At 42.8% G+C, this 285,000-nt stretch overlaps 12 protein-coding genes across 18 annotated transcripts in view; 5 read left to right on the top strand and 7 right to left on the bottom strand.

The window, feature by feature from the left end:
• myo1ea (myosin IEa) overlaps nt 1-9,196 on the top strand; it is a 42,625-nt gene extending 33,429 nt beyond the window's left edge. Inside the window, exons 20-29 of one of the 2 annotated variants that reach the window (XM_079997575.1) lie at nt 672-786; nt 891-1,060; nt 1,168-1,313; nt 3,647-3,793; nt 4,457-4,614; nt 4,789-4,878; nt 5,038-5,254; nt 6,065-6,100; nt 7,031-7,200; nt 7,381-9,196. In XM_079997575.1, coding sequence (XP_079853701.1) covers nt 672-786; nt 891-1,060; nt 1,168-1,313; nt 3,647-3,793; nt 4,457-4,614; nt 4,789-4,878; nt 5,038-5,254; nt 6,065-6,100; nt 7,031-7,200; nt 7,381-7,457 — 1,326 coding nt within the window. In that variant the 3' untranslated portion in view covers nt 7,458-9,196. The remainder of the gene's footprint in view (nt 1-671; nt 787-890; nt 1,061-1,167; nt 1,314-3,646; nt 3,794-4,456; nt 4,615-4,788; nt 4,879-5,037; nt 5,255-6,064; nt 6,101-7,030; nt 7,201-7,380) is intronic. The other variant, XM_079997576.1, reaches the window with a different exon arrangement.
• A 2,712-nt stretch (nt 9,197-11,908) lies between these two features.
• On the bottom strand, nt 11,909-45,370 carry rnf111 (ring finger protein 111). Its single transcript, XM_079997843.1, has 15 exons — nt 45,057-45,370; nt 40,126-41,082; nt 38,110-38,242; nt 26,536-26,690; nt 25,518-25,712; nt 24,488-24,852; nt 19,770-20,022; nt 19,117-19,498; nt 18,902-19,027; nt 18,422-18,539; nt 15,291-15,371; nt 15,050-15,145; nt 14,664-14,750; nt 14,045-14,148; nt 11,909-13,603 (listed from the first exon to the last, which is right to left on the bottom strand). Exons 2-15 carry the CDS (start codon nt 41,003-41,005, stop codon nt 13,486-13,488), a joined length of 3,093 nt encoding a protein of 1,030 aa, XP_079853969.1. The 5' UTR covers nt 41,006-41,082; nt 45,057-45,370; the 3' UTR covers nt 11,909-13,485.
• A 1,325-nt stretch (nt 45,371-46,695) lies between these two features.
• Nucleotides 46,696-66,480, top strand: LOC307228046 (SAFB-like transcription modulator; the record flags this gene model as incomplete). Of its 4 annotated transcripts, XM_079997541.1 has the most annotated exons (21): nt 46,696-46,830; nt 47,304-47,339; nt 49,588-49,672; nt 49,766-49,821; nt 54,453-54,480; nt 55,509-56,082; nt 56,699-56,742; nt 56,831-56,940; nt 57,129-57,278; nt 57,441-57,553; nt 57,648-57,793; nt 57,897-57,997; nt 58,093-58,155; nt 58,245-58,378; nt 58,561-58,729; nt 59,039-59,163; nt 62,145-62,309; nt 62,536-62,850; nt 63,412-63,547; nt 64,252-64,409; nt 65,111-66,480. In XM_079997541.1, 21 exons carry the CDS (start codon nt 46,696-46,698, stop codon nt 65,217-65,219), a joined length of 2,952 nt encoding a protein of 983 aa, XP_079853667.1. In that variant the 3' UTR covers nt 65,220-66,480. The 4 variants fall into 4 exon arrangements, 3 of the variants coding, with proteins under 3 accessions (XP_079853667.1, XP_079853669.1, XP_079853668.1); XR_013844072.1 differs by lacking the exon at nt 63,412-63,547; XM_079997543.1 differs by lacking the exon at nt 47,304-47,339.
• A 2,294-nt stretch (nt 66,481-68,774) lies between these two features.
• Nucleotides 68,775-82,135, top strand: LOC307228048 (SAFB-like transcription modulator). The gene is made up of 19 exons (XM_079997545.1): nt 68,775-69,045; nt 69,716-69,803; nt 69,901-69,956; nt 71,564-71,591; nt 72,542-73,121; nt 73,738-73,781; nt 73,942-74,051; nt 74,189-74,338; nt 74,453-74,553; nt 74,638-74,783; nt 74,922-75,022; nt 75,129-75,265; nt 76,820-76,994; nt 78,098-78,222; nt 78,434-78,598; nt 78,819-79,133; nt 79,812-79,947; nt 80,828-80,985; nt 81,536-82,135. The coding sequence occupies exons 1-19, from the start codon at nt 68,920-68,922 to the stop codon at nt 81,642-81,644; spliced, it is 2,850 nt and encodes a 949-aa protein (XP_079853671.1). The 5' UTR covers nt 68,775-68,919; the 3' UTR covers nt 81,645-82,135.
• Nucleotides 82,136-87,507: 5,372 nt separating this feature from the next.
• mindy2 (MINDY lysine 48 deubiquitinase 2) lies at nt 87,508-101,330 on the bottom strand (the record flags this gene model as incomplete). Its single annotated transcript, XM_079997202.1, has 9 exons — nt 100,411-101,330; nt 99,718-99,775; nt 97,059-97,123; nt 93,826-93,984; nt 93,371-93,473; nt 91,243-91,385; nt 90,315-90,488; nt 88,466-88,639; nt 87,508-87,693 (listed from the first exon to the last, which is right to left on the bottom strand). Exons 1-9 carry the CDS (start codon nt 101,257-101,259, stop codon nt 87,508-87,510), a joined length of 1,911 nt encoding a protein of 636 aa, XP_079853328.1. The 5' UTR covers nt 101,260-101,330.
• Nucleotides 101,331-103,785: 2,455 nt separating this feature from the next.
• Nucleotides 103,786-144,778, top strand: adam10a (ADAM metallopeptidase domain 10a). The gene is made up of 16 exons (XM_079997411.1): nt 103,786-103,896; nt 113,393-113,543; nt 125,275-125,393; nt 127,832-127,990; nt 131,268-131,368; nt 131,740-131,907; nt 132,391-132,483; nt 132,711-132,894; nt 140,401-140,564; nt 140,695-140,878; nt 141,088-141,238; nt 141,495-141,678; nt 141,825-141,936; nt 142,188-142,408; nt 142,498-142,624; nt 144,087-144,778. The coding sequence occupies exons 1-16, from the start codon at nt 103,845-103,847 to the stop codon at nt 144,191-144,193; spliced, it is 2,277 nt and encodes a 758-aa protein (XP_079853537.1). The 5' UTR covers nt 103,786-103,844; the 3' UTR covers nt 144,194-144,778.
• Nucleotides 144,779-147,860: 3,082 nt separating this feature from the next.
• On the bottom strand, nt 147,861-155,898 carry lipca (lipase, hepatic a; the record flags this gene model as incomplete). Its single annotated transcript, XM_079997258.1, has 9 exons — nt 147,861-148,175; nt 150,544-150,759; nt 151,081-151,195; nt 151,723-151,965; nt 153,703-153,936; nt 154,074-154,191; nt 154,343-154,522; nt 154,640-154,815; nt 155,817-155,898. The coding sequence occupies 9 exons, from the start codon at nt 155,896-155,898 to the stop codon at nt 148,079-148,081; spliced, it is 1,461 nt and encodes a 486-aa protein (XP_079853384.1). The 3' UTR covers nt 147,861-148,078.
• A 3,703-nt stretch (nt 155,899-159,601) lies between these two features.
• On the bottom strand, nt 159,602-169,467 carry aqp9b (aquaporin 9b; the record flags this gene model as incomplete). Its single annotated transcript, XM_079997161.1, has 6 exons — nt 159,602-159,773; nt 164,271-164,488; nt 165,299-165,417; nt 165,528-165,665; nt 167,999-168,125; nt 169,366-169,467. 6 exons carry the CDS (start codon nt 169,465-169,467, stop codon nt 159,602-159,604), a joined length of 876 nt encoding a protein of 291 aa, XP_079853287.1.
• Nucleotides 169,468-177,721: 8,254 nt separating this feature from the next.
• On the top strand, nt 177,722-198,199 carry aldh1a2 (aldehyde dehydrogenase 1 family, member A2). Its single transcript, XM_079998092.1, has 13 exons — nt 177,722-177,914; nt 187,056-187,160; nt 187,550-187,690; nt 188,322-188,451; nt 189,886-189,947; nt 190,788-190,916; nt 191,344-191,457; nt 194,868-194,970; nt 195,760-195,944; nt 196,129-196,293; nt 196,405-196,562; nt 196,920-196,994; nt 197,125-198,199. Exons 1-13 carry the CDS (start codon nt 177,798-177,800, stop codon nt 197,195-197,197), a joined length of 1,557 nt encoding a protein of 518 aa, XP_079854218.1. The 5' UTR covers nt 177,722-177,797; the 3' UTR covers nt 197,198-198,199.
• A 30,348-nt stretch (nt 198,200-228,547) lies between these two features.
• Nucleotides 228,548-231,951, bottom strand: polr2m (RNA polymerase II subunit M). The gene is made up of 4 exons (XM_079997099.1): nt 231,663-231,951; nt 230,131-230,640; nt 229,718-229,940; nt 228,548-229,214 (listed from the first exon to the last, which is right to left on the bottom strand). Exons 1-4 carry the CDS (start codon nt 231,737-231,739, stop codon nt 229,068-229,070), a joined length of 957 nt encoding a protein of 318 aa, XP_079853225.1. The 5' UTR covers nt 231,740-231,951; the 3' UTR covers nt 228,548-229,067.
• A 1,187-nt stretch (nt 231,952-233,138) lies between these two features.
• myzap (myocardial zonula adherens protein) lies at nt 233,139-246,242 on the bottom strand (the record flags this gene model as incomplete). 3 transcript variants are annotated; one of them, XM_079997096.1, is made up of 14 exons in its annotated part: nt 233,139-234,283; nt 234,377-234,483; nt 234,714-234,797; nt 235,341-235,446; nt 235,542-235,636; nt 235,735-235,863; nt 236,091-236,216; nt 238,171-238,335; nt 238,423-238,536; nt 238,657-238,749; nt 238,883-239,047; nt 239,914-240,006; nt 245,219-245,293; nt 246,171-246,242. In XM_079997096.1, 14 exons carry the CDS (start codon nt 246,240-246,242, stop codon nt 233,842-233,844), a joined length of 1,866 nt encoding a protein of 621 aa, XP_079853222.1. In that variant the 3' UTR covers nt 233,139-233,841. The 3 variants fall into 3 exon arrangements, with proteins under 3 accessions (XP_079853222.1, XP_079853224.1, XP_079853223.1); XM_079997098.1 differs by having other exon boundaries at nt 234,377-234,438; XM_079997097.1 differs by having other exon boundaries at nt 238,171-238,323.
• Nucleotides 246,243-251,583: 5,341 nt separating this feature from the next.
• On the bottom strand, nt 251,584-283,597 carry cgnl1 (cingulin-like 1). Its single transcript, XM_079998015.1, has 19 exons — nt 283,457-283,597; nt 276,761-278,476; nt 276,516-276,610; nt 274,753-274,858; nt 274,272-274,373; nt 273,774-273,913; nt 272,624-272,762; nt 272,018-272,230; nt 260,954-261,160; nt 259,802-259,906; nt 259,523-259,675; nt 259,245-259,415; nt 256,520-256,681; nt 255,710-255,799; nt 253,403-253,486; nt 253,033-253,157; nt 252,581-252,689; nt 252,284-252,447; nt 251,584-252,163 (listed from the first exon to the last, which is right to left on the bottom strand). The coding sequence occupies exons 2-19, from the start codon at nt 278,423-278,425 to the stop codon at nt 252,013-252,015; spliced, it is 3,981 nt and encodes a 1,326-aa protein (XP_079854141.1). The 5' UTR covers nt 278,426-278,476; nt 283,457-283,597; the 3' UTR covers nt 251,584-252,012.
• Nucleotides 283,598-285,000: the final 1,403 nt, after the last annotated feature.

Genomic DNA, 285,000 nt, shown 5'->3' with positions numbered 1-285,000 from the left:
GTTTGCGCTGTGTTGATGCTACTTTACGACATGTGTTGAATGAGCTGCCATATGTTGCCGCTATGCGTCTGCTCGTCCGCCATCTTGGAGCGGTCAAGATCCGCGAGTAAACAAATACAATGTGTATTGAGGATTGTGGACTTCTCTACAAAATAACTTCCTTAATTCTGAGCTGATTTTCATGACATGTAGGTTGTTAAAAATGTGAGAAATTGAACATGATAGTGGTTTCTTATTGGAATTGAATTCAGTTACTGGGTGTAGATCTAATCACATTTTTACATTTTATTTAAACAATCGACATCTTAAATGTTGTTGTCATTTAAGTGTACGGGCAAAAGTTCCTTACGTTCAGCGTTTTACAGAATAAATGGAAAGCAAAGTTATGTCTCCCTTTTTTATTTATTTTCATTTATATTTTTTTGCTCATCCAAAAAATGATCCGATCCGCGACTCAAAAACGGAACATATCCGTGACTCAAAATACGATCCGAACCAGGACTTTTGTGATCCGTTGCACCACCATCACTTGCACAATAAACAGGGTTCAGATGTGTACATTGTATGTGCAGTCGTCCTTGTTGTTGTTGTCCTCGTTGTTGCACCGGGTGTGTCTCTGTACGGCTGAACACCGAGGTATGCCTGAAATGCTGCGCTGTGCGTCTCCACAGCTCTTTCTATTGGAAGAGACACGGGAACGCAAGTTTGACGGCTACGCCAGGGCGATCCAGAAGGCCTGGAGGAAATATGTGGCCCGCAAGAAGTACGTCCAGATGAGGGAAGAAGGTAAAGTGGATTCGATTTCATAGCTTCTCGCCTCTGGGGCTTTGTTTTACTGTACGTTCCCACGCTGGCTTTGTACGTATAACTGGGTGTACGGGTCTCCCCAGCCTCTGACCTGCTGTTGAACCGGAAGGAGCGACGGAGGCACAGCCTCAACAGGAACTTCGTGGGGGACTATCTGGGCATGGACGACAGGCCAGAGCTCAGACAGTTCCTGGCCAAGAGGGAGAAGATCGACTTCGCCGACAAGGTCACAAAATATGACCGCCGTTTCAAGGTAGGAGGGATTTAGATACCAACCTATTTAGTTCCTAATTTAAAAAATGATTTCATGATTGTTTTGTGTCGAAATGCAAAACTGAAGTGTTTTTCTGCTGCGTCTAGGGTATTAAGAGGGACATGATCCTGACTCCAAAGTGCGTGTACCTGATTGGAAGAGAGAAGGTGAAGCAGGGTCCAGAGAAAGGGCAGGTGACGGAGGTGCTAAAGCGAAGGATCGAGGTGGAGAAGATCCTGGCCGTGTCTCTGAGGTGAGCGCAAACCCTTTCCTCTCAGGGTTTACACGGGGCCTTGCAAATGTGCCTTTAACGGATCCTTTTGAATGAGTGGTAAAACCTGGTTTCGGTTGTGTGAAATGTCAAAAGAACATGTCATCTATAAAGCTGGAGCAGAATAGTGTTGCAGTGTTTATGTCAGAGCAGTTTAAAGTTTAGTTTTATCCTGGAACAGGACGCTGACATACCTCCATACCACTTGGCAACAATGTAAAAGGTTGAAAATGTGATTACGTTAATTATCTCTCCATGGGTGATTTAAAATTGTTTGGTTATATATATAATTTAATATAATATATATAATATATTGGTCAATATAAAATTACATATGAAAGAATGCCAAAGATAGGATTTTATGAAGACGACCGCTTCTAGCACCACCTAGAGGTCGTCTGTTTCACCAAACCTGAAGCCACAATAAGTTCACAATACGGTGGCAAAAGTCTTCCCACTTTGGACGCTCTCGTTGTTTTCACTTGACGTGACCACGTCGACGTGGCGGAAAAACAGCCGCTCAACTTCCGGGCGTGCGGAGGACCATTTTAAATGTGTGCCTTCTCCAATAAAATTCCAGACTTTGACACCGTGGGGTTTTTTTTATCCACATCGGTCAAAATGCTAGAAAAGTTGATTTTGAGTGTGAACCCTGGTGAAAGCTGCACGGCTCCATCGGCCCCAGGTGACGGTTACCGGAAGCGCCCTCCCCTGTCGTTGTCTTGCAACGGCAAGCTGCCGAGCCGTGAACCCCTCGGCTCTGACCTCTGACCCCCACCCCCCCACCGGGTCCTTCTCAACCCCCCTTTTCACCTCACACCCGACCTTGCGAAGCTCCGAAGGCTTTTGCCTCCATCGTGTGAGAGAGGCTGTAGCGCGACGTGGAAGCATCCTTCCTTTCAACTAATTTCCGAGCAACGGCAGTCATCAAAGCAGTTCATCCTGTTCATAACCCCTCCTAATGCTCTTATTATCCAGCCCTCGAGAAAAAAAACAAAACAGTTGCACACTGATGAAACGCTGCGGTTCATAATAACTTTCCCAAATGTTACCATATACTTCAAGGGGATTTATGAACGTCAATGAAACGCAACCCGCTCCTCCCTCGCAGCAGGGAGGCAGAGTCTCCCGGGTTTCAAACCCGTTTCACTTTTCTCGGTTAAATGATCTATTTTTCTCCGGTTTCGAATCTTCCTTTAATTTTACGTCAACGCTCGACTGCATCTAGACATGTACAACACATGTTTGCGCCTTGGCTTTTGAAGCGAGTGTCTGGTTTTGCGGGATTCACTGTAATTGGGATATGTGCTGATACGGAAAAACAATAACCCTCCGCACTCTTTAACACTTCACTCGTTGAGCCGTTCCCGAATACGAAACAAAACAAGATGCCGTACAAGAAGCGTCGCGCACGCTGCAGTCACATCGCTGCGCAGGGGCCCCGCGTGTAAGACTATAGACGAAACGAGAGCTGCTTCAAATCAGCAGTCTGGAGTTTCAATCACACAAATCCCCATGTTCCTCTAAAAGTCACATGAGAGTATTAAAAACATGTGCTACATACCAAGGCCCTTATACCTACATTTATTCCTTTGTAAATTCAGTATTTGTTCTGGATATCCATTGCACAATTGGGTTAAACTCATAGCACAGAGAGGGTCTCAACCATCTCAGTATCAGTGTCCGGTATTTGATTTTACATACGTACGGATGGATGTTTATATTCATTACCTACCCAATAAACATGCCTGAGTTTGCCGGGCTTTTTCGGTTGCACTATAAGGCCCTCTTTTGTAAAGAGGTCCGATTGTGGAACATTTGGTTCGGGTCATGTGGATTTTTAGAGTCAATGAAAGGGTGGGGTGCGGGGTGGGGGGGGGGGGTGGGGGGCGGTAATATGAACCAGGTGGCCCAGAAAGTGAAAGCAGGGGCTGTAAAAAGCTCATCAGAGATCTCCACTTCATCGGGAGGAACAAAGTGTGTGTGTGTGTGTGTGTGTGTGTGTGTGTGTGTGTGTGTGTGTGTGTGTGTGTGTGTGTGTGTGTGTGTGTGTGTGTGTGTGTGTGTGTGTGTGTGTGTGTGTGTGTGTGTGTGTGTTACAAACACTGTCCTCTCATGATAACAGAGCGCTGCATGGCTTGTACCGAAATGTCAAAGCACTTTCAGACGTGCCCTTTGAGTTTTCCAACACACTACAATAAGGAATGTGCCATATCCCCACCCCCCGCGGTTGAGTCTATTCAGTCTGTGAACGTGTACGTCTCCGTGACGAGATTTTTGAGATTGGACGCCGATGGTTTCGTTTCGTCTCTCAGCACGTTGCAGGACGACCTGATGATCCTGCACGAGCAGGAGTACGACAGCCTGCTGGAGTGCATCTTCAAGACGGAGTTCATCAGCCTGCTGGCTCGGAGGTTCGAGGAGAAAACCCAGAGGAAGCTGCCGCTCAAGTTTAGTAATACGTGAGTAATGATGCAGATATATTTACGTACTTCAATTTTTACATTTTACTGTATGTTTTGTCATATTCCTTGTATGTGTAAGATTACTTGGCCAATAAAGCCCAATTCTGATATCAAGCATAAACACATGATATTATGATGTCATGATATATACACATTATGATGTTTTTATCAATAATAAAAAAATAATTAGTTAATTACATAATCAATTACGAAATAGAATTGCTTCAAGCTTTGCAAACTGTTGGTCGATGTCAAATGGTATGTTAAGTGTTCAAGATTCAAGATTCAAGATTTTTATTTGTCACATACATATACATACTTTCATACATATATGCAGTGAAATGTAATATTTGTTATCATTGTGTTGTTTGTGTTGTTATTATTATTATTATTATTATTATTATTTAGCAAATCTATTTGAAATGACAAGGAAGTAGCTCAGCTAACCTCCATACACTGAATGTAATGTAATCATTGGATTAATAAAATTTCTTCAGTTTCTTAAACCAATGAATTTTTTTTCTCAATATATAAATGAGAGACTGAGGTGTAGATTTTGAGTTAACTGGAGGTTTAACAAATGAAAGCAACTTTTTTGAGTGGATCCATGGCCCCGATCCAATGTTTGTTTGTTTTTCTGGTGTCTCTGCCGTGTGTCAGGCTGGAGCTGAAGCTGAAGAAGGAGAACTGGGGCTTCCTGAGCGCCGGCGGATCCCGCCAGGTGATGTTCTCACAGGGCCAGGGTGACGCGGCGCTGCTGAAGCCCTCCAGCAAGACACTGCAGGTCAGCATTGGCCCCGGGCTCCCCAAAAACACCCGTGAGTATCAGGGACCTCCGGAAGCCATGACCATAAAGACACACATGTGATGGCTTTCTGCTTTTATGCATACATTTTTTTTCATGTTTGTTATTTTTATTTTGGTACGTTTTATTTATGAAATGTGTTATTGTGTTATTGTGTATATGCGTTAATACTGTATACCGCTCTCAGGTCCCACCAAGAAGCGCTTCACTCAGAGCCGCTCCAGTGTGTCCAGGACCCACCAGAACATCCCATCACGGGCTGCGCCCGGACCTCCAGGTTCAAATCCAGATTTCACTATTCTCTCATTTACAGGATTTGACAATTTGAATATTTTCGTGACATATTTTTTTCACCAAAACCTTATTTTTCGATCATTGGGACTCCCAATGCGTCGTGGATAAACCTTCAGCTCACGTGAATTCCTTCCTCCCGCAGTCGCTCACCAGAACGGAGGCCTGAAGAACACCAACCACGTCGCCAACCACAGGAACTCGTCGCAGCACTCCAACCACTCCAACCAGCGCGCTCTGTCCTCAGGGAACGGGACGCGGCCCTTCCTGCCCAACAACATGGGCCCGCTGAAGGAGCGCGGAGGCAGCCGGCCGCAGCCCAACCTCGACTGCCTACGGGTCCCGGAGCAGGGGGCCGCAGGGTGAGCAGCACCAGACACACCAGCACCAGGCAGAGGTTTAGTCACTCCAGGGTTATTAATCGGTGTGGGGACGCCATTTTTAAGAGTACATTTGAGGTTTAACTACTCAGGAATTGTGTACTTTTATAATAGCTGTTGTTATATTGAACAGGTGCTGATTTTAGTTGGTGTATCAGGATTGAGCTGGGTCAATGTAAAGTGAATAACATCACTTTTAGTATCTTAGATATTATTCTTTCACCATTAGTGAGTCCAGACACAAAACATAAGGTTGGCACAGTAAGAGTATATTTGTATTTTTTATTGTTTTGTCCAAATAATTTTTTATTCGTTTTTCTTTAAGTTAGGCAGACATTTTTATTATGAAGAAGTATATGACTCCCTATTATCAGTTAAATTAATTGAAAAAAGTGGTGTAATCAGTTTGAAAATATAGTTCTGGTGTCCATTTTTTAACTATATCCAGGCTTAACTTAAGTATTTAAAAGGTGACATTACATACAGCTGTGTAGTTATTAGAGGGCTATTTACATGTGTGCATATGCAAATAGTTTCATATAAACATACTCACAAATAATGTGCTATTCCAAAATAATTCTATTTTGGCAAAAGTGTTTAAACCGTTTGTGTGTGTGTGTGTGTGTGTGTGTGTGTATATAGTATTTCATATAGTTTAGTAAGTGAGGTTCTGTTTGTGATGATGTGGTTTTGCTCCTCACTTTACTTGCACAACAGTATTTACAGGAAGCGCAGACAGCCCGCACATGAAGAGATGCTTTTCTATAATTTGGCTAATTTATTCCTTTGTAGTAATGGAGACAGACGGGCAGCTTCCAATGGAGGAATGTGAGTTTGAGTGTTCTCAGCGTTTGGGGTGGTGGCTCGTTTCTAGTGAAGCTCTCAATGCCGTGACACTGCTGTGGTTTCTCCTCTTGGCTTCTAGTTCTAACAGTTAGAGCTGAAACCACAAGGTCATTGGACTAATTACTTCAGTTACTTTTTTATTGACAAATTACTTTTTTTTTTTTTGACAAGTTACTTTTTTTATTGACAAGTTACTTTTTTATTGACAAGTTACTCTTTTCTTGACAAGTTACTTGGCATTTTCACTTCTGACTCGTGACCCTAATGACTCCATCATTTATACTTTGTTTAACTTTCTGTGTGCTGTATGCTGTACACACACTGTACTCCATTTGTTCTACACTCCTTATTATTCAAAAAATTCACATCCATTTTTTTGTTGTGTTTTGTTTCTGTTTTTTTGGTCGATGATTAAATTGACGAGGAGTTTCGTGACTTGATTGCTTTGCGAATGTCTGACACCGCTGGGATGTAAACGCAGACTTTAATACAAGCACAAGCTCTTTGGATTTGGTTTATCCTCTAATCTGTGTTCGATTTCCTCTATAAGCTCGCTGTGTAAAACTGATGTGATTTTAAAATATTGTAAAAAATGTATAAAAAAAACAAGTTTTGAACACGCTTCATTGGAGCTGCGCGGTGGGATCCGTTGATAGAGTAGAGCACTCACCTTGTAATGGCAACACTAATACTCCTTGGAAGAGAATGAAGGTACATGAGTTTATTCTCTCTGCCGCCATCTGGTGGTCGCTTTTTAAGCCGCCCTCTTCATTTGAAATGGAGCGTCATGTAAACACAGTCTTTCTTAAAGTAAAACGCTATAAACACGCTGCGACCTTTATTGTCAGTCGAGATGTGACTCACCGCTGGTGATAAATGTGACCCTGGCATCCTGTCCTGTGATTCTCTCAGGGCCCACAGACCGTCGGCCAGCCGGCCACCGCCCGGCGGCGGGCGCCCCAAGCCCGCGCCCAAACCCAAACCTCAGGTCCCCCAGTGCAGAGCGCTGTACGCCTACGACGCCCAGGACACGGACGAGCTCAGCTTCAACGCCGACGACGTCATCGAAATTATTAAAGAGGGTGAGAAGCAAGAGTGACGTGAACACCATGAACACCACAGCACCAACACCATCATCCGCCTTGTTGACATTGTATTCACGACGGAGGACATTCTGCCCTACCCCTATTCGTTAAATCCGTCTCATCGTGCAGCGTGACCTCTAATTCCGTCCCTTTTTTTTTTTTTTCCCTTCTGACTAGATGCCTCCGGGTGGTGGACGGGGAGACTTCGGGGAAAGCAGGGTCTGTTCCCCAACAACTACGTCAGCAAGATCTGAGCGCCGCGGGAGGACGACGTGCTTCTCCACCCGGCCCACTCAGAGGGGCGGACGGTCGACCAAAAAGAGAGGGAGAGAGAGAGAGAGATTGAGAGAGAGAGAGAGAGAGAGAGATGGAGAGAACATAGTGAGAGTTCCCATGGGGGGGATCCTCTCGCGACACCCGCTCTCCAGCGCCACCTTGCGGTCGGCGGCGAATGTAACTTTTCCGGGGGGCGGGGGCGGTGCGGGGGTGGCCCCCACTAGAGCAGACTTTGGGGCTTTTGCTTTTTTTTTAAAGGACGAGGAGACTGTTACTACAGGGACCGTGTTGCTCCGGAGTCCCGACGAGAACTGAACAAAACATGAACTATTTATTTGATTTATTTGTATTTATAGCTTTTTACAACCCCCCTCCCCCCTTCCTTCCTCCTCCTCCTCCTCCTCCTCCTCCTCCTCCTCCTCCTCCTCCCCCCCATCCACCTCACTGCCATCTTCACTTCCCTTTGCTGAGGTTTTTGAGCTCAAATGTTTTTTTCTTTTTTTGAGGCGTTGAAATGAAGTATACATAATCTGTGGGACCAGGCTGTGATTTTATAGTTTTTATGTGATTTTTTTTCTTTTTTTTTCTTTTCTTTTCATTTTTTTGCGGAAGCTTCGACGACATCATTCAAAAGCGATGGTCAAGGGTTTAGCAGTCTTGGTGTTTTTAATTCTTCAGTTGCTATATCTATAGACATGGCACAGATGAGGTTTTGACTTTTGAAAACAATAATTACACATTTTATAAACTGAATTGCGAAGAAGTACATAATAAGTGAATGGTTGTGTCTGTTGAACAGATGCAGTTGGACGTGGGAATATTTCTTTTTTTTTCCTTTTTTACCCAAATAATGAATCAGCAGAACGATCCCTTTCATATTTTCCATGTTATATTGTTGTATTGAACACATTCCGTTGTAAACGCCACATATTCTGTATTCTGAGCACCTCGTCTGTGGTTTAATAGCACTTTATTGGGATAGGTACTACCTGCAGACACAAACACTCACATCCGGTAAATCACATTTATGAAGGAGACATTTATGGAAAAAAGATGCCAAAAAAAACAAAACAGCGAGCTTAGTCAATGAAGAGAATCAATTTGTTTACATGAAAAATATTCTACAGGCATTTTAGATCCATGTATGTATATCTGCTGATATGTAGGAATATGTTCATTTTAATTTAATTTTATAGTGTATTTTCACCTTCTGCAGGACTTTTGTGTTGTGTTTTCATTTGACACCTGATGTGGGGGGGAATAGGTAACTTTATCTTTTAGGTGGAGTTACGGATGCACAGCCCGGGGTCGTCACAGACGAGGGTGAACGGATTTTTTCGTTTTGATCAAAGCTCAAATTCATTTCAGGTAAAAAGAAAATGAGGCCTTTGACACTTGTTTTTTTGTTTTCTTGTTATTTCCATGACTAGTGCAGAGAATTTCCTTTTTGCTTTTCGCTTCAGTCTTTGCAGGTCTGTACATCCTTTGCACTGCCTCTGCATTACTTACACATTCCTTTGTCAATCCAAAATTTAAAAAAAGAAAAGAAAAAAAAACAAAAAAAGAAGAGGAAAAACGAATAACCACGTAATGCTTTGGTCATGGAAACTGCAGCGTTATCAACAAGATGGTTTGATCCTGGATGTGTGAACGCATCCTCGTGCAATATGAAAACTACCAGATGATTTAAATAAAGCATGTCATGTTGTGTATTTAACTGATGTGTACGTGTGCCTCTTGTTCATCCTCAAATGTCCCCCCCGCCCCCTCTGCTGGAATTCAAGCTCAATTGGTGGAACAAGTGACCAATCAAAATAAAAGGGCTGTGTTGTATGGAAGTTGAGTGTTACAGGAAGGTTCCTCCATTTCATGATGTTTTATTCAATTTGATGATAACACAGACAGGCTCAAAGGTCAATTCCCAGAGCTCATCTGTCTGGAGCACTTTTTTTTTTTTTTTTTTTTTTTTAACTCTGCCATTTGCCTCGACCTCTTCGGGTTCTGTTTTAAAGGCTTTATTTACTTTATCTTTCTAGGACCATGATCAGCTGTTGGGGAAATGTTTATCAGGCTTTTTTTTGTTTTTCAACAAGAATGTCACTATTAGTGAGTCTACAAACTATAGTAGTAGTGGGTATAGAGGGGACAAATTCTAAGAGTGAAATTTGTAATTTGGGATATTAAAAGGTGAATAATAAGATGGATAAAAATAAGTTCACAGTCCCCAATCTCTCCTCGAGATGCAGCAGATCCTGCAAAGAACAGCAGCCACCATGAGCCCAGGGCACCAAATTAACCAGCCAACCGCGCTGCCACTGTCGTTCAGCCAGGAGACAGGATTGATAAAAAATTGTTTGTTTTCGGGACAAAGGCAAACGCCTCCAGACCAAACCTTACCTCGTAAGTTCTTCCAAAGCCGGTCATTCTAGACGAGATGTACCGAATATGCGGGTAGGTCACTTCAGATATGCCAGTGTGCTACAAGGGACGACAGGTCAACTCAATTACATTACGCCTACAGTGTATCGTGTGTGTGTGCGCCATATATACAGTATATTACAAACCCCAATTCCAATGAAGTTGGGATGTTGCGTACAACGTAAATAAAAACAGAATACATTGACTTGCAAATCCTTTTCAACCTATATTCAATTGAATACACTACAAAGACAAGATATTTAATGTTCAAACTGATCAACTTCAGTTTTTTTTGCAAATATTTGCTAATTTTGAAATTTGATGCCCACAACACGTTTCAAAAAAGCTGGGAAAGTGTTGGAAAGTTGAGGAATGCTCAAAAAACACCTGTTTGGAACGTCCCACAGGTGAACATGTTAATTGGAAACAGGTGAGTGTCATGACTGGGGTATAAAAGGAGCATCCCCCGAAAGGCTCAGTCGTTTCTCAACATACAATTGCAAGAAATTTAGGGATTTCATCATCGAGAGTCCATAATATCATCAAAAGATTCCGAGAATTAGGAGAAATCTCTGCACGTAAGCGGCAAGGCCGAAAGCCAACATTGAATGCCCGTGACCTTCGATCCTTCAGGCGGCACTGCATTAAAATCCGACATCATTCTGTAAAGGATATTACCACGTGGGCTCAGGAACACTTCAGATAACCATTGTCAGTTGACACAGTTCGTCGCTACATCTACAAGTGCAAGTTAAAACTCTACCATGCAAAGCGAGAGCCATCCAGAAACGCCGTCAGCTTCTCTGGGCCCGAGCTCATCTGAGATGGACTGACGCGAAGTGGGAAAAGTGTGCTGTGGTCTGACGAGTCCACATTTCAAATTGTTTTTGGAAATCATGGACGTCGTGTCCTCCGGGCCAAAGAGGAAAAGGACCATCCAGGTTGTTACCAGCGCAAAGTTCAAAAGCCAGCATTTGTGATGGCATGGGTAGCTTGCACATCCGTGAAGGCACCATTAACGCTGAAAGGTACATACAGGTGTTGGAGCAACATATGCTGCCTTCCAAGCGACGTCTTTTTCAGGGACGTCCCTGCTCGTTTCAGCAAGACAACACCAAGCCACATTCTGCATGTGTTACAAGAGCGTGGCTTCGTCGTAAGAGTACGTGTCCTAGACTGGCCTGCCTGCAGCCCAGACCTGTCTCCCGTTGAAAATGTGTGGCGCATTATGAAGCGCAAAATACGACAACGGAGACCCCGGACTGTTGAGCAACTCAAGTCGTACATTACGCAAGAATGGGATAGAACTCCACCTACGAAGCTTCAACAATCGGTGTCCTCAGTTCCCAAACGCTTATTGAGTGCCCGTCCCAGCTTTTTTGGAACGCGTTGCAGGCATCAAATTCTAAATAAGTGAATATTTGCAAAAAAACAAAGTTGATCATTTTGAACATTAAATATCTTGTCTTTGTAGTGTATTCAATTGAATATAGGTTGAAAGGGATTTGCAAATCATTGTATTCAGTTTTTATTTACATTTGACACCGGCCAAACTTCATTGGAATGGGGTTTAATGGGAATTTTATACAGTGGGAACTTTTTCATAACTCAAAAGTCTTTGAGTTTAAGTATTTCATGTAAAAATTCCAAAACCAAAACACATTCAAGTAGACTAGAATGCAGAAAAAAAGAAATGTTGAGAATACCAGGTGAGTACCCAACTTTGGGTCTGAGACTGCACAGCTTCTTGTTGACCGTGCTCTGCAATCCTCAAGATAAATCTTACAAATTCTGGCATGATCATCATTCTGATGGCATGTTCTTACCATTCACTGCACTATGCTTAACTGCATAATTACATTTAATGAGGGCAGAGGTTTTTAAACAGTTAGCGCATATGTTGATAAAATATGGTCATGCATATTAATGCCAACGACAAGAATATTTTATTCAACGCTAGACACCCAAATTGAACTGAAGGCTTTTCAAAAAACCACGCCAAGGACCAGAGTCAAGTTATCCAAGTTTATTAATATTATTTTTTTAAACTAATATAAACCCCACAGAATATGATCCTGGTGCCATTAGGTCATCGAATGCACGAATACCTGCTGCAAAGTACTGCATTCCAACACTCCATTCAAAACGTTAGTTCTCTTTATTAATATTCATCCAGAGTGGAAATACATGGCCTCAGCGCACTGTCATATTCACTTCTGCACTCCTATGTTTTTCTCTCTTGTGCAAGTATATGCAAGTGAGTTAGTCAAGAATTATATTAGTGTTATCTTTTCCCCCCAGCAGCGAAAAACAGAGCGTGCTGCAGAACTACGAACAGAGACAAAAAGAGAGGGCATGGATATAATGCTGATCTGGACTGAAAGGATGAACAGCAAATCATCTGCTATTGTGCTGTGTCCCCCCCCCCCCTAAACAAACAGATAAACAAACAAACAAACAGGAATTGAATTAAAAAGCAAGATTAAAGCCAACGCCACTCTCACTCCCAAAGTGGTAAGGTTATCCCAGGTTCATACTCGGTTAGCAGGGAATCCATCCTCCAAACTCGGACCCCCGGATAAAAAAAAAAACAAAAAAAAAAAACAAAAAAAAAACCCAGAGTCAAATCCACCACATACTTTCACAATCATTCCATTTGAAAAAGAACAGTCAGGAGACGAGGTGTGACATTCATTTTTCTTTTTCTCTAAAATACATTAGATGTCTTAGTTCACGGTGTTTGTCTAAATGGCGGCGGTGCGGGAGGGGCATGTGCATATTCTGAGAGTGAAGTGAACATCTTCTACTGTAAAAATACTGGGTGTGCACTAAAACAGCAGCTGATCTTTTAAACATGATATTTCCCTAATTAGGAATGTTCTTTATTTACTTTATAGAAGGGGGGAAAAGAGGTGGGGGAGGGGGGAAACATACAAAAAAAAAAAAAAAAAAAAAAACATCTTTCACAAACAATCCAACATCTTCTAGAAACAAACGAATCAATACGGTGATTGGTAAAAATGAATCCTGCAACGTTTTAAAACTGGAGGCTGACATTCTATCCCAGTAAAGCAAGGCATTAGGTTGAGAGAAATGCTTCTTTACCAGAGCAGCCATCCTCACCTGCGAGTCGCCGGGCTGCGCCGAGCCCGCGTTATGTGCAAAGAAACGCGTCGCGAGGGGACACGCATGAAACGAAAAAACAAAAACAAAACCATGACACTTGAGGAAACAATCAAAAGCTACATAAAAGCTTTATAAATACAATAAAATCTTTAAATCCTTAATGAAGAATTCTAGCTTTGTAAATATGTGACAGCTGGCACTCTAGGCTCAATGGTTTTTTCCATTTTTTTTTTTTCCTCTTATATTTATTTATTTTTCTGAATCAGATGTTTTTTGTTTTTTTTTTGTTTTCTTTTTTTTTGTTTTCTTCTTGTCAGAGCTGCGCAGGTTTTCATGCCATCTTTGGTTGACTGCAGTATTGAAGAGAAAAGGTCAAAACGAATAACAAAACAAGAAGAAAAGAGAGTTTCAACAAAATGGTTTAAAAAAAAAAAAGAAAAGAAAAAGAAAAGAAAAAGAGCATCAACTCTCGGCAGACAGCTGTGCCTCAATGTCCACTCTGCAGATGGGACACTTCTTATTGGTGAGGAGCCACTGGTCCACACACAGCTGGTGGAAGAGGTGCATGCACGGCAGGCGTCTGGGAGGGAAAACACAGGAAGATACATCAATATATTACTGAGAACCATCCTTTACCGAATGATCTGAAAAGCGCCAATCTTATTAGAAGCAGAAAAATCAACACCCTTCACTCTCAATGAAATTTAAACGTATTTTGTGAGGTTAAATTCCCACATTCCATGACGCCGCTCGTAAATTGTTTGGGGCCAAGCGTGTTCATCTTTAATCCAAAAGTGACAAAATTCAAGATGAAATGTCAGCACAACGCTGCTCCTCCCTTTTGCACCAGCAGGGGGCAGACAGAAACCCAAACGGTCTTTTTTGAGGCACTGGGGCAGGTTCCCCATCGCCCATCCCCTGCACTTTGCTCCAGAGCCGATAAATAATAGATAACAGTAAAGAGCGGAGCGGCTCTGCTCTCGGCCAGCGCGTAACCCGGTGCCGCAGACCCCTCGTCTACCTGACGTCCTCCCCTTCCTCCAGTATGGACAGGCAGATGGTGCATTTCTCCTCCGTGTCTTCATCCGCTCCCTCGTCTTCGTCCTGCTTACCGTGCAGCTTTCTCTGTTTATGAGAAAACGACAACAAAAAAAAAAACAACAACACACTTTAATTTCGGTGAAGATGAATCTGCCTCTGAAGATTAATTATGTGTGTGGCGTGTGTGTGGGTGCGTGCATGTGTGTGTATGGGTGTGTGTGTGTGTGTGTGGGGGGGGGAGGTTAATAATAGCAATTATGATCAAGTGTAAATACTATGAAACGGCTTCTCTACAACAGAGTAGTAACATTTACCGTGTACACAGTGTTGGGATGAAAGTACAGTATGTGTTACAGGAGAACTACTACAAAAAGCTTGTACATTCTATCACAAACAAGCACGTTATTACTCATGTTATGGACGGACAGAATGGCCACCGTGTCCTGGCGACAGAACAACTTTCTAAGCTGTCTGCTCTCCTGGGTAACAGTACATGTTGCTCTAAAGCCGAATTCCCTGGCGCCAAGACTAGCACTAACATCTACTGTACACGTGAGCAGAGACAAGTTTCCAAATTGATTTGTTTACTTATTTCTCACCGATTCTGGGGTTGCGTGCATATTTTTTCCAATAGATGCCCATGCTTCAGGGGTTAACTGTTCGTCAATGTCTTTCTCCAACACCTTCTGTATTGGGCGGCAGGGTGTTAGGTTGCTTACTTGAAAACATCTGGACAGCTCTACGGTACTCGTTCCCTAACAAGGTCTTCAAATCTTAAAACGTTTGATAAAAAAGGACACTTGGCTGTTTGCTAAATACTGGAAGAAACACATCAGGCTCGAGAGGAATCGTAGACTGGCCAAGAATAAATTACAGACATGCATCAAAATCATTTCCCTTCAAAACATCAGGTCATACAGGCTTTCTATTAACTGTTAGCCACACACACGTACACACACACACAAATACACAGATGCTTCCTCACCTTTTTATACTTGTGTGGGTAAGTGCACCTCTCTATGGTTCCCTGAGAGGCCCCTCGGTTCACAGTCCCCAATCTCTCCTCGAGATGCAGCAGATCCTGCAAAGAACAGCAGCCACCATGAGCCCAGGGCACCAAATTAACCAGCCAACCGCGCTGCCACTGTCGTTCAGCCAGGAGACAGGATTGATAAAAAATTGTTGGTTTTCGGGACAAAGGCAAACGCCTCCAGACCAAACCTTACCTCGTAAGTTCTTCCAAAGCCGGTCATTCTAGACGAGATGTACCGAATATGCGGGTAGGTCACTTCAGATATGCCAGTGTGCTACAAGGGACGACAGGTCAACTCAATTACATTATGCCTACAGTCTGTGTGTGTGTGTGTGTGTGTGTGTGTGTGTGTGTGTGTGTGTGTGTGTGTGTGTGTGTGTGTGTGTGTGTGTGTGTGTGTAAAACCCCCACAACATTAAAACCACCTGCCTAATATTGTCTAGGTCCCCCTTGTGTCGCTACAACAGCTCTGACTCTCGAGGCATGGACTTCACGAGACCTCTGAAGGTGTCCTGTGAGACTTAAGCAGCAGATCCAGTCTGGTTGCAAGGTGCAGCCCACATGGATGGGGCTTGTCGTTCCAGCGCATCCCACAGATACTCAGTCGGATTGAGATCTAGGGAATTTGGAGGCCAGGTCAACACCTTGAACTCTTTGTCATGTTCAAACCCTTCCTGAACAAGTTTTGCAGTGTGGCAGGGCACATTATCCGGCTGGAAGAGGCCACTCCCATCAGGGAATAGAGTTGCCATGAAGGGATGTACTTGGTCTGCAACAATGTTGAGGAAGGTGCTATGTATCAAAGTAACACATAAATCACACGGCCTCCGCTGCCTTGCCTTCTTCCCACAGTGCATCCTGGTGCCATCTCTTCCCCAGGTAAACGACGCACATGCACCACGCCATCTTCTTAATGTAGAAGAAAACATGATTCATCAGACCAGGCCACCTTCTTCCATTGCTCCATGGTCCGGTTCTGACGCTCCTGCGCCAATTGTAGGCGCTTTTTGGCGGTGGACTGGGGTCAGCACGGGCACTCTGATCGGTCTTTCTATCATAGCATCATTAACTTTTTCAGCAATTTGTGCTACAGCAGCTCTTCTGTGGGATGGGCCCAGACGGGCTAGACTTCGCTCCCCTTACGCATTAATGCGCCTTGGGCGCCATGGCCCTGTCGCCGGTTCATCGGTTGTCCTTCCTTGGACCACTTTTGATAGGTACGACTGCATACTGGGAACACCCCACAAGACCTGCCGTTTTGGTGATGTTCTGACCCAGTTGTCTAGCTCTCACAATTTAGTCCTTATCAAAGTGGTTCAGATCCTTAGGCTTGTCCATTTTTCCTGCTTACAACACATCAACTTCAAGAAGTAACTGTTCATTTGCTGCCTAATATATCCCACCCCTTGACAGGTGCCATTGGAACGAGATGAGCAATGTTATTCACTTCACCTGTCACTGGTTTTAATGTTGTGGCTGATTATATATATATATATATATATATATATATATATATATATATATATATATATATATATATATATATATATATATATATATATATATATATATATATATATATACACACACATACACACACACACACATATACATACACAAACACATACATAGACACACACTGGCCACACACTTTAATAGGTAGACCTTGCTAGTACCAGGTTGGACCTCCTTTTGCCTTCAGAAGTGCCTTAACTCTTCGTGGCATAAATTCAACAAGATGTTGGAAGCATTCCTCAGGGATTTTGGTCCATATTGACATGATAGCATCACGCAGTTGCTGCAGATTTGTCGGCTGCACATCCATGATGCGAATCTCCCGTTCCACCACATCCCAAAGGTGCTCTTTTGGATTGAGATCTGGTGACTGTGGAGGCCACTGGAGTACAGTGAACCCATTGTCATGTTCAAGAAACCAGTTTGAGATGATTTGAGCTTTGTGACATGGTGCATTATCCTACTGGAAGTAGCCATCAGAAGATGGGTACACTGTGGTCAGCAACAATACTCAGGTATGCTGTGGTGTTTAAACCATGCTCAATTGATACTAAGGGGCCCAAAGTGTGCCAAGAAAATATCCCCCACACCAGTACACCACCACCACCAGCCTGAACCGTTGATACAAGGCTGGATGGATCCATGCTTTCATGTTGTTTATGCCAAATTCCGACCCTACCATCTGAATGTCACAGCTGAAATTGAGACTCATCAGACCAGGCAATGTTTTTCCAATCTTCTATTGTACATTTTTGGTGAGCTTGTGTGAATTGTAGCCTCAGTTTCCTGTTCTTAGCTGACAGGAGTGGCACCGGGTGTGGTCTTCTGCTGCTGTAGCCCATCCGCTTCAAGTTCCACTTGTTGTGCGTTCAGAGATGGTATTCTGCATACCTTGGTTGTAACGAGTGGTTATTTGAGTTACTGTTGCCTTTCTATCGTCTCAAACCAGTCTGCCCATTTTCCTCTGACCTCTGACATCAACAGGCATTTTCGTCCACACAACTGCCGCTCACTGGATATATTCTCTCTTTCGGACCATTCTCTGTAAACCCTAGAGATGGTTGTGCGTGAAAATCCCAGTAGGTCAGCAGTTTCTGAAATACTCAAACACGTTCAAAGTCACTTAAATCCCCTTTCTTCCCCATTCTGATGCTCGGTTTGAACTTCAGCAAGTCATCCTCAACATGTCTACATGCCTAAATGCAATGAGTTGCTGCCATGTGATTGGCTGATTAGCTATTTGTGTTAACAAGCAATTGAACAGGTGTACCTAATAAAGTGGCCAATGAGTGTATATATCTATATATAAGCTTTATCTCATATTTAAAATGTAAAGTGACCAACATAATGAATTGTGTTAATTGCTGCAGAAAGTGATCCTAGTTCTCCATTTCTGTCTACCATTGTACTTTACAACAATAATCAATATTAGAAAAGGTTCAGTGGAATGTACGTTTCAAACGATTCTAATTCGTAAACAAAGAAAAATAAAATGCAAACAGTGACCTGGTTCTCCCCAAAGTGCACCTTACCCCAGGGCAGTTGGATAAAGAACTGAGATGCCACAGATGAAGTTGGCAAACATTAACAACTGTGAAACGCATGCGCATCGTCTGTCTGGCGGCTTCCATAAGCACAGAGTGGGCACTTGATGTGCGTGACGAGCAGCCATTAATTGCAAATGCATTATTCATGAGGCTCGCGAAGCCACACTAGAAATAACTGATGTTAAAAATAAGGGCCAATCATCATTAATCTACTGCAGATCATTTCTCATGTATGCTAATGTATGCTCCGTGTTCCTCTCACCATGAAGGGGATGGGGAAGTGGTGCAGTCTGGGCGGTGGGTGGTAGTGGGGCAGGTGGGGGTGCAGGTGCCCTGAAGCATACGGTGCCACGGTAACGCCAGCCTCGATACCGAGCTCCCTGTGTGTGAAACACAAACACACACAGACACACACACATCAGGAATGGGTGTTCTCCCAGGATCTCACGGTTCGATTTTTTTATTTGTTATTATACTTATTATTATTATTTCATTACTGCTCCCAAATTTTCAGTATCATCTGACATGCATTACAAAAATATTTATTTATTTGACATTTGGTGGCATTTAATTAAAGCAGAGAATGGCTACATCATTTATGAGGTATCAATATTACAATTTTCCAAATCAATTCAGACATTGAAACAATATAATTGAATTGGAACCAAGCCCTGTGAAACATTGTCTAATTTCGGAGTTTGAACAGTGAATCTGAAAACATTTAGATTTTTCCGACACTGACCAGGCGGTCCTCTGCTCGGGCTGGCGGGGATGGGACGACATGGTCTGCGGCACGTGGATGTGGTGTCCGTGGCCGTAGTTGGGGTGCATTCTGTGGGGGTGCGGAGGAGGGCGCTCGTGTGCTCGTCTGTAACAAAGACGGGAGTCGTTAACGTGAGGGACGATGTCTTTGAATCCACAGTGTGTCACAGAAACCTCTGCGCCGTGGGCACTCACGTCGGGTGCTGCATCATCCTGCGCCTCTGGACCTCTATCCTCTGCAGCAGCTCGTGCTGGTGCCGCTGGTGCAGCCGCTGCAATGAGGAGCCCAGCGCAGGCATGTGGTGCGGCAGTGCCTGGTGCTCCGCCGGGAGGTGCTGGGCCAGCGGGGCGCTGGCCCCGGAGAGATGGTGCGGGGGCAGTGGCGGGGGCGGGGTGGGGGGAACGGCGTGGCCTGCAGGGTGGGACGGCAGCGGCGCGTGGAAAGGGTGGACAGGGTGCGGGATGACGTAGTCGCCCTGCGGAGGGGGCTGCGGCGGCGGAGGAGGTGGGGGGTTCCCGTGGGAATGGGGACAGGATGAGGGCGGCTGGTGATGCAGGGAGCGCGCCAAGGAGCCGTCTGTGGTTTGAAAAAATAAATAAAAAATAAAACTTGTTACAAGCTTTCTTTGGTGCATCATCGCGCCAAGCCAGAGCACTACATAAGTTGACTGCATTTATACCGCGCTCTGGGCCGGTCCTCTCCTCAGCCGAGATCCCACAACATCATCCTCTCGTCATCATTCTCAGCAGTGCGTTTCAGGAGTGCAGCTGTCTGCATGATTTTGTGGTTATAACATTGTATAAAAAAAAAGGGAGCGAGTTCCCACAGCTGCTGGAGTCGTACTCACAGGAAGGGTGCATGTAGTGTCTGCAGGAGGACAGCTGGGGCTGCGGTGGGGGCGGAGCCACCATGGAGGAGCTGAACGAGTCCGCCACGCTAGCCTGGCTGGGCACCGGCGTGGCCTGGGAGGCGTAAGCGGCGGGCCGCGAGGTGGAGCCCGGGCAGCATGGGTCAAAGGCCGAGGTGCTGCCATGGAAACCAGCAGCGGTGTTCCCACTGCTCCGCACGCTGCTGCTGCTCAGGTCCACGGGCAGAGTCTGCTGGGGTGGGGGGGCAGATCACCGTTAACAAAGAACATTCTTCCTCTTTCAAGAATGTACAGTTAGAGACCGTTTGAAACTGTCAACCACAAACATAAATCATAATGTGTTAAATTACTTTTTGCCGACATTTTTATAATTAAAGCATGTAAGAAATTAAAGACTTTATTCTTTTGTTTTGGTTGTGTACTATAATACCTCACGGCTCATGCTGTAGAAAGCTGTTTATCTGGTGTTGAACTTTGTGTCGTAATATAAATATACTACATATAGTATCAATAATAGTAATATATAGTTATATAATATAATATATAATATAGTTATATAATATAGTTATATATCCCTCATGATTTAAATGTAGATCCACACACTGTGTACACAACGGTCAAGGTAGATAATAACAATCATTAATTCAAGCAATCATCCATTGCTTGAATTAATGATATCCAATTCAAGAAACATATTTGTCCAGTACCACAAAAAAATAAAATAAGACAATTCTGAACTGAACTGTACATTCATGGCAGGACTAGACACTCAGGACTATCAGACACAGAAATTCAAGTATTTTCAATTATTATCATGAATCATTTTACATTTTTTAGTTCTCGTCTACGCCGATCAGCCACAACATTAAAACCAGTGACAGGTGAAGTGAATAACATTGATCATCTTGTTCCAATGGCACCTGTCAAGGGGTGGGATAGGCAGCAAGTGAACAGTCAGTTCTTGAAGTTGATGTGATGGAAGCGGAAAAAAATTGCAAGCGTAAGGATCTGAGCAACTTGGTCTGCAACAATGTGCCAAATTGTGATGGCTAGACGACTGGTTCAGAGCATCTCCAAAACAGCAGGTCTTGTGGGGTGTTCTCGGTATGCAGTGGTTAGTACCTACCAAAAGTGGTCCAAGGAAGGACAACTGGTGTACCGGCAACAGGGTCATGAGAGCCCAAGGCTCATTGATGCGCGTGGGGAGCCAAGGCTAGCCCGTCTGCTGAAAAAGTTAATGCTGCTATGATAGAAAGGCGTCAGAACACACAGTGCATCACAGCTTGCTGTGTATGGGGCTGGGAAGGCCCAGACCGGTCAGAGTGTCTATGTTGACCCCTGTCCACCGCCGAAAGCGCCTACAATGGGCATGTGAGCATCCGAACTGGGGACCAGGAGCAAAGGAGGACGGTGGCCTGGTCTGATGAATCACATTTTCTTTTACATCATGTGGGTGGCCTGGTGCGTGTGCGGTGTTTCCCTGGGGAAGAGATGGCACCAGGATGCACTATGGGATGGAGTGCTGGCTCCGAACCGGCTGTTGCGTTACGACAGCAAAAGAACCGGATGTGGATCTGGAAAACTGGTTCCAGAGCGGCATCACTTCGCTGCTGGGCTAGAACCAAGAACGGCTTATGTCAAAATAAAAAGGCTGTTGCCCATCCCTCACAGTGTTAAATGCCACTCTTACAAACCAGTAATGTTTGTGCATATTCCTAGGATAAGAAGGATCCTAAACTGTGCGATTTCATTTCATAAATGGATAGTTAATTGGCTGGATTAATTGGGAGAGGGAATTGGTAAGTATTGGTAAGTAAAATTATAATCACATTGGATGATGATGTCACAAGGAGTCAAATTTGTCTTAAGTTTTTGAACATTGGCATGTAGGTGAAGGAGAAAATAATTTAATATTTTTTTCACTAATTTCTGCTCCGTATGTGGATCGATTTGGACGAAATTTGAACCACGACAGTCTGCAATGTCCCGTTTTTTTTTTACGACCCCTCTATCGTGTCCGTACCTTTAGTTTTTGCCTGTTCCGGCCACTTCAAGCCCAAAAATTCAGAGGATAATAAAAATCCCTACGGGTTGGGGCCCTTGTTGTTATACACGGGGTCCATTTTAGTTGTGTTAAGTCTGTCTATCCATCTATCTATCTACCCACTTACCTACCTATCTATCTGTGACAGAAGTTGACGTTTGGTCGCGTGTGGGGCAATGATGACGCTTACCAAGGGGAAGCGAAGTTACGTTATTTTAGTGGTGACGCCTTTCTGTGGTTTGAATTTCCGATGGGTTACGTTTCCATGAAATGGAATGTATGAACTCATCATTCATTCCCACAGTCGGGTGTGCTCGACGTGGTGAGGAGTGTTTTTTTCGCAAATCCGGCAAAGTAAGGAGGACCACAACCCCGCGTCTAACATGGGGTTATATCAGAATACAATGTCTTCATTTACAAAAACACCAAAGAGATAAAATATCAATCGAACAGGTCAGACAATACACAACCACACACATACGCCTAGTTTGTAATCTCCAACCACTACAGAGCGATGGAGTCCACGGCACGCGTAGCGTGAATGGAAATTCAGAACCACAACCTGCACATTTAAACTACGTTGGATGATGATGTCACAAAGTGTCCTTTTCTAAAACTCATCTTGTTCAAGTAGTTTTTGAAAGTTGGCGTGGCGGTGAAGCCCAAACATTCGGCTACTTTGGGTCAACAATTTGAGTGCTTTTTCACTCATTTCTTCGTATGTGGATGGATATGGATGAAAATTGAACCGCTAGGTGTTTGCGACGTCCTGGTTCTAACGACACCTCAACCGTGTCTGTAGCTTCTGCAGTTGTTCTGTTCCAGTTTTAGCCTCAAAAATTCAGAGGAAAATAATAGAAATCAGGTTATAATTGAGGCTGGACCCCTAATAATAAAATGCATATGGTGGATGCATAAGCGCATACATGTGGGCATGCATTAACATGGGTAATGACGTACATGGAGCGACGTAAAGACATCTTGGGCCTGTGTTTTCCTTGGAAAAGCAAACCGGTTTTTAGAAGGTTTGCGAGTTGAAGAAACTGCGAACTGGTGCTAGAACCAGAACTAGGTTTGGGTTGGTGGAAAAGAGGTATGTGGGATGTTCTGGAACAACAACCCTGATCCATGGGGGACCCACCTCACAACTTCCAGGACTTAAAGGATCTGCTGTTAACGTCTTGGTGCCAAATACCACAGGACACCTTCAGAGGTCTTGTGGAGTCCATGCCTCCACGGGTCAGAGCTGTTTTGCTGGACTTCATTCCAAACTACCAGCCAAAACCACCTTTTAACTGGGTTAACATGACCTCTGATCAGACCATTATTAATCAATGATAATTATACTAATGCCCCAAATGTAGCCATAAAGATACCTGCCAAGAACCATGAAAAAAACAAAAAAAACAACAAAAAAAAAACAACAACTGCAGGAACTTTCCAACTATGAAAGAGAAAGGTTAGTAATGTTTCACATTATAAGAATGCTGCTCATTTTTTCATAAAAACCTGACCTCCGCACCTCATTTAGACTGTGTGTCATCAAACAGCCGCTGCTTTCAACGGGCATTTCACCCAGTGACTCGAAAATCTAAACTAATACTTGCTGAACCATTTTGGGATTCTTGCCCCAAGTCCATTTAAATTATTGATGAGCCATTTCACTGAGACAAAGGGGAGCAACCAAGGTTGCCGGGACTTGACCTGGAGACACTGTGCCGCCTCAACCGAACAAACGATTTTAATGCACATCATCTGCCTTATGGACAAGACTTTGATGTAGAGACAAAATCCTCAACTCACAATCAGCGCAGCCTGAATTATTCACTGCCAACGTTTAGTTCGCGGAATCTTACTTAAGAATATTTATTGAGATCTTCAGTTTTCTAGTCCGTCTTTTGATCACCTTGAATACAGAACAGCGTACAGCTAAAACTGCTGCAGGCGCCTTTGTCGCATGACAAAACATTGTAATATAAAACGGTTAACAGCTCTGTTCTTTGTCATGGCCAGATGCAATTGACGCAATTAATCTCTTACCCTTTACAGCTTACAGAGATATTAATATGCTGCTTGCTGGTCTAATTATAAATTTAAAAAATACGTTTAAATAAATCTACTGATTGCCTCTCTAAAGAGGAAATTTGAAAACTGACCTGAAACAAGTGGCAATGAATTATGTAAAAACTCAGCATTTTGTAATAACGTTCCCAAATGTAATACAGTACGCCTTTATTATGTAACACCTACATTTTCTAGTTATTAACCACATTTATGTGGTTATTACATAATGCAGGGGTTACAACGTTTTATGATGAATATGTAATAATTCAACTCATTAAGTAATAACCCACCAAAATATAGTATCATGTGTTCTTGTTTCTAATAACCACCTCATCATGCAATGGGTAATTCTAAAATGCGCCAAAACCATTTACATATTGCATTCAATAAGTTAAAAACAAAATGCAGCAAGTAATAAAGGTGCAATTAATTAAATATTGGTAAGTTATTACAAAATTATGCGTCATTACATAATGTGTTGTAACAAGGCCAAAGTGGAACGACGCAGACATTTCTACATATATTCTCGTAGATTTCTCCATCGACACTATGGAAATAAACCCCAGGGATGCTGAGGAAACTCTGGTACCTGGTCGTGGTAATGGCTCGTAGCGTTACTCGCTCCGCTGCTGACTCCGGCGCACTGTGCAGGCAGCGCCGTGGGGCGCTCCACGGGGCAGCTGGGCTCTGGGAAGGGCAAGGCAGGCGGGGCCTGCGGTGTCGGGTGGTGGAGGTGATGGAGGAAGTGGTGAGCAGTGCCGTGGCCGTGCTGGGAGCTGGCAGGCTGCTGGGAGGACAAGGCCTGCAAGCAGCTGGAGTGGGTGTGGCCGAGGGGCATGTGGCCGGAGGAGGGGCCTCCGCAGGGCGAGTGCTGCTGGCAGCAGGATGGCAGCCTGGGCATCGCCGTGCCGCCACTCTCTCCTGCCCCGCTCGACAAACTCCGCCCGCCATCTTCTGAGGAGAGGCGGAGACAACATTTAACATCTCACGTCAACCAGGATTGGGTATTGGACAGGATATCATGATTAAATTTGATTTTAATACAAAGGGTCACGAAAATACTCAATATGTATTCAATGAGATGTTGATGAGATGGCTCCCGATACGATCAATATATTGACATTAAATACATAATGAGAATTGCTACCAACTTTACAGTATACCACATGCATTACAAAAATATTTAATTGAACATATTCAGTCTAATACAGAAATTAAATATTTAAATTCCTCGTTATGACTTTGCTTTCATGAGATTTCACTGCATATATGTATGGAAGAATGTATATGTATGAGACAAATACATCTCTTAAATCTTTTACCGCTGTGGTTTTAAACCCAAAATGTACCCAAACTTCCAAGACTGGCAGGTGTTGGGCTGTCGCCTGCTCTAGCCATTGTGCTACCTGCTGAAACACTGCCAGAGACCCTCATTCCTATGACCCCTGACTTCATCACATTGCTCATTGGTGTAAATTTGACTCTGGATACACCTAGAGTAGCAGAGTATTTAATTTCAGAGGAGAATGGTTGCATAACTTCCAAACAAATGATCAATATGACACAAGGTGATAAATAGAGATAGTGGCAAAGTGATAAATAAATAAATCTCTTCTTACCTTCTGTGGCTGTGCGGTTCACGCCAATCGTCCCCTGAGCATGCAGACTGTCGTGGGTCGGACCGGGGCAGCTAGTGGAAGGGCCGGGGGCGTCATGAAGCTCTGAGGTAGAGGCATGATGGGAAGATGAGGACGAGGACGACCTGACTGTTTGGGAGAGTATACTGCCAGAGGTGGTTGGCACAACGGAAATATCTGGACAAGAAAAACCATTACAGGAAGAGGGACTGTCAAGAGAGAAGTGTACGTCGTTCCTTCAACAATAATTGAACTTTCCACTCATGGTCATTGGGCTTGGAAGAAAGGCAATTTCAATTGAATAAATGGAACGAGCAGTGTACCCTTTTTGAGCAGTTCAGTATGATGTTCCTGACCTGTCTGTTATTCTTGTTTAAAAAACCTTTTATTGCAGAACTACAGACATCTATTCATTCGACATCAATAAATTAACACATGCAAACCTATCCATTACAGAAATGCGTAATATAGTTTAAGGTTGATAAACTAAGGTAAAATATAATTCAACTTGAATGAGTGTGCTGAGGCGTTCCTGGCAGCAATTTAGCAGCAGGGCGACAGCAAGCCTCATTGGCATTCCACTGTTGTGTTTCACCTGCTTTTCGTATGCACAAGTTAATTTCTCCTTTTCCTCTAAAGAAATGCATAGTCCCAATATCCTACACTGCATTATGTTGCTGCTATAAATCACAAGGATCAGGCAATAGAAGACAAATGCATCCTTTCTTGTCTTTTTTTTTTTTTAATAATATTATTTTTTATTTATAAAGGCTTAGTTGTAACATTAAACTTGATCCTGTTGTAACAATTTCCATTGTAACAACTGGACCTCAATTGCTCAAACTAATTACAGCGAAAGGCAATGTTTTCTTATTATTTAAGATTAATCCAACATCCTTTAGATACAATAACTCTTGAGTTATGAGTTGCTTGTAATGGACAAAAAAAAACAACAAGAAGAACACAAGAGCACAAGAAACACAAGTACATTTAAACTTACCATCTTCATCCACAGTGAGGTCCACAACCTCCCCAGCACTCTGGCGCAAAGGCTGGATGACTGTGGAGAGCCGGTGGCGTCCACGTGGCTCCTGGAGACGGTTCTGAGCACAACTGCTGGCCCAGATCCTGCCAAGTCCCCCCATTGACCGAGACCTGCAAGAGAGACGCACAGCCATAAAGACTTTTATGGAGGGCCGCAGAATAGGTTTCCTTATTCGACCATACAACAGTTGATATATCACAAATAACTTGAGGACAGAATGGGAAATTACAAGAGTGTTGGGTGCATTTTAGAAGTAAGACAAGTCAACGCTGCCTTGGGCACCTGGATCTGGTCTTTTAACTCATAACTATAGTAGAACAGCAGACCAGTCAATTCTAAGATACATTGATAATCCACCATATCATTGTGATAATCAGTCATTGAAATGCTTCTGTGGAAGAAAACTTTTACTTGCAAGGAAATGTGAAAATCTGAAAGCAATAATAACTTTAGGCTCAGCAAGTCACACTGCTGTGACTGGGAGAGAGTGGGCATTCATTACATGATATGCAACGCAGCATGGGTGCAGACACACAGCCGGCCAAAGTGTCATCAAGAAGAACACCAGCTTTAATGTGTTGTGTATTTATTCTAACTCAGTGGGAAATGTTACCCAACTGGGACCAACTTCATCCCCGGTGACAACAAATCAAACAGAAGTTTGTCTGAAACATCATGTCCATTTTCCAAACATGGCTACACAGAGTAAAGTGAAATTCGATTTCAATACCACCCCCCACCAACCCCCAAAAAAATATTGGGAATTATACTGGCATAATGTTATTACCTTTATGAATAAGTAACTTACTGAACCAGCATGCTCTGAGTGGTAGCCAATTTCTAATTCAGGTGATCTAATGAAGCAGTGTTTTTCATTTTTGCAAAATACATAATTAAAATGCAATTGGCAGTTGTCAATAAATTTATTTGTTTCTTCTATTCATAAATGAGAATACAAAAAAACGTTATAATGTTAAGTTGAAGTTGAAACATTTGATATACTACAATTCCAATTATAAAATTGGTCACATCTTGAATTATTCTTGGCACCTTCTAGATACAATTGCAATACCCAAACCCATGACAAACGCAGAATTGACATAGACCATGTGTTCTGAAATAACACTGTTTTATTATTTTTGAATATAAAGTAATAACAATGATTTCCAGGCTATTTATCTGTAGTAAGATGGGAGTTTCCTGCATTTTCAATTAAAGTATTTCAAGTTATCTCGTAGAAAAATGAGAGAGAAGTGCAGTTAGATTGCAAAGGCAGCTGTTTTTAATCCCAGAAGGTTCACATGCGCATTTAGTGACATCTTATAGCCATATTCCAGAACTGTAGTGTAGCGTTATAGATAACACAAAAGGGGAAAATTTATTACAGTCATTATATGCTGACCTCTTCCAAGCTGCTCGTGCAGCAACCAAGGGAGCACATTTTGTCAAAGCTGCACTCATTAAGCCTCAAACACCAGCCCCCTTCTCACCACTATTCCATTCCTGCTTCCTCAGTTCTAACTCACTATTTACTCTCTGCCTATCTTGCCTTTCCTTCTACTTCCCCAACCATTCTTTCAAATGTTCCACTCTCTACAAATGCACCATCACTTCTTCCCCCTCACTGCGTGAAAGAGGAGAGAGCAGGGATTTGCTGTTTTCTCCCATAATGCCGTAAAGCGAGGGGAGCAGCAGGAGGAGGGATGAGCCCAGGGGAGCTGAGGCAGGGGACCGGGAGAGTGCCGTAAAGCAGGGTACCATGGAGCGATGTGGCAGGGGGATTGAACTGTTAGTCTCACAGAGAAAAAAAATGGAAGCGGAATACGTTTGAGCGCCATGCGACATTTACCTTCTAACTACACAATAACAACCTCTAAACCGAAAAGTTCAGAGGCCTCTGGCTCGATGGACGATACATTATTTCATGATATATTATGTAATTTAGCAGAGACTTCTGTAGTACATTTGCCTTAAATAGTCAAATAAACTGAGCATATTTGTCAGCAAAGCCTTCAATAACAACAACAACAGCATTGGTTACGTCAATTAATTTTTGTTTATCTTTTTTTGCAATGTTAAAGATTGAGAGGTGAGGTCAGCACAGGTGGAGTTAGAATAGCAAAGACACATTTGTGTACATACACTTTCATATACACACACTCCCCTGCACATGCAAATGCTCACACACCGAACGTGTGGTGGCGAGGGTGTTGTGCAGAGTGGAAGTACAGTGGGCTTGACTGTTGTTTGGGGTCTAATTGGACGAGGGCTTCACAGCTCTGGGATGAACCTTGGGAGCAGAATATCCCACTGGAGACAAGTCCTAATTAGCCACAAGTAGACTTGGGATTATTTTGTAAATATCTGTTTACCACAATGCCCCACCCCCCTCCTGAGGGGGTTTGACGAGGCGAAAACAGTGCACAGTAAACATGAACACTATGGGAATGGGGGGAAAAGCTGAGGTTCTGCCACCCCCCATTTGATGTGAGCCAAATACCTCAGGGCTCGAGGGAGGGTTGAAGACTGAACACTGGGGCAATGTGGGAGAACCACTGGGACCAGTGTGATAGACTCTGGGACTGAGGGAGCAGGAGAGGAGGAGTCAATGTCACTTGGGGACAAGACTGATTTAAGTGGGAAATCATTTCAGGTCTCTCACCTTTCGCTGAAAGTATGAATTAAAGATACATAGTTTCATTTCTGACATACATTTCAGAAAACACCTTCTATCTTCTTCAGGCTAAAAGTATGTTCCATCTGGTCTAGAAAAATAGATAAGGAAAATTAACACTTTCAATCCTAACAACTCTAAGGCAAGAATTCATTGCTAGAGGTTATTTAGCTAGTAGCTGGCTAAAGCAAGTTCAGTAAGCCCGAAACAATGTGACAGTCTAATCATACGCATCTTCCCTTACTACAAACCTCCCTGTTCCACAACAGCTCGAGTGCTCTTACCCCAACTGCACTACACCAATAACTAGAACCACAGCAAGGGTCCCCACAACAGCAGGAGAGCTACAATCTTATCATGGAGAGTCTAGTGTGTGTACGTTGAGTGTATGAGCCTACCACACGCACACCCTTCTGCTCTGTAAACAAAACCTTCATTGCTCATCTTGCTGACCTTTGACATCCCGACTCCCCATCCAACCCCCCCAGCCCTGCCTGAGAAAAAGGTCCAGCTGTACATTCTCAAGCAAGCCAGGACATCTCTGGCAGTCAGTGAAACGGGGAGATAAAGACCAAGGCGGAATACTCTCTCTCTCTCTCTCTCCCTGGAAGTGTTTTAAATTCAAAGCGGAGGATGGAAAGAGGGGGAGCGAGAGATGTGGGATATACAAACAGGAAGGAGATGTAGGTGAAGTAGAAAACAAGAATAGAGGCCAAGAGTGGCCTGGAGCTCCTGCACTACAGCCTGCATGAGGTAGAGATGAAACAGGAGCTCTCAGAAAGGAAATAAGGACAAAGGAGTCTTCTTCAGAGGGAATGGGGGCAGAAGAAATACATTTTATTTTTCACTTAAAGTCAGGAATGTCGCTGATGTTTTTTTGGTAAATGAAATTGGCCTACGCTTTTGTGAATTCTGAAGATAATGGAAAATAATTCAAAATATCAGACAAATACACAAAACGGGTACCAACATGTGTGGTTGGAAGGTTGTAGGTTGAGAAGTCTCTCCATCACGAGACACCTTTCGTCTTTTATTTCATCTTTTACATAATTTTAACTTTCAATCTTTCAAATGCAATGCAATCCGGAGGGAAAATGAATAATACATTTGAAACATTAGATAAATGGTATTTATATAGCAGTAGCCATAGAGCTAAAGCGGGTTGTCTAGTAATCTGAAGGTTGCTGGTTCGATCCTCGGCTCCTCCTGATAGCATACTGTAGTGTACTTGAGCAAGACACTTACCCTTAATTGGTGGGTAAATGGTGGGTGTATGAATAATTGTAAGACGCTTTGGAGAAAAGCGTCTACTAAATGATGATGTAATGAAGTGTCTTGCTCAAGGACACTTCAACACGCTACCAAGAGGAGCTGGCAATCTTCCAATTAGCGCTCGTTCCCACAGCTAAATGTTTCAGCCACTTTATCAGTGGTCCACTGAAAAACAGCACTGCAACTCTGGATGAATGGATGAGCGCTAGATGAATTTATTATAATACAAAGTGGATCAAAACATAGAAATTACTACATATTATTCTGTTGATTGGCCTGTAATTCGATGCTACCGTAAAATGAACTACTGTTGCACATAAGCTTTCCAATATTTGTTTTCACATTTCACTGTTGAGGGGGGGGCGGGGGTTTAGTGGGCGTAGGCGAGAACACTAAGGCACCCGTAAAATGGGGCTTCCATCACACAGAGCTCTCAGCTGTGAGAGACCAACTCGATTTTAGTAACACAATTTATGCAAATAGTTTTATTTATTTTTTGAGCCTCAAATTCTTCACAACTGACATTCTGGAACATTCCCCCTCAGCCAAGACTGATGAAATGAAAAGATACCAGGAAAGCAAGTGAAACACACCATTTCTGTTCTAGATTAATGAACTGAATAGTTTCAATGCAATCACTTACCCCATATCTGGACTGCTCTACTGTAAACATCCAGAGCACGACAACAAGAGAGAGAGAAAACTAGTGTGCGAGTGTTTAGAGGAGAATACAGTCGCTATGAACACAGAAATATGTAATTTTCTTCTTCCTTTCAGTTAATTGTGTTTTATTGATCATTTTAAGTACTCAAAAGAGCTACAGTCACTCCAATGGCACTCTTTTTACATGAACATGACGATCAACCAACCAGCAATAAGCTGAATATTCACAAAATTGTCTGTCCATGAATATATTCATTAGTAAAGCGACAAGCAGTAGTGTCTATTTCAGTAATTACTTTGCTTATCACACCATGAAATTTGACTGAAGTAGATTTAATAATCAAGCGGAACATGCATAGCATTTACAGAGCAGTGGGGGAAACAAGGCTTTGTGGCTACAAAACACAGAGCAGGCATCTCAATGGCGCCTGCCTTCTCCAGCCAGTGTAAGCAGCATTGTGGGCCCCATGAGCCGAGAAAAGCCGCACTCGTCTTCCATCAATTAGCGACCTGTTCTCACACATTCGATATCCCCTTCAGAGAGGAGTTATAAAAAAATAAAAAATAAATAAAAATGACAGCCGGGTTCCAGCTTATCTTTGTGAGCACGAAAAAATGTCATCCATTTTCTTGAGTTGTGAAACCTAATCTCTATTAAAAGGGGAATGCCACCCATTTATCACGTTGGCTGACATATATGTCATTTTTTGGAGTTCCACCTTCCCAACAGTAAATCCATGAGTTAATGATAGGATGCTTTTATATTTTCGGTTTCTGATACGGCTCATTTGCCTGGACGAGTTCAAACAAGCATACATTCAATCTTCAAGTCATGCTGTTTCCAATGGAATTGAGATGTTCCATTAATATCAATGAGGCTCTCTTAGGGGCCATGGCCAAAGCATACAATCGGTGATCCGTCACACCCCAGACTCTGTATCTGTATATATGGACCACATAATAACTTAAGGGGGATAGTCTTAGTCATTGAATGCTGAAAATGGGTGGCATTCCCCTTTAACTCCCTTTTTACAATCAAGAGAACAAGCACCCACTCATGAACATGCATCTTGCATTCCACAACCCTGGTACAGTACACAAGCCAGTCATGTGCACACACGCACACAGTTTTAGGATGAGTCACATAAACAGAGAGAGAGAAAGTTGGCTTTATTGAGTGAATTAACATAGAGGACCCCACCCTTTGAAAAGCAGCTCACAGAGGTTTAACACTTATGCCTGGAGTTTTTATGAAAGCAAAAGGCTTAATAAATTAATACCCCAACAAAATGTGAACCAAACGTGGCATAATTAAAATGTTTTACTCGTACAAATAGTTATTTTTTATGGTTAAAGATAGGGAAATGATGCCAAGGGCCTGGCCATGTACTGTAGCCGACCACGAGAGGCTACAAGTTCAAGTTCAAGTTCAAGAGATTATTTGTCACATAAGGACCCTCTCCTCAAAATCCGATGCTCCTAGGGACTTGTTTGCGCACTTCAGTGCAACACTTAATAAGGTAACAATGGCTCTATTCAAGCCAGAGTTTCGGAGTGGGTGTCTGGACTTAGGTTTCACAAAGGAGTCCTGACAATCCTGACAATTTCACAGCAGAGTTAAACAAAAAAATAAAAAAAAGTACAGGTCATCCACAGGACAGAGTTATTGCAGCAGCTCTGATGATTAAAGAATGAATAAAGTGTGGCATTGCAGGTTGAGAAGTTGAACTCCACTTGCAGATGAAGTCTGTCCTAGATGCAATGGCATACACATTCGGTGTTGTGTGCCTGAGCATCATGACAGTAACAATAATTACAAAAACTTTTCAAAAAGCACAATTCCAAAGGGGTTGCTTGCTCTTAATGATGGCAAAAGCTATCCGAATGCTGAAGGAGGAAGCACCTCAACTCTAAACTAATTAAAGCTCTGAATTCACCAGCAGGATCATGGTAGTTATAGTGTCATTGTTCCAACAAGTCTCCCCATTAGCAGTTCCAAAGCAGGGATCCTTGATTTATTTTGGCAGAATGTTAGAAATGTGGCAGCAATGGACACTAACAAGATCAAAATGATATACACTACAATCCTATGTTGCCATCTATATTTCAAGGACAATTGAAATCAATGTTGGAACAAATAATGGGGGAATTCTATGTGCTTATCAGTTTGGTTGAGGCAAATCAAATGTCTGCAGAAACACAAGTTGCTTTGTGTGGCAAAAACATTGAAAACAAGAGCTTGTGAGAACATATTTCTTGCTTCACCAGGCAATATGACAGCGATAATATGCCCTTTGCTGTTTAACTTGAGTATGTTTAAACTCAGTTTTGAGTTGTTGTGCAGCTGATCTGTCCAGTAACATTTACTTCATCATTATTTTCGACACATGCCTTTCCATTGCGTATCTGCTGCATAAACTCTTTGTTGACAAACGGAAAACACCACCTCAAGCGAGTGCAAATCCTTTTTCTGAACAATGTCGGGATTCAATGTCGAATCAATACGGAAGGTTAATTGCGAGAACAAAAATGATGCATATTTATAAGAATAACAACACAATGTGTGTCTCTTATAAGGGCCTACACAGCCTTATTTATATCATCTACTAGTGCAGTGCTCACTCACTCAAAACCTGAGCTTCCCAATGCGGACATTTTCTTTTCAACCACAGAAGGCGATGACCCTTTAACAGCCAGAGCAAAGCGGTCTGAAAATTGCCACAAGCATATCCCATCACAACCTGAGAGAAATTAATTTAGGTTGACAAAGTGACTTTGCTAGCAGGAAAAAAAAGAAAAGTCGTAGCCATTGCTATTTTTGGTAGCACAGGGTGGAATAATCAAATCAAGCTGGTGAAAATGACTGCACCGAGCTGCCTCCAATAACAATTGAGTTCGGTAGTGAGAGAAGACACAAGAGTGCAGCAGAGCGGTGGCGGCGCAGTAAAACCAAAATTTAGCTTTAAAGAAACACAACGTGTTTTTTTATATTGATAAGAAACAAAGAACAGTGATTTGAGTCAAATTCTATTATCTCCCTTCCATGTTTATTCCATATGAATTGTTACAAGCATATTCTCCGGTGATGGTTGTTCCTGCGTAATTTTTACTTGATGGCCTTGTATCACATCATTCGACGCATTGCGAATACAATATCTAGCACAATTCTAACAGGCAGCTTCATCGTTAAGCTTAAAGGGGTCCTATTATGCAAAACTGACTTTGACACACAAACTGTGAAATAAAACAACCCAGTCAGCTCTAATTCAGAAGTAGGTCCTGAAATGAGCCGTTGAGCTTTGCTGCCCTGATCAACGTCACCGAGGGTTTCATTTTAATTAGAAGCGCAGAGTAACACAACAAACAAATCTTTTCAAAGAAAGAGGAATTAATACCAGCTGTCCGTGAAGAAACTGCAGACGATGGAAATGTATGTTTCTAAAAAATTATTTGGCTGTGTTTCTTAAAAAAAAAAAAAAAAAAAAAAAAAAAATGTTTAAAGGAAGTAGGCGATACATAGACTGTAGCCCGCAGCGCACGATCCACAGTGCGTTTCTTCAAGCAAAACCAATATAAATAGTGTGTTTTTATTGTATATGTATTTATTTTATTTTCCAAAATTACCATGAAACACAACATTCCCGAGTTAGAGGATCCCGGTGCATGCTGTGTCCGTTTCTCCCACAAGAATGTAGAACAACAACAAAAGTCAGAAAGAACTTTTAAATTAGGCCTTGCAGATATAATATGAGTGAAGATTGAGGAACTGGGTTGCTTAATTCTGGCATCAAATTTTTTCAGAAACAGGTTTTGGTGGACTGATAAGGTGAAATCAGTGAAAGTTAAGGAGTAAATACAACGAAACCTGGAAGCCATGCTTAAATGCTATTGGCTCACAGAACTCGGGGCCTTGGTGCGGTGGCTCCTCCCACAAAGAACAGCTCGTCTTGGAACAGGATGGTATTAAGTAAGGTGTGTTAGAAAGGCTAGTCTAATAACTAGCTAATCTGAGCAGTATTTTCAGCAAAAATGAACAAAACAAAACAGAAAAGCATGTTTTGGGGACCTCAGAGACCTATATCAACTTGTGTAAAAAGGAGCATAACAGGTCACCTTTAAAGGTGAAGAGTAGGCTTGGGCAGAATGACAATTCAATCGGTAATCAACTCCATCCATCGCCCATTGACTTTAAAAAATAAAAATAAAAAATGTATCCGCCAGGAAAAATCCAAGCATTGAAACAGTGTACTGTCTAAGTGCAGTTCATCGTGTTCTGAAACTGATCGTGGGAGCGGAGATCTTCGCTCAGAGCTGTTTTGAGCCCCTTTCATACATAGTTACCGGTAAATTACAGGGATAACCTTTCTGGCACAGCTAGAGAGTTTCACTATTCACACATGCAGCTACATTCCGGAACATTTGCGTCTCGCTCCTTTTCACACATTCACCCGAATAGATGGGGCAAGAGGCAGTCCAGCAGAACTCACCCGGTGCGGCCCTGGTTCACAAGCCCCCCGCGTCGGAGAGCGACAGACGGAGCAGCAGTGCAGGCAGCTCATTCACATGCGTGCAATAGAGGCTGTATGTGGACGTTATACGCAAATAAAAATAAATATGCCTATGAAATAAACCCTGAAATAAATAAACAAGGCAATAAATATATATATAAATATATAAGGGGTGGGGGGGGGGGGGGGGGGGCTTTCATTCCGATTCATGAGACCTTTATCACTTTCATTGGGCTGGGGGCTTTTGTGAAAGAAGTATCAGAGAATAGGGGTGAAGTTTTTGGGGGGTTTTTTCCGCCTCTGGACAGTGGAGCGCACGCCGGTTCCTGACTCCCATGCCGGTTTTTCTGTTTGTATTTTAGATCTATTTATTTTTGTTTGTTTCCCACTTGTATGAAAAAAAACCTAACTGTCCCTGGGCCACATCACGCATGTCTCCCCGTTGCTCTGAAACTTAATTTAATACAAACTAGATGTTTTTGTGTCCATACTTTAGTTGTAAATAACAAATCCCGCACTTCTCTAACAGGGAGATCACATTTGGCCCATTGCATTACGTTCTACTGTATGCTTAATGTAGAATCATAAATCGGCAATTACTGCCCCCATTTTACATGATCGTCCAAGCCTAGTGAAGAGCATTAAGGTCTTGCCAATCAAGGTCTCTCCGATGAGGCTCCATACTCACTGGAAACAAAATTTGAGGGATAAACATAAGAACTGAAATAATTAAATTATGAAATACTGAGTAAGTTGGTGTTCAGAGAGAAACAACCAAAATACATAAGCAAAATAACATTTTGGTTACGTCCAATATTATGTTCAAAGTGGAATTCCATGAAAATGTCTATGTTGGGTGGATTTGACTGCAAGTCCCAGATTCCATTCAAAATGCAAAGGTTTCCCCCCCCCCCCAACATCCAGGTTTACCCTCATCTTCACTCTAAGATGGTAATTTGGAAGTATGTATATGTATGTGACAAATAAACCTCTTGAAATCTTAATAATCTAAATAATCTTTTTTCTTTTGATCAATTGTTTATTTTGTTTTCTTGGTCACTTGAGGTGGTAGGTTTGTTTGGGTGCTGTTGTTTTTTTCTTTTTAATGTTCATCCATGGCACAAGTTAACCAGGGATGTTAAAATGTGTTGACTTATCGACCTACCATTGACGAGACCTCATTGTCGACAGAAAAAAATAAAATCACTTTTTTTTTAAAAATGTTCTAAAAACTTTACTGTTTATAGCCATTCAAAATGTTCAAAATAAAATAAATAGGAGAGGGACCACTTGCACATTGTGGTGTGGGAGAGGGAGGAGAGTGTGCGTTTACACGTGGCAGTGTTCACTACAGGAGTTTCGCTTTCTCAGAATTCTAAGAATTCTGAGGCGGGCCTACAGTAGGATCAATTTTCTCTTTGTGCCCGCCATGTCAACTTGCTTCTATCCTGTCCCAGAAATCTATACACATCACACATATGAGCCGCAAAATGTGGTTTGATTTCAGACACCACTTTGTCATCATCATCATCATCTCTATGTTAGACTGCCGCCATCACGTGTAGGTAAAACCACACAGTTCTCTAGCGTTTTCATAACAATTTATGTAATTTATCCTGATTTATTTATTTGAGCCTACATTCTTAAATGCACACAAAGAAATGCATTGTTGATTCGGCAAAACGGTTTCATTTTCAGACATCGCATTAAAATAATTTATTTAATTATTTCAATAATAACAGGTGATTGCTTTGAATGTTACAAAATTGTTGGAATAAATGTTGGTGGAGGCTATAGGCCTAGCCCAAAAACAGAAAAAAAATTATAAATAAAAGAAAGAACCAGAAAAGAATGAAGAAAGAATTTTGAAACATTCGTCTCCGCTCCACACAATTGTGGTGCGAAGAGGACACAGAGCAGACACGGTGCCGCGGTGATTAAGTGTGGAAAAAGCAAATCCATATCTAATGGGAAAATAAACTTACAGTAAGATAGATTTTGTGGTGAATTAAACCATATAATGTCTATTACAAACCGAGTGTCTTTTTTAAGCCGTAGGTCTACATCAGAATCTTAAAAAAAAACAAAACACACGCACACCAAAAAAACAAAACCTATCGGTAAATGCGTCCAACACATTGACTAACAAAAAACCTGTCATAACATCCCTACAGGTTTTCTAACCACAACTGGCTGCGCTGGTTTATCAAATTCTCTGCGGCTGCCTTTCACTTCATTCGCATGTCAGTGCATTCTTGCTGGGAAAGGCGGATCCGCCACCAACAATGAAAAACAGCATAGAGAGGAACACATGCATACCACAAATAACACAAAACGTCCCTTAATTCTCCAGGTTAGCGAATATTCAAATCTATTCTCTATCCATGCTTCCACATCATCTCTTGTGCCTACCTGAAGCCATCTCCTACAGTGACTATCTCCACCTCACTGTCCGTGGAGGTGACGTTGATCTCCTCACTGGCGGGGATGGGCGGCGCGGGGGCCGGGGTTGCTTCAATTACGACAACATCCTCGTCCAGAGTACCTGGACAGAGAAAAGAGTTTGTGTTTACACCATGCAGCCCAAAAGGTGACCCTAATGTTGCAGGGTAAGTCGAGATGTTAGTCAACGAGTGTTTTCAGCATTAACATGGTTTTGTATTATAACATGGGAGTAAAAACACACTTGTGTAGTGTGAAGCTACACGCTTCCTTTAAAAAAAAAAAAATTTAAAAAATGCACACCATTGTATGCTATTCTTCCTCAAAACACACCTGCCTCCCAACTCAAACCATGCAAGCTGTGGAGAGGCTGAGACTGATGAGGTTTCTCTAATATCCGCATGTAGTTAACAGCCTGAATATGAGGCCGGAGAGAAATGTAGGTCAGCAAATGCTGCCTGTACATTGCTTGCAGTGGGGATGGCTTTTTGCAGAGCAGGCCTCAAATCTGCACTCCAATTGGTCCCCTATGCCCAAACTCTGCAGCCCTGCATGGCTGGGATGTCAGTATAGTGCACTTGTGTGTGTTCAACGGGCTGAAACGTTTTTAAATGTTGCTGAAGTAAAAATATGGTCATTTACTTCAGTAAAAGTCTCCTAATGTTGGATCCAATACCTCCATGTCAGGCTTAGAATTACACCATCTAATGGAGTATTACATGTTGGTGTAAAGGGTCTTTGTGAACTCTAGAATTCCCCAGAGTGATTTCTATTCTCGTAGTCTCCTGGGTGCTGCTGCTGCTTAGCGCCCTCTCCTAGCAGAGCTACCTGGCGCCAGGAATGAGCCTTCTTGCTGCTACACAAACAGACCTTACCATCGAGAAGATGGCAGAAAACAATGCAGAAATAAATAAGGTGAATTGCAGTTATGTAACAAACTTTCCACGTGAATGTGCTTTGATAACAATTAACCGTTGCCTATTTATCATTATCTGCCAATGATGCCAAGGTAATAATGATAATTCTATCTAATTTGAATCTTACACTTACACCTGCAGTACAAAACCACTTTCTAACTTTACTTTGGATCTTCTGTCTCCTGTAACATCTGCAAGCTCCATCGGTTAGATCTTTCCCCTTCTCTGCTGTAAATAAAGGTTTGGTTTCTGATCTGTTGTTTCTATGCAAGACTACCACAGAGAGCTAAGTCACCCGAGTCCCAACAGCTTCCCATGACAGCATACAGTGCTCCAGCGCAGCTTCCCCGCCATCTTTCCTCGGGGCACAGCAGTGAAAACACAGGTTAGTGCTCACCATAAAACCAATACAGGGACAAGGATTATCCAGCAGAGACAATATAAACCTTAGTCCTAGTTCAAATACAGTTTGGTAAATAAGGAGCGTTTCTCGGTTCCATATTGTGCTGTGGCCCACTGCTGCACTGAGGACAGGCAGTTTAGGAACTGAAGACATGTTCTAAACAGAGATACACATAGATGTGATCTGGGTTATAACCTGATTATTGGCCTCTGAATGGCAGGGTGATGAGGGTCAGTTATCTGCTTTTACGCCTACACACATGTAATCTGATCATTGGTGCCACATATATTTAAAATGTAGCATACCTCAAGAAATGCTTTCTTTTAGTAATTTCCTATCAGAAAATGCATTGATACATTTGGTTAAATACCATCCAAAACAACAGCTTGTCATCCACCATGAAAAAAAAATAAAAATAAAAAAAAAAATAAGGTCTGGCGTTATATTATTATTAATTATTATTTCTCAATCAACTATGAAGCAGGTAATGTCATCTAAGCAGCAACTTGTATTCAAATATCACAATAAAAAATCTTAAGTACATGGAAAGAGTTGGATCAGAAAAATAATAAAATACAGCCAACTCAATTGCCGAACTCAGTTGCTCACATGTTTTAACTCACAAATCAACTAAAGACTCAGTAAGAACAAAGCCCTGCTGTTTACCTGTGGCAACAGCAGCGTTGTTCGGTTGGCTGCTGCTGCTGCTGACGTCCACGTACAACTCGTCCTCCACTTCCGTCGAGGAAGGCGATGACGAGTCGCTGCTGAGCTCTTCACTGGAGCTGCTGGTGCTGTGCAGCAGGGCGTATTTCCTACGTGCGATGACTTCACGCTTCTTCCGCTGGAGCAGCAGTCGCTCTTTTTGCTTCTGAGTCCGCTGCGCCCCCCCGGGTGCAGCTTTCACAAAGCGTTTCCTGTGCAGAGGCCGACGGCCACTCATACACTGCCGCTTCAGCAGCACCGGCTCTGCCTCCGACCGCATCCACTTGTGTGAGCGGTTCCCTCGAGTTCGACCGAGGACGGGCCGCAACCCAACGCCGGGCCCGCCTCCTGGAGTCAAGGCAGGACTCTTATGCTTGTCCCCTGCGGCTCCCGCCTCCCCCTCATCCTCCGAACTCAGTGTGTCCGAGTCTCCGAAACTCAGGCCGGAAGACGGGGAGGAAGCGCAATCGCTGAAAGAAGACTCGTGGTTGTGTTCGTCCTCACTGGGCCGCTCCAGCAGCTCGACTCGAGGGCGCTGGGGGGCCAGGGAACTCTCATTGAGGTGGGCCTCTTTCAGGGAGCAGTCTGAAGGCCCAGCTTGTTGGCTCTTACGCTTTTTGCGCCCAGGGAGGCTTCTTTCTGAGTCTCTGCGTGTCCCTGTGTCCCTCAGGGACCGATGCCTTGAGTCGGCACACAGCGTTGCAAATTCGCTGCCCGCCTTGCCGATCACCTCCATGTTGCTGGGAAAGTTCTTTGCTGCTTCGATGGGCTCTGGGTTGACGAGCGGCTCCTTCAGGTGCTCCTGTCTGCCTGCAGCCTCAGATGGTACCTCACTTTTCATGGTGGCAAGTCCTCACAGATGCAGCACCAAGTAATGATGCAGCTTCCTAGGTGTCTGTCAGTGGCATCGCACAAAACCTAAAAGGCAAAACAAAAGAATTATGCACAAGGTCCATAGTCATGTATATAATTTTCATGAAAATAACTGAGATAGTCGTTGGCTTTAACGTGGTTAAATTGGAGTCTTAAAAAATATTTTATGTATGTCACAAAACACAAATCTGACAATTAAACTTTGAGGAATTGTCTAATTACAAAAACATTGTTATGGAGTGATCATCTCTGTCTTTAAGCTGGTAATTCACGAAAAATCATTCCGAGCATGACACTAACAAAAAGACAGTGTTTTGAATTCATATGTGGCGGTGTGTATGCCCCAGAACATCCTATTCACCTGTTGTGGACCTCCCCCTGTCTGCAATTGGTCCAAATATCACATGACTGGCTGCTTCACTATTGATATGCCAGGAGGCACAGATCCTCTATCTAATCCTGTTGAATTCCTCACCGTATCAGGGTAAAAACAGTTCTTATTGCATATACCGACAACTGTGTATAGGGACATGTCTGCACGTGTTATTTTTTTCATGAAGGTCTTAGTTGAGAGCATACTGCCTACTTAAGACATATTGATGGATTATGCTCTTTCATTCTTTTTTTTTTTTTTTTTACATGCCTGCTATTAATTGAGTATCTGACCAGAGTAACAGGAGAGCCCCTCCCATCTCGAGCCTGGTTTTTCAATGAGCAAGGTGACACTAAAACTAGGTTGTGTCTAGAAGCAGGTTTATGCTGATGTTGTCAAGGATGATCTGCTCCAATCCAAGATATACGTGAGACCTGGGACAAATCCTGATTCACTTGTTTTGGGTAGCGATTTTTTTTAACCAGCCTATTAAGACAGATTTGACATTTTCTCTCTTATGGGGGCCCCTCTGATACCACAACTGCCAAAATATTTGAAATACTTTCAATCAAATGACAACATTTTACGAGAGAAAACTCAAAGTTAGATACACATTAGCTACATACTCCAATAATCTAAGAGGAAAACAAGTTCCTTGTTTCTCAATGGTATGTAGTCTTTGATTGACTGATTGGTTGGTTGGTTGGTTGGTTATAGAAAGATGTTAACAGCAGTTTACTTATATGCGTTTAGTAATTGTACTCACAATGGTAGACCCAAATTCATACTGTATAGAAAAGATTTAATAACAACTTGTAACGTCAGAAAAACAGTTTGTAGATGTTTTCAATTAAATTGAGAACCTCTCACTTGACACCAAGTAGGTTCTCAAAGATATCGATAATCTCAAACTAAACAGTAAATAATTATGAACATCAATTGATTGGTTTGGGTGTTATTTTACAGTAGAATTGTATTTTACTGTAAAATACTTACAACTAAAATACTGTGTTGTTTTACATTTTACAGTAAAGTCTCTGAAAATACTTTCAGATACAATACAATTTGGGTTACAATTTCCTTGTTATCTGCCCATTCCATTATGGATAATCTACATTTTTGTTGTCATTGAATGCGGCTACTGTTTCACAAGGGTGTTTGCCACTATGTATGTACAGTATTCCAAATGAAATGATGAATTTAATTAACAGAAACGAGAGGGGGGAATACACCACCAAAGTGGATATGGAATATTCATCAATGCAAACAGCAATGTGTTTCAGTACATTTGTTTAAAAAAAGAGCAGCTTTTACTGACATTCTTGAACAATATAGTGATAAAGGAAGCAACATGGGCAAGAGGTGGTTCCACTATTTGCCCACTATGTGGCATTGGAAATGGAAAATAACCAGTTGGTTACAGCTTAAATGTTTGTGGTGAAGGATGTTTTTTCTGTTGTTTTGGAATATAGGAAATGTGGGAATGTTGAACAGACAAGACTACCAGATAGACAGATAGACAGATAGACAGACAGACAGACAGACAGACAGACAGACAGACAGATAGACAGATAGATAGATAGATAGATAGATAGATAGATAGATAGATAGACTGACAGATAGACAGACAGACAGACAGACAGACAGACAGACAGACAGACAGACAGACAGATAGATAGACAGATAGACAGATAGACAGATAGACAGATAGATAGATGGATAGATGGATAGATGGATAGATAGATAGTGTTAGAAATAATACGGTGCCTCTGGTTGGAAATGTCCTTTTGTGACCAGTCGCGCACATGTTGTTCCTGTACTTTTCCGTTTGCGTAGATGTTGTTCATGTTGGTCACCAAAGAATCAGTTCTTTGTGATCCATATGTCCTTTTGTGACCACTTGCTTAGATAAGACTATATAAGGATCCAGGGAAGAAGGATTGGGGCTTCCAGGGTTTTCCACTTGTTTGGCATAGACTTGGGTGAGCTCGGCTCCTGGAGCCCGGGCTCAGACTTCGTGACCTGAACCTGCTGCACTTTCTGATTCTGCCTGACAATAAATATGACCAACTCTAAATTTGTGTTACGTCTTCTGAATGACGCTCCAACCCATCAACGAGCACGCGGAGAACCTCGAAGGTAATTGTTATACTTGAATTGATCAACAGAAGTTTAGTAATTGATTGAAACAGGTCTTAATAGTTATCATAATTTAATTGACCAACAGAATAGAGTAATTGATTAAAACAGGTTTTAATTGTTAAATCAACAGAATAGAGTAATTGATTGAAACAGGTTTTCTACAACTGAACAACTGGGTGATCCTCGAGGATTATATTCTCCAACAATAGATAGATAGATAAGATCGATAGAGAGATAGATAGATAATCTCAAAGCTGTATATCTGTTAATATGCTATGGATTCATATTAGTGCAAATATACATGTATCTAGACACATCATAGAAAAACCCCATTTAGGAATTGCAGTAAGAATCGGTAGGGATTTGGTAAAATTATAATTATTATATAGAAATCAAACGCATACTGGATCCTTGTGATAAACATGCTATGCACATGGTTACTCTTGTTATTGGTACAGTAGATGTAATTTTTTATGCAAGTTTTCTTTCCAAGCATTAATGCCACCACTTGACTGAAGCCCTAGGAGCAGGCTCTGTGGCATGGATGCAGATTCATTTATATGGCAAAGAGAAAATGATCACAAGACACAGTCTACCATTGCAACTTGAATGTTAACAACAAAAACAACCCAGTCTAAGTCAGTCAGGACTACTGAACAACAGGGCATGACAGGCGTTGACTTGTCTTTCTGTTAGAACATGTACACTGACTGGACAACCGAAAAGACATGCAACAACTGGATGAAACAAACCTTACCACTGATCCACTGTTTAAAAACACCAGGCACAGATTAATAATTCCCAAATGGCTTCCTATTGCCTTTGGCAAGACACTGAGACAACCATTGTGCTCCAATGAGTGCTACAGGAGCTACAATAAAGGCTCTACAACTCCTCTGGCTGGCATGACCTAAGTGACCTGAATCCGACAGTCTTTTGCAAAATGCTATATAAAATTACGTTTATTGCATACTGCCATTTTTTCCATTTTTTATTATTAGTTTTTAGGTTATTGCATGCTTAGAAATTGTTGTTGTTTTCTACTCAATTTTCAGGTTTATTGTATAATTATATTTTGGGTTCAACTTTAGGTTGTTATATATGACATTTTATGTTTATTGTATATTGCCAATCTTCCTATGTTTTTAGTTATTTTATAGGATTCATTGTATAGTACAAATTGGGTTTTTTCTATGTATTTTATTATTATTTTGTTTTGTATAGCCTTTTGTTTTGATGTCTGCTGCTATAACACCGCGAATTTCCTCAGGGGATGAATAAAGTATATATCTATATATATATCTATTGTGGCTCCCCATAAGAAAAACATATAGAGCCACTGAAAAGAGGTCATTAGATAAAATCACATTGTGTCGACACCAAAAATGTTGCTTAAATCAACGTATATTTAAATTGACCACTAAGGCCTAAGGCAACCTGACAGGATGGAGCCAGTAAACTACCAGCACATAATGTTAAAAAAGACAACAAAGACCAAACATACCTGAGCAGAGGCGTTCTTTTAATTCGTCACCGGCCCTTTCGTAACATGTAAGAGAGTAATCCCAGAGGATTGGATCTGTCTAGCTATTATTCGTAGCTATGAACCCAGGCTGGCCGACATACATGTCGAGATCCGGCGATGGTGAAGCTGACACCGGCCAGAGATGAGGAACAGTGCGGAGGGAACGGGCCCTGGACGGCGATGAGCTAAGCTAATCTCAGCGTTAGCCACACTCCACTGGTTAAAGGACCGGATAAGTCGGTTATTTCACAACGTCTCAATCCGGGGTGTGATATTTTTTGACTAGCGAGTACTCCCTGGTATAGCCAAGCCACGGAGAAGGAGAAACGCCTCACTATTTAGCCCTCGACGAAGTTGCCATTCCTGGATATTCGAGGCATCCGCTGTTGTTTATCAAGCGACTCGTCTGTTTGCTGACTGCTGATACGACGCGCGGAGCTCCTCGGGGCCACCAGGGGGCGCCAAACCCCACCGCGACTACTTTACGACACTTTGCGACAGCTCGCTACGGCCTATTAGTTACATATTTCACGCCTCTGGAGTATTGCGCGTCATTCACGGTGACACAGATGTTGGAAATCATGATGTCGACACAGAGCGTATGTCGTATACCCGTTACTGCAAAACGAGTCCCAATAGCACTCATGCAAGCCTGTTATAATTTGGGGGAAAAAAACTCTGAAAGGTTAAAAACAATTGTATAATAACAATAAAAAAATAATAATAATATGAACATTTATACATATAATATAAATTGTGTACATATCATAAAAAATATATGATCATGTATAATAATTCTATATTTCGATTTATTGTGGGTCTAGCTCATCGATGCCTCTATTAGAATCAATTGATTTGTCATATGCAGTTCATTTTCATATACAAGGAGTTTGTCCTGGTGAGGGTTGTACGGACAGACGTGTAGCAGGAAAAAATATATTTTCAGACAAAAATATATCAATAAGTGGATCACATTTTCCACAAAAAAAAATAATATTGAGGTGAGGGATGTGCTTGATATAAATTACGTTTTATCATAATCAGACCAGACCGTTTCTTTCCCAGAACGAACAAGCAATGATCTGCGGTTTTTCTTGCTGCTGTATTTTCTATCAGAGATGCGTAACAAATCAAATTCACAGATTAGGAACTACTATCGTCCCAGGCCTGCATGGCAAAGAGATTTACAATATAATCTAGTTTTATAATATAGTGCACGACAAGACGAATACCTTTATCCACCCTTTATGAATGTTCCTGCTTTTGTGCATGATTTGCACATGGTTCCAAGTCAGACAGATGTGTGTTGAAGAAGTGGGGCTACCTGTAAAGGCAAGCTTGCAAGAATTGGGGGCTTTTCTCATCTTTTATTAAAGCGCTGATTTATTGCATTGTTGCGCTCAATTATTTCTTGTGGAACGGGCGACACCTTTACATATACAAATGTAGAAAAGTTGAGACCCACATTTTTCACGATGGTGGGTATATAAACCTCTTTCACGGTTCCCACGTTGTTTAATTTATCGTCACTGGTTAATAAAGATGAATAAAGTAAGAGGATGGGGTCAAAGGGGGAGGTTGTGCGCATGCGCACGCCTGCAAAACAATTCGAGCTAAAATGGCGTCGGGTGCCATTTCCATTGAGGCAAAGAAAATAGCAGATTTACGAGTAATTGATCTTAAATCGGAGCTCAAACGAAGGGGTTTGGACGCGTCTGGTGTGAAGAGTGTCCTGGTTGCAAGGCTGAAGCAGGTAAATAACAAATCATGCACATCTCAGCCTCTTCTCTGTGCAGGATGGTCAGTGTGATGCGGTCGAACTGTGATGTGTCTCAGGCTAATTCCTACTGTGAGCTCATTTTAAATCGAAAATGTCACAGAAAAGCTGACCGTGCATTTAAAATGGTTTCGTTATTATGGTTGTTTTGTTTACAATTGTTTATAGGCCATAGAACTTAGTTTATAGGCCGCTTGGAAGTTTGTTTTATTTTGGAGGTTGTATTTTTCAGCATGACAACACCATTTCAGCACTAAAATAAATATTCATTAATAAGAGCAATGCCCATTTCATGAAAATTCTGTTTTGCATATGTGCGCAATATATTTGCATTGGTTGGAACTTACGTCAAAGCTTGTGGTGCCACCAACGACCCTTTAATATGTTTGTTTTTGACCCAAGATTTTGTTATGTCTGTTCTTATTGGGTGTTTTCATTCATTTCACTAGCTTCAAAGGGCCCAACCCAAATGTAAACAGCGAAAGGTGTGTCCACACCACTCGGAATGAACTGTGTGTGAACAGCAAATGAAATGTGATGAGTGACCACCCAAACATTTGAAATTGATACTGCTGGGGCATGATTGGTATTGGATGGTATATGAATCGTGTGTGTGTGTGTGTGTGATGCGGTGGTTGTGTTGCCTAAATAGGCTTTCTCCCTTCTCTCTCTCCTTGCTGTCATAACGTACTCATTCTCTTAACTTTTCGCCACTTTTCCTTCCTCTGCCATTGCCAATATAACACATTGTTGAATCTGGCCTTCGCAGTATTTTATTACTTGATGGATTCACACTATTTTTACTTAATGTTTCTAACTGTCTATGAGCGTGTTATTGGGAAATTGACTAATGCGTTTCTGACAACATGCAGCTTATCAGAGATTCTTAAATTGCGAATGAGTGAATGTGTTGTGGTCTTGCAATGGGCCCCTGCCCCGCTGTCCCCCCGCCTTATGCCCACTGTCAGTTGGGGTGGGCTCCAGTTATCCCCCAAGTGACATTATCTTATCGCTTCACACGTTATGTTCAGCACCGACATTTTAATGAACTGTAACATTTAGCTCGACTGCACTCGGAGCTCTTGGTTGTGCTGCAGTGTCAGGTGCTAAAATGCCGCCTGGTTCAAAAGTCTCTGCATTTTGAAGCTGGATATCGAGCCTGCAACATGAAACCGACTGTACTCTGGCGGGGTGGGTCCTGCATTGCGAGTGGTTTCCAAATCCCCGCAGTCGCTTGACGGCGATACTTTGCGATTAAACAAGTTTGCAAAAATTAGATAATTCCACGGTGCGTGCACGACGCACAATTTACTGAGGAATGAAACTTGATAAATTGGGGACGTTGTGGCGGTGGGGGTCAAAAAGCGTCGGCGCATGCGCGCACCAGCAAAACAATTTGAGCTAAAATGGCGTCGGGTGCCATTTCCATTGAGGCAAAGAAAATCGCAGATTTGCGAGTAATTGATCTTAAATCGGAGCTCAAACGGATCAATTTGGACGTATCCGGCGTGAAGAGTATCTTGGCCACGAGGTTGAAGCGGGTAAATCATGTAAATCTCGGTTTGTCATCTGCAGGATGTTGGTCAAGGCGATGCAACGGAACTGACCCAGGCTAATTCGGACTTCAAAGTTAATTTTAAAACCGAAAAGATAAGAGCAGCGTGTTGGCCGTGCATGTTTGTGTTGTCAGCGTGTTGACCGTGCAAGACCGGTGGTGTAAGTGGGCTCTGGGTGTTCTGTAACCCACACATGGAAGGTGCAGCGGCTTATGTCTTGGCTTAAGACCCGTTTCGACCACTTGGAATGTGTTTGCACGATATAAGACTTTATTCATAAATGTCGCTTTCACATCCGTTTGACGCTAATTGGCAATGGCATTTGTTAGAGAAGGAACACTTTCGCTTAACACGCGCAGTTTGAACGATTTTTATTTATTTATATATTTTTTAAATCTAAAATAAGTTGTTACTGCTTTTGTTTGTTTACAACGAAAACCCTGATATAATTGGCGTTTGACCTTTCTAGACCAGTGTTTCCCAACCGTTTTTCAACCACGATACACTTCTCACAATGGAAACGCCACTAACCACTAAAACGTCACAAACATGTAGAACTGTTGTTATCATCACGGCCTATTAATAGTTCCCACTTTCAGTGTGAAACTGGAGCTTGTTCTGATTGAGACAGAGCTGGTTGAATGACGAGCACAGGGCTTGTTATGATGAACAAAGAGCTGGTAAAGTAGGAAGTGATCATTTAGTATAGCCTTGCAATTTTGATATTGTAACACAAGAGATGTTTTCCATTATTTATTTTAAGGAGTGGAATTAAAAAAAAAAAAAAAATCGTGACATCCTGGGGAACTGCGGTTGGAAAAACACTGGTCGAGGACTACAATTAATTTCTCACCTCCATTTGCTCTCAAATGATCCATACTTAATAGCAAATCAATGTAACCAAAAGCTTGGTTATTTAAAAAGAAAAAAATAACTGTAATGTATTGCTTTTTAATCTAACAAAAATGAATGCAATGGATCAAATTAAAAATATGGCATATCAAAGAAAATACAATAAAAATACTTTTTCATCAAAAGTCAATTTATGGCACAGAACAGCTTAAAACTGTTATTTAACCTATTGTATTTTCATATCCAACTTTGTTAACCTTTTTGAATTTTTAAACTTCATTTTCTCAAAATACTTAGTGATCATTTTTTCTTCTGATTTTTTTAGGCTCTGGAGGAGGGAAGTGGTGATCATGATAGTGAAATCCCACTGAATTCAGATGTACTTACAAGGAAAAGTGAAAAGGCTAAAGGTAATGTTTAAACTTTGTTTTGATTGGAAACAAGGAATGTTAACTGAGCTAATGTAAGTTTGACTCTTTGTCTTTTTGTATTTTACTCTTAAGGGAAAAGAATTGATTCAGACACAGAAAACACCGCTGATGAAGACTCCTATGCCAAGGTGAGTGTAGCGTACGTTTGGTAATTTGTATTTGACTCAGTTCTCAAAGCCTCTTCACGTCACATTTAAATATGGGCTCATCCTAATGACCAGTCCAAATGGTGTAAAAATGCCACGACTGTTTTGTCAGAGGTCCATGCGACAAGCAAGAAATTCGTTTGAACCAGTATTTCATTAAAGCAATTTTGCTTTTGATAGTTGTGCACTACCACTAGGGCTAAGATTTTCCTAGTCAGCTGTAAGTAGTCAGTTCAAGCTATTAGTTGACAAATTGTCGCACCTTTATGATATTAATTTTAATTATTCAAATATATTTTTGGGGCATCAGAAAATGGTTTGAGTTCCAGGGCTCAGAAAGAATGTTATAACTAGCATTGTTAACGCTAGGCTACATTACAGATAATTACAAAACCTTATAACCAGCCTTTAAAATATAAATGTAATTTACGAGATCTGCGCGCACGAAGCAAGCCGGCTGTTAATTTCACCGGTTAATCATTAAATCGGTTAAACTTATTTGCCCCTATTATTATTTTATTAATGTACACATTTAAATTACATATTGTCATAATTTGCACGGAAATGTGGCGTACAGAAGATTGTTTTCCCGTTGTCAGCATGCCCTTGTTAGCGACCCAGTCCCTAACGAGGGGATACCCGGGAAGGCCGCAGGCTCTACAGCACCACTCCGCCCGACCTCGGCACTTCCCGGGACCACCCCATCCCCAGCCCCCTGGGGTTGGGGCGCACCACCAGCCCGCCTCCACCCGGTCCGTCGGAGCGTCTAAAATACGATTTGGTTATTGAAGAATTTGATTAACACCTTAAAATGGATCTTATGATATATGCAATATTTTTTCAGACTTTTAGACTAGTCGACGAGTCTTCAGTATAAATTTCCGTTTAAGCGTCGGGGAAATTAGTCCTTAGGAACGTCCCAATTCTGAATGTGTCGGAAAATTCAGCAAGGGGACAGAGAATTTAGTTAATTTATCAACTTTAATTTATAACACCAACACAATAACAAGAATGAACCTTTTCACAAGAAGCGAGCCGCCTGTTAATTACCATCAAATGCTGTAATTATTCTCCTGATTGTGTTGTAACAACCAGCAAGGAGACTGAACATTTATTTTTGTTAGAATTTGTTTTAAATTAAAAGCCCTCTAGCCTTTTAAGGTTTAATTTTGACAAGGCGGAGCTCCCGAATCTCATTTCTTTCATTTTCCCCTGAGACCAACCAACCAATGGAAAAACTTGGTCAAATAAGACTCATCTCGTCAGCTATTTGAGGGCAGCCCTAACCACTGAACAAATCCTACCAGAAAAAATATGCTCATTGTTCATGTTTGTAATCTGCAGTGGAGAGGAAAAATGTTTTGAAAAAGATATCGTAGGTACCAAGGCTCCAGACTAACTTTTTCCCTCACTGTCCCAGAACCGTCCTGTCAAACAATTTTAACAGTTCGGAATTGAATTTAAACGTCCCAAAATCAAAATGTTGTTTCTTAACTTTGTTATTATCCTATATGGTTGTGACATATTGAAACACCATGAAAATGTTGTCAGCACACAAACGTCAGTACAGAACTGGAGTCTCTGACAGAAGTTTGGTAAAATATAACTTATACACTGTAAAGTGTCTTAACTCTGAACTTAAAGTATGTTTACCTGCAAACTCCAAACAGCTGAAGTACTTTAGTACATTTATTTACAGTAAATGTTGTCATGTGAATGTTTATTTTCAATTAGGCAATGTTATTTGTCGTTAGGCAGTCAGATGACCACCATGGGGGTATATGTGGGGTCCCAGAGTCAGGGCAGTCTCTAGAACATAAAAGAGAGTGAGCTGGGACTGCATAGAGAGTTTTGGGTGTTACAGTAAACAAGAAGTCTACTGCTCTTCTGTGGACTCCTATCCAGTCCTCTTGGACTCTGAATCATTTTTTTTGAAACCTTGACATTATAACAGTAAACTTGTTGTGTTGCCACATTAAACTGCAGTTCACAGTCGATTTGGCTTGGGACGATTTACGATTAAGGGTCTCGCTCCCTCTGCCTCTCCCTCCCTGCCGCTCTATATGCAAATGCTGTGATAATAATATAGCAATATATAATATAATCTCATAGAGAGTTTTTAGATGTATTTTATTTCCTTAGTGTCTCACTTGGATGGAAAATTAAAATGTTTGTTTCCTACATGTGTGTAACTCCCCCTGTCGGGACGCACGTCTCCCCATTGCTTTGCTATGAGACTTAATTGAGTAAAAACTGGATGTTTTTGTGTAAATAATAACTCCTGCATTCTGCGATAGGGAGACCGCACTTTCCATGTTACATAACGTTCTATGTGCGTGTGCGAACCCCACCGATCGCTTCCCCCCCCCCCCAGCAATCGCCGATTGGAATCTCGCCCAAGCCCACTGTTTAACACTTCATGTTCCTCTGACAAGGAACTCTGCTCCATTAGCACTGAGCTTTATTACCTCTGTTAGCTACGTTAGCCACACACAGCAGGACTCTGCCATCCACCATATCTATAGTAACAGCATGAGAAGACACGCTCCGATGTAGTCAGTGTTCTGTTCAGTTTATTTTCCAGCGATGGTCATACATAAGCCCCTTTCCCACCTGCACTGAAAGCCGTAAATCTACTGGCAATGTTCCTTATTGGCCCCATGTGGGAAAGGAAGCTGGTGTCGGATGTTGCGTAAATTTCCCCACTCTCGAAGTAGTATAATTTCCGGCAAATTGCCAGAACAGCTGTGAATGGAAGTGTGCGGGAATGGAAGCAGTAACATTTCTGTAAAGAACGGCTGGAGCGGAATCAAAATAAAGCAAAAATAGTGGGTTTTTACCAGTGTATATATAACAAACAAATGTAAAAAATATATATTTGTTTTCGGGAAGAAGAAAAAAAACATTCTTAAAAATGTTTGAGTCCGAGCCGGGACGCTCTGCTGCAAAGACGAGAAACTGAAACATGTGGAGACCTGCGGAGACAGGTCTTTATAGTCTTACATTTTATTATTTTTCTTCTTCAGTATGCCACTCAGACCCTAGACAGGTCTTTTACAGTTAGGGGTGCTGTGCGATCGTGCAGGACATAGGGCACAAGTGCTTCGCTTGCTCTCCGGCTGCACCGCAGTGCGGAGCTGAAAAAAGGTGTGAACGGACAGGGACAGGGAGAATGGGTGGAGAAAGTTCATTTTCCAGAGGCAGAGAGTGTAGGACTGGTTGAAAACAATCAGACTGATTTCATAACTTGGGGTTTAGGATTAATGTGTCCAGGGGGTGGTGGAGACGGGAAGCGAAGCATTGGTTTAAAAACCGATTCTGTTGCCTAGTCTCACATGATATTAGATACCTCTTGGGCAGGAATGACATAATGTATCCATAAACAGTAATTTAGGTGGGAACAGACTCCATACGGAACTTTTCCGTAAAGGCGCCTATGTAAGAATCACTACCTAACGCCTTTTCCAGATATTTATTATCCAGCAATGTTACGGATTCCATGTGGGAAAGGGGCTATATTTACAAAAATCCCTTTCATCCCTGCTTGTCCCAAACACATTTTCTATCTTCGGGACTAGCGACGGGGCGCCGTTACTCTCGAGCCCTGGCAGGGACATAAAATGTTTCCATGCTAAAAGGCATGTGCAGACTTTTTGGGGTTTCTTTATCCTATGATGGGAGGGAGGGGGGTTGATTTGTCCTTCACATGATAGGAGAGATAATCCTCTTGTGATCATTCTGTTAAAAACAAAGTGAATATGTGAAAGCCTAAAGGCAACCTATGGGCAAGGTTACACAATCACGATTCTGGGTTCTATAATTATATAATAGGATTAATTGTCTATTGTAAAACAGCAGTCATGTGTCCATAGAGGTGATCAGATCAGATTTTTACCTTTTTATACAATTTGGCTTTTATTTGCAGGGCAATAGCTGAGATAAAGTAGAAGGGAAAATGGTCTCAATCAAGGTGTGGCACGTCAACAATGCACTTTCAATAAATACGGTCTTGTCCTATGTATATTCCCTTTTGTGCTGGTAAATACGACTGCTGTATGTGCATAACCCTCCTTCCTGATGAAATCGTCACTGGCAATTGCTGCCCCTCAGCGATCGCTGAATGGAATTTTGCACAAGCCTACTTTGAAACGACGCACTGTTCTTAATCCAGCTACCATTCTCCCCACCACTGACGATGGAGATCCACATGACTGCTTGGCAGCTATAGCCGTTATTTCTTCACCTTGCCCAGATCCTGCTACTACCGCTCTTGTAAATTTCAGTATGATATGGAACTCTTTGTGGATTTGTCTGCACAAAGATCACTGGCTGGGGACCGTCCGCTTGTGGCATACTCGGTTGTGACTTTTTGAGACTCCCTGGGCACTTTTCCACCCAGGCCTCTGAGCTTGTGCGTAATCACCGGGTGTCATGACATTTCACTGCATATATGTACAACCGTATGTGTATGTATGTGACAAATAATCTCTTGAACATGTATGAAACAGATTACACAAAATACAGATTACTAATACAAATTGACAAAGAGGGCAAGAAGAAAAAGTGACTTGAGTGGAAGAGCCTGATGATCATTTTTATTCATCTTTTTTCAGGACACAGAGGAGGATGAATCCGAAAAAGGTATGTTTGTGTTCGCCGTGAGGGATATTGCTAATTTCCAATATTTTTTTTCAGGTAGCGCTTTTAGTATGAAGCCATGGAAACTTACTCCATTGTAGGATTCATCTGCTGCGTTGGTCATAAGCTAAGGTTGTACTTTGTAATCCCCGGGGGAGGGATTCGGAAACACCATCGGCGTCATCTCAGCCATGCAACAATAAATGGCACAAAGAACACATTAAGGCCATCAAACACTTCTCTGCTATTTGGAAGACTCATTTTTCACCAGCATACGAATGGAAGCGTCAAGATTTCAGGCCCTGCTCAACACTTTGGAACTGGTTCTAAAGATGTGGTGCAGAGGTTTTAAGTCGGATGGTTGTTACAGGCTCAAGACGCATGCATTGATTGGCTGCTGAAGGAACTAATCAGTGTGCATCCTCTCCTTTGTTACTGCACAAACCACACGGCATGCGTTTCAACAAGAGCACGACCCAGGGACTTGGCCACGGCAGCCATTTAACACCAAAGAAAAGATTATATATTCAACTTGGCAAGACACTGCTAGGTGAATTTGATCCGATTTGTTTTATTTTTTATTCCTTTTACAAACTCTGAAATCTGCTGGTTAAGGCAGACATTGAGGACATCTGTTCATGGCAGTAAAGATGTAGAAGATGTCCATCAGGATGACCTGCCATATTATTAGACTGTCCAGAATTTCTCCTCATGGAAGAACTGGCTGTTGGAGTGATGACGTTTGACCCCACGTACCAAGGTTGTTACTCCCTGAGAATTTCCAGACCTTTTTGAGACGTCATCAGAACTGCAAACTCATCTATAAGGATTTTGACCCAAGTTTGGTCGCAGCAAGAAAGAAGAACAGAGCCCCACTGACAGATGTGTGTTTTGCTTCTCCCTGTGGTGTCTACGCCCTTGATGACCACTAATACTTAATTTTCTTTCTGTTAAACTTTCTAGATCAAGTGACATACGACATATTGTTAAAAGTTGTGTTCTGCCATGTTTATCCTCATTAAATCCCTCAGATGTAACTAGAACAGATGATGGTATTGACGATGATTCAAAGCCTGCAACCTGTGAGGACAGCCTGGCTGTGTCTGAGGCAGAGACCCTGGCTGAGGCTGAACAGGAGTCAGATCCTGTGGTTGAGGCTGATTCAGAGCCCGAGGCCGAGGTGGATGCTGAACCCGAAGCCGATGGGGAGCCCGACGTAGCAGAGATGGATGCTGAAGCCATGGATGCCTCTAAAGACGCTGAGGACGATCACCTATCAGTCTCAATCCCGAATGACGATGCCATCACACTAGATGTCGATGGCGATGATCTCCTGGAAACAGGTAAACATGTGAAACTCCTAGATGCAGACACTGAGAAGGGCTCTGACGACCCAGAGGCCTCTGCTGCAACCGGCACCGATGATGACGAGAAGGTTGAAGAGACAGAGGGCCATAGAGATGGTAAGAAGGACGATGGACCCAAGGTTGAGCCAACGAAGAGGGAGAGCAGAGAGGCCTTGAAGAAAGCCGAAACGGGAGACAAGGAGAAGGATTCTGGGAAGAAAGGCCCCTCCTCTACTGGGGCGTCAGGTCAAGCAAAGAGGTTTGTCTTTATGTCAGTTCTTTGATACTACTACTACCAAGTTCCAGCTCACTAAGAACGCAGCATTGTGGGTAGCCTCAAGATTTTTTTTATTTTGTTTTCATTTTTTTCCGTAAGGGAAACGTTCACTGATGTACCTCATCCTGGCATTTACTACTATAATGTATTCCTTGAAGTTGAGTAGAATGTGGCATTTACCAGGAGAGGAAAAACCCACCTGTTACTTTTCATCTTTCCAGCACTTTTAATGCCTTTTCCAGTTCCTACACAAGGCATTGTAAAAGCGCATTAGTCCCTGTGATGTCAGATTTTTTTTTTCTTTTTTTTTTTCCCGAAACGATTCGCAGTGAAGTTGCTCACACTTCTGAAGATATCATTGGTCGAGGGAATTAATTGGCTGCAGCCCGATCCATCTCACCAGTGGAAAAGCAGTGAAAGAAGCCTTACAGAGATTTGTCCAAAACCACGCCTTGCCTATGGGGATATTTGTTTTTCCTGAAAAATACTTAATGTGATGTTCTATTCCATAAAATGTCTTAACAAAATGGTTTATGGTTATGGTTTTCAATTACTTGTGCTCACGTCTTTCCGCATTGTTGCTAAATTTACTTTGTAGCTCTTCAAGAGATGGAGATGGAAAACCTGCAAAGGATGAAAAAGGTGAAGACCATAATGAGCTAGTTTTAATTAATTGCAATCTAAAGGAAATTCTAAGAATCTAAGGATTTTTTTATATATATATGTTTAGGCGGTACCAGCAGCAGCATCAACAGCTCTTCTCGCAACATATGGGTGAGCGGGCTTTCATCTGACAGCAAAGCAGCTGATCTGAAGAACCTGTTTGGAAGATATGGCAAGGTAGAGCAAGGCTTCTCATTTACCATCCAGTCATTCCATGCCTCACTGCTGTGAAAATGTGACGTGTGGCATCAATTCAGTTCAATTACACATGATGAACCTTAACATTTTGAGGGAAATGTTAGGATTTTCTAAGGTGCATACGATGTTTATTGCATGAAACCTTCATGATGCTTTCTTACAAACAGGTTTTCAGTGCCAAAGTGGTTACAAATGCTCGCAGTCCTGGAGCGAAGTGTTACGGCTTGGTGACAATGTCCTCCAGTGCAGAGGTGGCCCGTTGCATTTCCCTCCTGGATAGGACAGACCTCCACGGACAACAGATATATGTTGAAAAGGTGAGCTGGCAAGCAAAACATTGGAATGGAAGCAGCTTGGTGATAAAAACATTCTCTCATTTGATTGTACAGTATTGTTATCCATATCTGTCTCCAGAGTTAATTATGCTACCTGCATTTCAATTTATTAAAAAATGTGACCGATTCCCGCTGTGTTTTTAGGCAAAAAGTGATCCGTTCAAGAAAGAACCGTCAAAGAAGGAAACAGAGGACAAAACGAGCTCCAGCAAATCAAGTGACAAACGCACCTCCGCAGGAATAAAATCAAATAACAAGTGGGTGACAGGAAAAATTGCAAAAGAAATCCCATTGCTTTCAGTTGAAAAAGAAAAATACCTAAAAGACCTATACTTTTCCTTATTCTAAAAGAACCTCACCTTTATCCAAAAACGATGATAAGAAGTCAGACAAACCTTCAGAAAAAGACAATGATTTGTCTAAAAGTGGAAAGTCGGAGACAGATCCATCCAGCTCAGACCAAGATTTCTCCAAGAAAGATGATAAAAAGCAAACTCGTAAGTTTCATTGTGTTATCAGAAGGTAGAAATGTAAGAACTTTCTCTTCCATGTGTGTGCGCAGGTGGATTGAAAATGTTTTGTTTGTTTACTTTTTTTTAGGAACAAAGAGTCCTGGAACGGTGGTGGTGAATCATCCCAAAGGAGATCCCAACTGCCACAAAATGCGACAACCTTTCAGAAGGGGGAGAAATTTTGAAAAAGTAATTTGTAGCATTATTATTATTTATGTTTTAAAATTGAGTAATAGGATTCACTGACATTAAGGAATGCTAAATATGATTGTGTCCCTTTTCAGCCTGGCTTTCCCAATGTAATGAATAATATTCGGCGACCCAGATGTTTCCTCCCTCCCGAAGAGGTTTTACACTTTTGCAATATTTGGCATGAGACTTATTTGCATTTTTTTGTTGTTGTTGATTTGGCCTTAAATTGCTTGTCATCTTACAGTTACAGATGATAAAAGAAAGACGGCCTTTCCAGAATAAAGACGGCGGCACAGACATTCTTCCCTTTGAGAAGATGAAGGAGCAGAAGATGCGTGAACGAATGGAGCGTATCCGCCGGGCCGTGGAGTTACGCAGGTGGCCTTCTCTTCCAACCCATTATTCCAAATACTCAACTATAGATAGATATCACCCTGACCACTACAATGAGAAGAAATCAAACTCTACCCAGCCTTTGTTTCCCCCGTTTTTTTTCCCCTCAAATAAAAACTACGTCTTTATATATCTGTTTTAGTTTGGCGTTTCCTTTATACTTTTAGGCGGCGTGAGATGGCAGAACGTGAACGACGCATTCATCTGATGCGGGAGCGCGAAGAAAGAGAGAACCTCCTCAGGGAACGCCAACGGCTTGAGATGGAAAGACAAAAACTTGAAAGGGAGCGCTTGGAAAGGGAGAGGCTGGAAAGAGAGAGCCTCCGTATTGTACAGGTACAGTTTACAACGTTCAAGTTACCATGCATTTAAAAAAACAATGATAATTAAATAAGTATCTGCACCAATTTGGTTTGGAGGAAATATAAGTTAATACTGCAGTAATCATTAGTATGTTATTTTATCTTGTGGATCATACAGTGATGTAATTTGTTAATGAATTAACACACTTTTTAATTTATAATTCGTACCCATTTGTATGGTGGTGGCATCCGGAAATGTAAAAAAATTATACTGACTCTTTAATTGCTGGGTTGCATACATAAAACTCATTAGAGCTTTCTTTCTCTGCAAATTTTGATTCAGGAAAGGCGCAAGGAGTCAGAACGACTGGCCCGAGAACGCGAGCAACTGCGAAGGAAACAGGAGCAGCTCCGTTACGAGCAGGAGAAAAGAAACAACCTGAAAAGGGGCCGCGATGTGGAACACAGGTACATGCATACTGGATTTTGGCGTGAAAGCCTCACTTTCTTTGGTGGTCATGGTTTTAGGTTCTTCCATGTTGCCAGGTTCCAAGAGAGTGTGGTAATACAAGTGAAATTACAAATAGTCAGTCAATGTAAAACAATCTTTGGAGAAATACCGAATTTAAAACATAACCGCTGAAGTCTGTGGCCTGCTCATAACATGTTTGTTACTGGCAGTCCGCCACAGTCTGAACAAAATTAGCTGTCAACAGTGCTGCAACACTCCTGGATTGAACCGTTATTATACAAAGTGATAGACAAAATAATAACCAATCAGGGAGCTACATATTATTCTCAAAACCTGCAATTTTATTTTTGTATTTCTTTGCTCAAATGCCTTATGTCATTGTTGATTTTTTCACTTTAATGGCTATGGTAGAAACTCAAAAGAATAATGCAAGAAAAAAATGATCTTCCTTTTAACCAAGGGTTTCTGTAGCCTTCACCAGATGACACCTAAGATAGATATACACCGATCAGCCACAACATTAAAATCACTGACAGGTAATGCCAAGTTCAGAATATGTGATTCTGGTCTGATTTTCCACTCGCCGACAGGTTTTTGGAGAGCTCCGAACAAAGCCCCTGATATCACAGCTATCAAGCGGGTTTAAAATCTGGCCATGTCGGGGTTGACGCAACAAGCTAGAGCCATTGAGAGCAGACACGGAGTGGGGGGAGGGTGAACTCAAGATGGGAAGACGGGCGTGCACTGAGCAGCTGCCAGAAACACACATACCTATTTTACTTCTCTAGGTTTTTAATTGTTAGTTATTTAAACAGTGATCAAGAATCTAATGACAAAAAGTAATCCAGACCAGCGCATGGAATCACGTCATTTCCGGTGTTTTTGTGACAAAACATAATTTGGAGAACTGAGACTGGTCGGGGATTCCTCCTGGTGGAAGATCTTCAGTCATTCAGTCATCTAGTGTGCAAAACACAAGACTGCAAGATTCCCGATCACAAAATAAAGTTGTGTAGTGTGAACAGTACAGCGATCTGATGACTTTGAAAGTCGTGTAGCGTGCCCATGGCATAAACTGAATAAGATTGATCATATTGTTCCAATGGCACCTGTCAAGGGGTAGAATATATTAGGCAGCAGGTGAACTGTCAGTTGTTGATGTGATGGAAGCAGGAAAAATTGACAAGCGTAAGGATGAGTGACTTTGACAAGTTTCAAGTTGTGATGGCTAGACGACTGCGTCAGAACATTTCTAAAATGAAAGGTCTTGTGGGGTGTTCCAGTATGCAGTGGTTAGTAACTACCAAAAGTGGTCCAAGGAAGGAACACCGGTGCACCAGCGACAGGGTCATGGTCTTATTAATGTGCTACTGTAGCACAAATTGCTGAAAAAGTTAATGTTGCTGTGATAGAAAGGTGTCAGAACACACAGTGCATCGCAGCTTGCTGTGTAGCTGCAGACCGGTATACCAAAAGAAGCGGCAACAACGGGCACGTGAGCATCAAAACTGGACCATAGAGCAATCGAAGAAGTTGGCCTGGTCTGATGAATCACGTTTACTTTGACATGTGGATGGCAGGGTTAGAGTCCGATCCGATTGAGCGTCTGGGGGATGTGCTGGAACAATAAGCCTGATCCATGGGGGCCCCACCTCACAACTTTCAGGATTTAAAGGATCTGCTGCTATAGTCTTGGTGCCAGATACCACAGGACACCTTCAGAGGTCTTGTAGAGTCCATGCCTCCACGGGTCAGAGCTGTTTTGGCGGCACGAGAGTGGCAACACAATATTAGTGGTTATTAGTGGTGGTTTTAATGTTGTGGCTGATCTGTGTATATGCACAATACCTTTTTTTAATGAGCGGGAAAATCCCATGATTGAAGGAAGAAGGGGGGGGGGGGAAATCAGTGTCAATATTTGTGTCCATAGTTTTGGACTGCATTAGGCATTTGATGGTCTTTACTTGCCCTTTGGACTCAAGGTGCAGACTACAAAATACAGTGGATGCATTCAATGGCCTACACTTTGTCTTCACTTCAGTTATCCAAAGATTTTAAAAAAGGGCAACTAATATTTTTCCATATACAGTGGTACCTTGATTTACGAGTACACTAACATACGAGTTTTCCGAGTTACAAGCCGTCGTTCTGTTGATTTTTAAAATGATTTTTTTGTATTGATTTGCGAGCAGCAGCCTGCATCTCACTCTTTCACTTCACGTGGTTACCTGACCGTGGAAGCGTCTCTTTTGTGTTTTGTGTTCGTTTTGTGGTTTTTGTGCCGTTATTTTGCCAAATTTATTTTTTATTTTTTCAAACCATGGATCCTAAGAAAGTAAGTCCTAAGAGGAAGCGGATGATGTCTATTGAATTAAAGCATGAAATCATTGAAAAACATGAGCAAGGTGTGCGTGTGATGGATTTGGCAAATTTTTTTAAGTTAAGCGAAAGTGAACTGAAAATAAATAAATTGTAGCAATGAAGTTCAGCAATAAAGTGTCGCAACAAATGAAAGCGACTGAAAAAGCATGAAACAAACTCCTCCAACCTCTTCCGCCTATCTCCTCCACCCCCCACCTCCGCCAGCATCTTCCGTTAGTCCAAGTCGTCTGATCTCCAAGGTAAATACACTGTATAAAACCAGTTTATTTCTTTAAATTCTCTTTTATGCTTTATTATGTTTTAGTATAATATTTGTTATTTATAAAAGCATTTTTCTTATTTAAAAACACGTAACAGAAAAATGTGGTGTTTTTTTGGGGGGCTGGAACGGATTAGTGGCATTTCAATTAATTTCAATGGGGAAATTTGATTTGCTTTACGAGCAGATTGAATTACGAGCATTGTCACGGAACAAATTAAACTCGTAAGTCAAAGTACCACTGTAGTTCCCCTATATAACAAATGCAATTTGTCTGTCCCCTGTGGTATTCATGAGTAAAGTTCTCACACTAATTTCTCAATGTGTCTGCCAAAGAGATGATTCCTACTGGAACAAGAAAGTGTTTTCTGGATCTGAGGCTCGTCTTGGCCAAGGCACTGACTACAACCGCCAGCAGAACAGTTTCTCTAACTTCAACGCCCGAGACAGGGGCGGTCGCTTCCCAGAGGCTGCTGCTGAACAAACAAGCCTCTTTGACAGGTACAAGTATTTACACTGTGAAGTAGGCGGTTGTACGCTGTGATTTTTCTTAAAGCACAATGCTTACATTTTTATATTCCTTCGACAGGAAAGTAAAGTTCAGTTTGTCAATGAGAATGAACCAACGCTGACCTCGTGCTTAATTATTGTTTTCCCAGGATTACAGTGAAAATAGTCAAACTAAAATGACATTTGTCTCTATTATTTTCTCTGTGCCGCGCTCCAGACGCAACCGTTTTGACGGTGAGCCAGAAGCCAAGAAGACTCGCCCTGCTCCGCACAGAGAGGCCTCGGGGTTCGAGCGCTACCCTAAGAACTTTACCACAGTTCGCAGAGCTGAAGCGCCCCCTGCTGCTCGGGCTGACCTCCGCGACACTGACCGCAGGGACAGAGATGAGAGACGCCCCATGCCCATGCCGGAGCGGCCTGACGGAGCCAGGGTGACCGTGCCTGGCATGTCACACAACCGCTCCCTCAGAGAAGGAGGCCACGGAGGATGGAAGAACGACAGCAGCATGGCCACTAGCAAGGCAGACATTCGGTACGATAAGTCTTCAAGTTTGTTTTGATAAAACTACTCGACCGATGGCAAGTATACATCAGACTAATGTACATGTAAAGACATGCATAGCTAAGCCAGTTATAGGTTCATCCGAAATACAGGATTGAACCTGAAAAGGATTGACTTAGCAGCTTCCATGTTTGTCCCGCAGCTTAAAAAAAAAAAAAAAAAACAACATTCCAGAAGAGAGACATTTTCACAAGTCACTCTACTCGGGAACATTCAAAATAACAATAAATGCTTGACTTGTGGAGAGGCACGTTATTGGTCGATAGTTGGATTGTGCCATTGCCCTGTGGTAGTCTCTACTGAATATTATTCAGCTCTTGGTGGGTCTGATCTTGGTAGATATGATTATTTCGCTGCAGCTTGGGTGATACTATGAGTGATTCTGTGTATATCGAGGTCCTTTTTGGCTCATTTTTTTAAATGGGCAATGGGCATAAAATGGGTTGAGCTGCATTCAAATGACCCGGGCAATCGTTGGCCTTTTATCACCTATTTTTTTATTTTTATTTTTTTCCCCCTTACGGCAAACAGTGGAGCCGTGCGTATGCGCCCAGAGCGACCAGGCAGAGCTGGCCCTGGCCCCACACTAAGAGGAGGGAGCTCAGCCAGTCGAGGGAGGAACAATTATAACGAACGAAATGTTGGACGACCTTTGATGGGAGAACAGGTCAGCAAACCTTGTCACATGGCCATTACAGCGGCTCACGGCGGATTTGATCGCTCATGGGTCATCACCTATATATTTTAATGCATAATCATTGAGGACTCACTTGTAACTTCAAATAAATGATGGAAACTAGCTCTTGTGTTTCAAGGTCAGAATTGCGAAGCTGTACTAATTAATCAGTTTCAGCCAGCACGGGTGCTTATTACGGATGGAGGGAGGCAGGTTACGGAGGATCTAAGGTCTCCTCCTTATCTCCTCCCGTGATAAGCAGACACTTTCACTTTTGTAGTGTCCGACTAAGTACTGATAACACGCTTAGTATTTTACTAATTAGAATATTTTTTTTTTTTTGGTGGATGTCGGCGCTGATACGCGTAAATTAACAAAATGTTTTTATTTCGGTTTTATTTCTAACAAAGGGGGGGGGGGCCTCCATTCGCTTGCCCCCAATCGTGCTGGAGTGACTCAATTTAAAGATTTGTTTGTGGGTCACTAACTATTAATAATAATATTAATAAGCACAGTTCTATGTGTTTGAGGTTTCAGGGCATTTTAGTGGTTAACTGGATAGTGGTGTGGTCTGGGAATATTCATTTGTAAAAAGTGCTGTGGCAGAGAAGGCTGGGGAACAAAGTTAAGTAACTTCCTAAATTCCAAAACTCCTCATAGACCCTTAAGTATCTTTCCTTTTTTTTTCCGCGCAGGTGTTTGGCTCTGGCCGCCAGGTGGTTATGGAGCGTCAAAGCAGAGATCAGGGCCTGAGGAAGGACTGGCACGGTGGAGCAGGCTCCCAGCGAGGAGGCTTCTCGGACAGCCGCAGGATGGGAGACAATCGGGGCAGCATGATGTCTCCTCCCTCAAGGTATAGGCACAAGGATGGCCAGAAGTATGGCTTTAAGTAATTTCCCCCTGGGATTATTAAAGTATTTCTGATTCTGATTCTGAACGATCAATGGAATTCAAACAGACAATTTAATAGAACGCAATTTTCAAATTGCAAAGGCTGAGATTCTAACCAATAGGGCTGCCCAGGGCTGCCGGCTTTTCCTTTTGGCGAGATGGATTTTTTTTTTTTAATGAGGATAAAGCTAGGGCAGCTTTATCTTCATTTAATCCATCCTCATGCCTGTCCCCTGCCCATAAAAACAATATATTTATGCTGAAACACTACATTTTTTTTGAATGTTAATTTTCAGTTTGGAACAATCAATCAGTAAAATCAATCGGTCAATGTTCTACTTTGATCAAAAGTTTTTCTTTTAACAATTCAATAGTTGTTATTCATATCAATTCATGCATCATTTCCTTTTGTCATAACACGCAGGCCTGGCCTACAGGAAAGAGCAGTTGGTGTTGACTGTATCCAATTGTTGTGTCGTGCAGGTCATACTATAGAATGATTTATTGCTTGTGTTTAGTGAATAATACAGAAGTTAAAAAGAATTGCATACTCAATCGCAATATTAGTCGTAAAAAAAATACAATTAGATTATTTTCTCAAATCGCTCAGCCCGAGACAGAAGTACGTTTTCTAAGCCTGAACTTTTGTGTTCCTCTCCTCAGCCATTCCTCGTCTGGTATGAACAGAATTGTACAGATCACAAACTCCACTTCCAGCGGAAGCAGCGTTGGAGGATTAAAGTCCTTTAAAGGAGCGCCGCGGCGGTTCTAGCCGCAACTACCCTTCACAACTTTACAAAGATGAAGTCAAAAAGATTTGGGACTTTTTATTTTTGAATATTTACTGTTGTAAGTGGTGAATTTCCAGCCACAAGTTCATACTGTAATTTTTTTTTTTATTATGTAAAGAAATGTTTTTCCCTAGAATGTTTTTTTCAGCCATAGTGGTGCACACCGAAGAACCCCTTCACACCTGCAAGTCAAGAAATTGCTTTGGTCGGATGCTGTAGCAGGCCGTCCCCGTTTTTTATATTTCTGTATAGCTAGTGGTTCTGAGCAATTGGAGTGTTGACTAATGGTAGTTGTTGGACTTACGTTTGATTTGGTTTTGAAACATTTTTAATTTCGTTTTATTTTGAATATAACACTGATTAAAACAGTTGTGAATCCTTTCAATGCCCCTTTAACTGCCATAGCTTGACCCTGCAGAAAAACAATACAACCACTAGTGAAACTCCATGGTGGAACACCTCCTCATTGTCTTATATTTAATAATACGATGACTATTGGTTAAATAAAGGTATTTAAATAGATTTTATCATATTGAATGAGGTTTTAGCCACGCAGCCCTAAAGTAATTGTCTTGGAAGAGGCTTATGCTTTCTCTTTCCTATATTGGAGCACATCCTGTTACTAAAACTAGCAGTTAATTAAATGTTTTTTTCATGAAATATCTTGAGTTTCATTTAATATTATATTTATTTAGAGAACTTGATCAGACAGGCCCTGGTAAAGTTTTACAGAGCAAAGTGTTTACTGACAACATGGCTGGCCTTTAAATGCAATAAAATTATTTCCTTGAGGGACAGTGTGGGGTGGCCTTCAGACAATGTACAGGTAATCAAGGTACTGTAAATATTTACTTTAATTATATTACAATTCAGAGTCGAGTGCAGCACGGTTGCAATAACTTTAAAAAACCGGGTTTGATATGCCCGTCAATTGAGCTTGTCACCTCTTGATGTCCTTTGGTGACTGATAATAAATTAGTGACCAGTTTACGACAACTCAGGATAGACATGGTGAGACCAAAGTAACGTTGGGTTTAACCTCTGGGTAAAGCCAGACCACACTGAGGCAATTGTGACACAGAAAGGCGCCACCACTGCAGGCCTGGGCAGCCTTTGTGTTTACACCCCAGCCCCTAGGGCGGGGCTGGTCAAACTCTGGTTCAAGGGCCAGATAAAGAGTTCTGAAGAACGTGTGAGGGGCCGCATTCCAGGTTTAAAAAATTTTATGTTTCTCCATGCTCAATAAACAACTCCAAAATGAGTATTTCTTATATCATCAATTTGTTTTATCTGATTTGTTTTATCAACAGTGCCATTTCCATAGGGGTTTTTTTTATTCTGGTGGTCTAACATCCTTTTATCAGTGCATGTATTTCTTTTTCGCCAATTGTCAAGTTTCTAAACCTGTACAATTTACCTCCAAACACATGCAGCTACGTGACAGTGCTTTTTCCTCTCCATTAACCTGTGTGACAGTGCATTTAGTTATTGCCATTCCGCATTATATTCACAACTCCTCACCAGCGTGGGAGGAGCAGGGCCGTTCTCCCTGCACTTTTGAGGCAGAAATCCTCAGTATGGCCCGTGTTGGTCCTGCCGCCGGGATCTGTGGACCACCTTGTCTTCGTGACTTGGATTTTGCGCAGTAGCAATAGTCTAACACTCATTGATCTGCCTGAACAATTTAAAAAAAAATAATAATAATAATAAAAAATCCAAACGATCAATGCTCCCAAACCACTCGGAGCATGTGGTCCTACGGCGTGTGCGCTTGACCCCCAGGACCGCTGCCCACCACTCGTTCCGCGAGGCTCCGTCACATTGTCCCAGGGGTTTGTTTAGTCTGTAGTCGATCGTGCTCTCCACCAGATGGCACCTTCCTCCTTAGTTCGCTGTCGAATTGTTTCGGGCGTTCGTCATGTTAACGGACGCTCCGGTTTTCGGGACGAAGATGATGGCGGAACGCAAAGTAAAATCAATTTAAAAAAAATCCAAAAATAGGGGAAGAGCCAGAGTCTGGCGCGTCAAACAGGGACAAAATAATAAGTTCGAACTGGAGGGGAAAAAAAAAAAAAAAGTAAAAAGAGTTGTACGAAATCATTGAAAACGATAGATTAAAAAAAAAGAACCAAATGTAAAAATTGAAATCAGAAAAGAAACGCACAATTTCAACACACGATTTTGATGATTTTTTTTTTTCCTGCGCTGTCAACACCTTTAGATTTACATGTTTGAATCATACATTTGAATCGATCTTATTTGCCCTTTTTGTTCTGTTTTCAAGATTAGTCGTTCAGATTTCCGTTTTAACTTTTACATTTAATCGTTGTTGATGTTGAAAGCCCTATCATCTGCCTGTAGGGTGAACTGTAAAGCGCCTAAAAATGTACAATAGAGTAAGTTCTTCCACTTCTTTCCCTTTTCCTCGTTTTTACTCATATATATATATATAAAAAAATATATATATATAAATAACTTCATTTATACATATAAAGAGAGATTTTATGTACATATAACCTCTCTCTAAAATATATATATATATATATATATATATATATATATATATATATATATATATATATATATAAATAACTTCATTTATACATATAAAGAGAGATTTTATGTACATATAACCTCTCTCTAAAATATATATATATATATATATATATATATATATATATATATATATATATATATATATATATATATATATATATATAACTTTATTTATAACGAGACTTTTAACTTGTAATTTTTTTCTGAATTTTTCATATATAGAGAGAGAGGGGGGTGGTTTATATAATTATTTATGTAACTTTTTATATGTATATCTTTTTTATTAAATAAATAAATATATATTAATAGAGAGAGAGAGATTGTATATACATATCACATTTATATATATTAAAAAATAATAAAAAAATCATGATAAATATATATATAATTCGCAGACCTTGTTTTCTGGGTCTCTGCTCCTCTTTCACCGCCAAACTGAACAGAACCAGAACAGCACTGAAGTGAACTGAGGTGAACAGAACCAGAACTGAACTGAACAGAACCAGAAGTGATGTGAACACAACTAGAACAGAAGTGAACGGAACCAGAACTGAACTGAACAGAACCAGCACTGAAGTGAACACGACTAGAACAGAAGTGAACAGAACCAGAAGTGAAGTGAAGTGAACTGAACCAGGACTGAACAGAACAGAACCAGCACTTAAGTGAACACAACTGGAACAGAACTGAAGAGAACTAGAACTGAAGAGAACCAGAAGTGAACAGAACCAGAAGTGACGTGAACAGAACCAGAAGTGAACAGAACCAGAAGTGAAGTGAACTGAACCAGGACTGAACAGAACAGAACCAGCACTGAAGTGAACACAACTAGAACAGAACTGAAGAGAACCAGAAGTGAAGTGAACAGAAGTGACGTGAACAGAAGCAGAAGTGAACAGAACCAGAAGTGAACTGAAGAGAACCAGAAGTGAAGTGAACAGAACCAGAAGTGAACTGGAGAGAACCAGAAGTGAAGTGAACAGAAGTGACGTGAACAGAACCAGAAGTGAACAGAAGCAGATTGCGTTGGAAAACGAGTCACGTTCAGCACCGGAAGTACGGCGGCGGGAAAGCGGCGCATGCGCCCGTCACGTGCATGTGAAATAAACACTTGCGTGAGCTGAAATGGCGGCGGCTGCGGAGGCAAAGAAAATTACAGATTTACGCGTAATTGACCTCAAGTCTGAGCTCAAAAGAAGGAACATGGACACGTCTGGCGTGAAGAGTGTGTTAATCGCCAGGCTCAAGCAGGTATATCCCAGCTTTACACTTCAGCATGGCGGAACCGAGCCACTCGGAGCTAACGCTAATCGCGTAGCAGCTAGCTAACTGGAAACGGAGCAACCTGGTGCAAAGCGGCGCTTGTGTAACTTGTTGTAGTGAATAGTTTTGGTTCCGCGCTCCTTCAACCCCCTGCTGGTTCTGCTCTTGATTTGCGTGTCGGTAACCGTCTGCTATCCCTGCGTGGTTTAAGGGTAGCGCTTCGCACGGGGATGGAAAGCTCGCCCGTGTCGATGTCGAGGAAAGGGAGGCTCGTTGTCACCATTTTGGCTTTATTTCCAAAAGAGAGAGTCCATCCCCTGGTCAGCTAGAGCCACATGCACATAAATATACAGGTATTTTAGCTGAAATATACGCGATATAACCGAGACTTCCAAGATTTATATTTTTGCCAAATATTTCTTTCCGTCTTATATTTTTACTTTGTATGTATACGCTCTAATTTGGATTAATAGGTTGTTTTTATTTCACGATCTTACGTTTTAAGTGGAATTCGTGAGGTCTCACCGCGGTGTTTGGGAAACGCTGCTTTATGCGTCATTAAGATAACCAATAAGATAACCCTCCCTGTATGACAAGGTCCCTCACGTTGAGTGTCACAAACGAAAGTTTTTTTTTTTTTGTTTGTTTGTTTTTTAAGGTGGTGGAAGAGGAAGGTGGTGACCCAGACCATATTGAAATCCAACTTTCTCCCGATACACCTTCAAGGAAAAACGCTAAAACTAAAGGTGACGTTAAAATTGTGTTTTGATTAGTCATGGTCAAAGTCAAAGGTTGTTCGTTCTTTTCTGTTGTTTGACAGTGGGTTCATGTTTTATTTCAAAGGGAAAAAAATGGACTCAGACACTGATAACACTGTGGAAGAATACTCCTGTGCTAAGGTGAGCGGTCTCGTTCATATCTAAACCAGAGAGCCATGTAATTTCATGTGGTTCCTGTTGATTTCTCGCACTCTGGAGGCTTTATGTCATTACTGATTACACAGCAGTACAGAAATCATGTATCCTATATTTTTGTTTATTATTTAAACTCAAAACTTTCAGTGCTTAAGTTGTGTCGGCACTCAGTTATCAGCAAGTGCCCACGAGTGAGTACTCTGGTATCGCTATATCAGAATCAGAAGTACTTTAATAATCCCAGGGGGAAATTACTTAAATCTATCTAATACTCTCTCTCTTTCTTAACTGCAAACTGAAAGAAATGCAATACAATGCTGGATGTCATATACAAAACCTTTTCCAAAAAAAAACCTGGTGAGATTTAATCTTACTTCGACCAATCGCGATTCCTGACATGAGGTGGCTTGTTGGTCTATTTTTTTTGTTTTGTTTTTAATGACACAGGAATTACTGCAGTACCTGTAAAGTGAAAATAAAATTGTGTTCTTTTGTCACACCACAGAGAAATGTTACGAATCATCCCGCCAAATTTGAATGATTAAAGAAATCACCAAGTATATGAAATTAGGTTTCAAAATTGTGAAAAAGCACAGTCCCTTCTGCTCTGAGACACTGGGGGCATGTCTGCTGAAGACGCTGAAACCACACCCAATCGCGTTAACTGTGTAATAATTTTTTGTTTGCATTGGATTAACTTTCATGTTTAAATGTTCTGCTGAACCCTGTTCTGTGTCTAGTTGCTCGCTTCACAGCGTCGCTGTCTTGCTAAGGGACTCCCCGCTCTCTGGTGCCCCCTGCTGGCTCCCCCGCAGGCCATGGCATGACCATGGCTCCGTGGCCTGCTAGCTAGCATGCAGCTAATTCTTACATAACCAAACGCTGCGCGGTCAAACCAACACGATTCTTAATTGTTCCGGGGGGGCATCGCTGTGCTATATCGCAGGTGTAATGCCGGGGTGGACGGAGGCACCCACGGATTTGGCCAAGACTGGGCATGAGTTCATGGTCTTCCTGAAGACTCCTTTGACTCAGGGTGTTTATTCCCATTAAAGCATTCTATCCCAAACTCCAGGATTTTGGCTTAGCTTATTTCCCCACTGATGCTCCGTTTCCGATGGTCTGACCTGGTGTTTATATAGTGTTAGGGGGAGGGACCATGCTGAGTATGACCGCTCTACGTCATCGAGTCATGATTTAGCCCCGCCCCAAAAAAAATCCAGACCACAAAAATGGTGAGAAATTGTTGAACGGTATAACTCCACAATTCAGTACTACATCATTGAGTCCTTTCACATGTGTTCAGTAATTACATTCTAACAGGTACAATATGTTTAGAAAAAAATCACAGAATTCACTTTACAGCGATATTAAAATCTACTTTCTCCTTGTAGAAAGGTTTATCAAATCCCCTTCATAACGCATAGTTCAACTAGTCTAACATTTATGCTGCCCACCCCTATATTCCTATAGTTTTAGCACAGCATTTAGTAAAATAAAATATTTTTGCCATATGACTTATATCAGTCTGGCAGTCAGACACTAATAAGCTCTTCAGTCAAATCATGTCATCTTAATATTTTCTTTTTCAGGACAAAGAAGATGACGAATCAGAAAAAGGTATGTTCGGGATCACAGCAAGGGATATTGGTTGCAGTTTTCCTTGCAGGTTGCCCTTTAGTATGAAGCCAATTATATTCCCTCTTCTCTGTAGAATGCGTGTTTGCATCTGCTGTCTTTGTCATCTAGGCCACAAAACAAGAAATGTCACAAAGAACACATCGTTTTCACCTGCATGTTCATGGAAACTTTGAATTGTGGGTGTCTGCTCCATTCAGTGTTCCAAAGAACTTTCTGCAAAACTTATGTGGTGAGATTTTGAGGCCGAGGATAATTTGAAGCTCAACAACAGGCACTGGTTGACTGCCGAGGGAACCTGCTATGCTACATCATCATAATGCTCGTTCACTGCATAAACCATGTGACCTGTACGCCATGGAATTCAACAAAAGCACAACTAATGGACTTGGAGAGGACATGCCTTTGACAGATTTATATTTTGATCGGGCAAGACGCTGCTATGTGGATTTGATGATCAGTTTTTGGTTTTTTACTTTTGCGAACTCTGAAATCTGCTGGCTAAGGCAGACATTGGTGATTGTATTACATGAAGACGAGCTGTAGAAGATTTCCAATTTGATGATCTGCAATATCATAAGACTGTCCAGAAGGCGGGGTGTATTTTTCTTTGTGGAAGAACTGGCCGTCGGAGTGATGACATTTGACCCCTCATGCAAAGGTTGTTTCTCCCTGAAGAATTTTCAGACCTTTTTTGAGAAGTCATCAGAACTGCAAACTCATCTATATGCATTTTGACCTAACTCGGGCGGTAGCAAGAAAGAAGAACAGCTGCACTGGCAGATGTGTGTTTTGCTTCTTGTGGTGTCTACACCCTTGATGACCACTAATACTCAATTTTCTTTCTGTTAAACTTTCTAGGTCAAGTTACGTACAACATATCATTGTTAAAAGTTGTGTTTTGCCATGTTTATCCTCATTAAATCCCTCAGATGTAACTAGAACAGATGATGGTATTGACGATGATTCAAAGCCTGCAACCTGTGAGGACAGCCTGGCTGTGTCTGAGGCAGAGACCCTGGCTGAGGCTGAACAGGAGTCAGACCCTGTGATGGTGGTTGAGGTGGATTCAGAGTCCGAGCCCGAGGTGGATGCTGAACCCGAAGCCGATGGGGAGCCCGACGTAGCAGAGATGGATGCTGAAGCCATGGATGCCTCTAAAGACGCTGAGGACGATCACCTATCAGTCTCAATCCCGAATGACGATGCCATCACACTAGATGTCGATGGCGATGATCTCCTGGAAACAGGTAAACATGTGAAACTCCTAGATGCAGACACTGAGAAGGGCTCTGACGACCCAGAGGCCTCTGCTGCAACCGGCACCGATGATGACGAGAAGGTTGAAGAGACAGAGGGCCATAGAGATGGTAAGAAGGACGATGGACCCAAGGTTGAGCCAACGAAGAGGGAGAGCAGAGAGGCCTTGAAGAAAGCCGAAACGGGAGACAAGGAGAAGGATTCTGGGAAGAAAGGCCCCTCCTCTACTGGGGCGTCAGGTCAAGCAAAGAGGTTTGTCTTTATGTCAGTTCTTTGATACTACTACTACCAAGTTCCAGCTCACTAAGAACGCAGCATTGTGGGTAGCCTCAAGATTTTTTTTATTTTGTTTTCATTTTTTTCCGTAAGGGAAACGTTCACTGATGTACCTCATCCTGGCATTTACTACTATAATGTATTCCTTGAAGTTGAGTAGAATGTGGCATTTACCAGGAGAGGAAAAACCCACCTGTTACTTTTCATCTTTCCAGCACTTTTAATGCCTTTTCCAGTTCCTACACAAGGCATTGTAAAAGCGCATTAGTCCCTGTGATGTCAGATTTTTTTTTTCTTTTTTTTTTTCCCGAAACGATTCGCAGTGAAGTTGCTCACACTTCTGAAGATATCATTGGTCGAGGGAATTAATTGGCTGCAGCCCGATCCATCTCACCAGTGGAAAAGCAGTGAAAGAAGCCTTACAGAGATTTGTCCAAAACCACGCCTTGCCTATGGGGGATATTTGTTTTTCCTGAAAAATACTAAATGTGGTGGTCTATTCCATAAAATGTCTTTACAAATAAGTTTACCATGAGGTTTTCAATTACTGGTACTCATTTTTTTTCTCCATTGTTGTAAATTTACTTTATAGCTCTTCAAGAGATGGAGATGGAAAACTTGCAAAGGATGAAAATGGTAAAGAATGTGATAAGATAAAAATGTTTCAACTAATTTAAAAAGAATTCCAAAAATTGTCGGTTCTGAGAATTGGAGGTGTCTTTATATGCATTTTACAAGATGTATATATTGAGAATTGATTGCATAATGTTTAATAAAAAAAAAAAAAAAAAAACAGGCGGTACCGGCAGCACCACCAACGGCTCTTCTCGCAACATATGGGTGAGCGGGCTTTCATCCAACACCAAAGCAGCTGCTCTGAAGAACCTGTTTGGAAAATATGGCAAGGTAGAGCAGAGCTTAGGATTTACCATCCACCTATCGCATGCCTCACTGCTGGCATTCAAGTCTAAAATGAATGGGAATGTTGTGAATTTGTAAGGACCTGGCAAGATTAATTGCATCAACTGCTTTCTTACAAACAGGTTTTCAGTGCCAAAGTGGTTACAAATGCTCGCAGTCCTGGATCGAAGTGTTATGGCTTGGTGACAATGTCCTCCAGTGCAGATGTGGCCCGTTGCATTTCCCACTTGGATAGGACAGACCTCCATGGACAACAGATATATGTTGAAAGGGTACGTATTGTTAGCCATATTTATCTCCAGAGTTCTTGTTTGCTGCCATCTTGCTACCTGAGTTTTATTGGTTTATTTCAAAATTGTGACAGATTCCTGGTGTGTTCCTTTTAGGTCAAAAGTGATCCGTGCAAGAAGGAACCATCGAAGAATGAAACAGAGAACAAATCAAGTTCAAGCAAATGCACCACCACAGGAATAAAAACAAATAACAAGTGGGTTAGAGGAAAAACTGCTAAATTTCCCATTGCTGTCAGTTGAAAAGATAAATGACGTGTACCTGTTTCTTACTCTCGAAGAACCTCGCCTTTTTCCAAAAACAACGATAAGAAGTCAGACAAACCTTCAGAAAAAGACAATGATTTGTCTAAAAGTGGAGTTTCAGAGGCCAGTCCATCCAGCTCAGGCCAAGATTCCACCAAGAAAGATGATAAAAAGCACACTCGTAAGTTTCATTGTTTGTGTCAATGCAGTAAATGTTGACAAAGTTAGCTGAGGATAGAAATGCAAGAACTTTCTCTTCCTGATATGTTTGTATCTCTATATTCATTTTTTTATTTTTATTTTTTTTGTTTGTTTGAAGGAACCAAGAGCCCTGGGTCGATGGTGGCAAACTATCCCAAAGGAGATCCCAACTTCAACAAAAGGCGACCACCTTTCCGAAGGGGAGGATATTTTGACAAAGTAATTTGCATCAGGGCCTCTTATCTATATATTTTTAAAATTGATTATAATTGGGGGTAAAAATAACTTTGACATGGTGGTTGTGAGCATTTCTTCTGTCTTACAGTTTCAGAACAACTTCATGAGAGAAAGACGCCCTTTCCCAAACAACTATAACAAAGAAGGCAACATGGAGATCCTGCCCTTTGAGAAGATGAAGGAGCAGAAGATGCATGAACGGCTTCGAGCCGCAGAGTTACGCAGGTAGCCTGCTCTTCCAACCTACTACTCTAGGCAAAGAGATCAACCTTAACACTACGAGAAAGAATCAAAAAAAAATTGGTGTCTCTTAAAGTTTCTTTTGCATAGGAAAAACATGTGCCAACTGCCAGAGCTGAATAATTGATTAATCATTGGGGATCGTACGCAAGCTGTATAGCTCTCTTCATGGAAGTTCTAATTTTAAGCAAAGTCCAGGTGCTGCCCCTGTCCCTTAATGGTGTAAATGAAGGCTGCGTGATATTGAAAGAAAATATGTGATGTTTGATAAATCCATCCATCCATTCTAATGGTGCTTAACCCAGTCCGGGTCATGGAGACGGCAGGGCGACCCAGACGCCTCTTTTCTCTAGCAGCTTCTTACAGATTTTCCTGGGCGTTCCCATGCCAGCTGAGAGAGAATCCCTCCCAACGGCCCCTGGGTCTGCCCTTATCAGATGTCTGAAACACCTCAGCTGGCTCCTTTCAATGCAAAGGAGCAGTGGTACAACTCTGAAATCCTTCCAGATCACCATGCTGCTCACCCTAAAAGGTTGAGCCCTGCCACTGTGCAGAGGAACCTTATTTGAGCCGACACCTTATTCTTTCAGTCACTATCCAAAGCTCATGACCACAGGTGAGGGTTGGAAAGAAGATTGAGTTGTAAATTTAGAACATTGCTTTCTGACATGGCACTCTCTTGACCACGGCAGTCTGGTACTGTATCTGGAGCCCCATACAACCCCAAAAATTCCTAAACTCCTCCATTTGGGTCAGCAACTCTCTCCCCACCCAGCGGGAACAAGCCACCGGTTTCTGGGAGCGAACCATGGTCTCAGATTTGCAGTTGCCGACTCTCATCCACACCGGGTCACACTCTGTCGCAAACTGCTCAAATGTGTGCTGCAGATTGATGTCTTAAGAAGTGAAGAGTACATCATCATCTGCAAAAAGCAGAGATGCCACCCTGAGACCATTTTGAATACACTCTGGTGCCTTCACCTTGATATCATGTCATCCAAAATACACAAACGGAAAAGAAATCAATGGCTTTTCTTGCTGGAGCCCAACGCCCCCAGTGAACGGACAGAAGATACTCCTCCCATGGCCAGAATGTAATAAATAGACTAAGGGAGAGACCCACACACACAGTTCTTTCTCGGAGATGAGTTGATGGGTCAGGAGGTTTCTGTCAACAGACGTGTCTCAGGAGATGCACACACACTGGTGCGGAGTTGGGTCCTATGTGCAGAGGCAACGAGAACAGTTAAGAGGAGGGCGGTCATGCAATGGTACATGATTGAAGTCGCCATCAAAAGCCAAGAGGAAGGTCCTAGTAAAAGGCACCCTACTCAAGACACTGAAACCCTGTTGGGAAAAGGAAAGAAGACAGTTTGGTAGTTTTCAGCAGCAGAAAGCCAAAGGAATATAGATAATTGGTTGCGGTAATGCACCATGTCATTGTTTGGTAACGACTATAAAAGTCAAGAAGAAAATAAGTGTCAAAACTGTTGCCTTTTAAACTGATATATTTGAGATCGGCATATCCTTTTCTTTTAGACGGCGTGAAATTGCAGAAGGTGAAAGGCAAGAAAACATGCGTCTGATGCAGGAGCGTGAAGAAAGGCAGAACCTGTTCATGGAACGCCAACGGCTCGATATGGAAAGACAAAAACTTGAAAGGGAGCGCTTGCAAAGGGAGAAGCTTGAAAGAGAGAGAATCCGTATTGAACAGGTACAGTTGACAACATTTCAATTACCAGACATCCTCAAATTGCACTCCTGGAATCACATCGCCGAAAGCAGCCCACCTCAGAATGAGTATCTGCACCAGTTAAAATCTTAATCAGGTTTAGGTGTTGAGGAAGAAATAATATTGTGTTAATGCTGTAGTCTAGCGATTTTTTTTTTCTATATATATATATTTTTTAAAGGGGCCTGTTGTGCGACTTGTCTTTGTCAATATAGTCCCAAAAACACGTTTTTTGAAGTTTATTTGCTGAAAATACCACTCAGATTATGCATTCAACCATTGTGACATGCCTCTAAACCCGGACTGTTCCAAAACGGGCTGTTTCAGTGTGTAGCTTTTATTATGAATGAGAAGCCAAGCCCCTAGTTCTGAGCAAATAGGGTTTAAGCACAATTTTTGGGTTCTGTGAGCCAGTGGGTTTGAGCTTTTCTCCAGGCTGTTGTATTTACTCTGTAAACTTTCACAGATTTCAGCTTATCAGTATTCTAAAATCTGTTTCTGAACAAATGTGAAGCGAGAAATAAGCAATCCAGTGTCTGAATCTTATTAGATCTACAAGGCCTCATTTAAAAGTTAGTTCAGACTCTGGGTGCCGTGCTCCAGGCTTGTGGGAGACACGGATGCTGCACCTTGACTCGCACACAGTGATTTTATTTTTTTCGTGTAAACGTCGGAAATAAACAATAAAAACACACTTTTTATCGGTTTTGTATTGAGAAACACATCTGATGGTGCAGATGATGACCATATAAAGAATTCCGGGACAAGCTGACATCAGCCCGTGCAGAGAGTAGGAAAAAACCTTTAAAAAACCGAGCGGTCACAAGCCGGAGCGCGTGGGTGCGTGCAAAAAATTAAGGAAAAAGCATAATAGGTCCCCTTTAAATGGCAAATGGACTGGGTTGATGTGTCCTTTTAATAGCCCCTTAGGCCAACCAGCTCATTGGGGAGCAGTTGGAATAGCTTAGCATGTCTAAATTGTCAGGGTAGTGTAGAGTAGCACTCAGCTTTTGGATGTAAAGTTCTCACTGCGTAATCGTGTGTAACGATTCCAAGGGAATTGACTCTGCAAATTGTAATCTCAGGAAATGCGCAAGGAGGCCGAACTACTCATCAGAGAGCGTGAGCAACTGCGAAGGCAACAAGAGCAGCTCCGTTACGAGCAAGAGAAAAGAAACAACCTGAAAAGAGGCCGTGACGTGGAACACAGGTACATGAACACACCATTCCAAGGGTATCTATACCATCATTCGTTAGTGTTTTACTAATACCAGTGCTATTTTTCATTCACATTTCTTGTCATTTTCTTGAATAAAATTACAAGGGGAATAAGAACAAAAAATATAACCTAATGTCATTTTATGTCAAGTTTTATTCATGAGGAGAATTCTCACATGAATTTCTCAATGTGTCTGCCAAAGAGATGATTCCTACTGGAACAAGAAAGTGTTTTCTGGATCTGAGGCTCGTCTTGGCCAAGGCACTGACTACAACCGCCAGCAGAACAGTTTCTCTAACTTCAACGCCCGAGACAGGGGCGGTCGCTTCCCTGAGGCTGCTGCTGAACAAACAAGCCTCTTTGACAGGTACAAGTATGTGAAGTAGGCGGTTGTACGCTGTGATTTTTCTTCACGCACGATGCTTACATTTTTATATTCCTTCGACAGGAAAGTAAAGTTCAGTTTGTCAATGAGAATGAACCAACGCTGACCTTGTGCTTAATTATTGTTTTCCCAGGATTACAGTGAAAATAGTCAAACTAAAATGACATTTGTCTCTTATTATTTTCTCTGTGCCGCGCTCCAGACGCAACCGTTTTGACGGTGAGCCAGAAGCCAAGAAGACTCGCCCTGCTCCGCACAGAGAGGCCTCGGGGTTCGAGCGCTACCCTAAGAACTTTACCACAGTTCGCAGAGCTGAAGCGCCCCCTGCTGCTCGGGCTGACCTCCGCGACACTGACCGCAGGGACAGAGATGAGAGACGCCCCATGCCCATGCCGGAGCGGCCTGACGGAGCCAGGGCGACCGTGCCTGGCATGTCACACAACCGCTCCCTCAGAGAAGGAGGCCACGGAGGATGGAAGAACGACAGCAGCATGGCCACTAGCAAGGCAGACATTCGGTATGGATATTCCTGAAGTGTTTTAGTGAAAACCAAAGGTCAATTGCTTTTTTTTTTTTTTTTTTTTTTTTTTTTTTTCTCTCCATTATTTTTCAAAGATTGTTTAAAGGATGGGGTTTTTTTTTTTCTTAAACGTCAATGCCTCATTAACGGTACATTGATGGTAGGTAGCACTTCCATGGTTCACCATTAGTAATATATTCAGAAAGGCAAAAATATTGACTTCAAAATCAATAACAAATGTTATGGTTGTAGGAAAGTTGTTGTTTTTTTCTTCTTTGGAGTAGGGTTTGTTCTAAATTAAAAAAAAAAAAAAAAAAACTATATGTAACAGCTTGCTTTGTTGAAAATAAAAAAGGGAGGGGGGCATATTTCAATACTGTGAAAATATCGTGTATGGTTTTATGGAATTGTCAGTATTATCGAATATCGGCCCCAGCCTAACAAGCACGTTCTTCTGTGTGCTATGGTTAAGAGTCCAGGCGGAGTCAAGCGTGTACTACACTCAATCATAAATAGTTTCTCAGAAGCTGACGTCAGAGTCGACAAATGGATTCGTCGATGCTCACGCCCATCCCTCGTTTAAACACAGATTGTATTTAGGACACCAAAGTTTAGAAAACAAAGCCTGTACCAGTAAGAGATAATTTCCTAAATTGTTTTCCTTACGTCAAACAGGGGAGCCATGCGTATGCGCCCAGAGCGGCTAGGCAGAGATGGCCCCGGCCCCGCCCTCAGAGGAGGGAGCTCAGCCAGCCGGGGGAGGAGCAATTACAACGAACGAAATGTTGGACGACCTTTGATGGGAGAACAGGTCAGCAAACCTCGTCACACAAATGGCCGCATGCATGATGTTCACTTTACAGCAGGTCCAAGTCATCGCCCAAGACGCTCTCTCATGAACAATCACTGCAGTGATCACAACTTGAGGTAGTGTTGCTAGTGTCAGACACGCGTCAGATCAACGTCTGTATAAAGAGTCATTACTTTTATTTACTTTCTACCGAGAGTATGCTCCTTGTGAAGCGCGCTTCAGTCCCAAACAACTGTCATTAGTGTTTGGATAAATGAGTTTCCACTGTATAGTGATTCCAAACACTTTTTTTTTTCTCTCTCTCATTTTAAACTGGGTTGAAGTCCCCGCGCTATCTCGGCAGTTAATGAATGGCCAGGATGTCTAAATGCATAGCCAGAGGCACCGTCACACCTCCCTGGAAACCAAATAACTGGCTAAGATAAAGCTTTGACGGACCCTCCGTCACAGATCGTGACACTCTACCTTCAGGTTGAAGAGTTAGTTCTGTGCCTTGTGGAAAGCTCGGTGCCAACATAGCTATGAGCTTAGAAGACGAACTGAATACCACACTTGAAGTTCCTGTATGGGGGGGGGGGGTACAATTATTCTATTCTAAATTACATTACATTGCATTTATCAGACGCTTTTATCCAAAGCGACTTCCAATTATTCAAACACCGACGAACGCAGCCATCAGGAGCAATTAGGGGTTAAGTGTCTTGCTCAAGGACACTACAGCATGCTAGCAGGAGGAGCCTGGGATCGAACCAGCAACCTTTAGATTACTATTAGACTATTATAAATGCACGTGTGAGCAGAGAGCTGCAGCAGTTCCTTAGAATGCAAAAGTTTTTGTATTCACTCCCACTTTCCTGCGTTCTTGTCGATGTCCGTGCAGGTGTTTGGCTCTGGCCGCCAGGTGGTTGTGGAGCGTCAAAGCAGAGATCAGGGCCTGAGGAAGGACTGGCACGGTGGAGCAGGCTCCCAGCGAGGAGGCTTCTCGGACAGCCGCAGGATGGGAGACAATCGGGGCAGCATGATGTCTCCTCCCTCGAGGTATTGGCACAAGGATGTATAGTAAAGGCGGAGGTATACTTAAAGTATCACTTTTATAAAAAAAAATTTAACCAAAAGACGTGTTTAGAACAAGAGAAAAAACAAGCACTATGGGTTATTTTCGGTTTTGTCTTTTTCTCACTCTGAGGGCTCCCTGGCAGGGGACGGACCTCCACCTTCTTTTGCGGGTCCACCTCCTCTCGCTGTCGCATTCCTGTTTCTTTCACCGCTGCCGTCTTGCGGATTTTTATTTTTCTCTTTCCTGCAACTCTCTCTGGAAATAGGTGCCACAGAATCACTCTGTGGCACCTATTAGCATGGAATGACACATAAAGTAAACAGTTCGTTATTGAGTATTCTGACAGCCGGGTTCTGGGACATGTTCGCCGGCGGTTCTTGTGTCGCGTGTTCTTAGATTTTATATATATATATATATATATATATATATATATATATATATATATTTTTTTTTTTTTAAGTATGCCTCCGCCTTAAGAGTTCTTTTATGACAGAAGTACATTTTCTAAGCCTGAACTTTTGTGTTCCTCAGCCATTCCTCGTCTGGTATGAACAGAATTGTACAGATCACAAACTCCATTTCCAGCGGAAGCAGCGTTGGAGGATTCAAGTCCTTTAAAGGAGCGCCGCGGCGGTTCTAGCCGCAGCCGTCCTTCACTTCGCTTTTTAATATTTACTGTTTTAAAGTGGAAAATTTCTTCACCACGAGTTTGATATGTTTCAAATGTTTTATTGTTGTGAGTTCCACGGTGACCCATGCATTTAGGATTGACACAAGTTTAGGAAGCTGCTGCAGCCTTAGTTCCTTGTAAGTTTTTTCTCGTGATGTCAGTTTCCTGATTATTTTAGAGTGTTAAGTTATTTCATTTGATCTTCACAATGTCAACCTCAACTCTGTTTTCTCTGGTCATTTGTTGGTTCTAAATGCTTACGGTATGTTGTACTTGGTATTAAAGAGTACCGAATTATACTTTGTAAATGTGTAGACGGATTCCTCTGGAGGTTGGATTCGAAGCACAAATACTCTGGCATCTCTTCATGGGTGTGGAATTTTGGTCTAGTTCAAAAGTTAAATTCCATATTTAAGCTGACCTGCAGCTCTATTCTATGCAATAAACCTGAGGCCCGTGGCTCAAACTCTGCTTTGCCCTACTGAACTGTGTTTTGAGCTGGTCTATGCCCTCTCCGGCTAGAGTCATGATCCTCGCGTGTCTCGCACACTACATACAAGTGTTGAGTTATGTTACAAACCCGAAATGACCGCTGCCCCCAGGATTTGAGTGGTGTTTACCGCTTCAGGGTATCTACTCTGTACAAATGGTGACATGGTTGCATTTATGAAGAACGAACCGTCTTCCTAAAGTTTAAAGGCTATGACATGCCTGCAATGTCTCACCCGCCACCCACACACAAGCGATTACCATGCAATACTTGAAAATGAAACACGTGGGCAGCCGAGGGCATGGGCAGCGGAGCGTGACAAAAAGCCTCTGGCCCTCGAGCTTGAATATGTTACCCATGTTATATATAAAAAATATGTTTAAAAAAAAAAAAAAAAAAAATTGAAACCTGTGAAGGGTTTAATGCATTCATTGGAACATTTTTGATAAGATAGGCCACAGCACAGTCTGCTATCCAGAAAGACCCTCTCATTCATATTTTAAACTTGACTTTTTTTAATAAAGCAGGAACTACAGTAAATTAACAGCTTCGACACCTCAAACCTGATAGAAAATGCAGTTTCATGGATATGCAAATTCCACGTGTCAACTGTAAGGCAGTGGGTCATCCCTTACAAAGCTTGAACAAGGGACACAACTTCCCCCATACCGCTCTTTTCACTGGCCAAGAGTTAAATTTAGAATTGAATTGTTTTTTAAATTGCTACAGATTTGCACCCCATATTCTTATGGAAACCATATGTCATAGGGTATATTCAAGGTCACTTATTTTTTGGGGGTTTTCTTAATATAAAACTAATCAAAATACAAGAAAGGTTGATGGAAAGGACACACCTAACTCCATTAAGGTTTATTCTGTATTTAATAAAGGTTGTCTTGCATTTTGGGATTAATCTTACCATAAACCATGACAGAGAGTACAGATTTAAGCTTTTATTGTCCTGGAAGTTCTATTCAGGTTGAATGTCCATCGTCTATAAGGCAATTTGTTTATATATATATTATATATATATATGTGTGTACGTATGTGTGTATTTATCCCCATATACATTTTGCAACTGTGCTGTGAAAGGACACATCCAATATTTGGTCATTTATGCAATTAGAACATTGAAACTAAACCCAAAATTCTATCCTTTCACAATCACAACTAAAACACATTTTCCCCCCTTATATTTTTACAAAAATGAAATATAACGGGCAACACAACAAAAATCTTCCTCGGGGCGGCTAATCTGACCTCGGTGCGCCTTCCCGCTCATGCACGCCTCCGGCGTGGCACCGCGGAGCGAGATCAGGAAGTCGATATTGCATTTGTTTTCGCGGCTGACCCACGCGTCGCCAACGGTTATCCGATCGACGTCCGGCTTACGACATTGTCCCCCGTCACAATTTATCCTTTTATAGCATTGACATATTGGATGACCTGTGACTGAGAAAAGCGCTGCATCTTCTAAAGAAAATTAAATTAAAAGGAAAAAAAACTTCTGTAGAAACATCTACTCTGCATTCGTGCAGTCACACCATGTTTTTGCAGAATGAGCAGAATTTCCCGTCGGATTCCTTGATGCAGTCGTGTGTGTGTGTGTTGGTTTGTATTCGGGTTTGTATCGGTGCACCACGCTAAACCCGGATGTATCAAGTCCCAAGTTTTACAGATAAGTTCAGTCGTGTTAGGGTTGAATCCAAAACAGTTTGAGCAGCCCTTTCATACTATTGCAGGCTACGCTTTGATTCTTCTCCCCGCCCCCCGAAAGGACTAACAGCTACCAGGTCGGGAGATTCTTTTGGCCGTTTGTCACTTGTGACAAGGTACCCAAGGAAGATCAGCACTCTTGCACAATTTCTGTTCTATATAAAATGAGGTATGTCTCTGGTTCTCTTTTTAGAAGTGCATATCAATGCAAGTGCAAAACCAATTACAAGGACTACATTTTCAAAAAAACCACCTTGTCAAAATACTAATAATTTACAGCATTTACCCCACAATCACTTTTACAAGGCATACAAGTAATCACTTGAGACACTGAATACACAAAAAAACCCTTATGATCAATTTGTCTTCGGAACATGGGCAGAACATAAAACTCACTACAGCAAAAAACTAGCAAAGTACTGGTCATAAATCTAATGAGCGTGACTAGCGAGCAAATGCACAGTTGAAAGTATGGAAAAAATGTGTGGAATGCATTGCTGTGTTCACCCCCCCCCCCCCCCCCCCCCACCCAAAAAAAAAATCCGTAAGCGACACATTCACACGATTCTTCGGAATGTTTGACCCCCCAGGGTTCACTAATGGGACTATATGAGACATCAGGGCGGGATCGGACATAAACTACCAGTCCATTTGGTGATCTTCATTTTAATTGCCGTTTTAAAAGGGGGGGCGGGGCAGGGGTGGGGTTAAAACATTTTTTTTTTACTGCAGACTGTAATAAATGCATTTGAAATGTATTTTGTCCGACAATGACACGTTTGATTTGTGGTCCTTTTCCTTCTGCCGTCTTCTCCTGTAGTGTGTGATCTCGTAGGTAGTCAGGAGGGAAAAACCAGAGGAACCAAACAATTTTTTACCCCTCTTTGCCGTTAACTGCCGCGGCACGGAGCACGCCACGCGCGGTTCGTGTGATAATTGGCGTAACCGGCGTGGCGTTTTTCTCGACCCCTGTGTTTATCTCGACGTGTCGCGAGGTCGCGACGGGACGAGGGGAGAGCAGCGAAACCCATTGTCATAAAAAGTATAAAAATCCTACAAGAAGGGTGTCGAGTGTTATAGTGTAAAGTGGCTGAACGCGCCCTTTGACCTCCAGAGCGATGCGGATTTCTCACAGACCGGCACGCGCACACACGCACACACGCACACACACACACGCACACACACGCACACACACACACACACACACACACACACACACACACACACACACACACACACACACACACACACACACACACACACACACACACTTTGTGTCCGTGGCTGCTAAAGTGAAAAACAGGCCCCGGTGCCGCGCAGGGTTTGTAAAAGACACTCGCCGTCGGTGTGTCTGGTGTGTGTCTGGTGTGTGTCTGGTGTGTGTCTTCACAGAAAGGCCTGAGGGTAGCTCTGATGCGTACGTACGGGCTGCGTGGATTGTCTCGCACAGGTTATTTTACCCTCCTTTCCCACTTAACATCCCGTTGAGCGTCGAAAGGCGTGATCCAACCCAAGCCGCTCACCCTGCGAGGATAAGGGAAAAAAAAAAAACCTCCGCCCCCTCCGCACCGCGGGGAAAAAAAGACACTCGTCTAGCCGCCGGGCTTATCCTGGAGCGTCGAACGGCAGCCGAAATAACCGGCCCGCTTGGATATATTTTGATCTGACAAACAAGAGAGTCAAGGCATTCAACTGGAATGTGAAGATAGAAAATAACTCCGGAGGCAGTAGAACCACGCCGAGACTACGGCAACAACTACCAGCTTTGACGGTTGTGGCAAACGGAATACGGGTCGAAAAGGGCGGCACCCAAGATTCTCATTTGTGTTTTCCCGAAACCCGAGGACGAGTCCATTCGGGACCAGTCCTGGTTCTCACGATGTAATCATTTGGTGACGACGCACCGGGGATCAATCAATCCCGATCCGGTGAGAACGGACCGGAGGGTGGCGGCCTCGGCGGGTAGAGCGCGCGGTCACCGCCGCTCTAGAAATGAAACGATCGGCGCAATAAGTGTTCGCTGCCGGCCGCCGGAAATCGGGCTCTCACACAAAGATTATATCAGCGAGGTAAGAACTTGAGTAAGCCTCTCTGGCTCCCACTCGCGTACACCATCGTAGCGGTTAGCGTGGCTGAGAAAACGCGAGGCGCGCGGCCAAATTGTGTAACGCGTGCGACCGCATCTGTTCAGAAAACCAAAAAACAAAACAAAAAAAACAAAAAAAAACAAACGCTTCCCATTCCAGAGGCAGAGGCGGCGGCGAGGTCAAACGCTTTGTGGCCCCGTTCGGTGCGATTGTCTCACGGACTGACGTCTGACGAAGGCTGAGAAAATAAACGGACGCTCGTATCCCGAAGGGAACAACGTTTAAAATCGTCCCGCGTGCGTCGCCGTAGAAACTAAAACTAACTTTATTTTTTGGCTTTCGTCCAAATGTTTTATTTATTTATTTTTAAGCGGCATCGGCGACGCTCAGCCGGTGATACATGTGACGCATGCACGGATTGTGACATAAACATGGGAACAGACGGCTGCACATTCAAACAGTGGTAAGGCAAACCGGAAGAGGGGGGAGGGTCGGACACGGCTAGACGGGGACGCCCGGCGTGAAACAGCCCGACAGGAATTCGGGCGCCACGTTATACGGCGTCCCCAAAAATGAAATCCCTTTGAATTCGCTGAAGCGCCCCGCCCTACGGATGCATAAATAAAAACAAAAAGCAGAGGGTTTGTAAAGTTTGTCACACCATGTAGTTGCTACTTCGGTTTGAAAAAGGAAAAAAAAGAATAATAATAAACAAGTATGGCCAAAGTGTTTTGGTTTTTTTTTTTTTTTTTTTTTTGAAACATCGGACGATTCCACAGCCAATTTGACAGAGTGACAGCCAAAAAAAAAAAAAAGAGCGATTTCAGAAATTTCAGGTGACTTCTACATCGCTGAAATACCCGAAAGAAAAAAAAAATGAAGAAAAATAAAAAAAGAGAAAGAAAATCAGGTATATTTGTATACGCTGTGTAAATATCAATACAAAAATTAGCTTATAAACTGCAATAATGAAAAAAAGTGAATGACAGGATTTTTTTTTTCTCTTGGCAAAAACGCAGTGGGGGGGGGGGGGGGGGGGGGGGGCGACGATTTGCTTCCGCAGGAGTCTTTTTGCTATAAAATACACCACCCTACATGTTAGCTCCACCGCCGCGTCACACACGTGGCGTACGGCGGGACGCCCTTAGAGCAACGTTTGGCCGGCGTTATATGAAAGGTTAAGTGGTAGTTATCAAAGTGTCCCCTCCTCTGGTCTCCAGGGTCCACTGAGGGTGGAGGACAGCAGGCACCAGTGGTTTGGAAACGTCGGATCCTCCGTTAGTGTCGTCGCTCTCTCCGTCCCACACTCCGCCCCCTCCCCCAACCTCCCCCATCCGCCCGCGTCCCCGCGTGAGGGCTGCGTGTTGTGTGTCAGTTCTGTGCAGAAACAAATGCTGTCCCCTTTCTCACAGCTAAGCAAATACACACACACACACACACACACACACACACACACACACACACACACACACACACACACACACACACACACACACACACACACACACACACACACACACACACACACACACACAAAGTGTTACAAAATTACACATTTGTCTTTATCTTTCGCTTCTTTCTTGGGTTTGCGCTCTCCAGAAGACGACTGTTTCCCTGGGCTGGACACGGACCCAGCTGCCGCCTCCGCTCCGGTCCCGGGTCCTGGCCCGGCAGCTCCACCGGGCCCCCGGTCCGCCTCGGCCCCCCCGGCGGGCTCCAGCTGACCCTGCTGGGCCAACGCATAAGCGCGCACAGGCATAAGCACGCACACGCACACACACACATCCTGTCGGTTTACACAGTTTACAAACATTCATCCGAGACATTCATTGGCATTTTCCGGTGTGGACATCTAGTGTGGGATCTCCTAAAGTCCGAAGCGCGCAATGTGATTTCAAAATTGACGTATAATAATATACAATTGAAGTGTAGTGGAAACGTCGGTCACTTGCGCTCCTCGCACACTGGTTGGAATCAGACACAGTGTTAAATCCTTCATCTGACTTTGTAGTATCGGGTAAAAGACACTGACGGCTAATTTGACATTGGACAAGCGTGTTGTCATTTCCCTCCTTTGTGGAGCACTTCTTCTTGGATTGTACGACTCCCTCAAATGTTGCATTTATTTCTTTGGCACCATGTTCGTGTTCATGTTCATGTTGACCATGGCATTGAAATAGTGACAAGAATTGGTGCATTTGTCAAAATTTACCACATTTGTTTTGTTAGTCCTGCTCTACACCTCCTCCTCTGAAATCCCTGTAACAAAGTATCCCGAGACTTTGTGACGGATAAATATCAGATCAATATTAATTCAATAATTAAACAGTATATTGATATTTAATTTAAGGTCGATGAATGTAATTGAATTTTTTTTTTATCGAGTCAGTCCACTAAGTTATTCTTTTAGTTACAGATCTACTGAACCGCGGCACCGGCATCGTGATACGCATCGTATCCTCCCAAAAATCCCCCTCCCCACCAGGACCTACTCCCACCTGTGCAGCAGCTTGCTCCTGCTCCTGCTCCTGGTAGTACTGGGAGGCGCGGCGGTCCTCCTCCTCCTGGAGCTTCTTGGCCAGCTCCAGGTCGCTGATTCCCTCTGGAAGCTGCTCCCACTGGAGGTCCTGACTCTGCTGCTCCTGCTGCAGCGACAACGCCATCAGATAGTCCTGATAAGGCACGCGCACGCACACATACACACACACGTACACACGCACGCACGCACACAGGAAGATTGTCACATTTTGTGCTTGACTGCAATGTTGGGGAAAGCTCTCCCATTAGCTTCATCAGCTTCACCATATTCTCCTTTAACTGTCCTGTAGATAACAATTACCCAGTTCCCCGCCCTCCAAAAAAAACCCATCATTTTAGGTCATAGTAAGATTTTCCATTCTTGCCGAAATCCTGACGACTGTCGAACATGTCTTTGCTTTCCGTTTTCTTTTGTTTCCAAAACAAGATCGCAGGGCAGATTGCCTTTTTTGAACACCAGCCACCTCCTCCAGCGGAGCGCGCTCGGATCTCCTCCTCACAATACCCTTCCCCAGGCAAACTGCCGTGTTTTTGTTTTTTTTTGCGGTCGGAAGCGGTGAAGATCATGCAAATAACAACCTTTAAAGTTCAGTCTTAGAATCTGAAGTTGAGTTGATGTGGGGGATCTGGTCTCAAAATGGTGTCTTTGAAAGGGTTAGGGTATTGGTAGGTGTGACATGTTGGATTGCATGTAAATATAATAATGGAGAACTAATTGATGTGGGGGTTTTTTTTGTGTGTTTTTTTTAGTTTTTTTTTAGTAGGTGTGCACGTTGTAGGCAGGAAAAATAACAACGCCATGTCGGCCCGGCGCTGCACTCGGTCCAAACGGTCCAGCCGTGAGCGGACAGCTGTGAAACTACGATAATGCCTCAGAGAGTGAAACACAATGCATTATTGAAGAGGCCCGTTGAAAAGAGGCAGCTGTGCAGCGAACAGCACGGAGGAGGCAAAACGTTCCTAGTGATGTTCTCATCAGGACTTTACACATGTACACAGGGATGGGCAGCAGCTTGTGCGCGCGCGTGTGTGCGTGTGTGCGTGTGTGCGTGTGTGTGTGTGTGTGTGTGTGTGTGTGTGTGTGTGTGTGTGTGTGTGTGTGTGTGTGTGTGTGATGCCGGAAAAGGGGGGCGTCTCCAACACATATATTATTTAGGGTCTGTCCTCAACAATTTTGTCGTCCCAAATGGCTTTTCCATTCGGATGAGGGGAGCTCTGGAAACCGCTCTTTACTAATGATTTTCGTGGAACCCTCTTGGTTTTTGTTGGGTTCTGGTCAGGGACAGCTTTGAAGCGTTTTAAATTTTTTTTTTTTTTATAAGTGGGGCACGTGTTGAAACAGCTTGTGTGCACTTACAAAATGGTCAATTCGGAAAGTTAGGTGGCTTTAATTCCCCGCTTCCACTTCTGTTGTCTAAAATAAACAAGTATGTACAGTACATTTTGATAATCACTCGTATTGCCGGACACAATTTTTTGTATTAAACTATTGTTTATTTGATGTGTATTTTGCCGTGCTAAAATAAGGGTAATGCTAAGGAGCAAGACACAAAGCTTGTAAGCAGTTATTAATCACAAAAAAAGCCATAGTATATACATTCCCAGTTTTTAAATAGGGGATTCTAGGTCAAATACTCTACGGCAATAACAGTCGAAGATTAAGTGCAAGATGGAGAATCCACTTCAATGGCTCGCTGTATAAGTCATGTAACGGTACAAAAGCCACCACATTTAAACAGTATGTGCCTCTAGAGGCGACCATTCAGGATCCCCGATGTGAAGGCTACAAACCCACTGCACTGTTCTCACTTGGTCGATCTGGTCCTGCTGCCCGCGGTATACCGTCTCTGGATCGGACGGAGGTCGCAATCGGAACTCCGAGTCGCAGAAGTTTCCGTCCCCGTCAACGTTGTGGAGGCTCTCCCACACGACCTTCTCCTCCGTCAGGAAACCCTGGTCCGTCACCAGAAGGTACAGCTGGCCCTGGGGCACGCACACACAGACACACAAACTTTAAAATCGGCGACATATTTATTTGCTTGTCCATACTTGAGTGTTTCGAGTGTGTGTGTGTGTGTGTGTGTGTGTGTGTGTGTCCAGTAAAGACTTGTTTGATTGTCTAAATGTGTGTTCGTAAGTTAAGGGCTGCCAATTCAACCGGCTCCATGATAACTTCAGGCTTTAGGTTGGCAAGCGTACTCTATTATTCAAAATACACCGCTTCCTGTTCTCCAGATAACAGGAAAGGTTACAGCGATAACAGCACGAAACCCGTAGAGACCCCCAGAGAGTCTGCGAACAAAAAACACCTTCAAAGATTCACCAATCCGCTCGGATCTATTCCTCTTCAAAGCGGCAAATTGTTTTAGTCCTCGAATCATTAAAAAGGTCCAGAATCTCTGTTCGCAGCAGAGGTGCTGCTCTTATGACCCCACTCCCAGACCCGCCCGTGGTAATACAGAGAGCAGATGGAGCTCGACAGCGCTTTGTGAAAAAAACCCATCATATTATGAGTATTTTCATTAAATTAAGACACTGGAGTGAATCCTCCTTGTAAAGTTCAAGAATTTGTAAGGGAAAGCTTATTTCCTGTCGAAGTCTGTGAAACATCTACTCGCGCGATGTATTTGAGATGGCAAACCCAGTGTCGCAGCAAGCCGAGAACCCGATTTTGCCACACGGGGAGGGGGGAGGGGGGCGGGGTTCATTTGGCGTGGCGGCTACATTCGGCGTTCACCTTGTATTTGATCATGGTGCTGAAGTGGTTGTTCCTGAAGAAGACGCAGAGCTCCCCCTCCTGCACGGTGGACGTGAGCTCGCACAGGCCATGGTACGTCAGCTGCGTGGCGGTGCTGTTCAGAAACTGCTCTGCCACGATGCCTGGGGGGGGGGACAGGACCGCGCCCAAGACAGGGAGAGAACGAGAGGTGAGCGCGGCGCGTCAAAGAGTCACATGGAGAACGGAAAACAATGAACGGGTGGTGTTGTCGTCAACAACCCAACGCGGCTCGCACGAGCTGCAAAGACGCGGTTGCGGCAAATTGGAACGCAATGTTTTTACTGAACAGCACAAAACAGAGCAGCTTATCTTGGTCCACCACGTTAAATGGAAATGAGAGTTTTAAGCAGCTCTGAGCTCGACCTCAAAGCTCTGAACAAGGGTGGCGTAAAGTTTGAAAGCAAAAGGAAGGTTGATCTACTCTACAAATGAATAGTCAAATTATGACAATAATGTTTTCAAAAACAAAAGGTCAATCGGATAAGGAAACACAAATACAAAGTATGCTAGATCTTATCGTGGACATCATCAGCTTTGAAAGGCTCCCGGTTAAGAAAAGTTCACTGCTAGTGAGTCTGGTGGAAGCAGCTTCTGTTTAATAGCAATGTATAACCTTTAGATGTAGGCTGGATGAACGTCATGCAATAGATCAATAATAATGCATGTGCTTTACTATAACATCTTGATACAGCATATACACAGATCAGCCACAAAATTAAAACCACCACCAATAACCACTAATATTGTGTAGCTCTCCTGGCACCTGGTATCTGGCACCAAGACGTGAGCAGCAGATCCTTTAAGTCCTGGGAGTTGTGAGGTGGGGCCCCCATGGATCAGGCTTGTTGTTCCAGAACATCCCACAGATGCTTTATGGAATCGGACCCGAACCCTGGCCGTCCACGTGATGTAGAAGAAAACGCGATTCATCAGACCAGACCACCTTCTTCCATTGCTCCATGGTCCAGTTCTGACGCTCACATGCCCACTGTAGGCGCTTTTGGTGGTGGACAGGGGTCAGCATGGACACTCCGGTCTGCAGCTACGCAGCTCCATACACCGCAAACTGTGATGCACTGTGTGTTCTGACACCTTTCTATCATAGCAGCATTTACTTTCAGAGCAATTTGTGCTACAGTAGCTCTTCTGTGGAATCAGACCAGATGGGCTTGACTTCACACCCCACACGTATCAATGAGCACATGGGTGCCCATGACCCTGTTGCCGGTTCACCTTTTGTCCTATCTTGGACCACTTTTTGTAGGTACTAACCACTGCATACCAAGAACACCCCACAAGACCTGCCATTTTGGAGATGCTCTGACCAAGTCATCTAGCCATCACAATTTGACGCTTGTCTAAGTCGCTCATATCCTTAAGTCCATTTTTCCTGCTTCCAACACATCAACTTCAAGAACTGACTGTTCACTTGCTGCCTAATATATCCCATCCCTTGACAGGTGCCATTGGAACTAGATGAGCAATATTATTCACTTCACCTGTCACTGGTTTTAATGTTGTGGCTGATTGGTGTATATCATATACAGTACAGCTGCCTCACAAAAAAAGCAGGAACAAACGGATATAAAAATTAAAGGAGCGATCAGTAAAATGCAGCCCTAAAGGAAGCTGGAGGAACTACAACCACATTGTAAACACGGCCCCTCCTCTTTCTTGACCCCAAACTGACCCCAGGGCTCCCTCACCCCTCCCACCCGTGGGAGGGGTGAGGGGAGGGGGGAACAAAGTTTGTAAATAATATAACACTTTGAAAGATGTTTAGAAAAAAGAAATAATAATTATATATATATATATATATATATATATATATATATATATATATATATATATATATATATATATATATATAAATAATTTTTTTATTTTTTTTTTTTTTTTAAATCTATTTATTTATTTATTTGCATTTGTACTCTGATATACAATATTTTGAGTTTCCAGGCTTGTTTTTTTTTTTTCATATTTAGATCCATACGACAGCCAGGCAGAGCTAACAGCACCCCGAGTGCAAAGTAATACAAAAGTCAAAGTCAAACAGAGTAAGTGCAGAGAAAACAGCAGCTCTCACCTTCTCCTGCCAGCTCGCTGCTCTCAGACTGTTTACAGGAGATGATCTTCTCCACCAGTTGGTTGTAGCTGCAGTTACCTACGGCCTTCACAATGTCCTGCATCTGAAAACACACCGAGTAGAAAATAAGTCATATATTCTTGGTTCTCAGACATCTTTTAAGATCTTTAAATCTTTAAATGTACAGAATAAATGAGCTACAATGTATTCTCTGTAGGGAAAAAAGAAAAGAAATAAAGCCAGTTAGAGGACACAATTCCACTTCTTTTCAATCAATTATTCAAGAAATGTCGCGAAACTAAGTCTCAGAATGTATGAGAAGCACGACGCTGAGGTTAATTCGACGAGAATGGGAAGTGAAGGGAGGTAAAAACGCACCGGCGCAGAATCCAAGGGCAGTGACTAATGAGCAGAGCGCCCCGGGGGGCGTGGGGGGTGAGAGGGGTCCGTCTCACCTGGGGGTCCACCAGCCAGCCGTGGTACAGGGGGATGTCCAGCAGGTCGAAGACGATGCACTCCGGGGTGTACTCAAAGACCCTGACGCCCGTGAACTTCACGTTCACATCCAGTCCTGTCTGCAGCTTGTGCAGCACGGCCATGGCGTCGCTCATGTTCTGGGAAACAAAACAAAAAATAAATAAATAAAAAACACATTCCACTCAATGGAGAAATAACACTTAATAATAACACTTAATGTCATGTTTGTCTTTTTTTTTGTTAAAAAGCTTTGACAAACTGAAACATTGGTTTAGCAATGTGCGGAAAAGCTAATGAAAATAAAATGGAAAATTTAAATCGAAATAGGCTTGTGGCACCATGAAGTGCACCGTATCTTCTGTTAAATATCTTGCGCATCTCGGTGAGATTTCATACTAAATGGACTATTTCACCAGTGTGTTATGAGACTGCCTTGGATTCTCTGTATCGCCTGACATGTCGTTGGAAGCGCGATTTTAACTACCTTGAGGCAATCAGAACAACGTTTATCTGCATCGAGGCAATTATCTGCATCAACTCCACTTTGAGACAAAGCACCGCAGGCGTGACAAGCTAAAGTCCTGGAGATGGAGCCACTTGGATAGAAGCTTATACTTTTTACAAATAACCTCAATCAATAAACATTGAAAGTTTAGGAGTACACATCACAGCCAAAAAGCCAAAATACTAGAAGAGAATAATGTCTCTGTGTAACATGTCGGTATGCATTTGTTTACATAATGTGCACATACATGCTTATGTACAGAGACAGAGAGAGAGAGAGAGAGAGAGAGACACACACACACACAAACACACACACACACACACACACACACACACACACACACACACCCCCCCCCCCCCCCACCCCCAGCTGGTCAGGTGTGTGCTCTAAGAGCACACAGTCTTACAGCTGAGGCCGATCGCTTGAACTGTCGGCGTCACTAAAAATATTTTCCCTTGATAAGCTTTTATGCGTCCATGTTGAAAGGCGTTTTTTTTATTTTTTTTTATTACGCTGCAATAAAATATTTATCTCGAGCTGTGCGACTCGTGTGGTACGAGAATGGAAGGCGGGACTGTAAAAAAACATTTCAAAAGCCGCGTTCTGTACGGATCGGAGGACGAACAAAGCTGGTGCTATGAAGCAGAGCTCTTTACTTGTGGGGGCAGGAGAAGGTTGGAGTCATACTGAAGCAGATGTGCTGCTGTACACTTACTGTACTGATTAGCATCACATCCCTGTTTTGTTCCATTCTATTCCATATTTAGTCAGTACATGGCAGCAAAGGGGCTTCCGTAGCATTTTTCTACATTTACACGCCCTTGTGTGAACATGCACATGGCCCAATTTGTATTTAAACGGAACCCTCGTACATACTTTGTACATACATACTTTGTTCACAGATTACAGGAAATAAAATCTTCATCTGAGACCTGCGACAGGTGGACAGAGGCTTTTTCTCTTTTCATCATAAATAGTGCAAGTTCCCACATCACACAGGAGAGTTCAGGTTTTAGATGAAGGTTATTTTCCTGTGATATGGGAGCAAAGTATGTAAATGAGTCAACCTGTAAACCTGCACATGCCATTGTAGTAGTACACCTGGACAAACACAGAACCAGTTGAACTTTTGTGTGTGTGTGTGTGTGTGTATGTGTGTATATATATATATATATATATATATATATATATATATATATATATATATATATATATGTTTGTGAACTCGTCTGATACAGGGTGAAAATATCACCTGCTTCATTCCAGCCAATCAGAATGAGTCAACAACAAAACATGGATCTCATCTTGCACATGACGAACCATTTATTTGAACAATTAAACCCCGTGACGGTGGACGAACGAGCCCGTACAGCTCGAGACGACTTTTCCCCCAAATTGTATATCCGTCGAGAGAAAAGCAGAAAAACAGCCACACCACATTTACAGCTCCTCTGAGTCAATATTTAACAACAACCAGAGAACATGTACAGTACTCGGTCGCTATTTTAATCCTCATGTTTTCTTGTGACGGATGATGTTTTGAAGATAAATGTATTAATAGAACTAGGCCTCTCTATTATGGATTTTGCACAGCTCTCGTCAAAATCTGGCCAGCACGGGTTAAGAATTGGTCCCAGACCCCCCACCCCCCAAAAAAGACAAAAGGATTGGAAAGAAGCACCTTGGATCAGATTACTTTTGTTGACAAGACACACACATTACCATAGAGGAGTCTCTGTTCTACCTGAACTCCCAACTCACATCTCAAGGCCATGTACACCACTACCAAAGGCGCACGCGTGTGCGCACACACACGCACGCACACACACGCACGCACACACACGCACGCCAAAGAGCTCTGTGCGCACGGCTACTGTCCGGGATCACGCCGCCATAATTGCTATGCAACCTGAACGTTAACCACTCCCTCACTAAGAGAAACCAGAGTATTTCAGCTCCAACTTAAATTTAGCCAAACGAGCGCTCTAAGAAGAGACCGCTCATTATCTCTCCCCTCTCTAAATGAGCGTACGTTGAAATCCTTCACAGATGTGCGGCGCTCCCTGCCAAGGTGGGAGTGTGGTGGGGTGGAAGTGGCCCCGGCTACGGGACGCGGGCCCGGACACACCGGGGAGGAGCGGAAAGCCCTCGTGCCATGTGAGTAACACATCCAGCCCAAGTGCTCGCCCGGAGCTGGAGGCGACCATGCATCCCTGAGCATCCATAGCCATGCGAAACAACATGATCTGACACCCCCTGACCCTTGTTGTTCTCTGGGCCTCTTATGTAACCTCTACATAAGAGTGAGAGAACTACGAGCTGCGGCTTCACGTGAAGTTTAATACAGGGACAGTTAAGCCGACGCTCGTTTCTGTATTGTATAACACGCTCTGAGCCTCTCTGCAATCTCAATGTAAATGTTGTGTGAACCCACTGGCACGGGTTTTTTGTGCAAATGCAGTGTTGTGTGTGTGTGTGTGGAACGCCAGTATCTGGTTTCCTCACATCACAAAATATTTGTGGTAATAACAGCCGAAACTAGATGGCAAGCTGAGGTACGAGGCGTGGTGAATTATTTATTTATTTATTTATTTATTTTACTTCCACATTTCTCACGAGGCTTCAGTAGTTTACCAATACGGTATCAAATATATAATGTTCCAGTTTGGTAATCTTCCACCATAATCACCACACGGCTTTCCTTACCTGCTCGTAGTTTAGCCGCTGTGCCTCAGAGATCTCTTTAGGTTTGGTGTCGAGGATGTAGTCTCCTGCAGAGGGGAAGAATGACAAGAGTTTGTGAGAAGGAGGGAAGTAGCTAAAGAAACACAAGACACAAGGTAGATATGTGGATCGACGGGTTCGATAAAATAGTCACAATCCTCTCATTTGAATAATCCCAAGATTATAAAAAAAGCCTGTCAAATTGAGCATATGTACGGAAAATGATAACACCGATGGCAGATGTTTTGAGATGTTTTTAATCCCCGGTGAATGTGGCTCAGTGGCGATTTAAAAGGCCAGCCAGCTGTTTCCCTAGAAAGGACGACCCCGAACATTTGGGGTCGGCCTGGGTCTTTGACGGAAGGATTGGGCCTTAACACTCTGTCAACCCGGCAAAGACAAAAGGCCCGCAGGATCACTGTAGTGGCGGAGACCATTAGTTTGTGCCTTTCAATTAGTTCGGGTCTCCCGCGAAATGAAAAATATAGTATTGTAAAGAATTTGCAATATGGATATTAACACTAATAAATACACTTCAAAACAAATATAGGTGGCGTGACATAACAACATGTACTTGATGTACCTCTCTCGCAATGTGAGCGGGAAACATCAGCACCAATAAAAGGTCAAGCATCATATTGCCCGTCCCAGTAGGCACTTCTTATTTTCCACCATCGCCACCGTGTTCCCCTGCTAAACCATTGGGCTGAACCTTATAAGATCTGGTAATTCAATATTATTTATTAAAAATTCTACATTTTTATTGGAAACAGAGTTCTTCGTGCTTTACACACATAACTACAAAAAGCATGAAGAAAAATATATAACAATACTCTAATAAGTTTGAATATTATGATAACGAGAAAAAAAAGAACTTGTAAACCTTTAAATTGTGACCAACTAAATTCTGATTGAATGATTTTTTTGGGGACAGAGGCAAGTGATATTTGGTAGATTATATGGGATGGATACAGAAGATAAAAATATATAGATTACAGTGTAGTCTATATTACATAGTAAGTCTGAAGAAAATGTTTGTTTAATAAATTGAATGAAGAGCAGACATGCAGAACGAAGCCTTCCGGCCGACTTAACGACACTAAGTTAATTTTGAGTATCTTGCCATGAAAAACAAGTTCCCAGTCGTGGGCCGGCATTGTGTTGTGTAAACAAAATCGACTGTTCATATGAAGTAATAAACTAAAATCCACGCGTTTGTGTAGAAAGCAGCCAGCAAAGGGCCGGACAGTTCCACTGGACTTCTACACACGGATCAGGAGAAAGAAACCTCTTCCCGAATTCACAGCTGTCTCACTAATCTCTGGTTTTCCCGGTTGGGTCTTTGGTTTTTTGGTTTCATGATATGTCACCACTGTACAACACTGACCAGCAGGTCTTCATTTTACATCACATTTATCAGTCTTTGTTGGAACAGTATATGAGGCACGACCGGCATCGGACACAACTCAAACAATGCAAACCTTCTTTGAATGTGGTTTTGGGGCTTGGCCGCATCAATGAATAGTCAATGTATTCTCAGTTTGTGGGAATGAACTGTATGAAAATTATTTATATGACATGGATCCAAATAGGAGGAGCAAGAAAAAAAAAGTCTTAGTCTGCATAGAGTGTTAAATTCAAATTTTGCAAACATTAATTTTCAGATAAAACACAATTCTACATTTTGATATATACTGTCTCTACAGGTAGACAATGAGTATCACAACATAGCCCTGTGTACAAAATAAATTGTCACTCACGCCTAACTTTTCCATTAAAAATTGCAGTTCCAGAACATTGCGCTCAGCAGGTGTGACTTTGGGTTTACCTTTAGGCACTTTAGGAAACGGTAGACGTGGGGGTTGTGGGTGGCGAAGCAACTGACATAGACTCAGTAATTTAACTCTGATCAATCTCACTCAGAAATAAACACAAAAGCAACAGTGTACTCTGTTTTAGTTTTTTTTTTTTTCGTATGACGTGAGTGTGCTCTCTGAGCCTAGATTGTCAACGTTCCTAAATTAACCAGTAAAACCGAAGGGAAATCTCATCTTGAAGGGAAATCTACTTTTAAAGACGCCATGCTCTCCTGTGATGGCACAATCCACTCGTGCTTCAGAATGTTGAAGTACAGTATGTAATACTTAAGTCAAGGAAATCCAGCTGAGCTGAGAACCACTTTGGTAATCAGAAACTCCTCTTTGACATTGAATAAACATTCCAGTTACACAACGAGGTAGGAGGCATAGTACGCTACACAAGGAGATGGCTCCTATTTCCCTGGGAGAAGCATGGATTGTGTCCCCTGTTGACTTCAGACTATACTATCAAGACTAGGGCACGTAGCTCCGCCTTACCCCTCAAAGAGCGTTCCAGCCAAGTAACATTTTCTCGTGAGAATGCATGGCGTGACAAAGCTTTGGCTCTAATCTAACACCTAAATGAAGTAAACACATGTTAAAAAAAAAAAAAAAAGGCATACAATAACCATGAGAGAGTGGAAGGGACGACACTTTGTTGGTCGTAAAGAATCATTGAGAAAAGCACAAGAGCCAAAGCCAAGCAGGGATGGGTGAGATCCAGCGCTGTATCGTTTGGACGCGTGATAAGCGACGCAAGCTTTGAGCACGAAAATACCTACCAAGATACTCCATTAGTTGCTCAGCAGTTATAATTTCCATCATCGGAGGCATCTTAACCTGCAGGACACGAACAAATGTTTTTATTCTTCAAAGAAATCAATGTAGGGAAGGGTGAACGAAGGAATGACAGTGTACCAGGAATCTGTCCGTGCTGTTCATGGGTCAATCTTAGTGCTTACTAAGCATTCGCAAACCATTAGCAATTGAAATATAACTGCTCACGCGTGCTTATAATTGAATGCATATCCTTATAAATATATAAATTGATCGTTCACTCATTGTCAAAGTGAGTTGGTCAGCAAAGCAGGGGCACTTTACGCAGCTCCTTTTATAACAACCACTCCCGAATGATTTATTATAGATATGCAATATACAGTACTTAAAAATCAACAAGATATTTTGACAAATTTTGACAACACACAATAAACCTAAAATGAACTAAAGAATATATAAAACAGCAATATACAATGAAGCTAAAAAATAACAATAAGACCCTGTAGCAATGTATAATATTTGTATTAATATTATGATTATAGAGCTGATACGTGTGACAGGGAGACAAGTAGGGAGTTGTGAAATACTTCACTATTATTTGGCAGCAAAGATGTTTATCGAGTATAGATTGAGGTGTAATTCTGGGATTTTAGCAGAAATCAGATGAACACCAATATTCACTTCCAGTGAGACTGTACCTTCCACGCCAGCAGGAGCACGTTCATAATGGCCAGTAACGGGCAGGGGCCGTTCTCGTTCTGGGTGATGATGGGTGTGTTCTCCTCCTTCCACTTGATCCACTTGATGTGGTAGATGGACTGGCCTGCGCCCCGGTCCTTGGCGTAGGACGAGACCTTGGTCTCATCGGCACCGTACTCGCCGCCCCGCAGAGCCGAGGCCAGCCCCCGGTCCTCCTCCAGCGCCTCGCTGTTCGGGTCCGAGCTGGGGCAGGAGTTGATGTTGGAGAAGGACCCCAGGGAGTCTCCCCCGGGGTCGCTCCCGCTCGGGGGTCCCTCGGAGGTGGTGGGGTCGTCGCGGGAGAGCGCCGACGTGTCCCCGCCTCTGGCCGGGCACAGCTCCGTGGGCTTGACGGGCTTGGTCTGCGCTTCTTTGACTCGGGAACAACCGGGAGCGTCGGCCGCCGCGCGCGCGTTCCCCGCAGCCGGGTCGTGCGTGGGAGGCGAGGCCGGACCCCCCTGGTCGTGGTGGACTAACTTTGAGGAGCCTCCTTCCTCCTCCTCCGTGGCTCCCGGACCCAGTACCGAGTCCGGTCCCATCCCGTTGCTGACCCGCTCTTTCGCCTCCGGGCACGGTCCACCCGCCTCGGGCTCCTCCGTGTCCGTTGCTTGTGTTTTCCCCGCCCTGGGAGTGACATTTACGGTGCCATTATTGCAACTAACGCTCCCCAAAGTACCGAGCGGAGGCTCACTCTTCTTGCATCTGTCGTTCGGTCCCCCGACAGCCGGAGCCTCGCCCGGCTCCGCTCCGATCGTAGCGCACAAAGAACTCATTTCAGCCGCTCGATGCACGTTTGCATTTTCCCCCATTTCGTTTGACAAACTGTCGACGGATTTTCTAGCTAAATCGCAGCTCTAGCTTCAGTCCTAAAGACGCCATGATGATGACAACTCTGCGAGTGACGTCATAGCGACGGACGCGTTCCCCGGGCGGAGTGATGGGGGCGCTGGAGAGCCGCGGTGTTTGTTATTGTAATGGCGCGTTCCACGGACCACGGGGGGGACGTCGCCGCCGTTATTGATCTGCTGCGAGCTCGTCGTCCCCGAACGGAAACTCAAATGTGCAGAACCGCTCTCCCTCGCGCCATGTTATTGCAACCCTCACCCCTCGAACCCTGTTAATAAACGAGAAAAGCCGTTGATTAAAAAAAACAACAATAATAATACTATAAATCCACCTCGAAAAGCCTTTCTTGTTTATAACCCCGTGTATTTGTTTCACATTTGTATTATTTTACGTCTGGCTCAGTTGCTAATGGTAACGCCGAGTACTTTTCATGAGCTTATGTTTCCATTCGCCCCCGACACGGTACAACGCTGACGCCGGCCGGCGGCGTGGCTCTTCTTCGTGTGCTTTTTAATGTCGGCTCACACGCCGTCGTCATGTCGCAACGGCCGCCCTCTTGTCACTGGACGCTCCACCCTGCGCGGGTCAACGGGGGTACGGTCAGCGGAGGAGCTGCGCCCGAACGCGCACCGAGCCGCTCCTCCCCGTCGCGCCCCCCTGTGCTTCTGAGGCGCGCGGCTCCCACGCGGCGCGTTGGCGCAGGCGTCGAACCGCGAGTACCACGTGACCGTGACGCGGGCGTCGCCGGCCCACGTGACCGGAAGTGATTTGACAGGGGACGAAAGTTTCAGCTTTTTTTTTTTTTTAAATTTTATTTCACTTATATTATGATTTCATTTATTTATTTATGTTCCACCGTTGCTGTCAGTGTATTTCTCTTATGTAACGTGGCTGGTACGTGGAGAGAACTTTATCGTCGCCGCCTTTTGTGTTTGGAAATGAATCAACGTTTCATTTGAGATATCGTCTGTCCCACCTTGAAACCCAACCACCCCATGTCAACACTGACACTCGGGTTTAAGTTATTGGTGGCAGAATATGGAGACGTAGGCAGGAAAGTAGAGCTATTAGCAGGAGAGAGAGGGGGGGGGGGTCCCAGAAACATATGTGTGCAGGCCTCGTATTCAATTGCACAAACTAGACGAGTGGAAAGAGGATCCAAACGTGCGTGGCACGCCCATGCGCGCTGCCTTGGAGCAAAATAATATTGTAATAGCTTTACTCGGCCACTGGGTGGCAGGGAGGCCCAATTAAGGAAAGAAACACCAACTACAGACCCCCCCCCCCCTCCCTCCCTCCCTCAACGACTGAAACGTCTTTCCCCGGGCGACAGCAACAAATAGCCGCCAATCCAACCACTGTCCCACTGACGGTCGGGCGTCAAAGACAGTGATTTAGCGTGAATTACGGACTTATGGATCTGCAAATGTGGGTCACCCGACGAACTGGCTCAATGTGCTGAGAGAAACCTCGTCACCACAATAACACCTGGAAATTGAGAGTTTTCTGCGAAGCAAATGATACCACGTGTGTACGGAGAATGTGTGCATCGCTCGATTTCCTTTCCTCCCTAACATACACTTAGATTTAAATTATTATTCTTCAATTCCCTTTTATATTGTTTATGTCGATTAAACATGTTACGTACTTTATACTGGAGCTTACTTTTGACATACACATACAGAATCACACTGACGCTTGTCCAGAGAGGGATCCTCCCTCGTCTTTTGTTTCCGGAGGAGGCAAACTCGGAAGTTATGGATTTACCGAAAGTTCACCGTTGCGTACGCCGAACCCATCGCGATTTGCGGTGGCGAACAAATGGCAGAGTGGCAGTGTTGCGGAGCGGACCACCGTGTGACCCGCTGCATTTTCGGGTCCGTGTAGTTGGCGCAAACACGGGAGAGTCGGGCGTGCCCTGAATTTTCAATAAGGCTGCATCCCGGTGGAACTCGGAAATTGGTCACTTCAAATCGGTGTTGCTTCAAATCGAGCTCAATGTGTTCTGGAAAACATAGATACCAGAGGCGCACGTGTCTGTGTGTGCGTGTGTGTGTGTGCGTGCGTGTGTGTGCGCCACGCGTGTTTGGAAAGCTCGTGAACTCGACAAGATAAACCTATGTTAACATAAAAAGGAGTAGTTTACAAACCGAAGTTAGACGTGTTTTTCCAAATGAAACCCAATCAAAGGGAAACGTCACCCTCAACCGCGTGACGCCATGTCACTGTGATGACAAGTCTGTCATCTTGGCAAACGACCTCGAATTTACGACATCGAATCCCGACTTTTTGAATGGTCGTCCATTTGCAACCTTTCCAAGCTGTAGGAGGCGTGATTTTTCCGAGGCTCGCCCATGCTGGAACGCGGCGCAATATTACCCGTCAGAACCCGGAAGGGAGGAGAGCCTCTATCTGTGACGTCATACATCTGAAGCCATAACAGTGTTGTGATGGCGCTTGGTGGCTCAGAGCGGCTCTAACCTCCGAGGGAAATAATCTGCTCTATCGAGTCGTCGTTCTAATAGCTCGTTTAGCGTATTTTATCGATATGAAATTTGTAAATCTAATGTTCATGTTTTGCTGCCTGCGACGCATTGAAGGTAAGTCGGGTTCACTCAGTGAAAAACGAAAGTGTTGAGTTGATCGCTAACGCAGCTAATCGGATCGGAGGGGAGATCCAGAGCTGGTTTACTCTCTGGATGCGTCTGATTTGGAAGTTTTGGGGGAAGAGGGGGGGGGTTCTGGAAATGGTGAAATGCCGCGTAGATCCAACGGGTTGTTCTGCTGCTGTGCCTGACAGCTGTCAACCCCACAGCAGTGAAACATGCTCTGTTCTTTCCTGGCTAACGTGTAATAGCCGAATAGTTCGAAAGGCTAGGGGCGTTGTTCAAATGGCAAAAGGACAACTGACAACACACAGAAGAAATTGTATTGAAGTGAATTTGAAATGAAAGGAACAGTACATCGCAGCCAATCAGAATCAGTATATATAGATATATAGATATATATATCTATATATCCAATGTCGTATGTGCATGTTCATATACAAGCAATTTGCCTTAGTTATAGTTGGTGAAATGTAGTGCAGACAAGTAGCAATAAAACAACACAAAATACAGTTTATACAGACTATACAGTGTATCCAAAATGTTCTCTATGCACCAGGAAAAAAAAAGGGATTATGTATAGATAGGGATCCAAGTTAGTCACAGTAAATCCACAAATGGCAACCAACTCAAAGACAAAATTAGAATCTAGGGAATGATTTCTATTGCACATAAAGCAGTGTACAAGTCATGGCCAAATGGCAAAAAAGATGAAACTATAGCGTCCCCTAATGGACGATTCCTCCCACATTAGAAGTGGGAGGACTTATTTCGACAAGCGTAATTGTAGGTACGTTTGACCATCAAATTTAATGCAGATCAGCCATTTCTAACTGTGTAATTGATGCTGCAATTTGATTGGCTGATGACGGCCATTTTGTTCATTTGGACCAAATGTGTAGGAGGCGCTACAAAAAAACATTTTGGACTAAACTCAAAATGGTGGAAATATGACACAAATATGCGCCAAATGAGATATCGCCATTGAAAGTTATGCGATTGCCATTGCGCCGCCTATTGACCAAAGTACATGAGATTTTTTGCAGAGCCTCAGTTGTATCCTGCACATATCTACCAAATTGAATGATGATATCACAATGCGTTGATGATTTATGGCAGATTATCTAAAATATGCCCAATCCAGACATGTTGTGGACCCATTTTAGTGAACATTGGACCAAATTAAACTTTCAAAATAGCTGCCATTGAAAGGTATACAATTGCTGTAGCGCCACCTATGACAAAACGACACCACAGTGCCTCTCAGTCGTACATCTATCTATAATTCTAGGAATCTCTGTGTGTCCTTTGATTACCTCGACAGCTGTTCATCCGATCTACTTCACACTTGGTGGGTGTATTGCTGGCGATCCATGCAGTGTCGAATTCGGTGCAATTTAGACACGTGACACGTGTTATATTAATACACTTTGGATCTCACAACCGAACAGAGAGCTGCTCTGTGCAGCTGGGGCGCTTTGTGACATCATCCAGTTCCACTCACCGGGGCGATTTGTGACATCAGCCAATGTGTGAAGCACGAAATGCATGCCTGGCAAGCAATGCTACGCGCATTGCTAACGTGAGGGCAGAGGAACCGCTGGAGATGCGAGCCGAGCGCCAGGCGCATGACCTTCAACCTCCCGGATCATATTATTTTCGAGGGCTTTATTGCAACATCGGAATAAATCGGGCTATTTTTAATATTTTTTTATTTCGATCAAAGATTAGCTTACATTTAAATCAGAGCTATTTTAAAACCGGGGCTATTCATCAAACATCCTGCACATGATCTTTGATTCAGAGTGTGCATGGAGAGGCTGACGGGTCCGTTGTCAAGGAGGGGCTGAGTCAATCAATGCGCTGCGTGCAGCTCCACAATGAAAAAGGATTTTATCCATTTTAGATAGTAAAAAAAAAATTATAATAGAGAATCAATATTTGGCAGTCATATTGGGGAGGACCGCTACAAATAAATCAATGTATGGGAAACACTGAGTCCCACGTCTTTCAGAATATTGAGTACAAATATTTTACATGTTAATAAGTATATTAGGGTCTGAGAAAGTATTGCCTGGCCAAGTCAGAGTTCACCCATTAGGTCTCCATCACAAGTTTTATAACCGGTTAACATTATTTTATAATGTTCCTCACTATGAATGGCAAAACACACATCTTAAGACAGAACAGTGTGGTACCAGATGAATTCCTTGTTTATTTATTGAATTATGTCTAACAGCCGAACATGTGGGTGGATACTATAAGTTGAACGATGCAGCGTGTTGCCACACAGTGTATGTGGGCAGTCAGTAAGATGGTTTGATTCTGGGGCGTCACATCTGATTGTTTTCCCAGTGAATAAAGATAACGCAGGTTGTGTAATTGGACGGATGCCGATACCGATTATCAGGTGTCGGGGTCCGATGCTGTGCTCATGCAGTCGTACTTATAAAATCTCAAGTATCTGATTATAAAACCATCATTCATCAGGTAGTTGTATATATTATTTAATTTTTGTCATCGTGTGACTTTTTCATGTTGAATTTGACCCTTTTTTCAAATCTCTAATTGTGCATCCTTTGTGTAAGCGCATCCCTAGTCGTAGCTTATGAGTAGTTCATCGGCAATATTCTCCACAATTACGCTTTTGGTCAGATCCCAAATTGTTCTGTAGCAAAAGTGGAGACAGACCTTTTGTATTGTTGCCACAGGTGCTGGGCCAGGGAGCCTTCAGCCAGGGAAGAAAAGCAAGGGGATTAAATCAATGTCCCCATTTGTGCTGACGTAAATTGCTATTGTCGTGTCGGTGAACGCTATCAGAGCCGTGGGTCTTAACCGAAGATCCCTAATTGACTTGGATTCATTTTATCCTCCCGACGGGACTCTTCTAATCTGTGGATGACTTTTAGAATGATCTCTTTACACTCACAAATTCCCCGTGACGGTTGGGCCTGATTTAAATGTATTGATAATTGCATAATGGAAGCTGGGGCCCGTTGCACGGCAGAGATCATGGTTTTTAATTTTGTTGGCTTCTTTTAATGACCGTCACCGGTGATATCATCTTTAGTCATAGCGGGTGGTTAATCTCTCGGTTGGACAAATTATTACCCTGTTTGATTTCATTATGGACTGTTCTGCTCTGTCTGATCGGTTATGCCTTTAACATGCTTCACAACAAGGATCAATGAACGTCTGTGAAAAGCACAGTGTTGAGCCAGGCGGTGTGCTGTGGTTACAGTGAGAAGAACCTGATATTCTCTATTAACGTAACGGTTTTCTTTTTCCTCTCCCTTGGGCGACGGCGGCGAAACAACAATATGTTGCTGCCGTCCACACTGATAATCACATTGTTTTGCATTGTATGGTTAAGCCCATATTTATGCCGCTACAGCATAACTTGAAATACCAGCTGAAGTGGCCTTGTGTCCACAAGAAATGAGACATAACACTGTGAAACCTGGTGGGAGGCTAAGTATAATCGGTGTGTCTAAAATGCACTTCAAAACCTTGCCTGTGCTTTGTCCACCGGTGTAAACACTGTTCGCTCAGCAAAGCAGAGTTTGTAGCGTCAGCTCACTGCGAGGAGGAAACACACCCGAGTGTAAAAGCTCAGAAATTTGTCAGGTCACGATCCTGCTTCCGCTCATGCCCGCGCGACCCTTAAGTCCTATGGCGCTCCTATGATTCCACGTGCAGGAAAGACGGTCATCGTTTTTGAGCTATTTGATTTCCGCTACGTACGCCGCATCACCGGTATTAACATGCATGCTGATGTGAGGGTGGAATGAGTCATGGTCGATTATGTTTTGTTGGGGGAACATTTTGTACACGGCGCGATTAAACAAAGCTCAGGCCCGTGCAGAGATGTTCAGAGGGGGGAAGCGTTCCCCGTGACGTAGTGTGTATGGCGTGTTCCATAAGGAAACGGAGCGGCACGGGGGCGCACCGTGCGCACGTGGCGGGGGGGGCGCGCCGAGGACACGTTCCTCATGAATATGCTTATCGTGCCCAGACAGTCCACTGCCTCGATGCCTGTTCACGCTTAAAATGATTTTCTTTAAAAATCCCGGATAAGAAGGGCACCATGGGGCCCATGGGGCATCAAGGGGCAAAGGGGCAGGTGCTTGGGCACTCTCCGCCTGCCTCCTCTGCACGTGCCTGGTAGGCCTGTTGCCTCGCAGCACCAGGGACCGGCGTTTAAATCTCGGCTCAGATCGGCCCGGCTGTTTTACATGTTCTTCCCCTGTTGTCGTTGGTTATGCGGAACACTCTTAAAAATAAGTGTGACTTTACCCAAGACCATTTCACCGACGATATCTCACATTTGTCGATTTCCTCTTCCCCCTTTTTAAAAAAAGAAAGTCTCAACCATATGAGCAGGAACCTACCGTATGTATATTTCACCATAATAAAACTTTGGTGATGCATTAAATATGTAAATAAACTGACCTTCACAACTTTATGACTTATCACACAGCACCGCCGCCTGAAAACGACTTATTCGCTTCACATGGCAGTTGAGGTGGAACCAATTAAGTCTCCTGGAGTGGAAAACCGAGTGGTAAACAAACTTGTGGTATAAAGGACTTATGTGGTGTCTGAAAACAGAAGGTAAAATACTGTTCTTGGACTGCGCACCTCTTACAAAATGCAATCACAAAGGGGATTTTGAAACTGATGGGAATTGCAGCACCTGCTAGCTTCTCACTTTGTCACGATGTTACTTCTTAATGTAGAAAAAAGAAAGATTAAAAAAATTGTGTAAAATTCCAACAATTTGACAAACTCGTTTTGCAGCTAGAAGTTAATTTGGCCATGTGCGACCAATGGTCGGTTGTTATCGGATGACTGAATCACTGTGCATCTTTCACTGCAAAGACCAAAGAAAAAAAAAAACACAATAACTTTTGACTCTTCCAAAATCACTTACTTAATTGCATACATGGATTTTATTTTTTATTTTTTAACTTAAACTAAAGGTAAAATATGTAATCTCTGCCGCTAGGGGTCTCTCAATTAAAACAATAACAAAAGGCGACCTTTGACGACCTCGTAAAGTAGCCTGGGATCACACGGTCTTGTCTTCATTGCACCACTGCCAATGAAAGTCGATCTGACGTGTCTCACTCTGTGTCAGAACGTGCGGCAAACGGCAATAAATAATCGTGCTCCATCAAGCGATTGGTAGTAGAGCAACACAAACAATAGTACAATAGAGTGGCTAGCTCACATTAGCTGCTTCACGGCGTCCTCTGTCTTATCACCCGGTGTTCCATGTGTCGCACAGGAACTTATAGCAAGTAGAGGGGGTAAACTGGATATGGGGGGAAAAAAAACACCAGTATAACAGGTCTAGTCCTTTTTTAGAAACTTTAATGTGGAAAAAAGTTACATATTGTACCCTTTTTAAACAGTTTTTTTGCTGTCCCGTTTCCGTCGGCTTTGCTGACGAAGACTGTGATTGTACAGTCAAGTACGAGCCTAGCGACAAGCATCCGTCTCCCCTCTCCCCTCCATCTCGACTCGAGGGTTTCACTCCTCAAAGACGGCCGCCGTCGAGTGCGTATGTGTGTCAGAACCGACCGAAGATCTGCAATCACCGTATAAATAATGTCATTCAAATTGGTGCACTCTCCCACCGTTTCCGAGCCGCATGCGGGGTAAACAAAAATGCAGGATAGCGCTCGTAATCACGTCTTCTCTCTTGCAGAGTGCAGGATAATATAAAAGATATCAAATGCGAGGAAGCTGACAAAAGACAGAACAAAATGTTTTTCTTCAGCGGTCGTGAATATCTAGACCATATTGTTCCTATGTGCGATTGTTTTTTTTTTTTGCTTTAATGGCTGTTGACTTGCGAGATACGTGTTCTCGGGGTTTCTCAGAAGTCCCCGACCATGATGCTCAGTAATTATGCAACTGGCCTTCTGGAAAGCGAGCCGCCAGCATCCTTTTAATGCCACGCAGTTGTTGACACGTCCTCTTGCGGGGGTTAATCAGGGGAGCGGCAGTGTTTGGTTCCATACATGAATACTGCATTCCTTATTTAATTAAAGTCTTCATCCACTCCGGAGCCTTACCCCCGCTGCTTTTATCACAATAATTAGAATATTTTCCTCCCTGACTCGCTCAACGCCGTGTTACTGCAACACGTTGCTGCTGGCCCAGGCGTCTCTCGACAACTCGCCGACGCGTCTTTTTACCTGTGGTTTTGTGCGACGTTTTCTTAGAAGGTGGGCGTGGCTGCGTAGAAAACAGTTCCTTTGGAGGGGGGGGGAAAGGTATTCAGCAGTAACAACCTGGGATTTTGAACCAATTTCAATCACACACTTTTCACCGTGGGGCCCAAGAAAAGAAAGAAACAATAGAAACAATAAAAAAACATTTAAAAACTGAAATGTCAACAGTTCATAAGTATCGGACTCCCCTTGTTCAGTATTTGGTTGAACCACATCTCACAGCTATTAGAGCCAGTAGCCCATTTGGATAAGTCTATTCATGTTTAAACATTGCACAAAATTGGCCCATTCATACTTTTAGAATGGTAAGTTGGGGAGCGGCAGTCGACAGCAAGTTTTGAGTTCCTGCCACAGATGTTATATGGAGTTAAGACTCCTGACCGGGACATCAATTTTCTTCATTTTAAGCCCCTCCAGTGTTGCTCTGACAGTGTGCTTTGGTCTTGTCCTGCTGGAAAGACAAACTTCACCCCATTTAGGATTCCTGGCACAGTCAAGCAGGTCTTACCCAGGACTTTCCATTTATTTTTATTTATTTTTATTTTTTGGTAATTTTTTTTGTACTTGTTGAAATGCTTTGTACTTATTTTAGGCAATGGTTTGCAGAGCAGCTAGAAAATGACTACAATAGGCTTTTTTTTTTTTTTTTTTTTTCTTTGGAATGTTTTTTCATATCATAATAAAGCTTGTATCCTAATGCGTTTGACAGAGATGCTATTGCCTTTGTATAGTTGGTTAAAAATGTTCTACCGCCCATTCCTTTTAAAATAGACATTTGGTTCCTGTTCCTGGTTTGTTTTTACCGAGCTTAAATTTGGTACTTTTTGACATTTTTCTGACTGATTTAGTTTGACTGATTCCAACAAGTTAATCCCACATTGTACATTTGTTTCCATATTTTGCAGTCCTAGCTGTTGAGTGTCAAAGGGAGTGACAGCTTTTACTATAGCCGCTTGCAGTTGTTTGAGGTTTATCCCGGCTGCTCCCTGCTTCCTCATTCTGCCTCTGCGACTAGAGGGTGTGTGCACACAGGCTGCCAAAGCAGAGTGGAGCGTGGCATGCTGTTTTGCATCTTAAAAGTTGCCTCTGTCACTGTCACGCCGCTTTTAAGGAAACCCAGTATCTCTGTCTGTCTTCAAAAAAAGTGGGACTCCCTCATCCCAGGATCAAAACCTGCACCAACATTCGTTACACTGATAAAAATGTCTTCATGAGGCCTCACAGAGATGCGAGTGGCCAAGGAAATCTGCTTGTTGCAACTTGAAAGTCCCTAAAATATTTTATTTACCTGTCTGCTAAAAATGTGCTTACAAAGCGGAATCCAATTTACTATTGAAATTATTTTTGACACCCCTGAGTCTGCCGTTCTTTTTATACTAAGATATGTGTTTCCCCTGCAAGAGTTGATATTCAAACAGAGAAGAGACTCCCGCACACTGTCTCAACTTGCAATTAATATTCATCCGGCAATTATTTGGGATATTTGCCTGATTATAGCCCTTTGACCGAAATGTCCCTTTATTTAAGTTTATTTTAGAACTTCCTACACACCATACCTCTACATAGGCATGCTAAGATTTTTGTTTTCCCTGTTTCAGTTACAGATATAGCCAGAAAACATATCAATAATAGCCTCCTTCCCACATGGAATCCTCAACGTTGCTGGGTAACAATATCCGGCAAAGGCAGGATGTAGCAGAGTTTCCATTAGAAAAAATTGGCGCCGGTCAACGTTGCCTGGAAGATTTTAATTTCCCGGACAAATGGGAGGGATTCCGGTCAAATATTATCTGTGTTTGTTGAGCTTAAAAACAATTGATAAGGAGTCTATATACAGAATGATATCATCAAGGCATGTAGTTGTATAATATTTTTATTCAATATTCAAAAATAGAATAAGCGCTGTCAGTTAAGACATTTTTAATATGAATAAATACAATTTACGAAGATTAGTGTGTGTGTGTGTGTGTGTGTGTGTGTGTGTGTGTGTGTGTGTGTGTGTGTGTGTGTGTGTGTGTGTGTGTGTGTGTGTGTGTGTGTGTGTGTGTGTGTGTGTGTGTGTGTGTGTGTGTGTCCTCTGCTAGACTAAGGGGAGACAACCCCCGTCCCCGCATGCATTAACCCTCAGTGTGATCATTTTCAACATGTCCTACACCCTCTGCCTCTGGAGAAGGAACTTTCTCCACCTGTTCTACCTCTCCCTGTCCGCTCGCTCCCTCCGCACCGTGCTGCGGTGCAGGCGGCGAGCCAAGCAAAGCGCTTGGTCGTGATGTCTGTGCGCCACACCCTAACTCTAAAAGGCGTCTAGGGTCTGGGTGGAATTTTTAAGAAGGAAAAAATACAAAAATGTAAGAATAGAAAGACCTGTCCCTGTCAAGACTGGACGTGTTTTAGTTTTTCGTCTTTGCAGCCGAGTGCCACGGTTCGGATAGGACAAACTTTTTTCCCGAATGTTGTTTTTTTTTTTGTTTTTTTTTTTTTTTTTTAGTGGATTTGTTCTCCCTGTAAACAAATCATTTTTTTAAATATTTGTCCTAAATAAATAGACGAAAAATCCACTATTTTTGCTTTATTTGGATTCACTCCACGTCTACCTTATGGTAAGGTTACTGCTTCCATTCCCCCACCCTCTTATTCACAGCAGTACCGGAAACTGCCGGAAATTATACTACTTTGAGGTTGGGGAAATTTACGATACCACTCTTATAGATCATCGAGGCCACCTCCCTTTCCCACATGACGCCAATACGGAACTTTGCCAGTAGATTTATGGCTTTCAGTGCTAGTTGGAAAGGGGTTAATGATGCAGCAGCACTGCTCTGGGCTTGTCTGCCCCTTCTGTTTTGCCAAACGTTTCTCTTGTACGAAGTGTGAGAAGACCGCCCAGCTCCCCCGCTTACTGAGAGTGATGAGTTTCAGCTCTCAACCCTGCTGTGCGGTTCAGAGTTGTTAGATATACTTTTTTGAAGCAGTACTGTGGGACTTGCAGCGTCTGTGTAGCTGTGAAACTGCGTCGTTGAGTCTCCCTGTTAACAAGCAGAGATGCTTCAGATTCCCTCTCTACCCTGAATATGGAAATATGTTATAGTTTTATTGCAGTCATGTAGTGAAACCAGCTGCTCCATCTCCCTTTGTTGATCAAATTCTATCCAATACAGCTGAACTCTTAATTATACCGGATTTTGTCACCTGTTTTTATTTTTTAATTTTTGTTTGTTTTTTTGATGAAATGTTGAATTCTGTTTCAGGGCAGTTTGGGAATCCTCTCAATAAATACATTCGTCACTATGAGGGCTTGTCGTACGACACAGCAGCCCTGCACAACAACCACCAGAGAGCCAAAAGAGCAGTCTTTCATCAGGACAAGATCCTTCAGCTGGACTTCCACTCGCATGGACGGTCAGTGGACACACACACACACACACACACACACACACACACACACACACACACACACACACACACACACACACACACACACACACACACACAACTCTGCATCCACTCCCTTATTCAGATGACATCTTGCTGTGGTTAAATGTTCTAACTGCAACTTTCATTCTTTCAAATAGGGATTGTGCACTATTAAAATAGTGATCAATTAGATACAGGATTAAGGGCTAACAAATGCTGCCCCCCGCAATTTTATGGTGATGAAACATGTTTCACCGGAGTTGCACTTGTTTGTGTAATGCCGGTAGAGCAGGGAGGGAGCGCACACTCTTGTTGGGATAAGGTAACGCTTCCCCAGCTGCATGTGCTGTTTCCTGTCTATCAGGAAGTCTGTAATCTCCCACAGATGGGGTCAGGTTCCCCCCGGCCCAGTGTGGCTGGGATGATTGTGGTGTTATTGTGGAGCTGATGTCCACAATAAGGTTGAATGAGTAATCTATTTCGTATTGGGGTGCAGTGCAATTTCCAAAACATGGTGTTGAATTTGTCATTCTATTCTAGTTAGGTGTAGTTAGATTTGTTATCAACCCACATTTGAAGCCAAAACATCAACTTTTTGGCAACGCTGAAATATCGTCAAAATATCGTCTTTGTCAAAGTGCAATTATTATTCTTATTTTTTATTTTTTTTCACCTTTTAGTGCTACATTCCGTAAATTGTTTTGCTTGAAATCAAATAATTTCCGTTCGTGAACAACAAGTAACAAGTGCAGTCGCTTTAATTAACATTTCACTAAAATAACGTTTTTATCAAATCAAAAACAAAACAAATGTGACAACTAGGTCTAAATAAATAATAAACGTTGTGGTGTTGTCGGGACTTTGTGTTTCTCCCCAGAGTTCTAGACGCTCTGTGTGTGTGTGTGTGTGTGTGTGTGTGTGTGTGTGTGTGTGTGTGTGTGTGTGTGTGTGTGTGTGTGTGTGTGTGTGTGTGTGTGTGTGTGTGTGTGTGTGTGTGTGTGTGTGTGTGTGTGTGTGTGTGTGTGTAAGCACAACCTGTTCATGAGGGAGGGGGTGGGGCTTAGTTCTATATCGACAAACATTCAGTGCTGCCGGTGGGTGTTTACGAAGTCTGTGCATTGCTTAGCAACAGTCACCTGTATGTTGCAATGGTAAGCGTTACACTCTCTGTCATTTGTCCTAATGTTGATTGAAGAAGAATGCTTGCAAAACCACTGCAACCACTTGACAGTGGTTACAAAAATCAATCTACCAAGTGCCGTGAGACGCAAAACATTATGTAGATAAAAAGTGTTTCAAAAACCTGGTCACTCAGTCGCTGAGATTGTGACTGAGATGTTAGCGTGAAAGCCCCGTTCATTTCCCCCCGTAAATAAATGCCTTTGGAACGGGAGTCTATATTCGAGAAATAATTACATCTAATTGACGAGGTCCATATGTGTCAAATAACTGGATATTTTATGTAAACATCAATGCACTGTTGAAAATGCACATGTCTTTGCACGGGACTATACAATGTTTGAACAAAAAAAACAACTGGTACCAGGAGATGTTCGGGGAACAATACTGACCTTGGAGAATGGCTTTACGAGCAGCGAGGGCTCTTCTATCACATGGTGTAACAAACGCTGTTCCCTCAGGCGCAGATTCCTCTGGTAACAGCAAGAAGTGGATATCTAACGCTCGAGTAAAACCAGACCGACGACCACATTGCAGGCTTCGACAAAAAAACATCGCCTTTTGAGTTTGATCTCTTTTCATTTCTGATGATTTGGAGACTGTTCTTCTCTTCCGTCTGGTTGCATTTATACTGTGAATTATTTTAAGATTAACCCTTGTCACATGGATACATTTTGGAATACAGTCTTTTGTATCACATTACCCGACCCAGAATACTTTGTTTTTTGGTCTTGGGTTCTCTGTATGCTTTAATTTTCAAGAGGAAAAATTGAATTCAATCATACAAATGTGGATTTTGTGGCAAATTGTACCTCTGTAATTTGAGGTGGTGTGGGGGTGAAACAACAAAATAAAACAAGGAAAGGTATTAAAACACATTTTTATCAACTGAATATTTTTCATGTAGGAACCAAATTGTTTAAAGTTTTAATTGCAAGCCCAGCCATTTTTCAAATGGATCCCTTTATGCTAAATCTGTTTTAGTCAAGCTGAGTTCTTGCTGATTTTTATGCCAGATGGGCATGGTGCCCTTTATGTAAATCGGCACAGGAGCCTACCGGCTATTTCTGTAGTTAAGTGCTCATATTACAGTACCTAAGAATATGGCATAGACTTAGGCATAGACATAAACTTTTCGGAAGTGCGCATGATCTACCAACAATACCAGCGTACACTTTTATTTTTTTGCCTAATGACGGTATTTGAAATAGAAAAACACTCAAATGGAATCACATTTTTTTTTTTTTCTTCTCTCAAAATAATCTCTTACCATTCTGTTTTCAGCTTGTAGTACTACAGCAGCATACTGTTGTGCGGTGCCGTACTACCACAATGTATTTGAGGGGGGGGAAAAAAAAAGCTAAATCAATGATAGAGAGAGAGAGAGAGAGAGAGAGAGATTCTGGCTGCAGTGTTCTGTACCAACTGGAGGCTTTTATTACTAAATATTAACACCAGTAGTAGTCATAAAGGAAGTACGAAACCACACATTTTCTTCAAAGAATTTTATACCTGGATTATTACACAGCAATTACCAGGGAATGGCCAGAAGGTATTGTGGAGGACTCAAATGGCAAGTTGCTTTTAATTGCTTGTGGTGGGAATGTTACATAAGACACCCTCTTATCATGGAGACTGATGGTTATCAAATGATAACTATCTAGAGCTTTATTTTACACCTCGGATCCTCTCGGGAGTTCAGTGGGATTGCTTGTGGTCATCCTTTTGTTTTTATCTCGCTTAATATTTAATTCCTCGGAAATAAGTTTATTGTTATGATTAAAAGAAGAAAAAAAAAAAAAAAAAGATTACCGACCACCACCTGACCGTGCACAAAGCTCATCCATGAAGTGCAAGGCCTGCACTGTGGAGTACGTTGGAGACCTGTTGTAACAAGAGCTTTCTTGTGATGTGCCCACTCAATGAGTGGTTGTAGCAGGATCAGGTGACGGCTTGCGGTTCTCTGCATGGAGGGTTGTTTTTTGTTTTTTTGGGGGTTTTTTCCACAGAGCGGAGAAAATAACGCATAGTTTAACACAATGGTGGTGCTAAGTGCCACAATGAAAGTCAATTTGAAGTGCACAGCGCTGCACTAACTGGATACATATGCTGTACATAGTTGTCCCCTTTGTTACAGATCAGATCATACAGAAGTTTATTTTAACCTTGCGTGGCGACTGGATAAATAACATGGTGTGAGATGTGAGGGGGATAATGCTCAGGAAAAATCAGTGTTTTTAGCTCGTGCTTAGCAGCTGCGGCAGGAACCCCCCCCGCCCCCCCACCCCACCCCACCCCGGAGTCAATGTCACAGTATTATCGTGTGTGTGTGTGTGTGTGTGTGTGTGTGTGTGGTAATTGTCCTGCTCATCTATCCCAGACCAGGATTAACGGGCTAATCCTAAGTGATGCGGCATGCCAGAGGTCAACCAGCGTGGTCACATGTTCGACTGTTGTGGGGCTAAACAACAAACGCAACAGAGAGAGAGGAGAGAGAGAAAAAAAAAAAGCCAACTGTAGTAGAGTGCTTTTCAGAACCGTTTCCAAAGGGAAAGGCTTCTATTGGAACAGCCATGTGTAAAATGCCTCTTAAATGATTTTACTTCAACAGACGTGCTTTAGCCTGAGAGCCAGACGGATCTGCAAGCTCATGTTTCATTTGCTCCGCAGAATACGCCACCCTCCCATTCACACAGATTTCCACCCGACCTTGCCGGGATCGGGCCAATCTCAACCGTTTATCGCATATGGAGCTGGTTTGGTGACAATGCAGAGGAGAGCGGTTGATGCACCTTACCAAGACGGCCGACGTGGAGCGGTCGGCTGAATCCGCTATCGCAACAGTTCTGTGTCAAATGGACGGTATATTTCCTCTAAAAAGCTTTTGTTGATAAGAAAGATGTGTTTTCCGTACTTCTGACAGGATTTGGTAAAGGGTGAATTCACCAACTCTCGTTTCGTTGCTCTGAATGGTTGCAGGTCTAACCAGCTGCATCCAGAGACAGTTTTGTCAGCGCCGCTGATAACGCCCCAGAATCTAAAATGAACGGAGAGATTCCAGACTAATACGCACTTGCGAATTGGTCTGGCGATGCCAGGCTAGACTTGGTTCCTTTTTTTTTCCCCAATTCCAAACATTACTTTGACTTTTGGGTTTGACATTTTGCAATTCACCTTAGGTGGATTGTCCCCACCCCGCCTGCTTACGAGGCCAGCCGTATGACTGTCAGATGCTTAAGTCAGTTTGTGGTGTGCAACATTAGGGGTAGTGTTGAATCTTTTATTAGTCAGTGGAGAAACAACGTCTCACCTCCCTCTCTCTGGCTGTGTGATTGATAGAGAAGATACGATTGTCAAATGTTCAGTTCTCACTTTAGCTCTGTCATCATTGTGTTCGTTATTAGGCGTCTGTGTTGTCTGACTCACTAGACAGTCATTTGTTTCATAGATATTTAATTCCCGGCACAACTTTTAACCATCACATTTCTGCGGAATTTTGGTGATCTACATCTTATCTCTGCCCTGCAGGGAAGCGGGGGCCGTGTTTTGAAATTGTGAAAGGGAGGTCAGGCCTCGTTGGCCGGTTTTTAAATGGAATGCCCGGGGAGACAACATATTCAATGCACTCGCTAAAGCTTTTCCCAAACATTATTAAACTGGTGATGTATAAGTTGGCCTCGAGATTAAAATCTATTCATTTTCATCTTGTTGAAAATAGCCATTGCTGAAGAATCAGTCTGGCTCAGAGCGCTAGCCTGTTTTTAAATGTATTATTAATATTATTAGTTATTTATTTTGTTTGTTTGTTTGTTTGTTTGTTTATTTTAAATTATTGTTATTATTATTATTATTATTATTATTATTATTATTATTATTAATATATATTTTTTTTAATAAATATATAAAATAAAAAAATTATCAATAACTGTTGAATATGTTACCGCCATGAAGAGGTATATCAGTGTGCTTATCATGTTTAGATACCCTTTTGCATTCAAACAAGCCCAAGGTGTGTCGCGTAAACACACACCGGCAGCTGAACCATTTATTAAGGTACCACTGGCATTGTAATTGCCATTCCATTTTAATGGATTGAATACAATGTAAAGACAATGTGGCTCTCTGACCATAAAGGCAAAGGAAACGTACAGAAAATGAGTGGAATTGAAGTTGTGCATAAATCATTCAGGCGAGGAATATCGTGCTCACATCAAGCGTTGATTGGCAAGGCAGCACGGGCGTGACTTGATTCCAGTAGAGTTTCATTCATTGTTCTTTATATAAATAGATCTATACATTTAACATATAGAGTAGATTCACTTTGAGTAATTATTCCTTTTTTTCATCCATGCAATTTTTTACTTATGTATATCTGCTCCTTGTGCGTATGTGTACACATTGACTGTTTGTTTATCAGACCTCCCCTGCTCCAAAACCCATGGAGGGGATTTTCTCTGCTCTTGGATCAATATTTAATGGAGCAGCTTCTGAACACAGCATGCAAACCAAGATTGTTTTACAGTTGCTACACCCAGTGTTGCTGAAATAGAAGTAATATCGAGAGCCCACCCGTTTTTTTTTTTTTTTTTTGTTTGTTTTTTAATTATTTTGAAAATGTACCTACTTTCAAGGGTTTAAAATTCATATAATTTGTATATACTGTATTGTAAGTATCTGCTTCTTTGCCAGTATTGCATGATATACCTTCCAGGTTTACCATTTATTAACTGGCTCAAATTAATTCAACTACATGCACACGCATAGACTTTCTTTAGAAATTATTTGTCCTTGCTCTTCTCCCATAAGTATTTGGTAAAAATATTAAAACAGGTCTACAAAACAACTACGCATGAAGATATCTGTCGCGTTTTCTAACTAAACAGCCTGCTTGTGGATGACACACACTGTGGTTATGGCCAGGATGGACATAACATCAAGTTGTGAGCTGGGCACAAGATATTGTTTGTAGGCGTCTCTAATTTTGACATCAGCAAGTATTCTGTCGTTATCTGAAAAATCAATAGTCCATTGTGTAGTGGAGAAGCTTGTGATTTACATCCCTACGACACACTTGATTAACATTCCTAAAGTTTTCATTTATTTTCCTGCTAACATTTCTTTCTCCTGGTCTAATTTGCATTAATTCTCCCTCCTCTTTGCTGGTATTGTGCTGCAGCCTTCACACTCCCCTCACATCCATCACTCCCACTCCTCCTCTCTCACTTACAGTATATACGCATCCACTCGTGCTCAGTGTTAAGGGCTGAAGCAGATATTAATAGTGTGCTGAGTCCCTGAGTAGCTCAGAAAGTATTACCCCCTTCCATCCTGGCTTTTCTCTGCATTTCACATGCACCGCTCTGATAAACTGCCTCGTTGACTTGCCTCACAGTCAGTGTACCCAAGTCCCAAAAATCAGTCCATATATCTTATAGCATGTGTGACTCCAGACACTCAAAGGAAAGCTAAGAAAGGAGTGAGGTCTGATAGTTGTTTTTTTTGTTTGTTTGTTTTTTTTTACAGCCAAGGCTATTGCAATGTGTGGCATTGGGAAATTATTTTAGACATATCTCCTCAAATATTTTGCTCAGTGGGATCATGGGTAACAGTACAACATTACAGCCTGGGCAAGAGGGGCTGTTAATCCATCGTACGATCAATAAATGCATCATTATGCGTGAGTTACGGAATCCCGAACCTCATGTGATTCATATTGGTAGCAGGTCCCCCCCCACTTGATATTGAACAGGGAGGTCACTCTTGAGATGCCTTTTTGAAGGAGCTCACCACACAACTACACAACTCATTCCCTCGGTTTTTGGGGGAAAAGCCTAGATCATATGCAGCTCATGTGACGACCCTTTTTTTTGCCTTTCCGGCTGTGCTCGAGGTACCAAAAGGATTATGCAGTACAGCACGGGGCCACACAATTTCATGTGCTTTTCCCCTCATGAGATCATTCCTCAAATTCTTCGAAAGGAAGTCATACATTGTTAAAGTCTGCTCCTTAAGGTGCATTAGTTACTGGGGTATTCTAAGAGTTCATCCAGTAGATTTCACAGACATTTTTGGGGAACAATAACTTTCCAGCAATTCGAAATAACACCTTTTGCACTGACAATTTCAGTTTTTCTATCATTGATGCAAAATAAGTTAACAGCAGTTCATGGCTTTTTACCCCTGAATCGAATTTATTGAAAAAATAGATGTTATATTAATGTTTTCAGTCTGGCTGGAGGTTGTCAGATAATTGTCACCTTTCATACATCTGATGCAAAGTATATGTGGTGCAATGGATATTTACCAGGGCTCACTTTTTAAAAGTGGTTGCCAGGTTGGCAACTAGGCACCGGCTTTTGATACTATCCAGTTATACGTCATCTTAATAATAAAAATGTGACACAAGAGAATGTTTAAAAGCTTTATTGCGGTACCGAAACAACATTTCTTTGTAGTTAATGTTTTATCTGATACAGAATTTGAATCTTCCGAAGTGAAGTAACATAAGACTAAGAGCTGTAATAACACTAACTTGGCCCGATCACACTTAGCCTGTGTCTGTATATCTCTTTTACCCACATGTACAGTATATGCTCACCAAACAGAAGATAAGAATCTCAACAATCCTGTTTGTCCCCTCATTGATAACAATGGTAAATTCAAATTAGCATTTTTCCATTTAAAAGCAGCTGTCCACCAGATGAGGTCTGAGCCATGCTCATTATCAATGCCGTCTGTCTTCAAAGATAAGAACTGGTTATTGTATTGCAATGGCTATATGTTGACGCATTTGACCAAGTTGACTAGAAAAAAAGACAAAAACGAAATACATTTCCTCCATATGTTTTATTTTAGTTTGTTTTGTAAGTACATGTCATCGTTTCAGTTAGTTTTCTTTTTTTCTGTTTAGTTTGAACTAAAATGTTTTTTTCTCACACCTAGTTTCGCTTTGTAGTTTAGTTTAAGGTAACGGTGCAGGGATGCAAACAAATGGTGATAAAAGGTGTGAAATATACTTGTGGTGGTAGCCGACAGTTTTCCGGCTTCAAATGAACACGTCACTTCCGACACGGATTCCAGTTTTCCGAGCCCCTGAATGCAGCACAGTTTCCTGCTCTTGGAGAGAGCTTTAACCATAGACTAGAGCCGTGTCCAGCTCAGTTCTGACAAGTTAATCGATCGCGGGTGGATTGTAACTACCGGGCCTGGCTCGTCAGCTGGTGCTGCAAAGTACAACACGACCAAACCCACCTTCTCATCAGGATTTGTGAAATAGGGCAATGTAATTGGGGGGGGGGGGGAAGGACATGCCCCACTGCAGATGTACTGTAAGTGACTCAGTCACGTAGGCAGTGCATGCCTGTTCAAGATAATCAACAGACAAACAGACAGATTCCTCCCTTTTTTGAGTGCTGACTTAAGTTACTCAATCACAGAGCACCGAAGCCCCACCCCACTGCTGCAATGAGCTTGCTTTATGACCTCAAGTCGCAGAGCCCCTAAGCCCCGCCCCACTGCTGCGCCGAGCTGAGTGGCTCGCTGTCTGCTTGTTGTTTATTAATATTACGCATGTCGCATGTCCAAATTTCACCAAATTCTACACTGCACCTCCTTGGGTGCTGGGTGAGTGTGAAGTAGATCGGATGAAGGGTTGTCGAGATAATCAAAGGCCATACATACATACATACATACATACATACATACATACATACATACATACATACATACATACATACATACATATGGACTGAGATTCCTGCCTTTATAGTTAGATAATAATAATAATCATGTCTCTGCTGTCGTGCTGCCATCTGGTTTTACGGTTTTAGAAACGCCATTATGTGATGCTGCTGCCTGATATGCTACCACAAAAGGAGCACTGAGGCTGTTTTACCTTTTTTTTTTTTTTTTTTTTGTTTGGAGGTGTTATCTACCTTGCTTTTTGAAAGAGCTGCGTTTGTATTGCGCTGCAGCTGTACAGTTTTTGTTTGCTCAAGTTATCTGGAAAGTCCTTAGTATAGGCCCAGAGTGTAGTCTGTGGAATAACATTACTCATTATTCACAACAAACACAGCCAGTGAAACACTTACAACTTAAGTATCTTTATCTTATTAGATATTCGTTTTGGCTCAAGAAAAGGCTGCAGTTGCATGTTTTTTGTCAGTGTTTTCCTAATTGCATTTATTTTTAATAAGAACTATATAAATCATGAATTATCATTATTCATTATCATTGTCAATATTTAGGAGTTATTTAGTTATTTAGTTATCTAACTAATTAGAAATTGCTTGGTGCTACAAATGTTTATGCGTCACATTGGCAGGAATTTGACTTGCCATCTTAAGTGTGTATAGGATTTGTGTGTATTGGATTTCTCGACCCAATCCATTTTTAGATTTGAAAACATAGCTGAGCTTTGTCATGACCCATACCTGAAGTAGCATTTTGGGCTGGAACAGCATTTCACCAGAATGGCAGGAACGGTGTAGGTTTGATTTATGTTTATTAACAAGATTGTGGCGTACCGCCCCCTGTACAGTGTTATTACAAAACTGCAAAGAAATCCGGTCAAGATTTAATGTTGTAATTATGCAAGTGCCTCTGTATTCCCCTGGACATACAGTATCAGGCATGTGTGGGGGGCGGCGGCGGCGGCAGCTACAGAGGGTGCCCGATCACCTGGCCCTTTGCCCCATGGTGCCCTTTTTATCAGGCGCATTTTTATCATTTTAAAGCGTGAATGGGCATCAAGGTTGTCTGCAGATTGTCTGGGCAAGCTATGCATATTCACGAGGGGCGCGTCCTCTGCACGCCCGCGGCGTGTGCAGGTCACGGGCACCCTGATGGACTCCGTCACGGGCGCCCGTGATCTGCTCCCCGCTGTGCCGCCCTTAAACCTCTCTGCACGGGCCTGCATAGTATGCATGTGACCATTATTTTGATCTTGATTGAATTGGTGAGATAAAAAAAAAAAAAGTAACAGTTAATTAACAGACAGTTAATTTGGAGTGTTTTTATCATTGGACAAGGGTGGTAAAGCTCAAGCCTCCGGAAGATCACGGTTCTGAAATGCTACAGCGTTGTTGACCCTCCTGGCAACGGTGGATCCAAATAGGTGTTTGCTCCCGTAGACCGTGGGGAAGATACCGTGTCGGTCATACTTTGAGGTCAGAAGTTGGTGGAATAATAAGACATGAGGTAAAGGATATTGCATGTTGCAGAGTGGGGCATGTGCAAATTCATTGACCATGACTAACTGTTCCTGTTGCATGGAAACCACTATCTCTCTTTCCTTCTGTCGCTCACTGGAGTCTCACTCTTCCTCCTCGTTATTACAGAGGGAAACTGAAGTCACAATTCTGTACGGATGAAAACAAATACACGAGAGACATACCTCCCCTGTTCTTCTTTTCCTCTCTCTCTCTCTCTCTCTCTGTCTCTCTCTCTCTCTCTCTCTCTCTCTCTCTCTGTCACACACACTGTCTTAGCTAGTAAAGCTTAATTAAGCTCTTAGCTAATAAAATTTGTTTTGTATTTTCTATAACACAAAGTGTTGCTATTCTACAGTAGAAACATGCAATAATAATAACTACTAATTCTCTACTAATCCATTTTCTGTTCCCCATTTTCTGTTCCCCATTCTAAATATGAAATATTCTGTTGGTTAATTAAATTCTTAGCCATTCAGTAGTACTGTATATTCATTTACATTTAATTTATGAGAGACATTATCAGAGACATTTGAGGTTGTGACTCTGACTTGAAATATGATTATCAAGGTAAAAAATGATTATTAAGTTAAAGATTAATCTCTCAGATCAAATCACAAATAATATTAATTTGTTTGTCAAAAGTATTTGAAATAAGATATGATGACACTTTAAGCCACTAGGATATGAAACGCCTACACATCTGAAAAGTCTGATATGGGCTTAGAGGTTACAGTCGCCCCGCCCCAATCAAAACCACCCATGTTGCATGTAAGTGCCACACGACATTCACTTGAGAAGAAGAATCACATCTTAGAACCCTAGAATTTGTTCACAAATATTTGAGAGTGTTAATAAATCCTGACAGATATTAAATGAGAAGTTCAAGTTCAAGAGATTATTTGTCACATACATACACATATGGTCGTACATATATGCAGTGAAATGTCATGACACCCGGTGATCACGCACAAGCTCTATAAGCTCGAAAAATACTCAAATGTGCGTAATCGACACACGGATATGTGTCCATATAAAAATAACTCAAGTGCTGTTGGATGAATTGGTGCATTATTTTGTTAAAACATAACAAATGTAATGCTTGGCTTTAATCTTAAGGTGGATTTTCACAATATACACGTAATGTACAGGTGCTCTTGACACACGCAGGTGTCAGTGTCATTCCCCATATATATATATATATTTTTTCCTTTTATCTGCTATGTTGTTATGTTCCAGTCCCCATTTCCGAGTGTTTTTTTTTTTTTTATGATATTGGACATATATTTTTATTAACAACTCTCTTTGTCACCCTCCTTTTTGTTTAGGCAATTCAACTTGCGGATGAGAAGGGACACCTCCCTGTTTTCCCCCGACCTCGTCATAGAGGTTTCAGGAGAGAAGGAGCCGGTGGACACCTCCCACATATACACAGGGGAAATCTTTGGTAAGTTGAGTAAATATTTCCAAAACTTGCCTTGGGAGAGGTGCCGTTGTCATTGCTGCTGGAGAAACCTCTTTTGCTTTATTTAATCTATTTTTAGCTTTTGGCACCCCGGTAATCCAGTTTAAAGGCTGTCACCCACCAGCATACTAATACATCAGTAGGTGTTCTGTATGTGGGCCATACGGACTAAAAGGAGCGTTTCATAACACACTCTGTAATGTGGCTTTGCTTCCACGCTCTCGCTGGGTTTCTCCCTCGCACCTTGTGACGACGATCTATTTTAGTAGTTTCGTACATTTACGACGATAGAAAATGCATTTATTTCACAAAATACAGACATACAGAAACTGGTCTATTTGGTACCAGATGAAAAAGGCTGCAAAGATATAGACACATAGGAACACTTAAAGCCTTTGATTCAGGATATCTATGCTGTAGGTGCTTTCTCGGCTTGTGTGAAAGCCTCTCTTGGGGTCCATATTTTATTTTTATTTATTTGTGTGATTAAGGAACTCATAACTTTTTATTCATAATATTTATTTATAATTAAGTGGCATTTCCGCCACATGTTATCTTTAGTTTATATTTGGACTTTTGTGAGTGCCTCCCCCTCCGTTTCCAACTGGACGTCTTCTATTGTCTTCTGGTTCGTCGTTCATGTTGATTTACAAACTTGTGACTTTTTTTTTTTCCAATTTATGTGAACATCAGTTTTTTGTGAGCGGCAACAAATAATCTCCTGCTAAGTTTGGCAATTATATATGTTAAAACAGATTTAAACATGTTTGTTTAAAGGGAGTTTTTGTTGGAGGGTGTGCTATTGTACATTTTAAAACTAGAAAACCTATTGCAAATAATCTAGGCCTGAAATATGACAAATATAGTCTCCTTGATGACTAATATTCTGTATGTATATCATTGACTGTAAAATATTCAATTTTTGTACGTTTTTATTTTGTAACTTCCTTTTTCACATCGGGGCCCTTCAACTTCACCTGCCATCTATTTCATCTCTCATTTCTTTGTACTTCTATTTCCTGTCTTTCTTCAGCCTTCCTGTTTCTAGCGAAGCTCAAGTAAACCGGAGATAAACCCGGGCCAAGTTTTTTCCTCTTTTGTCATTTTTATGTGAGCGTGCGTCTGAGCACAGCTTGGATTCAGACTCTGAAGGATCGCTCCTCTTCCTCATTAAGAGGCGCGTGGCCAGCTCAGTTTAAAATTCACTTTCTACATCTGATGTGTTATTTATAACGTCTGTCCACGGCATGTGGACCCAAATTTGTATCGACTGGAGGGCACGGATAGCAGTAGTCCTTTATTACTGCTCCTTGAAGTTGAGCTTTTATTTGTTATTGCAGCATCAACAAATTATTTAAACACTCATATATATTTTTTTTAATACTACGGGTACACACTTTTTGTCAGGTATGATCTCAAGCTGTGAACCTGCTGTTCCAACATATTACTTGGACCCTTTCCTACTGAATACAAAGGACGTAGCTGAAGTGTTGTCGCCTTTGGGTCCCTGGTTCCATTTTATCTTAATGATCCTGCCGCCGTCTCTGTTGGAAAGGTGGGGGAAAAAAATCAACTTTATGTTGGTGGTAATGGAAACCCAGTTAACTCTTTAGCGGCCAAGCAAATGACAAATTAAAATTTCTTATTTGTAGAGGAATCTGGCTGATTACGGCATATTGGTGAAAGTGTAGTAGGTTTGAGAAGCACCCACCTTCTGTTAAGTGCTAAGACACTATTACAAAAGGCTGAAGTGAAGCCTGCACACTAAAGGTGCTCCACATGCACCTTTTTATAAAATACACAACATTTCCATCCACACAGGGGTCTTCATCAGGCTAAGGCAGATCTGTTGAATCACATAAATAGGCATAAAGCACTAGTGGCAGTATGTTTCCAGGTTTCCTCCTTACTTCATTAAGGGAAGAATGAGAATGCATGCTGGTATTGCCATACCTACTGTGGCATACAAAATAAAGGAAACACTGGCAATATAAATATCAAGCACCTAATAAGGAGTAGGGCTGTCATTTGCCTTTACAACAGCTGTAAACCTTCCTGGGAAGCTGTGCGGGTATCCATATAAGTCCATTGCACCTTGTAATATGTATTAATCTATCCGTATCTGTAAGTGTAAACGGCCCAGGTTTTGTTTTAGGAGGTAATTTGATCAGCCAAACTACCCAAGGAGGAGGCCACTACTTGTCTGATTCGACACATAAATCATACAGTGCAGGACAAATGGGATCTAGCTAAAATACAGACACATACATACGATAATACAGACTAATCAATGTAAAAGGCATGAATTAATTAATTGCCTGTTATGAGAATAGAACATCCAGGTACAGATCGCGTTTAAATACCTGGTGTAAATGAGCCCATTGCAGTAAATATTCAAACCCCTTGTTCTCTGTTCTCAGGTGAAAAAGGCACCCTGACCCACGGCTCTGTGGTGGATGGGCGCTTCGAGGGCTTCATACAAACCCACCAAGGAGCTTACTATGTGGAACCTTCTGAGCGGTACCTCAAGGACAACAACCTGCCCTTCCACTCGGTCATTTATCATGAAGATGATATCAGTAAGTCTCTGCCTTAATACTTAATTTACATCACCCAGTTAGGCGCATATATGGGAAACCGTATCGATTTATGTTGATCGCAAGAGAAAAATCCATATATATATATATATATATATATATATATATATATATATATAATGTGTGTGTGTGTGGTTTCAGCAAATATCTTTTTTTTTTTTTTTTTTTTTTTTTTTTTTTTTTTTGGTAGAAAAGGCTATAATTGTTTCTTTTATTTTCTCAAAATATTTACTCGCCAGCGATTTTTATTGTAACTGCGCGTACTTCAAACCCCCCCCACATGTACTACAGCTAATACATGTGGCTTTAACAAAAAGGGCATTGATGCCATTTTCTCGATCTCATTTGCATTTGCCTACTTTTCTTCCGCTTGGCTCCTGGTTCGCTACTCCCCCGTGTACCTGTTTTCTTTCCTTTTTTTTCTTTTTTTTTTTTCTTTTTAAGTCACACAATTTTATGCGACGTAGAAAGGTAGCGCCGTGTGATTAGTCCAAGCCTTCAGCACAGTGCAGCACCGCACAGTGCCACGGTAATCTCCACCCACTTTTATTAACCGGATACGAGGTTGTTTTTTTTCTTGAGAGAAACCCGACACGAACCATCTGATGTTTTCTTGAATATTTGCCAAATAAAGGAATGGTACAATCCTCCGCGGCTATATTTAATCAAATTGCTACCTACCTCGGAAGTATCAGGCCCATTGTGTTTCTCTAGTTCATATTCTCTCCTGAAACACACACACACACACACACACACACACACACACACACACACACACACACACACACACACACACACACACACACAATGATCCCTATTATGCACGCTTTAATGCATGCTTTAAGCTTCCCTGACACAGGGATGTGATGCTGAAGTTACGGCGCATATGAGGTGACTCAAGGGCAGCGTGTTGAGCAGAATGACAGATGGGTGTATGCGAAGATTGGTAAACACAAGGATTAGTGAAGGTCGTGATAAGATGGATAAATGGCATCTGCCGTGAATAAAGGAATAGTAGGTGGCCAATTGTTATTGGGTGGCTGGATGGAAAGCTTGTCAAGATAAAGATAAGGAGGGGACGACCGAGGGCCAGGCTTCTCCCTCTGAATCCTCTCAAAAAGCGATTGCGTTGAGCGTTGTAGGAAACTGATGTGCATCTGAGAGAAAAGAAGAAACTTTTTAAACAACGTTGTTGACTTCATATCGATGTAGTCCATAGGGTCCAACTGCATTTGCACAACACGGAATCGGCAGTAAAATAATTGGGATGCACCAGGAACCACTAAATAGTGTCAAACAACAAACGGATGAGGAAGAGGGGGATAAAAATAGCCACCGACAACACACACACACACACACACACACACACACACACACACACACACACACACACACACACACACACACACACGCGCAAGCTTGCATTAAGCAAACCTGACCATAAAGGGCTCTACATTACAGGCCGATATAGGCCATAGATGTTTTTAGACATTGTCAGATCTGTATTTTTATTTAACAACAACGTTCCTCAGGGAAGCATAAACCTTAACTTAAAATGGAAAAGGAATTGGATTGATTCAGCTGGTTTTAGGCAGAAAGGCCCGAAAGCAGCCCCACCCTTCCTGTTTTGTTTCTGCTTTTCACGGCCATGTGTCTCTCCTGCTGGTGACAGCACCGCAAATACACCCAAACGCTGAGAAAAGAGGATATACGTAATTCTTATCTTTTACTTCTTTCCCTCCTCCCCTAAAGTCATTTTCTCATCCTTTTTATTAATAGATACACATTTACATTTCTCCTTCATCCTGAATGCCTTAGCTGTATATGAATAAAGGATCCATATTTCCTAAACCTTATATTCAGCATTTCTATCTCACTGTTTTTCGTGTGAAATGAGTTTGGCATAAAATGTTCTTCCTTTCCGTATCAGCCATTAGTTCTTGTTTTGTTGTTCAGTAACGTGTTCGGGGGATGGAGGTTTCTCTTTATGCCTTCCATATCTTTATGCCACTTATATTTCATGAAAACAACATTTCGATCTTAAGTGTTGGTGAGAAGACGATACGAAACGCTGAAAAAAGCCCCCGTCTCATTATGTAACTGTATTTTTTTTGTTGTTTTTTTTCTTCTGCCGTTTTCAAAAGCCTTTTTGCTTTGCTTTTGAATGAGAGCGTATTCACCGCAAGGACAATGAGGGCCTTGCCGTCCAAATTGAAAATGCATTGTCAGGAGGCAGGAGGACATTGTTTTGGTCCGTGTCCACTCAGTCCAGTGACCAGCACGAGACTTGTCTTTGCCAACTGGCTGTGGAAGACGTGACTCATTGGCGTTTAAATCCTACCGGGGCCAGAACCTCTCAAATACCCATGTGTGTACCCATAAATTAGTAGTTATGAATGCATGTATGAGTTGGTTGGATGCTGACCCGCTAAGGCAGCTGTTTCCGTGAGGAAGCACTGGACCAGAACATCCATCGCCTTGACTTTGACCAAAAAAAAGAAAGTCTATAAATAGAATAAACCGCTAGATTAACTGCTCCCCTGGCACCTCTCCACTGTCCAAACGTGTAACAAAGTAAGAATAATCTGCATCTTTCTCATTGCGTTGCTTCAGCCTGTCAATCAGATGGAATTTTGTTTTTGCCTTTTTCTTTTGTCGTCAGTGAAGGATGACCGGGTTTTGAGAGATGGGTGTTGATGATAATGTTTCTGCTGTGCAACACTGTCTCCCTGTCACGCTGTAGGTGTATTTGCATAAAAATGTACCATTCAGGACAGGTTTCTGCCAGATAAAACTTTGAACGGATTAAATTGCAAATGTTCTTTTAAAGATGCCGACTCAAGTGCAGATACTTACTGAAAGTCTTGAAAGTTCAGCCTCCTTTCCAGTCCAATGTCAAGCGGTATTCCAAAGACCAATATTGAAATAAATTAAAAAAATATATATCCAACCGGCTTCCTTTGAACTGCTGAGAAACAAATGCATATAGTGCAGAAAACCAGTCAAGAAATGCCTTTTTTTTTTTTTTTTTTTTTTTTTTTATAATTATTTGTTTATTTTATTTATATATATATATATATATATATATATATATAATTATTTTTTTTGTACTAATTCATGGCTTGTTTTTTGCTTTTTATTTATTTTTTATTAATTTTTTAAAGTTTCAGCATCTTTCTCCCTTTCATGGAGTCAACCACCCTCAGAACCCTTAGCCCTGCCTAATCATTTGATTTTCCTTCCTCTACCCCACCGTCAGCTTATCCTCATAAGTATGGCTCAGAGGGCGGCTGTGCTGACCATTCAGTGTTTGAGAGGATGTTGAAATACCAAGCATCAGCGGTGGAGGAGCCGGGCGAGGTGAGGTCCTGCATCCCACCCGCGCTTCACAAAAGAACATGATGTTTCAAAGCCTCAAACATAAGCTTTTCTACAGCAAATGTCCTTCTGCAATAAATATGATTCAATTTCCTTTTACTATATGTATTTTCATGTCTGCTCAGGGTTATAATTCTGTAATGACATCTGTATGCCGCCAAGCCGGTCGCTGCCAGGAACAGGGATGTTATTTAATCTCCTGTTTTTATGAGGAACTTTTCTGAGTCGGGAATCTGGAGTAATTCTCTAAAAGGTTGTGGAAGACAGCGGCATCCTAAGTACTTTGACCTTCTCCCCGTCTTTCGCGGCCAACTCTCTACATATTTTAACCTTTTGATTTTTGACGTCATTAGTCGGCGAAGGAAGCGAAGCGTGCGCCGGAGGAGGACGCGTCCTACGGCCCGGTCGTCCTGAGGCAGAAGAGGGCAGCGGGAGTAGAAAAGAACACCTGTCAGCTCTTCATCCAGACGGACCACCTCTTCTTCAAATACTACGGCACCAGGGAAGCCGTCATCGCTCAGGTGGATGCTGTTTTAGATACTGTTTGGAAACGGTGACTTTGAATTGCAATTCGAGTATTGCTACACAATGACTCTGATATGAAAAATTCAAGTTCAACAGATTATTTGTCACATACATATACATACGGTCAAACATACAGTATATACAGTGAAATGTCATGACGGCCGGTGATTACGCACTATAAGCTCTAAAAAATTCTAAAAATACTAAAATGTGCGTAATCGATCTGGGTTCTATACTTATATAATATAATTAATTGTCTGTTGTATTAAATCTACATTTAAATCCTCCTAAATGAAACTTACCTTAACTTAACTCCAGCACTTACCTCACAGAGTAGAAGTCCTGGCTATCAAAATATCAACAGCAAAGACACGTAGATCTGTATATTCCAAATTTAATTGACAAGATTTATCAGATGTTGTTTTTTTTGTTTGTTTTGTTTTTTTTAACCCAACCACAATTTCTTCTTCTTCTTTTAGATTTCCAGCCACGTCAAGGCGATTGACTCCATATACCAGACCACCGACTTCCTTGGCATCCGAAACATCAGCTTCATGGTGAAAAGAATAAGGGTAAGTGGAAGCTCGGATTAGTAAGAAGGCGCAGCAATATATACTCTATATGGTCTTTTTTTTTGGGGTCTTCAAAAAAATTAACTGGCTCTCTTAACTCAGCAAAGCTTTCCACTGTGGGAACAGAGACGGCTTAAAAGTTTTTCCAAATGCTCCTCTCTGCTGTGCATTGCATGCATCCGCACTTTTATATTTGTTACTGTTAATATTTCCTCTTTCCGTTTAAGATTAATACGACCAGTGACGACAGGGACAAGAGCAATCCATTCCGCTTTTCCAATATTGGGGTGGAGAAGTTTTTGGAGCTCAACTCGGAACAGAACCACGACGACTATTGCTTGGCCTACGTCTTCACGGACCGGGACTTTGACGACGGGGTGCTTGGCTTGGCTTGGGTCGGGGCTCCCTCAGGTGGGTGCACGGCATGCAAAAAAAACCAAGGATGTGAGGATGTCAAAAACATAAAACAAAAAGATTAGTGACGGAATAATCTTTCTAAATTAGTTCTGGATTCATTGTCTAAAGGAACCCTCTGCTTGACGGCGCTGGGACTTGAGCTCGGGCTGGTTGTTTTCAGGACAGTCTCCTTTTGCACTATATGAGTGATTCAAGATTCAAAGTTCAAGATGTTTATTCGTCACGTACATATAAATACGTTTATACATTATGCAGTGACATGTCTTTGCAACGCACCCGGAGATTATGCACAATAGTTACTCAACCGAACATAATAGCTAATCTAATTCCTGCCTAGCTAACTAACTGAAACTGATTCCTTCAACGTAATGCAGTTAGTGAATGAAATAATATAAATAAAATAAAATAAAATTAAAATAAAATAAGAATCAAAAAGATAATACAAAGTGGGGGTACAAAATAGAAGGGAATAGAGTAATGTATATGAGATAGGGTATTTGTATATCCAGATATGTGCATTTGAATAAAGTGAATAGTATTTGTTTTCAAACTAAGGGTTGTGTTCTTCTTATAGGTCGGACGGTAGTGCCCGGTGGGTCGACGCGTCCGCATTAATGCATGTGTTTCATAAATATAGCAAATAAAAATATGCAATTTGAAATGTGTCGGGTGCATAGGACAACATCACTTACACCAGGCCTACAAAAGTACTGATAGAACAGTAGAATATAATGCATGAAAGAGAGTGAAATGCATGACAGATTCTGGAATGACCTTTTACCTGTTCATTTTTGAATCAAATAAATCTTGCGGGTCTCGCTTTGAAAATGCAACTAAACATATCGTCCAGGCGCTCTGCCATCCTGCTGTCTGATCGACTGTAGCAGACATTTTTATTGTTGTCATCATTATTGTTCTATTATTTTCAAATGACATGGATTTCTCTACCTCTACCAACGACTTCTTCCGTTCATTAGAGATCTGTTTACTCCAGACTCGCTCGATCTTTCATCAGTAAGATAATTGCTTTTGTAAGAAACAGAATTGGAGACGGCTCTGCGGTTGTCGCTGCTCGGCCCGACTGTGTCTGGATGCTGATGTTCATAATGAGCAGAACTTGGTAAAGCCTCCATGTCGGCATTAACCCGAGCGCACGCATGCGTTGAGCGCACGCATCTCTCTCTCTCTCTCTCCGCTCCCGCTCCATCCCTTTCTATAGACGTGTGCTGTGAAATATCTTTTCCAAGAGCTGGATAGTGAATTCATTTTTCAACTTAAGGTTTCTTGATCTGTCAGCACTTTTCTTTTTTTTTTTTTTTTTTTTTTTTTTTTTTTTTTTCTTTTGCTCCATTTGCGTGAGCGTCAGAGCTGCAGCGCTCTCTTGCTCCGTCACACAAGGGTGGAGAGGATGAAGAACTGAAAATCATTTGGGAAAAGCCTCAAATCAGTCCAGGTTCACGGGGGTTGCTTTCATGCAGAAACCTGCGTGTTATCTTGGTTTTGCAGCGATTGTGCTGTATTAAAGGTTTGAACTAAAATCTCATCATGAGGTATGAGTCGACATCTCAACTTTTCAGTTTTCACATGGTTCTTTATGGGAACGGCATTATGTAATTTCCCATTATTTACCGGTGCACCTGGATGAAGGCATGCAGACAAATTAACACACAGATTGTATCTTAGAGCACTCAGCCAGAGAGAGATTGGACACTTTCTTTCTCTGTTTCTGCAGCGCTGTCACTCTAAAGGTGGAGATTAAACTTAACACTTAAAACACGTCCCGGAACACCGTCAGCAGAATACTCAATAAGAACTCAATAAGACCTCTGCAGTGAAAGAAGCACGGGTGCGACATGCGAGAGGAACTGGGAGTGGTTTTGCATTACATAAAAATGGAAAAAGAAAGAAAATAAAAGATAGTGAAGTCAAACTCAATGTCATCTATTGGCAGTACCCGTATTTCCTCAAATCGTGCCCGGGGCTTTTATGATTATTATTATTTTTTTTTTTTTACGACTATTTTTTTGTTCAGAGACACAGGCACGGCCGCGACGCACAGTGGACCAGAGATCACTCTCTGTCCATTACGCAGTCCACTGTCCTGAGCCAAGACAGAACATCCCTTTTTGTTTAAAATGTTTGTATCATACAAGTGGAAACGAACCAAATCAATTGATCTAAGACTAAAAACACAGTAACACCAGCACAGGAACCACACGGGATGCACGGTGCCGGCACAGCAGGGACACACACACACACACACACACACACACACACACTCACAAACACACAAACACACGCACAGACTCAGATTCAGCCGTGTTTACCCTTTTAAGTTGAGTACCGTTATATATTTTAGGAGTTGCTTTAAATATAAAACATGCTTCAAAGGTTGCAGCTCCGGGGGGCAAACAAGCTTGTTGACCCGGAAAGGGAGGTTCAAGTCCGTCCCCTGCCATGACAGCATTTGGACCGATCACGACAAGGGGAGCTCTCCGGGCGAGAGAAAGACGAAAGACAAAGTTGGCCACTGGGGCCTTGCGCAGAGAGCACGGCGAGAACCAAGATCACCGCGTCCGTTTATTCGGATCATGTTCCGAACACGTCTTTTTGTTTGAAAACCTCTACTTTTGAAGTGTACCTCCACCCTAATCGAATTTAGTTTCTCCTCTGTAGTGACAGTCTTTTTGATTACTTGTCGGCCCTGATCTTTGGAGAACAAAGGGAATCGATGCCACAACGCCGAGACAAACAGACAGTTATGACCCTTTCACTTACTCAGTATTTATATTGACTATTCTGCTTTGAGTTACATTCAGCTCTTTAATGTTCATTATACAGATTTGATTTTTCTTCATTAGTCTTATTACTTTTTGTACCTTGTATGTTGGTGGGTTGGACTATATACTGTATATATATTTTTTTTTTACCCCCCACTGGGATGAATCAAGTGAAATCTATTTGAATCACACTTAAAACATATAATATATGTTTTAAGTGTGATTCGAAAAGATTTCACTTATACAGTATGTATATTATGGTTACATGGTTACATTACATGGTTACATTACATTTAGCAGACGCTTTTATCCAAAGCGACTTACAGTTATTCAAACACCGACGGACGCAGCCATCAGGAGCAATTAGGGGTTAAGTGTCTTGCTCAAGGACACTACAGCATGCTAGCAGGAGGAGCCTGGGATCCAACCAGCAACCTTTAGATCACTAGACCACCAGCTCTACCTCCTGAGCTACCATCCCCAAAATGGAGTGCACTTAGACACTGCTAGTTGCATCTTTGAAATGAATTTGTCGAAACTTGGATAGATATAAACTAACTATATAACTTAGAAATAACGGAAAAACAACACAAATAAGAGATAAAAATGAGACCTAAAAGGTGGGTGTGTGGGTGGGGGGGTGGTTGTGGGTGTGGGTGTGTGGTCCTATTAGAATACTTTAATAAGTTTAAGTTCAAGAGATTATTTGTCCCATACATATACAGTACATACGGTCATACATAGTGAAATGTCATGACACCCGTTGATCTTCGCACTATAAGCTATAAAAAATTCATAAACAGTGAAGAATATAAATGTTGATAAACCTGTCTGGTAATGTCCTGTCTGGCCGATAATCGCTGCCTGGTCCAGTTGGGACCATCCCGTTTGTTTCAGAATTTTGGACTTGGCCTCTTTCTCAGGCCGTACTACACGTTCAGAATTGGTGTTTAAAGCCAAATTTCACCCCCGATGCTGTACTTTCTTTGTAATAGTGTGAGTTGCAGGATGAAATGTATTCATAGAATGTGTTCATCTAATGCGTTAATTATGTGGTAATGTAATTTTTTTTTTTACCAGTCTCCATTTCTCCACCTGCATGAGTGACGCTCCCTCATGATGTGTGTACCTTGTGGCTAATATTTGCTCTGTAGTGAAGAGCTTACACGCACGCACGCACACACACACACGGTGCTTGTTACATTTTCTTTCAGTTATCTTTTTCGCCATCGGCTTTGAAGTTCAGAAGCCGCACTCCCAACATTCTGTCGCGTTGCAGCACAGAACAACAAACCGATCAATACAAGCAAATGAGCCGCTCTGAGGTGAATTAATTGATCCAGGAGACGAGTTGCAAAGTTGAACGGCTCGGATTGAGCTGTGGCCTGAATGTAACGCTAACATCTGTCACAGAGGCAGGTCGAACTCAACTAATGGCCTTTTTTTTTTTAAATATTTTTTATTGCATTTAAACAAACTAGTACATGCCCAGTAAAGGAAAAAAACAAAGTAAGACTTTCTAAGACATTTGAATGGCACAGTTTAACAAAATGTCAGTGATTCAGCCCTGTGTTCCACAATGGAAGACTAAACCGCCGGTTTGAGTCATACACCAGGGAAAGACAGTCTCTGTGACTCAGTTGCAGAGCCCTGCCCCGCTGGCTCGCTGTTCGCTGTTTATTGAAAGATTATTAATATTACGCGTGTCACGTGTCCAAATTGCACCAAATTCGACACTGCACATCCTCGTGTCCCCAGCGACGCACGCGCCGAGTGTGAAGTAGATCCGATGAGCCGTCGTCGAGATAGTCGAAGGCCATACAGGCAGACACACACATATGCCTCCCTTTATAGTTAGATTATAGTGAGAAGATTGGATAGTCAGATGCCTTTTAGACTAACCCTAAACGGTTCAGACAGCCAAGCCACACACACGCACACACACCATGGTTGTCTGCACAGAAACCTGAAGCCAGAGCACTTCAGACAGTGTGAAGCAGTCTCCCTAATCCCTGGACTCCGGCGTTATGGGAAATGGAAGCGTGTTGTCTCTTCCCTGCATCCCCGCTCCGGGGCACGGCCTCTTCCAGGCAAGGCGAGATTTACTGCAACTCACTGCAATGCTTGTCACCGTCCGCTTCTGGAAGACACATTTATATACAGCACACACTTTCTCACAATGCTGAGCACTCACAATGAGAGCAGACACACACACACACACCCACACACACACACACACACACACACACAAACACACAGGCGCTCTGATTGGAAAAGTCAAGCTTCATCATGTTTTTTGTTCCACAATGTGCAAAATGTGTCTGAGTTTTCATTTTGTCTACCTTGTTTCTGTGACTTCTTTGAGCTGTTGGTACTGCGGCCACAGTTTTCTGAGCAATTCTCTCCATAACGCGTACTGAATTATTTTTGTTTTTTTTGGTTTTGTTTTTTTTCTTTGGCCCCTGGTAACATTGGCTTATCAGCGAGGATGTTGTGTTGTGCCTGGTTCCCGTGCACTTTGTTGCTCATTACTCTGGTACAAATTGAACGGACAAGAAAAAGTAAATAGTTCTCACATCTTCTTGCTCTGCAGCAATTAATCTAATTGCTTTTTTTTTTTTCAATCTGTTCGTAACAGATGATCAGAAGTATCTTTTTTGGCTCACTATATCAATATCGAGCATGATTGTTTTTTATTTTATTCAATTGCTTGCTTGGGTTTAACTAATGAAAGCACTGAGACAGTTTCTGAAGCTGTCTTTTAACTGCATTCAGAACAAGAGAAATATCCGTTTGCCGCTCATATATATATATATTATTATTTTTTAATTAATTTGTTTGTTTTGTCCAGAATATTTGGTAGATTACATTGTTTAATCTACTTCCCTTATTTTGATTACGTTAAGTGGTGGCCTGTATAATGACTTATTGCAGTGTAAAACAGCAATTGCAGGTCATAAAGATGCATTGTGATTGCATTGTCATAAAGATTATTGTTATCATGGTTCCACAGTGTACAGGACCCCACAGGGACCCATCTTATACATATGTGTACTTACAAAACAATTGGTCTGTTACAACATTTCATGGTTTAGTAAATCCCTTTGAATGCCGCGTGTGAATGCTCTGTCTGACCTCTAAAGCTCTCTGCTGCGGCAACCAAACTGTAGTTATTCTGATGTGGTAGTTAGGGCACTGTGTACTTCACACTGTGTAAAACCTGTAAGGGCCAATTTCCACTGCATGTTTACCACCAGCACACATTGAGCACTGAGGTTTCTGTGGAGGCGGGTGGGTTGGTGTTGGGTTGGTGTTGGGGTGTGGTTGGTTTAGGGGGCGACCAGGTGGGCCCCCTGCTGGCTGGGTTTGAGTCCTGGCAGCTTTGGTGCCGGGTGCCGGGTGGTTTCTGGCCTGCTGCGACCCGGCCGGGCTGAGGTGAGTGCCACCAGGTGCTTTCCAGGGCCCCTTGGGGGCTGCTCGCTGTCTTGGGTTTGGGTTGCATTGGCAGTGTGGGAGGCGGGTGGGGCATCTGGCCGGTCGCGGTATTGCGGGCTTCACCTTTGGACGGGTCGTTGGCGGGCACAGGGACTTGCCTGTGGGGCCGCCAGTTCTGGCGGGGTGTCAGCATGGGACCTGGCCCCGGGTCTGTGGTCCGTGCCTGGTGCCCGCGGCCCGAGGCCAGAGGGGTGGGTTGTATGTGTGCGCTTCAGGGATGCAGGGTCTCTTGCTCTCTGGGACTGGTTTATGCTACTCAGGCTCCAGGATTCTCTGGGGGCTTGGGTGTTTTCTGTGGCTGCAGGGCATGGTGCTCAGGGCTTTCCTGCGGTCGTTGAGTGCATGCACAGGCGCGGGACTCGGGTGTTTCCGGGGCATTTCCACTGCTTGGTGGTGCTATGATATACTTCTGACCTTATACACCAGAACTAATTGGGACAAATCCTGTGCACTCACCGGCGGACACACACACACACACACACACACACACACACACACACACACACAGACACACACACACACACACACACACGGACACACACACACACACACCACCAGCACCTGTTTCGAACACACACCCTGTTGTCGTCTAATGTTTATTTTTTCAGGTACATATTGTTTGTTTTTATGTTTATTCATCTCACCCATGGTGATTCTCCCCCTCTTGGAGTAGTGATTAGTTGTTTATAGACCAAAACATAGTAAGATCATTCTCCCAAGGAGAAGGATTGGTGGCGGTCTTGTGTAACAAAAAAGCTGTGCACTTGTCATCCTACAGGTCATCCACATGACAGAGTTATTGCAGCAGTTCTTGATGATTTAAGAATTAATAAAGAGTTGCATTGCAGTTTGAGAACTTGAACTCCACTTGCAGACTTACTCTGTCCTAGATGCAATGGCATACAAATACTCTGTTGTATGCCAAGCATGCTGACAGCACATAAATAGTAATAATAACAACAATAAATTTGAATTCATTAATAAAAATGGAAAAAAAACCTGTAAATGCAGCTGGCATTGAGGTTGAAATCTCACTCCATTTTCATACTCCCTGTGTATTTAATGATTCTGTATATATGTAATTATATTATTATATAGAAAGATACCTATCTATCTCTGGATGACAAATATATTGAAAGTCTATGTATACATTTATCTATTGTATCCGCTGCTAGTGGTGTATTTATTTATTTACTCTCATGTATTTTTCATTCAATATTGCTAGCAAGCTCCGGGGGCATCTGTGAGAAGAGTAAGCTGTACTCTGATGGGAAGAGGAAATCTCTCAACACCGGCATCATCACTGTGCAAAACTACGCTTCCCACGTTCCGCCCAAGGTCTCGCACATCACCTTTGCCCATGAGGTCGGACACAACTTCGGCTCTCCTGTAAGTGCCGCGGTCTGAACCCGCAGGCCACGGCCGCCTCATATAAAAATTATGTTTTATCAGACCGTGCAGCGCACAGCTGTCTTCCATTTTTACCTCCGCTTACTCACCTCCTTAATCCTTTCTTCAGCACGACTCCGGGATAGAGTGCACCCCAGGAGAGTCTAAGATGCAGGACAAAAAGGAGCTGGGAAATTACATTATGTACGCCAGGGCCACATCAGGAGACAAGCGCAACAATAACAAGTTCTCCACCTGCAGCATCCGCAATATCAGCCATGTGCTGGAAAGGAAGAGGGGAAACTGCTTTGTCGGTAAATGCTCTATAATCGATTGTGTGTGTGTGTGTGTGTGTGTGTGTGTGTGTGTGTGTGTGTGTGTGTGTGTGTGTGTGTGTGTGTGTGTGTGTGTGTGTGTGTGTGTGTGTGTGTGTGTGTGTGTGTGTGTGTGTGTGTGTGTGTGCGCGCGCGTGTGTGGCAGATAATGTGTGTCTGATCACTGTATTGTGTGTGTGCCTGTGCAGAGTCTGGCCAGCCCATCTGCGGTAATGGCCTGGTGGAGACAGGGGAGGAGTGTGACTGTGGCTACAGCGACCAGTGTAAAGACCCATGCTGCTTCAACGCCAACGAGGTCGAGGGGAAGAGGTGCAAACTGCAGCCCGGCAGCATCTGCAGGTGAGTAGCCGCCAGAAAACACTTCATATTTGAGGGTTTATTTGCATAGCATCTTAAAATAAATCTCTGGTATTTTTTCATCCAATCCTTGTTCTTCGATCACTGTGTTGATTCCCAATGGTCAAAAACGAAGGCTTTGGTTGAAGAATACTTGAGTTTTCCTTGAACAACAAGTTATTGGACGTTAAACTAAATTGGGTTTGAAATGACAAAATTTGGCTGACTTTCGTTTATGTCACTGGGACTTCCCCCGCAGTCCCAGCCAGGGCCCGTGCTGCACGGCAGAGTGCTCCTACAAGGGCAACAACGAAATGTGCAGAATCGATTCGGAGTGCGCTCACGAGGGCATGTGCAATGGAGCGACTGCCCTGTGTCCCGCCTCCGAACCCAAGGCCAACTTCACTGCCTGTCACAAAGACACACAAGTCTGCCTCAACGGGGTATGTATGGAGTTGGGGAAGGGTGTTTGCCGTTTTTTCATCACTCGCGCGCGCGTGTACGTGTCGAATGATCAGCTTTTTGGAGAGCTGTCAAGGACTCGGAACATAAATCCTCTACTTCCTCCCGCACCCCGTGGCTCTGACAGGGTTGCTCCGGTTCCATCTGTGAGAAATACGGCCTGGAAGTCTGCACCTGTGCCAGCAAAGACGGGCAGGACGAGGCCGGCGAGCTGTGCCACGTCTGCTGCATGGATAAGAGTGAGTGGCACGTGAAGCCACAGCATCGCTTAGTAGTGAACAATAGATTTCAGAATCTGAATTTGTTTGAATAAGTACATTTTCATATACAAGGACCTGTCATGGAAAGGGCGACTTTGTTGTACAGACAGACAAGTAGCATTAAAAAAAAAAAAAAAAAAAAAAAAGGTTGATTTTGGGGGGTCTCTGAGGGACTGTATTCTAGTCCGCATTAAATATCAAGAGGCCACTCTCGCGCCGTGTTCCCACAGCGAAACCCAACACCTGCAGCAGCACGGGCTCTGAAATGTGGGCCCGTTTCTTCAACAAGAAGATCACCACCCTGCAGCCGGGCTCGCCCTGCAACGACTTCAAGGGCTACTGCGACGTGTTCATGAAGTGCCGCCTGGTGGACGCCGACGGGCCCCTCGCCCGGCTAAAGAAGGCCATATTCAACGCCGAGCTCTACGAGAACATCGCAGAGTGGATAGTGGTGAGTGTCCCGGACGTTGGCACGTCATACGCTGGCGGCCGTCGGGAATGGTCGCGGGGGCCGTCTGACCCAGGTGGTTGTGTTTGCAGGCTCATTGGTGGGCGGTGCTGTTGATGGGCGTCGCTCTCATCATGCTGATGGCTGGCTTCATCAAGATCTGCAGCGTCCACACCCCCAGCAGCAACCCCAAGCTGCCCCCACCCAAGCCCCTGCCAGGTAACACACACACACACACACACACACACACACACACACACACACACACACACACACACACACACACACACACTCTTTACTTTTTCGCTAATACTGAATGTGTTTAGCAAGGAAAGGCCTATAATCCCTTTGATTACCCTCAAGCCTGACTGAGCCACACTTTGATTGAGGGGTTAAAATAGATTGCCAAGCTTGATCTCAGCACATCCATGGTGTTTTGCGTCAGTTTTTGTTCGCAAAAACACCGTCGACCCTCCTGAGTGGTTTGAGACAAGACAGACAATTTTCCTGGACAGAATCTATAGAGTCCTCTTCAGCCTAAGCGGGGTGGAGGGCATTGCCTATGCACTGGAAGTATCTAGGGGTGTTTGTGCTTATTCGGGCGTCATTATTTGCATCTGGAAAAATCTTTTATTCAAAAAATTTTAATGAACTGCAAGCTCTTGTTCAACCCATGGTGCCATGCCTCGACTATTACTGTTTTTACACCAAAATTAGCGGGTTTACCTGGGCTTTTTAAACCTGCTCTTTTTAGGCGATTGACACCTTTCCCATTGCCAGGAGAAATGCATTTTTTTTCTGGTGTGCTTGTGACGGTTCGACAAAAAGGGCGTGTCATGGTTCCAGTGTGTTTGGGAACAAAACAATATAGAGACAGCAACTCAAATAAACAACGACATAAAACTGTAAAACTTGGAAAAATACATATATTTTGAGCCGCTCAAAAGAATCTGATCGTTCATGAACAGCACTACGGTAGAGCAGCGTGGAGTAGCCACGCACCAGCCGGTCCGCGCACTGGTCCTTCAGCGGCCGCTCTCCGCAGCGGAGACGCTACTCCGGTTCAGAGACCAGCTTGGGGGGGTGCTGGAGTGGCCCAGAGCCCGGCAGGGAGCGTGGGAGTTTTCCTCTGTGCTCCCCACGGAGCGGTCCCCACACTTAAAGCATTTCATGGTCCCCCATGTGGGGGAAAAAGTAAATAACTTCTGATTTTGAGTTTGGATTCTAATTGGGATATGAAGTGATTGAATGGTACATGGATATTCCTGTCTCTTCATATGCCAGCATCCTGAACTTCAACGCGCGTTGCATCGTGCCAATAAAGGGGCCAAAATTAGCAGGTTGACCCGGGTGTCCTGGTCACATCAGAGCTGATCGGAGGTGGAGATTAAAACCTGTTTCTATTGCCGAGTCATTTGACCCGGAACTGAGACCCGGGTTTTTCATTTCCCACTGATGACAAATGCCGGATGTTAGCGGATGTTACCGGGTTTCTGGTGCAGTGGGAAAAGGGTATAAGAGCATTACATGTCTGAAATGGCAAGCCCATTGTTGACCATTACAAACAAGGACAGTAATGACTGCTAACCACTGCTATTAAGTAGTTGTGTGTGTGTGTGTGTGCGCATGCGCGTGCCCCCTTGATGTTCTCCACATCACTGACTCAGGTATTTCCTTGTAGGAACGTTGAAGAGGAGGAGGCAGCAGCATGCAAACCAACAGGCCCAAGCCCAGCGCCACCACCGCCAGCCCAGAGAGGACTACCAGATGGGGCAGCTGAGACGCTGAGGCCTTCGGATCCGTGTAGCATTCCTTCATTTCATATTCACATACAAAGCAAAAAAAAAAAAAGTTGTATTTAAGATTCTATGCTCAAGTTCAAAACATGAATTGGGGTCAATTTATCTTACATTACATACATTTCCATATTGAAAATCTTGTCTTTTATATCCACGGGATATGAAAAGAGGAAATGTCAAGCTGGAAATCGGACCGATTTTTCTAATATTTAATTCTGATATCCAAGTCTATGTCTGGGAGTGAAACGCATTTCCTATTTTGAACTTGAGCAAAAAAAAAAAAAAAATCGACAACAAAGAAACACCTCGTTTTTCTGCACCCGCAGCTCAATATGAAATGAACGATCCAAATGATGCGCGGATTCCGTGGCTCCTCTCCTTGCCTTGGTTCTTCCTAGTGCCTATAACGGGAGGACTTCACTCCAAAGAGTTACCTTTACCACAAACCCACTGACAAACTCCGAGAGCTGGCGACAAGAAGCTCAAACCTGGACCCAAGTTTCCGGGGGCGTGAACGGGACTCGCCCGGCGGCCTGCTCTGAGCTAGTCCAGCAGAGGGGGTCACGCAGCTTTTTACAGGAAATCATTACAATAACAATATTTCACGGTGGGGTGGGAGGGCGGGGGGGGGGTTACTGTATTGGGTAATCAGCTTCATCATTTCAAAGCTTTTTTTTTTTTTTTTTGCTGCAGCGGTGCAGAATCCAGGAGAAGAGGACACCCACCCTCCTCTTCTCCTCTATTTACTCTTTGTTTTTGTTTTGTTTTTAGTTTTTTTTAATTCCCCTCCCTCAAGTGCTGCCACATCAGCATGATAACAAAGACTGCAAGATTCACGAGTTTTTGCTGCCAATCGAAACCAGCAAAGAAGACGTTATATTGCAAGAAAACTATTTTGCCAATGTTATTCAACTGTTTGACGCCACAAGAGGAACGTTTTAATCCTTTTCCGTTTTAAAGCGTGTATGTTCTTTATTTGTGCAATTGTACAGATATTGCGGTAGCTTTCCTTTCCCGTTCCGTATGGAATTGATTTTTCTGCTGTCTGATGAAGATTATTTACTGTTTTTATTCACTTTCTCAGGATTAATAAAGCGAAACAGTAAACATGTGTACAGAGTTGAGGCTGAGACGGCGGCTGCATGTGTGAGGATCCAGTCAAGCCTTCTACCATTCTGCTATTAAATATCAGTGCTGGTGTTGTATGGCTGCCGTGGGATGTAACGGGCTGTAGTGCTAGCTTTGTAGCAGCAGTGGAATATTATGGGGTTGTTTGAAAAAAAATGTCTTGAGAATTCTAGAACGGTTGGACGGATTATCCGAAAACCTGTACGTCGTGGTGTGGCTTTGCTGAGGACACAAAGGCCGGAGCTTGGATCAGCATTAAGGGAATTTTGCTCTTTTTTTCAGCTTGATTGTAATACCACTTCACCGCGTCGTGGCCGTTTTCCCGGACTCGTTTAAAAAAAGAGGAGAAAAACAAAAAAAAAAGACAACCACTTTATACCATGGGTGCGCTGAGTCCGTTCATTCCGAGCAGAAGGTGGACTCTAAAGGGCGGCTTAAGGAGATAAGAATCTTAAAAAAAAACAAAAAACATTGTCACCTCAGTTTGGTTTAAGACTTCATGGCTTTATACCCTTCGGGGGTTTAGAGGACCAGCCCGGAGTTTTTTTTTTTAGTTTTTTTTTTTCCTGTTTTTGTTTTTTTGAGCATTTCTGAAATGCATCGCAGTCTTATTGTCCCACGGCCGTATTCTCCTCCGCTCACCTTGTGTCCGCTCGGCTCGATTCTTCAAAAACATTAAAGCTTTGTTACAGACCACTCCCGGCGACATAGTTGGATCTTCTATGCTTTGGCCTTGCGTTTACAAATGCAATGATCAATTGTTTGCCAGATGAAGAACCTGGCTGGCTTTAATGTGATTGTGGCTTTCACTGATTTTCTTCTATTTTTTTTTTTTTTTTTTTTTTTCTTTGCAGGTGTATTTTGTTTTAATTGTATTTCTATTATGTGGAGCAACTGTGCTGAATGTTAACTAGACATTTTACCGCCCTGGCTTCGTTGTTGTGAATATTAAGAGGAGTGGAGCTGGCGTTAACTGAAATGGTAATAGGGCAAACGATCCGCTCCCGCCAAGTGTCGGTCATCCACCCCCGGCCCCGCCCTCCCTTTCCCTGATCCCGAGCCCCGCTGTGCGGAGGGTTTCCTCTCCCCCAGCCCCGGGCCTCTGCCCCGCCCCGTGGTTTGTGTCATGACATTAGAAATGTGCCTACATGAAACACAGCGTGGCGGAAGTGGTCGCCGATCCGTTTCTCCAAAAACTCCTTTCGCTGTGGCCTGCTGATATTTATTGAGGTTTTAGGGGGGAAAAAACCGCATTTGAAACAGTCAATCGGAGGAACGTCATTTCTTAGAAACCTCCCTCGAGGGACAACTGGTCGATCCACTAGACAGACGTTGGCTTTTTAGTTGTGCTGTTTCTTCTTATTGATTTGTTCAATTTCTTAAAAAAATGGATCGGGGGAAACGTTGCGAAACCCAGCCAGAATGAAAAAGGAACATTTTTTTGATTCTGCTGTGTGGCTGCTGTTAGATGTAAGGCGTGAGGACGAAGCGTCCTCATCCAGTGAGATTCTATGCAGCACATCAGAACGGAGGAGAATTACGCCTCATCACAGAGAAATGCCTTCATTGTTTCCTCCAAACGGGCACTAAGAGTTTGTTTTAGTGAGGGGAGAAAAATACTTCTCCATGTACAACAACAACAACAACAACGACAACAACAAAGCTTCTACGACCAGAAAATCTTTTGGCTCTTTTGTGTTCGTCCTTGTTCTGTCTCCGGTGCTAGTAGCGACACTTTTTCCCGTCGGCGTTCTTCGGAAAACTGCCCGGCTGATTCATTTTCTCACCCCTTTTTTATTTTTTTATTTTTATTTTATTTTTTTTTTAGTTTTTTTCCCTTTGTACAATAAGAGTGTGGACGGGCGTGTTTGGGTTTTCTTTTTTTTCTTTTATTGTTTTTTTGGGGAGTTGAATTTCTTTCGTTTCACATTTCCTGCTCTGAGTTGTTAGAAAGTGTGCACTGAAGTATCAGAGATGTAAACGGAGAGCGTTCCTGATGTGATCGATTCTATGCTACTGTCTGATTTTAATGTCTGCTGTGTTTTATACAGTTTCTTCAATAGGTCCTTGTTTTTATTTACTCTGTCCTGTTGGGTCTATTTCCCCCGGTATGCTCACTTAGAAAAACTTTTACTAAAACTTGCAAGTGCAAAGAGGTCATTTCTTTTAAAGTACTTGAAATGCATTAATAAAAATATACTTGATCAATCTACCCATTTGCATTGTACGAGACATTTTAAAGGATATATTTATGGTTTGCTGGCTTCACTGCTGTGCCACAAAGAGGTGTTGGGGAAAAAAACGTCATTAATAAACATGATGGAGAAGCCCGGAGGTACGGCGCGGACACCACCACTTGGATAGTCGACAATAATTATTTAGGAAAATAGCAGCTATTCATTTGCCTTTTGCCCAATTTCTAAGCAGACTTATTGCTCTTTGGTTATTAATCTTATTCCAGAAGCATTCCATGCCATTATATTCCATAGCTTTGGAAATTCATGTAGAGCAAAAAGGCTTAACAGACATCATCATCATCATCATTCCTGACAATTTGGTGTGCAATGCAAAAACCAGTATTGTAAGTCTTGTGGAATTTCTGTCAGACAGTTTGTGTTTTTAATGACTCTGCCGCCGTTGAAATTTTCCGCTCTTGTTAAGGCCAGTGTGGTTCAAAAAAAAAAACAAAAAACAAAAAAAAACCGAATGTTCTTGTGACCTTTGACCCCCATCCAGTGCACAAGGCCTAGTGCCCTCTTCGAGGCTTCTGCTTGCAGCGCACAAACACTTTGTCCTGCGACACTTGAACGCGTGGTCCATTGGTCATGGCGCAAAAGGTTGTCCTGTAAACAACCAGAAAACAGGACAGAAACAGCCATGTTAGGATACTGTTGCAGTTCATTTTACTTAACAAAAAGCAAGTTAGGCCGAGGAGATCCGCCAACAGCCATTCTGCGCAGCTGCGTGGAGAATCCACTAGGGGGCGGCAAAGGCCCAGTAAGGCCACTTACTAGTGGAAGTGGAAACCAGTGGCTTTGTTTTTGTTTTTTGTTTTGTTTTGTTTGCTGCATTCATTAATTTGGATATTGGTCATTTCAAGTTTGTAGTTCCCACTTCCTGTACGTATACATTGCCTCTGTTCGGGAAAACATTGAGGCCCTCAATGAGTTTGTTTTGCACGCTTGTAAATTCTACAAGCTAAAGGCACGTTGACAGGACTTCTCTTTTGAACTACAGAGTGGGTTAAAATTGAAGTTGGAGGTGTTTTGCTTTAATATAATCTATGCAAAAGCGGTCTTTGTTTGCCATTAATTGTGTGTGCAGCCATGTTGCTGTGATGTCAGGTCTGTTATCTTGGTAAACTCGGGCCAGAGCGAACTGCCCCGGTTTCCCAAATGTTCCTTTACACTTTTCCAAGTAAGGGGTTGAATTTTTCCGAGGTCCCACGTCAATGGCATGCAGCATTTGACCCTCCTATTGTGTGCTGGTCAAATTTGACCCATTTTGAAGTTCAGATGTGTGAAGCATACCTTAAACTGATCGAAACAAGGCTTCATTACATCCTCAACAATGGCCTACTGAATACAAAAAAAAGCACATTTGGATAATTTTTCTTTTTTAAATGCCAATTTAAAAATAAAAAGTTCTCTGTGGTGTTGTGAATTAGGCCCGGTCGTAATTACGAGTTGTTTATGCAGAGAAATACATAGTAAATGTTGCCAAACCATAATGAATAACACATTATAATCAAACAAAAACAATTGTAATAAAATCCTAGCATAATAGCATAATAATATTGTGTAATAACATTAAAATGATGTTTCATGCCAAGTAAGCGTATTGACTCAAATTCAATTGTAGAGTGGCACGCAGCAAATATCCCACACACGCTCACTCACAGACAGACAGACAAACAGACACGCATGCACGCACGCACGCACAGACAGACAGACAGGGAGACGGAGAGACAGACACACACACACACACACACACACACACACACACACACACACATAAAGGGACAGACACACACACACACACACAAATAGACACAGACAGACAGACACACAGGAGATGACACTTGTTCATAAGTCTTGTTGTGTGATTGACCAAAATAGAGGGTTGTTTTTGGAAATTAAATGGACTTTTCTCCTTTTTTCATCGGAAAGTATATGCAGTCAATTTTGAGCCATAACACAACAGATGTAACAATTATTGCTCTTTAAATGTTTAATAAAATACAAGTTATTTTGGGAATTGTTCTGTTTATCATCAGGCTCTCATGGTCTTATAATATATTTGCCTTTTCTGTTCATCATAAGCAATAAAAAAGATAAATTGTGCCTATTTTAAACTAAAAACTATTTCTACATTGTTAGATGTGGTCTAAGGTACATAAAATATCACAGTAAGTGTATATACAGTATATTATGGTTATGGGCGAATAACAAGTTACTTAGCAGATTAAACATTTTACTGGGTGATAATTTGTGATTTCAGTGCTTGTTAATAAATTCACACATGGCTCAAATTTGACTCGGGAACACTACGGGTGTGAACACATCAAAGATATATATGTGTGTGTGTGTGTGTGTGTGTGTGTGTGTGTGTGTGTATATATATATATATATATGTATATATATATATATATATATATATATATATATATATATATATATATATATATATATATATATATATATATATATATAATTTATTTTTTTTTATTTTTTTTTACATTCCTTAATCATGAAAACATCTATGCCAAATTTAAAAACCTAATAATAAAACTTCCGGTCGCTAGGAAACAAGAAGTAGAGGGCCACATTATTCTTTAAATGGAAACAAAAATTGAGTGCCAGAGGCAAAAAATGCCTCTAATAAAATTAAAAATTAAAACTCACAAACTGCTCATCATTAAAGTAAAATTAAAGCAATTTGAATCTAAATGTGACCATAAATATTTCAATGAACACAACTGCTGCACTTTTAGCAAATTGGCTGAGTTACATTTTTTTTAAGGGGAGACCGTTTAGATGTTATTAATTAATTTTAATTTTATTTTTATTTTGTGTGCGTGGTGGTGGGGTCTTCAACCACAATATAGTCTGGAAAGGAGGCCTTTCCCCCAAGAAAGAGTTTGGGTCCCCCTGCTCTTACTGCTTTGATGTCCACACATGACACGCCCATTTCGGCGGGGAGGTCACTGACCTCTGCTGTGTTTCTCCTGCTTTCACGGTGATCTTGCCCACTGTGAGCTGGGGCTTGCTCGTCAAGAAGCCCCACGGCATGATGTCCTGCACCCGGTCCCACATATTCCACAGAGCCGAGCCATCCCAGCGCAGTCTGAGCATCATCAGCTCCCCGATGTCTCTGTCCAGCGTGGTCAGGAACGAGTAGGTCTTGTTCCCCGAAATATTTTCAGTGCTGCGGAAAGGGAGGCTTGTTGAAATGACAGGAAGCAGCCTGGTTTTGCCCTGTGAACAACATCTAAGATTTGGGCGCACTACAACCATGTGGTCTGTTGAATCCATCAGAGAAATGAAATTATTTAGTGAATGGGGGAGGAACCCATAGCGCAGGGAAGATATTCTCCATCATGGGGTGCACGAAAATGAATCATTCATTCGTCTCCATCTATAGTTATTTTATGGCGAGGCTCTGTTGCCACGTGTGTCAGCCGCTGTTATGGACTTGCTCTCTTTTATTAAAGAGCTCGGCACCTGGTTCACGTGCTGAGAGACTTACAAGATGATGGGGAAGTCGCAGCTCTCTTCCTTGGTTCCGGTAAGAGATACGGTGAGCGTCGGCTTAATGCCCTTGATCTGGTCGACAAACTGTATCCTGAACTGGTAGTGGAACACTGTCGAGAAGGAAGCAAGAAGTCCAGGGATAATTTTTAAGCAATGCCCTACGAGCGGCAGTGTTCGAACCTGAAAATGTAGAGAAGCTGTAAAGTTGCTTATGGCGGCTGTTTTCCGCAGCGAACAGATAATCTGCTAAAATAATGTCACCGTCTCGATTTTTTTAAAGGGACTTCCAGGCACAGAAGAATGAAGCACAAGGAAGAGAGTCCTTTTATCCACTTTATCTTTACAAACAAACTTTCAATGATACTTTCTGGAAAAATGCCAAAAATCAGGCATGTTTTTAACATTTTAACTTGCAGTACACTTTAATTTACAGTATATTAATCAATTCTATCGCATCACTAAGCCAATCATCTTATACTAAATTTATTCGGTCATTTTAAAGCTGTGATGTTGATTTATTTCTTTTATTTTATTTTATTTTATTTTATTTAAGGGTGGTATTGGAATTGGTTGTCATGGAATTTGCATGGCTTTTTTGTGTGCCACACTCAGGGGCACAAGCAGGGTCAAACGGTACCTTTGTAAGGCGTGCGAGGGCGGGTCCTGAGGAACAGCTTCCTGCCGGAGCCGGGCCGGGCCAGCGCGGCGCCGTAGCCCATCGTGCTGCAGCGGTTCCTGCGACAGTCCAGGCACCGGCCGCTGTCGAAGGCGCCCTGGTCGCCGCACACGTACGCCACGCTCGGCTTGTCCCTGTTCACCACAGAGTCGATGAAGAGGTGGACCGAGCGCTCGTGGGCGCATTTCACGGTTTGTTGGAAACCTGAGAACGGGGAAAGAGAGAGACGTCGGTTCTGATGCGGCCGGTTATCTGGAACACGTCCTGCGAGGGTTTCGACTGATCTCTGAGACTCGCCCCCCGAGGCGTTTGTTCTGATGATTCATGGGCACGGAATAACATCCTGTTCTTTGTCAGGCTCTTATTTGTGGATGGACTTAATGTCCTCCAAAGCAGTCCCTCTGTGAGGATGCACCCCCTCCATATATTCCGAAAGCATCTTATTATGTCAGAAACCAGACTGATGTGAAGAGCGTTTCCTCGAGGCCCAGAGGCAAAGCTCTGATGGATGGACAGAGCAAAAGGAGGCATGGGAAACTAATTACCGCGTGAGGATGACGGATGCTTTAATGTGTTTTTCGATTCTCTTTTCTTTTTTCGTCATACTACGCTGACACGATTTTTAAATTGAGATGCACCTTCGAGGCCCGATGCCGCATGCATCAAGATCAGATGCGGATCTCTAAACGCAGTAATGAAGAGAGGATAGGAGTCGTTGTTTATCAAGTCAAATCAGATGTGAATGATATAAGACTCTGACTAAGACTTAGCAGAAATCCTATATTTGAGATGCCTCTTTGTCCTTTAGGATACAGTCTTTGTTTATTTACATTTAGGCTACATTTACATTAATTAGTAGTATTGTGGCACGGTGGCGCAGTGCATTGCACTGCTGCCTCACAGCAAGAAGGTCCTGGGTTCGATTCCCGCCTGGGGCGCTGTTGGCACCGTGCTCCGGCGGGTTATCTTCCAAAACAGGAGCCTTTCTGTGTGGAGTTTGCATGTTCTCCCCGTGCTCACATGGGGTTTCCTCCACCTCACGTCAGTAAGGACCCCCACCAAAAAACATGCACCCATCATCGTCTGACCAGCGATGGACACTTATCACCTGGTCCCCGGGCGCGTCCACGTATGCTGCCCACTGCTCCTGGCTGTGCCCCCGGAGGAAGGACAAGCCAGGATGGGTCAAAAGCAGAGGAGCCATTTCACCGGCCACCATCAAGCATGTGCATGTGTGTGTGTGTGTGTGTGTGCAAGCATGTGTTGTGGAGTGTCGTGTGACAAATAAAGACTGTTTCTTCTTTATTCTAGTTTGAGACACTTTTGCCCAAATCAATTTACATGAGAGGGTAGAAACAATCGAAGGATACACCGACTATTGGAGCAGCCTCGAATTTAAGTGAAAATTCAACCAGATACAATATCTGGAAGGAATCACCAAGTATTTCTCTGTCTTTCTCCTTCCTATCCTTTCTGTTTCTCTGTCTCTGTCTGAATGAGTGACTGTCCTGATACTGGATTCATCGTTCTTAAGTTGTTATTGGAAACCATGGTTTAAAAACAACAACAACAAAAAAACAAAAAAAACACTTTAATCCCAAATTGTCCTATCAGGCCTTCACATCGCAGTATTGTCTCCACCCACTTTCCACCAATGCCGTTGTCTAAAGGGAAATGCACCAATTCAAATGCAATGGATAGATTTGTGGAACCGATAGTACGATGCCAAAGTCTTCACTGATCCAATCATCCTGAGCCCAAAATAATATGTAATATTCTAAAGAGCATGTTCAATCGACATGATATTGTCAATCCACCATTTCACTAATCAACCAAACAGACAAAGTAAGTAAAGTAAAAAAAAAAAAATGTTTTTTACTTTGGGTGCACCAGACCGCTCTCCCCCAAGCTTTTTGACCACTACGTCCGAGCGGGACCTACCCGTGAGCCCGTACTCCGTCATGTGCTCCAGCACGTTCTGCAGGTCACATCCTGGTTGTAAGGACCCCCCGTTGGGGTAGAAGTCCAGGTGTCCCACCGGCTGCTTGATGCCTACACTGACGCCCAGACATTCATGGGTGAAGGTGTGAATCGCGTCCACAAAGTGGGCGTCGTCGGGAGAGAGTCTATCGGTGGGAGACATGCCTTCAAACAGGGGCCCAGCCGGATCCAGCCCTGCGTGCAGAAAACAGGCAGGGTTGAAATATAATTACTATATCCTGTAATGCCATTCGGAATTAATCTTTTGAGTTTGGCCAATGGACCTTCAACGGATTGTATTTCAGCATTTAAATACTCCACACGTCCCCTACCAGTTATTCTTCCAATTTTCTCAGAACCGCCCAGATAGCTTCCCGCAAACCCTGATATGTGAGCTCCAAGGCTGTAGCCGATCAAATGAACCATTTTGGGGGGGAAGTTGTGTTGTTCCTGTTGAGGAACGGTGAGAAAATCACTTTTGTCATTCGATCTGCTCCACGCACTCCTTCCCGAGCACAAACGCGGGTCATTCCCGTGACACAACTCGGAACATGTATTTCTAATGCATTTTCAGTTCCGCAGAGCGTCCGCCCCCCTTGACCTGCAGCGCCTGCAGGAAGCGGGCGATGTCCCATCCGACCAGCCGCGTGTTCTGGACCGCCGTGGGGTAGTTCTGCTCGGCGAGGGAGAGCCAATCGGTGATCACGACGTTGACGTCGCTGAGGCTCGTCTTGAGGGCGGAGGCCAGCCGGAACACCCAGTTCTCCATCACACCAGTGAGCTGAGGATGCCATCGCAAAATGATTGTTACTTGAATTACAAAGGTAGGGCCCCCCCCTTTTCCGGGATGGCCAGGCTGCAATGGGTGTTAAGTGGAGGTTGGGGGGGGGGTCCTTACCGACCATCCGTGAGTGATGATGATGAGGGGGTGACTGCTGTTGAAGCCGCAAGAGGCCAGGGTGTGCGGTCTCAAAGCGTCCAGCGTGCACGCGTCCCCCTCTGAATACAGTCCGAACGCTGACTTTCCACCTTGGAGTTCCGTGAGTCTGAGAAGACCCACGCGGTGTGCGCCGGCTGGAGGCGGAAGTACACACGGCACATTTACATTTAGTTGTTCACGCGTCACCCGTGGGCCGCACCGTGTATGCAAACTGGATATTTCAAGAAACATCACTGACAAGAACACATCGGTGCACGTGTCCTTCTACGAAAAGCAGTATTTTTGAAGCCACCACCCTGAATGTTTGCTTTAGTCGGTACGTCACAAGCCAAACACAGATTTATTTCCTACAGTAGTATTCATACAGTAATCGACTGTAATTGCGTGCGGTTAGTTTTAAAGAGGGAATCAGTAAGATTATTTTCTTCAAAACCCTCTCTCAAAAAATACTTTATTTAGCTGGCACTTTATAGGAAATAACCGTTCTTTGTGCATTATGCATGTGCCCCTCTATTTGCTCTCGCCATTGTCGGTGGCAGGGTCCGCCGTGTGGAAGTCAGCACTTAAAAGATGGCGGCCGCAGCCGCGATGGATTTAATACATAGCTAGTTGTGGCCGGTGAACTGTCGATATGGATGAACATTCACAAAAATAACACAGATGAAAAATACCCCCACCGCCTCAAGTGACCAAGAAAAAAAACCAACAAAGAAATCAATCCAAAGAACGCGAACTTCCGTCGAACCGTCGAAGAGAGAAGATGAGTGTAAACCTGAATGGTGGAGTGGAAAAAAAAAGTGCAGTTTCAAATGAAATTTTGGGACATGTGGTGTAATCCACCCAACCCAGACAAATCTCATGGGTTTAACTAATATAAATGCAAATGGGGTTTAAAAATGCTGAATGAGTTTGGACCAAAGGGCTCATTTGTAGCTTGCTGAAGTCACACTCCCTCCAGGAACACGGCATTAGTATTTAAACCCAGTGTTTAGAGGTGTAGCTTGCTTTATTGAGATTTAAATGTCTTTTTTTTTTTTTTTTTTTTTTTTTGTACTAAAAAGGCCAACACACTTGACTTAAAACACTCTTGCACTTGCATTTGACTCCCTCTGAGATCACTTTCAACGCCACTTACCTGTTTTGTTTTCCTTGATTCTCTTCCCCTCACTCAGGTGATAAGTGAGCAGCAGCCAACACAGGATTTTCACCACGGCCATGGTGTCACTTCCAACGCAAGTATTGAGGTAATCCCCCCTCCGGTCAACACCTCTCCCCGCGTAGAGGAGAGCAATCAACTTCTGCGTCTGGAGGTGAGACACTGCCCCCTCTGAGCGCCGGGAAGGAGCCGAGCTTCACGGTAAAGTCAGATGGAGGACGGTACGGTGCCGGCGCTGACGGGGGCAGATTGACCGTTATGGTGTGTTTTATAAGGTGGGGTTTCCTCTGGTCCTGATTGGCTGCGGGGCTATAGTTGCACTGTTTCAACAGATTGTGAAAGGGCAGAGGTGGCTGTGCGGAGTGAACCTGAGAAAAATGTACAGATGAACTGACTGATCCCCGTTGCCGGAGGATCGGCCAATAAATCAGATCGAGTCTTATTTTTGATATTTTTGCTCAAAGACGGGAACAGTGATCTGGGATTTCTCAACCTCAATTCCCGTTTTGTGATGTTTACCAAAGAGTGCTGCAATAATCAAACTTTGCACGAGAGCTGCAAGAGTTCACACCGCCTTGCGCGTGACATGTGTGAGGGTTTAGGTCAAAAAAGACGCATGCATAACACCAATACAGCCGCGTGGTAAGATGCCTGATACCATTAATCTACTGATGAAGGCTACGGATCAAGGTAAAACGTATTTTTTTTTTTTTTTTAAGAAGTACTCTTGTTCTCGTAAGTACTAGTATTTCCTGGCTCTCAATCAGTAATTTATAAGCTATATTTTGTGCTCATTAAACCTCTGATCCATTGAGTCGTGGTCTTAAAATTCAGTATATATAAGTGTTTAATGCCTTCTGGAAGAATCTCTGAAGTATAAAAAAATCAGGCACTATTAAGACTGCAATGAAAATATGTATGGCTTCCTGTTTTTCTTGGCCAGTTCATTTTTTAACACTGTAATGCATTTAAGACAGAAATACAAATGTAGATGTTTGCTAAATGTATTATTATTATTTACCCTTATACAACGTATATGTGTAATAAATACATTTTCACCAATTATAAGTTGGTAGTACTAGTCATCTGTGTGTTTTAATGTACATATGGGAGTGAGAATTATGTGAATATTCTGCCATAAACTGAAGACTTGGCCACATAGGTACAGCATGCCCCCCCCCCCCAACTTTTAGTTATAATTTCTCCCTGGCATGGAGAGGGTTAATCTTGGGTTGTTTAATTTGTGATGTCAACTCTGCAGATGAACATTTCGGAAGAGCAAACAGGACGAACCTTTGCCTTTTTCAAACACTGTGTGTTGTTGACCGTGCGCGCGGGAGACTCGTTGCGCTCGACCACACAAAATGACACGGCCGTGGTGTTCCCGCGGTCCACGCGCATTCAAATGAAACGTTTCACTGATTGCAGCTGAGGTCGGCACACCCGACTCTGTCCCATTTGTTCCATTGCATTCCATCGCCGCCAAACCTAATAGGATGGATTTCCTACGCGTAGCCTATTGAAAACATTTATGATACATAAAGACATCAGATAAACATTTTTTTTTTTTTTTAATTTCTGGAAAGATCTACATCATGTGGACATAAAAATGATTGTTACAAACTTTTTTTTTTCTTTATTCCATAGAAATATAGGGTGCAGGAGCAGCAGCTTAAAAAGACAAGCGTTTGAGAAAAATAGTGCTGTAAAACTACATTATAAAACGCAACAATAAACATGCAAGAAAATAATTGAGAGAAAAACGATCCCAGTTAAACGACAACATCACTTCATAGCACAGAAACCGGGAACACGCTCTGGGTAGAAAGAAAAAAAAAAAAACAGAAGGATTTGGGAAAAGATCGGGAACCAAGAACACTGACCGTCTTTTTTAGCGCGCTCATTAGTTCTGGTTCAAAGGTAAGTCACAATCGGGGTTTTGGAATGCTGCTCTGGGGCCGGGGAATGGAGCTGACTGATAACGTCGTCGCGGTGTCGTCACTTGGGCCCTCAAAATAGCTTTGCACGGAACTCCGTCGGTTTGTGCTTTTTTCGTTTCTCTCTTTGGGGGCGAGGGAAGGGTGTGACTTTCACATTTAAACAGGGACGTCATTCGAGAGGACAATGAAGTCTGGGACCCATCAACACAACTACGGTGTACTACGGAATTAACTCACTTTTTTTTTTTTTGCATTCAAAAGTGCAGCATGTTACAAACAAACAAACCATGAGACGGTCGACAATTAGGTTAAATACTTGATCTTCACCATTTCACCAGTTCCTGCATGTTCCTGAGTTCAACGTTACGTGTGTGTGTGTGTGTGGGGGGGGAGGTTTGTGTGTGTGTGTTCGAGCATCACGACTACATGCGCGTGTGTGTGTGTGTGTGTGTGTGTGTGTTTGTTAAGTGCATTGCACCTGTGAGATCAGTAAATCACGATTCTTCTTGATCTGATGGTGGACGACTGAAACGGCACAATACGGTGTACGTTACTCCATGCCTTGTAGTTACAGTTACTTTTATTTTATTAAGTTCATTTTTAAGGTTTATATTTCCTAAAATTGTCCAATATTCAGGTCTATTTTCCGCTATCATGCCATATTTTAGTGTGTACAGTTAACTGAGGTGTATTGTATATTTCACTTTTTCCCCAGATATTGAAACTTTTATATTTTTTTATTTTCATTCTATTGTTTGTTATTATTGACAATTTTTTTAAATATCTATCTATCTATAGCTGCATTTTGTGGTGATGACAACAGATACTGATTTGTACAATATCTCGGCAATTTAGGGTTTTAGCTAAAAGTCAGTAAAATCTGAAACATTGTGCTTTTTCATCTCAAGACTCATTATTTGTCACACTATCATTCTCAATTATGATACACTTCTTTGACAGTGTGTTAATTTCTCTTACAAACAGATTAAATTATATGAAGCATGGGCCTAACACAGTGAGGAGAACACCAGTTCTCTCACCGAATAAACCTCACTTTAACCAACAAATGGACAGTTTGCACGGCCGCATCGTGAGAACTAGTGCCCAGAGATGTGGACTTCAGGGCAGCAGTTCACAGCCCTGTTTCCTCTCATGCAGGGATTAGGATTAAACACTGCACGGGGGAGCAAGTCACACAACTGTGAAAAATACAATTTGATGCGGTCAAACTGAACCAAACCAGTCGGGTAAACCAACAAAACCAGCACACCCGACTCCGAACGCCACTGATTGTTCGGCAAGGTATTTCGTCACTATCTCAGAATATTATATTTGACACCCACGTGTGATAATGTCACTATTGTCGTGTCGCAAGTTGGCAAATGTGTCTGAAAGAAAAAGGAAATAAGATGCTGGGGAGAGTTCTGCTTATAAGACGCTCTGTAGGCAGTTATATGATGAGAAGGAAAAGTCTGAGGGTAAAGATGCCTTGTACTCGGCATGGTAAATATTTTCATATTCGAAAAGAGTAAAAAAGATGAAGATGATTTTTTTTTTTTTTAGCGACAGACAAAATAAAATTAAAAAAATCTTTAAAATGCCCTCTTGCTGAAAAATATATGTAGATCATATCTTCTATTAACCCTTCATCACATGTAAGTTCTCAAAGAATTAACAGGAAATTGAGATGTAATGACAATTTGCTTTTGTGCCCTTTTTTTTGCCAATGCGGGTATTTGTTTTCAACAGTGGGAAGGGGAGAAAGCTGCCGTTTCCTTCCCTTGTTTGTTCTCCCCTCCCCCACTCGCTCCCCCTCGCTTCTTCTTAACTCATGGTGATAATTTCATATTTGTCCTTAACGTCCTCTTGTTTTTCGGGCTCGGCGTGTTGCACCTCGGCGTGGTGCAACTCAATGAAGAAGAGGTATATGGCGGCGCCCACCACGCCACCCACCATGGGACCTGCCACCGGGATCCACCACCAGCAGCCTCCAGACCTGACCACACAAATACAAATACAATTTCATTAAATAGAAGTACAAATATAAATAGAAGTGAATAGGGAGTAGCACTGAGCATTTTAGATGGGAACGTACTCATACATTTATTGTAATACTATGCAATGATACAGTATTAGTACGAGTGCAGACACACAATTCAATTCATCTCAAACTCCGTTGCTTTAGCCTCCATCCTAATTCCCCGTTATAAACGTATATTTTTTTGACACACGTGCCCAACCTGTGACTACCTGTTTATTTGTGCGTCAAATATGTCACTGACAAAAACCAAAAAGGCCACCAACGCTGTTTGGACGGTCCGGGTTGTTAACGCCCAACATGGCGTTAACAACCGACCGCAGACTTGAGCCTGATCTGCTTGACCCGAAGAGGATTCCTCCCCCAGTCGTCAGAGGGGGATTAGGGCGCGGCTGGACAACGTGGGCGTTTTGATCTTTTTTCTTTCCCCCGTGGGTGAAAGATCCCGACGCGGCGGCGGCGGTGCAGGTAGTGGCGTACGCAGCCCTGTCTGAGCTGTTTTTATCTCCAGTCAACATTCAGGTGGCTGGAGACTACAGGAGGGAGGCCGCTGGATTAGAGGCTTTAATCTATGGCCGTAGCCAAGATTATCTGGCCAGAAGATACTGCTGAGCCTCGATAGGTCACATTGATGCTGTGTGGACACGGCCGGAGCCAAGAGCACGCATCCCCGCTCGCTGTTTATAAATGTGCTTCATATTAAATTCAAAATCACTCATTTTCTGAGGCTTTTTTGAGGCACATCAACCTCGCACCGCGCATGTCAAACAACTTAATTTGTCCGTAAAGAAACTGCCAGTTCCCTCTATCGCCATATAATGCGCCTGAAAAGCTTGTATTATGTCAGTATTGATATATATATGGTTATGTAAACTGTAAAGGCCAAAGGATTAAACATGGATTAGATTGAATTTATCTTGAATGTTGATGTTTGTTATCTCATATGGGACATCTGGGCATGAAGATGGAACGGGAAGCTGCTTGCTGATCTTTCTGTCAAAACCATAAATTATTTAACCTTTTTTTTTTTTTTTTTTTTTTTGCTAAACCTTTCCACCTTTTGACATGCAGTTAAAATAATATGCTTCAATATGATTAAAAGTGTTTGCATCGACATATTACGATAAGATAACAAAGTTATTTATCCCCCCCGGGAGGAAATTCAGGATATATCATGCTCTCTTGAATCATTTCCAGCGTTTCGCTTCATTAATTTGTAATGTTTGTATTTATTTATTTTTTCCAAGTCACGATTACATAAATACTCATTTCAGATTCTGTCTCAATGCTCCCCCGCCGCCCCATCCAGAGAACAGCCTCCACCCATGCCCCTGCCACACAACAAACAAGCTCATTCCAGATGAATGGCGGGCAGAGGCCCTAGATAAAGTCAACGCCACGTCTTTATGCGCTCGCCCAAAATCGGATTCATTTCAAAACCCTCCACAGGGTTCATTTTCACCGAGGCGCGGCTCAGTAGACTGTTCCCAGGTGCAGGTGACACCTGTGACAGATGCAGCTTGTTCCCTGCTATTCGCACTCATATGTTTTAATTCCGCCCTAAATGAGCCGACTTTTGGTCACGTTTTCTTTTCATGTGCGTGGCGTGCGAGCTTTACTCTCACGATAACACTAGAGCCACGCCTCTTAATAGCGATCGAGCAGGAGTTCCCCTGATACCAGCCAGTCTCCCAAGAAAAGCAAAATTCTGATGTTGTTGCCTTTGCCTCACTCTTACAAAAAAGCCCTGACCTACCTTTTTGGCTGACTGATTTGATGTCTTTTCTCTCTTTGGAAAATATGAATTCTTTATTCTTTCGATCACTCATTTTTACGAAAGATGGCAGCCCATAATTTCTTATGTTGCCACTCTTACCTCTCTGGACCCCTAAATCTTAACGCGCCTTATGTATAAAGTAAGCACCTTAAGGGTCTTTTATAATGTGGCATCCTCCCTATTTTTTTTTTTATTTGATAATGTATTATTTAAATTGATTAACTTGTTGTTTTTTTAATTTCTTCTATTTGTGTTGTATTTTTTTTTTAATTCTTTCTAATATTTTAATTTGTTATTTTCCAGTATAGGGCTGGTGGGAGGGGGTTACAGCCTTTGTTTTCTTTGCTGCTTCTTTGTTTAGGGGGGGGGGAATTCACATTTTTTCTGTTGTATCTGCTGAGTTTTGAGTTTGTGATCGCTTCCAAAAAATAAAAAGTAAAAGCAGAAAAAAACAAACAAGCTCATTGGCTCACAATATATATATTATGTAACAAGTTATGCTTTGTTTAGTTTTTCCAATCAAAGTGCTTATTGGGACATTTTTTATCACCAGGTCAACATGGCACATGCACTCTACCCCTGATACATAGCTGCTTTTAAATGGAATCATTAGAAATAACAATAACGTTGCACATAATTCAGTTATATCAAGTATGTTACAGGGAATTGTAGCTATAGCGCGACTTAGATCACTTCACGCCCACTGGAGATGTAGTGCAAACATCTCAGGTTTGAACGTATCTCCATGGAGACATGCTATTACATGAGCGGATAACTAGAATCTGTAGATCACAATAAATAAATAACTTGTGTGGGCGTGGGAGCATCCATCACAGTGTGTGTGTGTATGCATATATATATATATATATATATATATATATATATATATATATATATACACAGTATGTATGTATATGTATATGCATACACACACACACACACACACACATACACACTTTATTAGGAACACCTGTACACCTACTTATTCATGCAATTATTGAATCAGCCAATCGTGTTGCAGCTGGGCAATGCATAAAATCATGCGGGTCAGCAGCTTTAGTTCATGTTCACATCAACCATCAAAATGGGGGAAAATGTGATCTCAGTGTTTTCGACCGTGGCAAGATTGTTGGTGGTTTGAGTATTTCTGTAACTGTTGATCTCCTGGGATTTTCATGCACAACAGTCTCTAGAGTTTACAGAAAACATCGAGTGAGCGGCAGTTCTGCGCACAGGAACGCCTCTTTGATGAGAGAGGTCAACGGAGAATGGCCAGACTGGTTCGAGCTGACAGACCGTAACCCAGATAACCACTCTGCACCATTGTGGCGGGCAGAAAAGCATCTCAGAATGCACAACACGTCAGACCACGTCGGAGTTCCACTTCTGTCAGCCAAGAACAGAAAGATGAGGCTGCAGTGGGCACAGGCTCACCAAAACTGAACAGTTGGAGGACTGGAAAAAATTTGCCCGGTCTGATGAATCTGGATTTCTGCTGAGGCACACAGATGGAAGGGTCAGAATTTGGCACCAACCGCATGAATCCATGGACCAAACCTGCCTTGTGTTAGGTCCAGGCTGGTGGTGGTGTAATGGAGTGGGGAATTTTTTCGTGGCACACTTTGGGCCTGTTAATACGAATCAATCTTGGCTTGAATGCCACAGCCTATTTGAGTATTGTTGTTTGCCATGTGCATCCCTTCATGGCCAGAATCTACCCGTCTTTTAACGGCTACTTCCAGCATGATAATGCACCGTGTCGCAAAGAAAAAGTCGTCTCAAACTGGTTTCATGAACATGACAATGAGTTCAATGCTCTTCAGTGGCCTTCCCAGTCACCGGATCTGAATCCAATAGAACACCTTTGGGATGTGATAGAACGGGAAATTCACAGCTTGAACGTGCAGCTGAAAAATCTGCGTGATGCAATGATGCAAATTATATTAAGATAGTGATGTCAACATGGACCGGAATGGCAAGGAATGTCTCCAACATCTTGAGGAATGCCGAAAAGAATTGAGGCTGTTTTGAGAGCAGAGGGCCAAATAGTGTTTCTATTAAAGTTCTGAGTGTATATATACTGTATATACTGGGTGAAGAAGTTTATTTATTAGGGTTGTGAAAAGCTCTGATAATATTTTATTTTTGTTATGAGCAGAGGAGGAGAGGAAGGAGGAATAGAGGAGTAGCAGAGAAGTGAGAAAAAAAAGTAAATGCCTCTGGCAGTGGAATACTCTGTTGTCCCATTTTGGATTGTGAAACACTGAATATTTCATATCAATGTACAGAGAATCGTACTCTGTTCACCCACATCCCCTCGCCTTTTCCAAAATGCACGAGATTTACGTGTAGACGTTGAAATATTGATACTGATTGTCAAGAGAGGGAAGACGGAGCTCGTAGGAGGCCAGCAACTCTGCGGGCTCATTCCGCAACGTGGTTTCCCTGCCGCACTTTGAGGCACTCAAGCACACAGAAGGAAACCACTCTATCGCCCAGTTTCTCAGAGACCGTTTCCTGAACGTTTGCGATAATGTTATATAATATAATAGTATTACTGATCACGGACGTCGTGCAAACAGTGATAACGAACGACCAGGAGGAGCTCGCCCCGCTGAGCCGCCGCGTATTGACATCTCTGAACTTCTCGTCTCCTCCCAATGCTGTCTGATAATCACCTGAACACGTCCATGCCCCAGCCGGCGACGGCGGTGAAGAACCTGGGCGCCAGGTCTCGTGCAGGGTTGATGGGGTAGCCGCAGTTCAGGCCCATCGACACGCCGATGGCCAGGATGATCAGGCCCACGGCGAGAGGCTCCATCCCCTTCGGCGCGCCGATGTTTTTACGGTCGGTGATGGCCAGGATACAAAGGATGAGCGCGGCGGTTGCAATCACCTTTGTAAAAAAATAAATGAAATGAGAATGTAGTCAAATGCTGAATGAGAAGTGTCGACACCAATGCATGGTCATTCGTGGGCTGCTAAAAAAAAGGAGTCCAAAGCAGCGGGTTACAACAATTACATTTGTGTATTAGTTGTTGTTGTTGTTGTTGTTGTTGTTGTTGTTGTTGTTGTTTTGAGTGACTGCTCTTGCCTTCACGAATATGTTGTAGTGACCCCCTGCCTTCTTTGTTCTTTGCTTAAGCTTATTATGGGGCTTCCCCTTTCCTCTGGATGAAAGTCTTGCAGGACAGCTTGAAGACACACCCTCCTCACCAATCCATCCTTGCTCAAAATCACTGTTCGTCTTTTACTAGGATTACATATAGACAAATAAATATGGGATTTTTTTTTTCTCATTTGGTGAATAATTATGATTATAGCATCCATTTTTCTCCCCGACACAAAATAAACACACACAAACACAGGCATGAAAACACGTGAGTTCCCTGTGCTGTTGTGCTCGGCGCAGATGGCATCAGAGCCGTCTTTTTCATACTTCAACACACAGCCGACATGTTTTTTTATGCATAATTTTATGCACATGAGCAAGTATGCTCTTCATATTAACTTCATTATTTTACACTTAGATAAAACACTTACTATATGAAAAAAAAAATCACATTTTCATATTTTATCACATACACATATTTTTCTAATTCAATCAAGAATCTAGTTTTGTGTTTGAAGTCTATATAGACTAATATTGAGGGGTTTTTTTTGCGATGCAGAGTAAGACATAACATTTGGCAAATTCCTACTGTACCTGGTCTAGAAATCCATTTAGAGGTGAAAGATGTTTGGAAGGATAGGACGCAAATATATTGGCCGTGGCGTTCACACCGGTGACAGCCAGTTCTCCATTGGTGTAGTCCATCAAAGCATCTGGAAAATACATGCATACATCACTACAACATTGAGATACTATTGAGAGTGTGATAGAGAGATAAGGTTTGGCCATGAAGATGGAACAATGAAATATACACTGGAATTACCATAATACAAGCAATAAACAACACAGGATCCGGCGAAGGCTCCCAGGAACTGAGCGAGCACGTACACGGGTAACTTCTTGAGAGGTAACTTTCCCAAAATCACCATGGCCAACGAGACCGCGGGATTCACGTGACCTCCTGGATGAAGACACAAAGCAAAGCATGAAGGTATGTCAGTATCGGTGTTCTGTATGTTATGTATTCCAATTTTCCAATAATCAAAATTTTCACATTCATTTTGCAATGGCATTTTTTTTTATAGTTTATAGTTGATCCATTGATATGCATATGCATACTGTACAACCATAAGTCATTACTATAATAGCTATCAACACTGGCCCATCAGAAATGCATATTATTGTTATTTTCTTAATATAATTATTTTAATTATGAATAAAATCACAAAAATACTGTTATGTATTTAGAAATTGCTTGTGTTGTACTGTATTCAAAGAATTAATGTAATAAAAAAATAATGTCAAAAGTAGGCAATAGAATGATGGTAAAATGTGTTTCTTTAGCCGTTCGTGTAAACGTCCGTCAAGCGTGAAAATCCTTCGCTGTTCACTGATTGTGTCAGTTTTCATTACTTGTTTTTACAGCGGGCGGGGTGTGATTGCGTTTAAGCAGGCAGCAACGCTATATTTTAACCCATTCCAGCCAAATTTTACTCCACTATGCTGGCAGTTAAAGGGTCATTTATTTAACACTCCAGCTCCCGGGTTTGACCTCACCAAAGTAACACCACCAGGAGTATCAGCCATGCACCCATGGCTAATCCTCCCATCCTGTTCACAAACACTGGCTACGACAACCGTCTGAAACTGCTGGTCCGAATTGCATCTGACATAATCCACCTGAATCTGCTTAAGGCACGCGTAGACTGCGGGTCATTAGAGTGACCATGATGTGTCACACTTATAGTGGGCTGTCAATTAAAATCCGAGACAACAGAATAAAAACAACAGTTTTTTCTTCTTATTCGGCTCCTGCCTACCAGGGAGGCCTTTAAAGCGGGGGCCTCTAACACCTACCCCACCCCGCTCTCTGGAGACCCATGCCCCAGTAAAGCTCATTAGTCCAATACCTACGATCATCATCAGAGATGTCACTGAACAGTAGAGAAGCTTCCCGCTGCTCCATGGACCCCAGGGTTGAATGGCCCAGTCATGCAGCAAAGCCACTCTAGTTTATATATTAACCTCACTCTTCTCCTCACGTTTCCCCATAACCGCTCTGACGCTTTGGCCGGTCCCCTTCACTGCACATAGGAGCTGATCTAAAAACGTTACATGACTATGCTGCACCGTGCGATGGAGAGGCAAACAGAGGTAGCGCCTGTCTCTATCAAGCGGGGGAAATCACGCGATAGATGTTTTCAAGTCTTTGCATATGTCAACGTCCATTACGTCGAGCTATTTCCGACTCTCCGAAAGCATTCTCACATGGTCATTGAAAATGGCATGTCACCATCCCCTCTTATAAAAAGACGGTGAGGTAAAATTGCTGGCAAAATGATCGGCGATAAACAGCTGCTCCCCTCGTGGTTCAAATAGCCGATGGTCGGCGCTGTGCCATTTAAAAGTGATTCCCCCTGTCTGTTTATTGCTGGCATGGCGGCACAGAACAGACACCAAAGAGTTTGGGACGACATGTCTCCCACACCAATATTATTCACACTCAAACTCTTCACTTGTGTAAACGGAATAGTGACGCACCCACTTCTCCAAAGCATGATTTTAGAATGTGTTCTGAAAGATCATCATGATCATCAGAATAATTTACCGAAATTGTCAGGATAGGATGCGAAACCTTCATTCAGGTTAAAGATGAAAATGTGGGGATATAGTCGGCATGGGGAGTTTACACAAGCAAACTAATGTAGAATATACTGACCAAACCAGTGTAATGCATACACATTCAACTTTTTGAAAAATATAAATTGAATGTGTGCCCTAAAATAACTTTGGAACCCTACAGGAGTGACCTACATTTGCCTGCAAGAATCACTGTCTTTAAATCGTCTTCTTGTAAAGCCTGGACAGTGAAGTATTGTAAAGCATGGTACTAACTTCACACAGTGCTGGGATTGGTCCAAGATGAACCCAGCTTGGTTTTGTCTTGTTTTCCCAAATACTCACCTTCTCCAGATCCAGAAAATACTTAAATCTGGACACAGAATGGAGTGGGATGCAAGCTGCTTGGCGGTGGTGAGTGTGCCAAGAGCAAAAAAAAACAGAACCCAGATGACATTCATGGTCAAGGGTCAAAATAAGGTAAAATAAACACATCACCCCAGTACAAACAACAACAGATGACCTTTGTTTCGTGTTTTGAAGTCTTCTTCCTTTGAGTTGGCAGGACATGTTGTTGATTTAAACGACGGGTTTCTCTTGCTGATTTCTCTTTAATACAAATCTCTTTTGACAACCAGGGCCGTTCTGTTTGCGCGTGTGCCCGTGTCGTCCTACCTGACACCCCACCCGCCACGTACACAGCCATCATGACGCCCAGGGTGAAGCCAATGTGGATGGTCAGCGGCTCCCCCAGGGCTCCCTTGCTGAGCACCGCCTGGGCCACGGACCCGCATCCAAAAAGCTGCGACACGGAGAAAAAAAAAAAAAAAAAGGCATCGAGACGAAATGTTACACTGAGTTAGAGAGACGTTATTGTTTTCAACGTTCTTAATTATAACCGCCATTTAAAAAAAAAAAAGGAAAAAAGAATAGCCCCCTTGTTGTTTGTTCACTGCCGGGGCCCTCAAATGCCAAAGACAAATTGCTCTATTTGAAACTCCAAAATTAATTGCTCTCCAATTTATTTGCCGATTATATGAAGTAACTTAAAAGGGTTTGGGAGAAGGGCAGTCGTCCAAATATAACCTTGGTCTGTGTTGGACGGGCTTTAATCACTGTTTAGGTGGCATCACTGAGACCAGCCCCATTAAGCCCTGCTGAGACAAAGCTCCAAGTGACTGTTTATCTGGACGGAGAAGAGAGCGGCTCAGGAGAGGTGGAGGGGGGCAAGGTGGAGGAAACATGAATACATTTTAAAAAAAAGCAGAGAATTTACCTAATACAAAGAGGGGGAAACGTGATAAGAACAACAAGGAAAATAAAAGGTTGTTTTAGGTGTGACATTTTGTGATAAATTTAACATTTAACTGGCGAGGATTCATTATTTAACTAATTGATATTTTGATTGATTACTTTATCCGGAATTATTTTTACTTAAATGACAAATAAGTTATGCCACGTGTTCTGAAACATCATCATCAGAAAAATTGAACTAAAGTGTGGGAATAGGCTATTAAGATTAAGAAGTGCATATAGGCATAACATTTAGTGATTATTTTAACATTCAGTAGCTAGATGTCAGATAGATAGATAGATACTTATTACTACTATACTACTATATTAATTGTGGTGTTACAGCAGCTCACATTGAAAAAAACATGTGCATTAATAATAATTAGTTGCAGCAGAAGAAAAATGAAGAAAGTAATAATACAAATGGAAAAAAATGGCAATATACAATAATCCTAAAGATGAACATAAAATATGTCCGTAATTGATATGTCAACAACTTATGTATGTCAAAGAAACTGTCAAAAATGGGAATTTGTGCAAGTTTTCATCAACATACAGTCAGTGTATATAAAACACAGTGTGTACATATACTGTTTGTACCAGTCGGGTGATCTGATGAGCGGATCGATGGAGAGAAAGAAAAAAAAAAAAAAAAATGCAAATCATTGTCAGCAACACGTTATTTATCCAAAGTGAGCCCCACGCAGAGTGGAGGCGCGCGGCAGGTGCAAGAAGCGCGTCGCACTCACAATTAGGAGGAAAATCCCCAGGAATTCCGCCAGGAACTCTTTGATGATGCCCTGCCTCAGGGCACAGCGCTCCCTGAATCTCCTCATCCTGTCGTGCTCCATGACGCCTCAGATCCCCGGACGGTCCCCTCCGCTGCGGACGCCGTGGATCCCGCTGATTGTCTGGCCCGGGCTTCGCGCGGCGGACGATATCGCCTCCCACTCGCTCCGACTCCGCTCCCACGCAGCCTCCTCCGCCTCGGCTCCTAATCCCCGGCCGACAAACCTCTGCCTCGCCTCACTTCAGGAGACGGCGTTGTTGTCTTCTGCGGGGGAGATGGGGAGGGGAGGCACTTCACACAGGTAATTATACGCACCGTCAGCGGCCGCTCCATTGTACGTGACGTCACGGAAATGTCTATGACATGGTATTACACAAAAGGTAAAAAAAGATAATAATAAATCGATCTCCGAAATAATGGCGGCAGTAACAACTGGCTTGTGATTAGCTTTTAATAGTAAGATAAAAACACAATTTAATTATTAACAATATATATTATATATTTTTACTATTATAATTAATATTATAATCAAGTATTCACAAAATAAGTGTTTTAATGAAAGGAAACTCTCTTTGTTAAATGGCAAACTTGCCAAATGGCGCCATCCATAATAAACTATGGATGATGGTCTGTAATTGCCATGAAAGCCGAATAAATGCAACGGGCTTCCACTTCATGAGGTCTCTTGTGAAGATCTTCCACGCAGTGAGTGGAGGTGGAGGGCAGGTCATTTCTCAGACTGGGTTTTGTGCAAAAATAATACAGCGTCCGGCGCTGTGCACCTGCATGTGGTTTGCAATCCTCCACGAAACCCAGAAGAAGAAATAGAAGGCAACTCGCAATGCATAGTGGGTAAAATGTGAATCTGAAGTGACCATCGGAGGGACGCTTTAGATGTGTTCCCTTTGCAGTGCACATCGTCGCCCCCTGCGGTTTGGAATCTCACCGCGACATCCCCGGTTAAGTGCCCTTCACAATAGTGCGTTATCGTCTTCCTCGTGCCCACTTTTCTATCGTTTTAAAAGATAGTTTGGGAGCGCAAGCCAAGTTTTTTCGTCAACACAATCAGGATTTGTGAATTTTACAAAACAAGTGTAAGCAGTATTTGCACTAAATTTGCTTCATAGACTCCTCCTGTAAACATATTCACAAAAGCGGTCTTTCCATGCGTCGTAGGTTGGCAATTGCATGGAGCCTCGTGCTTTAAGGGGCCTTGTGAATTTGCCTGGATTTATTTTTTTTATACAAACTTTGTCTTCCTTTGTTACTCCAGTGATCGGCCTTGTCCATCACTCACATCCAGCTCAACGTGGGCCAGTACTCACCAGTATATGCAGTACCAGCACATTTACGTTTAACTCTTTGGCTACTCTGACTTTTTCTTGCCCAATATCACTTCTCACAAGCTGCCGGTACTCTGTTCTCCCCTCTCAAGAGGCCAAATCAAGTGGACATATTGTAAAATATATCATATTTATTGAGTCGAAGCACACTTTTTCTTCTAATTATTTCAACTCACAAGCTGCGAGCTCTGGCCCGGGGTTGCCATCTTGCCGTGACGTCAGGTCTGTTATCTTGGTAAACTCGGGCGTGAGCGATAACATCCGACTTAAATGGTAACTTGAATAGTCCCCTCCGCCAACATGTTACTAAGGGGGAGCACCAGCACATGTATTTTTGTTTTCACTTCAAGCACTGTTCACATCCCATAAGTATTCAAACAATTAGAATTTAAAAAAAAAAAGGCCCCTAGAGAACGTAGAGAGTGGTGGTCGGAGGAGACGAGACGCGCACTTGCAGAATGAGGACTTAATGATGAAAAGTTCAGCTCTTTTTAGAGAATCGGCTCTTTACGGGAATGGAATTCTCACAGTCTACAGGGCTTGCTTATCTTATCTTATCTTATCTTATCTTATCTTATCTTATCTTATTATCTTATCATAGCTTATCTTATCTTATAATTTCTGATCTGATCTTATCTTATCTTATCTTATCTTATTATCTTATCATAGCTTATCTTATCTTATAATTTCTGATCTGATCTTATCTTATCTTATCTTATCTTATCTTATCTTATCTTATCTTATTATCTTATTATCTTATCATAGCTTATCTTATCTTATAATTTCTGATCTGATCTTATCTTATCTTATCTTATCTTATCTTATCTTATCTTATCTTATTATCTTATTATCTTATCATAGCTTATCTTATCTCATCTCATCTTATCTTATCTTATCTTATCTTATCTTATTATCTTATCTTATCTGATCATAACTTATTATCTTATCTTATCATCTTATCATATCTTATCTTATCATCTTATTTTATCATATTTTATCATATCTTATCATATTTTATCTTAGCTTATCTTATTGCAACTTTTTTTTTATTTTAGTCCATTTCCGACAACTCAACAGACCAAATGAATTATTTACATGAGATGAATCAACCAGATGAATAAGAAAAAGTAACAATAAACACAGTACTACAAGTACAGTACAAAATCTAGTCAGATAAATTACATTATTATACCCTTAAATATGTATTTTTTTGTCAGACATTAGGAGATATTGTAAGCGATTTTGTATAAAATTACCTATAATTGCTGTGATAAAATATATTCCTTTGCATCTAGGCCTAAAACAGACATATTGAACGCAATACCCAAAATGGGTTTTGGACAAGACAGCAGTGGTGGAAAGTGACCACCGTGAGGGCGTGTTTACAAGCGCCCAGAGACCAAGCCAAATGGTGGCGTGGTGGTTCAGACGTCTAGTGCTGCAGGTTCAAGTTTGTGCAAAGAGATACGCTGCTGTCAGAGGACTTCAATGTTCAATGCAGAGTATGCATTTGGATTGGTTGTCACGATCCAGCTGAGAGGGAATCAAACCAGCCACCCACCCACGGATGTTTTCTGAGTCCACGATTAACACCATCATTCCACCGGGTCGCCGTCACGCTGGCCCATGGTCTTTGGGCGCTTTTAAACGTGCGATCGGGGTGCTGGCTTTCAAAAGCCAACTCACTGAAATCTCAAGTCCTCGACTGCGACCAATCTCGTCGTGCCCCTGAGACTTCAGGAGCTTGGTCGGTCCCCTCTAATTATTTGGACGCCTGGATGGAAATGTCTGTACTTGAACCTGCAAAGGCAGAACTGGAAAGCAGTCTCCCAACTGCTGTGTCACCAGGTCTGATTTCAGGCAAGTTAAATCAGGCCTGGTGAAATCAGGCCAAGCGAAATCTCAAGTCCTTGACAGCGGCCTGTGAAATCAGGCCAAGTGAAATCTCCAGTCCTTGACACCGGCTTGTTATGGAAAAAAGTTGAAGCCGAGATGATGAAACTTTAAAACCGCTGGAACAATTACAACTGCCTTTGTGACCTATGTATATAACTACAGATCCATGTGACCGAGCCGCCTGGAACGAGTTGATGCTCTTTACTTTTCTGTGTAACTTGCTTCCCGCTGATTGATCTTCTATGCAATAAACTTAGATGAAGTGATAGTTGTTGTATTCTCTGTTCAACCTGAACTATCTCACCCCATGCAATTGTCTGAGTGGCTAGAACTTCCAACCACAGGCTTACTGCTTTGAGCCACGGAGTCCTACCGAGTGATGTTGTCTCCTCCAGTCAACTGATTTACAGAACTATGGCAGTGACTTGGAAGGCACAATCTGGACTTTAGACCTGTGCCAACAATTTCATAATTGATGAGGAATTTATGACTAAACGGTAATTAGTGCAGGGTAATTATCCGCAGGCATCTTAAAGGGGACTTATTATGAAAAACACCCTTTTTCAGTGCTTGTGCACATACATATGTGTCTCTAAAGGGACTATTAACACACAAACTGCGAAATAACACAACCCACTTTTTTTGTGGGCAGCCTATTTCGGAAAACACGCGATCCAACGAGTCCGTCCAGATTTGCCTCCCCCTTCTACGTCAAGTGGGCTCTCATTAGAATGAGACCGCCACCCCCCATCCGAGCATCTTCACCCACGGCTTGAGGACTGCCTTTTTTACAAAGGTGGGCCAGTTTTTTCTCGCAGGTGCCGGACCCGCCTGCTAGCGCCATGTCGAAGCTGCGAGCCGAGCATGGGAAGTGCTCTGTTGTCGGCTGCACGGACCAGCACACGTCGCTACGTCGGCCCCCAGCCTCAAAACAAACAGTTCGGGAGCGGGGGGCGTGGGGAGCAGCGGCTCATTTGCATTTAAAGATGAAGACGCAGAAACAGCTCGTCGAGTACAGGAGGGTTTTTTTGAGGCATGCTGGAATGGCTAGAATGCATAACCATGATCCAGTTGAAAAGGAGTATAAAGTGAGACATTTCAAATCTTATGAGGTATTTCAATTCAAATGACCATAGGTCTAATCTTAAAAATTAACAAGACCTAGGTTACATTTTATTCATGTATTTTGTTTATTATAGCTTTCGTTCACTGAGATGGGGCAACTGCGATATGTCGGAAGTTGGCTGATGTATGAAAATGTTCAAAGCACTTTAAATGTTTAAATGCTCAAAGCCTGTCTTCAAAGTTAATTAAAAAAAACCCTGTTGAGCACTGGACAAAGCGACGTGGCTTAATACTTATATTTACCGATCTTTCATTTAATTACATTTTTATCTATGTTTTTTTTTTGACTTGTACTGTTCTGTGAAGAAAGACGTAGGAGAAACCGGAGATGGTGGAAAGATTTTTATCATTTGAATTTTATCTTATCTTATCTTCTCTTGTCTTATCTTACCTTACCTTACCTTACCTTACCTTACCTTACCTTATCTTATCTTACCTTATCTTATCTTATCTTACCTTATCTTATCTTATCTTATCTTAACTTAACTTATGTAATGTTATCTTATCATAACTTATGTTATCTTAGCTGATCATATGTTATGTTATGTTATGTTGTGTTGTGTTGTGTTGTGTTGTGTTGTGTTATGTTGTGTTATGTTATGTTGTGCTATCTTATCTTATCATATCTTATGTTATCTTATCTTATCTTATCGTAACATAACATTTATTAAGATAAGATATGTTATGTTATCATATTTATGTTATGTTATGTTATATTATCTTATGTTGTGAAGTGTTGTGTTATGTTATATTATGTTATCCTATCTTTTCTTATCTTCTTATCTTATCTTATCTTATCTTATGGTATGTTATCATATGTTATGGTATGTTATCATATGTTATGGTATGTTATCATATGTTACGTTATATTATGTTATCTTATCTTATCTTATATAATGTTATCTTATCTTATCATATCTTATGTTATCTTATCTGATCATATGTTATGTTATGTTATGTTATCTTCAAGATTCAAGAGGTTTATTCGTCACATACATATACATATTTGTCACATACATATACATACTTTCATACATATATGCAGTGAAATGTAATGTATGTAATGTATCTTATCTTATGTAATGTTATCTTATCTTATCATATCTTATGTTATCTTATCTGATCATATGTTATGTTATGTTATGTTATGTTATGTTATCTTATCTTATCTTATGTTGTGTTATGTTATGTTATATTATCTTATCTTATCTTATGTTGTGTTATGTTGTGTTATATTATCTTATCTTATGTGGTGTTATGTTGTGTTACGTTGTGTTATGTTGTGTTACGTTGTGTTATGTTGTGTTATGTTATGCTATCTTATCTTATCATATATTATCTTATCATATGTTATCTTTTCTTATCTTATCTTATCATATATTATCTTATCATATGTTATCTTATCTTATCTTATCTTGTGTTGTGTTGTGCTGTGTTGTGTTATTTTATGTTATCTTATGTTATGTTATCTTATCTTATCTTATCTTGTGTTGTGTTGTGTTGTGTTGTGTTATTTTATGTTATCTTATCTTATCTTATCTCAATACATACAATATCATTGTGCTTCTCTTGAGATTTAAAATGTTTATTCTCAAGACAACCTACTCTAATATCCTCGACTCCCTCATCATTTTTCTCTCTCACCACAGGCCTTCTGTTGAAATGTGTTAGTGGGAAGAGACGTCTCCTTTCATATGTAGATTCCGCTCCCCTTTCATAGGCCTACCCACTGGAGAGGCAGTCTCCAGCACCGGTGGAACCTATTGCTCTTTATTCCACCCATTTAACAGCTTGTTCTGAAGCTTTTTACAGCACCTATATCTGGAAAGATCACGTTATTAAAATAAAGAGATAATTTATTACTTCTGGTTATATAATCACATATATTAATAGTACTACCATTAAATGGCATTACTGTTGTTATTATGACCATCGGTACTATTATCCTTGTTATAATTGTTATTATTAGTATTGCTGCTAGTATTATTATAATGCCATGGTAACCACAATTTTCACTACTATACTCCTATCTGACCAGACTATGAAGAGGCATATTTCACAATATGTTTATGCATGTATTTACTGTAATTTACGAAATTTACCAGCATAGTTGTTAGTTAAATCATTGCATATTGTTGCTACACACACACACACACACACACACACACACACACACACACACACACACACACACACACACACACACACACACACACACACACACACACACACACCCCGTTGTAATACTATATGCTATATAATATTTGCACTTTGTTACGCTCACAAGGTAACGTAGTCACTCCCTTTTAACTGCTGTTTACATATTTACATCTATTTTATTTCACTTTCTTTCTTTTTTTCTCGTCTGAATTCCGATCGAGGGAATTACCATCAACAAAATGTGACGTCATGTTATTTTTTTCTTATATTATAACCATGTTTGATGACATCTTATTTGCATGTAAAGAACTGCACTTGGTTACACGATAAAAGTAAAGATCTGCCAGCGGTGGTCCTGTCCCTCCGACAGAGGGAGCTCCGTGGATACATTTCAACTCAGCCGTGATGAGTGTGGGGAGTGTGTGTGTGTGTGTGTGTGTGTGTGTGTGTGTGTGTGTGTGTGTGTGTGTGTGTGTGTGTGCGTGTGTGTGTGTGCGTGCGTGTGTGTGCGTGCGTGCGTGCGTGCGTGTGTCTGTCCCTTATTATCTCCCCTTTGTGAAGAGCCGAAGCGACGAGCGGAGGACGGGCTGTTTTGAAGACATTAATCACTGTCACTTCTGCAGCCATGTCTGCTTTGATGTGAAACAGACACATCCAGGGTGTGAAGGGAGGCTGATGTGCTGATGGAGGAAAAACATCCTCCGGGGACTTGCAAATTATGGCCACAGATCGCTCCTGCTGCACTCCTTTGTCCTGTCAAACCACCAGAGCCACCCCAAAAAAACATTATTCTGCATGTCTAGTTCAATTACCGCAAATGTTATTACTTATTGCATGGTGCAGCTTGTTAATGTGAATGCATGGTGCACAGCCTCTGCTGGCTCATGACAAGTGTGAAAGTTGGAAGTTTGAAGACTTAATAAAAGTTGGTGCTGCAAACATTCTTGGAAAATGTGGGAAAACAAAGGGTTAAAAACACCTTTGATGCAAAAATATATATAAAGAAAAACAGCTATAAATACTACTTGGTGTCTGGATACCAGAGCAGATATGGATGCCTGCCTGCCTTCCAGGCCAGCCTCCCTCCTCCACCTAATTGGTGAATGTTTATTGCAAACTTTAAAGGGCGCGGAGAGGAATTATCACCTGCGGGAGATGCAAGCATCTAGGAAATGGAAGCAACTGTGAGTCATAACACCTTAAACCCTGCGGACGCTGTAGCGTGCTTGACAAGTGTGACGATACAAAAAAAAAAAAAGAAAAGTAAAGAGAAAAAACTTCACATCGCGTGTTCGTGGGGTGCAGCACGTTTTCAGATAAAAGTAAATATGAATTTACTAAAACTTTTCCCCCATAAGTGCCATAATTCTCCTTTGCGCCAAAACTTTTCAAAACTAATTTCAACCATGACTACAATACAATAACAATAACTTAAAGTGATCGTAACTGGGTTTTTTTTTGATTATTTAATTGTAATATTTTTTTAACTAATTAAATTCAACGTACACAAAATGAAATAAAACTTTTTTTTAACTGTATTGTATATTTTGCGATGCATATATTGTATGTTTTAAAGCATACCAAATCCATTTTACACACTCGACAACCGTATTTGTGGTTGTAGTGGAAAATAACTTTAAAATGATATCTCCAAAGCCAAGTGGGTGGGGTGGCTGTGGAGTTTCTTTTTTTTTTTTTTTATGTAAATGCTGGGATGTATTTTCCCTAAAGGACAGCCCTCTTCTCTGCCCCAATGAGAATGGACTGACACCTGGCTATAAACCCAGAAGGGACTCCAAAGTCCTCCTAACTTACAGTTATCTGGTGTTGAAAAAAAAAAAGCCAAGGCGCACAGACATCACACACCATGACCTCCAGTGAGATCGAGCTGCCCGGAGAGGTGAAGGCGGACCCCGCCGCGCTCATGGCATCTCTCCAGCTGGTGCCCAGCCCCGTGCCCGACGCGCAGATCCAGCACACCAAGGTCTGTCCGCAATTTTATTTTTAATACAAAATGAAGTGATACCGTGCGTTCGCGTGGGAAAAAAAAGGTTGTTTAGAATAAAAACGTCGCATTAAGTAACTTCGGCGTCGGAGTCAAACTGCGGCTCTTACGCAACAACTTTACGCACAGGTGATAATAAACTTTTCTTGTCTTTACGCGAAGCTGTTACCACAACTTGCAGATGTAATACTTTGGTAAAAGTATCAGTTAAAATGCGCCTTCGGTTATTTTCGTGTCCTCGGAGGGCTTTTCATTTTATTTGGTTCTTAGTATTATCGAATCCACTCGTTGTATATTTGGGTGTTGGGTCCTCCTTGTTCTGCTGTTTATTTATTTATTTTCAGCTGCAAAACAAATCGGCCAATAAAGTTTTGTAGTCAAATCTTACAGAAAATAAATAAATAAATAAAAAAGGATGTACTTGTGAAAATCATTTTTTATTCAAGTTCTCTCATATTTGCCTTTTGGAAGATGAATCCCTGGATAATATTTTATATATAGATATAAATCTATCTATCTATCTATCTATCTATCTATCTATCTATCTATCTATCTATCTATCTATCTATCTATCTATCTATCTATCTATCTATCTATCTATCTATCTATCTATCTATCTATCTATCTATTTATCTATCTATCTATCTATCTATCTATCTATCTATTTATCTATCTATATATATAGAGAGAGAGGGGGGGGTTCGGGGGAGAGAGGGAAAGAGAGAGAGATATATACAAATTAGTTCAGTTATGTGTATTCATTGTATTTTTCGGCATTAAATCCTATTTCTGTAGCAACCTGCAACACGTCATCATCGCGACGTGGTGGTAAGGTGATGTTACGTAAGCTGTTATCATTTCGTATCGAAGTGACTCCGTCCACTAATAACCGTTCTGTAGGATGCGTCGGATGTCTGGGGTCGTACTGTGCAAACTCGGGTTTATTTAAGGCGCGATATTTACCTTTACTCTGTTGGGTGGCGAGGTGTGCGTGGAGGTTTTCCTTCTTCTAAAGTTTAATAATGCTATTCATACATATAAGATTTTAAGAACATTTTACTGGACCCCACGGGATTTACACAAGAAGTAGGCTATTACAGATATTATAACAAACTATTTAACAGGGTTGGGAATCGTAACAAGGTGTCCTACCATACGCTGTATGTTATCTTTCCTTGAAGTGGTATTTTATAACGATGTTTTTTGGGGGGTGGTATTCAAATCGTTTGTCTGTGTATTTAACAAAAAAAAAATCACAGTATTTCTGATTGTGGAAATTATTATTGTTAATAAATAATATAAGTAATATATATATTTATATATATATATATATATATATATATATATATATTAATTCATATTGATGATTGCCAACAGTGTCTTATCCAGTTGTTGCATTGTCTTCTATAAACCATGTCAAAAAATGCCAAACCTGCATTTTATAGATCTGCATTTCTGATATATCCTGTGTTTATTTATAATTTCACATCATGGCACAATTATCAGAAATGCTCACCATTAATTGATACGTGTTTACTTTATTCATTTAAAGGTGAGTAAGAAGTTTTGATTCAATGAAACCCCTAAATGCAGAATTATAATTTGCATCCTTTCTTTTTTTCTGGTAAAAGTAGCATTTCAGTCTACGTATTATATTATGGAACATTAGTATGCGTGTCTGTGTTGCAATGATGATGCTACAGAATGGGCCTTGGCTGGCAGAACTTTTTATGAGCCCTTTATTATTTTTACTTTACCTTTACTTTGATAATTGCGAGATTAAAGGGCATATTTCACAAGAGAGATTAATGGCACTGTAAGTTCATTCACTGCTTTTCACATAAACTCCAGTGTTGTAAGAGCGAAGGGCACATCGCTTGGCACTTGCAAAGTGTGCAACAGCAGTGTTTGGTTTGAGAACGTCTTGCTTCTGGTGCCATGGTATTGTTGAATATATTTACCCTTTCTTACCAAATCCAAGTGTTGCATAAGGAACGAGAGATAAAGGTGTGCAGGAGAAAATTTAGGGAGCAACTTGGTGAATTAATCCCCAGGAATTTGGATCATCCAGTCCCTGAAGGTTCGGTGGACATAGGGGGCAGAAGGGCCCTGATTTATGGGCACCCCTGGAGTAGACTCAGCTCACACCATGTTCCTGTTCTCCACCCCACAAGCCAGGGGGAAGCAGGAGTGCATTCTCACTGGGGCTTACCGGAGACTCGGGGCTCCGGGAATGGGCTTACGAACCAGACCTGCCCCAGATAAACGTTTTAGGTAACAGCAAAACCTTTACTACAAAGATTAGACCCTAAATGACCCTGAAGCGAAGATATGGTTGAGATTGTTACCTAACAGGTTTGCTTCAATCCCAAAAGAGTCGAAGATAAAAAACAGAAGAAAAAAAAAAAAAGAAAAAAAAGTGAACTGCAGTCAAGGTTTGCCCCTTGTCCCTTTCACCGAGTCGTGAACTACTCACCGTCGAAGACTTGGTTTTATTGTGACAGTAAAGCTATACATTGTGCATTCATATACAGTTGTGTGGATGGGGGGTGGGAGGGGAAGTTCTTTGAATGGTGTAGTCATATCTCCAAGAGCTTTGTTTTTATCAGAAGTGCCACACTTTTCAATCTCACCGCCATTCTCTTTGAGTTAAACCCGCAAGGGCGAGAGGTTTCATCCTTGTTCTCCCAACCACTGCCACGGCCGCGTTTGCCGCACACCAACACACCGCACCAGCTCCGCAAAAACGTGTTTCAAGCGATGAGCAGACCCGGATGGTCGAGGAGACATATTTGGGTGAGGTACAGTTCATTGGCTCGGTTGTACCGAGAGCTGGAAATTAGTCCAAACCTTGTGTCTATTTGTTGACGTTTCTCATGTGAAAGCGGAGATAAAGTGCTGTGTACGGCGGGTGTAAACAAAGGCGGCTTTCTCTCCCGTCCGGTAATTGCGCTCGCCTTGGTGCTTTTTTCACACTGCTCGACGGCGGTGAGTTGGTAAATCAGACACCTACGGGGGTAAATCCCCTAGGACTGAGTGAAAGCCCACCCTCACTTCGTTAACTTCCATTTTGACAACAGGCACGCACGCACGCACGCACGCACACACGCACGCACGCAAACACACAGGCACACAGGCACGCACACACACACAAACACACACACACACACACACACACACACACACACACACACACACACTTTTGCGTGCAAAAGATAAATAGTTCATATTAAGATGGAATAACCATATCGTGGTTTAGGATTACTTCACTGATAAGCGTGTGTGTGTGTGTGTGTGTGTGTCGAAATAATCTAGTTTGTAATTCAGATTTAGTTTAACGTACAAATATGTTATACGGGGAAACCTTAAATGTTTAAACTGGTTTTAAAAGATAGGCAGTTTGCCTAAAGTCTATCAACTTGTTTAGAAGACACACAGTTCTCAGTTTAGTGGAAAAACCCATTCGTTGATCGACTCGGTCGCCAGTTCGTTCGTCTAATCAACAGCTGTCATTTTCTCCGCCGCGTCCTCCTTTTTCGCCGACGAGTCCCTTCTCGTTCGAGCGAAGGGACTCGTCGGCGAAAAAACCTGTCTTTTTAAAACAAGGTTGTTTTTTTTTGGTTTTTTTTTGTAAAGTAATCTATGCAGCGGAGCCCGCTCGGTTGGGATGAATAAAAGGCTCCATCAATCTGTCACTGATGAGATAATACAGATGGAGGCTCGGGGCTCCCCGATGCTCGCCGCTGTCCACCGCGGCGTAAATTATGGCTCCATCTCGCTGTGTGGGTCAGTGGCCCTGCCTTGCCAGAGCCTGACCTGCAGTTCTGGTGTTTTTCACTTCAAAACTACCATCTTACTGTGATCAAGATCAAACAGAGCCAAAGTCGGGAGGGGGGAGGGGGGGATACTGTGCAACCAAATGATTTACCACAACACGCACAGCGAGAACTTTCCATCTCTCTCGTTCCCCCTCTCCGTCCCATTTTTTAATGTCTTTTGACTTTGCTTACTCAATCTTCTTGCACAAGCAAGCGATGGCGCGGCTACTTTTTTTTTTTTTCTTCTTTTTTTTTTTTTGGAAAAGGGGAAAAAAGACAAAAAAAAACAAAACACAGAAAACGTAGGTTGTGACAGGGTAAGTGTGCGCCGCCATGAATATGTCCATTTGTGTGAAACGCCTGTTTGTGCAGGCGAGTGTAAATTATCATCCGAGCAGACGTGTCAACTTCATGTCCCCTGTCTCTTAATCACCGCCGGAGGAAGACCGGTGACAGGAAGGTTATCCTGTTAACTTCCCAAACCTTCACTCTTCAATCCACTTGACAAGCAACGTGTAAATCCTGACGGTGTCATTATGAGAAACACTTGGCTCCATAAATCCATTTGAAAAGGCACCCCCCCCCCCAGAGGTCTGGAGACGCAGCAGACTCAGAAGCACTTTGCAAGTATTCACGAGTCAAGTCTGTCATGTTTGTGTTCACAGTTTGGTTTTTTTGGGGGGTTTTTTAACTGTTGTTTTTGCCCACCGGTTAGTAGTAAATACCGCCGCACGCAGTAAAGCTAGCGCTGTAGTGTTTAATTAAGTATTGAATGGGCGGGGGGAAAAAACGAAAAGGAAAGCATTACACTCGATTGGATGAATAAAAAACAAAATTGACATCAGTGGCAATTTAACCTCGTTATTGTATTCACCGCTAAACCTGTTGAGTTAAGAATCTGGAAAATAATTTCGACAACACCGTTTATGAATCTCTTCCAAGTGCGGTTCATTAAAGCCTTGATACTACCACTGTTTCGGAATGAATCACTTATTTATTCCTCGACTGTCCACCAATGCGCAGCCACTAGTCACGACCATGTGCAAACAAACCCAATCATAAATATTCTTGGAGTATTATGCATTCTAAGCATGTGTCAGGGTTGTTGTCATAGTCCAAAAATGACCAATGAATAGTCCTCTACAGTAAATATTCATATATATGTGTCGCATAACATAAACATAACATAAATATACTTATTATAGGTCACTTTGTACAAAAGCCTCAGCTAAATTACATAATATAATGTAATGTAATATAATGTAATGTATTGTAATAAAGTTAAAGTGCAACCTTCAAATACGTCACACTTATTTCAATCCTCGCCAAATCCAATTTTTACACAGTTTTATTGTTATTGTAGCTTATTATATTACTCCAAAATACAAAATTCCTTACTTAAGAGCAGCTGATAGTTGTAGTTTGTGCTAAATATGTGTACATCCCTGAATTTCCCCCCACCGAGGATGAATTATTATATTATCGTAAATGAAAAGGCTTTATAGCGTATATTCCTGGTGCATCATACATCGTACAACTCCACACTAGTATTCTACATGAGATTTAAAATAAATGTGTTGATAATCGATCTGCATTTGGGCCACATACGACAGTGTTGAACACTTGACGGGCAGTAGCGCGTGCAGATTTCAACAAAATGGCTTAGCAGCCTACAGGCCTGACCGATTGTTTTGAAATGCACCCGCTGCAACTTCGCCGGCACGTCAACAACGTTCACCGCCTTCCGGGAAATAAATAACAAGAAGAAAGAGTTATTTGCATTCCCAGTCTTTCATATATGTGTCGTCCCCCCCGCCCCCCCTCGCATAACCTCAGAGCGGGGCTCATGCGACTCCATCAGCGCTTGCCCACACACAGATGAAACAAAGATGTTTGCCAATCAATGACAGCGAGGTTGCCCTTGCCAAATTCAGGCGTGTAGGGCGGCATTGTCTGCGCCCGTGTGAATGAGAAACTTGAAGGCTTCACGGTGTCCAACATGTACAGGGAAGAAGGGGGAAAACAGCCAGCCGGCCTCCACTTTCACATGCTCTCTGCTCACTTGTAACAGTAGTAATTATAAATGTTTTGAAAGCCGTCCAGAAAACGGAGAGGAAAGCCGCGGTCCCTACGATAGCAGAGGATATGAAACTTCCTGCATAGACGCGCGTTGGTGCCTCACTGTGGAATCTAGAGTTTGCCCGGCTGTGGAATCCACACCTATTGTTTATAGCGCACGCTCGCACGCACCCACGCACGCACGCACGCACACACTCGCGCTTTCAAAAAGAAAAACATATGAAGCGAGTGGCATTGCATGCTCCTTTGGCATGAAGCATCGTAGCTGTGTGAAAGAGAAGCCAAGTAGCCTATATGCATGTCTCGGTGGCTGCAGCGAGTGTTCCGGTGTGCCGTGTGTTCTCAATTAAAAAGAAAAAAAAAAAAAAGTTTCGATTAATTGGGTTGAGTTTTGAACACAAGACAGGAAGCTTGGTTGAGTCGTAAAGTAAACCATTAAGTAAATCTTCATGATTAATGACTCGGTTCGACGGTTCGTTTTGCCGTTGAATCGATTACACTGATTCTTCATGCAGGACACACTTATCATTATATCATCATCTCTCCGCACATATAATCTAAAGCTTCGACCACAAAAAAAAAAAAGGTATTTGAGTTGCTGGGATGTTTGCAGCCGTTTGTTTTGGACTGCACCACGCTTGGTTCTCGTGGAGTCCAGGTCTTTGTGTCTGGGATCGCGTTTCGATCTTTCTCTGTTCCTTGCGCATTTTATTTATTACTTCTGCCGTTGCAAGCAAGTCTGGTGTCGTGAGCCGGCTCCTTCGAGTCAAGTTTTTAGTACTAACATTTCTTTTTATTTTTATTTTTCGTGACAAAGGGTGTTTTCTCAAATCTTGATCGTGGACCAGGACGTTCTTTGTTGTCAAATAATGATATCAGGCTCTGGGATTGTTTCACCGAATCGGGATGAAATGGCGCTGTGATGTGACACTAATGGCTCTCCGGGGAATGGGGAAGAAAACATGACACATCATTTGAAAATGTTCACTCCTGCACTTTTTTCTTTTTTTTTTTTTTTCATCTTTGTTTCCCTTTACCAAATGAACCTAAAAGCAATTTTCAGAAACCTTGAGAGTTGATTCATGGCTCGGCGCTGTCATCTTAATCAAGTCCCTCAATGGAAGGAGACAAAAGTCTTAACAGCGGTTCGAACCCAGGGAGCGCCGAGCCAAACGCCGGCCGACGCTTGTCCTTTTCTGGCCATGATTTAGGTGGCGGCCCGGTCCACGGCTGCTCGTGCTTCATCCCGTCTCCTTTAACGGTGCCTTGTGAGAGGGGTTACGCCGCGCATTAAGCTACCCACGGCCCGCATTCTTGCACAGACTGTGGAGGCTGCCAGGGGCTCCTCTGATTTAGGGTGCCCCGCTACAGTGGCCCCAATAAATTTTAAAACTAATTCTGTGCTCTACAGGGCTTTCTGTTTTTGTAGTGGACCCTCTGCTCCTTATCGTAGCTGACAATTTTATGAAGTGCCCTTAATGAGAGGCAGATTAAAGGTGGCCCCCGACGGAAGGCGCCTGAGAAAACTGAGCCGGTGGAGAGAGAACTTGTGTCTATCTATTGTCCATCTGGGTGGGGTTGGGGTGGAGGGGTGGGGGAGGGGAGGGGGGGTTTGGGCAGATAAATAAATAGCGGAGGAATGGGTCTGTAAAGTACGTTCCTGTGGAGTGGTACACACAGTTACCAAAGCCTTTAAATGTCTCTCCATATACAGCGTTCCAAGGAGAGAGTTGTGTGTGTGTGTGTGTGTGTGTGTGTGTGTGTGTGTGTGTGTGTGTGTGTGTGTGTGTGTGTGTGTGTGTGTGTGTGTGTGTGTGTGTGTGTGTGTGTGTGTGTGTGCCTGTGTGTGCCTGTGTGCGTGTGCGTGTGCGTGCATCGGATCTTGAAATGCTTTCAAACTCCCCGGCCTTTTATACCTGCTGTCAAGTAAACACCCCTACCAGTTTACAGCCAATTAAATAGTACTTAAAGCCCTAAGTTTATGTAGGTAAACATGTAGAACAGTTATGGAGGCCTGGACCAGTGGGACACTTGAACCCTGCTCTCAGGTTTGCCCTCAATGAATCCGTGCTCCTCTCAAGTGAGCGGACGGTACGAACACGTGTATACACAGGGAGATTTGCACCAGCAGACGTTCTCCGTACACTCCATCCATCAGACGGAGTGACAGTCATTAAAAACAGTGTCTGAGTAGCCCGCCGCATAGATCCAAACATGCCTTCTTTCTTTCTTTCTTTCTTTCTTTTTTTTTTTTTTTCCATGTCGTCCTCGCAAATTTCAAGTCACACCTCACTCCTCACCTTTGGTCGGCTTGTCAACTTGCGAGTGGCCTCATGTTCTTTCTTTTTTTTATGTTTTTTTTTCTTTTTTTCCCCCAAACCAAAACAACTTCTTTAATACGTGACGGTATTTCTTAAACATTGATTTTTTTTTTTTTCTTTTTGAACTTTATGGATCTTGGACGTGTCCCGTTTGAAGTCCCAGGCGGTTGTTTAACGGAAGGCTTGCTTTAACGCATCGCAGAGACCCGGTGCAGCACGTGTTTTATGGTCTCGTAAACGAGCAGCGATGTTGTGAAACGTGTGTCTGTGCTGGAGGGAGGGAGGTGGTGGTGGTGGTGGTGGTGGTGGTGGTGTGTGGGGGGAAGGGGGGTGTCTGGTGTCTGATAGGGATTTATTTGCCCCCCCAACCCCCCACCCCCCCTTTGTCTGGATGGCGGAGCACTCCCAAGAGAGCAATGCTGGACGAGCAAGAATCTCTGTCCAGATTTCCAGAGATTCACCCATATCCCTTACACCAGACCTCGGTGCCGGCAGGAAGGAGACGGACCGAGGCCCGTTAGTCTTTCACCGTGTCTGTGCACGACCACCTTCCCTCCACCGAGGCGGTGCCCCTGACAGAAAAAAAAAAGTAGAAGAAAACTATTTAAAAAAACAAGAAAAAACAAAACACCATTCTGTCATCCTCGTAAAAGTTTGTATTTTGCTGGAATGTTTCGAATTCCTGCTCTGCAGTTGCTCATATCGGTTTTCTTGTTACATTTTTATTCAACTGTATCTCGTTGCACTCATCCCTCTCGCGGTCCTTGTGCTCATTTTCCCAATTTTATTAGATTGGATGCATCGCCCTATCGTCTTTTACTCGTGGGAGATCTGGAAATCTGTTTTCTATCGTATCTTTCGATCAAAAGGTGATTTTTTTCTTTCTTTTGCTCTCCCCGCAGATTTTCATCAACAATGAGTGGCAGGATTCCGTCAGTGGGAAGGTCTTCCCAGTTTACAACCCGGCCTCTGGAGAGCAGATCTGTGAGGTCCAGGAAGCAGACAAGGTACTACACTGGAAAACTGAAAATTATGTTATATTGCCCTGTTTATTTTGACAATGTAAACTTGGAATACAATTCTATATTGTGAGAATGTTTCACCCGTAGCCTTGGCCTCCTCCTCTGGATTCACTTTTGTATGTGTGAACTGTTGTGTGGTCAAAAAAAAAATAATCATAAACATACAACAATTACCTCTATTATGGTTTTTGGTGGTCTGGCATCCGCTCTGGCGCTGCAGTCGGCGCAACTGGGTTAGAACAAACAAAACGGAGAGCCACGCCAAGCATGATGCTGGTGATGTTGCAGAGACGTTCATTGCCTCTGAACGGTTGTAGAATGCGCGTTTAGTCAACAAGGATATTTGACTCGAAACGTTCCCTCTCACTTCACAGGCCGATGTGGACAAGGCCGTGCAGGCGGCTCGCCGGGCCTTTGCCCTGGGCTCGGTTTGGCGGACGATGGACGCGTCCGAAAGGGGTCGACTTTTGGCCAAACTTGCCGACCTAGTGGAGCGAGACAGCGCCTATCTAGCGGTAAGTGGACGGGCACGTTGTTTCACATTACTCTCAGGGTATTTCCAAACTCGCAGTCTGTTTGCTTTGGTTTTAATGCGAGAAACAAAAAAATATATTGCTTGGCCCGCTGTCCGGTTACGTTTTGCGTGGCGAGAAGTCAAGCGGACCCTCATTCATAAACAAAAGCGACATGGGAGATGGCCTTAATTGTGGTGTTTTGGCGATCACAATTACTATCATTCTTTGGTCCATACGTCAATCAGGAACATGTGAGTGCACTTCCAAAATTGAATATGTTTCAACTCATGTTTCGACTGAACTCCCCGAAAGGTTTTTTATCATGCTCCAAACATGATTAGGCGTGAGAACCAACGTCTGTTGCTTTGGCTCTCTGAGAACAGCATTACTACTTGTGTTTTGAATGAGGAAGGTTAAACGCCCTTCCTAGTGGTTGATAGCGGTGATTTTTCAATAAAACACTTTTTTTTTTTTTTTACTGATGCTGTAACATAACACTGCAACGCCGAGGCCCTGTTTGTGGTTCGGTATTTTCTTAGCATCGCATTTCACCCTTGAGATGATATAAAGACTGGGGTGGGGGGGGAATACAAGTGCTTAGAGATCTATTACATTTCCCGTCTCATTTCAGACTATTGAGTCTTTGGACTGCGGCAAGCCTTTCCTGCCCACTCTGTTTGTGGACCTCCGAGGAACCATAAAGACGCTGAGATACTTTGCTGGATATGCAGACAAGCTTCACGGCACTTCCATTCCTATGGGTGAGATTTGCTTATTTGTTTCCCCCCAACGTCCCTTTGAGTGCACGCGGCAAAGTTGTTCCGCATCCCCATTGATGTGGGAATCGAGGCAAAGTATCAAAGGTGTTTAGGGGTGGGAGGTTGGAATAGGAAGGAGCAGTGGAGCGACGGTAGGTGAAGATAAGGAGGGAAGCTCGCCTTTCCCCAAGGGACGTTTCGGGAGATGAACACAGAGGAGGTCAAAGAGGCGTCCTGAAGGTAAACAGACGCCCTCCCGGGTCGGTTATAAATCTGAACGCTAATGCTCGCCATCCTGGGAAGACAGCCATCAGCACGGCTCCCCGGCGAGCTGGGAGAATCACGCTAAGGTAATGGCTGACGGGGAGGGGGGGAGGACGACGCTGACTCGCTGCTACGCTCAATTTAGCCGTTAAAATAAATGCGACAGGAAGCAGAGCGGCTTTATTGGACGAGACAGTTTTTCGAGCTTTGGCGCGACCGGGAAATACTAGAACTGGGAGGGGCGTGGTCGTCAATTAGTCCTCTGTTGTAGGGCCGGGCACAGCGAGGGAATTACAGGATTCAAAGGATCTGTTTCGTAAAATGAAAAGAAATAAACAGTGCAGTACATAATGAACCATGAGATAACGCAAACCATCATCACAGAATACTATTTTGTCTCAGTCAAAGTCCTTCTTATATTTTATAGTCTGTATATTGACTGGGTTTCAGACTAAGATAAGATAATACAGTGCTATATTAATCCCCAGTCGGGAGTTTGGTTGTTACAGCATAGGAAAAAAGATCATATTATGTGTATATATAAGTTTGCAAATGACAGTACCAAGTTGATTAATAACGTTACACAGGCTGTAAAAACAAACTGTATTGTACACTCTAGACACTTAACTAAACCAGACTTAAATTATATTGACTGGAAATAGATATCTGCTTTATGACTTGTTTACTATTAACTATTAATCTTGCCCTTCATTTGAAATACACACACTCATCTTGTCATTTTTTCTGGTGCGGAGAACAAACCCTTCACTCCTCCACTTGGGTTAATGCAAGAGGAATGTCGGAGCCCTTCCAGTTTAACACCCTTTGGGTCCCTCTGACCCTAAACTGTCACAAAGCATCCTTTAGACGCAATCTGTCTTCAGCACAACACAAAGTGTGTGTAACTTACGAGTTGAAAATTTGACATAAATATTGGGGATATTGTGAAAGTTTTTGGTGCCTTCATATTGATATCTTTGTGTCTCTCTCTGTGTTGGTGTGCGTCTTTGTTCGAGTCTGTTTATGTGTGTGTGTGTGTGTGTGTGTGTGTGTGTGTGTGTGTGTGTGTGTGTGTGTGTGCGTGTGTGCGTGTGTGCGTGTGTGTGTGTGTGTGTGTGTGTGTGTGTGTGTGTGTGTGTGCGCGTGCTGTTCTCATATGTTGTTCCAAAACAGATGGAGAGTTTCTAACATTTACCAGACACGAGCCAATTGGAGTTTGTGGACAAATTATCCCTGTGAGTACAAGCAACACAATAGATAAGAAGAAACACGCAGGAACAACACAATACTGCAGATCGGTTTGAAGTGATGGATAATGGGGGCACATTTATTGGTAGATAACTGGCGTTTTAAAGGTAGGGGATCGAAAGCAGCCTTTTGTCGAAACACAATCTGCAGTTTCCTGGAATTTTCTGACGTACTTTTCCGTCTGTGTATATTTGCGTAAATCCATTGGCAAGCCCACAGAGTAGTCATGCCAGTAAGATTGAGTGATAGAGAAGGAGAGAGGGAGAACGAGAGAGACTGTGAGAGAAAAGGACGAGAGGGAGTTGGAGGAAAAAAAAAGTGAGGGGGAGAACAAGAAGGACGGAGGAGGAATAGACACTTAAGATCAGCGTGGGTTGTGTAAGAGGTGAGAAAGCAGGGTGGTTCTGCCTGGAGCCCCATGGGTTCCTGTGTAAAGTAGAAATAACACAGGCCTGTGTTCTGTACAGTGATACGGCTATAAGCATTGCACGTGTGTCGCAACTTCCCCGCATTCTGAGAATGCTGTGGGAAGGGAAAACTGTAGTGCCGAGAATATTTTCTCACTTGACTTTGTTTAGACAGCAAAAAAAGGAGAGTAAGTGACTAATAGCGATGAGTTATTGACTTTGACTCCTGACCACACAATGTCTTCACTCATGTCATGTGTGATGTCCTCTTCCTGTGTGTGTATGTGTGTGTGTGTGTGTGTGTGTGTGTGTGTGTGTGTGTGTGTGTGTGTGTGTGTGTGTGTGTGTGCGCCTGTGGGTGTGCGTGTGCGTGTGCGTGTGTGTGTGTGTGTGTGTGTGTGTGTGATTGCTCTACCACAGTGGAACTTCCCTCTGATGATGACAGCGTGGAAGCTCGGCCCGGCGCTGGCCTGTGGGAACACTGTCGTCCTGAAGCCGGCGGAGCAGACTCCGCTCACCTGCCTCTACATGGGAGCTCTGGTCAAAGAGGTAAATGTTGTAGATAGATAGACAGACAGACAGACAGACAGACAGACAGACAGACAGACAGACAGATACATACATACATACATACATACATACATACATACATACATACATACATACATACATACATAGGTACATACGTACATACATACATAAATCCTGTGTGCCATACCAACCCGCTCGCAGTGCTATAAAGTCCCGTACACAAGAGACATCCAATCACCTCTTCCCCTTCTCCCCGGCGTCTTCTCTCCGTTTGGGAGACCATGTGTCCCGTGCAACTTTTTCCTTTTGAAGTTCTATCCGTTGTACGGGGTCCGCTGGTCGGGAGGTTGGGCTGGGCGCGGATTCCCCCTGCACTGCCTGCGGTTTTGCTTGGCTCTGTTGTCATCTCCTCTGAAGCTTGTTTCCTCTCATTCTGTTTTGACAGGCCGGGTTTCCACCGGGAGTCATCAATATTTTGCCAGGATTTGGGCCAACAGCAGGAGCTGCAATTGCTTCGCACATGGGCATTGACAAAGTTGCTTTCACAGGATCAACTGAGGTAATTTTTACCAATTGCAAGGGCTGCAAAACAACTCGCTACTATTTGTTTTTGTTTGCTGCTCGTGACACAGTGAGCAACACGTGCAGAGGGTTGGATGGGGCTGTCTTAATTAAGTGTCACTGCGCAAATCCATTGAAGTCCAAATGACAAACAAATGGGGTCTCACAGACGGTTGCCCTGTCATTACCCCTCTTAACAAGGGGCGCTGAGTTTCTCTTTAAGTATGTGTTCAAGCATCCAGCGACGCCGCTCTGACTTATCACACTGAGCCGAGCCAAACTCCACCTCTCAGCTGCACAACGTCCGCGTTCCCCAGTGCTTCATCTGCTGAGCTTCATCACAACACACACACAGACACATGAAAACAGCCAAACATACCTGGAAAGACGTTAATGGAATGCTAAATCATCAAGTGTATAACCATGTTAGGCTAGGCTGAGGTGGTCATAACGCATCCCTCAGGCCAGTGGGAACGGCCAGCAGCAAATTCCTTAACTGCAGATCATTTCATAAACATCTGTTCCGCCTAACGCAATGAAAAAAATAAATAAAATACATGCAAAGCAATCTTTGGTGTTTTGAAGTAGCCATCCTATATTTTACGTCTACCTCTGGAAAATGAGCCAGGATTATGTCATGTTTGGAGTAGACCTGTGGTTTATAGTATCTCTGTTTTGACTCAGACGATGTATCTAGAGAGAGGCAAAATGCTAAGTGTGCAGATGTGTGTCGTTACTAGTGCTGGAAAACACAAGCAGGCACGCACGCACGCACACACACACACACACACACACACACACACACACACACACACACAGACACACACGCACACACACAAAAAAACACACACACAAAGGAAAACAAACACAGTATCCAAAGCAAAAGAATATTGAAACATGATGAATAATATTTCTCTCTAATTTGTGATATTGAGTACAGATGGAGGGATAGGTTTGTTTACAACAGTTTCTCCTCTACAGTACTTGAAATATCTGTCTTTCTATCTGTCTATCTATCTATCTATCTATCTATCTATCTATCTGTCTATCTGTCTGTCTGTCTGTCTGTCTGTCTGTCTGTCTGTCTGTCTGTCTGTCTGTCTGTCTGTCTGTCTGTCTGACTGACTGTCTGTCTGTCTGTCTGACTGTCTGTCTGTCTGACTGTTGGTTTGACTGTCCGTCTATGGCAAAGACACAGACCATCATGCCAGTACACACGCACCTCTTAAAACAAACATCTTTCATATTTGTAATCTGTGGTGAGTAAACATTTCCTTTGTGAGTGGCCTCGTTCTCCTCGTTTTCTTAAACTGTTTTTTTTGGGGGTTTTTTTGCTGTTATTTCCTGTGATCTGGAGTCAATTAGGGAGTGAACGAGCTTGTGCCGTAAGAGAAGGTCGATGCTCAGACAGTGAGTCACTTTAGCAGCAGCCCCGTTGGTGAGACAGAGAGAGCGAGAGAGAGAGAGAGGGGGGGGGGGGGAGAGAGAGAGAGAGAGAGAGAGAGAGAGAGAGGGAGAGAGATGGAGAGGGAGAGAAAGAGGGAGGGGGAAAACATCTCCACCCACCGTGCAGGGCGGTGGTGTGGCTGTGGTTGAGTTACAGGTGGATTTCTGGACCACGGCTCATCCTCGTACACTCACACAGCGCTCGGCGGTGACTCTTAAAAAAAAAGGAGGACAATCAACCCAGCGTGTGTCACATACTCCAGAATGCAAACGCACGCTAACCTCAGTAAGGGCCACTGATCAAAAACAGGAACATCGACCCCACCCACCCACCCGCCCACCCACCCGCCCTCTCCCCTCTCCCTGTTTTTGAAAACCCAGCACTGTGTCACTTTTGCTGCAGCTATGGCCATCAACCTGAGTGTCGCGGTGAGAAGCGTCGATATTTTTCGAACAACCGTGAGAGGAGATGAGTGGTTTCCATGTTAGACTGGCGGGAGGAGGGTGTCTGGGTGGAAATATATGGAAATCATGCTTTCCCCCCTCCTCCTCTCTATCTCCTCGGAAAGCAAAACAATCGGCACGAGTAACAGGAAGATCAGCGTTCGCTGGGGTTGCGGCTGCGAGGGCCGCTCATTGGATTTCGGCGGCTGTTGTTTTAAATTCAAAGCGCAGGGTATATCAGGATGTCGAGACGTTACGGCCACGTGACCGCGTGTTCCATCTCACAGCGGGGGTCAGTAAAATATATCGGCGGTTTAAAAAACAAGCGACACATGTTCTTAAGAACCCTCGTCCCGTAGTGCTCCCCTCTCGGAGAGACAGGAGTTTAGGGGAGGCATAAAACACGACTGGAGCTCAGCAGTTTGTTTTTTTTTTAGTTTTTTTTTGTTCAGTTGAGCTTTCTTGATGAAAAAGGAGATTTGGAAATTATTCGCGCCGGATCTTTTACTCACCCGCCACATCGTTTCATACCGTACCAGTTTTTGCAATTTCATACCAGTTACACAGCATTCGCCTCAATTTGAGGCGGTTGCAAACCCAACCCCCTTTTTTTTAAAAACATTGGAAAAAAAATCATCCCCTTGGTGAAAGTTCCACTCACTTCCATCACATTTGGATTAATGATGCTGGATGAAGATTTTCTAGCATCTGTGTTTAATTGTGATTTTCTGTGATACATTTTCAATTGGTTAATCGATAGCTTTATGAAGAAGAAATGATGGGTGTAACAACCTAAGACGATGTTCCACTGAACGAAAAAGAGAAGTGTAATTCAATTTAAAGGAGATCAAAAGTCACAGTGCATAAGACTTGATTTACTGATGCTGGTTGTGAGGTCACATTTACAGATGTCAGCTACAGTGAAGAACGTAGTGTTTCTGCAATTTTCCGCTTTCAACCGCAATAACCGATTAATCGCACGGCATTTGTGCAATATCAGCTAATCTGGTCCATTCCGTCAAAATGCTGTTCAGAATAAGCGGCCAAATGTCAATGCAAATCTCCCAAATGAATGACGAAATGAAGTAGTCAAGCAAGCCAAACTCAGTTCTCGGTCCGATCCAATAAGTCCCAGACAGCTCTCCAACAGACCCCACCGTCTCGCTTGTACATATTTTACAAATTGACCAAATCCTCCCTCCTAGTGCGCTCACTCCTCTGAAGCTGCCACCCACAACTACCTGTGGTTTGTTCTTCCTGGCCTTCATTAGACGTGGGACGCCGTTCCCTGCTGAAATATCGCTTTATTTCCTGCCACCGCCTCGCAAAAAAAAAAAACCTGTTACAGATATTCACTCTGTGTCTGTGGGACTCGTGTTTCAGCGGCTCCACTGGTGCATCCCCTGTTTGGAGTTAACCATCCTGCTAAGTTATTTAATGGCTGTATCCATCTGATTTACTGATCTGGCCACAGGCCCGCGTTTCTGTGAGTAAACCCCAGATCTGTTTCCTTCCTAGGTTGGCAAGCTGATCCAGGAAGCAGCTGGGAAGAGTAATCTGAAGAGGGTAACATTGGAACTGGGAGGAAAAAACCCCAACATCATATTTGCAGATGCCGATCGTAAGTTTTCAGACACTGTTTTACTCATTGTTCCATATGGTTGTCACCCTTAATAGGTGGTCCAAACCAGATGGAAACAGGTGTTCCCAAGCAGTGCGTGTTCCCCCTTGCAGCTTTCTTGGCTTTATCTAGCCGGGACATCAAGACCAAACCCTTCTCTCTGTGAGAGATCTTGTTTGTTTTTCTATACGGGGTCCCGCTCTCGTGAGCATAAATCTGTGATAGAGAGTCTTAGCACTTTGAGGGGCTCTGTCTTGCACTGAAAACCAATGAGTGGCTGGTTTTTCACGTATACTCCTAAGTGGCTTACCAAACTAGGGGTGCCATGGCTTTCAAATGCTTTCAGCAGCCGTGAGGGGGGCTCCCCGAGGCCTGTAAATCAGGAGAATGGAACCTGCCCCAGTTGGCCGCTTCAGCCGAGACCCATAAATCACCGGGCTCCGCTCACCCCTCGCGCACAACAGCGGGTTCCTGTCTCTCAGGTGTCAGATATCAGATTTGCACCGTGGACCTCATAACTGCAGGAGGAAATCTTACTTCACTTCTAGGGTACAAGTTACATTTTTTTTGCCCTTTCATACATGTGATTATGGAAACTTTCCCAAGCATTGAATTTTAACTACATCTCACCTCTTATAGCCCAGATGAAGCATGCGGTTTTGTCAATGGCGGTATTAAAGAACTTTCCCATTAAAGTGTTACTTTTTTCATTTGAAAAGCCTTTTGTTTCGATTTGATACACGAAACCGAATAAAGTGAGATCTAAATTTTCCGTTGTTTTCCCCGCAGTGGACCTGGCAGTGGAGCAGGCTCACCAGGGCGTGTTCTTCAATGCAGGCCAGTGCTGCACCGCGGGCTCTCGCATCTTTGTGGAGGAAACCATCTACGACGAGTTTGTTCGCAGGAGCGTAGAGAGAGCCAAGAGGAGGACAGTGGGCAGCCCCTTCGACCCCACCACCGAGCAAGGCCCGCAGGTAAGAACAACGACAGAAAAACGTTTTATTATTATTATTATTTTTTAAATCCCAATTTAACGGCTCCTTCTCCTCCTCGACTTTCTCGGAGGAGGTGGCAATCTCTCGTTCCTCAACCTTTTCGTTTTTTTTTTTTCTCTGCCTCTGCTTGCACCCTGCCTTTCGTCCCCCCGCCCCCCCACAGATCAGCCGGGAGCAGCAAGCCCGGGTGTTGGAGTTCATTCAGAGTGGCATCAGCGAAGGAGCCAAGCTTGAATGCGGGGGCAAAGCCCTGGGCCTGAAAGGGTTTTTCATTGAGCCAACTGTGTTCTCCAACGTGAGGGACGACATGCGCATCGCAAGAGAGGAGGTACGAGGAAGTAAACAATGATTTCAATGGCCGCACATGGACTGAGTTAGTTTCTGTGACACGAGATGATTCCGTTCCACCGGCAACACTTCAGTGTCTGTCTGTTTGCAGATCTTCGGACCAGTTCAGCAAATTATGAAGTTTAAGACGATTGAAGAGGTGATTGAGAGAGCCAATAACACAGATTATGGTTTGGTCGCTGCGGTTTTCACCAGTGACATCAACAAAGCTTTGACCGTATCCACAGCCATGCAGGCTGGCACTGTGTGGTGAGTGTAATACATTTAAAATCCCATATTGTTGCTCACCTAATGATAATAAGCTGAAAATGTTTTTTTTGTGCTCAGTCCAAGCGATCAATTCTCCATGTTCCAAACCCCTTTACTTGGCTCTTTACCATAATTGCGAATACTGTTTACAAATCAGGGTTTATTGGTTGATCTTGTTTTGGTTCTTCTCTGGACCTCGGTTTAAAATATCAATTACATTTTCCATTGAAGCCATGCTGGATGCAGATTTGACACTACCTTTCACAACAAAAATCATTGTTGCAATACAATACAATACAATAGAATGACCCAAGCAAGCACATGACTCAAATGATTTATGTGTTGTATATTTCCCAGGATAAACTGCTTCAATGCACTGAGCACACAATGTCCATTTGGGGGATATAAAATGTCCGGTAATGGACGTGAATTGTAAGTATATTCCTTGATCATCAGCCCGCTCACAATTACGCGACGAGCCAATCTATTCCACTTGAGCTGTCTAGATTCCACTATGTCTAGTTTTACCTGCGTTTCCATTCATTTTATTGTCATTTTTTAGGGGAGAGTGTGGCCTGAAGGAATACTCAGAGGTGAAGACCATCACTGTGAAGATGACGGCCAAGAACTCTTAAGGGAGTGGCGGTCAGTGGTCGGAGGAGGTAGCGATCTCCTCTCCTCCCTCTGAGCCTCGGCTTTGCCCCTCCACAGCGGCAAAACCAGCTGATAACCAACCCCAAATATTCATTGGTATGGATTAGCTACAGGTTGTGACCCCACACGCACCGCCCTCAGACCCTCCAGAACAACACCCAGCTTTGCTATGGACAGTCCGTTTACCCCTTCGCAGCCGCCTCCGCCTGCCTCCAGTTCTCAGGCAGTGTTTTGGACTAATCGACACCAACAACCACTGAACCGCCCCAAATATCCCCGCTCCACTAACTACACGAAAGCACTCGAACAGACAACAGTTGAACAACGTAACGCCTACGACCTCACCAGTGATCCCCACCACTACGTCCCATCCCATCCCACCCCACCCCGCCCCACTTCCACCCCGCCCCGGTCCAACCCGCCGGATGCTGGACGCTCAGAGACTAAATCGCTGCACTTCCATGTATCCTCATGTTGGCAACTTATCCCGTCTTTGGAGGCAGTATGGTTTTGTTGTACTGTACGGTATCATTTCCAAAACCTCATACTGAACTGTGTGTATTATGTATGTATCGTTGTGTCGTTTCACCGGGAAGACTTGATGCAAACATATCAGCTCATTCAACACCACTGAAGTTGTCAACCTCAGATATGAATGGATGAGTCCGGCTAAAGATGTTAATTCTGAATTTTGATTGATGACTTATAATTGTCTGTTTATATTTTAACTTTTACAACTAAACACTGTATGTCAACCTTTGACTGACGTAAACAGGAAAGCAAGACTTTAACCTCTAAGTAGCATCTTACTCTTACCTGCTAAACGAGGAGTAAATGTATTTGAAACACCATGTAATGACTTTTCATTGATGTCCATGTATGTTCATGTTTGTATAATCATATAATATGAAAAATATAAGATGCTTCAAATTGACCATAGTTTTTTTTTTTTTCAGTAAACAATTGTTTTTTCCTTTATAACATTTCTGTTTTTGGTGTGTTCATTCTATTGTGAAACGGAAAAACACGCGTGACAAACAACTTGCAGGTCACATACTGTACAGGCATTTGTCAACAGGCCAGCCTATTTTTACATTTTTTTTTTTATGAAATATTTGTAGCTAAAGGATACGTTGTTCTTAATTCTTTAGATGAGTTGTACCCTCGTCGGGTTAAATTTATTTACCCAGCCACTTTTCACAATTATAGTCTATGCAGTCCAGCATTTACAGGATGAATAACAGGATAATTTGACGGCCGCTTCCTCCAGCTGCAGGCCGTCAGACAGGCAGGAAAAAAAAAACGCCTGAAAAGCGTACACTGAAAAAAACCAAAAAAAAAAACCTTGGGAGCAGTTTTGAAAGAGAAACTCAGCTCAGCTCAGCATACAAAAGCAAACATTTGCCGAAAATGACCAAATAAACAGTCGGTACACGATGACGAAGATGGTGTCGTTTGTATTGGTGGAAAGGTAAATCCAGTATCAAACTACAAAAGGCAGAATGAAAAAGGTAGTTCAGGCATCTGTCTTTAAACTTTACTATTTATCATCTCAAGTAGCCAGGCAGCTCTACCTTTTTACATTCTTTAAAGCTCTACATTTTTTAAAATTGTATTCACTCCTTTTGAAATACTTACTCACCTCGGTAATTACTCAAGAATGTAGATGTTTCCGTCAAAAGCACTAACTGTGTTGGCTCCACCTACTGGGCAGGTATAGTCACTATATTAGCTCATGAAAACAATACAAAAAACCCTGATGTGGATTGTCATATGTTTTTATTATACACGGGTTAAACTTTGAAAATATAAAATCCAAAATCACATGTAGACGTGAATATATAAATATATATATATATATATATATATATATATATATATATATATATATATATATATATATATATATATATATATACACACAAATATGAAGGAGGGTGGCACTTGACAGCAAACCTTCGGGTTCAATGGAACGACTACATTCAAGTCCGTCCATATACGTCCATATATATACATGCAGTTTTTTCGAGGCTTCATCACAGAGGTTTCCCCTGTGCTATTATATCACCCTCCACTCTTCTGAGATGGATTTCCACTTGGTGTTGGAACGCTGCTGCAGGGATTTGCTTCCATTCTGCCACAAGAGCATTAGTGAAGTCGGGCAGTGATGTTGGGTGATTAGGCCTTGAGCGATCAGTGATCTCATTCATCCAAAGTGTTCAGTGGGGTTGAGGTCAGGGCGTTGTGTAGGCCAGTGCAGTACGCACCCATCTTGACAAAACATGCCTGAGTGGACCTTCCGTTGTGCATGTGATTTTATTCACAGGTCTGTCACCAATACGCAGATCTCTGAAGCAGTCGAATCCACCATTTTGGATAGGTGCCCACAAAGTTTTAGCCCTGCACTTAATCTCAAACTTCAGAAAGGGGAAAAAAGCTATTCCTCTTCTCGCAACATAGTTCAGCTGTTCTCAGAAAACTAAGGTGCGGAGACAAAAAAAGATTTATGATCATTTCCAGCATGTATATCAAGCTGAAATCAAAATAAGCGATCCATCACAGTATCCCTCCCCCCTTATTTGGAATGAAAGTGACGCTAAAAAAACACTAACAATATGTTAAAATATCTCTCACTGGTTATATGAATAGCACAGAGTGTGTTGAGATTAAATATTTTATATACTAATGACAAAAACCCATTATAAAGAGAAAAAAAAATCAAGATTGGCTTCCAAAGAGAAGGACAGAAGATATCCTTCAGAGTTGTGCAAAGTCTTATTGGCGGAGAGAGAGGAGCGGTGCAGATACCAGCACCCTGTGCTAGAGCTGTCCCTCAGCAATTGTCTTTTGAATTATCAGTGTAAATTTTCCCACAATTCCCCTCCCAGTTGGTATCTGCACTCTCTCCAAGAGGAAGATGAAAAAGTGATCTCCTTATTGCAGCACTCTATTAACACAACAGGGAATGTCGGCCAAACCACAGACACTCGGCGGTTAGAAACTGCGACTTAGAACCTTTATGTCGGAATACCCATGGGAGTATATGACAGAAACCTTCCTTAAGATATAATACACTATGTGCTGTTTTATAAAGAGTGTTAATGCTAAGAAGAAAGCAGGGAACTATAAAACAAAATTCAGACACATCTTGACCTTAAACACAATGCTAGATGACTCTTGCACACAAGCCTACATAACTTATTTCATATTATTTATGACAATAACAATAATAATAATAATAATAATAATAATAATAATAACAATAATAATAATAATAATAATAATAATAATAATAATAATAATAATAATAATAATAATAATAATAATAATAATAATAATAAATAAACACACAAACAAACAAACAAATAAATAAATAAAATGTGTTATTATTATTATTACTATAATTATTAATAATAATGATAACAATAATAATAATAATAATAATAGCTGCAGGCAGCAATACACAGGGTCCAATTTATTGTTTTCTGCGAAATACATCACAAGTTACAAAGGTAAACATCGTGGACACACGTCTGGAGCAATCAACCTGGCCTTACGTCTTCATGTTTCTTTTCTGGTGCTGAGTTTAAATATTTCTGAAGAACAGTGTTTTAAGAATTATGATCAGCACATATTGGAAAACATTTTTTTTTCTGTGAGTTTGTACCATATCACGGCTTCTATTTTTCAGACACCTTGCTGGATCTTGAACGCATCATCTCGCAAATCTCATCTTGTTCATTTTGCTTAAAAACAGTGGCATGTCAGCCAAGCAGTGCCAGCTGAATACTTGGGGTCAAATTTGTTGGTTATTCACTAGTTTGTGTTCTGTATGTGGATGTATTTGGTTGAAACTTAAACCACAAAATGTTTGTGACATACTGGTTCAAACGAGATGTGAAACGTGTTCGTAGCTTGTGCCGTTCTTCTGTTTCAAATGGTTTTAGATTAAAAAATTCAGAGTATTTTTCCGGAACAATAACAATTGCCCTGCGGGCTGGACCCCTAAATATAGCTGCAGGCAGCAATGCACGGAATCCAGGTTAGTTGCGTTTGTCAAAAATTACAGTTTTCTGAGTTCCCAAGGAACGCAGCATCAGTTCAAACAGATTTTCCACAGTTCCCATGGAACACAGCATTACTTCCTACCAACACGAGTTACAATTTTTAGAGTTCCCATGGAACACAGCATCGGCTCCCTCTCGTCTTGACCCGGCGCAGATCCTGCCCCAAGCAACCAATACACACCAATGTTGTCTACCTCATGCGAAGCCCCCCCAGAGCCACAACCTGCACATATGTAACAAATTGGATGATGATTTCACAATTCGTCCGCTTCCACCACCACAGCCCGCCCCGCTCCGCCAACGTTCGGCTATTTCCGGTAGACTGACAACAGTTCTTCACTAATTCCTGCTCCAAATAGATCAATGTGGCTCATACTTGGACCACAAAATGTCAGAACCACCACGAATATAACAACACTTAATTCATGTCTGTGGGTTCGGGGGTTTCTGTGCATCAGATACTTTCATCTGGAATAATGCCAAGGAGAAAACTTAAAAAAATAAGAAGAAAAACAAACAAAAGGGGAAGGAACAAAAACAATTAATATAGCTGCAGGCAGCAATACACCACCCCTAGGTGCCGGGGGTGGTGTATTGCTTGTGGTGGTCCTGCGCCAAGCACACTCGGCTACGTGGGTGGGCGCTTGGGGCTTGTGGCCACGTGGGGCATCTAGCCGGTTGCGGTATGGTGGGCCTGGGCTTTGTGTGGGGCGTTGGTGGGCATGGGGGCCCCGCCGGCCCGGGCGGTTCTGGCAGGGTGTGTCTTCACGGGCTCCCAGCTTCTCTGGAGTCTGGGGGGGCCTCCTGTGGGCATGGTGCGGTCGTAGAGTGTCTATACACCTGCAGGTATCAGGGGTGGCTGTCTTTTCCTCTGCTTGGAGGCGCGACAATATAATTCCGACCTCATACCAGAACTTATCGGGCCAAGTCGTGTGCACTCGTCGGTGAACACACACACACACGCACACAAACGCACACACGCACACGCGCACATACGCAGCAAAGCACACACGCACACACGCACACACACACACACACACACACACACACACACACACACACACACACACACACACACACACACACACACATAGAAGTGGGCTCATCACAGGCACATATACACCACCAGCACCTGCTGTGAACACACCCCCGAAAACCCTCCTGATTACTTCCCTCTCCTTTTCTTCCTCATTTACTTCCATAGCTATCGGCCACGTGCCAAATTGCTGTTCCATTTTTCCTGGACTTGATCCATTCTGTTTTGTCGATACATGTTGTTCTCTGATGTTTCTATGTTTTTGTTTTTCTGTGAACATAAGACCGTTCTACAAAGAGGGGGATTGGTGGCAATTTTGTGTAACAAAAAAGCTGTGCTCTTGTCTTCCCACAGGTCGTTCCCAGGACAGAGTTACTGAACCATTTTTGGATGATTAAAGAATGAATAAAGAGTTGTATTGCAGGTTGAGAAGTTGAACTCCACTTGCAGACTAACTCAGTCCTAGATGCAATGGCATACAAATATTCTGTGTTGTATGACAAAAATGCTGATAGAACATTTTTTTTTTTTATAAATAAATAACTCAACAAAAACATCTCTTGAAATAAAAAGTAATAAATATTACATTACATTACATTTAGCAGACGCTAAATATATACATAAATAAATAAATATCTGGGGGAAAACAACACAAATTAGAGTTATCAGAGTTTCATTGAATACAACATTAATTCCAAGTTTTCCCGAGTTCCGTGAACGCAGCATCACTTTCCTGTTTTTGGAACCCTTTCAGCTGGAGAGCCGTGTGTCAGCACAGGGTCGAGGTTGGTCGTGTTAGTTACGAGTTTTCAGAGTTCCTGTGAAACGCAGCATCACTTCCTACCGATACCAATTACAACTTTACAAATACACAGCATCACTTCGTCCTGTCGCTTGTCTTTACCCGGTCCTGTGCCGGGTAAAGACAAGCACACCAATGGAGTGCAGAGCGTAGCTCACTGGCTGATGTGCCCCATGCAAAAGCCCCTGGCCCAGAGCAACAATCTGCCCATATATAACAATTTAGATGATGATGTCAGCGTCCTGTTCCGCCACCCCAGTCCCCTCGCCGCTCCGCCAATTCAGTCCATTCACTCAGCTACTTCCGTTATGTTGGCTTTGCGTCCTAGAGAAAAACGTTTTTTAAATAGGTCCTGCTCAAAATATAGATCGTTGTGAATATTTTGACTAGAATATATTAAGATTAATGTTATAACTAACTACAATCAAGATGACGTATACTATGTTATAAGGAAAAAAAATATGTCTTTTACTGTGAAATATAACATTTATTCTAGACCATTACTTAGACATTTATTTATGTACTATGGAAGGACTAATATGTAACTGCCTTCACAGATGTGTGTTTTTCAACCTTATTCTCTACCCTGTCGCCACTCTTAAATGCCTCCTCCTTTTTCAAATGAAGCCGTCTGCGTTTGGCTGTAAACCAGGGCTTGTCATTGTTATAACTCACCGTGGTGTGTGTTGGAATAGAGCTGTGCTCTCAGGGGCTGATATATGACGTCTCAGCGTCGGTGACCCAGACGGTGATTCGAGTTGTGGACGGTGGTGAAGCGGTGATCTATGTTCTCCTCTCTGCTTGGACAGTTAATAAACTGCTTATATTTTGGGAGTTTGTGTCTTATATCCCCTTGTGTGCTGTGTCGTGCAATAATGATGCAGTGACGGAGTGATGACTATTGTCTATGGCCAGTTGGTACTCTATTACAGTTCCCATGGCGGTTTGGTGCCGTGTCGGGCAATGAATATGCAGTGATGAAATGACGCGGTGATGACTCTCCGTGACCAATTAAAGTTTTCCGAGTTCTTGTGAAACACAGCATTACTTTCTACCTACGGTAGCCCTGAGTGCTCGACGCACTGCAACTTAAGAAAACACATGCAAATAGACAAAACACAAGCAAAACATTTGAATCGTTCGCGAACATCACCACACTACCACGGACCCGGTAGAAGCTGTTTTCTCTGGAACATCGCACTTAAATGGCTTGAATATAAACTGTGGAATGTTGTGAAAGTTGGTTTTTTTTCTATTTATTAATTGCATGGCGGAAGCAGATGGAGGATTTGGACGGGGTGGTCTCACGTGGCATGATTGGTGGTTGCAGCAACAGGTTGTGACTTGTTTAAATTCTTATACATAATTACAGACACAAAATTATTTATTTTAGTATATTTTATTGCAGAAAAATTAGTGCATACGGTGTGGCTCACCTCTGTAATGTGGTTTTACCTTTGTGTTTTCTGTTAATGCTTTTGTGTTTCATGTTAATGCGTTTGTGTTTTTTGCTTGTCTTTTGTCTGTTTGCATGTGTTTCTTAAGTTGCAGTGCATTGAGCTCTTAGGGCCACCGTACCTACCAACACGAGTTACAATTTTCAGAGTTCTCATGGAACACAGCATTAGCTCCTGCTGTCTGTTGTCTTGACCCGGTGCAGATCCTGCATGAAGCAACCAATACACACCAATGGGGTCTAAACCGCGCCCAATGCAAAAGCCCCCCCAGAGCCACACCCTGCACATATATAACAAATTGGATAATGATGTCACAAAGCGCCCTGCTCCACCACCCCAGCCCGCTCCACCACCACAGCCCGCCCTGCTCTTCCAACGTTCAGCTACTTATTACTCGGCTACTTAATGCTACGTATTTCGACTACGGTTTTTCACTAATTCCTGCTCCAAACATAGATCTAATATGTGGATCAAACTTGGACCACAGAATGTCTGGAATGCCCCAAATCCAACAACACTTCATTCATGCCTGTGGATTCTGTGGTTGCTGTGCGTCAGACATGTTAAGCCAGAAAAATGCCTAGGAGGAAAATAATAATAAAAATCTTCAACAAAAACAATAGGGTTCCAGCCCTGTGGGCTGGACCCCTAAAAATCTGAACAAAAACAATATGGTTTTCGCCCTTCGGGCTGGACGCCTAATAATAATAAAAATCGGAACGAAAACAACATCATTAGGGTTCCCGCCCCAATGATGTCACAAGGCGGTCCGCTTCACCACACCTGGTACCTTTGCTTGTCTAGTTCCGGTACGTCAGCTCTGGTAAAACGTTTTTTCATGGGTAAATGCAATGTGGATCAAACTTGGCCCACAGAATGTGTAGACAGCCCCGAATGCAAACCTATTCATTTGTGTCCCTAGGTTCAACGGTTTCTGAGCATCAGCCAGTATCACATTACAGTGACATGTGATTGTGTCCAGAAGAATAAGAATAAGAAAAACAACAGGGTGCCAGCACTTCAGGCTGGACCCCCAAAAATAATAATAATAATAATATTAATGATAATAATAATAATAATAATAATAACATTTTGTTTATTTTAAAATGGAAAAGGGGGCTTTTGAATCTTCTAATTCTCATTCTGGGTTCTCATGTAAAAAATGTTCTCCAGACAACACAAAATGTTTCGTACCTCCTCCCTGAGAACCCTTTTTGGAAGCCCTTTTTTTTCTGAGCGTGCACAAGCATAACCCCGCCGTTAAGGACATCAGCTTGGAAACAGACCACACACTGACAGGGACATTCACCCTTTCTCCAGATGGACCCTTATCCTGCAAAAGCCTTGTTTATACAGGCTTTACTTAATATTCCACTAAGATGGTTCTTTTTTTTTTTGTTATCTGTTCTTCCACAATATTTTCTCACATAAGTTAGCCGACCCAAAAGCAACGTCTTCTAATGTCTGCTGACCATTATCATTGTGTTCTTGGCCTTCATCTTTTCTGACTTGGCCGCTTCTTCTGAACTTGGATGTTATGTTACACCAAGTTTAAGTGTGATGCATTTCTTATGTGTGTACGTGTGTGTGTGTGTGTGTGTGTGTGTGTGTGTGTGTGTGTGTGTGTGTGTGTGTGTGTGTGTGTGTGTGTGTCGGGGGGGGGGCAGTGTTCCTTCCCACGAAGATGTTCCCTGTACATACCTCTCATTCCAAGGAACAGTGAGTCAACGCTCATCGCGCACATATAGACTTCTCCGCCAAATGATTTTCATGGATTTGCAGCAGTGGGACGGAAATTATTTTCAACCCCTGAGTGAAGACATCATCATAGATTAAGGTTAAAAAAAACTACACTTTTTTTTCAGAGTCTAGGATATGTCATCGCTTTGCTCTTTTATTTGTCCCGAGCGACAAGAATCATCTAATGTTGCAACATTTTTGAACATCTTTCAAAAAACACTTCCAAACCAATTGAGAGTGGATTTCTTTTACGGATTGAGAGTTGTGTTTGTGTGATTGGGTGAATGTAGAGAATTTGGAGAAATTATAAAATGTACTTATTCATTAACTTTTACTTATTATTATACAACTTATTTATTAACTATTAAATTATTAAATGAACGATTTGTTTTTACGTCAATAAAACGATTAGAAACATAGATTCCACATATTTCAAATCAAAAAAAAATTGACCTCTTATAAAAAGGATCAAATGAAAATGACAAAAGACAATGCTCACATGGGTAATTTGATTCATTTTAAGATGCCATCCTCATAACAGATGGATGCAGTTTACTATGGTGATCATTGTAAAGTAAAACGTTATAATATACCCAAAACAGCTTTGTTTCAGATGTTGCTGCTACGTGATCAATAAAAGCTAAGAACACAAACTTAAGGTTGTACTGAGGTGAAGACAAAAAATGTACCATGGAACAATAAAAGGACGTACCATTCAACATAAAAGGATGTACCATTCAACATAAAAGGATGTACCATTCAACAATAAAAGGATGTACCATTCAACATAAAAGGATGTACCATTCAACAGAAAGGATGTACCATTAAACAACAAAAGGATGTACCATTCAACATAAAAGGATGTACCATTCAACAATAAAAGGATGTACCATTCAACATAAAAGTATGTACCATTCAACAATAAAAGGATGTACCATTCAACATAAAGAATGTACCATTCAACAATAAAAGGATGTACCATTCAACAATAATAGGATGTACCATTCAACAATAAAAGGATGTACCATTCAACAATAAAAGGATGTACCATTCAACAATAATAGGATGTACCATTCAACAATAAAAGGATGTACCATTCAACAGAAAGGATGTACCATTCAAGTTAAAAAGATGAACCATTCAACATGAAAAGATCTACCATTCAACATGAAAAGACGTACCATTCAACATAAAAAGATTTACCATTCAACATAAAAAGACGTACCATTCAACATAAAAACACGTACCATTCAGCATAAAAAGATCTACCATTCAACATAAAAAGATCTACCATTCAACATAAAGGATGTACCATTCAAGTTAATCAATAGAAATGTAACCAGAAAAGCACCGACCACACCAAACAGCATTGGCCCACACCCGATACATACTTTCTTTTTATTTTGTTTCTCTTATCTTGGTCCTATTCTGTGAGTAGGTGCAGGTTCAACTAGGGAGGCTCGACAGAGTGCCGGAGTTGGCCCCCACCCCAGAAAGAACAAAAAAGCAGCGATGCATTTGGCTCTCTCCAGCGGTCTCTATTCCTTTGTGTGGTGTAACACACGGAACAGAAGTTTCCCGGTAATGAGATCACCGCTGCACCTTCAAGGCAACAGTGAACACGGGCTCCGGGAAAAAAGAGAGAGAAGGACACTGATCCCGAGTCGTGAGCGGATCCCTGATTAATAGCTTGCCGACGCCTCGGGTTTAATCTGCAACATAAAACACGGTTTGCATTAATAAAGTGATATCCTTAAAGACTGGTCAAGCCTTTATGGGACAAATAATGTATGAGTTGATCTAAGCGGTGTCTTGGAATTACTCCAAGGTTAAGTGGTAATCCCATATCCATCAACACTTGAATTCCAATAGAAATGTCTTGCCACTATGCGTTTATTGGAAGGAGCACTTATAGAGTCTGATAACTATCATTCACTAACCATTACCTTACGCTCAGAAAAATGATCCGTGAGACCATCTACATATTTATCTCTCCGTCTACTCGATACTCGCGCGGGGGGGTTCATTATCAATATTGCGGCGCAATTTTGCGAAAATCCGACGGATGAGACATAAGCGCCCGAGATTCATTGGTTTTACATGGTGTGCCAAATACACTCTAGGACTAATGAAAGGAGTCGTCCGCACCGCGAGCACCCCAAATGAGGCGGTGACATTGCGGCTGTTAAATGTCGCCATAAACTTCGGACGCTTGACAAGTCTATTGCCGAGCTTAAAACAGAAACCATGGAAACCGGTGCGTCCCAGATGACAACCACCGGTTTGATCCGTGGGGGGGTTGCTTCCCCCCTTTTCAGTGGAGGACACACACGTCCCCCCCTGGTCGGCGTGGCTTCAAACCCCCCCAAGCGCCGTTTCCGCTCCAGGACGCGGAACCCAGCCCGGCCCTCTGGGGGATGAGAAGCACGCGCGACGCAGCGTAACCCGTATTTCCGTTTCGCAATCTGGTGTTTTGCAACCCGGTGACCTCAGGGAGATGGAGGTGCGCAAGTCATGTCCCCAAATGTAGGCGGTGTCGGGGGGGGAAAAAAAAAACAGGGCGCCGCTAAAAATAACCACGCCTCAAATAACCTTTGCGGATGCCGAAAATGTCGAGCAGTGGTGAAATAGTTTCTGTCGGGCGTTCGTGATTGTAGAGGCATGTGACGAGCGCGACGTTGCTCAATGTGCTGAATCTCGCCCTTTTTGGCCGTTCCGCCCTCATCGACGAGCACGCGTCGCCGTCTGTCTCAACGGTTGACGGCTTTGAGTGCGCTTTCCTTCATTACAGTATGAAAAAAAAATATTCTAAACGCCACAAAAAACACTGTCCACGTCACGATCAAACTGTTGATGAAAAGGGACACTTTGGTTCGATGAGACTGGAATGGCCTCTGGCGCTGCTTCCACTATTTGTCTTTACCAGACATAACGAAGAAGTCTGACGATTAACGAAACCAAACGGGTTAAAGGTCATCGGGTGTATCTACATTGCCGGCCAGCTGGAGGCCGAGTAAAAACCTGAAAACAATGTCACAGCCCGACAAAAATAAGTCCTTGTGAGGCCCAATGCACCACTGAGTCCCGTGCTCGGAAATCACAACCGTGGGATAGCCAGGGCCGTGATTCCCAACCTGAGGTGCTAGACCCCCACAGGGGGTCGCCAAAGATCACCGGGGGGGGGGGGGGGGGGGGGGGGTGAGGCCTTGGGCGATTTCAGGCGTTTCCTAATTGTTAAATATTGGCTAAAAAAAAAGATCTGCGTGAGTGTAAGTACAATATAACATAAAATTTCTGACAAAATCCACGACTCTATGTTATAATGTTTGGTAAGACCTAAAAAAGGTTGTAAATAATAATAATAAAAAAAAAACTAATGAATGCATGGGGGCAACTCGTCATTAAAACAGAGAGGTCTCAGATTGAATCAGCTTTGATTTAGGGGGTCTCTGGGGGGGAAAAAAAAGGTTGGGAACCCCTGACCCAGGGGGGCCACATTTGGTACGGACCCCCCCCCCCCCCCCACCCCCAATAGGTGATAAAATCTGAGCGAACTTGCTGCGACATTGCGGTGGTATGAAACTCATTTGAACATGAAAGGCGAGCTGTCACCGTGGACGGGAAGCGCTGAGTCACAGCTGCTCCGCTGCCAGAACAGGTAGCAAAGCAATTGTAAATCACGACGGTGCTAAACGGAACAAGCAGCCATGTTTGATGCCTTCTGTTTGACTTTCTCTCCCCGTCGAGGAATCAAAGTAAAATGTGGCAGGGACACGGTGACCCGGCTCCGGGGCTTTGAGAGATAAGTTACCTGCCTTGAGTTACCTTTTTGGGGGGCTGGAGAAAAAAGAGAATGTGGGGTCATTCTGTTGTGGCGCTGGGAGAGCAGACGTTTCTCTTTCAATTACGGACTGAGCTTAGTATTTACCCACACACACGCACGCACGCGCGCACACACACACACACACACACACACACACACGCTCACGCACACCCACACACACACACACACACACACACACACACACACATTCCCTCTCTCTCTCTCTCTCTCTCACACACACACACACACACTCTTGCGATATTGAACCTAATGTCTTGGAGACGCTACAACTTTTCTCTCGCTCCTGATGAATTGGCCGGTGTTGATTTTTCATTACTGATGATGAAAGGCTCACACTAATGCAGGGAATGAATTAGTTTGTCCATCCATCCATTTTTCTTAATTTCATCCATTTACCGCGCATTCCATCAACGAGGAGCCATCTCGCAAAGGATGTTCCATTTGAAAAAGCCGTTATCTCCGACCCCAAAATGACAACTATTACTCCATTATAATAAATTACCGCTCATAATCAGATATGCCAGGGGAAGCAGCATCCTGTCCACGCAAACCGATCTGGAGGGAGTGACTATGCTTTTAGTGAAAGCAAAAGAGGGAGAGAATAAGAAAGTCTTTAAGCCCGTCTGGGCCCCTGCCAACTTGTCTAACCTTTGCTCTCTTGGTTTGGGAGTTAGCGAGTTTCCTTTTTCCTCTGACATCACTCTCCGGGATCCACACAATGATAATATGGCCCCAATTGCATGACATTACTTCTTTCTTCAATGCACATGGGAGAACTGTGTTAAAAATCCCTCACGACCACGGTCTGACTGCAGTTTCCAGCGAGCACCAGCTGCACAGCTGGTGTCAATGGGAGAGTCAGAACGGATACACAAATTCCAGACGGTTATGAAGCAGCGAAAACATTTCCTTAGGCAGGACTCCTTTCACGGCACTAGTAGCCTACGGCGGGCTGCCTTGCTATGGGGCAAAGCGTGTCCAATTAACCCCGTAACTCTTAATTAGTAAATTATACTATTATACAGTGTCACATGCATGAGTGCTCCTGTGTTTTCTGATACCTCATGTACGATTATTAAGGACCATAAATGTGCTCAATTTATTTTTGGAGTGGAGCGCGCAACTTTGCGTAGGTAGATATCAATTTCAAGTCAGGACAGGAAAGTACTCCATGTGTTGTTAATGTAACACACTTACCTCACTTATGTAGAGATATTGGCAATGCTGTATATAATATTGTTCTACTACTAGGTTAGATGGAACCTTTTACATGTAAAATGGATTTTTACTACACCCCTAATTGGAGACATTTTTTGCCAGCTTGAGGGCATTGAACCCCGTGTTATCTCAGTATCCTCCGGTATGCCGCCAGTATCCGTCAAATTCATTGTAATCACCCTCAGCCTGCTCTTAAACTCCCATGTCTACTATATACAGACCCCTGGGAGTCTGGTTGTGAAATTTAAAAGCAAATTGCTGTTAGAAATATGTGTTTTCTCTCCGCGTATCAAATGTTAATTTTTTGTTGTAGCCTGTTGTAGAAATATGAGCCAAATGCGAAAGTAAAGCGCACACAAAGAGGGCAGAAAATATGCACCTTGTGTGATTTTTTTAATGCAACCCAGATGTGAGCGGAGACCATGGAAACAGGTGATGATAGCATTACGCCAGGATTGCAAACAGATGGAGAAGGGCTTGAACCTATTCTTGTGTCACTCTTGGGGTCATAAATAAAGATTTTTTTTTGTTCTCTGATGAGATGATTTTTGTGCGAATAATGCTCAACGTACTCTGACTTTTATTTGAGGAAGATCCATAGGGCCTCCTCCAGGGATCAATGCTTTTTTCAAGGGAAAATAAATCTTTCTTCACTAAAAACACATTTTATTGATAACAAAGTGTCCATTGTATACATGTGTCCATTTAAAGCTCAAACCAGCCAGCAACTCAAAATCCTAGTGACACGGTTATGGATAAGCTTAACTAATGCACACTGTGGATTCAGTATATCCATCTACATAGTCAGTACTTGGACAAAAGTGCTGAAGTTGGTGTCTTCAACCAGTTCCCATTCTGCTGGGGGATCCAGTCCCAGACCCAGTCCCTGTCCCCGTCCCCGTCCTCAGTCCCCCGTCCTCAGTCCCCATCCCCGTCCCCAGTCCCAGTCCCCAGTCCCCGTCAGCAGTTCCCACTCCCAGTCCCCGTCCCCGTCCCTAGTCCCAGTCACAGTCCCCAGTTCCCAGTCCCTGTCCCCAGTTCCCAGTCCTCGTTCCCGTCCCCAGTCCCCGTCCCCGTCGGCCTCTCCTCGTTCCCAGTTGCACAGCTTCGGTTTCAGTACGAGGGAGTTTCTCCTGGTCCTTCCGCATGCGTGTCTGCTTCGCATCAGGTGAAGCTATCGGCATGGATGGAATGCCTCCAGCAATCAGCCTTGATGCAGCGGCTGGCGGAGCCGCCCTGGGAGACGGAGGAGCGCCACTGTACGTGTCGGAGCGGACGCAGCGCGCCGCAGGACACTGTGCAGACGCTGCTGGCGTGGCAGGCTGGCCACCCCCGAGACACGGCTATTTAGCCAGCAATTACACCTCGCAGGACTGAGAGAAGCAATGACCACCCTGCAACCCGCCCCCGCCCCCCTACATCCCCGACCCCAAAGGAAGAAAAAAAAACAAAAAAAAAAAATACAAGGAATATCCATCTTGTAACCTCATCTCCCAAAATCAAAGTTTTGAGTCGAAGTTTGAGCATTGACGAACATCTGCAGGAAAGGAACTGTGGCTAAATCGGGCGTTTCACTCAGGAACGTTAAGTATGAGTTTCGGAACTTGTAAAACATTTTTTTCATATTAGTCCAGAGAATTGTGAGCAGATTTAGGTGGGGGGCTGAGTGCGTTGACAGTGAAGGAGTTGCGCCGGCGACACATCTCAGGCCTTCCCTCGCGGTGCCGGAACACAGCTGGCCGGCCGTCCCGCTCAACCGGGCCCGCGCTGCGTGAAAAGCGGGTGTAAAAAGTCTTGCCTGGAAGCACAGAATCAAGCACCTTCGCATTTTTAAATTCTGCCACCCTGGGAGGAGCTGCCCATCCAGCCATTTGGGAAAGCGGGAGAGCGAAAGAGAGAGAGGTCTTTCACGGTAACGGAAACATAAGAAAGCAACACCTTGGCCCAGCGTGGTGCCACTCCACCACGCAAGTGACAAAAAAAAAAAAAAAAGAAGGCCGTAGAATCATTAAACGTCGGTGTGAAATGATTTATTTAGGCCCCCGAGAGCTGACAACATCACCCCGGGAGCATTAAAGATGCTCTCTGTTTTTCCGATTTCACACATTCTGTAACATGTTTATGCAGCTGGATTGTTTTATTGGGGCAATTGAATTAAGTTTCTGATACTGTAAGCGAGTTGAAGTACCAGGCTCTGGGGTACACTACAAGTGCCACACCTGTCAGCACTCTGCGCTCGGCTGGATTTGGCCAAAGTGAAGTGTTTTTGTTTTCTTTATAAACTACGTTCAACTGCAGCAGGAGAATTTACAGTTTGATGAACTCACCGGGAGTTTGTGTGTGTGCGTGTGTGTGTGTGTGTGTGCGCGCGCGCGCACATGTGTGTGTGTGCGTGTGTGCGTGAGTGCATGTGCGTGCGTGCCGTCAAAGCAAACTGCATCTTAATTTGATACCTTGCCCGGCTCTCCCTGGATCTTAACAGCCCTTGCAAGTAATTATATTTTGTTCCCAAGCTTTTTTTTTTTTTTTTTTTTGCGTCTCCCGAAACTGTGGATTAAGAGCTACTACTGTTCTTAAAGGCAGGGCTTAGTTGCGGTCTGCTCGGGAGGATCAACTCATTTCCTTTTGCTTCACAAGGAAGTGCGGAGAGTTGTCTTGGAAGATCAATGTCTCCTCCTTTGTCCCATCAGCCGTGCAGCCTCTGTCCCACGATGGCAGCGGGGAGGTTGTTGGGGTTGTGCGACGCTTGACTGGAGAGCGCCGAGGACCATCTGACCTTCCCCTGGAGCCCCAAACCAAACCCCCGATGGGGTGCTCTATAGGTCGTGGCCACAGCTGATTCATTTGAACGTCCTGTGTATCAGCACGTCCCCCTCCTCCAGATTTACTTAATAGGCTTTATTCTGCTGTGACACTCTGTAAAAAACCTATTATACCTTCTATCTATCAATCTATCTATCTATCTATCTATCTATCTATCTATCTATCTATCGATCTATCTATCTATCTATCTATCTATCTATCTATCTATCTATCTATCTATCTATCTATCTATCTATCTATCTATCTATCTATCGATCTATCGATCTATCTATCTACCTTTCTGTCTATCTATATGTCTGTCTGTCTGTCTGTCTATCTACCTGTTTGTCTGTCTGTCTGTCTGTCTGTCTGTCTATCTATCTATCTATCTATCTATCTATCTATCTATCTATCTATCTATCTATCTATCTATCCATCTATCTGTCTGTCTGTCTGTCTGTCTGTCTATCTATCTATCTATCTATCTATCTATCTATCTATCTATCTATCTATCTATCTTTGTTGAGCTATACTAATCTCCACAATGATTGGCTTACATTGCATTCAACAACATTTAAATGATTGTTAACTGTTTTGGGGAGAAGACTGCGAAACAAAGAAAACATCTTTCATTGACATCCTTTTCATAGAAATGCGTCTGTAAAGAAACAAAAACAGAACAAATGGATTTCATTATGTTGATTCTGCATCACACACACACACACACACACACAACTTGAAAGCGGCATTGCATCTGATTTCCGATCTCTCGCAGCAGAACAGAGGGCCGGGGAAACCAGATCTCGGCGTGGAACAGCAGACCCTCATTTGGAAAGGTTGCCAAGACAAGATAGGGAAACAAAATAAACAAGGGCTCACTGCACCATCCTTCACCGAGCGCAAGAATGTTTAGGCTCACCAGCCACGCCAATGCCGTGATGACACTTCTGATCTATACTTTCTGCAGCCCTTCACCTTTGATGAAACCCAGCAACGGCGGACATCACACACACACACACACACACACGCACAAACACACACACGCACGTGCACACACACACATGCGCAAACACACACACATGCGCACACACACACACACACACACACACACACACACACACACACACACACACACACTCACAGGACCATTTGTTTTGTTAAGTATGTGCTAAACGCTACAAGGTGATTATCAGTGGTTTAGTGTGCCACTTGGCACCATTTTTTTTTGTCGGAACCCAAAAGCTTTATTAAAACGAGTGGAAACAGCAGCTCTCACGGCCTCCTTGAACTTCACAGCGGTGCCTCCCTGTCCCTGAGCCCCACCGCCGACTGACAGGATTCATAACCTAGATAACAGGCAAAAGGCAAACCAAACATTTAGGATTAAAAAAAAAAAAGGAAAAAATAAAAGCACGAGTCAGTGTCGTGGTTCTGACTAAAAGTGCTTCTTTGTAAAAAAAAAAAGCCGCCTTCACCTTTGTCGATGAACCCGAAACCTATTTGAAAACGATTCATTATAACGGCTCCTAATAAGATGAGGGTCTTCTGTGGGTGATTCTTTACAAAACGGGACGGTTTTGCAGACCAGGCCTCTCTCCAAAAAAACTGTGAGACAAAGCACAAAAACTGGAGAATCAACTCGATAAAGTTCATTTTCCCATAGGACTTGACAGGCGATTAACAAACTGGTACACATTCCCAACTTCTATCTCACAGCTTGTGTCTAGGTTTGTCATTTGGTTACCTGATGAATCTCTGAAAGAATTCTTTACAATCGGCGGGATTAGGTGCTTTGCCTGGTTCTCCCCCACCCCCCTCCGCCCTAATGAGTGTGAAGGCATTAGAGAGCCCACAGCATGGGAGCCTGCGGGTTTGGGCTCCGGCTCGCAAAAAGAGGTGCTCAAGAGAGGTTGTTATTATTTTAAAGCATTTATTCAGAATTGCACAGCGTTGCTTTTGCTACAGGTCCCCAAAAGGCTGGTTTTACACTGTCTACACGCATTACCGCCGCGGCCCGTTGAGGACTGATCCTGTCAGCCACATCTTTCCTGCAGCCGGGGCCACCCAGCCTGGATGTGCCTCCAACATGTCATCCCTCTGTGTGGTCCCCGACAAAGGAGAGGCAGAGGGACAGGGGAAAGCACCGCAGTGCCAACGCGGAGAAAGAGAACGAGAGAGATGTTTCTAAATATGACAGTGTCGTCAATGGGAAGAGAGCGCGGGGGAAGGAGAGGGGAGGAGAGAAAGGGAAGAAAAGAAATCTGTCCAACAAAAAAAAAGTGAATAAACATAATAAAAGTTATGCGGTGGTGCTAAAATACGGTGCATTGCTGACTTATTTATTTTTCCCCTTATAATTAAACTACCGACCACTAAGGGGAAACTCCATTAGACATTTCAGAAGATTTGCATAGATGCCAACCCCATTTGTAGAAAGATAGTTTTGATTGTTTGTGTATGGATGACACATAAAAGTCAGGTCCAACAACAGCATCAAAAGACAGATCATTTATTAGTGCAGCTCAGAAGAGAACCTTAAATGGCTTCGGAGAAGACCTCAAACAAACATATAAAACACAAAATTAATATTTTTTTAAATCGGTTATTTACAATGTGATAATGACGCACAATAAACAATGGAACACTGGTTCGGCTCCAGGCCACATTTTCCCTTTCATCTCGAACCTATAATAACTTTGAGTATCGTAACATCATCATCTAATCGTCTCGCTGCTTATCGGTTTTACGAGTCTGTTTTATTTAAAGGGAATAGTCACAGTTTGAACTAAAAAGATATTTGGTTTCGTCTTTGAGGATCTGCATTCAGAATCGATTTTGCATCTGGATTTCAAAAACGATTAAACTGATAAATTGCCGTTTTTCTTACATTAAGGGCTCATGTATCATGGTTTTGGCCCTTTAAAATAACTCTACCAAGCCATTGAATGGCTAAAAAAAAACCATGGTACTTATACCTTCTGTTCATATTGCATCTTAATCTGGTACAGCAGCAAAAGCACTGAATCCTTTCACAAACACATTGTAGACCAAACAATTAGTGACAAACACTAACATGCAGCAAAGATATGGTTTTTACAAAGTTTAATATTTGTAGATTTATGGCCAGCCTAATTCTTTGTATTCTAAATATTAGCTTTCCATCTGAAATCAATCATACGCATTTGATTCAAAGTGTATACAATAGAGCCTCTGAAATGACCAGGCTTGCCTAATGGAAAAACAAAGGGTGCATGCGTTAACTGGGAAACAGATGGAAATGATTTGTTTGTTGATATCCAAACTGATATGTAAGAAGGAATGCTGTGGTCGTCGAAATGAGGAAAGGGTGAAAATGGCACTGTCTGGCAAATAGGGGAGGAAGACGCTATTAGTTTAGGGCCTTTTTGGCAAGGTTTGTCTTTCTCCGGGGAAGAGGGAGCTTTCTGTGGCCACAGATGAAAGACAACATGTTGAACAGGATTTTCGGAGCATGGAGCACATTACATGCTGGCTCTGCACCTGTAACTCAGGGGTCAGAAGAGGAAGTGGAGCAAGGAGAGATTGTTTCTTGTTACGTCTTAAAGAAAACATATTACAGTACGAAGGAATTAAGGAGCATTATTTATACTTTCTGAAAAGAAACAAGAAGGATTTTCATCCATAATTTATCTGCGTACACTTTTACTCTTGTGCCTAAGGTCCCGACAACTCCCATGCCCTGATACCCCCCCCCCCCCCCCCACACCCCCAACAGAAATGAAGTCAAATTCTCTAAAATCATTAAATCTAGCCATATCTTCTTTTTTCTTTAGTTGTGATTTTGTTGAGGTTAGGGGATTTATATGACTGTTTATATTACTCGCCTACAGGGGACGTTACATGGAACCGACGCTCTGTATCACCGACCGCCGGTCAGATTCCAAACTCTGACGCGTTCGCTCAGACGCTCCACCTCTGCTGGTCGTCCAGCAACGCCATCGCTACTTGGTCTCCAAAGTCACTCGTCCCAGTGATGACTCGACGGAACGGCCCTCCGCCCCGTGGCAGAACGGCTGAATCACTCTTTGTTTTACGGCGCAAATGAAAGACCGCTTCCTTTCAGATAACACCCAGACAGACCTCTTTACCCTTATTAATACTGTGGGAAAAAAACGGATCCGGCTTTATTTGTTTATATTGTTTATATTCAAGGCTTGGGAAGACTGTGATGCTCAGTTGGTTCCCAAAAAAATCGCACGGACACATTTCGGCGAAAAAGAAGTACCAACGCACCATCACTGAACGATGTCGTTACGGCTGCGCTAAACTTCCTCGCAATTCATGCAATTGGACTCGGAATCCTTCCTCCGCGTTGTTCACTCGTGACGCACTTGACATAAAATGTCCGTAATCCCGGAGAAGGGATATGGCAGGATACGTATTCCTAGTCAGACTTGGAGGAGTCAATTTAACGGTTTGGGATCGCGATTTAACGGCGCCCTGCTCTTGAGCCCCTACATCCCACCTCCCGGAGAGAGAAAGGTGGGAAGCCGGGTTCTCTGCGGGTTTTTCGCTCGCCTCCCATCCCCGCCACGTTTCTCGAAACAATTATTGGCGATCCGCGATCTGGAGAGAGTGAGTAATTATGTTTGCAAAGACGCAAAATCCGTCAAACAATCCATGTCTTTATGCGCAGAATTACGAGAGCTCCCGCGGGAGCACAGGGATAATCAGTGATTTTAACTAACGACGGGCAAACGTTCCAACATCATTCATAAAGAGCGAGGGGGAACGGGCGAGGAAATAATGTCTGTTTTGCATCTTCTGAACATTTTTGTGCATTTATGTGAAAGGTGGAGAGAAAGACTCGAGACTCTCTTTGTTTGTCTTTATTTCCAATGCACAATACATGCATGTGGAGACCCTCACTAATCCAACACGAGGCAGACTCACGCACAGAACAAGCAAGCGACGACACAAGGATCCAACGCATGTAAATGTGAAATAAGAGCGACTTGCACACACACACACACACACACACACACACACACACACACACACACACACACACACACACAAACACACACACACAGCTTGTGTGTGTGTGTGTATGTGTGTATGTTGTTTTAGCCACTAAATACTGCTGCTCCCCGGCTACGATCCGACTAATGATCATCCATGTGAACTCCATTTCCTGTCCCCAGTCCCAGGACCATTTGTCTTTCTTTCTTTCTTTCTTTCTTTCTTTCTTCCCTTGCCTTCTTACTCACTCTGTCTTGCATCCACCCCACACATCCACCTTCCACCCCCCCCCCTTCTCTCTCTCTTCTATCCAGCTGAGTGGCGCAGACGGACAAACTCCTCAAAAATGGCTCGAAAGGCACCAATGCGCTTGTGTTCCATTTCCCCAGAAAAGTTTTCAAAAAGACAAAAATCAAGTAAGCAATATTCAATATGGCAACAAGCTCCAAATAAGCACAGTGAGTTCCCTCTCATTTGCTGTGAAAACAGTTTGTCTCACCGCCCTGCAGCTCGGGGCCTGCATTCTCCCAACTGTAAATCCTGATTAAATGGCTTGCAGGTGTCAGTATTGAAAAATCACAAAGGACCTTGGGCCACAGAGGCAGTCGCAGCTGCTTCTCTCTTTTTGCCAGATCCTTCATCGCTTTTTTTTTTGTTATGTTTTAAGGCGGTGTTGTGTTATGCTGCTCAAGCCCCCATCACTGGCGCGGAGCGAAAAAAAGGCGCTCCGTAACGTAGGGACGTACGCGGAGCTCCCCACTGACTTATCCGGGTGCGGCGTGTGTTTCTCCCGCCGTCCCGGGGCAGTTCCTCGCGTACCTGGTCGGGCGGCGCAACTTCCCGTCGTCTCCGCCCGAACGGGCCCTCGCTGGCCCTATGCCACGCACTCTGGAATCAATGAATAACCGTCGGTTCCCAGCGGAGAGGAGCGCATGCAAATAGAGCATTTAGAAAAAGAGTTTGTGTTCCTGGGATACGGTGCACGCTCTGTAGACCGAGAGCATATTTGAGGTTAAACCGCCAATACATTGCACATTGATGCGTCGCATCGCCCGGCGTCAGCGTGCAGAGGTGTAGCGTTCGGGCGGAGCACGTTTCCCTGCACAATTAATGGGACACAGATGAACGTAAGACAATTTCGCTACCTGTTATTAATCATGTTTTGTTTCGCTAGGCTGTTCCCGAATGCGCTGCAGTTTGTACAGAAATTGCTTTGGTCGATTAACATTAACATTATATTTTAAGATGTGAGAGATAAACTGGGTAAATAATATGGTGCAGAACACCCTCTCCATGCAGAGTACACAGACTCTGCAGCTTGTATTGGAAATGATAAAAGGTTGGTCAGTGAGTTACTGAGCAATAATTCCATGTTCAGTTTCGGCCACTCCTGCTCTAAATCAATAATATTTATTACTATAATCCTGAGGACTTCACTGCCATTCACCTGCCAAAAAATAGGAGGAACCTGTATTGCAGTGGGTAATGTAAAAGGAATATCTGTCCAAACACAGTAAAAACATAATTTCATAAAAGCTTGTCCATATTTCAATATGTGTGCGTGCGTGCGTGTGTGTGTGTGTGTGTGTGTATGTGTGTGTGTGTGTCAGGATGCATGCAAACAAGTCCTCCATTTCCCAGTCCACGCTACTCAGCCAAAAGCCCTTGGAAGTAAAATTTCTGAAGTACAAAAATAAGTATAAGTACGTAAGTATAACTACCTCCAGTACTTTTACTTTTGGTGTGAAAAGACACCCCATCCGTGATGCAGTAACCTGGTGGAGATAAAAGTGCTGATGCTACTGTTTCCTCTTAAAGGAAAAATCAACTGTTTATTAAAAGTAAAGATTACTTGCCCGTGTGATTAAGTTACAGTGAAGTAAAAATTTTGTTTATTTGGGGGTTTTTTTTCGTCTTGGAAATGCAGTCGGGAAAAAGCATAAAGTCCTTAAGTCCTAAATAAGTCCGTTACATCAGTACTACCCAACTAAAATAAAAAAAACATATCGCTTGAGGAAAAGTGCCCCCCCCCCCACACACACACACACACCACCACCACCACCACCACCACCCTCACCTCCGATTGTAAAACTCACACCTTCAGTCCAGAGCAATAAAGATTAGATGGTGTTCTGCTGCTGCTCTGCCGGCGTGGACCGGGCGGGAGGGAGTCGCTCCTCAGGTCACAGAGAGCAGAGTCCGGAGTTTTCATTCAGGAGATTTGTATTATCAGCCCTTCGCTTGAGCCTCTCCCCAGTAGAAATATTACTACACAGGGGATTCCAGATTGCACCGTGTGATAAAGACATTTCAATAAACCACTTGTTATTATATATCGTGCAGATAGGAAGGGGGAGGGAGGGAGGGGGGGGGGGGGGTGGCTGAGGTTGAAGTTTGTATTTACTCTCCCCTTGAGGTCCCACGGCACGGCTCGGCCACGTGACTCCCGTCGGGGGAAAAACGTGACGCCCTCACGGTCGTGCATCGGCCACGCGGACGGAGGCTAAAAAGGGCGAAGGAGAATGAAAGCCCCGGCCTCGGCGTTGGGTGACACCACCTGTCCGAAGGGCGAGGTGAGCGTCGTTCCGTCCTCAAGTGTCTGCCCGTCCCTCCGCCCGGCTCCACCGCCCCTCTGCTTTTTATTACCCGGCGTCCCTGGCACCTGCAGGGACGTAAACACGAGGCGATCAGGAACATCTGCGCCCGTGAGCGTCCGCCAGGGTGTAATAGGTTCTCCATTGGTCATGGCCCTGGCTCCCATGTTGTTTTGTTTCGTGGCGACGGAGAAGAAAGAGGAAGAGGGAGACAAACACCCCTCCGCGAATTGGGTTTAAGTGACCGCGTGGACGACACTCTACCCGCCGTAGAACCAAATCCCCCCCCCCCCCCCCCCTGCGCCGCCCGTCCCCACCCGGTTGTTATGAGGATTATGTCAAAAAGGATCACAAGGTTTCGCATGTTTTGAAAACCGCTACGGACATATCTGATCCAAACACTCAAACTCAAAGTATTGCAAATTAGCGCGCGGAAACACGAGAGCCTCCCAGGGCCCCGATATTATTCAAAGGTTTTTCATTGTAGGTCATGCCAAAACGTGGCAAATATTTCACGATAAGTTCATTATTTATAATGGTTGTATGGGGTTTCTCTGGCGAGGAAATGTCATTCTCCATTTGCGATTTGATCCGTTTAAATGTCCCCGCGGATTCTCCGCGCACTTCTAAAGATCATTTCAAATAACAAGCACGGCAAGCGATGCTTTTTTCCATTCATTTACCTCAACTATATTAGACGTGAACCTCCACCTCAGGAGGAGCAGATCCAATACAAGCAGATGTAGGAAACACACATTTTCCATGCTTTGGATTGGACTATGACATCAAGGTAGAGTAACCGGCCAGTTTGGATATGAGTTTATCTTAAGTAAAGGCTGATAAATAAATTAATATATATTAAAAATTTTAATGTAAAATGAGACATTTATTCCAGGTAAACTTTGCTTTTAGGCAACAATAAAAAAATTATTTTATTCAACAATGGTCATCCAGAAATGATTGACACGTATACGCACAGATTGTTTTCATGACAAGGTAGAAACTGATAAAACTGACTGTTCCATGGCTGTACATTTGGAGCCCAACATGGTAACGATATATGAAAATAAGGTATTTGTTTTCATCGCTCAACCTCCCTCGAGCCATTTTATTTTAGGATTTGTGAGACTATTGTTTGGATGTGGGGCCGGGCGGGAAACCTTCCATCCCTACTACTATTCAGCTGTAGATCACAGATGTTCCATGTAGGACGCTACAGTGCTCACAATGATAGAATGTGAATATATAATAAATAGAATCTCTTTATTAAGAAGGCGTCATTGACTAAATGTCAGGGATGTACTGCATGATGTTGTTTTAATGTCGTAATAGGATCACAAAGACAAAATTATTTCCACACAATTTTTAATCAATCTCTTAAATTATATGAAAAAAATAAAATTATTTCAACCTCTACTTCCCATGGGCGAACAAAGTGAGAACACAGATAAATCATCAAGGTGATTGTTATATAACAAACATTTTAAAAAATAATAATAAAGTAAATCTGTTGAGTACTGAAAAATAAATCCTATGTCTTGGCCAACAGTTTGATTCTCGCTAGTTAACAGTCAAATATTTCTACTTCAACTTTTATAAGTTTTAGGGATATAAAGTTTTGCCACTGGATTTTATAGACTTCCATTCAATTTACTACTAACAAATATTCCTGTGAATAAATGTCCATTAAAAATTCAATATGTGCTTGAAAAAAGTACAGTGATAAAAATGAACACTAGCAACATTGATATTTTACTATAAAGTTTAGTGCACCGTTGTGGCCTACGGACTCCAAATGTGCCTTTACAGGTTATCTCAGTGTAAACAATAAATTGAAAGGAAAAAAAAAAAAAAAAAAAAAAAAAAAAAATCCAAACAGCCTTGGCTTCTTGCTTCATCCAGTCTGCTGGTGTATCCACTCGTTTCCATCCGTCCTGTGGAGCAGAGTGGAGCTGCTGACTCTGCTGCAACTCGCTGCTCTGCAATAGAAACCACCTGGCCCCGGGGCCTGCACTCAGCTTGGCATGAACACAACATTACAGCATATAAACAAGCCAGCAATTCCATATAGAGGCCCCATAATTGTTGGACTGAGGACGATTGCCTCATTTTTTTTTTTTTCTTTCACTTGCATGGTTTTACAACTGTTGTATGACAATGCAGCCCAGGGCAGGGCTTTATTATCTGATACAGACTTCATAAACACAATCTCACTTACAAATTGCAATTACACAAAATCCAACTTCCCTCACTCACTCATCAGTATAATGGAAGAAAGAAAGACACATCATGTGGGACCTGAAAAGGACTTGGTCCATCGGAGTCGACGGATATGTACCACTACAGACACGCACGCACAGGCGCGCGCGCGCGCACACACACACACACACACACACACACACACACACACCTCAGTGCCAACCATGTGATATAAAATGTAATGTTGGCAATAACATTCTTAATTGCTTTGGATTTGTAAAAATCTGGCAGGATTCTCCGACTGCTAATAACTATAATAAACTTGCTGGTGAGTGGTTATGGTGGTTATTCATTTTCGTTTTTTTCCTATGACTGTAATTATCATTGAAAGAAAAATAATAATAGACACACAAATAAATAAATAAATGAATAACTTTCGTGAGGACGTCATCATGGAGCAAAATGATTGCGTGAAGTTTGGCGGTTGCTGTGGGTTGCTATGGAATCCGGTCCCCATTTGTGGAGGATCCCTTCCATTCAACTGCATGGAGAAATAGCTAAAATATACAAAATGTTCAAAAATGGAGAAGGGAAGGGATGAAAAGAAGGGTCAAAGTTTCACAAGAGATGGTTACAAGATTTTCTGCGGCAGTTTTGCACCCAGCGAGACTTCCAGGCCGTCTTTTAACTCAAAGATGGCGACCGACGTTCACAGTCAGTGGGAGTGATCCTCCCCGAATACGACGTCTCGCTCCAGCAACGTGACGTCGGCCTCACATTCCCTACGTGAACAGGTGGAATGCTGAGGAGCGTCATGTTTCAACATATATGCAAAAAAAAACAAAAAAAAACAAACAAAAAACCTTTGATTCCTTAATTCAAGTGTTTGAAAAGCTTTAAAAAAAAAACACGCCAATCGGGCTTATTCACGATTTGAAAAAAAAACCCCAAAAAACGTATAAAGAAAAAAAAAAAAAATGCCAAAGATCAAGAAAAAAGAGAAGTTGGACAAAAGTGCATTGTTGTCGTAACATTAATCTGGATGCAAGAATGGGAATTTTCCTGCTCATTATGACCGAGCTGCTGGGCAAGAGTCTGTGGTTCCCCCCCCCCCCCCCCCCCCCCCCCACGGGGCCCTGGCACCCCCGCAGCCCCCCAGCGAGCAGGCTTCCTCCCGGTGATGAGCCCCTGACAGCCCCTGAAGCGGCCTGCCCAGCGCTGTGCCAGCCCAGACATGGGGGGAGGCTGGGATGCTGGCAGCTTCTTGGCCCCAATACACTCTACCCCTCCTTCTCTCTCTCTCTCTCTCTCTCTCTCTCTCTCTCTCTCTCTCTCTCTCTCCCTTTCCTCCTCTCTCTCTTCTTTTTTTTTTTTTTTTTTTTTGCGGTTTCAGGATTGTTATGCAAAGGCTTTCCAGGCAGATATTGTGGGAGTTCTCTGTTATCGAGATGGTATTTATACCTCGTGGTGTATTTTAAAGATGGGGGGAGAGATGGGCGCCATCGGAGTCATTGGATCAACTTAAAAGGAGGGATCCTTTAATGTCTTAAAGCTGTATCTTTTCGGGTTTCTCAACTTACACCTTTAGTTCCACGCATACAAAATGTGGATTTCACTTTTTTCTTTTTACTTTTTACCTTTTAAGTTGATCCAATGACTGGAAGTACACCAGCGCAGAGGCCACACCCTCATCATCTCCCATAATCTCCAAAATCATATCTCTAATAAGAGCATCACTATCCATCTCGAGGCCTGCATCAATGAAAACGTATTAATCCAGGTTACTTAGAAATGACCGCTCCGGCTTCCCTTACAATAATAACAATACACATTTGGTTGTATTGTAACAGTCGTCACAGTTGCCCTGTGAGGTCGCACTACTAAAACGGCACAGAGAGGTTTGGGAATCCAGCCAAAAGTGCCAAAGATGTTTGGATCACATCTTGCTATGAGGTTATGTTCAGTAAAAGATGGTTTTCTGAGAACATGACTGGAACTTCCTGTGTATAAAGTGTCATACGGCAGAGAATCAAGATGCACTACTGCCATCCACTGTCAGACTGTTTTTATTACAAACCGGGCAGTGGAGGCCCGTGGCATGGATTGGGATAACCCCTAGACATAATATTATTATCAATACATTTTTACCACTTGTTGCCAGCTTTTTCAGCTTCTAAAAATTAACCTTTTCAAGGAAAAATTAAAAGGTTGTTTATGTGGGGCCCATCCAAAACGGAAGCAGTTCACTTGAGGTACACAGTCTTTGTATTTGTAGAATGAAGAAAAATAATTAAATTATATATAAATATATATATATATATATATATCCTGCTTTTTTTCTATGAGATAGACAAATTTCATAATAGGTGTTAATTATAAGGTCAGGGAATAGGAGCAAATCAAAGCGCCCTTCAACTATGCGGCTCCAGGTGGCTCAAAGTTTGAAGGCGGCCACATCTGCCGGGTTTAGGTTTAACTTCCCATGAGTGTGAGTTCCCAATTAACACACAAACCCCAATGATCACAGTCCACAGCAAGTTAATGCTCAAAACCAGCTCGGCAATTAAAAAGGAGTTAAACCGATGAGCCGTGACTAATAGGTAACGAAGGTGACAAGGAAAATCCATCACAAGCAGGTCGGCCACATTCAGCAAAGTGGGACAAAGTCACCGACACGTGACCCGGAGGGGGGGGATTGTGTAGTTTGAGCCTGGCCCCGGTAAGATGGGCGCCGGTTCTAATTGGGATGGGAAGATAAAGCGTAACTTTATCTGCGCGGAGCAGCGTTATTTCATCTCCGTTGCGCGCCTTCAAAAAAAAAAAGAAGAAGAAAAAAAAATAAAAAAAGAACACAAAACACGGTATGGGGAGAGGATGGAAAAAAGCATGAGCTCAGACCTTGTAACACGGCGAGCTTAATGCAATCATTCTGTTGAGAATTTAAATTGTGCCTAATGCCAGTCTATACATCATATATTTAAGGTAAGACGGAGCTGACGTGTCTTTGAAGAGCTAGTTATGAAATCACAAACCATTTTTTCTCTCCAAAGACCAAACTGTTTCCACTCCCCCGAGACGTGTGATTTTCGGACTCGAGAGTCGGAGCAAATCACTTGCAGACTACTTTATGAGAAAGGTATTAATCTGGGACCAGGGGGCGCGGGATCCAACAACTTGGCGCATAAACAACCTCCCTGACCAACAGGATTTTTTTCGGAGAAAGTCTACCGGGGCTGTAAAAAGTGTGGCGGCGTAATTTGGAGCGGTGATGGCGCGGGTCAAATACCGCGTAGTAAAGCTACGGCAAAAATGTGCCCCGTAATTGGCAACAGTCTCCATAATTACGTGAGCAAGTTAGGCTCTAATTATTACCAGCGCAAGGAAGATCCCTCTGTGGAGCTCGCTCATGCATTTATTATTGAACGCCGGAGCGGGGACTTTCTGGACTCCATCAGGCATAATGTCTAAACACACAATGCCACAGCGACGATTACCAAAGGTTATCAAGGAGCATCTACCACCGGGCTGAGAACCACATGCAATCACCCTCATTTACCCCTAACCTTCCCCTCGGTCCCTTCTTTCTTTCCCACTAAAAGTTCCCCCCAAAATCTGGCCTTTCGAGCAGACGTGTTCTGCAGCGATTACAGGAACGTGGGGAGGTGATGGGGAAAGAGGCTCAGAGTAGCTGGCGCTCCTTATCTCGTGTACGTCTGCTAACTCGAGGAACTTGAGGTATTTTCCGAGTCGCATCAGTCTGCTGCCATCCCATCATAGTCTTGCCATTCCCAGCAACAACACGGGCTAAATGCGATCCAGATGTTCAGGCCTCAATATTTCACTAGCTCCTATATTAATCTTATCAAGTGTGTCACAGATCCCTCCTTCGATAACATCAAGAAGGAATTCAGACCATCTGAGTCACCGGCCCAAGTTAACCATGGCGTGGTTAAACAAATATTCTGGACAATGCACAAGCACTGGTTGATACTAAACAATATTTTTTATTATTACGTATAATTTTTTACGTTTTGAGAAACACTTTCTACACATTTCAAACTGAATTAAAACTTGAGAGATATTTTCTTAGACGTGCAAAAAACATCCCGCATATTTTTATATAGTTTGTACACCACTGTTGGACGCCATAATAAGCCATTGACAGACTTGTAACCGGCTAAAAAGCCAAATAAGTGCCAATTAGCCTCAATGAAAGAGGAAAAGGAACAACCTATTCCTAATTTTCCCTGCTCTCTCCCATTCTCCCTTGTGAAGAAAATCCTGAAAGGTTAGTATCTTAAGGTTCAAGGTTTTGATATTTTTGGCAAGGACCCCTCCTCACATTACAGGTAGAGCTACTAGTGCCGGCTCCAGTGGCACATTTAAGTGCCTTTTATTTGCCCTTTGAAATGGATTCGGTCAGTTTGAGAAGTGGCATTTGAGAGCATTAAAACTAGTCCTCGCACACTCTAAGTGCAGAGCACATTGGATCAGACTTGGTAGAACGGAAAAAGAATGGATCACACAGAAAGTCAGTAAATGTAAGAAATTTGATTTATTCATTTAGTGCTGCAATACATGGTGACATCGGCATTCTTAGCAAAGATCATCACCTGCTGTTCCAAAACTGTCCACTGTACCTGCTGAAACACAGGTATGCATGTATATATATGTATGTGTGTATATATATGATCCTGCTATTAATTATCATACTTGCCAATAATGAAATGCAAGATTAAAAACCTTAAAGTTTGTGCCATATTCAAACAAGGGCGGGACAGCATTGTTGGTTTTCTGGCATTGGGCCTTTGTCCCAATCATGGTCTGAACACCCAAATGCACACGCATTGTTAATCATATTTTTCCTTTTACTCATTGAATTTATTGGCATAATACTGATAGAACACCAAATAACATGACCCACACCCTGAGACACACCCTCTGAGATTTGTAATTATTCTTTCGCGTTTTAACACATCCGTCACTTCTTCAGGAAATAAATACTGCTGAGGAGCCCTTATGTTGTGGCGCGGAGGCTGTTGAAACGGGTAGGGAGGTCTCGCTGCGCTTCCAGCTACAGCTCCTGAAGGACTAGTCGTCCTCTCCCGAGGAGGTCTGCGCTTCATCATCCTGGACCTCTCTGTAGTCCGCCGCGGGGTCGCCCTCAGAGGAGAAGCTCCCCATGGACACCGCCAGGCCTTCAGAAAGCTTCTGGGCTGCAAGTTTGGCCTGCAGCTCCTGAAAAGAGCATCACACACCAAGACAGCTGACAGGCCTGTAAACATAGACATGTTGTGTACCATAATGCTATACAGTGATTTGAAATAGCAATTTAGGCCAACGGTGAGCTTCATAATTATTAGGACAGATGATTTGTGAGGGGTTTGCCTGCATTAAAAACTTGGTAAAGCACGCAAGTCCTATAAAAATTCAACGTCACGGTTTTAGCCCATTTTTTCATCATTTGAGCGATAGGCTGAGAAACCCACCTATAAATGATCTCCTGCTCGACAACGATCCCACACGTTTGCAAAAGTTACTCGACTGTGCCATAATTTGCCTCGTCACCCATGCTATCACGATGAAAATGGTCATCGGTAAAATATGCGCGCTGGCTAGTAAATGGGCGAAAACCTGATTCGATTTGAGGTCATTCGAGGGGCAGCCTGTCATCAAAGCCAAGATATTATATTCGAGGGCGGGTTGACGGTGTAGTCATTTCACACGGGGGCCTCACTGACCTGGTGTTTCTTTGTTTGCTGGCTGAGGAGGGCGGCAGACTCCTCCAGAGTCAGGAGCTGGGCGGGCTTGTGGTGGAGGGGAGGGAGCCTAGCCGCGGTGATGTCATCCAGGTGCTTCCTCTCCCGTTCCCTCCTGGCTTGTGCCGAGACAGGGGAGGAACGTCCAGGAGAACGTTCCGGCGGCAGAGATCCCGACGGGGAGCCGTCCGCTCTGGGGACCAGCCTAGAAAACAACCGGTAGACGGGAAACGATCAAATCCTTTTCAAGTGAATGATCAACAATGTCATGTAGATCATGCTGTGTATGTTCTGTTCTCAGGCCTCTTGTAGACGTGACTTTACTCTCAATGAGACCTGATTAAATAAAGGTTTCGATCAATGAAAACTCAAAAAAATAATAATTAAAAACTCACTGATTCAGTCTGAATTGTTGTTTCCTGGTGGCTGGAAATTTCTCAGATTTTTCTAGGACCTCTAAAGAATGCAGCTTTGTAGGCGGCTGCCTCCCAGGCCAGAGATGTTCGGTCACGGCGCCGTTCGGAGCGTGTTGGGACTCCGGCGCTGAACCAGCGCTGGATGCATTGGACAGATGTATTCTTCCCAAGGCCTCAACAAGGTCACGCTCCTTTGCCTGGTCAGAGTCCAGAGAAGTCTCCATTTGGTTTCCCGGCGCGTCGGAAGAACCAGGTGAGGCGTCCGACTCCGGGTCCGACCCGGGCGGGTGCGAGCCTCCCGGTTGGGCGTGGCCTCCATGTTGCTGCGCGCAGAAAGCTCGCTGGTACTTGGACTGCAGCTCCGCCCGGGACGAAAGCAGCAGAGCTTGTTTTCGCTCCTCTTCCTCGCGGTAAACAATGGCGAGGCGCACTTTCTCCGCAAACTCTGATATCCGCTTCCCTTTGTCTGGAAGACTCTGTAGAAACCTCCTGCAACATTTTAGTATTGCGTCGTTTCGCATTATTATTACATCATTTTTGAAAAAGCAACAACATGGATATAGAACTCTCATCATCAACAGAGATTCAGGATCTTTAACGTTAAGTATCGTCTAACACGGAGTATCGGACCGATTCACTGCTTTTAAGCAAAAGTAACTAAACTAAGAGTAACTAGGTTAGCTTGGGATTATTTCTACATATAAAATTACATGAAATCGCAAACCATAGGTGGAAAAACGACAACGAAAACCAAGTCAAGTCGTTTTAATATCCGATAGATATGGCATGGCTGACTTGTTTGATATGACACACATCGCTGAGGTTTGACTGAGTGAGATTATGGTGATAATAAATTCACCCACATTTTAATTGTCACCCTTGTTATAAGCCTGATATTATAATAAATTCAATGTATTATAGTTTGGAGAATAATTTCGAGACACTCCATACACAGGCCCGCCTTCACGTCAATTCAACAGCGGTGGAGGGAGTTCTCAGACCTTATTTAAGTGAAAGTATAAATAATGTAAATATATACACCAAATGTCGACTATTGGAAGGGAAGCACCACATTGATTGTTCTTCTTTGGTAAAAGGTATAAAGGGTACTCGTGAGCAGCGCTTCTTGAATTAAAGACGACATGAATGACGCCACCTTGAGCCCACATTGTTTACAGACTGGTTTGTTTATGCTATGAGGGGGGATCTGTCTCCCCCCGGTGGCCGAGTGGAGCTGGCGCGTCAGGCGTTTCCTTTCTCACGTCAGGCAGGAAAATCGAAATAAGAGCGTTAATGATAATAATGTTTAATAATCAGAAGAGTTGTGCATCTACAGCACGCTGCTTGCGACATTGACACGCGTTGTCTAAATATTGCGTGTGGCATGGAAACGCCTTGTTTCCACGGCGTGGACAGGGAATAGCCTTTCTAGCCTCACAAAACACCCCTGTGTGTGTGTGTGTGTGTGTGTGTGTGTGTGTGTGTGTGTGTGTGTGTGTGTGTGAACTCACCCTTTGAACAGTATCTTCTCCTGCCGCACGAGTATTTCATGGAGCTCCTCTTTACTTTTATGCCTCAGATCCGCCATGGTGGACGCATGGCTATTCGCTAACAGCTAACCACAGCTAAACAACACCCAAACACCCTCGGATGCGCCCGTCGGCACCTGACACCGCCCGCTGTCATCGCTGGCGTAACATGGCCCAGTGCTTATTTACGGATACGGATACAACACTCTGTTTGTTTTAGTCTTTATTAAAACATAGCAACGCAGTACTTGGCGTAACTGCGCTTCAATAGTTCTACTGATCCTTTTAACGGATGGCGAACAACCAGCGGTTGGGTGCATTACCACCATCTACTGGGTTGGAGTGTGCAGTGTGTTTGGCGGTAAAAAAATAAATAAATGCATAAACGTAATAATAATAATAATATTATAAATATATTGTAACAAATATTCACATATATAAATATATATTTTTTCATTCATACACGTATTTTTTTGCTCATATATATATATATATATATATATATGATCCTGCTATCAATTATCAATGTGTGTGTGTGTGTGTGTGTGTGTGTGTGTGTGTGTGTGTGTGTGTGTGTGTGTGTGTGTTTTCAAGTTCATTGAAGTTCAAGTGATTTATTGTCACATACATACACGTGCAGTCGTACATATATGCAGGGAAATGTCATGACACCCGGTGATCACGCACAAGCTCTATACACTCGAAAAATACTCAGATGTGCGTAATCGACACGCGGTGCGTGTGTGTGTGTGTGTGTGTGTGTGTGCGTGCGCGTATAAAAATATATATAATTGTTTTGTTTTCTTCACATTGCACCGTATTTGCATGATTGCATGTGACGAGTAAATAACATTGAACTATATATAACAATTCATTTAGCATAATATAAATATTATATATATATATATATATATATATATATATCAGTTGTTTAGCCGCCTTATAGAACAGTTATACCGCCCCCTAGTGTGGAGAAACGGAGTTACCCCCTTTTGTTCTCCAGCCTTTCCATTGGAGGAACCTTTAGGAACCTCACTGTTTCCTCGCATGTTAAGCATGTTACAGTTCACCATCGTTTCATCCTCAAACTTAACATGATGAGCATTTCCCTCTGTCACTTAAGTCCTCCCACATTGTTGTATATAAATATTGAAATCATGTTACAGCAATTCCTAAGCTATTTCAGTCCATATCTACTCAGGGGTTTTTCTTTACCCGTTTGCCTTTATAATCTCAATTTCAGAATGTCATGTTCATTGTCCGTAATATGCCCCCAAATCATATAAAATCAGTCAAATGTAACTTAAAGGAAGCCAAAGAGGGCAATACTCTTCTATATTGTTTATTATTATTATTATTTTGATTGGTGCATCTAGTGGTATCATTTAGTAAACAAATATTTACTGCAAGGGAGTTCTAGGTTCCAGGGTATATTCCACAAACAAATCATCAAGATGATCAGGGGGATTTCATCTTTATTTTCCAAATGTAGACTGGCTTCATGCAGTTTGATATGCATTTTTCAGGAGAAGGCACATACAAGGCTGCATCTATAAAAAAATAACAGCTGACCTATACTTAAATATGCCACTGGCTCAGGAATGGCAGCCACTTCTGTGTCGCTATGTTATCTAAAAAATATAAAGCTTTTTAATATTTGCATTAACCTTGTAACATACCCAGCTACTGTTCCAAGGAAATAACGGATACCTTCCCACTACCTATGATGGATATCAGAGGTTAGCTTGTTCACAAAGGCACAATGCATAATAATAAATATTTTGTACACAATGTGACAAATAACAAAAATATTTCACTTCATTTACACAGAGAAAATACAAAATTACAATAAGCCTAACATAAACGTTATCAAACATCTAGACCGTGGGTCATCTGATACTTTCATGAGTCGTACAAGTTACATCAACTGTAAACAAAACAAGCCTTCAGTTTTTTTTTACAACCAGTGATTTACAGTGCATCCAACTATTTACATCCTATAATATTCAACATTGTATTGCCAATAACACACACAGTACCAAACAAGATCAAATTCAATACATCTATCTATATCAATATCATTATCTATATATCACATTTCATGTTACTTTTATTCCACTTTGGCAATGTATATTAAACATTATTCAGACAAGATGTATAATTACTCTATGTTGATATTGGCTGTGATCTCCATGAGCTTCATAAATGGTGTGTAGATTTTGGAAGGGCCCGATCTTGTTCGGGAGTAGGACAGTGCGGGAGCAGCTGCCACCACGGCGTCACTGGAGGCCGCGTCACCGGGGCGTGCTGCTGCGGCGGGAGGGCCGGGGCCGGGCTGCGGCGCGCTCTCAGAGTCACACCCTGGCGCGTCAGTGGCGTCGTTGTCGTAGGACTTTGAGAGGCTGCTCTGCAGGAAGCGGCTGTACTCAACAGGAGTGTACCTCAGTAAACTAGACTCCAGTCTGCTCGGTGGCACGGAGGACGTTTTCAATGTCCGCGTTTGGGTGGAGGTTTTCATAAAGATGGGCGGACTTAGCGTGGGCGGGAAGTGAGTCGGCTCTGGCTGCGAGGGGGCCTCTGCAACCGTCTCTAGACATTCCTTCCTGCGAATGTAGAACGGCCTAAAATCATGAGGACCCAACTCGCACACGGCTTAAAGTCATCGACACAGTTTTCGGCGTCCGATGGTATCTTACCGAGAGGGCAGACCACAACCCACTTCTATCTCCCTGGTTTGCAAAACCTCCCTTGGCTTATTCTGTACAGACATAAAATACTTCAGCTTGTCTTCTAATTCATTATTCTAGGAAAAGGAAAAGAGGAAAGAACAGCATCAGGTCAGGTTCATGCAAAAAGGAAGCGAGGCAGTGTCACTTCCGCTTGTGAAAGAGAATCGATAGGCAGAGTAAAACGACCCCCGAGAAGCATCCAAGACACGTGGTCCAAAATATCAGAGTTACACATCAGGCCAGTGCATAAGCGTGAAGTACCACCCCACACCAGCGTGTCGGCCACAACTCCTCCTCCCCGTACCTCACACTCCACGATGGCGATTCTGTCCAGGAGCTCCGCGATGAACATGTCCTTCTGTGCGACCTGTGCTCGTAGCGACTGGACCTTTCAGGTGCAAAAGTAGAAAATGTTGCGGTTAACAACCATTGAACCTTTCAATTTGAGCTTCTTAGCATTTTTTTTATTTTTATTTTTTAAGGTGAGAGGAATATTTCTATGTATACAGTATTATTTGAACAAAAAGCCGAACAGGAGAGCGCCTTGGAAAATAAATGACCACTACATTGCCATTTTGTCCGATTTTTTAGAACGGCTCTAATACGCAGCGTTAACGCACCTACTTTATCATTTTCCACTGCGTTATTATAGCTGCTTGTAATACAACCGCATTAGCTCATAAAATGTACAGTGCTAGTGTATACAAAAGGAGGAATAATGAGCTTTCAGACTTTCTGTTTCGCCAAACTCAATGTTTACAAGAGGATTTGGACATTGAAGGACGGATCCCTCCACATGTCAACGGTTGTTTATCAGCCCAGGAATTAACCGAGTTGTTTTACTTTGCACAGCTCTTTAATCAGACGGGGGGAGAGGCGGCGGTATTCCGGCCCCCGGTAAATGCAAACTTAAATAACATTTTTTCCCCACCTCCTCGATCATTCCCTTGACCTTCCTCTGCTGGCAGAACACCATGTCGTTCAGGTGTTTAATTCGGTCCCTCAGATCCGATGCTTCCTCTTCCAACTTTTGAGAGCTGAGGAAAAAAAAATCCCGTCCCTTCAGCACGCCTCCACACATCTTACCGCAGTGTGTACCAAATACAATTTGAAAAAAATAAACCTCTCATACCTCTTGGCGACCGTCGAGTCGGTTGTGTCCGTCAGTTCCAACAAGGAGAGGCGTTGTTCACACTCCTGTAGCTTTAATTGGAGGTGACCTTTTTCCTGTGGAAGAAAAACAAAACAAACCCAAGACAAACAGCCTTAATTTGTTAATTTAATTTAAGTAAATGAAGAGTAAATTCAACGTGTCCCTTCCCTACCTGACCCATGCAGTCCAGGAGGCGTTCCACCTCCAGGATCCTCTGGTCCCTTTCGGCAATCTTGGCCTCTGCGATCTTTGCTTTCCGCTCGGCCTCCTCCAGGCGGCATATGTACTCATCTATCTGGGCCTGCGCCAAAACGGGAGGGTTTGCATGTTGGATCGCTTCGAACAATGATTGCAAAAAGTGTGGCACCCGGCCTCCGCTCCGACAGAGAGAGAGAGAGATCGAAGTTATAATCATGTGTCTGTTATGCTTCTTAACGCTCGTCAGTCTCAATTTCCTCCGGAGCCAGGGCGCTTCAAAGTGAGTAATGCGCTGAACATGCAGCAGGCGAAGAAGGATGGAATGCAGACCTGCAGGTTTTCAATCTCCTGTCTGTGTTTCTGCTGTTCTTCCAAAAGCCTTTCTTCGTACTCCCCCTGGAGGCGCGCCGTCACCTCCGTCACCACCAGGCTGCTGGCCTCTCGCGACGACTCCACCTGGGGAATACAGAGCGTCTCGTTGATTGATCAGCTCCATGGACGTTTTTGGCAAATATCGACGATATATTCTGTTTCATTGTAATAGCACCACGTGTCTTTAATAAGCAGCAGTGAAAATACTGACTGTCTGATTTATTGGTGAACATTAAACTTTTTGCAGGTGTCTTCACTAACTGCATAGGAACAGGTATTACTTGAATCTAAATAATAATAAATAATTCCCCCCCCCCCCCCCCACATTATTTTGTTTTTTTTCAAATGATCCATGGGTTCAGCTGATAATCTTCAACTGTCATACAGAGCAGGTATCCTTCACACAAACAGTATCTCAGCGGTAACTGGCCGGGGAATCCTAAATGTCCGCATGAGGTTCAAACAGTGCTGTAAATTACAACAGAATTCTTTGACAGGCTCGTCTGTTACAGTTGTGAAATGTATTCCTCGTTAAAATGAAATACTATTCTATGATTTTTGTAAATGAATGCACGTTTCTTTTAATGCCGGCTTGTCTGTCGTAAATTTATTAAACCTGATAAATTCAATCCAGTTCCCTACACAAAGTTACAAGAAATGTGTGTGAATATTAGTTCTCAATTAGGTGCGCACAAATTCTATGGGTTGGACATCCCATTATCCCTTCAGGGTCATAGACCTTAAATAATAATAATAATAATAATAATAATAATAAGTGATAGAATAGTCTGTGATAGTCTCTTTAGAGTCGAGACTCTAATTATTATTATTATTTTTTTATCTTCTTGACTTTTTTCAGGCTGAAAGTATCTGGAAGTCCCAGTACGCACAGACATGGTGGAGGTCTCGTTAGAACCGGGACATTTCAAGACGTCTTGTCTTTCGAGTTTTGTCAATGTTGATGTCATTCGGAGCAAAAATTAGGGAAAAGTTTTAAAGTCCTAATTTTACAGGAAGAAGAAGAACGTAGAGGCGATTTGATTAGTTTCAGGAGCAGGCCACTCTGTGACATCATCATTCGAAGTCATACAAGTCCAAGCTTCGTCTCTCTGAACTCATTTGCATCCAGCCACTTGAGAAAACTTGAGCCGATGCTGCGTAAAAGGAAACTGGTGGAAAGCGGCGCTCCGCAAAATCACTCATAGGATGGATTATTACAACATATGGCTGTCTGCTACCGTGCAGCGGCAACATAAGGTGAGAGGAATTAAAGATAACCCTTCACGGGGTAAAGACGCCTGTTTGTCGTTCCCGACGATCATATTCCGCCCCGACCTAGACAATGTCGGGCACGACAAAATCGGCCTTAATTTGTGTAGTCTGATCCCAGCATTAGTAAAAGTCTGAAAATTGTAATACGTACCTAAAACAACTAAACTGGACCCTGGGTATTCCTGCCGAAACATATACAAAAGCTATTTATACAATAATAATATAATGCATATTTATACTGCACATATCTGTATATACAAATAGCCTATCTCATATACATAACTATATTCCCTTCTATTTTGTACCCCCACTTTGTATTATCTTTGAGTCTAATTTTATTTTTATTTTCTTTTATTTATATTGTTCTATTCACTAACTGCATTATGTTTTAGGAATCAGTTTTGTTTCAGTTAGTTAGCTAGGCAGGAATTCGATTAGCTATTATGTTCGGTTAAGTTACTATTGTGCATAATCTCCAGGTGCGTTGCAAAGACATTTCACTGCATAATGTATGAACGCATGTATATGTATGTGACAAATAAACATCTTGAATTTATTATTATTACTATTATTATCCAACCTAAGGCTGCTTTAGCACTTACTCGCCACCCGACTGCTCTTTCTTTCTGAAGGGACAGCTTGTACTTTGCACCTAATTATCATGAACTGTAAGGCTGTGGGTTGTGTGTGTTGAGGCGTGCACACGTCTGCGTGTGTTTTTGTTTGCACATGCACCCTTCCAAGCGCTGTTTGTACGCAGAAGTACCTGCAGTTTCAGACTGTCGTTCTCAGCCTGCGCGGACGCCAGCTGCAGCTCCTTCTCTTTGAGCTTCTCCTCCGTTTTCATGCAGGTGTTCCGCAATCTCTTCACCTCCTCCCGCATGTCCACCCGATTCTGACAGTTCTGCAGAAGGGATTTCTGCAAAGGAAACTTTTATTCCCCAAACCACCCTGAAGGAAATGCCACGCAACTGTCATGAAGTAGGCCAGCGGAAACTTGGCAGCGTCGGTTTGGTACCTGCAGGTCGATGTTGGCAGATATGAGGGAGCTGTTCATCTGATCAAAGCTCTCCATGGCTGACGTCCGAATCCGCACCTCCGCCTCCAGACTGCGCCGCTGGGAGTTGGCAGCCTGCGGGAACACACGTTACTTTACATTTTTATCTATTCCCCGGGTTAGAATTCAGAAATTGCAGCCGGGCGAAGAAGCTTTAGGGAGATGTGACGTCTAATCACGTACGGGCTTTCTCACCTTGATTTCTTGTGACAGCTTCTGCATTGACTGTTGCATCCCTCCAAACTGTCCGTACATCCGTTCTCTGACTTTCTCCAGAGAGTCTCTCACCTTTGCAGCGCAGAGGGGATAGAGAAATGTCAGCGAAAAATCCATACTGGTGTGCCCTGTGGGAAGGGGCTGCAGAATAGAAGGCCCTGGCGCTTCGGCACGATTCGCTTCAACTTGGTTGGTCTCCACTCACCTCCCTGATGTACCGCATCTCGTCCTGGAGGTGATTTACGGGCCACTCGCGCGCCATCACTTGCTGCCGGCTGTCCGAGCCCGTCCTCTGCACCACGCCGTACACCCTGGGCCCGTTGTGCTGTGCGGGCGCTTCTTGCACCCCATTGGTTATGGCTCTGAGGTGCTGAGGGAGACGGGATAGCACGCTCAGGTTTCTGTTGCCACACTCCACCAGCGCCGCCCGGGTCTGACATTGTTCTCATGCGTTTCTGTTTCCGTCTGTGTTCGTGTGCGTGGGAAATGTTATAGTATATGCATATCTGTGTGTTACTGTGTGCCCCCGTAGATACGGCTGTGTATCCACACCGACCCAGGTACTCTCAGCGTGGCTGCCAAGCGCATGAAAGCGGGAGACCTGGAGGTAGCAACCGAAATAAAAGGGTCCAGCGAGGTGCAGGGTGCAGTGAGGGTGTCATGTTTCTGCAGGCCAGTAATGGAGCTCCTGCCGTATTCAGCTGTTTGCGGTGGCCCAAACACTGAACACGGATGCACACCGGCCGAGCAGTAACAATGTTTTGAAGTACACATTGTGGTTGCGGCTTACGCTATCAATACATACATTGATTTTAAAATTCGAAAGTAATAAATTATCATCCTGGAAAGTAGAAACAAAGAAGATGTTCCAGATATTGACGGTCACTTGGCCTACACCGGCTTATATCCGTATACAGCATCGGCAGACAATGCAGAGGAAGGAGAAGCAATTTCCTGACCTCTTTGTTATTTCAAGAGAACTGAAGAGGAATCTGTGTCATTGTCTTGTTTTACCAGTAGAGAGAAAATGCTGAATTAAAACTGTTGGGGTAAAACTACTTGGAAAGTAGTAGAAAGACATTAATCAAAAAGGTTGTGTGTTGGCTGGCGGTTGGCATGCTTGAACACAGATTTCAAACGGACGTCAGGAGATAATGGTGCTGTGACGGCTGCTGAAGCTTTGCCGACATGTTTCCAAACCGATCCGGTCATCACGGCGATGAGGGATGTGTCTACCTGCTCAGAAGACTCCCTGCCAGCAGGCCTTCCCCTTTGGACCAGGCCGTTCCTCTTCCTCCGGTCCCCACTGACGACCGTCTGTTTCTCGTCCTGTAAAATAAGAGAACAAAGGTGTGTTTTTATGGAGGTGTTTGCCTCATTTCAGGTATCGGGACGGTTTTAGTCTTTTTTTTGTTTATGCAAATATTACGTCACACTGAAACTATATAAACAGTGTTTACATGAAAGCAGGCCTGACAACCTGCTTCACCTCATAGTGGCGGAAGCTTGCTCAACATTTTCCCATTTTCACAACATTTCTTTGTAAAATGTACGCAAAACACTTGTGGAGTGTGAGTTTGAAGGTTTGAGCAAAACCTTTACTTAAAAGATGTTTCTTTGTGAATTTATTTAGCTCGAAAATTTAATCTAGAGCTTAAACCCTTCATCAGTTTATTATAATTTACCTGAAGCTTAAATGTTAGTTGAAATTCCGTAATTTGATTTAAAAGTCTCTTTTCTTGTGTAAAGTTACAAAACTTGATGCAACCATGACTCAAGCTGTAAAGTTATGTTTACCTATTATATATACAGTAGTTTAAGGGGATAAATACAACTATGTAGAATTAAAACAAACTGTTTGCAAGGAAAACAGTTACATCCAAAGGTCTAAGACGTTTGCGCACATTGAGATGTCTTCCCAAAATGTTCCGCCGTAAATAAATCTACTTTGAATTAAATAGAAAAACTTCGATCTGAATGTAATGCATATATTCATATTATCAGAAAAATAATATAAGACAACAGGCAACTGGAACTGTCAATCACAATTGCACTTGTACCAAAGTTTGGCGTGGTGAACATCAGCCAAGGCCTCCGACGAGAGATAAGAGGAAGACGCAACGGGAACAATGACGGTAGTGTCTTCTCATGGACAGAGCGGAGCTTCACATTTCTCCCCCACATTATCTAAGAGGACGTGATGTGGAGAGACACTGATAGGGTGACTGAGAGACGGATGGGATGGGAATTCCAACAGATGGCAACGAAAAAGGCCGCCATTATATTGTCCACCTTGTAAAAATGTTGCACTGTACGTTCAATATCATAGTACTTATTTATCTTATATAATAAATAGATACAGATAGAGACAGACAGACAGACAGACAGACAGACAGACGGACACGTGTATTGTCAAAAACTGTGACCTACCAGTGTAGTCAGGCTCAAATCTAAACCATTTGAGTTTTAATGCCTAATGACAGAGCTGTGTGTTAAGTGACAAAGCGATGCCGCCGCCAATGCAGCTCATTCGACGGAAGACTTCTGATCCGTCACTGAGGCAATGAAATTCTACCCCGCTGGCACGCAAACCTCCATGACAACCCTTGATCTACGTTCCCCATGTTTCTCATGATGCATCTTATCCAGGCCATAGTCCCCGACCGGATTGGGTTGCAAGGCATACCTTGCTTTAGCTTATGGTGGTTCACTGGAACATACTGTGAATTAGTTGAGGGATGTTGTGATTATTTCCTCCGCCTCTCATTAGTAACCTTGCTTTATTTTTTTTTCTTGTTCTTGTTTTTTGCATCACAAAAAACATCCAAATGGGGCTGAGTATGTGTGTGTTGTCAGGGAGTGGCCTATATTTTCCCTTCCACTAGAGGTTGCATGAGGGTGGAAGATGGGCAAAGGGTGTTTTTTCTTGAGGAAGGGCTCAAATGGGTTTTGGCCTCCAGTTTGACCATGCTGGTCTGACATCATTCATGGAGGCAGCTGCAATAGCACTTTGCTTTTTGATCTCATAAAAATATTGTTTATATAAGCATCCTTTTATGTTATCTGGACTGTATGCATGATGGTATGATGTTATAGCCTCTCGCCACTCCATGTGTTGTCATAATGTTGCTTTTGTATCCAGGGATCTATTCCCTAAAGGTTGCTAGGATAAGGCGCCGATAACCCAGGATAGCGTCGCTTACGTAAGCGGTAATTGGCAGTCTGAGCTCAGCGTGTTCTCTGAATGCCGCTTGGAGCTAAACTGGCCTGGCTCAGTGGAGTCTGGATAAGATGGAGATGTGTACAAGTAGGTGCGCGCTCTCCATATTTAAACGATCAATCAGTGGAACGCAGTTCCATACAGGATCAATACAGAATGCAACGTTTCCTTCACATACAGTATATTTACAATATTATTGTATTATTATTGTTATAAAAATATTTAAACATTTAAACACATGATAACTAAAAAGGGCGATGCTGAAGATATTAATAAAGACAGAAAAGAATCCTGGAAATCAATTACCAAACGCATAAACAATATTTATAATGTTACTTCAATTGATCTCAAGTAAATGATCTGCACGTTCCATTTATACTTAATTGCGTTCACTTAAAATACATTGTTTGAAAAATAAAAATAAAAAAATAAAAAAATAATAATAATAATTGATACGACACCTACATCAACTTGTAATTTCAAAATTCAGTTTTTTTAACCATGTTCTTTTTAAAGAAAAGGATAAATGCAATAATATATATATTTCTTGTAAATATAATAAATTATCTATATAAATATAATAAAACATCTATATATATATATATATATATATATATATAGATAGATATATAGATAGATATGTGTATGAATATATGTATGTATGTATATATATATATATATATATATACATATATAATATATATAATATATATGTATCCACTTCATGCGCTCATTACTTTTTTTTTTTCTTCATTACTTTTGCTTTTAATTACGCGTACGTACTTGACTGGGAAAACAGGCATGTTGGCAATTTCAATGAGGAAGATAACAATTATCAAATCAAATCATATTCAGACAAGGTAATTAAAATACATACATTTTATATGTATTTTCTTCACTTTCACGATATAATTACAATGCAGAACATATCATGTAAAATTAAAGTAAAGCATCAGTTTTGTGTCGGACTGCTGAACAGTGACACTCTGAGCCACAGTCCCCAAACTAGCCTGAAGCGAGTCAGGCTAGCGGAATTTAGCCTAGCTTACACCGTAAGCAATCTTTTGGGAATACCCGCTTAGGTCACTCTTGGCTAGTCAGCAATTTCACAACCTCCACTTATCTGGCTGGATAAGGATGTTAGTGACACTAACCTTTAAAGCAGCACTATGTAATTTTGGTATTTGGGATTCGGCACACCTACAGTGTCTGAGTCCAATACACTTTTACACCACTGTTGTAAAACTCGGTCCGGTGTCCAAAAGAAATTTATGTCACAGGCAAAATTTGAACCTTATCCGTCACGTTTCGATAACAGTGTATGTTACAAACACAAATATAATGTACACCTAGGTTAAAGCCCTGCTTGCACAGACCTCGCAGCTGCAGCGATCACTCAACACACGGCTCCGGGGGAGCCGCGGGGAGGGACGCCGCAGGGAGGGACGGTGGGGGGAGGGACGCACCGCCCCCGCTGCTACCGGTTGGTGCAGGTACCAGATGTGCTCGGCCTGGCAGATTGGCTCGCACATGCGAGTCAGAGGGTGAAACAAACCCTGTGGCACAATGAAAGTGAGGGCCGGCGCGGGCCGGCTGAGGTGCGGGTGCCGGGCGCGCCACTGGCCCTTCTCCGTCAGGAAGGTGGAGCGGCTACGTTTTGTATGAGAGTTATTAGCTGACACTTTGCCTGGCAAGTTTATAATTTATCGGGTTTTTTATTTTATTTTACCAGGCAAAAAAACGGAGCCTGAGCCAAACATCAAGGAAATGACGTAGTGCCGTAAAGCATAACACACTTTTTCCGCGGTTTCGTACCTGAACACAGAGGTTACACATGGGGGTGGGTGGAATGAAGGAGGTGCCATTGTCCATATTACAAGTCAGTTTACCATCAAAATGATTTTGAAGCTGTTATTTTAAGGTAAGAGATACTTTGTGTTGTTTTAAAATATAAAATAGATAAAATGACCCAGTTAATCCGATTTCATGGCATAGTGTGTTCCACATCGATCGAGCATTTAACACCAAACATCACAACAACAGACAAATTTGTGAATTGCAGCAGCAGACCGCCATGCTCTCAGAATCAGAGACAACAATATAATGATCATTTTTAACCTATACCTTCTCTATAAGTGATATCACCCATGGCAGCTTTTATCACAGCACGCTGGCTTTTCGGTCAAGACAATGAGCTGTAATTAAGAGTCATATGGCCATATGTCCACCTGTCTCAGCCTGTGTCCGGCAGTGCTGCATCTAATCAATGACGTTTTGTCATGAAGGCATCCGGCAGACTTTTAGCCGCGCAAAGAGGTGAGGTGACGAGAAACTGTTTTCATGAACGAATGAAAACGAAAACCAAACCCAGGTCTTTGTTGCGGTCCTCAAGCAGACTTTGACCACTTCTAGTAGCATTGGCCAACGTCTCTCAAACAGAGACTCATTATCGGCCGCCCCGTGATTTTTTTCCAACGGTGGCGTCAACTGTGATGAGCGCTGTACACAATCCAGGCCAAAGTACACACAGCATACATCACAATGCCAATGTCAACTTCTAATCCCTCAGTGGGGGAGGCCGTCCAAAGCCTCCTCGGTCACAAACGGGCCTTATCACAACAGCTCTCGCACATTGTCAAACAGGTAAAACTCCCAGAAGGCCAGAGATGGCGAACACAAACACGGTTGGAGGCAAAACCACCCATAGCAAACATCGAACGTGGCCCAAAGCATAGACTCAAAATGAAGGTTGATCACAAGGTGCTAGAGAAGCTGCTGCATACGTATGTGCACGCTAGTTGGAAAGGAGTATCCAGTGGTTCGCTGAGCTGTGTTGATAGATTGTGTTTTTGTTTTTTGTTTTTTTCAGGACTTGTGGATACCAATATTTGCGTTATGTTGTTTCAAATATCATACAGCAATGGTCTCGCACATATCTCAACAGTACGACTAGAGTTGGAAGGGAGCATCGGAGGGAAATCAGAAACAGCTGCTTAGATATTGTACACACCCTTTCTGAAGATTGTGTAACCGCTCCAGGAAACACAGGAGCAAGGAGCTACAGTACCTCCGCCATCTCCCTGTTTCTATACAGTACGTGGACGTAAAGAAGCATCTATTAATGCTGGCTCGTATGCACGCAAGGTCATTGCATCGCACCATAACAAAGACTCAATACGCATTTCCCGGATGCCAAGCACAAGACACAAGACTTGACTGAAACTCTCAAAGTGAGTGAGGTTCAGTGGTGCAGTTCATACAGTCATAAGTCACAAGGCTTTCTTTTAGGAAATAATCACAAATTCAAATCAAGAGACTTACAGAGGCCGTCGTTTTCGGGTCTTTTTTCCCATTTTCTCCAGCGTGCAGAGTGAGCCGGAGTCGTCTGACGCCCCTCTGAAGAAAACGACAAGGGACACAAAAATGTTTCACATTTTGGACTTTTGACAAAATAGTGACAACTGCATTATCATCAAGAGATTAAATAATTGACATTGACATTATTGACGTATTGAAATGTGTTTGTCATCCAAACGTACAGACCTCAACACTCCACTATCTTTCCTACACTTTTACACAACAACAAATTCCTTTGTTGTGTAAAAACTGATATCAACAATAAATGATGAACAAAAAAAACCCCCATAAAAAGAAAACAGGGCATACATGGCACCTTATTCACTACCTGAAACTAAGTTCCACCAGTGTAAGTGTATTTAGCTTGTCTTTAACCAGTGTAGGTAATAGTTTATGATATCAAAAGTTATACAAGCACATTCGGTGAACTCTGTGTCAAAACAAGATTGTGAGAAAAACTGCGTACGTCAGCTGATTTAAAGAGAGTGGTTCCTCATCATGGGCTGTTCAAGTAAACACGACCGCCCCGATGTCCCTTTATATGCTCCTCTGTGTGAACACATCACACTGCGAAACACGGAATTCCAGCAGATCAGCAAAGGGAGAACGACTAACTTGAATTGGAATGGGGGTTATACATCGATATGTTGTGTGTGTGTGTGTGTGTGTGTGTGTGTGCGCCTGTGTGGACAAGACACAATGGAGTTCCAAGGGAGTTCACAGTGACAGGAAAACACCAAAAAAAGATTTGATTGTTTGGGAAAATAAAACAATACTATGCTATAAAAATGCAACATACAAAAGTAGAAAGGAAGGAGGTAGGTGTGTGTGTGTGTGTGTGTGTGTGTGTGTGTGTGTGTGTGTGTGTGTGTGTGTGAGTGTTCATGACACACTATCCCGCGGCCCCCCGTCTTACCTCCCCGGACGCCTCTGGAGCGTCCTCTGTAGTGGTGGCGGTGACTGTTCCCCCCGAACCGTAGCGAAGCATGTCTCTCCTGGTGTCCACTCCTCTGTTTCCCTCTGTCCTCTCTCTCGCTCTCTCTCGCCGTCCCTCCCTCCCTCCCACCCACCCACCCACCGTTCCCCTCTGTCCCCCCTTTTCCTGAGTTGCGCTCAAACTCACAGAACGGCCATCTGCGCCCCCCGCTCCAGCCTGGGAAAAGAAGGGAAATTCCACTATGTCAGTGTGGTCGCTGGTCTAATATCCGTCCTGTGCGGCGTGAAGGTGAAGGGGGCGAGTTCACAGTGCACTTCCACACGGCGCGCGGCGATAACACACTCCCAGCGGTGTCATTGTCGAGCTCCCGGTTGGACCGCTTCTTCCCTTTTTCACCTGGAGAACAGGGCCCGTCAGTCTGTCACACGGCAGTCAAGCTGCCTCCTGTCTGTCTCTCTCTCTCTCTCTCTCGCTCGCTCGCCCGCTCTCTCTGTCTGTCTGTCTCTAGCTCTCTCTCTGTTTTACCACAGCCTGACCTCCCACCAGACCTGTTGGGCCACATTTCACCTGCTCCATGCCTCCCGTTTCCACTCAGGGCGTAGCCTGCGGGGTGGGTCCCGCACTGTAACTCTGGCTGGGAGGGTAGAATTGCACTGCCTGTGTGTAGAAAGCGGACGACAGCAAGAGCAACCAGTTACAAACCCATTACGCGCTTAATCCGTTCACCATGTTGGTCTTTAGCGCTTTATTGATCCCCTCTGAAGAAATTTTAAGAATGCCTGGCCGCCGCATAATTTTCTGGGTGGAAACAATGGGCTCATTTTACCTTTGTTTCGAAAGCATACGAGGTGAAAGAAGCCGTGAAAAGTTATTAAATATATTTTAAGTTACATTAACCCATGGGCACGTACACTAATTAATAATAGGAATAAAAACTCGCAATCTGGACTTTAAGGTGAGTCAAGGTCCCAAATGAGGTTTCATGTAGTTCTTGACTGGGAGGGTGCTCAGAGCTGCTGTACTGTAAATGGAGGCGCAGCACCTGTTTGCTCAGTGGCTGATGAATAATTCAAAGCGGCGACAGCGTGAGACAATGGAGAAGAAGGCGACAAGGCAAACCATTGTTTCTTGAGGCTTGTTCCACATGGAGTCGCAAGTGTGGTTCCCTGCGCCAGCTTGGCTTTTCGATGATTAAAAAAAAAAACGAAAGAATGATAATAATTATAATGATTTGGAGTCAAACTGGCTGCCGTCAACATGAAACCCTCTGTCAAAAAGCTGTTCATTGTGATCATTTCAGACAGGTCCAGATCACATTCCAGGCACAGACGCTGTTCTGTCCATTCAAATAGGAACTGGAAGTAGAGAGAGGAGGGGGAGACTCCACTTCCCCAACAATACAGCACTATTCTTCAGATCTGCCTGTCTCTCTCTCTGCCCCCCGTCTGTCTGTCTGTCTCCCTCTCTCTCTCTCCCATAAAATAAATAAATAAATAAACAACCTCCCAACAGGTATGGGATGTTAATCTGTAACCACTCATTAAACAAATGCTCATATTTACTCATGCAATCAGCGAGTCAGTGCTGTTTGACTTTTGTCCGAATACGACATTTTGTATTAAAATACAAATTTGTACATTTGGCCTTTAACAAATAAATAAATGCCCTTTATTATTGGTTCAGGAGAGTATCATGTTAACGTGGCGGTTAGTGGATTACTTCATTTTATCTAAATAGTGATGACAAAGCTGGTCTGACAGGAATAACCACATCGCTGGAGCACGTTCAAGAACATTCAAGTCTTTGAATGTTTCCATCACGGCCTCCAATCCTGACTAATCCAAACCGTGTGTGCTATTATACTGTATTAGCCTTGACATATTCATATTGACATTAGGGGGTTTTTTTTATGGATAACGAGCAGCAGTAACTGTGTAAAAAATGGACTTGGAGTCACCCATTAGCTTGGGGAAGAGTCGATTTGGAGTCTCGAGGTGGGCTTTGCACCCGCCGCCATCTTGGCAGGATGGAGCCAGAAGACGCAGATGGGAGGGAGAGAACACCGACCCGTCACTCAAGGTGCCACGCCCAAGCCCCAACATCTCCATGACCTAAGTCACAAGCTTGGATCTTGAGGCCACACCGTCTTGTGGGGAGAATAGTAATGTTTTGACTCTGTCATTCTGGAGAGAGGGTTTTCTTCTTTCCCCGCGGACTTTCGTTTTTCTGCAGCCACCATCTGGCGGCCATTGGCTGAACTGCAGGTCACAGCTCTTCCGCGTTGTAAACCAGTCGCACAGTCGTTCACAGAAAGAATTCAAAACATAAAGAATGCCATTCAAAACATGGAATAAACATTTTATGTGAATGTTAATGTTATTAGTTCCCTCCCTCCAAAAGAAATGTCCTAATTTGCAAAATAAAAATGAGAATGTGTATTTTTTTTTTAAACTAATATTACAATACTTTCAATCGTATCAATGCCTATGAATAGTAAATTGTTTTTGTCAGTACACGGTACGGTAATGGAGCAGCATATTTCCTGCTGGACATCCATGGGGAACAGATGTTAGGTTGATAACAGTGTGTCGCTGTTGTTGCCAATAACAATGTTGTTTATCCAGCATCACTACACAATGTGGTTTGACTCGACGAGCCGCCGTGGCTTCACAATGCAACACTACGGTATATTCTCAGGATTCTCTCTGGCATTGAGAAAAGCACAGGACGATGGTGGTTTATTATTGGTAATCTGCTTTTGTGAATGGGATATTATTATTATTATTATTATTATTATTATTATTATTATTATTATTATTATTACTACCATTATTACTAATATTATTATTATTATTATTACTACTACTATAATTATTATTACAACTATTATTATTATTATTATTATTATTATTATTATTATTACTACCATTATTACTAATATTATTATTATTATTATTACTACTACTATAATTATTATTACAACTATTATTATTACTATTTTTTAATCATTATTACTACTCCTACAACTATTATTATTATTATTATTATTACTACCATTATTACTAATATTATTATTATTATTATTACTACTACTATAATTATTATTACAACTATTATTATTACTATTTTTTAATCATTATTACTACTCCTACAACTATTATTATTATTATTATTATTATTATTATTATTATTATTATTATTATTATCTTTATTATTATTATTATTATTATTATTATTACTACCATTATTACTAATATTATTATTATTATTATTATTACTAATACTATTATTATTATTACAACTATTATTATTACTGTTTTTTAATCATTATTACTACTCCTACAACTATTATTATTATTATTATTATTATTATTATTATTATTACTACCATTATTACTAATATTATTATTATTATTATTATTACTAATACTATTATTATTATTACAACTATTATTATTACTGTTTTTTAATCATTATTACTACTCCTACAACTATTATTATTATTATTATTATTATTATCATTATTATTATCTTTATTTTTGTTGCACCATTCATACACAACACTGAGTTGCATACACGTGCAACTCAAAGTAATAGCAAAAATACACATTTATTTTAAGGAATTATTACACCATTCTACAAAATAACTTTCATCCAACCAACCAGCTTTTTTATTCCTCTCCTTTTTTTATTTGGGGAACTTTAAAAATGGGCGTGGCCTGAAAAGGGGTTGCAGGTCGAGTGGAGTGGATCTGCCACCAGGGGGCAGAACAGCACCGTTGGGTCCCTTGGCAGAGTTGCTGGGGTGCAGTTCTCCCACTCTTCCTCTGGGATTCACACCCTCATCCAGGCCCCCGGACCCAGCCAAGCACACAGAGGAATCCCAGGAATGATCACCTTGTTAAGGCTCCCGGAGCTTTCATGACTTCACTGCTCTGCTCCGACGAGGAGAATCTGCAGATAACATCTTTGCATTTTAAAAGGCTTGATTTGTTTGTTCTGGACAGAATGGGACCAAACGCAGGTCACGCCCCGAGAATAAAACCCCCGGCAGCTGAATGAGGAGGATAAGAGCGCGGCCTCTCCTCTTCTGCCACCTTTTCAGTCAGCTGTAAAGACCCCTGTAAAGAATGTCTTCATTGAACCCATTCCTGGGGCAACCCCCACCCCGACACAAATCACCGCCAATTACTGTTTCTCCAATCCCATCATCACAGATTAGGTCCCTTTAGGAATAACAGTGCCCAAAGCCCAAAGTCTAGCACAGGCGCCATAAACGGAACATTCTCCGGAAGAAAACAAAATAAAGAGTATTTACTGTTGTAATTGGCTAAACAAACAAGGATTTATTGGGGAAGAGAAAAGTTGCCAAAGTGAAATTAGTTTGTGGTATTAAAAGTGCTCAGACGCTACAGAGGTCGACCATCTCACCATCACAACTTTCAACTTAACGTCAAATTCCCAAATTGCACAGAAAATACGGTGGATGGAGAATTGAACCTTGCTCGAGGAGACGGCATTTAGAAAAAAGAAAATTAAAACACGACATCCACAAACAGTAACTTTGCTTTTGTTGGCGGATTTCTCCCAAGTTGCAGAAATGTGTAGATGGAGAGGGGGACTTGTCATTATTCGCCATTATTATCCGCCAGTTCATCACATCTGTAAACCTTCCCTCCTTTCCGAAAACCTGCATGGCAACAAAACGAGAGTCTGCAGAGGACGACCGAAAAAAGGGGCGCAGAGGCACAACGACACAGGCCTCCACTGCTGCTGTGTACGACGTGCACAGGATGAGTCAAATACACTCGTGAGCGGCACAGAAAAAAAGCGCGTGTTCGGTATTAACTGTCTGCTTCATGAAAAGTATACCAGGGATTTAATTAGCTTTCACAAAATGTAACATTCTTTCTGTTATTTTGTACAATGATAATTGCTAAACGTTTGCGACACATAAACAGAACGGCATCAATGAACACAGAAAAGGCTAGACGGCGATGTGAGGAAAAAACACCGAATTTTACAGTGTGACGTGTTTTCCATTATTTAAATCAATATGTAAATATCACACACACATGTCATACTGTTGATAAGTAACAAGCCTGGCCAAGATAAAATATATTTAACTGATAATGTTTTTTTTGTCAACTCATGGACAAGTCGACAAGGCATACAAAATAATATGAAAATGGACGTATACAAAATCCCTTATACAAAGTTCCCTAAAAACCAAACCAAAACAGCCTTCTTTTTATATCTTCAAACCTAAATAAATAGCATCTTGGCTGGATCTGGAAAAAGGTCCTTGCACTGTACTTCATATCATAACATATCATGTACTTCATATCATCGGAATTGGTCTTCATTGATTGATTACAAACGTAACTATTGGTTTATTTGAACGCATTACAAAAATAACATAAAAATTCCAACGATAGTTTCTATAAAGATGTGATATTGTACGCAATCTAATCAATGAGCATAAAACACGGGATAGGTACTTCATTCATTTACAACGCATTTCGATTGTGCTTTTATGTGTTCTAATAGGAGACATCATTGAACAAACATGGAAATCATCAAAGGGAATCACCATCATTTTCTTTCTACCATCGCAGACCGTCCGGTGGGAACTCGGGTCATGAATTTCCAGATCCAGTAAACCGGCATCACGGGTATTCACAAAACCTGTTACTGTACAATATGCACATTATATGCAAAGAGCGCAGCGGCCAATTTCCGGAGGGTTTTTTTCCCCCCCGCGTGTTCGGTCCTACAGCCCCGAGTGCGCGGTGGCTCGATTGGCGGCGCGGCGCCGAGTTCACAGAGTGAAAGTGGAGATGAGGTTGTCCTGACTGGAGGAGCGCTTGTATCCCGAGGACGAGCTGAAGTACGTCTCCCCGTCCGTGCTGACGTCGTCGTCGTCGTCGTCGTCCATGTTGTTGAGAAGAGGGGCGGAGCTGCTCTTGCGCCTGGAGAGGGAGCGAGAGGGAGCGAGAGAGAGCGAGCGACGCGTGGTTAAGGGGATAACGAGCCGGCTCTCGCGAAAATGACTCATTCCGGCGTTATTGTCGCGGCGTTTAAAAATATACCTCATCTCGTTGCGCAGAGCCTGCAGCTGGCTCTGGAGCTGCTCGTTGGCTTCCTGCTGCTCGTCCAGGTCCCTCTGCAGCTTCTTCTTGCTGTGCTCCAGTCGATCGATCTCCTCCTCGGCCTCGTCCATCTGCCTCTTCAAGGCCTTGAGTCGCAGGTTCAGCTGTGGCGGGGAAGGAACGGATTGAGAAACACGTCGACCGCGCGGTTCCGTTACGGACGCCCCCACGGGCCGGCCCTCGTCGGCATGCCGACGACGGCCGGTGCGTTTTGTACGAATGTTTCCTGCTGCTCACCTGGTCCTTTTGGTCCATCATGGAGTGGTGCTCCTCATCCACCTGCATCATCATCTCTTTCACCTTTCTCTCCAGCCGGCGGTTCACCAGCTGTAGGTTGGCACGTTCCCTAAAACAGGCGCGCACAGCATAACGGATCAGCGAGCGGAAGGGAAGAACTTTATTTGGCACCATGAGAAGCGTGCACATCAGAACATGCTGCCTTGCAGAACTAGAGTCTATATATAGAGGCTATGCGCTTTCAAAACCTGATTAACCAGAAAGGATGAGGACATGTTTGGTAAATAAATCTGGAGGATGCGAGAGTCTAGTGTACAAACAAACAGGATGTCATCGACTCTATCTGTAATCGCTTTACAGTTGCGACGCGTTCAAGTTAACCGAGCCTCATCCCGCTCGTTCCCTTCTCTGCCCCCCGCCCTGGCAACTCCGAACCTTGACTGTAGGCTCACCTCTCCTCCCCCTCCAGCCTCTCCTCCAGCTCCTGCACGCGGCCCTCCAGCTGACACACCAGGCCTTCTTTGCTGGACTTGTTGGATCCCTCCAGATGGGCCACTCTGCCCTTCAGATCTTTATTCTGGAGAAGACGCAAGAGCGCGCGCACGCGCGGGGTCAAGATGCGCTCGACTGGAAGCGCACGTTCACGGTCTCCGTGTTGGGCGCTCATTAGGGAGGAAAACAGGAAAATGACGCGAGGACGGAGAAACAGCGGCGTGCAGAAGGGAGGAAGACAGGGGGAATGGAATGAGTCGGCGGGAGTCGACCTAAGTGCGGCGAGCGCGCTCTGCGGAGCTCCTCCGGAAAAGGAGGGTGTCTGTCTACCTGTCTCTCCAGAGCCATCTTGTCGCACTCCAGGTCCTGTCTGCTAGCCCTCTCCTGCAGGAGTTCATTCCTCATCTGCTCCACCTGTCAAGCAGATCCCAGACACTTGTCATCGCCCCGGTCTCGCACATCGTCTGAGGACAATTATTATCGGGCGCTGCCAGAGCCTCGCGCAGAATGGAAGCCATTGTAGCGTGCAGTGAGTCACAAAACTCGGCAACAGGGGCATCAGTCAAGGCCGGGAAAGGACCCAGCTAACTGATGTTCTGGACATTCTGGTTTTAGTGGCTTTGGCGTCTGTCTTCCAGCTCCTCAGAAGGTTGTGAACGATATTGCGACTAAACCTGTGACATATAACTTTATATGCGTTACTTTTAATTTATATTAGTAAGTAATGTATTTTTAGGATGTTTAGTCATTACTCTTTTATAAGATAAAGCTTGGACTTCAAGATCAAACTGTTATAAACCGTTCAATTCAAAGGCCGCTTCAAATCAGTCATCCCCGGCCCTTATTCTTGACGTTTGTTTCGGAAGTTGCGGAACTTCAAAATAAAATGTTTATCTCAAAGAATACAGTATATATCTAATCGCCGAAAAACTCAACTTGTTTTGCCAAAACTCGCCGCCCCGAACGTCATTGTTCCGTGACACCCGTGGCCTAGTTCAACGCGCGAGAGAGAAATGAGAGCGGGGGGAAAACTAATCGATATGGCGGTGATGGTTTTCTTTGTGAGGGGGGAGCTCGGAATTGGTGATATTTTATGCCAATTAGTGGCTGACAGTGGGTTGCTCTGATGAACGATGGCTCCGGGAAGCGGTGCAGCCAGCGCAGTGCTTGAGGGAGCTGAATCAGCAGACTGGAACATACAGCGAAACTAATCTGCTTTGTGAGAGACGGCAGGAGACTGGAGGGGAGATTACTCTCATTTAGACAGGAGAGGAGCACCTGGTGCCAGGAGAGACGCAGGTGTTCCTCCACCCCCCTCCAACCCCATTGCCATGCAGCCCCCTCACCTCCCCACAGACTGCACAACACCCGCACACATACACACACGCGCGCGCGCACACACACACACACACACACACACACACACACACACACACACACACACACACACACACACACACACACACACACACACACACACACACACACACACACACACACACACACACACACACACACACACACACACACACCACTTTGACTGCACAAAGCTTGAGTGTTGCCTTGACAACTGACCTCGGCCTGATGCTGAACCAGTGCCACTCTGTCACAATGCCACTTTTATCTCTCTGCCAGGAATTTCTTTTTAGAGGGAAAACCTTTAAGTAGATTTAAACAACAGCTCTGTTCAGGCCCTCTCGATTATCACTCTTTTTGGTTATCTTAAGTTTTGGCTGATTTTGCTGGAATTTGTCAGCGTTATCGTACAGTAGCTTCATCTCTGTCCACGCTTTATTCCCTAATGCAGGTTGCCGAGCTGCCGTTGTTAAAACTGGACCGTCTGGAAGCATCTATTATCCACACCAACTAAAAAGCTTTTGGACATGAAGAGTCCCAAACAATGCAGGTCTTTTCTGAAAATGAAAATAAACATTTTACTCCAATGTGTGATTCGTTTCATACCAACGTCCTATAGGAATGCGCAGTTCTTCCGAACCTCAGCTCCTAAATCCCCCATCACAAGCGTTATCAGATATGTGGGAGAGCCGGACTCACAAAAGAACGGAATTCATTGTGAAGATACTGCCTCAGCAAATAACTTCCACGTGAACTCAATAACCTGACAACTGGAGACGTTTAGCAGCTTCCATATTTTGGCTGACGCATTAAGAGGGGTGTTCTATGTCTTGATGGATGGAGGTCGCAGGGAGCCTGCTACACCTCGCTGGCTGAGTGATTATGCCATATCGTCTTACGGAGCAATAACGCCTGCGCCCTCTCTGGACCCGAAATTAACCGGGATTCGAAAAACCTGCAGACCTGTAAAAAGTTGCGGCAAAAAGACGCCCGGCAACATGAATAAACGCACACAGAGCGCTTACTACACGATGTCAAACCGCGTGTAACTCCAATCCAGGGGACATGACGCAGACTCCAAAAGTCATTGTTAGATCAGAGATGAGTGATGCGAGTTGACGATGGTGGAGGCGACGGGTGAAGTAAGAGGAGAGTGAGGCTCGAGTCGGCTGCGGTTTAAATGGACGTGGAGGGGGTGGGGAGGGGGCCGCGTGAGCGAACCACAGTGTTAAAACAGGCGAGCGTCGAAAATGAGGAGGTTGTTGAGGCTGCGTTTGGGACCTGCTCTCGCCCTCGGTCGATCCGGTCCATCAGCTGATCGCCGCTCTGACGTTCCTCGTCCAGGTCCAGCTCCAGCTGGGAAATCCTCTCCTGTGGAGAGAAATGACATAGTTAGCAATGAGGTGGTTAGATAAAACATTATTCCAGGTGGCCTAAGAAATTGGGGAAATTGCCATCTTGCAACCATAACGGGTTGTGGTCATGTTGTTAGCTTTGGTTTGAACCACAAAATAATATAACAGAGAGCTTGGCTTACTATGCTGATTATGCACATTTTTGTATTTTTTGAGCTTATTGTGCATAATCTCCGGGTGCCATGAAATTTCACTGCATATATGTATGATCGTATGTATATTCATGTGACAAATTAACCTCTGGAATCTTCAATCTTGAATCTATTAGAGTTATTTGAGTTATTCAGCCAGGGACGTTGTCATACACAAAGAATTTGTCCTGCTTAACAGCCTGAAAAGATTGTCAAATAAAAAAAAAAATTTAATAGCCAAATATACAAAAATATACAGAATATAATGTTTTTTTTATTCTTTGCACAAGAAACATTAAGAGGCAGTAGCTGGGGCTGAGTTGCTAGTTTGGATTTGGGTATAAAATATGAATATATCATATAAATATATAGATGGTTATACTGTACTTCCAACCAAACTCAAGCCCACATTTATATTTTCATATACCTTCTCATCCAACAAATACTTTGCCTGTGGTCAGTGTAAATTGAGGCCGGCGGTTAACAGTAGGATGATGATCCTCGGAAAACATTTGTTCGTGGCGTGACGTGGCATTTAATCGTACCTCTGCGAATTTGAGGTGTCTGGATTTGTCCTCCTTGCAGTGGGTGTTGGCCTCGGCCTCCACCTCCAGATCATAAAGCTGCTGCTGCAGGCTCTTCTCTTTGAGCTCGGCATCGCCTCGCTCCCGCTGACACTGCCGCAGGTCTTCCTCTCTGTGCGACAGCTTCGGGTGGGGGGAGACAAGCGGAGCCATTACAATAAGACCGGCGACCATTCTCTTCATCTTCTCGAGTTATTGACTTTTTAAACTTTAGCTCCTCGTCCCCCGGCGGAGAAATTCCAGCGAATGCCCTCGGGGACAGAAGAGAAAAATGGAACGCCATTAACATTTACACGGCGCGGCGACAACAAGGCAAGAGCAATGATATCATGGGGAACAATAAGCTGTTATAATTAAAGAAAGGAAACAAAAACATTAATCACGGATGCGGTGGAGGTTCAAGTCACGGAGCATATGTTCCGCGTGACGAGATGGTTTGTGCTGACCCTCCGTGTTGAAGGAGCGCCATAATGGCCGCTGTTGCTCTTCTTCTCCGCAAAGTATTAAATATTACGGCTGTATCAATTAATATGTCTCGGGTCACCTCTTGTAGAAATCACCAAATAGTTTTTTCGTACAGTGACTAATGTGGCCGCCGCTGCAACCGGCATTTCCCCTGTAGTTACTTCGCAGTTATGCCCCCCACAGCTGGAGAACTGCCCCCGCAGCTTAATGTGGAGGAGATGAAAATGAATCACCCGGGGCTATTTCTCAACAAGAACAAATCTGTGGCTATTACAAAAGAGTCCCACCATACATCATGGGACGGTAAATACTTCTATATTAATTTTTTTTAAACTAGCACAGGTAATTGTAATAATGCTCTAAATAGGTCTGAAAGTAATTTTATTCGGACAAAAAAAAAAAAAAAGAAAAAAAGAAAGTAAACGCCCCCTGATCGTTCACCGGTTATTTCAAAGGCAGCCGAAAGGACCCGGATTTATCTTTTAAACCTCTTTGCACCCGCGCTTATTATTCCACGGGCCTTATAAATAACACATATTCGAGCGCATAAACTAAGTGAGAGTTAGGTGTCGCATTCTCTTTTCAGCAAGTTTGAAGCCAGAGCTTTTGTGAGTTTGTGGAGTGTCTGCCAAGTCCAGAAAAGGGGGCGGAGGCTTCCAGCGGATTAGAGAACAACTGGAACGCCGACCCGAGCGGACCCACGCACGGAGCACTGGGATCACTGGGATCACCAAAAGTTCTCAGGATAAGAACGGAGGAGGATATGCTAGCGGCCGACATGGCTCTCACAACAATGACATCACAAAAAAATACCCCCCCCCACTTGGCTCCCCCGCTTCCTCCTCACCAGGTGGTCAGAGACACATCTGCACGGACCAAAATCTTTTATTTTTACTGGAATAACATTGAGCTTTGCCTAGAATAAATACCACATGAAACTGGTTCCCATGATTCCAAACACATCGAGAACTCGTTGAAGCAGACATTTTAGAGGAGTGCGTGACGACAGAAATCGAATGTTTCTTTTATTTTATTTTATTTTTTTTCCCCCGATCAAGCGAGGTCTCCAAGCCAAAAGACCTCAATCACGTGGGGGTATCTGTTTCTTCCTTTGAAACCTCCCTATATACTTTTGATTTGATTACGTTTCGTATTCCCGTTCTTTAAGTCTTTCCGCGCTCTAACGTCGGCCGCATTATTCTATGCACCAACACTTTTGTATTAGGAGCCAAAAATACAATGAAGAGCATTCATTCGCTCCTTTCCCCCCCTTTGTCCTCAAGAGAGAGTACAGTGGAGCTGCCCTGTGCTCATTTTAGCTCGAAAAAGTCCACAAAGACAACAGCTCTATCAGACACAACTCATATCTATAGTGTCTATGCATCCCATAATATCCTGTTAACCTTTTAAATATCACCAGCATATTCGTATGCTTTAGTTTACGCTTGTTTTTGTGCACGGTTTTCAGGTATTACTGATGGCCTCCATTTATTTAATAGTTCAGTTCACAGTATTTCATGAGGTGTTTGCCCCTCTCTAAACGCATTTGCTAACTTCTTAGGCGGCATGGTAAATGCTCGGAGATGCCCTACTTTTAAAGCTAGATAAACACATTCAATCAGATTACAGGTCAAAATAACCCTTTCACCCCGCCGTCTAAACTTAAAATTATTCACATGGCCTATTTCCATGTTGAACAAAACATTCTTGGCATTCCAAAGAGCAGACAAGGTTAAACCACTCAATTGAAAGCAGAGAAGGGGGCCGGGGGGGCTGTGGCAGTTATACTTCAGATTATTTTTTTAGTAAATAATATTAGAGTCTTAGTTAACCAGGGGATTATATCCCCTTTAAGAATTCACATTTTTTATCCTAATGTCTAGTTTTAAAACTGATTATTATAAGATTTCATCGGAAAAACCAGAATATGAGCGTTGCATATTCTCAGTATACCGTCAAGCATACGATGAACTGCACATATTTTAATGACTCCACCAAACTCTATTGATGCCGCTGGTCCAGTTTGGGTCTGGACAGGTGAGCAAAGTGCAAAGATTCCTAAGCCATGACATCACTCTCGTAGAAAAGGGTGATGGGGGGCAGGAGGTGCCAAACCACATTCAAAGCTGGAACGCCGGCTGTTTTCGGAGAGTTTGCTTTGAAACTCCTTTTTTTCACGTGAACATCCACCGCGTTACCCGTCTCAACCGCTGCAGCTCACCTCCTGCTGCAGGTTCTTGGCGGCCAGGCGAGACTTCTCCATCTCCAGCTCTCGCTCCTTCAGCTGCCTCTGCAGCTCCGCCAGCTCCTGCCGGTTCTTCTCCTTGTAGATATCGATCTGCTCCTGCAGTTCCTGGGTGGAGGACTGCGACGCCTCCACAATTTCGTTCATCTGCAGGAAGACAAGATTTAACTTGGGATGGGTGGAAGGAACGATTTTCGGGGCATTTTTGCCGGGGGGGGGGGGGGGGGGGATTGAACCGTCTCCCCCGTGCTCACCTCCCGCTGTAGTTTGTCCACCGTGCGGTCCAGCAACCTCCTCTCGTCCTCAATCTCGTTTTTGGTGTTCTTGAACTGCTCCTTCTGAAGCCTCTCCTCCTTCAGCCGCTCCTCCAGGTCCCGGTGTTCAACGCTCAGTATCGTCAAGTTTCTCTGTGGAAGGTCGCAGAAAGCCAGTCAGGTCCACGGGCACAACGTTCACTGAGCTAATTGTTGTTGTTTTTTTGTAGAATGTGCCCTTCCGAGTTTCTCCACATAATGCCCATCAACTGTGGTCACCTGTACGTCCTCCAAGCGGGTGGTCAAGGCGCGGTTGGCGCGGGACATCTCCTCCTCCTGCTCTTTGATTTCAGCCAGAGACTCCTCCAGTTGCTTCTTGTCTCTCTGTGGTCAATCATCAAATTGAGTCAAATAGTTTGCTATAATTGGTACAATATAAGCAGAGTTTCCCTTATCCGGCAATGTCTGGTTTTTGACGAGGAAAATGTGTTGGTCCGACATATTTAAATCTCTCCGGTCATAATGTCCGGCGAAAATAATTCCCTCTAAGCACAATTTGAATTAGTGCCGGGCGATGAAACGACAACGATTATTATCAACATATTGTTTTCCTCGATGCCGAAATAAAATCTCAATCATTTAAAAAATAATAATAATCTGCAGATCTGTTTATTTACGCATTTGGCAAGTCTCATGGGAAACCCAATCAGTTTGGACCATCTAAAGCGGACCTTTCACTTCTGACCAATCACGTTTGTCGATATAGAAATAAGCCCCGCCCCCCTTCCTCATGGACACGTTGCGCTTGTAAACACAGCACACACAAAGCCAGCGTCCAGGACTCTGAGGAGAAGCGGGAAGACGACATAATGTGACAACAGGGACACATACATCCATAGTTCGACAAAAATATTGGCTTAATATTCATTGTGTAAAATATGTCGCCAGGACATCCCGATGAAGATGCACAACACCACAAACTTTTATTATTTATTTAGACCTACTTGCCATATTTATTTTGTTTTTGATTTGATCAAAATTGTATTGAAGTGAAATGTTAATTAAAGTGGCTGTACTTGTTACTTATTGTTCATGAACGGAAATTATTATTATTTATATATATATATAATTTCAAGTTTCAAATATTCGTAATATAATCATTTTTATTTATTAATTTTTACTGACGGGACTTAATTTATTTTGAATATTCAATAAAAAATAATACACATCTACTTGCCTTCATGATTTCAATCTTTATATAGCCTGTCTATCAATTGTTTTTAAGCTCAATAAACACAGATAATGTTTGACCGTAATTTCTCCCAGTTGTCCGGGAAATTGAAATCTCGCAGGACACGTGGACCAGCACCAATTTTTTATAATGGAAACTCTGCGTATAAGGCATCACCGTATGTAATCTGGACCCGTCACCTCTAGTCTGCCCACTCGGTCTCCCAGCCGGCTCTCGTGCAGCTTGGCCTCGTCAATGATGCGGTTGAGTTTGGCCACTTCATTCTCCAGCTCGTGTGTGCGCTTGCGGAGTCGCTCGGCGTCCTGGCCCAGGCGTCCTGCTTGGCCCTCCGCTGCGCCCTTGGCCGCCTCCACTTCGGCTTTCTCACGGATCACCGCTGCGCTGCTCTGGGCACCAGAAAAGGGGACACAAGGTCTCAATAGAAAAACAAGCCGCTGACACCATGGAAAGAGGAACAATGCCGGAGAAAGGGACATTTAAGAGACATTTTCATGCCTGCTTAAACAAGATGGCAAGCCTGTTCATCTTCTTATCCGGCTTTTGTGCTGCATGGGTCTGGCATAATATTTCACACCTTTCACAAGTTATGGCAAATTCTAGCCACGCCTATGACAGTAAATGTTGATGTGCCGTAAAATAGCTTGTGTTTCATTTTAGTATTTTAAGAGCTTATAGAGCTTATTGTGCGTAATCACTGGGTGTCATGACATTTCAAGATTAAAGATTCAAGATTCAAGAGGTTATTTGTCACATACATATAGAGCATATATGTATGACCGTATGTATATGTATGTGACAAATAACCTCTTGAATCTTGAATCACAAAAGAGGACTGATTCACTTGCGACAGTGCAGAGTGCTCACTATTTTAGACTCGCTAAATGAGCCTTAATTACAGCTACATCAAATATATTTCGGCAGCTGTCAAATGATAATTTAAATCCGTGACCACCGCCTGACCCCCAGTCTGATTAATGGCCCACTGTTGGCGGTGGCCTCATTTTGTCTGTACTTGAGTGCGGTGACAGTAGCAGCAGAGGCCCGACGCGTTCCCTTGCCCAGATTCATGAATGAGTGTTTACCCCGGCCACAAAAAATGAGAGAGAGGGAGAAAGAGACGGAGGCGAAACAAATAATAAAATATCCTGTTGCCCAATCAATGCGACAAACCATAGGTTTCGATGAGAACGCCCATCCAGAGAATGACGGCTACAAGTGACAGCAGATTGTCACATGTTTGTTCAGAAACCAGAATAACTGGATTGAGGTGGTATGCCGGACGGCAGGTTTGGCGGTTTCCTACATTTGTGACAGCAATAAGGGATTCTGGTGTCTTTACACCAATGGACATGACATAACATAAGTCCTACACCTCCTGTGGTGGAACCTTCCATTTTATTTACTAATGGAACTTCAGGATGTCAATAAAGCGCAGGATCTGCTCCCATGGGGATCACATGAAAACACAGGGCTGACGGGTGGAAAAAAAAAAAACCAAAGAATAAAAAAACTAGAGGAAAAACAAGTTTTTCTGTTGCGTTGACACGTCGCGTGTCAAGAAAAATGGGTCATCATCGAAAAACACCATTGCTCAAGAGACGCTAAAGATCTCATGCTTTCACACAGGAAGCAAAACCCTTTTCTAGAGTACTCATTTATCATGTTCACATAAGATCCAAACTAGGGTGAAAAAGGAATGAAAAAGAATTAGAAATAACAAATAGTTGATTAGCAAAAAAAAAATAAAAATAAAAATAAAAATACAGCAGTGACAAGGGACTATGTTTTTCCATGAATTTGTTCACTTTCAGTGTTGGCAAAACATTTCCAAACATAGTGACTTATTGGCAAACATCAAAGTTGAGCCGCTGCTAAAGCCCAAAGTCCATTCGCCGTCGCAGACTAACACAAGCCTCTGATCTGCGGCCGAGGGGGAATGCGAGCGCCGGGGCAGCACGTTTGTGTTTGAGAATTAAGGTGTGAAGTGTTTTAAAGTAAAGAAAGGCGCCGGGTGCCTCCCTGCCCAGGACTGAAGGGTCCAGTTAGACAAGATTGCCACCCTTTGCCGTGCCGTCACGAAACGTGTTCCCATTTTTAAGTGGAAGTGGAAATGAATGTGGTGAAGCGCGAGATCCTGATAAGATCTAAGGAACGTCAACCGTCCAACGTTATTTCCTTAGTAATCTGAAATATGAGTACGGGTTGATTGGCTTTTACTCTCCCCACTTCCAACACTGGTTCATTTCCATTTAAAACTTCAAACCTGTTGTCTGTGTAGGTAAAGAAAGGGGAGACAGATAACATGCGTTAGAAATAGTAATAATGATTGATTATACAAAAAGTGTATATTATACAAAAAGTGACTTTTGTATAATATAATAAAAAAGCCAGAAGCCAAAACTGAAGTTTAGTGTGATATTTATCTATTTTTATTACATGCATTTTGCTTGTTTGCATTTTTTATTGTAACTATTTGATTTCCTTCTCTGAATGTAAAGCACTTTGAGTTCCATGTTTATGATGCAAATTCTATTTCTCATTTGATGCTGGGACAGCCAAGAGAAAAAAAAAGACAACCTTTTCTTTACATTTAAGATAGCACTTCTGGGAGCAAGCAAAGTTTTTTTTTTCCAGCCTTGAAGACGGATTATTTTATTTTTATTTTTGCAAGTCACTTGCATTCCTTCATGGCTTATAAAAACGACTCGTGTCTAAGACTCGAGCGAAAAAATAGAATTAGGATTAAAATGTGTTGTAAATGCTTCAAGTTGTTACTAAAGATTAAGTGGAGTCATGGGTCAAAAGTCTTTCTTAGACCCTTTAAAACACAGTTGTCAGGCTAAAATAAAGTTTGATTTAGCTTCACCAGTTGCCAGTTACAGGGCATCTAGATAGGTGTTCAAATATTTGAATCAACCATTGCTGAGCAAGCATTAAATGTTTGTTATTCACAGGTTGTGGTATAGAATCACCATCAAATAAAGGAAATCAAACAGAAAACAAAGGAGACAGATAAAAGAAGTCGGTCCCATTGAAACTGACACAATAACCACTGGACCAGGAATCCTATTTAATCCTAACTCATTGATCTATTTTCTTGACCCCGACTGAGGCTTTGACTCGGCCATTTTTTATACTCTCAAAGTGTTTGCGTTGAGTTAGACATTAACTGACATTGAGTTTCCTTTATAGAGCTACGGCGAAAATAAATAAATAAAAAATTCCACGTCCCAGGCTGCGTCGTCTGCGGACAAAATCTCCGCTCTGTTCGCGCTCCTTCTTTCTGGCCGCAGGAACTTCAGGGCTTTGATTCTCAAGCCTTCAACAATAGAGTTTGCTGTTGATCGCAGGGCAAATCTGGCCCCGATAAATCTGCAGAGCGGTAATCTAAAACCCAGCACAGTATCAGTCGCTTTAGTGTACTTGCTCACTCATAGCCAAATTATATCCTCTTCTAATGTCAGTGCACTTAATCCAAATGAAAACCTGTCAAGTTGAATTCTAAACCAGTCGAAATGCCCCAGGACATGAACCCGGCCAAGAGAACCTTTGAGCCAGAAAAATAAGCAGGTCTAAACTTTTTTTTTTTTTTTTTAATTGATTGTTTCTAATTTTATCAGAGCTCTTTATTTCATTAATACTGGCAAAAGCTATAACCTGTAAAACGCTCATTGCACTTAAAACCAATACACAGATTAGTGCAAGACTTAAGTGTGTTAAATCGTGCACTAATCCGTGTCCTGGTAAATAAATGTAACCTGTAATCTAATACAATAACAAAATTATTTTTTGTTATGAAATGGAAAGGAAATTCTCACTGAGCTGAGGATGATAATTATTTTTGTCATTTTTTAATGGTAACCTTTTACCATGAATATGCAGAACACTGTCTTATAATGCCCCCAAAAATATGTTTATTACAATCACATTGTTCTATCTGCACTCCATGACACAACGGCCTTGGTGCAGTGCACGCTGCCTCGCCAGGACGCACAGAAAGGCCGGATGTCCGCCACGCAGCAGCTGGAATAACACTCTTACTGCACTCGCACACACTGGCCAGCGGAAAGATTGACCCATGTAGCTACTAATGGAAGAAAAGAGAATAATGTGTTTGTGACGCCCAACAAAATACATAATATATACATCATGTAAATATACTGAAATGGTTTAGCGTGGCATTCTCAGCCTGCTGGTGTAACTCCATCTGGAAATGGGCCCATGCAAGAGTAGGAGTTAGATGCTTAGTGAGACAATGAGATACTTAGTGTGCCTTTATGGCTACTTCAAAAATAAAATAAAGCAACAAATGCTGTGTTTTCCTGGCAAATGGCGTACAACAAAAAAAGAAAAAAAGAAACAGCTTTCCGAAGGTGATAACAATTGCAAGTGAAGGGAGCAAGGTCATTCAGAGTACAGATTGTTTCCTGTGCAGTATCAGATTATCTATCAGCACTCAACACGTACAGTATATCCAGAAAATAAATGCCACAACAGTCCAATGGCTGCCGGGGTAATAAGAAGCCTTGAGTTGCTAGGATAAAGTTATGCAACAGCAGCCCCATGATTAAAAGAAAAAGCCAGCAGATCAAGGTTAACTGGAACAGAAGTGCCTACTGAGGATGAATGACTTTAGATGAGGCTTTGCAGTTGAAAGTAAAACATGATACCTGAGTGTGTGTGTGTGTGTGTGTGTGTGTGTGTATGTGTGTGTGTGTGTGTGTGTGTGTGTGACCCGCAATAAATTAAATATTTTCCCTGGAGAAATTAAAAAAAAACAAGAAACTTTCTCTATGCCAAGTCAAACGTAAAGGTCTACAGGGATGCTTTCATAGAGAAGTCATTAGTGTTATTTTGCACGTTCTCTCGAGGGACGCTGGTCTTTAGGCGTAACGTAATTAATCCAGAGGCATTAAATAAATACCCTTTTAGCCTGAAACTAATATAGATGTGTGAATAAATCTAAAAATAAATAAGAATACTGGTAAAAAAAAACCAAAAAAAAATATTAACTACGGCAGCAGATATATTAATAAATAATAGTAATTTAGAAGACGGTTCTGTATATACAGTATGTATATTATGAATGAGTGATATTATATGACGCACTTTGGTTCTGATTGTATGTAGATACATTTCCCTTGGCTCACTTTATATAAAAATAATTATCAACGCTGTTATCTATGTTCAGTTCAGTATCTCGACTTGCGGACATGTAAGCGGTTCTAGAAGACAGGGTTCCCACGCCATCACTGAAGCGAGGAAACAGTAAACATTGAAAAACAAGCCACAGCCTGGTTTCACAGAGACATGACCCTCATACGGGAGGGTGGAAACATTGCCTCCACAACGCAAAATAATACGCAATTCCGCATTCATCGTCTCACTACGCGACTTCACTGAGCTGGCGGCCTAGAGTGACAACGTGCTGACCGCTAGACCGCTCACAACTAATACACAATTGCTTGTAATAATGGCCGCAATTTATCTCTGCTGTACGCGATAATTTTGTGAAAAATCATTATATTCCGCAATTGTGGTTCCTTCCAAATTTGAGGGGAAATTGAAAACAATGTTAGAAATGCTGCAAAAAAATAAAACGTGAAGTACATTCATTCATGTTATGAAGCATTTTCACAATTGTGTGGAGGAAAATGAACTAAATAACATATATATATTTTTTTTACTAAATTAATTGGATTTTTATGTTTAATGTTCAATGCAAATTAATGTCTCTTCTTAATAGGATGGATGTGCATCATTACACTATTTTTAGCCTTATACTATGACATAAAATGAACAAAAATAAGGCAGTAAATTGTTAATTGAAAATTATTTATATCATTGTTAACCACCAACAAAAAAAATAAAAAATCAAATTTCATGATTGTTTCATTAATAAAACACATTTTCAGCTAACTTGCAATTTAAAATAAGGTACTGTGTGACAAAACTTTGGACTCAGGCTCAAGATGTTTCCAACAGTAACTACATCTAACCCAACCTGAAGCCTTGATACCGAGCCTTGGCCCTCGCAATCTCTCTACAGAGGAAGACAAACTCTCTTCATCATTTCCCTTCTCCCTCACTTCCTGTGTCCCCGCTCTTCCTTCCTCCTCTTTCCAGACAGCCGCTATATCAGCAACTTGGGGGCTGTGGCGGGAATGCGGCGCTATCATCAAACGCGCAGACCCCTGTGGGAGTCTGGAGGCTCAAAACAAGCCTGGGGGGGAGGGAAGCGCGCTCTAAGCAACGCGGCCGCTCCAGGTTTTGATGATCACATCTCGGGACTTCATCTCGCAGGGAAAAAATAAATTGGTCGAAATGATTTAAGCGACGAGTCGGGGCGCCGCTGAGAAAGGGACACAGGTGAGTGGGAGACGATGACGGAACCGCTGTCGGGGATGGAGTTCATATATGATAACAACGTGACAGTATGGAACCCGGGCTATGAATTAACGGATGATGAAGAGGAGGCTTCTGGGTCTCGGGATTGGTGTTAAAAAAAAACAAAAAAAGAAAACAACAACAACAACAACAAAAAAAAAAAAAACGCTTTGACCGAGTCCCAGAAAAGCAAATAGCATTGAGAATCAGGAATGCCAGCGAGATGGAGATGAAACAGCCTCTCCCCCTTGAAGAAGCATGAAAGGACAGATCCCCCCCTCCTCCCAGGTCAGAGCGGGTGCACTGTAACACCATCTCCTTCGGAGGACGCGATCCGCTCGGCGCACATTCTCCAAACTAACCCCGACATTCCTGAAAACAAACTCCCCTCTCCGCCTCACCGCATTGGGCTCGACGGAGGAGAGTTTGCCTTTGCAGATTTTTCGCATTCCCCCCTCACCAAACTGGGGCCGGGCGATCAATTTGAGCGACCGCACGTCGACTACTAATTATTTACATAGAACGTATTAATTTGAGTGTGCACCACGGGGCCCGCATTGTCCGTCCGAGACACTCCGAAGGGCTTACCAACCTTCGGAAAATTCCACCAATTTCAACATTTTATAAATGCAACAATGAGCCCTTCAATTTAAGACACGACCCCCCCTCACCCATTGGAGGGGACGGCCACGCATTCCCTTTCAGCAGCACACTGACCCACTTACTCAGGGTGTCCCCACCCCCGCCTCCCCTATCGTGTGAAACAAACTCATCATTCATTATCCAACAAGCTCCGCAATCACCCTCAGCTCTCTTTTGGAGCGCTTAGCAGATAGGGGTGGGGTGGGGCGGGGTTGGGGGGCCCAGGAATGACTTCTCATTATATTAGGGACGGCTCGCTCCTGCAATTAAGTCTCACACAGAGAGCAATTTAGTCCGTGCTCCAGTTTCCTGCGTTCTCTGTTCGGGGGCTCACGTCCGGGGCGAGGAGACGGAAAGGCAGCGCAGATTCGTTCAACAATACATCGGGTTTGGGTTAAGTCTCTGAGCCCCCTTTGGTTTAATAAAGTGTTATCTTATCTTATGTAGATTAGCCTATCTGAGCCTCTCTCTCTCTCTCTCTCTCTCTCTCTCTCTCATTTACTCTGGCAGCGCAAAGACATCGTTTATCACAAAATGACAGACTTATTGATATGCTCCCAATATCGGTATTTGATGATTCATCATTTCCCTTCAAACCCCCACCCTCCTCTGCACTCAACTCAAGCAGCTACAACCTATCTTAAAACTTTCTGAAGATAACTTTCCCAGTTACCTGGAATTTCCAAAGCCGATTTTATGATCGGGTTGAAATGGTCCAACTCACATTTGTATTTATTAGGGCAGCTCATCGTTCAGGAAAAAAAACAAAACAGTAAACAAACATAGGGGGATGGTAGCTCAGGAGGTAGAGCTGGTGGTCTAGTGATCCAAAGGTTGCTGGTTGGATCCCAGGCTCCTCCTGCTAGCATGCTGTAGTGTCCTTAAGCAAGACACTTAACCCCTAATTGCTCCTGATGGCTGCGTCCGTCGGTGTTTGATCAATTGTAAGTCGCTTTGGATAAAAGCGTCTGCTAAATGACTAAATGTAAATGTAAATGTAAACAAACTTATCTAGTCAGGATTGAGAACAAAGGATAATAACACCACCCGAGTTTAGTCTCTTGTGTAATAAAGAGGAAAAGTCTTTGGAGCGATGCTTCATATTAAGAAAGTAATTTGTCGCTGATTTTCCAAGGTTGTTTTCATATTCAAAACCCTTCTTCTTCTTTTTTTTTTTTTTAACAGCTATTTTGAGCTGCAGCAACTGTAAGAAACAGACAACCGCAGGGTGAGCCGGGGTGAACATTAACTACGGCCTGTAACAGAAGCCCTAGAATAGGGAGAGCTTCATTTTTTTTTCGTCCAAACAATGAGGTCGTCCTGTTTACAGAGCACCAGAGGTAAACCCCCGCGCGGTGCGCTCCACTGGAGGTCCAGCTCCTCTGTTCTGCTGAGGAAATGATCTCACTGGACTCCGTGCGCGGCGCGGCCCCGTCCCGCAACCCCCGCCATCCCAGTAGGAAGTGGAGGAGAACGGAGGCTTCCAGTCGTCAAGACAATGGGAAGCAAGTGAGCCACACAAATCAACCTATTCAACACAACGTCCCTCCGGTCATTCTAGTCCGAGAGCACATTTATCCTCATTCCTCACAGTGGCCTTCTCCCTTTAGGGGTTTTAAGTGAATTTACCGTATTTTCGCGACTATAAGGCGCATATAAACGTCTTTTTTTTTCCTCAAAATGTGCGGCGCGCCCTATAGTGCGGTGCGCCCTATGTGTGTTGTTACTGCGGACGTTGTTGAGACCACCATGAGAACGTTAAAGGGGGAAGTGTGGGCGTGGATTGTGTATAAAAGAACAGGTATGTGCTTTATGCAGAACATTGTTGTCTTAACAACCCTTAAGATGGCAAAGAGACACGCCTATGAAGCACAGTTTAAACTGAAGGCTATCAGCTACGCAGAGGAACATGGAAATCGAGCAGCCGCGAGAGAATTCAAGATTAATGAATCGATGGTTCGCAAGTGGAGGAAGATGGAAAACGAACTCCGACAGGTGAAGAAGACGCAGCTGAGTTTCCGCGGACATAAGGCGAGGTGGCCCGAGTTGGAGGAAAGACTCGAGCGGTGGATCATCGAGCAAAGAACGAGTGGGGCGAGCGTTTCGACGGTCACTGTTCGACTAAAAGCAGTAACGCTAGCGGAAGAAATGAAAATTGAACATTTTCAAGGAGGTCCGTCGTGGTGCTTTCGTTTTATGAAACGGTGCCATTTTTCCATCCGGACCAGGACTACAGTAGCGCAGCAACGTCCGGCGGATTATAATGAAAAGCTGGCGAGCTTCCACTCCTACTGCAGCAAACACATCGCCGACAAACGCATCCAGCCAAGCCACATCACCAACATGGACGAGGTGCCGCTCACTTTCGACATCCCGGTGAATCACACGGTGGAGAAGAAGGGGACCAGCACGGTAGCGATACGCACAACGGGGTATGAAAAGGCGTCGTTTACTGTTGTGCTTGGCTGCCAAGCAAATGGACAGAAACTGCCGCCTATGGTGATTTTTAAGAGAAAGACTTTGCCTAAAGAGACTTTTCCAGCTGGAGTCGTTATTAAGGCAAATGAAAAGGGCTGGATGGATGAGGAGATGATGAAAGAGTGGCTGAGGGAGGTGTATGTAAGGAGACCAGGTGGTTTTTTCCACGCATCACCATCGCTGTTAATCTGTGACTCCATGCGTGCCCATCTCACAGCCGATGTGAAAAACAAGGTGAAACAAATGAACGCTGTGCTTGCTGTTATTCCGGGAGGTCTGACAAAGGAACTACAACCGCTCGACATCGGTGTGAACCGGCCGTTCAAAGTAAGGCTGCGAGCGGCGTGGGAGCGATGGATGACCGACGGAGACCACAGTTTCACGAAAAGTGGAAGGCAGCGCCGGGCAAGTTACGCCACAGTTTGCGGATGGATTGTAGATGCTTGGGCTAACGTGTCTGCTGGCACTGTTGTTCGAGCTTTCGCAAAAGCCGGCATCATTTCCGAGGAGCCGCACGGCACGGAAAGTGACTCTGACAGCGAAGAAGGGGAAACTGGCATGTCTGATTTAGCGCAGCTGTTTAATTCAGAAACAGAGGATGATGACTTCGATGGGTTTGATTAATACTTTGTAATAAATACATGAATAAAGCACAAACATACTCAGTTTTGCTCCCGCTCTATTTTTAAATACGCAGTAGAGGTATTTAAACGTAGTCGAGGATATGTACCGGTATATAAAACCCGCGCCCTATAATCCGGTGCGCCTTATGTGTGTGTTAAATACAGTAATGGCACACATAACTGAGACCGCGCCTTTTAGTACGGTGCGCCTTATGGTCGTGAAAATACGGTAGACTAAATGCAGAAAATATAAGCTACTTATCTTGAAACAATAAACATTAGAAAAAAAAATGTAAAAAGTAATTAACCTAAAAAAAAAACGTAATTATTACACAAAATGAACATTTTAAGAGTTATTTTAGGTTTTACAGATATATTTAGAATTTTTATGAGTAAGTCCTTGAGGGCAAGCAGTATTTGTCATTGTGCAGGTTAAACGGTTGCCTCCAAACCTCCAAGTTGCCGACGACTTCAGAGATCTTTAAAACCTGTGGTCTTACTTTCACGCAGGATTTCTTTTAAAAATGTTCTGTTAAAGTAATAAAATAACTTAACTTAATAAATATGGTCTTGTGCCAATCCTATGAAGTAGTACAAACATGGTGCAAACCTGGAAACCTGGAAAACATAACTAATGTCCAATGTTTTTATTTTATAATTTTTTTTTTTTTACTTTATTATTGGTGACATTTATCTCCTCTTTCCCTGTGCACTCAATCCTCTCCTCAATAGTGACTATGAACACAAGGCAGCTGAACCTCCTTTCCCCAGAAAAGCAGGCCTATAACAGAAAATAACAGCACGGCTTCCATTAAAAAGCCACAACACTGGTGCCGTAGTCAGATGATCTTTTGTTTTCTTTCGATCCATTCCTCCAGCTCAGTTCAAAGCGTGACTTGACTTGACCTTGACTGAGCATATGGCAGAACCTCCTCCAGAGCAAAAACAAACACCTGCCCGGCGACAGCTCCCCTGATGCAAGTATTATCTCTCCCCGGCTTCTCTTTCAGGGCGTGATGCGGCGACGGGGAAGAGGGGGAAGGAAACGAGGGAGGGAAAGCTGAGGAGTGCTTAACCGGGGGAGGGTGCGATGCAAAAGAGGAGGCTTATTACCTGCTTGGCCTCCTCCAGACACGTTTGTATTCTGCTGATCTCCTTCTCGTACTGCTCCCGCAGCTTGTCCACCTCCTGGTCGTGGGTGGCCACCTCCTCCTTCAGGGCTCCTTTGAGCGCGGTCAGCTCCCTCTCTCGCCTCCTCAGCATCTCCTCCAGCTCTTCCCGGGCCAGGAGAACCTCCTGCAGCTCGGCCTTGAGCTGCATCAGATCCTGGCAAAAGATCAGAGTTCCGAGCATTATAGTCGCAAACGTTCGAGCTTGGATCTGTCGCCACATTGAATTCATCCCAAAACATGATTGTAAATAATAGATTTTGTATGTAAAGTAGCTGAGTTAAAACTATTGGCGAAACCGTTCAAAAAAAACACACCAGCTGGAATGTGTAAGAGTGGATCCGCGTACACCTCGCTAAACTGGAAAACTGAAATGTGGGTTAGATCCGTTTCAGGGAAGCAGACTGGATCATACAGTTTAAACAGCATTTGGGGTAGTGTCGTTTCAGTGAGCAGATTGCGAGATGCATGATCAAGACTGGGAGCGAGGGCGCTTCAAGCTTCCAAGTTCCCTTCTTCCACCTTGAAACGAGTGCATGTGGTGATGTACCGTCAGGAGGGAGTCTCTCTCCCCGTCCACAGCCGACTTCTTGGCGGCGTCCAACTCATCGTGCATCTCTGACAGCTGGTCCTGCAGATCGCGGATCTCTGTCTGGTACTGCTCCCTCTCCATCTTCACCTGGAACAGCCTGGCAGAATGCACACAAACACAGTGTCACACATTAGTATTCTTCCTGCTTGTCTCTACTATCTGTAACTATTAGTGTCTGTAGTTCCCCCTTATGGATGAATAAATTATACACCATTAAACTGTTTGAGACAAAGCCGGTATATACATCTTTGCATATTTTTCTCAGACACGCAGTTTGAAGTGAACACTGCCAAGTAACCGGTTCTTTCTCATCTACATGTACATGCAGATCTTTCTATATCTCAAGTAACACGTACATCACCAGATTTTACGAGCGGTAAAACATCCAAACCGCACGCTCAAACCATGAAAAAGACCACCAAAAATAAGAATAGTAGATAGAACAAATAGAACAAAAGAAAAAGGCTTAAAGAGCAGCATTCATCCGCTGATAAACTATTGCAGTGTTAAAACCTCAAACACTGGCTTTGGGAACAACCGAAGGAAACAGAAAAGCGCAAATAGTAAATCGGTAGTTAAGAACAGGGTCAACGTGGAACCTGTAATGTGTGAAAGAAAAACTCAACCATCAGGAGAGGGAGCGTCAAAGCACAGACGAAGACGGTGTGGAAGGAACCAGCTGGAGTAACTAAAACAGTACAGTAGAAAGAGGAGGCAAACCCCACGGGAAAGTATGCTTTCTTCTGAGCCTTTTTTTTTTGGTCACTTGTGGCAGTGGGGATATTTTTCATCCAAGGATGCCGTTCTTTTTTACAAATGTTCATCCATATTGACAACATACGGACCACATAACTAGGGTTAAAAAAAAAAAAAAAGCTACCAGTAAAAAAAAACTAAAAACTATGCGATATGTGATCAATAAAATAATTATTAATAAATAGATAAACAAACAAAAAATCAAACAAACAAATAATCTTACAGATTACTACTTTAAAAGCACAGTACTTACAAAATTCCTTTACTTAGGGGACATTGCTTTTTTTTTTTGCACTACCAGGGGCCTCTTTAAACCACTCCAGTGTAGTCACCCTCCAATCTGTGCACTCACTCTTCCAGCGTGCTCTGCAGATCGGCCTCTGCTTTGGCCAGTTTGTCCTTCAGACGAGCGCACTCCTCCGTACTCCGCTGCAGATCCTGCTGCAGGTCCTTCAAACCTGTCGCCGTCTTCTCTGACTCCAAACGACTCCTCTGATCATAGGAACACAGATTTTACATTTAATTTTAGTTAAACAGTAAAAAAGTCTGCGCTCAAAATTGATTTCCCGGTATCCTCACACATGTGCTCAACCAAACCAATATAATTATCTCTCTGAAATGTTTCAAATTAATTTGCTGAATCCATTGCATTTTATCGGAGGACAATTTTTGTACTTTCAGAATATTTTCTCTCTCCTGCCCTCAGAATTATTTCTGTTCGAGTGGGAATACCAATACCAATGTGGCCAGCAGTAATACAACTGGAAAAACTCAGACACACGCACACTTAAGTCGACCGCTTCAGCAGGGCAGCTATTGATTAATTGTCTCGTGGCCATCACAGTATTACCAGGGATTGATCTTCAAGTTGTTTCTTCATGTCAAATACTTCTTTCTCCAGCTTATCTTTCTTCTCCTGCAGAGACTTGGTATGAGCTGCCAGGTCGACAGACTGCCGGAAGAGTAGATGCAGGGTTCTTATTTTGTTTGCATTCTGGATTAGACTCGATAAATACGACTCAAAAATAATATTTACCTTGCGCTTAAAATGACAATAACTTGTCAACACAAATAATATCAAAATAATGATTCTCTTCAACACTAAATTTCAATTAAAGAAAATGTTACACAGAACACAAGTATTAGAGCATTTGTTTTCTTGCGTTGATATTGATTCGCTCCCTCTGGTTCAAGCAGTAAACTTTGCCAGCGTGGGTTTGAGACTCACAAATCTACAAACTCTGATCCCGAAATAATATTCTGACAGATTTCACTGTGGAGAAAACTGTCAAAAATGGCAACTGTGACACAATGCCAAGAGAACGTCTCACTTTGCTATCCGTTTGGACCGTCCCTGTGGCCCGCGACTTCAACGTCTGGATCTTCTCAAACACGAGGTTCACCTTCCTCTTGGTGGTGTCATCGTTATCGGTGCTTCTGCATGCACGGACAGCCACACAGAGACACACACACAGAAAGGTATGTTAACACATTCCGCTAATGAGCCCTCAAATCAACTATAAAGCCAATCAGGAACTCTATTATTGACGGCTCTGAGAACAGGACAACCCGTTTGCCGGCTTTGGGAGTGCCTGGGCGGATAACGCTGCTTTGAAGTGTCACCTCGAAACCCTTACGGCCTCATTACACGCATCCATTAACTATGAGGCGCATGAAGGGGAAGCGGGAACAGTCTGGGTTATGATTCAGCTCATGATCTGTGTGGGACGTGGAATGAATGAAGCCCCCGCAAGCCCAATACTATTACACTGGCTGGCAGACTGGAAAGAGAAAACAAACAAAGCCTAAAATAAATGATATAGATAAAAAAAATTATACAAATATTGATAACACGTTTTACAATGCAGAGCAGGGGTCAAACGTACAAAAATAGCCCAAGCTTTTGAAAATAAACCAATGCTAATGTCTACAATGAACTCACTGTCTGATAGGTTAGATCAAGGGCAGACATACTGGCTGTTCTTTAGGACAAAATTAAAAATAAAAAGTGCAATTAATAAATCAACCAGTGACAGTGATTGGGTTTTCTATTTTTTTCCCCCCAATTAATTGCAATGTTTTTTTGAGCAAACCAAACCCTCCTCTCCCTTTCACTTCTTCCAGATGACTTTCATTAAACCCTTATAACCTTGGTTGGCGATTGTTTGTCTTTTCGGCCGAGGGAATGTAGCTCAGTTTCAGCCCAGCACTTCCATCTGTGTTTCCTTTCCTTTGTCCTGTGACTCCTGACCTGTGGCCCAACACACCCAGAGCGGTATCCTGTTGTGGTTTCACACTGACTAAGCAAGGCGCACATGCGAATTGGTTATCTGGAAACTGGTGTTCTTGAATCGGTGGCACTCAATACCCCCATAGGAAAATCTATAAGGAACGAAGTAGGAGTTTGCGAAAGTTGGATTTTTACAATTAACAACGAACCACTTGAACCCATTGCCTCGTCAGCTCACTGCAAAGACACCAAGTTAAAACATTTCACATTTCAGGTTACTTCAACCACACACCCCCACTTGTCAGCGCAGAAGAGAAGGTAACAGGTTAAGATTAGAGATTAGGGAGGGAAAGGCTGAGAGATTCGGCCAGGAAACGAACTCCAGACAGCTGCATTATTCACAGCCAGTATGGGAGGGAAGGGAGAGCACATTCCTTCACTTTTATCACAACCAGTCAGGCGATGATACGAACCGTTTAAGCGTTCCAACAGCGGTTTTCATTTTTAAACGAGGCATAACACAGAACACAATGTGATTCTTTCTATTTACTGGAACTCCTTTTTTTGTTTTTACAATTTTCTTCAGCTTTCAGACTGCCTGAAACATGGATTATCACTGAACATGTTTAGCCTTAACTAGCTGGTGTTTTAAGACTTAATGTTTTTGAACAGTAATCATCATAATGCTGCTTTTATTCATGTTCTTGTGATCAAATAGTTATAGCTATAACTTATGTATAGAGGGCTCGTAAATCCTTGTTATCATTATTATTATTCACATATCTGAAACCTAAAAATAAACTAGATCTATGGCACGACATCTATGCCATGAATGCCAAAAGAAGAAGTGCGATAACAACTTACCCATCTTTAAGATAATTAAACAAAATCTGTTTTGCCGTCTCCTCATGTGTTTGTTGTGAAAGCTCCTGCTGACCTTTAAGAAGATCGGGTGTCACCTGGCGAACAGAAAGTTGACAAAGTGAGAGATCTTGTAATGCTCAAAGTGATGGGTGGAGACACAAAAAGAGATAAACGCCAAAATCAAACCGACTTAAAAAGTGAAGGTCTCAAATAACCCCCAAAACAGTACATATGTGTCTGTTTACCTGAACATCTTCCTCTGTTCCGGGCTTTTTGTCCGAAGAGGAGGGTTTGGAAAGGGACACCGACATGCTTGTCAAAGACTTTCCAGGCACGGATGAACTTCTCTTATCCTCATGACTATTGAGCGGCAGAGTAGAGGATAGACTCGGAGGCTTTGTGTATCCCTGGATAGAGCCGACTCCTTTAGAAACGCTGCTCTGAGGAGAAGTGGGTGCGCTCGTTGCGGAAGACGACGCTCTGGAGCTGGCTCTGCCATCCACGGCTGAAACCCAGGAATCCTGACCGCCGGTTGTCTTCTGGAGTCGGAGCTGTGAGGGCCTGAGGACGTGCTCCATGGAGGTGCCCTGCTGTCTGCTGAACTCATCCATGTAGTTCGAGCTCTCACGCAGGGCAAAAGGCAGAGCGCTGTCCACACTACGTGAGCGCTTGCGGTCCTCTGGGTTGATCCTGTTCCTGCGCCCTGCTCTGCCTCTCCGCTGGTGACTCCCATCTTTACCATCAAACTTCTCAATCAGCTCGTCCACGCCGGGAATGGAGCCTCTATCGATGTCCCTGCCAGTACCGGCCAGGAAGGGAATGTAGCGACGGTTCTTGTGACGATTGATGGTGTCGGCATACAGTGCGTCGACTTGATCATCCACCAGGGCCTTGGCGGTGTTGGTGGAAGAGGAGGACGAATGGCGGGAATGGGAAGAGGACTGCAGAACTGGACCACTGGAGTCCGTCCTACGAAGAGGAAGGACATCAGGTTCACGGCGGGTGCGCTCAAGGCTGGAGCTGGCACTGCTGATGGTGCTGGGGGACGTACAGGTCGTCTTGGTCTGGTCGCTGATGGAGCTCGACACCGTAGAGGCCTGGGGCTGGGATGTCGGCGCTGTTTCGCGCACAGCCTGTTTGTGAGAGATTGGCCTGGACTGAGATGAACTATGGGGTTTGGATTGTGGCTGGGCTACCTGGGCTTGTGGTCTTGTGTAAGGCTGAGCTGTTTGAGCATGAGGTAAAGGTTTAGGCTCTGCTGGTTTGGTTTGAGGTTTAGAGAGAACTGTCTCAGTCTGGCTCTTGGAGGAAGGTTGCGCTTTCTTCGGCTGCGCAGGAACTTTACTCCGGTTCAGACTTGATGACCTGGCATGAGAATCTGGGGGTAAAGTAGATTTGGAAGTTAAGTCCTCATGCTGGCTCCCAGTATTAGCCAGATACATAGGCCGTGATGGTACACTGATCGCATCAAGGTGCAAAGAGTTGTTCTCTGGGTCATAAGGCTGCAGGAGCTCTGGATGCTTCTGGAAGTTCAGAAGGGCGGATGGTTTCTTTCCTTGTGAATCTGTTACTCCATTTTGAGGACCATTATAATGCATTTGCTGCTGAGCCCTGTAATCTTTAAAGGGGCTGTTAGAACCAGACTCTCCCCCACCCCTGAAATCATATTCTTGGTAGTTATCAATGAAAGATTCCTCCGTGTCAACATATTCATTGATATCGGGGTCTATATGGGATTGAAGTCCTCTGTCCTGATTGTTAAGAACCACGTAGGGGTGTCCATCAATACCCTGGACACGGATGCTGAGACCATAGGTGCCAGCTCCATTATTGTGAACCCGGGAAGGTCGGGAAGGCTGGGTATAACCAAGTCCGCTGTTTTGAATGCCAGTCAATTTGTATGACTCCATCAGGATTGCAGGAGGAAATAATTCCCTCTCCCTGAATCAGGTGGCCCACCTCTGTGAAGAAAGATATCAAGAGAAAAATCGTCAACGTTTGCTGGTGACACCCATGTTTTCTGGTGACAGCACTAATAATGCATTAAAGATGAAATGTTATTTAAACAATTAAATAGGGAAAAAAAATTAAAGGACTTTTTTAATTTTACACACAAAATTTGATTTATTCTTGTGCATTTGTCTTTTTTAGAAAGTAATTACACAGAGGGCTCTGTAAACATGTTCTGAGCGTGAGCTTGGCAACACAAATAGCAGTTACTAGTCTACTACACTTCTAACACCAAGCATAGTCTTCCAAAACTATGAGTCAACATCAACCACATTCATTTACTTCAACATATGTGGCCAGGAACTGTCGAGACAGGCATAACAGGTAGGTGACTAACAGATATGACAAAAAATAATTACAATTTATGAAAGACACTACAGTTTGAATGGTCCCGGACCATGGTATTTTCAAAACAGGTAAGCCGATCCAGAGGCAAAAAAATGTCTGTAAATAATCTATGGCACATTTGCACTTATTATATATGAATAGCTTTGGTTTTTGGTCTGTGTAGCTTGGTTAATACTTGGAAATTAAGTGTGTCTTGTTGTTCCTATATATAGCTTTCAAAACACATGGGTAGATGCAAGGCAAGCGCACAAATAAACCTCTTTCTGTTCAATTTTGACACATTTATTACAATTGTAAAGTTCACAAATTACGTTTTGCAAATGACTTGGCAGGTAACAAAAAAACAAGGCCGCACACTAGACTTACTTTCCAACTACTTTCATATGACAATGTTTCAGTCCTGTGTGGATCAAACAAAACCCAGATCAGTAGTGGGTGGTGAAAGTCCCAATATAATCACAACATTACTGGCAATTGCAAATATTCAATTCTTTACAAATATGTCCATGAGCAAGATAAACCATGCTCTTCTTATGCCTGGATAGCACGTAAAAAACAAAGACTTGGGCAGCCCCATGTGTTTCCCAGGACATGGGCTCTTAAAAGGTTCCTGTTTGCTTTGCTGATAAAGCTGCTTTTCACCTCATGTTACAATGCCAAGATAAATTGTGATGGGCCTGACAGACATTACAGCGAAGATACTGGAACAACAGAATGACGCATATCAATGGAACAGAATTAGGTAAAAAAAAAAAAACACAGAAAACCTTGGAACCCCTTTTTGAAAATGAACATCACATCACTTATTATTATTATTATTATTATTATTATTATTATTATTATTATTATTATTATTATTATTAATATCAATAATAATAATAGTAAATATAACTGCAGGCAGCAATACACAGGGTCCAGGTCGGGTTAGATACGTATTACAGTTCTCCGGATTCTGTGCAATGTAGCATGAGTTACAATTTTTACGACCACTCAGAGATGAACCTTGGATTTATAAAGCATTGGTTCATGATGTTACAGAGTGACTGTGTTCTCAATGTAACACCAATGTTCTTCAATATTCAGTGAGTTTGTAAGGTTTCAAATGTACAAATGTAGATCGGTGTGAATCAAACTTGGACGATAAGACATATGAAATGCTCCCATTGTTGTTTGGGAAAAGAAGGGAAACATTTTGCTTCATTGGTTTCATCTCCAATAATGGTGCAGGGTTGTTCCCTTCTGCTGGTGCTACAGACACAACTTCATCCAAGTGCTGCTCTAATACCTACTGTACAATATCAACTCGTTTGAAACATGTGTCCGCACTCATTCATGTGGTTATTTCTCAGTTAATGTTTCATCACTATTTTAATCTTCGGAACCTAAATCTGCATTTTCAATATTATCAATGCACATTGATTCGTTATTGTTGTTTGTGGTTTTTGGATCTTCTTTCATTTTGGATTATTCCATTCATTGTTGAATTCTACATCCTTATACCAATTGTTATGTATTCTCAAATATGCCAATTTTCGACATCTTGAACAATAACAAAAACAAACTTTGTAAAATTCACATAACAATAATAACAAATACATGTTATTTCATAAACATAAAAAATAAATGCTAGTTTGAATTAGTACTTTGCTGAATTTTTTCTGTTAATCTGCAATTGGAAAATTCAGTTGAATAGATTTCTTGTCTTCATTGTAATGCAGACAACATTTATGGAACTTTAACATTAATTTGGCATCAGAATCATTTTGGAAGAACTTGTCAATACTTAACAATTTTTGTCTTTTCATTTAAACCTGCTACATTTACCTGTAGGGAACTGTTTACACATTATGTTTCTTTAAAAAGAAAAAAAAATGTTTAACTTCAAACCAAACTTTGTCATTGTTATAACTTACCTTGTTGTGTGTAAGTACATGTGCAGTCTCAGTGACGGCAGGTGAAGTTGGGTCTCGTGTATGTCAATGTTGACGGAAGTTTGCGTATTTACAGAGATAGTACGATAGTACGCTAGTAGTCGAATTTACGTGTTTAAGTGGTGACTTCTTCCTTGGAATACATTTTTAATAAGTTATGTTTCCATGTAATACGAAAAACGTTGTTGTATTTCTGTGAGTAATAACCATCGCACGGCTGCTATTTTTCCGACGCCTCACCGGATCTTGAACGCATCACTCAGTTGCACATTTGAGTGGGCTCGACTCAACGTGGTCATGAGTTTTTGTGGCCAAATCTTTTTTCGTATTTTTCATGAATCCGGCAAAGTATTGGGGACCACGGAGATTAAATATCAATCAAACAGATCCACAATTATCTACCAGGTAAGAAGGTACATAAATATACACGTAAATGCATAGTTTGTAATGTCGAACCACTACAGAGTGACGGAGTCTACACCGCACACGGTCCAAATGGACATTCTGAATCAGAATCTGCACATTTATAGTTAATAGTATAATGACGTCATAAATCGTCTTACTGTAAATCTCATCTCGTTCACTTTGTTGACGAATAGTGGCATGTCAGTCAAGCATGACCAGCTGAATATTTGGGGTCAAAGTTGTTCAGTTTTTCACTAATATCTGCTTCCCTATGTGGATTGATTTGGATGAAACTTAAACCACAAAATGTTGAGATCAACTGTATTCGTAACATATGTCATTGTTGTGTTCCAGATACTTTTAGCCGGGTTGGACATATTTTGGCGTTAAATGCATCGGATCGTGTCTGTGATGTCGGTCAAATTTAGTCGGTTTTTCACAAATTTCTGTTCTGTATGTGGATCAATATGGGTGTTACTTAAATTATGAGATGCTTGTGACATACCGGTTTAAACAATATCTCAACCGTACTCGTAACTTATGTCATTGTTGTGTTCCAGATACTTTTAGCTGGGTTGGACATATTTTGCCGTTAAACGCATTGGATCATGTCTGTGATGTCAGTCAAATTTGGTCAGTTTTTCCACTAATTTCTGCCCCGTATGTGGATCGATTTGGATTAAACTTCAACCATGAGATGCTTGTGATGTACTGCTTCAAACAAGACGAGTACCATGTTTGTAGCTTCTGCTGTTCTTCTGTATCAAATAGTTTCATATTTCAAAATTCAGAGAATTTTCCCGGAACAATAACAATAGGGGATCCAGCCAGTGGGAGTGAAAGTCTCCGAATCGTTTTCTCGAACATTGTGCTTTACGCACATGCTGAAGAATTATCCTTTGATTTTTAACTTTTGCAGAAGATGATAAGATTATATCCAAAAAGAAAAGTGCTCTGTTGAGAAAATCACATCCCATGTACTGTCTCCAAGGTGTGCGTATTTTTTCCTCTCATTGTTTCCGGGACTGCACAGGAGGAAACATTACCACCCGAGGACCCTGTCCCCCCACACTCCCCCAACCCTGATGCTTTGGATCCTGCAGCAGGTCAGGGAGTCAGTGACTATTCTGTGAACTCTCCAGAGGCAGGTCAAGGAATGTCCTGCCCACATATGCACTGAGGGGCGTTCTCTGCATGACACTCACTCTGAGCATGTTGTCTAATTCAGTTGTTCTCAAACTTTTTTTTTAGTAGTGTACCCCCTCTAAGATCTTTCATTTCAGCTGAGTACCCCCTTAACAGGCATTGGGAGAAAAAAAAGAAAGAAAATTAACGTAAATGATGTAGGGCATGTCCGTCGTATGTGTGTGTGTGTGTGTGTTTTTTTTAGACATTATATATAACCGATATTTTTTTAACACGTTCTTAACTTTCACAGTACCCCCTGCAGTTTCCCAAAGTACCCCTAGGGGTACGATGGTACCCCATTGAGAAACACTGGCCTAAATGATGGTGAACACAAATATGCAGAAAGAGGAAAAAAATAATAATTATATATATATATATATATATATATATATATATATATATATATATAAGGCAGAGCAGGAAAACCAATGGCATGTAGACCTGAGCCAATTATTGTGTACCATCACTGCCACTCCCACCAGATTTTGAAATACAAATTCCCAATTCAAACTGTGAAACTAGAACTACTACTGTGAAAAAAAAAACATGTGTGATCCATTATTAATTCCATTAATGGAATTAGTAAAGAATGGTACCCCTGAAAATGTAACAATTCAAAAAGTGCGACCGTCACCCCATGCATTATTATAATTATTATTATTATTATTATTATTATTATTATTATTATTATTATCGTGTGAAGGAACTCCGTAAGTTGTGAAGCCAGGTTATCCCTATGAGCGGAGCAGGAGACACAGCATCCTTCCCACCTCACCCGCAGCCTCCGTGTGCAACAGGTGGCGGAACGTCGCCTTATTCCCGGCACAACTCCGGAGGAACTTCCACTTCTCCTCCAAGTCACCGGCGCAACTTTAAGCGGCGCTCAACGTCTCCTCGCCCCCTCCCAAAAACGAGGAGCGCCCCACGAAACGACTAGTTTTCTGGTCAAGCCAGGCGGAAAGGTCCGCGTCTACGGCTTTTAACTCAGTGATCTGTGACTGATAACAACAACAACAACAACAAGAAACACAAACAACCAAAACAAACAGTTGTACTCACCCGCGTCTCGTCTCACCCGTTCAGTGTCGGCAGACTGGACGGATGACGTTAAAAGACCGGACTTAATGTGACGACGGGCGGGCAGTTTATTGAGGCCGAGCCGACAGAAAACGCTCCGGATCGTAACGCTGTTTCTCTCCGTTTTCTCAGTCGTTTCTCCCCCCCCCCCCTCCCCTCCACAGTTTAGAAACAGGCAAAGCGCCTCGCCGGAGCTCCGCCCCACCCCCCGGAGGACGAGAGGGTCCCGCCGCCCGCCTGTCTGAAATAGGCACCGGCCGCGAGTCGGCTTCCCGGGTTCCTCGGGCCTGGTCCCGAGTCAGTTTCCCCCCGCGTTCCGGTCCCGGATCGCACTCGCGGGCGCTGGTCCGGGGTCAGTTTCCGAAGCCCTTGCGCCAGGGGGTTCCCAGACTGTGGTCCGCGGCCCCCGACGGGGTTCCTTGAAGCCATTGCAGGGGGTCAGCCGCCAAATTATTATTATTATTATTATTATTATTATTATTATTATTATTATTTTCATGTTGTTTGTTTGCTTGTTTGTGTTACATTTTTATGAGCACATTTTTTCCAATAAATATTCAAACTCACCCTCACCAATAAAGGGGAACTTTATTTTTGTTGTGAGATTTGCACTTTAAGTCAGAGGTTTTTTCTAGGCGTATTATATATTATGTTATGTTGTTTTGTGTTTTGTTATGTTATGTTATGGTATGGTATGGTATGTTACATTATGTTATGGTATGTTATATTATAGAAGAAGAACAATCTTTATTTGTCATATTGCATCATGTTATGTTATGTTATATTATATCATATTATATTGTATATACTTGTCATTATATATATCATAGGCAGTTTATATGTTGTATCATATATTAGATGTATATGGTTGCTAGTTCATTCTTATATTTTCAGGCAATGATATTTGACATTGATGACATTATTATTCTATTGCTAGTTCAAATTGTTTTATTTTTGCTTTATAATTCGAGTTTGATCCACACAGCCGCCTACGGTCGTTGATTTAGATTATTATTGCTAGTTTCTTCAGCTTGTGCTGCGCATGAGTGAGAAAACAAACGTTATATCCCAATATATGTGGCACATAATAACACCCGATGCAGTGGTTCTGTCTGTTTCTGTTTGAGGAGCCACGTGGAAAGAAGGTGGGTGAGTAACCTCATCATATTGAAGTTTAATAGAGGGCGTGTCCCACCCACACTAAGCTTATTTAAACTATCCCAACAGTAATACCATATGGCCGTGGACGCGTTTCCCCGATCAATTATTCTAATGTTGTCAGCATCTTGAAAGTCTTTTAAAACCGAGAGCGTCATCTAGTGGACGCATTAACCATTCTGCTTCCTCAGTCATATGTCAGTCAAAAACACTTCACTGTACAATGGCTTTCTCGCCCTTTTTTGGAGTCCAAGCCAAGTTTCCAACGGCACGTTGGAACAGCAAGTTGAACTGTGTATTCTTCTTCTCCTTCTTCTTCTTCTTCTTCTTCTTCTTCTTCTTCTTCTTCTTCTTCTTATTATTATTAT

Source organism: Zeus faber (assembly GCF_960531495.2).
Source record: "Zeus faber genome assembly, chromosome: 3".
NCBI classification, from domain to species: Eukaryota; Metazoa; Chordata; class Actinopteri; order Zeiformes; family Zeidae; genus Zeus; species Zeus faber.
This window is presented reverse-complemented; position numbering and strand designations above follow the sequence as displayed.

What these genes read in the sequence shown, in the direction of transcription:
- polr2m (XM_079997099.1), bottom strand. Translation starts at nt 231,739, where the DNA reads ATGGCGGATCTGAGGCATAAAAGTAAAGAGGAGCTCCATGAAATACTC. An exon ending in GAGAAGATACTGTTCAAAGG is followed by an intron (nt 230,641 to 231,662) that starts GTGAGTTCACAC and finishes AAAATGTTGCAG; the next exon opens with GAGGTTTCTACAGAGTCTTC. An exon ending in CAACAATTCAGACTGAATCA is followed by an intron (nt 229,941 to 230,130) that starts GTGAGTTTTTAA and finishes GTTGTTTTCTAG; the next exon opens with GCTGGTCCCCAGAGCGGACG.
- rnf111 (XM_079997843.1), bottom strand. Translation starts at nt 41,005, where the DNA reads ATGAAAAGTGAGGTACCATCTGAGGCTGCAGGCAGACAGGAGCACCTG. An exon ending in AGGATGATGCAGCACCCGAC is followed by an intron (nt 19,028 to 19,116) that starts GTGAGTGCCCAC and finishes TCTTTGTTACAG; the next exon opens with ACGAGCACACGAGCGCCCTC. An exon ending in TGCACGCAACCCCAGAATCG is followed by an intron (nt 14,149 to 14,663) that starts GTGAGAAATAAG and finishes TCTCATAAACAG; the next exon opens with AGAAAGCTGCACGGTAAGCA.
- adam10a (XM_079997411.1), top strand. Translation starts at nt 103,845, where the DNA reads ATGAAATTTGTAAATCTAATGTTCATGTTTTGCTGCCTGCGACGCATT. An exon ending in GACACAACTTCGGCTCTCCT is followed by an intron (nt 140,565 to 140,694) that starts GTAAGTGCCGCG and finishes TCCTTTCTTCAG; the next exon opens with CACGACTCCGGGATAGAGTG. An exon ending in CAGCCCGGCAGCATCTGCAG is followed by an intron (nt 141,239 to 141,494) that starts GTGAGTAGCCGC and finishes CTTCCCCCGCAG; the next exon opens with TCCCAGCCAGGGCCCGTGCT.
- LOC307228048 (XM_079997545.1), top strand. Translation starts at nt 68,920, where the DNA reads ATGGCGGCGGCTGCGGAGGCAAAGAAAATTACAGATTTACGCGTAATT. An exon ending in GAAAAACGCTAAAACTAAAG is followed by an intron (nt 69,804 to 69,900) that starts GTGACGTTAAAA and finishes TTTATTTCAAAG; the next exon opens with GGAAAAAAATGGACTCAGAC. An exon ending in TGTTTGGAAAATATGGCAAG is followed by an intron (nt 74,052 to 74,188) that starts GTAGAGCAGAGC and finishes TCTTACAAACAG; the next exon opens with GTTTTCAGTGCCAAAGTGGT.
- aldh1a2 (XM_079998092.1), top strand. Translation starts at nt 177,798, where the DNA reads ATGACCTCCAGTGAGATCGAGCTGCCCGGAGAGGTGAAGGCGGACCCC. An exon ending in CGCAGATCCAGCACACCAAG is followed by an intron (nt 177,915 to 187,055) that starts GTCTGTCCGCAA and finishes CTCTCCCCGCAG; the next exon opens with ATTTTCATCAACAATGAGTG. An exon ending in TGGGAGCTCTGGTCAAAGAG is followed by an intron (nt 190,917 to 191,343) that starts GTAAATGTTGTA and finishes CTGTTTTGACAG; the next exon opens with GCCGGGTTTCCACCGGGAGT.
- cgnl1 (XM_079998015.1), bottom strand. Translation starts at nt 278,425, where the DNA reads ATGGAGTCATACAAATTGACTGGCATTCAAAACAGCGGACTTGGTTAT. An exon ending in CCAAGAACCTGCAGCAGGAG is followed by an intron (nt 256,682 to 259,244) that starts GTGAGCTGCAGC and finishes CCCCACCCGAAG; the next exon opens with CTGTCGCACAGAGAGGAAGA. An exon ending in GCTCTGCGCAACGAGATGAG is followed by an intron (nt 252,164 to 252,283) that starts GTATATTTTTAA and finishes CTCCCTCTCCAG; the next exon opens with GCGCAAGAGCAGCTCCGCCC.